General features: G+C 43.1%; 2 protein-coding genes and 1 long non-coding RNA gene across 6 annotated transcripts; 2 read left to right on the top strand and 1 right to left on the bottom strand.

Annotated features, from left to right (window-relative positions):
- The first annotated feature begins 10,014 nt into the window (after nucleotides 1–10,014).
- Nucleotides 10,015–15,920, top strand: AVPR1A (arginine vasopressin receptor 1A). Of its 2 annotated transcripts, none has more exons than XM_075745595.1 (2): nucleotides 10,015–11,094; nucleotides 12,903–15,920. In XM_075745595.1, exons 1-2 carry the CDS (start codon nucleotides 10,089–10,091, stop codon nucleotides 13,184–13,186), a joined length of 1,290 nt encoding a protein of 429 aa, XP_075601710.1. In that variant the 5' UTR covers nucleotides 10,015–10,088; the 3' UTR covers nucleotides 13,187–15,920. The 2 variants fall into 2 exon arrangements, with proteins under 2 accessions (XP_075601710.1, XP_075601717.1); XM_075745602.1 differs by having other exon boundaries at nucleotides 10,015–11,090; nucleotides 12,903–13,097.
- A 92,806-nt stretch (nucleotides 15,921–108,726) lies between these two features.
- On the top strand, nucleotides 108,727–254,238 carry PPM1H (protein phosphatase, Mg2+/Mn2+ dependent 1H). Of its 3 annotated transcripts, none has more exons than XM_075745479.1 (10): nucleotides 108,727–109,611; nucleotides 179,164–179,332; nucleotides 188,953–189,297; nucleotides 195,753–195,865; nucleotides 212,495–212,579; nucleotides 219,839–219,957; nucleotides 234,553–234,616; nucleotides 236,313–236,420; nucleotides 245,727–245,878; nucleotides 251,568–251,802. In XM_075745479.1, the coding sequence occupies exons 1-10, from the start codon at nucleotides 109,376–109,378 to the stop codon at nucleotides 251,662–251,664; spliced, it is 1,488 nt and encodes a 495-aa protein (XP_075601594.1). In that variant the 5' UTR covers nucleotides 108,727–109,375; the 3' UTR covers nucleotides 251,665–251,802. The 3 variants fall into 3 exon arrangements, with proteins under 3 accessions (XP_075601594.1, XP_075601601.1, XP_075601585.1); XM_075745486.1 differs by lacking the exon at nucleotides 251,568–251,802 and adding an exon at nucleotides 249,592–251,017 and having other exon boundaries at nucleotides 108,784–109,611; XM_075745470.1 differs by lacking the exon at nucleotides 251,568–251,802 and adding an exon at nucleotides 251,957–254,238 and having other exon boundaries at nucleotides 108,815–109,611.
- On the bottom strand, nucleotides 249,679–251,859 carry LOC142600518 (uncharacterized). The gene is made up of 3 exons (XR_012834051.1): nucleotides 251,756–251,859; nucleotides 251,562–251,644; nucleotides 249,679–249,751 (listed from the first exon to the last, which is right to left on the bottom strand). It is a non-coding gene; the product is annotated as an uncharacterized LOC142600518 (long non-coding RNA).
- Nucleotides 254,239–288,358: the final 34,120 nt, after the last annotated feature.

Below are 288,358 nucleotides of genomic sequence, written 5' to 3'. Positions count from 1 at the left end.
TGTCTGAAGGCTTGTTCTGGATGCTGTTGCTATTGTATTTGTACATGAACTACACTCTTCCTTATACATACTCTCCTAATTGCCAGGGCTTCCCTAGATGAAATATGTAACACAGTGATTTCCACACCACTTTTAGAAAAGATTAAGAAAAAAATCGCAGCCTGTATGAAGTAGTGCCATTTACTTTTCAGGAAACGATGCAGGTGTTCATGAGAGGCCATTGAGAGCAAACACTGATGAAAGCCTTCCATAAGGTTCTAGGAAGATTTCATTTTTAGTTTTGGACAAATGCAATTAAAAGTTTTCTCTCCTTTCCTTTTGAAAAGGATCATATATAAATCCTCCTAGAAGCCCAAGAAAATTTCAGGAAATCTCCATTTGCTGGCTTCTAACTCCAGAATTCTGTTTCAAATTCTCTTGACTCCTCTGCCCTATCTGTATGTGATGTGGATCTGGCTGCACTACTATTATCACCTGTGTTCCTCCCTGTACAGCTGGCAGAAAAATAAAGTTGTAAAACCTATTTTCTGTAGTCCAAACAAGCCATTTCACATAGTTTACTAATCCTGCTATTGGCAAATTAAGCATAAGCGATGTAATGGCAAAACTTACCAAGAAACCATTAAAAAATGTTTATTCACTGGACATAAAATTATACACTTTGGCTTATAGCTTGGCTATATCTCAAGGGAGTGCTTTTCTTCTCTTGCCATGCTCGTTGCTTCATTAGTACCTCCTATCCCCTCAATTTATTGCTTTATTATCCTTCTTTATCCTAGAAGCACAGAAATTTTCCTCTGGTCATAAAGGGAACAAGTAAAATGTTGTATGATACAGAGCTGCTAAATATGATGATGAGGGAAGTGCAAACAGATACTGCTTAAAACTGTCAGGTAGAAAACTTGTTTGGAGTGAAGATTATAAACTGTACTAGTTTAAAGTACAAAGTGAGAATACCTCTAAGGGCCCTGAAGCTGCAATAATTAACATCAGGAAGTTCTCCCTGTCTAAGTACTTGCCATGACACAATTTAACTTCCAGCAGTTTCCATACCTACACAAAAGTCTTGCCACATTTGACCTAGGGCTGCTAAGTACCATTCTCCACCCACATGCATTTAAAAAAAAACAAACAAGGAAATCTGCAGCCAAGATACTCAATGCACCATCTAAATACCATTAATACCCCTTTTCCTCTCTCCTTCTGGTCTTCTTCAACTCCCAAATCATAGCATCATAGAATGGTTAGGGTTGGAAGGGACCTCAAAGATCACCTAGTTCCAACCCCCCTGCCATGGGCAGGGACACCCTCCACTAGACCACGTTGCCCAAAGCCTCTTAAACACTTCTGGGGATGGGGCATCCACTACCTCTCTGGGAAACCTGTTCCAGTGCCTCACCACCCTCACAGTCAAGAATTTCTTTCTAACATGTAATCTAAATCGACCCTCCTTCAGCTTAAACCCATTACCCCTTGTCCTGTCACTACACTCCCTGATAAACAGTCCCTCACCATCTTTCCTGTAGGCCCCTTCAGGTACTGGAAGGCCGCAATTAGATCTCCCCGGAGTCTTCTCCAGGCTGAACAACCCCAACTCCCTCAGCCTGTCCTCACAGGAGAGGTGCTCCAGCCCTCTGATCAGCTTTGTGGCCCTCCTCTGGACTCGCTCCAACAGCTCCATGTCTCTCCTGTACTAGGGCCCCCAGAGCTGGACGCAGTACTCCAGGTGGGGTCTCACAAGAGCGGAGTAGAGGGGCAGGATCCCCTCCCTCGACCTGCTGGTCACACTTCTTTTGATGCAGCCCAGGACACGGTTGGCTTTCTGGACTGCAAGCGCACACTGCCGGCTCATGTTGAGCTTCTCATCAATCAATAGCCCCAAGTCCTTCTCCTCGGGGCTGCTTTCAATCCATTCCTCGCCCAGCCTATAGTCATGCTTGGGATTGCGCCGACCCACGTGCAGGACCTTGCACTTGGCCTTGCTGAACTTCATGCGGTTCGCACGGGCCCACCTCTCCAGCCTGTCCAGGTCCCTCTGGATGGCATCCCTTCCCTCCAACGTGTTGACCACACCACACAGCTTGGTGTCATCGGCAAACTTGCTGAGGGTGCACTCGATCCCACAGTCCATGTCGCCGACAAAGATGTTGAACAGTGCCGGTCCCGGTACCGACCCCTGAGGAACACCACTCGTCACTGTTCTCCACTTGGACACTGAGCTGTTGACTACAACTCTTTGAGTGTGACCATCCAGCCAATTCCTTATCCACCGAGTGGTCTATCCATCGAATCCATGTCTCTCCAATTTAGAGACAAGGATGTTGTGCAGGACAGTGTCAAATGCCTTGCACAAGTCCAGGTAGATGATGTCAGCTGGCCTTCCCTTATTCACCAACACTGTAACCTCACCATAGAAGGCCACCAAGTTTGTCAGGCACGATTTGCCCTTGGTGAAGCCATGTTGGCTGTCACCAGTCACCTCCTTATCTTCCATGTGCCTGAGCATAGTCTCCAGGAGGGTCTGCTCCATAATCTTGCCAGGCATGGAGGTGAGACTGACCGGCCTGTAGTTCCCTGGGTCTTCCTTTTTACCCTTCTTAAAAATGGGGATTATGTTCCCCCTCTTCCAGTCAGCGGGAACTTCACCAGACTGCCAGGACTTCTCAAATATGATGGCGAGTGGCCTGGCCACTTCATCCGCCAGTTCCCTCAAGACCCGCGGATGCATCTCATCAGGTCCCATGGACTTGTGCACCTTCAAGTTCCTTAGATATTCTCGAACCTGATCTTCTCCTACAGTGGGCAGTTCTGCATTCTCCCAGTCCCTGCCTTCTGTGACCTGGGCAGTGTGGCTCAAGGATTTGCCAGTGAAGACTGAGGCAAAGTCTCAAATCTACCTCATTAGTGTGAGAAACTAAGGCCGAGGCACCGGGGCATCTCTGCTGTGCCTGACACACAGGGCTGCCTCTCATTGCCCGGCTTGGATTCTCCTTTCACGGTCTCTTGCATTACCCTACATACTCTGCTCCATCTACCTCCCTGCCCTGTATTTCAGCTTTCTTCTCTCTACCTTTTAATGTCTGATCCTTCTCTGCCCTCCTCAGTACCACTATTTATTTTGTTTTATCTCTGGAGAAGCCTGGGCAGAGGAGAGCCTGTGCTGTCGGCATTGGCAGCTTGTTGCTGGCTCAGATAGAGACAGCAGATGTGATAAGAGAAGACACACGGGAAGCAGGTAGGGAGTGTGTTCTTTGCTTCTTTTGCATGTTGAACACGCTGCCGGCCCCAGCTCAGGTTAAAGACTGCAATGCATCTGCAGCCTTCAGGGTCCTAAGCCTGTGTGTTAAGGCAATGATGAAATGTACTCTGTACTGCCAGGTCTCATCCATCCAAGGAATTTATCACACAGCTGCAAGGGCTAGAACAAATTATACATTACACATTATATTTGGATTTGAAGAAGCCTGTGCCAGTCCATACAATTATCAAAGTTTTGAGCAGAGCTGTGGCAACCATGGACTGGAGTCCTTTTCTTTTGGAGACCCCCTAGGAAGCACAATGATCACCATGAGCAAAACCTGGATAACATCACGTGTGATCTCTACTGCGCCAGATGGACTGCACACCTTGTTCCTCCCTAGAGGTTTCCTCAGTCAGCCATGCAAAGCACCATCCCAATAAAATAACATCAGAAGATTCCGCCTGCAATATGGAAATGATAAAAAAAATTACCATTAGGGCATATCAACACCTCTTTCCATCTCCCTCAACCTTTTCAATTTTGTCCAGCAATACGTGTTGGAAAGAAGCAGTTTCTTCCCAAAGCCATTATACGGATGCCCATGAAAAACTGCTGCTTTGACAAACTGGTATTCTAATGAAAAAGCATTTTGATGAAAACATTTTTAGCTAGCTCTGTTCCAGAGAGGATTGGGCTTTAGACTGAGAGGACAGTCTCACAGACGATAGTCCCGTAGATACTGGAACAATGAATGTCCCATAAACATCCACAGGACTAGCCAGCATTCGGACCTCCTCTGGTCTGTTAGAAATACTGGATGCTATTTCTCAGTAATGCAGTGATAAAATGACTGTGATGGTAGTGCCCTGAACTACCAAGCCTGTGAGAATGCAGCTGCCACGATATTTTCAGTACAGATGATTTGAGCGGTGTTTTCTTTATATTAACAGTTGCATCAGTATTCTGCATCAATCACAAATATTCCATATTGGCAGACTCTTTGAAAGATTACCACGAGAATACTGACATAGGCGGTTTCAAAACCAGTTAATTTTAAAATGTTTTAGAATATGTTTCTTACGGGTAGCTACTAAAATAAATTTTGTCATGATCAGAAGCATTATTCCCTTTACTCCATAAATGTTAAGCGGCTCTGTCTTTCAATTAGAAATATGAGGCAGTAACACTCTGCCAGCGTGTTCTCAAACACAGTATGCTTTCAGTTCTTGGCATGGTTCCAGGATAAAAAAAGGCAATTTTGTACAATGACTGGCTTTTACACAAATATTTTGGAACATTTCCTAGAATCAGTTGATAGTGTCACTGTCAGTTGCAGTTAAATCCCTCTGAAAAATTATGTCATGCATAGATTGTGTGTATTCCTTCTGACTACTTTAAATGCCTGAAGAGAATTTTTGCTAGTGTTAAATATTTGTTTAAAAGACTCACATCTCACTGTGTCAATTGTTTTCTAAGAAGAAATCACATGAATAACTGTAAGTGTTCATTTCACTTTGTTTTTACTTATTATTCTTGCCACCAAACTTTACAAAATGTTTTCCTTTGGTTTGGCTTAGCATATGTTAACTAGGAGCCAACACAAAGATCATTATTAAATTGCCCCTAGATTAATCAAAATGTGTAAAAGGCATAAGGAAGCATAAGGTAGGTGTTAACACAGTGATAGACACAGTGGGTTAAAGATGGAATGAAACTCGAGATAGGAGTAATTTAAAAACTGGCTCAAGGCATACGAGATCACAAATGAGAGCCTTTAATGTCTCTGAAATAAGAGAACTGAGAGATGAAACTACTGATTATGTGCTTAAAGCAATAACACTGATGCAGTATCCGTAGAAGCACAAAATGTATATTAAGTCTCTGTCACGTCTGGAAAGTCTGAGCTTATACTATTTCACAAGGTAGATACAACATGGGAAAGCTCAGTTCTATATTCTTCCTTTTCTGCTAATGACAGCATTGAATGAATCTGTGGATTTATGCCCCGATGATTTTAAACCTTGAGATTAAATGAGAGATTGCTGGCTGGGCCTCTAGTTAAACTGTCTCAGAGAGATTTTATTGTGCCGCGGATGCGCTGAAAGTCTGAACAACCTGACACAAGGGGGAAAGGCAGAAGCTTTCACTGTGGGTTTTGGTCCATTCTTTCCACAAGGTTATAAACGTGCAAAGGTCCATCGTCCCTTCAAATGCCCGTTTCCTTCACCACCTTCAAATCCAGCCAGGCTGGGAAGCTGCTGTGTTAACGTTCCTGCAAGGGAATGGCTGAACTCTGTGACTCCCAAAGGCCCTGATTGCTGTCGGGCAGGTCAGCAAGGCTGTAAGGAAGGAGGCAAAGGGAGAGGGAGGGCAACGCGCTGCTGCGTCTGGTGACATTTAGCCGTATAGGCTGCTCTGTGGTACTGCTCTGGGTACAACGCTCGACCTCCAGTATGGAAAGAGAGAAATGCCGTAAAACAGAGATGGTCAGATAGGATTTCCTATGTGTAAAACCACTAGAATCTGGATATGGTTTCAGTTAATAAGCAAAGGAAAACTTGGAGTGTAACCTTAAGTTTCTGTGTTTCCTGGCCACTTTTAGTCATTTCCAGACAATGAACTGGGTTTTTGCGAACTGCACCCTGAGGGCTAATCCTGAAGGCCTGTCTCCTACAGCGAGTGTCTTAATTCCATGTTTTCTAGAGTGGGAGTTTGTCCTCAGTCTTACTCATTTGTCAGTCTTGTACTACAGCCTTTTCAGAACCCAGAATTCAGACGTGTAATCTGTTTTGAGAGTTGTTTGTGGGCAATTCTCCTCTTAGTTGTGCTCCAGTGGCCAAAAAGCTAGACCAATACAGGTTTTAAACAAGGCATTTTTTCAGGAGGCCGCATTGAGTCCCAGATGTCCTCCTGCCTGCCTTCAGGTGACATTCCCTTCCTGAGGATGGTAAACGGACGGGACACCGGCTTGCCTTCCTGGTGTCCCCAGTTTTCAGCAATCCCTCACTTGGCACACAGGCTTTCTCCCACAGTCGGTTCCCATAGCTGTGATTTTAAAGGTTGGGGTCTACCTTTTTAAAGGTATCTAAGTCTTGTGGCTCTGGGAAGGGCTTATCAAACTCAGCCTTACTAAATAGCGTGTGTGGAAGGGAGCAGTACAGATACTTCAAACTTGGAGACAGATCAGAGGAGACAACTGTTTGTATCTCTGTACATGGTTTATGTGCTATTTAACGAGCCAGCTGAATCCTCTACAGGATAATAATAAACAGGCCTCCTTTTTTTTAGCAGTGCTTTAGCCCTCATCCTGCATGAGGAATTTATTTGATAAAAAAGCTTGATCTTCTTTTTTTTTTGCTTATATTGCTTTTTTGCAATTCTAATGACTAGAGTAACTCTTTACAAAAGCTGGCAGACAATCATGTTTTGACTATGAGTAGCTACAATTCAAAACTGCCAGTTTCCCTGAAGAAGATTATGCTGAAAGCCCCCTACTTTTTGGTGGAAAGTTATCCAGCAGAATACAAAACATCATCAATTTCCCAGAATTAAAATCCTGAGCTTTTGACTTGCTCAAAGCATTTCTTTAGCCATGGAAGAAGAGACTAAGACTGTCTAAAGGCAGCAAAAGTCACCACCACAGCAGCAAGGGATGAACGTCAAACAGCTGCTTTTGGCCACAAACCAGGTCATATTCCAATTAGGTTTAAGAGTATTCAACAGTCATCAATGAATTCAAGATACAGAAAGATATCTGCCAACCTTTAAGCACTTTTACAGAAACCTATATGCCAGCAGAGAATACGCTAGAAACCCTTGCCGTCCTTAGACAGTTTTATAGAAAGCTGTGTGCCTAGCGAGAACAAATAAAGGCTTCTTGTAACAGCAACTTCAATTTTCTTTACTGAGACTTCAGCTCCAAGCTGAGCTACAGGTGAATCGCAGGGCAAAGATGTTCATTTTCTCTAGCAGCCTTCCCAGTAGCAATTTTTCTCTTTAGAAGGGTATTCTACAAGTTTTCTGTTTCTGTTTTTTCCCCATGTTGCTCCCTCTGTTACAGCTTTCTGTGAGCAGAGGGACGCTCTCCATGTCTTGTCAGATAGGAGAGCATTACTTGTTCAGCTTGATAAAGGACACCTACCTGGAAAACTGAAAACTCTACTGATTAATTTGAATGACAGCATTTTATCTAAGACTTACCCTATCCACACACTGTTAGAATGGAGAAAACAAGACCAGGCTGGAAACCTCAAGAGACCCGAATTTATTTAATATCTAAAGCAGGGAGCACATTTTTTAAATACCAGATATAAATAAAATTCCCCACTGAATTACCTAGATCTGTTGAAAGAAACAAATTTGCAACAGTCTGGTTAGATATATTATCTATAAAAACATAGTGATTAATTTGGGGATGGGAGAAAAAGGCGTAAGACTAGCCCTAGGCTACTTCTGTCTGACAGAGTAGAATGCAGCAAAAATCAGTAGCAATTTCATGCTTAACACTGCACGTAATCACCAGGTGCAGCCTTGCGCAATGATGCTGAGGCAAGTTTCCAACCCTTTGCTCTGGAAACACTCTTACAAACACTATTCAGAGGAACAGAGTATGGCTTGGGAAGGGATATACCTGAGATGATGTGGGCTTGACAGACCCTCAGTACTCTGAACTAGCACAATCACCCTTATCTCACTATTTGGCTGTTATAAATATGTCTTTCTTAGGGCTGAATTTTTCACCTCTTCTATTAATGGAATTACATACCCAGTAGTGAATAGCGCTTTATGATCTTTACATGGTTTGCACAGCAGAAAACCTGTTAGCAGAGTTTCCTGAGTAACACCAGTCGTTTATGCAGTGTTCAGCTCCTGTAAAGCATGCTGGAGAGACAGGCAAGGAATTCTCATGGCAGGGGATGATGCTTTGGATGGGAAAGCGGCCTTGCTAGCTGTGTGGTACCGTGAGATTTGTGATATGTGGCTTTAATTTCCCTCTGTATTTGACCCGAAACCTATAGTCACACACACTGATGTGCTGTGTGGTTCATGTGGTTTCCCAGGTCTAATACAATGTGTAGCTAAGGTAACACTATGGATCTGTTGAAAAGTTGTGAGAGTGTGTGTGTGTGTACGTCTGTGTGTGTGTCTATGTCTGTGTGTGTGTGAATGAATGTGAGTTTGACTTTTACAAAGTTTTTGACTCCACAAAGTTTTAATTTCTTACCAATACCTGCAGTAATGTTCACTGCGTAAGATGGAATAAGCACTAAGCTGTGAATAATGCACTGAACTGCTCATAAAAAATTAGGCTTTGGAACCAAGGCATCTTTAAAGAAAGAAAGAAAGAAAATTAGCACAGCCACATGTTTTGTCTGTATTCCATTTGGGGGGGGGGGTGTTGCAGCTTTTTACAGAAAAACTCATGCCAATTATTTGCACCGTTGGAGCAGGTGTCCCCCTAGACTGCTGCCACTGACCCCCAAGCAAAGGAAGGGTAGTGGCAGGCTGGTGTGGGTGCATGTACCCCCTCTCACAGGTTAACAAGCCCGGAAAAAGGCCTGGGACAAAGCCTTGCACGATTCTAGCATGTTCAGAAGCACATCAACATCTTGTATGTTAAGCTGGAAGACTCTCCTGGAGTCAAAGTTTTTGAAAACACCTTTTTAATCAAGACGTATGAGTTAATCTTTAATTCTTCACCCTTTTTCCTTCTCCCTGTAAAACCAGTAGGAAAACCCCCACATCTTTTCTGCAGCTAAATTTAACTGCAATCACGTATGAGCAGAACCAGAGAGTTTTATTAAAAATAAAGGAGGATAGGCATCTAATGTACTATTTCTTTGTTCTAATCTTAGGCATTTTTGTGCGACTGAAGGAAACAGTTGCTAAATGATGGTGCAATCAGGGTGCAAATCCATGCTCATGGCAACGGGACCAGAATTTGCACCAAGTCCACTCTACCACGAGGAAGAAACCTCTTCAGCTCAAACATGTTTAAAGTGGGGATTTAATTGGCCCACTGCCAGGAGTTCGCTAGGAAATGAAGAGATTTGGATTGTACTTGCAGAAATGTCTGGGTGATATTTATTGTCCCAGATGAAATCCTGAAACCTTTAAAAACATTAGCTTTAGTGGGTTGCTTTCAAAGTCCGTGCAATTTTTCTAATAACTCACCTGGCTGGGGTTTATCCCAGCAGGACTGTGAAATGCCAAAGGCCCCGCCGGGATTCCTTTCGGAGCCAAAGCTGCACTTACCGATCAGCCCCTTTGCCTTGGGGAGAAGCAGGTTCAGGGACATGCAGACCGATACCGACAGACCTCCATCTGCCGTGCGTGGTTACAGCAACATTTCGATTCTCAATTAAACTTTTAAGAGCTGCTCCAGGTGGCCGTGAGGCAGCTCTCCGGGCGCAGAGGTTCGGCCCGAGCAGCTCTTCCCGCTGCCCCTCGTTTCTTCCCCGCCCCGCCGGGCTCCGCGAAGGCAGGGAAGGGGCGGCCCACCCCGTTCCCGCTCGGAGCAGCGCTTTACGGGCGGAACGGCCCCGGTGCCTCGGCGGGGCGGTCCCGTGCGGGGCGCGGCGGCACGAGCCTCCCGGTCCGGCGGGGGCGGGCGGGTGGGGGGCGCGGACGGGGCGGCGGCGGCAGCCGGGGAAGGAGGGGGCTGGCGTCAGGCGCTGGGCAGCCACTGGCACGGGAGCTCCCCCCTCGCCTCGCCTCCCGCGGCGGGGGGATAAAGACACCTGGCCCGGCGCTCCGGAGCGGGGAGGCGGCGGGCAGCGGCGGCGGCCGAGCGGGCGTGCGGGGGGTCGGGCCGGGCCGGGCCGGGTCCCGCCGCGCAGCCCCCTCCATGCGCCTCGCCGGCGGCGCCGGCTCCCCCCGGGCGGCTCCCTCGCCCGGGAACGACAGCCGGTGGCGGGCGGCGGAGCCCGGCGGCGGTAGCAGCCCCAGCCCCGAGGCGTGGTCGGGGTCGCCCAACGGCAGCCTGGGCGGCTGGGACCCCTTCGGGCGGGACGAGGAGCTGGCGAAGCTGGAGATCGCCGTGCTGGCCGTCACCTTCGCCGTGGCGGTGGTGGGGAACGGCAGCGTGCTGCTGGCCCTGCGGCGCACGCCGCGCAAGGCGTCCCGCATGCACCTCTTCATCCGGCACCTCAGCCTGGCCGACCTGGTGGTGGCCTTCTTCCAGGTGCTGCCCCAGCTCTGCTGGGAGGTGACCCACCGCTTCCACGGCCCCGACGGGCTCTGCCGGGTCGTCAAGCACCTGCAGGTCTTCGGCATGTTCGCCTCGGCGTACATGCTGGTGGCCATGACGGCCGATCGCTACATCGCCGTCTGCCACCCGCTGAAGACGCTGCAGCAGCCCACCAAGCGCTCCTACGGGATGATCGCGGCCGCCTGGGCGCTCAGCCTGCTGCTCAGCACCCCGCAGTACTTCATCTTCTCCCTCAGCGAGGTGGAGCGCGGCTCGCAGGTCTACGACTGCTGGGCGCACTTCATCATGCCCTGGGGGCCCCGCGCCTACATCACCTGGATCACCGGCGGCATCTTCGTCGCGCCCGTCCTCATCCTCGTCACCTGCTACGGTTTCATCTGCTACCACATCTGGCGCAACGTCCGGGGCAAGACGCGCCCGGGGGAGGCGGTGGCGGCGGGCGGCGGGCGGCGGGCGGGCGGCGGCGGCCAGCGGCGGGGGCTGCTGCTCGCCCCCTGTGTCAGCAGCGTCAAGACCATCTCCCGCGCCAAGATCCGCACCGTCAAGATGACCTTCGTCATCGTCTCGGCGTACGTCGTCTGCTGGGCGCCCTTCTTCACCATCCAGATGTGGTCCGTCTGGGACCAGCGCTTCCCCTGGGTCGGTAGGTGACGGGGGTGGGGGCCCGGCGGGCACCGGGAGGGCTCGCCGCGGCTTCCCCCCCCCCCACCGGCGGCACTGGCAGTCGGTGAGGTGCTCCGGGGGCGCAGCCGGCTTTCTCGGGGCGCCGCGCTGTCCTGAGCCGAGCGTGGGGGAGATGGGCGCGGAAGCCGAAAGCGGGACCGGGACTCCCGAAAGCCGAACGGGACTCCTTTCCCCCCCCCCCACCCCTCGGGGCGTAGCGGCTAAAAGCTGCCCGCCCCGCGGGCGCCTTTGTGCGGCCCCGCCGGCCCCGCTCGCACTCCCGGACGGGGCGGCCCCGAGGAGCCGCGGAGCTCGGCTCCACCTGTCCCGGGAGCAGCCGGAGCGGAGCGGCTGCTGGTGGCAGCGGGGCCCCGGAAAGGAGCAGCAGCCGCTGCGTTCTCGTCTAGAGCAAAATTAGAGGATGGGGACCGAGATATTTGCTGTGTAAATTTGAATCAGCAACATTTTTTTCCATTTGAAGCTGCCGATTAATAAAACTTTAGAAACCTTTTGTGTTATTATTAAACATACACACAGATATGTCACGAGTAATTGCATGAGCAGGGAACTTACTAAGCCTACTTCCCTGTAACTGCTTTGCATGTGCATTCCCTGCTGTCTAATAATGGGGTTGAGCACACCCTGAACCCTTCATCTCAATAGGACAGTCACCTCTGAGTAGCTCCTTTAGTCAGCCACCAGTTCTCATGAAATAGCGGCAATTTAGTATTTTGGAGATCCCTGTCCCTCTATTAAATCTGACTGAAAATAACTGATGAGTTTTTACATCGGTAATGACAGGCAACATAGTAATATATACTCTGTTTCCTCATAATGAAAAAGATGCAAGACAAGTTGGAATTCATAATTTCTTGGGTTTTTTTGCTATCCCCCGAATTATCACTTACTATAGTGAGAGCATTGATTGCCCCTAATAAGGGACTAAAGGCAAGCCTAAAATGCAGGTTTCTTCAGAGAAATAAAGGCTTACAGTAGACAAATGTATTATTTTTTTTTACTTCAAAAGAAATGCAAACGTAATTGAACAGATGGGTATTTGGTAGGTTTGTTTGAAGAGATTCTTTAAATCTACAGAACTGCGTAACACAGCAATTACACTTCTTTGGAGATTCAATATTTACAAAGAAAGGTCACTAATAATTGATTAGACTAAATATATATTTAGAGTATTTGATAATTTAACTAGTTATTGAAGGTAGAAGACCATAACTGGTTTATGGCATAGTGCTAACTTCCATTTTTCCTTTAAGTAAAATTTGTTCAACCTCTGAAATCCAGATTTGATTCACAAGCCAGTAGTTACTTGAGCATTCAACACTTTTCAGCATGCAAATGTATACAGCAAAATTCAGTATTATTGGAAGCAGTGGGAAATCAGTGGGAATTTTGCCATTGCCTCCCAGGGTAACCAATTTTAAAAACAAAAGTCTCGATGAAAACTGTTCAGTATTTAAAGCATAAGCATCAACACGTGGATAAACATCAGTGGAAACGGGACTAAAGCATTATTTTGGATGGATTGCCTGATAACTTCTTCTGTCACAGCTTTTTGAAGACTGTTCAGACAAATTCCTGTTGACTTCAATGGCAGCCTTATATAAATAAGAACTTCCCTGATTATGTCCTCAGTATTTATTTCAAATGCTGCTGCTCAGCTTTTAGAACTAGAATTATTCAGGAAAATAAAAGCAACAGCCAATGAAGCAATTGACTGAACGGTGTGAATGTTCTTTTGATGATTAAACCGCTTTTTTCCCCTCTCCCCAGATTCTGAAAACACTGCGACTACCGTCACGGCTCTGTTGGCCAGTCTGAACAGTTGCTGTAACCCGTGGATCTACATGTTCTTCAGCGGGCACCTCCTGCAAGACTGCATACAGAGCTTCCCTTGTTGCCAAAAAATAAAGCAAACGCTGAGTAAAGAAGATTCAAACAGCAACAGCAGGCGACAGACTTCTTTCACCAACAACAGAAGCCCAACCCACAGCTTGAACACCTGGAGAGAGTCACCCCACTCCAAATCGACCAGCTTCATCCCCATTCCGACCTGAGACAGGTCCCGGGGTAGGCAGGGCGTGGAGCCCCACAGCAGCGCTTGGGAACGTTACGGCATAGCACTTTACGCTGGTCAAAGGCACCGATTGTGGTAACAAGGAATGACTAACATGGCCGTAAGACAAAACGTGCCGCATTGCTCGATAAGCTATTCTGCAGCATGTAAATTATTTTCTGAAGGGTATTTAGGACTTGGGCAACTGATTGGGAAGGTGTGACAACAATAAAGCAATTATTTTTCTAAATAGAATGTATTATTTTAATTTTTGTTGTTGTTGTTTCCAAAATGTTAAGTGCATTGTTTGCTTGTTGTTCAAAGCAGTAAAAATAGTGGAGCTGGCATGTGTTGGGGTAACTCCACTCTCTAGTGTTAATGCCTAAAACTTCTCATCATTGTCAAATGAAGTCACAGGGAAAGAAGATGATATGAGCAAGATCACAATTTAGTCTTAAACGCAACAAGAAAAGAGTTGGGAGGAAGGCCTGACTGTCCAGATAAGGAACATGGCTAGACAGGCTCTGAGTTATTTGGAATTTAATTATCATACTGCTTTGTCTTGTAAAGGTCTAGCAATTCTCAGTTAACGAAATTTAACAGCCCTTGTGAAGGCAAATCCTTAAGTGCTGTTGATGTCTATTTGAGTACTGTGGGGTTTCATTTTTAGGGTGACATTTCCTCTTCCCTTCATGTTGATGTAAGTTATACAGCATTTTTTTGTGTGTGTTGTTGCACCTACTTTGACTTTTTTAAACTAATTTAAAAAGATATGTTGACAAATAAGTATGATAATTTCAGACTAGCTCAGCACTGTTACAAACAGATGCACCAAGAAAACTCATCGTAACTATCAGAACCACTTGCTTTGTGGGTAAGAATTGCATCTTTTCTTTTTTCTTCACTAAGACAGCTAGTATCAAGCCACATTTGATTGTCAAGCAAGTAGCCCCATAAATTTGGGAGAATGTGGCCACTTGGTAAGAGCTGAAGAATCGGCATATTCCAAGTCACATGTCTGAGAATCAAACTTATAGGTCTTCTGGGAACATATAAAATTTGTCAGTGTTGGTTTGGGGGTTTTTTTTGGCAGATCATGACAATATAGGCTTCAAAACTGGCAGTAAACTGCAATAAAAAGTCATCACATTCACTAATTATAAAGCATTCGAGGTGTGCTTGTTTTCACTACAATGCATGCCATGTCAAATGTACTTCCTACGACTTGTAAAGAACCCTGTTATGTCTTGCCGTGGAGTCTGTCTTTTACCTGGAGATTGGGTTTTGAAGCTCCTTGAGTAAGTTTTGCTGGGGTTTTAAATTCCTGAGGATCTCTTTGAGAAGTACAGCACCCTGTCCGCTCCATTTTCCTGAGCTCTCTGGGTGCTGAAACCCAGGCGTTCCCCTGGTCCCAGCTGGATCGCTAGAGCCGCGGGACACGTGCAGGGCTGCACAACGTGCACGCTTATGTTTGCAAGGAAGAACCTCAGCAACAGGTTTCTCTCTTTCCCACTAAAACCCAGACAGACAAGACTGCTTTTCTAATTGCTTGAGGACAGAAAAAAATTGGGGCTGCAACTGTGGCTTTCACCGAGGATGGTGCTGGCCCCATGCCTGTCGCAATAATGGGAGCAGGGATCGATAGAGCTAGATGCAGGATACGATCATGTTCAACCTGTTGTCCACTCCAGAACCTCCCAGACATATCACTGACTATTCTGGGCAAAGAATAGGAAAGATTATAGTTAAAAAAAAAATAAATTAGATTTTGTTGTCACTAAAGAAAATCTTAACTCTTCTCTCTACATTTCTTGTTATCATTTTCTCCTCTTCAGGAGAGAAATCTGCTGTAATTTTTTGTTGTTGTTGTTCAAAACTCTAGAACCCAAAGGACAGCACGGTGGAATGGCTCATATTTAACAGACTACCTTCTGGATCACCTTTAGTACACAGATAGGACTACAGCTCTCACCGGTTCTGGGTGAAGGTTTGTGAACCTGAAGTTATATTTTAGTCCCAAAAAATGCATGCAGTGGCGTTGCATGTGTGTGTATTTGTGCATATTATATGTACTGCATATATTTCGCGAGTACGTAATTCACAATTACTGAAATTGCAAATGTTTCAAGTTAAGTACACTATCCTTTGCCTAGTTTTCTGTTTGTGTTACTAATTTCTTTGTACATAAAATATATATTAAAAAGCAATTAGCTATGCTAACAGAATTTTCATGTTTGCGGAACGGAATTATTTTTCTATTACACATTATATTCAAACAGAAAAGATGACAACAAAACAAATGTAGAACAATATTGATTATAAAACTAAGCTGGATAATGACCAATATGTATATAAAAAAAAGTAAACAGACTCAAAATTATAATTTCAGTTTCTTCCAAATATGTTACAAAATCTAGGCTTGCACTTGACACTTGTCAGCAGAAATGAACCATGTGAGTGTTCTACAGTTTCTGTAATTAAATTGATAACATTATTTAGCAGTATTTGGATTCCAGGCATTTTTTGTAAATACTGAATTTGGGGTTGGTTGGGTTTTTTTTTTCAAATAATTGTAACATTGGAAGATACAGCCCATATTTTTTAATTGTTCAACTGTGGAGATTTTTTTTTAACAGCTGCTTTGGGTTATCATCATGAGGGCACACTAATGAAAACAGAAGGAAACAATAAATTGTGAAACCACTGCACATTTAAAGCATGGAAACCTGCTCTAATAAACCTGTATATTTGTTTAATGAGAAGCATTTTGTTTCTTTTGCAGGGCCACAAACATATTTGGTGATGCTCCATATGTTTTACAAAATGTTAAATTTCTTCATTAATTTTGATGAGTTGTTTCCATGAAAAGCTTTAAGGAGTGAACAAAACTAAAATGTTTTTCTATTACACATACTGCATGAAGGACATGTGCAAAGAAGTGCAGTCGGCTTTCCCCTTTATGCTGCTAGTATTGTTAAAACACATAACATCATAGCACTTATTCATGTTCTAGAGGGGCTATTTTGATATTTTTGTTTTAATTTTGGGGAACAAAATATTTAGCTTCTAATGTAAAACATGATTGAATGGAAAAGCGTGCACTCTGCTGTTTGGGCTGGTGTTACTAGAATTGCAGCATTTTAAAGACAATTAGGTGGCTGAAGGGGAGCACGTGTGATGATACAGAAGATGGAAACAATTTTGTACTTTTAAATAAGAAACATAAGATGCCAAAAAGTTTTTTTTTTCATTAATTTCTTTTTAAATTTGTAGGCAAACATTTGTTGGCTTAGAAAAAGGTTTTGGTTTTTTTCCGTATTACCACATCAAGACTAAAGTCTACAAGAAGACAAGTTCATGTGTGCCCAATCCTGCAAAGACAGAGGTTTAGCCTGCAGCAAATCTTGCGGCCAGTTCCAAATTGTCCAGATTGAAGGACCTTATCAAAGTGCATGTGTGCTCCTTTCCAATTTGTGCATATGGAAACCAGAGCAGAAGAAGGAAAGGAGCTGTGCAGCTGGATGTCACCCCAAGGCATGTACCGGTAACCCAGCTTTGGGAAGTGAACCCAGATCTTACAGTACAGCTATTGCTGAAATACAGATTTACTTGCTGCGTAGGGAAAGCTCTTACAGAGTTGTCCCAGACTGAGTTCCCCACCTACACAAAGGACTAATTAAATACAACGTCCTCTTCTAAAAAGTGTCTGCATGAGTTTTGGTTGTACAGTCCCTTCTATATAGGATGGGAAGAAGTCCCTTCTGTACATGGAAAACTGGGGAGGCAGAAAGGAATGAGTTAATGTGCTTAAACACTTGTCTGGAGCTTTAGTTACTGTTACAAGATAGTATTAAGTGGTTTTCTTTAAGACTGAGATTTACTGGAAAATGTAGCACTTGCTACTTAGGTAAAGGAATTACAGGGGATATAAATGAACAGGTTTCAAGGTCCAGGAATAGATCACAGCTGCTCCACTGAGAGCAGTCCTGACTGGTTCAGGTAACAATCTCTCACACAAGAGCAGGTCCAAATAGTCTTGAAAAAGGCAGGGAACTGCCACAGGTAATATAAGTCACGCAGAATGGTTTGTGCAAAAAGCAAGCCAGCAACAGTCATGACTAGTCCCTGCTGAGCTTTGTTAGAGCTGGCCAGCATGGGTCTGCCTCTCCCAGGACTGGTCCTGCAGAAAGTCCTGGATCGGTACTGTGTTAATGGATTAATACTGTATCACTGTTTTGGTACAACTGCTCAGTAATTTGCCATAAACTTGCTTGGAGTAACACTTTACATGCAAATCAGCCTTAGGTCTTCATAAGGACATTTTTAGCTGAATTCCTGACACAGTCCATTGGGTTACTCCATTTCTGAAAAGCAAGGCGGTGAGGCAGCATCAAGAGTGTAAAGCTCTTTTCCCAGCTGTACGGTGAGGAGACCAGTAAGTCTCTCTAGTTCCAGGTGGACCATGATATTGTTGGGTACAGGTGGACTTTCTTCTTATCACAGAAGATTAGACGAATCTTTTGCACATTTCCAATAATTTACACATTTCCGACTCATTGACCATTTTCAATTTTCTTTTTTTCTTTTTGGAGGGGTAGGGGGCAGGATTAGGGATGTTGCGCTTCGTCAGTGCTCTGCAAGCAAAGGATGGTTTTGAGAAAAATTTGTCAGGATCAGTAGAAGGTCATCTACAAATTTCCTGCCTCTTCATTGGCTTAGGTTTTTCCCTTGTACTGATAAAGTAAATGCAAGTGTGCCTTCCATTTCATGCCAAATTAAGCCATTCCCAAGAACAGTTTTGAACAGATGTGGTTCATTGTGGGTTTCTGTAAGGTGCTAATACTATTAACAATTGCATAAGCAGGAATTAAGATTTAATGCTCTCTGATTGCAGAAATAAGGACTACCATTTCATGACTGTCTATTGTTAAATTGTGTTCCTACTCTGCAATAGGACAAAGTGCTATTGAAATCACCATCCTCTTTCCATGGCAGTATTTTATAAACTTAGGACTATAACATTTTCTTTTTCCTGCTCAAATGTGGTAGGCCTGTGTGTCGTGGTTTTACCCCAGCTGACAGCTGAGCCCCACGCAGCCACTCGCTCACTCCATCGCCCATCAGGATGGGGGAGAGAATTGGAAAAGTTAAAGTGAGAAAACTCGTGGGTTGAGATAAAGACAGTTTAATAGGTAAAGCAAAACCCACATGCACAAGCAAAGCAAGGCAAGGAATTCATTCACCACTTCCCATTGCCAGGCAGGTGTTCAGCCATCTCCAGGAAAAGCAGGGCTCCGTCACGCGTAATGGTTACTTGGGAAGACAAACGCCATCACTCTGAACGCCGCCATCCCCCCCTCTCCCTCTTCCCCCAAGCTCCTTATAAAGTGAGCATGACATCACATGGTATGGAATATCCCTTTGGTCAGTTGGGGTCACCTGTCTTGTCTGTGTCTCCTCCCAACTCCTTGTCCACCCCCAGCCATCCCGCTGGCAGAGCAGTGCGAGAAGCAGAAAAGGCCTTGGCCCCGTGTAAACACTGCTCAACAACAGGTCCATAGAACCAAAACATCTCTGTATTATCAATGCTGTTTCCAGCACTAATCCAACACATATCCCCATACTAGCTACTATGAAGAAAATTAACCCTCTCAGCTGAAACCAGGACACTGTGAGACCCGCTTAACCAGATTTATGAGTTTTACTTCTGCTACTGGTCAAAAAAACCCCAGCCTTACCAGAACTGAAGAAAAAGAATCCACATGATTTGGATCCCATTTTGACCTAGGAATGACTTGTTAGGTTATGTTTCTTCTGTGTTATCCCATTTGACAAGAATCATTCCACACTGTTGCCATTGAACCAAGGAGTTTTCAGTCTAACTCAGGAAAAAACCCAACAGCTGAGCCTTAGAACCAGGCTAAGAAAGATTACTGCTGCAGTGTTGGGCAGTGACATCATATGGACAAAACTTTACTGCAGAAGCCATGCTGCCATTGCTGTTCCCCTTTGTGTTCATCTGTCTCATTCCTCTCTAGCCCGGCTGGCCGGCACAGGTAGGGAGCAACTGCTCATCCATGTTCTCTGTTGTCTATTCCCTCTTACAAAGGCTGAGGCACTGGCACCACACTGGGAGGTCAGGAGTGTACCTCCAAGTGACAGTGGCCACATATCCAGTACTGGTTGAGTTAATTTACTGGTGCCTGATTTATCCATCAGTAGTTCAGAGTAATGATGTTTATCTCCCTCCGTAAGTTCTTATAGGACGCATGGATAGGCAGTGCTACGTACAAGTTCAATATTCCGTTTCAAGCAAAGCACCGGAAATGCAAGCTGTAGGTGGCCCATCAGCTTTTACACCTTGGAAGCAAAACATGACAAAATTGGCATTATAAACTGCTTGGGTCTCCAGGGCATGAAGCCCATTCTGGAAGATCAGGAATAGGTAACCAGAGACTGGCACAGTGGTTTCCCTGGCCTCTTCCACAACTACTGCTGCGATTGCTTCTGCCATAGTCTCTTCTGTCCCTAGTAATGGTGGCTGCATCAAGAATGGGGACAGGGACCACGGGAGCAGCAGCAGCAGACAGGGTTGTGATTAAAACACATTCATTTTAAACTCCTTTTGGAGGCAGGAATGTGGATCCTCTAAAATAAAGAAAGATACAGTGAATATTGGGAGAGAGATGAGCTGGTGACTCAGAGAGCAAATAAAACATGTCTTAGATCAAAGATGATGTGAAAGTATCAAGATGCTTTCCATTTTACAATTGTAAGATGTGTTTTATATATTTAGTAAAGGAGCCCCTTTTCTCCTGGAACTGTAACTACATGAAGCTCCTTACAAATCTAATAAGTATCTGTGCTGAGGTGGCTAGCTACCAGGCTATGTCTAAAAAAGAATAACGATCTCTTCAAGTTAAGCATTCAACATGTGACTTGTAGGGTCTTGGCCCCCAGAATACAGACGTGTCCTGTGGGAAATGTGGGCAGCCACAGAGCTTTCAGGGAGGAGAAAGGAAGAAGCCTAAATACCAATCCCCTTTTTGGAAAGAGGTGATAAAGTCAGGTTAAATGTCATAATAGATGCCTAAATCTTCAAGCTAAAAGGCAACAGGCTTCCTAGCATTTTAGAAAGCTTTTGGTTGGAGATGTTGTGGAAGGACAAGCAGTGGATGAAGAACCCGTAGAATTAGGAGGCATTTAATGTTGTAACATTCTTATCAAAAAAAGAACTTGCCGAGGCACTGATCAAATCTTTTTCTAAGTAAGAATACTAACTGTACAAAATAGTGGTAAAAGTAACAAAAAATTGGGTAGCAAATGCTCTCTCCTGGCTCACTGTAAAGCAGGCAGAGTTCTGCGGCAGATATCCACCAGCTGGGGTAGGCACAAAGGCATCCTCTGAAATATTGCACGTGTTGGTCACTGCAGAGGAAACCACTGATAACTATTCGCTCTATCATTGGCTGAGATCAGAAAAAACAAGGAAACCAAATCATCAGACTAATTTGCCACGCACTTTGTCTAAATAATTTCTTCCAGAGAAGGAGAAAACGTTATTAAATAGCCACCATAATATTTTCTAAATGTGAGACATTTCAGTGTTTCCATGGGAGCAAAGGAGGGCTTCCAAGTATTACATGAGACACTAGAGCTAAGGATTGAGTTTAGTAAAACACTTGGACTATTCGTGTGGATTTCAGTCCTTCTGCACTCCCATTATCTCCAGTACTCCAACACTGTGAGGGCAGTTGGGGCAATACAGAATTATATGCAGTAAATAATAAACAAAAGGAAGCGATACATTTGTGTTTCTCTATATAATCTCATTTCCCAAACCAAATTGTACTTGTCTTTTTCAAAAGAAATGATCGGGGATTAAGTTATGTATCATGATAACCTAGTTCACCATGAAGCTGATGTTCAGAGGCTCAAGAATCCAAAGTTCAGATATATGGTTCTTTATTAAAGTGATAGGTTTAAGGCTTATCAGATAGCAACATGTTATTAAATTGAATAGAAGCTCTGCCTTTGTTATCTCCCCCCCCCCCCCCCCCCCCCATCTATTATTGCAATTTCCCTGAAAAACTGTGTTTTAAATATGCTGTACTGGATATGAGATGATCCAAAGCACCATGAAGAATCCTGGCTTGACTTGCTTTTTCAACATAAGATTTATTATTAACGCTTGCTCCTCTGTCTCACAGAGACCTTGGTGTGAGGCATAGTGTAATTAGACAACGGATTCTCATTTCTTCCCCAATTTATGACCCAAGTGCCTCAATATAGGCACTCAAAGGTGGAGGACACAAAGGTGGAATTCATCTGTGTGAAGGTACCTACAGTGCAAGTGTGTCCATCTGAGCAAGAGTGATTATTTTTGTAGCCAAGGCAGAGCTAGTTTTTGGAGTTCAAGGAGTTATCATATGGAGGATGTCAACATCTGATCAGAAGAACGCTGCCCTTATCTCCACTGATATATGGACCAGAAGACTATTTATTCATTGATTGTAATGGCAGGTAGACAACTAGCTCAAAATGGTACACCTGTACTGCAGATAGTTGTCTACAAGTGTGATCGGTTTTATTGTCAGATCTCAGGAGACACCTCCATGTTACTAGTTCAGCATTTTACTTGATTTCAGGGCAACTACAAAATGTTGCCATCTAATAGCATCATATTAATTTGAATGGAGCTGATGATGCTATCAAAAGGTATTCATATTGCAAAGGTTCTGCCAGGTGGCTGCCTTTGTTAGTCATGTCACAAGAAAGACCAAAACCAAAATGAGCCTAGAGATCAATTTACCTCCTCACACCCAGATGACATCTCTGACCTTACAAAGAGGGAATGATCTCTACATCTAATCTCTCCATGTGTCCCATCTGTGCGTGCTGAACCTTTTCAGGTTTCATCTCCTTTGTGCTTAAAGGTGGATTTGCGAGAAAATCCTTAATTAGGCAGAATTCTCGAGATACTCAGTTAATACAATCCTAAGAGTCAATGTACAACATAGAAAGATATATCTTATTACACAGAGAGTTAGGACTGGAGGAAAAACCGTCAGGATAATACCTAAAATTCTTGGTAATATTGTGTGGAGAAAAAAACTATAATAAGGAAAGAGAGAGTGGCATGTTAGGTATCTCTGCCATGTACAGCACGTGAAGTCCTGCTTTCCTAAGAGACTGCACAATTATAAAAACTTTGCAAATATAATCTGTGCAAAATGATTTGCACCTGATGCTGGCAGTTACTCTTTTCCACATGAGCAGAAGCACTGCAAGAAAAAAGGAAGCAACGATTCTGGTCAACACCTTTCCCTCCCAAGTGTTTAAATGAAAAGTGAAAGCGACATAATGATTTAATGGAAAAAAACAGATTTGACCTTTTTGATGAAAAGTGTCCTTTTTCTGTCAAAGACGTCAGGTTCGTGTAAGATAAAGAAACAAACTCTGTGTGCCTCCAAGTCCTGTGGCCTGTGCGGGGAGGTCAGGGGTGTCTCTGGCTTCCCGGGTGCATTTCCCGAGTGTAGAGAAAACAGGGAGCATGAACCGGCCGCCCCAGGAGCCTCCTCAGCACACGCCGGCTCCTGCTGGGAAAACACTCTGGTTTGACAGTATTAATTCTGCATGTACCAACATAATTGAGTTCCTGAGTGCATCTTTCCATTACAATTTTTAAATTATCCTAAAGGCAAGGATACAAGGGAGCACAGAGACTCACTGGGACACTTGCAGAGTACTTGGCATCCTTCTCCCTGGACCCAAGAGGAGGGTACGAGCAGGGGTTACCTGCACCAGCTGCTGGGCTGGCACAGGGCATAGGACCCATGCTTTCCTGCACTCCTCCAGCTCCAGGTTTGCAGGCTCTGGGAAACCACGCAGGCTGTCTTCCCACCCTGGGAGTATGCTGGAGTACCTTCAAGTGAGGTCTTCCAAACCACCAAGGTAGGTACCCATCATCCCTTCCCTGGATGTGGCCTTGGAGGGAGTCTGGGTCTCTTTTGTGAGACAAGTGGTTAAAATCCCTTTCCACAAGCTGCTAGCTGGGATGGGAACATTTCCAAAAATGGGGGCTGAACCCCCTCAGCAATGAGAAGCTAGATCATGTAGGGATAGGTGTATAAAGTAGAAAAATAGCTTGGAGATGAGATGAGAAGTAATAGGAGTTTCTTTCTCATTTTTTATAGCACATGTAGTAGCTGAGACTCCTTTCAGTGAGCTCATTAGCAGGAGCTAGGAAATACAGCGGCAGTAGGCCTGTCTCTTGATGTCTGGTGTTTTATGGGAGAATAACAATTATTCTGGTTCAAAACATAGCACTAACCCATCTCAGTCTTGCTGAGCTCTGTGCTTGACCTGGCACTATTACAGTATCACCAACTTCTCACATTAAGAGCTGCCTAAAAATGAGTCAATATATCTACACGTATTTTCACTTTAACCTTTTTGGGGGTTTTTTACCAGCCCTAATCATGACACTTTCAATGTAACATTTTAAAGCATCATTTTCTGATGATAGAGGTTTATCATAGGATAATTTGTTAAGACAAGAATATAAACCACTTATTTAATAATAATCTCCTCTAATGTTAGTGGTTTATGACTAACCACACCTTAGTCATCTGGTTGCTTTTTCCTTTTTTTTGATCTCTCCAACTTGATCTGGGAGTATAATTTCCAGCAGGTTTGGAAATGTTCTTCTAACCAGACTACAAAATAAAATAGCTGGTGTTTTAGCTGGTACGAATCCTCAAGCTCAGATGCCTGCTTTCATTTAAGTGAAAAAGCCAGAGCAAACCAACATATTGCTAATTAGCAGAAACACTGTGATAACATATGCCAAACATTTGGATTAATCAGTTATAAAACAAATATTTTAAAATGTGCTTTCTTCATACTCTGTGATTTATAGGTATTATATGACAGAAAGAGGCAACTCATTTTTCAAAATTGAATTAATCTGAAATGAAGAGCATTTGAAACTGTTCATTCTTTGTCTTTTTATTAATCTTCTTAACTTGAAATTCTTTTCTGTCTTGCAATTGTGTACTAAGCATGACAGAATACTTCCATCATATTACAGAAATATTTTCCAAGCATAATACAACGATCTTTATGCTCATCTGTCCTGTAAATTACAGAATCCTGTGCATATTGGAGATACCAATTATAAGAATTAAGCCGTGCAAGCATGCCTTCTGTTAATTTACCTTTGATCTTTTGTGTAACTATGTTTGTCATCAGAAAGGATTCATCTCTTCATTTCAGTGCTTTTCACTGAAAGCATTTGCACAAAGAAGGATGCTCGCTCCCAAGACAGACCTGTCCCTGCTGTATCGCATAGGCACCCTTGTTTGCCTTCAGTGCCTGTCTCAGTGTTACGTGCAATGAGGCAACAGCAGTGAAGAGATGAGAAATCACAAACACTCTTTGTCACAAAAGGAAATGGCTGCAATTCTGTCATTTTAATAGTGGGAGAAGAAACATATGAGACAGAAATAACACCAGCTCTGACACTTCTGCGTGACCCCAAGGACTAGAGAAGGCCAACACACAGCTCCTCCCTGCAGCAGGCTGTGTCCCTAGTGTTCCTGGCTTCTCAGTTAATGCTGTTTTGGTTTTGGGCAGCTTGTGTACCTCTGGAGAGCAATACTAACCCACTAAAACCATGGCTTTACATAGCAGCCCCTTAGGCTTCCAGGATGGGCATCTCCCACATCTCTGGCAGGTTGTCCCAGTGTAGTTCGTGGCTGTTGCTCCTCTGCTGGGAGTGTGGCAATCCTGAAATGAGCTGGGTTTCATCCTCTCTGAAACCAATCTTTCAAGGATGGCAGAGCGCCATGTGCTGCTACTGGAGCACCCTGTGGCTCCTCTTTGTCAGAAGGTGGCTCTGGGGAGATCTAATTGTGGCTTTCCAGTACCTGAAGGGGCCTACCTGAAAGATGGTGAGGGGCTGTTTATCAGGGAGTGTAGTGACAGGACAAGGGGTAATGGGTTGAAGCTGAAGGAGGGTCAATTTAGATTAGATGTTAGAAAGAAATTCTTTACTGTTAGAGTGGTGAGGCACTGTAACAGGTTGCCCAGAGAGGTTGTGGATTCCCCCTCCCTGGCAGTGTTCAAGGCCAGGTTGGATGGGGCTTTGGGCAACGTGGTCTAGTGGAGGGTGTCCCTGCCCATGGCAGGGGGGTTGGAACTAGATGATCTTTGAGGTCCCTTCCAACCCAAACCATTCTATGATTCTATGAAGAAACAAACCCACTCCCTCAGCCTCTCCTCACACCACTGAGTACCTTGGCAGCCTGCCGCTAGACCCTCTCCAGTTCCTCCACATCCCTCTTCAGCCAGGGGCCCAAACAGGACACCATTCCAGCTATGGCCTAACCTGCAGCAAGCAGAGCTTGATCTGCAGACCACTCTTCCAAATATAGCTCAGTTCCCCATTTCTGCTTGTTCCCAGTCAGAGCGCGCTGTTGGCTCATGTTTGCCCAGGGCTGACCACCCCGGGCAGCACTCTGCATCTCTCCCTCTTGAACTTGCCTTCTCTCTGGCAGGGTCACAGCAGCCCCCTTTCCCAGCAGGCTTAGGTAGCTGTGATGGCATTTCCTGGAGACTGGAGCACAGCCACATGGCCCACAGCCACAGCCAAAGGTGTCCCCATCCACACTGCCCTCCCACCAAGGACCTTTGTCTGCTTTACAGTCACATTGGGGCACAACTCAACAGTGACAGGGCTGAAGCAGGGCTTCCTCAGCCCACCTCTGTCTTGCCCCTGTGTTGGGACATCCATGCTCTCCCTCAGCATTGTCACCTGTTCTGCTTGGAGGCAGGGGGAAGGGTAAAGGGCTGCTCACTCTCACAGTGGCACACATGGCCATGCTAAAGCTTGTGGCGATGGGACAAGAAGTGTGGGGAAGGTTGTCTCATGTGGATATTCACCATGAAAGTGCTTCTACTCAGCTCTGTTTCTGCTTGGTACCTTCAGCATTTGCAGGTCAGGGTAGAAGTAATGAGGTTGCTGGGGCAACTAGAAAGGCCCGAGGTTTTGCAAGCAGGTGATCTGCTTTTCTGGCTTCCTCTGTGTCAGTTAAAAAAAAAACGAACAAAACATATCAGGTATCTCTCTCCAGCCCTAAGCCCTGCCTCCATGGTGAAGTTCATACAAGTAAATTTGCTTTCCCTCCAAAACATTCATTGTGCCTCTGGTCCCTGACTCTTGCTAATCCCTGAGTTCTTACTGGGGTTGCCACAGACCACAGTTGTGTCAAGGTCAATGGCACCAATTTCCCAGCACAGGTAACGGTGTGTCCGTGCTAGCGTCCCGGCACAGGATGGCTGACAAGGGCAGACCTGCTTGCCTCCTGTCCTCCTTGGACACAGCTAGGCTGTGCCACAGCACTGACACTGAGATGGGACCTCCGCACCAGTCTCTTTGCCTACAGGTAGCGTGTACTGGGGAGCTGTTGAGATACCCCAGCACAGACACCCCCTGCTCTCTGTGGGGTGGTTGGGTGGCCCTGCTCCTCACCTGTGGCTTCTGCAAGAAGAGTAAAGGTGTTTTGTGTTGGGCAGCCTCTGAAGAGTTTTGTCTCTGGCCACAAAGCAAGCATATGGTACTTCAAAACACATGGCTGATAGGGATGTGTGCGGGGGGACGAGCTGAACTCTAGCTCCCAGGAACAACCCCTCCTGGGATCCCACCAGGCTGGGGGTGCTTGTGGGTGCTGGTGGTGATGGTGTGGGCACAGAAGCGCGTGTGGGTACCAGCAAGTGGGAAGGAGAGGGGTAACACCAAGTCAGTGGTCAGCATTTCTCAGAGCAGGCTCCCCCTTTGCCCCGACCCTGCTAAGGGGTGCTAAGCGTGAATAGCTGAGGCATATAAAAGAGTGCTGCAGCACTGGGAGGGAAAGTAAGTCCTTCCCAGAGATGTGCAGGAGTCTATGGCTGTGCGGGAAATCAAACCAAAGCGTCTGATTCCCAGTACAGTGCTTTAAACTGTCAGACAGTCTCCTCTCCAGAGAGCTAACCTATTGTTTGGAAAGAAAATGCCTGAGAGCTACAAATAAGCACGGAAGGGTATTCTTGATGTTTTTTCCCAGAGGTTGGTAATTTTATTTTTTATAAAATGGCACTTTGAGGACAAAATTATCTTTCTTCTATGACACGCACTCTCAGGGGTAAGTAAAACTTCAGTTTTGATGACCTGGCAAAGAATTAAAGGGATGCAATACGTGCGCTGTTTTCATTTGTTCTCAGAGCTGTTCTCAAATGAGTGTCATCTGAAGTGATGCAGTAGGTAAATATATAACTAACAGGCCAAAGGGCTTTCCAGTCTACTGTGTACCTAGAGTGAGGACAACATGAAAATTCATACTTACCCACCGACCCCTGACACTCGTGACAAAGCTGCAGCAGTGCTACGAAGCACAGCCTTCCTGATAGGGACTTCTCCGTTTCCAGTTTGATTGCCTCAGTGCTATCTTTTAAAGATGTTTTAAAGAATCTTTTAAAGAACAGTCTTTGGTATGTTACTTTTTAGTGTACTTACTCTTTTAGCCAGGCTTGGCTTAAGAACTGAATAAAACTATATCTGGCCAAATGCAGCATTTGCCTTACTGGTTCCAACACGATGCATTTTTCTGAGCTTTTGATCAGCTGTAGCTGTGAATTAATCACCAAATTTTAGTGCTTTTCTCAGCTATCTGAATCCCAGTGTGGTTTTATATGACCTTTTGTTTACCTTAACTTTAATGGGGAGTCATTTCCCTACCTAAATCCTGTGTGTCAGGCCTATATCCTGTACATAGGCCTCTTCCTGAAGGATGTTCCAAAACCAGCAAATCAGTCTCCTGCAGTCTTCTGTATTAAATCAACTGGGGATTAAAGAAAAGAGATAATATGAGAAATTCAAGGATGGAAATGCTTCTCGCTTCCTACTGATGTGTGTCTGGAGGTTCACTGAGAAAATCTCTTCTGGAGTGCAATTTGTGGCCACGCAGAGCTGTATTGCACAGTCCCTTCATCAGCCAGGGTCCATGAGGTCACATTGGCACGAGGCAATGGGGTGACACGCTGCAACCAGCAGTCCTGGATGGGACATAGCAGCATTAGTGCAATACTGCAATCAAGTGAATTTGTGGAGATTTGTAACAGAAATATTAAGATTGATATTAGTAAATTATGGATTGAAATGTTTGTATGAAAGCCACAGATGAAACAATAGAATAGAGTTTAGAAGGAGAGGTAAGATTAATACCTCTATGTGTGTGATTTCATTCAAAGGAAGAGGAGGAACAAACTGACCTTAAGATAAGTGACAAGAAGATGAAGAACAGGACTGGAGCCATAAAATAACCATAGAAGGAAAGCAAGACTTATGAGGGGTGAGTTAACATACTGCAGCAAAAGATCCCAAACAACATCCGCTTCTAAAGGGCACCAAAGCAAACCCACATCATTTCCTGGTTGCTAGCCCTGGACATGTATGTTTTAGTGCTTCTGAGCACATGTGTGTGAACATGTGAATGGGTAAAAACCAACCTGGAGATTTTGTAAATGAAAATCACCTTTCCCTTCCATAAGATCTCACAGTGAATTTTGTTATAGTAATTTGCTACAAATTGGCCTTGCTGAGATGCAGGAGTAAAAAGCATTCAATGATTCAATAATTCTGCTTTCAAAAGGATCTCTCTCTGGGCCTACATCACATGTGAAGGTATAGCAAGTTGATAGGTGTCACCTCAAGGGTCTGGACGCTATATCCCACTGAGTTTGGTACCTGTGATCTGAAATATTTGAAGTAAGGAATAAAAGACTTCTGGATAGTATCTGAATTTTGTGCTGTCTCACTGAATATTAAGGGTAATGAAAGGATACCAATGTCAAAACAGGAACAGATACCATACTGTGCTGGTTTTGGCTGGGATAGAGTTAATTTTCTTCATAGTAGCTAGTATGGGGCTGTGTGTTGGATTTGTGCTGGAAACAGTGCTGATAACACAGGGATGTTTTAGCTCTTGCTGAGCAGTCCTGACACAGAGCCAAGGCCTCTTCTGCTTCTCACCCCACCCCACCAGCGAGGAGGCTGGGGGTGCACAAGGAGTTGGGAGGGTACACAGCTGGGACAGCTGACCTCAAGGGACCAAAGGGATATCCCATACCATATGATGTCATGCTCAGCATATACAGCTGGGGGAAGAAGGAGAAAGGAGGGGACATGTTTGGAGTGATGGTGTTTGTCTTCCCAAGTCACCATTACATGTGATGGAGCCCTGCTTTCCTGGAGATGGCTGAACACCTGCCTGTGATGGGAAGGAGTGAATGAATTCCTTGTTTCACTTTGCTTGTGCGTGCATGGCTTTTGCTTTACCTATTAAACTGTCTTTATCTCAACCCACGAGTTTTCTCACTTTTACTGTTCTGATTCTCCCCCCTTCCCACCGCGGGGGAGTGAGTGAGCGGTTGCGTGGTGCTTAGCTGCCAGCCGGGGTAAAACCACAACACACAACCAATCTCCCACAAAACCATTTTAGACTTGTGAAATAACAAAGACACATTGTCATCAGCCTTTCCAGTAACCTGCAACTGTTCTCTGTCGAATTTAATTCAATCCAACTGACACAGGCCAAATTCTAATTTTGGCTAGTTATGTTCTAATTTTGCTGAATTCTGGAATGATTTTGGTCCCTCAGCTCCAAATTTTAGGCTTCTCTTAATTTATAATCAAACTGGAGATATTAGCAGGCAATCTTTTAAATTACATCAGTTGCAGAATTAGTTACTGAAAAGGGAAGAATCTGGGGACAAGAAACAGACGGAGGAGGAAGATTTTTGGGCCATGTGTCTGACCAATAAACCCCTACAACTGAAGAAGGCTCAGAGGAGATGGTCAAGGATGATGCATCTATGAAGCTCAGGGAATAATGTAGGAAGTTACTGGAATAATGTAGGATGTGACTGACCACAGCTGTTGCAAAGAAGCTGACTTTTTTGCAATAGGACTCCTTTGCAAAGGAGGGTGGCCTTTATTTTAGATAAACAGCTATCAACAGTTGAGTGGAACGACTAGTAGTGTAAATGTTTCTTCTGGAGTTAATTAAAAGAGTGTGAACGTCTCCCTGAGTTAGCCAGACCACCATGGGAGAAGCAAATGCATGGCACAGCCAACACAGAGTATAAAAACTAGGTGACTAGCAAAAGTATTTCAAAGAGCGCAATGGGCTTGTGCTGGCTTCAACCCGTGTATTCCTTCCTGGCAATTGGGGATGCCCAGGGTCATGATGGTGAGTATGTTACGGAGACTGATGATGGGAATCACATTGGTATTGTGATTAAACTGTTTATTGCAATTGCTAGATATATTTTGCTAAGTGTAACTTACATTGGTATTGTGATTTCAGTATATTTTGTATCACTCTGCTAAATCAGAAATCCCATTTGATATTAAACATTACACCCTCCACATGTGGAATATCTAAAAGAACCTCTTCAGGGAGAACTGGATTCTGACAGGTCATTCTTGTCTTTTCCCAGTACTGGGTTGCCCTGGGGATGCTGTTAATCTCTGAGAAAGTGATAAGAAACAGTGTTAGCTTGCCAAAGCTGCAGTAACTCTGCTGTGAATGCAGTCCTGCGCACTCTGTCTCAATAACCCTTATAAATGGACCAAGCCAGAGAAATCATAATGTTCTTTCTAATGCATATGATAGGACTTTTAATGGGATTTTTTTTGCCATTGTAATCTTTCTTTGTGGTATGATGATGATGATGATGATGATGTGCTTCTCTTTTTAAATTGATTACATTTAATGTTTGGGCTCTTGGGAAATCCTGGGACAGTGGATTTGGAGATGCCTACTTCCTAAATTTTCTTGGTTGTTTTGAAAATTTCTTCTCATGAGTACACTAAAAGCAATTCTTCTGTTAAAAGTTTGCTGGAATACAATCAAACTCTTACTCTTGGGTACACCTCTTTTAAATTGATGGCAGAAAGTACAGCTCATTGCATGCTGTTCATTGCAGTATTCCTTAAGTGAAGAGAGAGAGTTTTACCTGTCTGATCCTGCACATTTTAGAACAAGAGAGATTCAAATAACATGTTTCTTTCTTCAAAGACTGTAGAAGAGGCCTATAAACCTTTCAGAATATATAGTATTTAATTTTGTATTCTTAGCATGGACTGCAATAAACATCATGTACTGAAGTGTTATGAACAAGTTTTTCATCTCCTGTGATGAGGCATGTGACTCCCATAACCTCATGGAGTATTAAAAGGATCTGCCAGTGGAAGGCACAGGGGCTGTTTTCCTCTGGCTGTGTCGTCTTAATAACCAATTCCCTTTTCAGTGGGGATAAATTAGAGAGAAAAGACTATTTTGAATACTGTTTTTCATAAAACCTCTCAGTCCTGCTACATCTGGGCCAACTTATGACTCCCGGGTACACTGCATTATATACACATTGCACATCTTTGCAATATAAATAAAGTCAGTGGTCTCTTCCTCTCTGTTTTTCTCTTTAGTTTAAGATGTAAAAACTGGGGTAGAAATTGCTGAATTTAATCTGGTATTTGTATGCATAAATCTAAGGGTAGATTTTCTTTCCTTACCCTTTCTAAGGGTAGATTTTTTTTCCTTTAAAAAATGAGTTTCCTTTAGAAATCGTAATCCAGTAGTCCCAGTTGAACCAGCACTGTTTGACAAATTACAAATGCCATGAAAGCAAATCATAATCCACTAGGGAACTCCCCTCTCCTCCCTGTTGTAAGGATATTTATAGTTAGAAATAAAAAATGCACACACAAAAAAGAAGATATAAATGGCAAATGATAAACAAGTGCTCAAGAACTGAAAGTCAGTAGAAATTTTTAGATGACCCCAAATGATTTTCCATTTTTTTAAAAGAACGGTCTGTCCACTTCGTGACTTGACCAAGGTAAGACAAAATAAAGAATGAGGCAAGCGCTCGTATGGCACTTGTCAAATACCAGGAAAGGAATGTGTGTGAACTTTTAGGGAGTTTCGCTATTAAGCATTAATATCTCTTAGTTAAAATCAGTCAGTCATAAGTGGGGGTGGAAATTTATGGCCTACAGATATCTGCCTGGAAGGGATGCTAATGGGAAATGGGCTGCAAGTCACTTCACTGCTGGTACAGAAAACACTGTAAACCATTGAATTTGGTGACATCTATGCCCTCAGCTGTTTTTCTTAACAAGGATAAATAGATACTCCCTGTGTTGTTTGTAGTGTCTAGTGGCAATATGAACCAGAGACCCATCTGTCTTGCAATATCTGACAAGTTTTAGATGCCCTGGGAAGGCTCAGAGGTAGACATTTGTGCACATGGGAAAACTGCTATACTTAGTGTAAAATCTTTAGACTTACAAAGATTTCAATATTAACAACTAAGTGCTCGATTCAGAATCAGTCCTTTACTGTAAGATAGGTAGTGCAGGAGGAAAGAAAAGCTCAACAGCCAGGTTGCCTCCTCCTGTCTTCTGCAGCTAGTGACATGGAAATGGAAAGCAGAGGGAATGGAAGGGAAGGGAAGGGAAGGGAAGGGAAGGGAAGGGAAGGGAAGGGAAGGGAAGGGAAGGGAAGGGAAGGGAAGGAAGGGAAGGGAAGGGAAGGGAAGGGAAGGGAAGGGAGAAGGGGGAACATGTGTTACCACAGCAGTACAGGTAAAGGGAAGGGGAGCAGAGGGATGCAGCCTTGAAAGGGTGCTGATTCCCCTTCTGCCCACTGTGTCAAATATTGGGGTGAGGTGAGCTTGTACCCAGTGAGTGTATCACTCCCTGGGGCACAGGGTCAGCATGACAGCAAATGTTTTTACAGTGTGTTTGGAAATTAATAGAGTCTGTTATATGTGTTTCAAGGGCATGTTACAGAAATCAGTGCAATTTCTTGGTTCTGTACAGCACTGAGCTGAGGACTACATGGTGGGCAGTGCTGAGCAACATAGACTACAGCCTGGTACTGGGACTATGGTGGGTAGGGACTGACCTGCTGCCTCCAGAGGGTCTCAGGCTCTGGGGATGCCCCTGCCAGCCCTAGTCCTAGTATGAGACTTCATGTCTCCACAAGCTTCTGCCTCCTACTGCCTCCTGTGATGCTGGATCCTGATGCAGTACCAAAACATTTGAGGCAGGGGCTAGTGGAAGAGAGATGGTTATGCCCTTTTTGGGTTTTCCTCAGTAAAACTGGGTCTTCTCTGCAAGACAGGGGTGGCTTTCACCAGCAAATGACTTGGGATGCAGGTGTCACAGAGCAAGTCACTGGGAAGCAGTGAAGATCTGAGAATTACCTGCTCTGCACACTATTGACAGCACCACTATGGGTGCGTCAAAGGTTAAGGGCTGGAGATAGGTGCAGGTGTGAAAGGGGGAAAAAATCCCACATGCCAGTGCTTTGCAACAGCAAGTCATGTGGCTGCTGGCTCACTGCAGAGGTAAGTGAAGCTTAAATGGTCCCTGGTTAACAGAAGCAGCCTTTGGGTTATGAAATGATGTTCTTTTCAGGGTCCTCACATAAGTGAAGAGCCTTGAGGGAATAAGGTCATCCAAATCAGTGTGAGACTTCAAGAGAAATTCATCTACTTTTGAAGCTGGAGATCTAAGCCAACCTAAAAGCCCTGCTCTTTTTAGCCCACTGCTGTATTTATTACTTTTTTTTTTTTTTTCAGTTGGGCTTAGCTTTTAATGTAAATATTAAAATAACTGACTGTCCCTAATTTCTTGGGTCATGACTGGTAATAGGAAGAAGACTACAGCACAAACATGAACTTTACAAACTCTTACCATGAGCTCTCCCTCTACTCTTCACCCTAGGGACAATTCATCTCTGACTTACGAGTATGGTTCTCAGCAGACAGCTAATCTGTTCTATAAATAAATTGCTTTCTATTCTCTTGGGAAAAAACCCCAACAAATAAATGTACAATCTATGAAATCAATGTTCCAATCCAAAAGAGAAGCAAACAGCCAACACTTGGCATCTGGGTTAGTTTTCTTTACTTTTATGTCCTCTTGATGACATCTCTGCAAACCATCAGCTGTTTCAATGAAAGGCCATGCACCTTTTTGTTTTTCCCATGAAGGAGAATAAACAGTTAAATTTGCTTTTCGAGAATCCAGGAGAGTTACAGCTTATCTAAAGGCTACATTTTAATCTATTCTAGTCAGTGGGAATGTTAGAAAGGAGCAAGGAAAATCTCATCAGTGGTATTTTTCACATAAATAAAAGCTAGGATTTAGTCCTACTGTATGAAAGCCAGTAGAATAATTATTTTATCAATGACTACAACAACCAAAGTCTCCTGCTCTGAAGTCCGCCCTAGCTACAAGGACTTGTAAATCCTATTTTGGCCTGGGACTTGGAATTCCTCCTCACATTCTGCCACCTGCCCAAGGACTACAAACTGGTATTCAGTGGAGCCCTTTGTAGGTGAGGTACGGCAGATAATCCCCATCAAGTCATCCTTGGCACTCCACCAGTCGTTTGGCCACCAAGGCTGTATGCACCCCACAGTTTCTAGGAAGGCTCAGAGGTGCTGGCATGTGAGATGCACCCTCTCAGAGCCATTTCCACCCCTCTCACTAACTACAGTGATTTTCAGGACCATAGATATTCCCCTGAACAGTATTGTTAATCTCTCAATTTGGCATAATATGATCATGCTGTTATAATATTGATGTGACATTTGATATAAGATTGAGTCTGCTGAGCTAGATGAGCTGATTTTCTCAGAGAACTTTATTGATGCTGTAGGCCCACTACTACACTGTGCTCTTGACAGTGAAGCATAATCCTAAACAAGTTTTTGTTTAATTCATAGAAAATGCTATAGAAAAAAAAATATGCCTGATTTGTAATTCTGTTTTGGCAAGGATTAGCTAAACGTAGAAAGAATACTCCATGGAAGGCTGAATGATCACTGAGTTATGATCATCTGTATAGTAACCTAGGGGATTTAACCCAATTCTTTGATCCAGAGGTCCTGCCATGACCCCAAAACCTCCACTTGAAAGGCTGCATTGAGATCCTGGTGTTTGTCCCAGGACCACGCTGTCCAATGCAGTGGAAGTGACAGGATGTGATTTGTCCTATGTAATCTCTCATGCTCCCCACACTGAACCGACCATTACCAGGCTGTAGTCCACCCCAAGCCCAGCACTGCGTTTCTCACCCAGGAGGGGTGTTACAGCCTGCCTTAGAGCACAGATCAGGACCTTCTGGGACAGACGAATGGTTGCAGACCTCTGGGTCTTCCCTAGCAGTTATGGGGTGAGACATTTAATTTGGCTGTGAACAGACTTTGCCCAGAAAATGGCTCAATGATTGTTCAGGCATCAGCACTGCTCCAGAAAGTCTCAAGCTCTTATATGTTTCTGACACGTGTGTGACATGAAGCGGGGGGAACAGATTTCTGCACTGTCCTATAACGAGCCTGAGTGTTTGGTTCACTTTCTAGGATATCCTGCAAAGAAAACGTGTTTGCAAATGTGCTGCTTAGGGACATGTTGTGGATCACAGCTTCTGCCCAGCCTGTGTCTGGAGATGACAGAAGTAAATTATAAAGACTCATAGGTATGAGCCAGTCTGCAGATTCAGATGGTCAGTTTACGGAGATGGGTCTGAAGACCAAGACAGAGTATGGTCCATTAGAGGAGAAGGTGATTCTGAGCATCTGTAGACACTGCTGCACATTTTGAGCTACAAGCTGCATAGGCAGATGTAGACAAAAAAACCCCTTGCATAGTCAAAAGTTTTGGTTCATAGTGAGGAATGTACATTGATAACAGCTAGCGGCAGGTCAGTGATATCCAGACTTACTGTCTCCTCTCTAAATCTTTCTGTCTCTGGATGAGACCTCTGTAGGTACTTTTCAAATACTCTGGCTATAAATATACAATGTTGTAGAGGAAAAAAAAAGGTCATGAGACATTGGATTTTCTATATGTGAAAGTTCAAGAGGAGACAGGAGGAAAGACAGATTGTTTTCCTGCCAATAAAAGGAACATACTTTAACCAACATGACGTTTCTCATCAAAGAGGAGACATCAAATCTCATTTAGATTTGTTTTGAACTATGCTGGCACAGTCTGGCCTTGAGAAAAGTTGACATACGAAAAATTTCCTTCTCTATTGGCATGAAACAAAACACTCAGGATTCTTATGCAATGGGGATGGCATAGACTATCTGGATCTTAATTGCATGTCACTGTATCTTTGTTAAAAAATTAGCAAAATAGATAGATTGATAGATAGAAGGATGGATAGCTAGATATCCAGACAGACAGATGTGTAGGTGGGTAGGTAGGTAGATAAAGGAGTGGGCAAATTACCTGCTAGCCTCCATTGTCAGTCAGTTGCATGACACCTAAGGAGATTTTCACAAGACACAAAAATTCCTATTTGCAGGTATACTTACAACTATAAAAGTACAAAATCGTGAATCTACTGAGTAGGTCGCCATTCATTTTTCTGCCTGTTCCATGAAAATGACCCCAAGTAGCAGATTTGAGCAGGAAGGTTATCATTTGTAGAAGGTAAGAGAGCAGACCCCAGAGGGCCGCTCAGATGAACTCCTGCATTGTTAGGAGTATTAATAACCAATCCTTTGTAAAAGGAGATTCCTGCTCTCATCCTGTGAAGAAAGATGTCTATGCTGACTCATCTTACTGAATGTTAGCACTTGGGATTTCCAAATAGCAAAGCAAAGCTATAGGCCTTGGGAAGCTGACGTTATGACAGTCACAAAGTCTGTTTCTTTAGAAAGAGAGTTAATTTTCCTTTATCACCCTGCTTTATACATGTCAGATATCTTTGAGGCATGGAAATTAAATGTAGCTGTCGAGCTGCTTTTATTTGACTCTTGCAGAACACCCTATGCCTCAGCAGCAAACAGGGAAATCTCTGTGGGTCTAACATTTTCCCCCTCTGGAGAAGGGCTTTTTGCGCTCCATTTGATGATTCAGCACCAGTACTTTTTTTTTTTTTTTACTCCCCCCCTCCCCAAGTCTGAAATCTGAATTCAATTACTACTTAGCCAAAACCCAGTTGTCCTCAGACTCTCTTACCAGCTGTTTCTCTCTTTTAAAAACATTCATATTCTACTCAGACTTTTTATGAGCTATTCCACTTGTTCAGGACCCCAATTTGCAATTAGTCTAAAGGATATTTCCTTTTAAGGTATTGAGGCTATTTCTGAAATGGCTGCTGCTAAATCATGTGAAGCAGAACACCACACAGCTTTCTTCAGTTGCAGGGAGTACTGGATAGGACACTTGAAGAGGTCATTTTCCTCTTCACTTTAGCTGCTCATGTTTTCTTTCAAAATGTTTAAAAAGGGTCTGCTGCTATATCCTCTCATTTTACAATTGTAATTTGGTTTTTTTCTAAATACGTACTACAACCCAATACAGAGAAAACTATCCTATGGAGCATTTTGGTCCTACACCGAGGATCCATAATACATCACAGTAGCCCCCACACAGAAAGCAAGATGCTACCTGTATATATCTATCTTATCAGGTTTGCAAACTGTACCATATTCCAAGTATTTTAAAGCAGTGTTTTAAAGCAGAGTTTCATGTACTGGCCTTTTCAGCCCAACAGGATACACATGATATTCCTGTACTTGTCATTCATGGACTTTCTCAATATAATTCCTTTCAAAAGCAGAATCCATCAAATAAGCTATAATGGCACAATTTGCCCTATTGCTTAAAATCAATTCTCCATGAGTACAAGCGATAGGTAAACTTTCCACAAAACTGGGATTTACCAAGAAATTCTTTATGCAGAGGTTGCCACCAACTGCATCACTGCACATCAATTATGGTTTCAGTTTTTCAGTAGGACAAAATATTCCTTTCGGTTTTCTTTTTAAAATAAACTTGCTTCTATTGCTGTTGCTGGACCCTGTGAGAATTAGGGAAAAGTAAAGTTCCTACCTCTGTTGATTTCCCAAAGTTTTGGGAGTAATGACTGAACACTTCTGTGACACTCTCTTGTTGTATAAACAAAATCCTGATAAAACAGTCGATGTTGTCCGTAACAACAAAGGAAGCCATACATGGAAATTTGCAGGATAACTCCTTGTAGGGTACAAGCTCAGGCTTGCCTGGGGGCATTGCCATGCTGGTCTGTGCTGGAAAACTGTGGGAAGAACAGTTCCTGGTTCTGACTGTGCTCTGTTGCAGCTAACGTGGCCTCCCACGACTTTTGGGCATGCTTTGGCGGGCACCATGCCCAGCCGGGCCTTGCAGGCAGCTGCCCTCTTCGCTTGTGCAGGCAGGCTGCCAGTGTTGCTGCAGTTTTGAAGATGGTCCAGCGTTGAGCAGAGGTTTGGACTAGATGTTCTCCAGGAGGGCCTTCCAACCCCTGTTTTTCTGCAGTTGTAGGAGCTGGATCTTTTCATACTCCCTGGTCTCAATACCTGGCAAACTGAATTATTGGTATGGACATACCTATAGGGCCTCTACAGTAGTCTAGAGACTGGGTAGCATTTTTTCCTAACAGTTGGTCATTTTCAGGATATTCCTCTTAAATATGGTGGAGGTCCCTCCTCTTGGCAGCATGCATACATCTTTTTTTAGACTTGCTGATACAAACTCTGGGATGTATTAGGCCTGCTGAGATCTTGCTTGTGAGCTCTTCCAAAGGCTGTGGAGAAGAAGGGTGTGCTTTCCTGCACATTGCATGGGGAGCACAGAAGCAGTGGCGTGGTCCAGGCAAACATCTCACGACCTGCACAGCAGTCTGTGCATTGCCAAGTGAGCCTTAGCAATGGTGAAACAGACTATTAAAATTTTTGCAATGCCAGAGCATATGTAAGTCTTTGGCAGGCTTTCAATACACGCAGGCTGTTATCATCGGTAAAGTTGCGTACTGAAACCTCACAACCTGGGGAAAACAAGTCTTGAAAGAGTTGCTCAAGATTCCTCTCAGTGCTCATATTAATAAAGCTTGTACTTTGGTCTAACTTACCCCACAAAGAATTTGAATATATTTCAGTAATTCAACACTTTGTGGATTTACCCTGTTCTCACAGCTGTGGGAATGCACTTTCTTCCTGGGAGAAGGTCCTAACAGTCTCTTTTTCTTTGGGAAACAAAACAAGTGTCTTCAAGCTTCATGCATCTGCTAGGGATGTAATGTTTTGTTCTCTGAAAAGTGTATTTTTATATTTTCTCTTCAAAATGCCAGTGGTTGTACATTTTAAACAATCTAGGCCCTTTTCACTATAAACTGTGCTAATCCAGGTTCCCAGACTGCTTTTCTGTGGTTGTATAGTTACATGTCTCCTTCTGCCTTGTCTTCCCACACTGTGATGAAGTGAGGTTTCCATTCAAAATGCCAATAATGTGAAAAAAAGGGGCCCCATTAAGAGCATGTTTGTGCTCAGACAGTCCCAAAGTTAACTGGGAAGCAAATGTCTAAGTGTCCAATATTGTTTTCCTTGGTTTTCTTTAAAAAATACATGGTTGCATAAAATTGTAATAACAGTTTCTTCACCAGGTTTAAGTTTTTAATGTAATGCCAATAGCACTAACTAAAGGAGCATTGCAAAGGGGACAAAAAAATAATTACTTCCTTATTTTTCATCTTCCTAACAAATATTGAATCCTTTTTCCTTTAAGAGATGGCAACACAGAATAGCCAATAGTGTCTAAAATTGTACACTGTGAGAGTTTTACTCCAGAACTCTGTTCCTAAATGTCTTAAGAAAACTGAGGAGATACTCTTTGTCCTTAAATTCCCAAGATTTTTTCTACTTTTGATTTTGTTGTCATTTAGGCTCATAGCAAAACAAATAAATAAAATGGACATGCTCTTTTTGCTTCACATGGATGGTGAAGATCATACTTGAGTGCTTTAGGATCTTTAATTTGGAACATAAAACAAAAGTGGTGGTACACAGAGAAAAGCTTAATACTATTTACAGCAGTTTCTTTCATGTTTGTCATTTTTGACTATGCAAGAGTTTTTTAACTCAAGTTCATCAGCTGCCTGAGCTGCGCTTATATACCTGTGGGTCAACAATACAGTCTACAAGCAGGACATTTCTGCAGCAGTTCAAGCTACTCCATCTTGCACTCAAACAGAAATGGTACTTGAATTTGTAAACAGACTATGACTATATCATGTCTCGATAAATTAAAACCAAGCAACTTTTTCAGATCTAGAACTCCATAATAACGTTCACTGTGCAGAGAATTAAAAAAGTTTGGGATACATGAAGATGATGTGTTCAGATCTACCTGAGCACTAAACTGTAAACACTAGTACACCAAATCGACCCTTCTTTAGGTCTGATCATCCCAATTCCATATGCAACCATGTTTGCTTCTTCCTGAATTTCCAAAAGAAATGCAAAGGAGTGAGAAAGGGTGATGTCTATTTCCCCAAGGAACCATCAGGATACAGCCAGGTTGAGGACCCACACCTGGCAGCCAGGAGACATTCTCACATCGCACAGTATTGTCATTACTACCGGTAGCCAATTCTGTACTTTTGCTTTCTTAACGTACAAATAATTTGCTTTCCAAGACTCTCAGTCAATAGGTTTTACTCAGAGTTTTCAGAAAACTTCTCATTTCCTTGGCAAAAGTTACCCTCTCTCAAACCCTGAATTATTTAGACATCCCACCTCTCAAGCAGACAAGTCTGCTTAAGATTTTTTTTCCCCTGGAGAAGACAACCGTTTTCCAATTTCATGTGCATTTCTTTCGAGCAGCATAAAAACCTTTTTCTTTTGGGGTGCAAAAGTGCTGACACATTAAGGGCAGCATTTGGCAACTCTGGATGACAGTTTTCACGTTTTGCAAAAATAATAGCAAGGCATCTCTGCACCTTCTAGAATGCAGCACATAGCATCCTTTCCTGCAGTTTATGAGTTATCATGACTCTGTTTCTTACTCATGGCCTCTGAAATCAAGCTGTGGATGCTCTCATGGCCGGCTGCTGCCTTCCTGATCCCCTTACCTACACATGTCCACAAATGGTGCACCTGTGGACAGGAGTTTCTGGGAATGTACCCAGCAGAATTTCCAGACATTGTGCAGAATTAAAGGTTTTAGTGGTGCTTTTCCTTCTCTGATCTGTTCTTGTGCATGTGTGTGTGCTGTGTTGAGTGTAGGCTGTGGGTGGGTACACGTATACACATGAGATACGAACATAGTAAAGCTCAATAGACTCCAGTGTGGCCAGATCCACAGTGATCATCTTACTATGTATTAGAAGATTGCAAATAACAAAACATATAGAGTATTAGAAACTTGCCAACTGGAAAGAAAACCTTTACTACCTCAACAGAAATGGGAATGTAAAACATTTGAACAAAATGTACCGTCAGCATTTACATCTTTACAGAAACGCATGTAATGTCTTCTTTTCCCCTCTATTGAAGCACTCCTGCACATTTCATGCATTTTAGCTCTTACTATGGGTTTAGGACTAGCCTCCCTTCCAGTGTTCCTCCTCTTCTTTAAGTCTTTTTGCTAATAAACAGATGAAATGTTACCCATATCAGATTAATTTACTGTAATTTTCCAAGTAGCATCAAAATGCTTGATAGTTTAAAAACATAATGCAGAGCAGTGTTTCTTGCAAAGTCTGCTACGGGGAAATAGATTAATTTTACAGCAGATCACTGCCTTTTATGATTATGCAGACCACTCTATAAGCAAGACACAGACTCTAGTTATGAAAAGGCATATGGCTGAAACAGAAAACTGTGGGCATGCTCATTTACAGTTATAAAATATTTTATATCTACTTCTTGTCTATAATTGCCACTCTGTCCAGGAAGCCATGGGCTTTTTAGATTTTTTTTTAAAGAAGTTTAAATTATGATGGTTTTATATTTTTACTTTGTTGCAATTAAATTAAACCTTAACTTTATAGTTCACTTCATCCCTCCCACTTCATGCCACATGAAAAAGAACCATTTTGCAACATGATAATGAAATGAACATTCCTCCAACACTCTTACAGCAGCACACAACGGAAATTTTTCTCCTTTTTCTTTCAAACCACAAGTTTCCTTTCTTACAACTTCTAAGAGCAAACATAAAAATACAGTTTTTGGAAATGAGCCTCATGTTTTGTTCAGCTGTTGTGAGACTGGATTCTCACTGACATCATGAGAGCTTGAATCTTTCTTTAAGGAAAATTGAGGTGCTTGAAGTCACAGGTGTCCTGAACATCTGGCAAAGGAAAACAGCCATCGATGTCAACACCGCACTCCATGTCAAAATGTTAGTGGTAAAGTGGAGTTACCTGGGGAGGGATGTTTTGTTCTTTGGGGCCACACCACAAAGCTCACATGAGCATCCTAACATGCAATGCAGTGGCTGTGACAACTGGTTTACATTTCCAATCAGCAGAAGACACACTAGAATAGATCCCTGCTTGGCTTGCATTACAGATGCAAGACACTTCCCCACCAGCCCTGGAAGAGGATTCAAGGCCTTATCAGGCAAAGAAAAATGACAAATTACATCCGTGATTGATGAGATCTCTTTAAATTGCCAAAAGCATTAATTTGAGTCCCCTGTGTCTCATAAGCTCATGGCTGGCTGCTTTCAGTTGTTTATTCCCAAACACAGAATTTTAATTTCTATCAGAGTTCTTCTACAAACATTTCAGATCTTACTTCTGCAAAGCCCTGTCTGCACTGAAATTCCTTCGTGTTATGCACACTGCTTTACTGTTAAAAGTTTCCTCTTCACCTTTTCCTGCAACCAACATCCACCCATATCTTCCATTAGAGCTGCATGCAGATTTTGGTATTTGATGCATATGCCTTCATAGTTTACACAATGTTATGATATTCTATCTCTATTTTCCACATATTTAAGGGCCATGATCTAAAATGTATTATCTGAGCTGAGTTGGGAATGATACAGACTCATTTCTGTCAGACTTTAAATGCTCAGACATTTATTGTTCCTACAGAAAACCTTCATGCAGCTACCCCAGTAACAAAAATATCGATAGCCCTACATTAGATGTCTTCAAGTGATGATGTATTACTGCGGACACTTTTTATTATGTTACAGCTTGCATGAATTCCTCGTTACCTTCCAATTTTTATTTTTATTTTCATAAACAGCTCTTCAGTTTAGAAATGTGTTGCAATCTATGTCCCAAAGCATTCATTCTTCACACTGTACTGAGGGTTTATCAGTCTTCTGGGTTACACTCATTAAAAATCATGAGGCTTTTGCAGACTCTTACATTATATCTAATAGGGAAGTACCATGCACTTGATATTTTGGGGCCAGGCAGACGTAGTGTATAGTGTAAGTGACAGCTGTAGTAATAACAAATGAACTTTCCAAATACACGACAGTGTGTGAGGTGGGGAACATTATGGTTCATACTGGTGGTGGCCCAAAAGCTACGCAATCCTGGGGGGTACAAGAGACTTCTAGGCAATTATTAGCCCTGTAAAGTGAAGGTCTGGGAGACAGAGGTACAAGTCAGCCTTTCGTAGTTACATAGGCAACAAGCTCCTAAAGACAAATAGCACTTATTAGCATTGCTTAAGATGCTGTCTACAGAGCATTACGTTAGCTCAGGAAAACCAAGCTGGGCCTCTTTCCTCTATGTCTGTTAAAATCACTGTAAAGGATTTTACTAACTTTGTTTAACTCACTGTCCAGAAAAGCTTGTTCAGACCTGAAGAGATCTTGAACGAGAAATACCAGTAAGTCATTTACTTGTAGTTTGTTCCAGTCCTTGACGCAGCTGTTTGTGCCTTGCAGGACACTTCAGCAGGTTGTGTCAGTCCATCCAGGATCCATCGTCATGACTTCAGCTCTGTAGAGGGTTTTTGGCACCGTTAAGAACAGCTTTCCTTCAGCGAAATGTGAAGAGGCTGTGGGCCTCCCAGGCATGTCAACATTCATTTTTCCCTCTAGACCTGTGGCCAAAGTGCCCTTAGGTAAAAGGTCTGTCACTGGTAGGATATTCCTCAAACTGCATCTGGGTTTGGATAACCTGCCTGTTCACCTCATGGGGTCTGTATTGATGAAAACAAACGGACTTTGTTGTCTGACAAAATTGTGGTTTTCCACAGAAAGATGAAACTTGAGGTGAAAGTGTTTAGAAACCCATTTTGCCACCAGAAAGAGTCTGAAAACTCACATCCCACTCTCCTCCGGTTCTCCTGCAAGTCGCTAGTGGGAGCGGGCATCCCAAGGGGTTTTAGTGGTGCTGGGGGAGTCCCATGTATCCTTCATCATTGATGGGTCTTGTACTTGACCTTTCCACAGGCGCTGACCCTGCTAAATGACTGGTACCCAGCTAAGGTGGTTGAGCCACACTAGTTTAGGACCATGTAACACTGGAAGAGCAGAGGCAAGTGGGCCTGAAAGAGCAACATCTTAAGCTATGTCAGTATTTGGACATCCTGAAGAGGAAGACTGTTTGCCTCAGTGTTTTTAAAAAAAAACCACCAAACAACCCAGGCACTGGGTCCCCTCGGAAGCTGTCACCATTGCCACAAGGAGACCCAGATCACCATTACACTGGCACCACACTGTGGACATTTGCTACCACTGCAAAAGCACTTGTGCTTCTGAGACATATTTTATCCTCCGGGGTAAAACATTTTAAAAATACATATTTATCCTGTTGGATAAAATAATACAGGGGTTCAGAAATGTCAGCTTCAAGCTGCCACCTGACCCACCTGTGACAGGCAGTGGGTAAGCGACATTTTAGGCGCCTGGGCTGGGAGGAAGTGCGAGGCTGGTGGCACCCTGTCTTCCTGCAGAGCCAGCAGAGAAGGATGTGGGCTCTAAAGGGGGAGAGTCAGCTCCACGAAAGATTAAGCGCTTCCTTCTCTCCTGGGTGGAGGAGCTTGGGCCAGTACCTTCCTGGGAGCAAGGCCTCACACTACAACCCTGGGCCTTGGCAGCGGCAGCCATCCCACTCCGTCCGGGCTGGGCTGCTGGAGCCCTGCGTTACCTCCTCTCAGCTCTTCTGTGCCAGCACACATCAGTAACGCCTGCTGGTGAAAGCGCCTTTAATTCGTATCAGATAACACCTGCGCCAACACATGCTCACCTTTTCATTCAGAATGTGCCAGAACAGAGATATCTGAACGCGTACCTGCAAAGAGCCTCCTCACCTTTTCCAATATAAATACAGGTTTTAGGGCAGGACAGTAAACAACTAAATGAAGTAGGATACATTTTTCTGCAGCATAGCTTCACTGACTCTGAAATGTTAAAATGTGGTAAGAAGTTGTATCTGGAAACTCAAAGTTGCTGTGGCAGAACATGCTCCCATTTTTGACTGGGTAAATACTTGCCATCAAGATCTATTTGGGACCTATGCAGCATGTTGGCCATTTTGCAGGTTTGAATATGTTGCTTTCCTGGATCAGGATACATGATCCTTGTCTAGCAACAAAATGGAGGTATGCACCAGCAGGCCTTGGTTTTTTAATCCTTCACTTATTTTGCATGGTACACTGTGGGAAGGAAGCTCCGAGTGTGCATTAGCAACTATTTTTGATTTGTCTTCCTCCCAGGCTAGCGAGGCTGTGTAAGGTGCAGCTGGGCTCTGCTGGCCTTGGTCTCTCCATCAGGGCTGGGTGTCAGCCGGGGCCTTCAGCATCTGCACCTCACCCTGCAGCAACCTCACTGCGTCTGTCTGATTTTCATGCGTGCTGACTCACCACAACCAACAGAATTCAGGGTCTCTAAAAACTCGGGCACATTTTTTGGAATATAAATATGCATTCACATATCAGACTAACAAGGTTGTCTTGTTAGCTTGTACTAGTAATTAAGAACATTAATAATGATGATTTTGTAAACTTTTCTGTAAGATATTATTCTTTATTCTCCAGTATTAATTGCCACAATTTTTGACCACAGCATGATATAAGTAAAATGAAAGAAAAATAGGAGGAGAAGTGAAACAGGTGACAGATCAAATGCCATCAAGGTCTAAACATTTCACCTACCTGTGTTTAGTGCCGGTGAGTCCCTGTTCTTTCCCCCTCTCCCCAGGAAAGTGCTTCCAAGGCAGCGGAGGGCCACCGGGTGCCTTCCCAGCTCTCTGTGGGGCTGGTAGTTGACAGCTGGCTCAGCGGCTGCTTCAGAGGAAGATAAAAGAGCAAAACCCAGAGCCAGAAGTTTCCAGGAGTACTATTCAAAAGGCCTGAGGGCAGCTGGCTTTCCAGGCCATGATCTTCCCAAGAAACGAAGAGAGCTGCTCACCATTCCTAGCATTTTCGTAACAATCCCTAATTGTTCTGCCATATGGCACATGCTCACTCACTACTGTATTCAGACATGCACTGGACCATGACTTTGGCTGTCCATATAATAACTGTCCATCCCCTGTAGTCTTTATGTACCTCACAAATAGCATGTGTAAATAGCATATAGATGACATATGACATCTTGCACGCTGCCATCAAAGAAGAAATCTATTGAGCATGAGCTGTTTACGAATTTCCTTTCTGTCTAAGGCTTGTCTTCCTTAGATTTCTGTTATTGGCACTCTACAAGAGAGAGCGATAGGATCCTTAATGTCAAAACCTGATCTTTTAAGATCAAAGTCTAATTTCACTAAAATGTATTAAAATGAGTTACTCATCACTGAAAACTCTTGACAGTTTAAGAAATATCAATCTATTGTAATTAAACACCAGCTGGCTGCTTGTAATTTAGAAAAATCGTAACTGTCTGTTTCAGATCACATATTGTAACTAATTGTGATTCACAGGGGCTTTTTTAAACATCATTTTCCAGTGACTGATCTTGCCACGTGCTGCAGGAACCTTTCTGTGAAACTGCAGGTATGTCAAGCACTTAATGTTCATATATGCTATACTGCTTTCTGGTGGAGTAGATGTTTTATTGATTGATTGATATATATGCTATATGACTGAGATCTTATTTTCCGTAGTTCCCATTTAGTCTTGATATTATCCAAATATTGATTTAATTAATGCCCTGTAAGCAAGTACAGCAATGCCCCCCAGTCAGTAGCATCTGATTCACCAATTAGTCTGATATCTCTTTCTGCATTTTACAGTTGGGGAGATTGAAGTGCTACTGACATAAAAGGACTTCTCAATATATGTTGATAACTGTGTGAGCATTGCCAAATAACTAATTATTTTATCATTTTATGAAGCATAAACTGAGGAGTAAATTCTTGATATTTGAGCAATTACTGATCAAGTTCAGAGAGAAAACACGGAGAAATTTCCTAGGAAGCTGCTTCTCCTTTCTTGATGATTTCTTACAGTTAGAAGGTGTCTTTGCAAATTTGAACGAGATTTTTCCAACAGCTGAAGATTTTCTTTTACACAGACATTGAAAGTGTCTGAGCTGCTTTAAAAAATGAAAGCTCACTGCGTGGAAATAAGTAGGCTTAGAAAGTGGGTTAACCTACACCAAGTAAAACTTGCTGTCCTCTTGAGAGCTCCCTTGCTCAATCATGTCATAGGAGCAGAAAACCAGACGTGCAGAGGTCCCATCTCCTCCAGCAGCCTGTTCTGGGCAATAGCAGTGGTAGTGACTAGGGTAAGTCAGAAGAGCAGGCAAATTCCAATGTGATCCCACAGCTTCCCCCAGCCTGTAGCTCATAGGCCTCTTCACTTGGTCTTATTGTAATGATTTATCTTCTTGCTTACACTTCTTGTCTCTTGCTAATGTGGTTATGTTCACTCAATGCACCTGGCTCATTTCAGCTCGCTGCCCCTGCCAGGCAACACTCCCACGGACTAATAAAGAAACAGTAGTAGGAAGAAGACAAGGAGGAAGGAGGAAAAGGCCTCATAACATAATGAGGCAAAGCTCTCAATTTGTAATTGTTCTTTCAGAACCCTTGTAACAGGATTTAAATATTAAAGCTAATTACAATGATATTGATAGAAAGCTGCTCCACCAAAATCTCGCTCCCAAAGGAGTCTTGTCGGTTACGGTGAAGTACAGGGAAAATATGCACTGATTTATGTTCTTGTTCTTGTTCCACTTCCAAACTGTCCAAATAATTATTATTGCTAGAAGCAAAATGCTAAAAACATTTTGGAGGGGGGCTACAGGGAAGAATTATATACAAACTATGACGAGCAGAAAGAAATAGTGGTATTTAGTTAAAGAATTATAGTTTGCCTGTCTCCAGACTATTACTGAATTGCTTCTTTCCAATTAAATACTGTCATTTGTTTCATATGGCTTCATAACAATATTTTATTTCTGTCTCAGTGTAAAATATTTATATAAACTCAAGCAAGATCAATCAAGTTTTAGCTGATATTTCTTTGTTAATCTATGAACTGCTTTATTTGCATGTGACACACACTGAGATAAGGTTCACTGTTGATATGGGAAATGTTACACTTAAATCCAGAAAAGAGTGGTCCCAACAAGAAACTGATGAAATGGCAGTTCTTTACTGCTTGCTTGTATTCCTTTTTACTCAGTTTTTAAAAAATCATATACACTAATAGCCAATAACAGTAAGCATTATTCTCACATTGTAATTTCTGCAAGGTTCCGGTAGATTAAGGTCCCTCTGACTAAAATAATGGAGGGCACATACCTGACTTGACAAAAGAGAAAATCAGACTCTCCCTACCATTTCTTGTTTACTATGTGATCCTGATTTAATAATATTTGGAATAAAATTACTTGCTGTTTTTGTTTGTAAATTCCCTTTTCTTCCTTACACAGAGAATCCTCATGCAAAAATTTTTTACTGCTTAAAGAAGAGCAAACAGAATCTAAGACTGCAGTCTGGAATAATTGCGTCAGTCAGCAGGGAATAGACTCCTTCCGCTCTTCCCTCTTGAGACTGCCCTTAAAAGCTGCTTATAGTCCTAACCACTTAAGCAGAAGAAAGATGTAAGTACCCTCAAAGTAATGGAAAGAGCAACAGGGATTAAGGAGCTGCAGGGATTCATTTACAAAGAACTATTTTTAAAGCATTGCACTTCATAGACAGATGATTTTGTCCCGGGTAGAAGTGCTTTACATCACCACCACCGCTGTAGTCAGCCAGGGAAAAACACTTCTCTCACCATCTTTTGTAACCTGTAGGTGATCCTCCCATTAGATTTTCATCAATTTTTCTTTTTTTTTACTTTGCTACATCTATGAAGTGTGTAATATTTGTAGTCCATAAACATCAAGGAGAGTGACAAATTGCTGGAGCTACAGGGCAAAGTGCACCCATGAAAATGGGCCTGGCTATCATCTCAGGAACTGCCTGGCGCAGAGATTTATTAGACTGTGATACAGCCTCCCAAAGGAAGCAGTGTAAATTTTGTAATTTAAGATATTTTAAATAAAACCAGACAGTGCTTGAGGGAAGGTAGTCCAGCTGTTTACATTTATGTAGTATCCTTCACAGCTGGGTCTCAGAGTACTGAACCAATAACTACAAAATAAAATTATCAGCACTTACTCTGCAGAGAACCAGTATTTCTTTGGTCTTCTTCTAAGTGCCAAGATACAGACTGAGCAGTGAATTTCATAACTTAATTCAGAGCGCAGAGTTGCCACATGCCCCATCTCCAACTGACCTGAGTTAATAACTGAGGCAAAGCAAACACGGCATTCTGCTGCTTCAGACCTTAATGCAACTGCCCTCAGGAACATAACCAAAGGGTGGATAAGCTGGAGACTGCTCTGCAGCCCTGGCTCAGGATTTTGTGAATGAAGCAGACGACTATGAAATCAGTAAGTAATCTGATGGTAAACCAATGAAAAACCAACAGGACTAATGGTACATGTCTGGTAAAAGAAGAGATGTTGTATTTTGACTGAAGGTTCATCTTAGACACAGCGCAAAGCAGAAATACAGTAAATAAGCATTACAGCTACATACAACAAACCCCAAAGAAGTTCTTTTAAGGGTAACATCTCTTTTCTCAAGAAATTAGCTCAGCATTGGGTGGTTTTGTAGGCAGTAAAAAAAGGACTTTTTGGAAGCAGATCTGTGCATCAAAAATCTGAGAATCAAAACCAAAAAAATTAAACATGTTCTTCTTTGTGATGTAGGCAGTGAAGCATGGCTGAACTACAGGAGAAGGGACTGCCTGGCCTGAAATTTTTTGTTGACTGATATAATGAGTCTACTGTTTGACTTTGACCAGTATCACTTCAGGTACACATTTGCCGGAATGCAAGTACCTCACCAGAGCACAAGGTGAATTTTGCAGACTGCTTTTAAATCCAGTAACTGTAGAGAGCCTGCAATAGGCAATCTCCAACAGGTAGAGGCTTAGTGAACATGCCATGATGACAGGTAACCACAGTTGGCCATTGTTTAGAAGTGTTAAAACTGTACAAAGAACTACAGAAAAATCATTGTTTCTGTACTGTGGTACTGGTGCTGGTCTTCAGGTGCTGGTCGTCTTCTGCTTTTCTTCATGCAGAAGACTGGGACCAAACTGAGGAGAAAAAAGCAGAGTGAGGAAGTGCAGTGGGCTTTGCCGTGCTTGAAAACCCACGCTGTAGCTCATCTTGCTGCTGACCAGCTTATCATTTTGCTCCGTCCAGGTCTGCATTTCCTGCACAGTGACTAAAAGGAGAGAGAAACAGAACATAGGTGGCAACTGATTGCTCCATAATCTTTACTCCTGTGGCTCTGGTCACATCCCATTGACAATATCATACAGGGAAAACTGGTGATACTGAAAACATGAAGCACTGAAATGGGCAACCCCAGGAGAAGCTGTTTCTCTTCAGCAATTTGAAGAGCACTTTCAGAAATACGGGCAAACTTCCACCCTGCTGATTGGAAGTAAGAAAGGTCAAGAAAATCAGCTATGTGTCTTACCAGAAAAGAAGACCTCTCTCCCATCAGTCTTCAGAGGCCTTGACGGTTGGCTGAACTGATGCCAGGCCCTGTGGTAGCACTGTTTTGCACCAGGGGAGGCACTGCTTTAGCAGACTAAAAATGCAGTGACCCAGCTGGAGCTTGACAACCCATTGACCAGAAGGACATTCAACTTGTCCCCGCATGGCACAGAAACACGGAGACAGGCCTATTCCACTGCTGCCAATGTCACACATCGATGTGGATGTAGCAAAGGTTCACCACTCACAGCATGCATGGCTGGTCCCTCACCACCACCAAATGCTGGAGACTAAAAGTAGACAATTACAGAGCAGAGCTGCCTGCCTCAGAGGAGGAGCTCATTTAGTCCATGCATCCTAAAGCAGATGCCCCAAACAGGTGAGAAACCTGTACCCTAAAACCACCTTTTGTTGACTGCAAAAAAAAATCCTAAGGATCCGCTCAGTTGCAGACGTCTGTATTGTAGGTTTCTACAAGTTGTGTAAGACCATCACCATATGTTCACAAGGAAATTATAGTTCAATGAATGGTCTTGAGGGCCTTTGCTAATGAATAGGTATTAGTTTACCTATGGGATCTGACGTGGGTAAGCAGATCTGTGTGAAATCGCTCATCTGTGAAAATCTGATCCTCAGAGATGGGCAAAATTCAAAACATGATATCTTCTGCTCCCCTTCTTTCCATGAGGATGACACAGGATCTCCAGAACTACAAGCTTACCAGCGTATCGCTGACTCTAGAAGGCCATCTTAAATAAAATAACTGATAACTTAGATGTATAATGAATGATATTTTGATAAGAGCAGGGGATTTGAATCCCTATGCTAAACTAGTTTATCATATGATCACAGTTTTTGCCACTCTAACTCGTTAATATACTGAAATAATAAAGCACCCATATATTACATGGAAAAAATGTTGTTAAGGCTTTGCCATAAAAACAGTAAAAGCACATTGATAGTTGAGGGTAATCTATGATTGACTGGCTCATTCTGATTATGCAGTTAAACCTTCAAGAGGAAACACAATGCTTTTCTTGAAAAATGATGGTGCATGTTAAATAGCATCCTGCTATGGTGCATAATTTGTTATCCCATTTTCAATAATATTTATCCATCTATTTTGTAATCTTTTCTGCCTGCTTCCTTGGCATCAGGATAATATCTTATGAGCCATCACCATAAACACAAATGATAACTTGTGATTCTTTGGACTAAGGAGCATGAATGACAGTCCCATTGGTGGCTATTTTTCAGCAGGGGTGGAAATATAGACAAGGGCCGACCTGCCCTTGCCTGACCTTGATGGGGAAAATGCAGCTTGAGCTCAAAATACTAGTAGCTAGCTAGATCCTATAATGATATCAAGCCTTATTTTTAATCTATTTTAATCCAAGCAGGTTAAAATGCCTTCATCTCCCACCAGCCTCCTCCTTTGCCAGCATCCGGGGGTCGGCAGGACGCAGCAGCTGACAAGGCTCAGCACTGAGCTGCCTGGGATTTTGGTTTTCATCTTTGGTCACCAGAGGTCAGAATAAGCCACAGTCTTCATAAATCCTGCTCATGATGCAAACCTCACCTCTTCCAGTCCAGATTTCCCATATGAATATTTTGTGAAACTGCCCAGGTAACATGCTCGTACAGTAAACCTAATCTGTCCACAGGTAAACAGTTTAAAATTGCTGAGGGCAACTGCTTCTTGCCCATTAGTAGGACATGGAAAACTGATTAAAACCCACTAAGCCAGGCAGCCCAGCTTCTTGTTTTCACCTTATCATGCTAATTACAGGGAATGGGAAAGTGACTGATAATTTACTCATATCATCCAAAAAATATTATTCAGCCCAGAAGATAAGTGATTCATTGCCACCAGAAGAAGGAGACATGTTTTTGAAGCTGGAATGTCTTGACTCAAAAAAGCAACAGATCCTGAATGTATTTTTTTCATTTTAGTGGCACGTTTCAACAAAAGGTGGAAGATTTTAATTTAGCCATTAGAGGTCACTAAATCCCAGGTTATTAATCGGTTTGTTGAACTCCGTTATTGAAAAAAATTAGAAGCAAAGGAAAAAGAAGAATAATTACAGTATTTCTGAAGCTTTTGGGTTAAATGCTGGGTGAAATAGAGTCCTGGAATAGAGATTTTAAAAGTAAAACTGTAGTTTTCAGCTGAAAATAAGCACAGCTGTAAATTAGTCTACATCCTTCAGAATTTGTTGGTGTTTTCTTTGTAAGCCTTATTTCAGTCACTTAAACAAAAATTTAAATAGATGACTGCTTAATACAAGATGCAGAATCAATCCAGGGAGCAGGGGACTGGACGTAGAGGATGCTTTTCTCATACGTGGACACGTAACTACTATACTGTGCTGCAGAGTTACATTCTGGTGTACTGCTGCCCTCTCGGCCCAGGGATTCATCTCTCCTGCTTCACAGCAGCCCAGCTGCAGTGACAAAGGTGCAAGAAAATACTGACTTCCACCCATGTACTGGGGGACAGGAGAGTTACATGATTGCTCTTACACTACTGCCACTAACAAGAAATTGTCTTTATCTATATAAGGTAACTGCACATGATTTAATAATGCCTGATCCTAATCGATGCAACTTAAATAATGCATCTATTGACCAACTAAAACTAAGCTGGCTTTCTGACCCCTGCCAGAGAAAAACTTGGGCTCATTTCTCTCCTGAATCAGTAACAAGAAGACTATTAGGCTGCCAATGTGATGTGCCTGTCAAAAAGATAAAACCCAACCTGAATAGAATATTCTCAGTGAAAAAGTCTTTATAACATGGTATAAGGCCAAGGTAAAACTTCCTCTGGAGTTGCCTACAATCCTGTGCTAGACAGTCTGCCTTCTGGTCAAGGAAGACCACCTAAAAAATGAATGGATACAGACAGGGCCACGGTGATGATCAACAGAAAAGCAAAGAAGCTAAACCAGCACAGCTTGTCTAGCCTGGCAAAATAAAGGCTGGGCATAGTTATGACAGTTGACTATAAATACACTAAGTAGAGGAGGGAGAAAAGCTATTCAGGATGAAGAATGTACTTTGCACAAAAACAGATGGGTATAAATTGCCAGTAAATAAAATTTAGGCCGGAATTCAGGAAAAGATTTCCATGTCTCTCAAACGCCTCCATTTCTCATGGGCAGCAAATAATTAATTTAAATGTAGATCTTTGTTAATTAAAGGAATGACAAGACATGTTTGCCCATGACAGCAGGGGACTGGACTGGGTGATCCAGCAGGCCTGTAGGAGCGCTAGCTAGCCAGACCTCTTTAAAAGTGCTTTACAAATAGGTCTTCAAAGACTAGCTCTAGGGGGTCTGGTTCTGCCATGTGTGCTTGCACAGCATTTTATGGGAATCCCTCACAGTGATGAAATTAAGGCTTCTAGCCGGTGACTGCCAAGGCCTGCATGCAAGACAATTCGAGGTGACAGCTTGCAGATCATGCGAGCTTTATGTCAACAAAGAATGTGGACCTTGGATGGGTGAAGAACCCCTTTTTTTTCTGACTCTCAGATATTTGCATTAGAAAACTGTGGTCCTGGAATGAAAGGGGGGAAAAAAAAAGATCAGTCTTTTCTAAACTCCAAAAGGCACAGAGCAAGGTTTCTGCTGAGCCTGTGCTCAGCACAGAAGGGAAAGACATTGAGGATATGTTCAGCATGTGTTCAGAAGCTTCTTCTTTTATTCCGAAGAAATAAAACTGAAGCAGTAAAGTAACAGGAACTGAGTCCTGTGGTTGGGGATTTGAACTCGGCCTGGTGAGTCAGCCCTGTGGCATCCAGAAATAGTCTTCTGCTTTGAAACAAAGCGTGTGTCAGCAAGGGGTTCTTCCTTCTGAGGAGAGACTGGGCCACCCCACCAGGTCAGCGACTGTGGCATTGGTGTGACGAGGAAAGACTTTGCCATCACCTCCAGGAAAGTCAAGGGGAGCTTCCACAGCCCTGCAATGGCAGGTCGTGCACAGGTTGAGAATGGGGTTGATGATCTCAGAGTCACTGTGCAGCTCTTGTCCCTAAAGACAACATACTAACAGATTTTGTTCTTCAACATAATGCTCTTCTGTCCAGGTTCAGAAACAGTCTCATTTATGCAAGTCTTGAGCATTCAATAACTTTCCTTAATTTCATTGGGGTTTGGGTGCGTTTTTTTGTAAATAATGTATCACTCTGTGTTAATAGAGAAGAATGCCGCAAGACTGTCAGAATAATAAAGAGCTTGGTGTATGTGACATTTTAATAATTCTCCTCCTTAAGTATCATGGCCCTTATCATCATGCTAACTCAATGACAAATGATTTGATCTTTCATTTTCTCTAATCAAGAGCTCTGGAACTAAATCATTTTACTTAATGGGAACAGCAAAGTCACTTGAATAATACAGATTCAGAACCCAAGTCAGACTTTTGAGCAACGTGCTATCTGGGTCAAACTGGATAAAAAAAGGAAGAGTAGAGACTAGGATGAAAAAGACAGAAAAATAACTAGAGACAGAAGCAAAAATTTCATCTGTTTCAGTTTAGAACATAGCACATCACATTAAAAGGCTAGAAGATAAACACATCATCAGCTCTGTGTTTTCATCACTTAGAGTAGATATTTTAAGAAACTTCATCAACTAAGTAGGAAGTTGCAATGTGGCTAATAAGGAAGATTGGATGAGATAACAACACAAACAGCCTCAGGAAAAACCCCATGATATAAACTGATGACTACAGCTAAAAGCTGCTATTTAAACATTTTTTTTATTGATGTAAGAGCTATCATGTGCTCTTCATGCTGCAGTATCCACTGTGAAGGTCATATATGAAACAATGCATATTGATCTGAGCCTACGTAAGAGAGGCATTGTAGATGCAGAATAACAATTTGGTCCCTGCATCATGCTCTTGCACGCTGAGACTGTATGTATGGGCACAACGCAAGCCGCTTCTGACATTTCTCTGCAAACTGCCCAGCCTTTTCTTTTAGCAGAGCCCACCATAAGGCAGGCTGGCGGCCCTGCAGGAATTTTTTTGCTGGGAGGTGTGCAGCAGACATGATTCTCCAGGCATAGCTTGTGTCCAGCTCTCACTGTGCTGCGGCATAAGCAGTCCCACAATAAAGTGTAAAGTGATGTGAGCAGACCTTAGCTGCAAGAGCTGAAAGCTACTATTCATACCAGCCTTCCTATTGATTTAAAAGCAATTATTTGCCTCAGTAAGCCCTGCTCATCTGAGAAAGAGGTTACAAAGTCATGGCCAGAGGCTTCTGAAAGCTTCTATCAGTCCCAGATATGTGCATTGTGGGACTTGCGCTCTACTTTCATGAGGTGTTTACAGTCCTGAGTCTTTAACCAAGTCTTCTGTGCCCTCCTGTTTTGGAGTTATTCTACATGGCTATAGCATTCCTTGGTGTCTTTTAGAAAGATTTAGGATGTTACTAAGTTTGGCAAGCTTTCTACGTGGTCCTGAAGTATGTAGTCCTGCCAAGGGTCTTTGCTACTAGCCAGCCCTCGACATGGTCTAAATCCAGCTTGGACTTGTGTGGGGCTGTGGAGAGGATAGCCCTGTGTCCAGTTTGGCTGCAGGTCCCCAAAGATGGACCAGCCCTTTTCCAGAGTGCTCCAAGAGGGTCATGAGCTGAGAGGATTCCCCATTTCTGGACTCTCTGGCCTGCACCATGTATTAGGACTACCTGAAGGTAGGAGTGGAGGACACAGCAACAGCCTGGATACACTGAGAGAGGGATAGCTAAAGAGGCATTCCAAGAACAGGCTGTAATCACAGCAGCCTTCTCAAACAGACATGTCCAAGTTGCATCCAGCTCAGCTCTGGGCACATTTTAACCTGAATGTGCTACATCTGGACTGCAACTGGCCATCAGGTTGTTCATTCCTTACTGCCTACAGAGTGGAAAAGGCAACAGTAAACATTTTGCTCCAAGCAATAATGAGTCTTTGGTCCAGGAGGGAAAGTCTTGAGAAGCAATTTCCAGCATATAATTCCTAAAACTCTATAGCTGTGGAGAGGCTGAGTGACTCAGTGGACCAAGATTATGCAGGCAGTAAAAATTAATTCTATTCAGCTTCTGGTTTAGTACATAACTTTTGGTCAGCCATTTAATCTTTCCCACTCTCCCTTATGTGTAATACTGCAGTGGTAGGACCCAGTTGAAAGCATGGCCTGATATCCTCTGGAGCTGTAAAAGCAATATAACTGCTGAGCATCACTTGTGTCATGTCAGTTATATACCTTAGAGGTTTAAACGGTAGTGCTGACAGACCTGTAGTAATAAGAGTGATACAGGCATTAGCACGTCTGTAATTACAGTTAAATCTCCTCTTCGAGTTTATTTTGTCCTCAAGTGGATCACCAAAATCAGTCTCTTGCTTCACACACATTAAATAACCTGTCCTGAATCTTAAGAATTTGTGGCTTGCTTTAGCACAAATCCTCTGCCAGAGCTTGCAGATGGCATGAGTTAAGCATGATCTGATTTGCTTTCTTTCCATTTCTTTTCAGAGGTACAGGTCTATATGCTGAAATCATGAAGCTACATTCTCATGTTGCCCAGTTTTTCCTTTCTTTCATATACTTGGTCTGTTGGGTGCCATTAACATTTAACGTACTATGAGTATATTCAGTCAGTAATTAAAGTCTTCACAGCTTTCTCAGCTGCTGTTCATCATCTAACTCATACTGAAATGTGAAGAATGCACACTGCTTGAGCTTTGCCATTTGTTTTTTAAAAAATGTTGGCTCTCGAACAGCACGATGGAAAATTCTGTAGGATCGGTGTCTTGGTGATACATAGAAGATAACAGTCATGTGCTCCTCCAGCACCTTTTTTCCAGCTGCTGAAATGGAGATGCTGATTTTTATCTGCATAACACAGATCATGAAAGAGGACAGAAGAAATGGCTTTGACAGTAGCAGAATTGCAGAGAAATAATGACAAAATGACTTAGGAGTTATCTGCACTCTGGATACATTTGAGAAGCCCATAATAAACTCTTTCCATTAGAATGCTTGGGGTTTTGCTAAGCATGAAATGAGTGAAGATAAGGAGTTTGTGGGTGATGCAAGGAAAACACTAGCTGTTCTCACAGATTAATTGCAGTCCTACCACTGCAGATCATAAAAAAAGCAATTAATCTGTAATCATAAAGGTCTTGTACTCTATTTGAAATGTTGGGGAAAAAAAGAGTAAATCTTGACATTAAGTGGAAACTGAAGTACGCAATGTGATACTTTCTATTTAGGAAGGGACCTTGAGTGGTCTTCTAGCAAGACCAGCCCAATGCAAAACAGGCTCTGTTAAATAAATGCTGATGGACATTTGTCTCATCTGTTCTTAAAAATCTCCATAAATAAAGATTCTCCACCCTTCCACTGTACATTTAGATTTGTTTTCCACAAAGAGAAATTTAGCAGTCTGGACCTATTTCACCGGAACACGAACTTTTATCAGAAAGGTTTCCTAGCTGTGGTTGGTGCTCTCTCACTCCACTTTGCTGAAGAAACTGCCTGCATTCAAGAAACTTTCTGACTTCCCAAACCTGAATATTGTCCCTCCTGGCACTGGAAAGCTTCTTCACCAAAGTAGCCAATGCATAACCCAGAGAAGAATTATAATCTAGAAACCTACACCAAATTGAGATCTATACCAAACAGAAACCCAAAGCAGATATTCCAGGTATTTAAATCATCCTCCCCTTGCCAGCATGTTGTTTGTTACGAACTCAAAACATTTTCCTCCCTTTGCTCTGTTTATGATGGCCTTCCTCTACTCCTTCCCTACCTAACTCCCTGACACTGATAAACCTCTCCTTCTTCATGGTCCCTGCCCTATTGTAGCTCACCTAAATGATATTTCTGGACCAGATTTTGTGAAAGGCAACTGAACACTGAGGAGGATATTCTAATATGCTTGGGTACTCCTTCAATACCTCAGAAACTCTTCTGCCAATGCAAAACATGGAGGAGTAGCAAGTAGATGTGTCCCTCTGGACAGGGCAGTCCCCATGACCACAGCTAATCCAACAGATGAAGAAACTGTTCATTTCATAACTTCTACCAACACAGTGTGATTTTTTTTCTGCTGTGACAGTGATTTTGCAGCCACTGCCACATGCCAGTGGCCCTCTTGAGTCCCCTGACAGGCAACTGATAAACTATTCTCGCTATGCTTTTATGGAAGTGGCAGTCTATGCCAGGGGTCTGTGAGGAGGTGCTGCTGCGATGGACTTAATCCTCACGGGCAGAGGGGAGCCAACACGTGCGGCACTGCCCATTACGTCACTCGCAGATCGTGCTTTTGCTTTCTGAAGGAACAGCTGTCAATAGCAATTTTCTGATGGTTTTTGCCTTTAGGATGTTGAAAATCCCATCCAGGAGGCCTAGACCAGTCCACTGCTATTGCTGACCGAGAAAGGTAAAGTGTCTGAGCCCTGGCACCCATCATGCTACCCTCTCTTATCTCCTTATTTATGAGGTTCCTCACACTAAGGCCTCTTATCTAAAATCTGGCCCACATATTGCAGGTCCTCATAATCCATTAATCCCTTGATTTTTTTTTTTCTAGACATCAAGGCATAAGACATTTCCTTCTCTCTTATCCCTTCCCTAAGATTAATACTGGAATGGAAAAAATATGATGCATTTTCTCCTGACATGTAAGTGTTACAGCTGACTCACAACTGTTCCTACTCTTCCAGGACTGTGGCTTCTCTGTCCTATTTCTGCCTTGGAAATACAGCACTGTTTAGGAATGACCCTCCCTTATATATTTAAGTAATACAATGTGCTAACTTTAAAATACTCTCCCTTGTGTCATGTCCCCCCTACATTTATTTAATCTCTTCCCTTTTTCACTCCCACAATTTTTGTATCATGAAAGACTTACAAAATCCTTCAGCAACTTTCAAAATACCAGCCTTTATCAAGATTGTTTATTCCACTGATACAACTTTTCCTTCATTTTATTTTTCCTTTTCTGCATTCTCTAGACCAATTCTGCATGAAGGAGGAGGAATGCATTTCCCTCCTGTGCTCCTCTGTTAAGCCTTTACAGATGGCCCTGGACTCACTGCACTGTAAAACAACCTTATCAGGAAAGGGCCAGAGATCGCTTTGCTCGGGGCTCCCTGTGCTTCCTTCCCATTCCTCAATATCCCCTTTCCCTGAGACCTTCACAGCCCTTCTGTCTCCTTCACAATGTTGTACCTCTGCTCCCTTGCTCAGTCGACACGTCTCTGCTTTGATCTGCCTCAGACCCCCCACACCTCTTCTCTCCACGCTCTCTCCATTAGCACTTTCTTTCCCCCCACAAGCACCCAGACAAGTTCTCCCCTTACCAGCACTCTTAATCCTTTCGGCTGCCCCTGCATTTGTGAATTTACTGAAGGCCGGGGAAGACAGTGACTGTAGTTATGTCCCCAACAAAGAGCCTGCAAAAAGCACCAGTGTCCCAGGTCCGCTCAGTGAGGACCCCACTGACTTCTGTTTGTTATTGCTGGCCTTTGGCCAGGCCAGCCCAGCCGGCGGGCTCACTGGCAATGCTTGTTCTGGTTGCTCCGGGTGGATGAGGAATCCCCCTGAGGAAAACCCGGGGACTGGAGGAGCAGTGTGCCTGCGTGTCTGTGTGCGCACACGTGTCCATCGCTACCCAGAAGCAGCCCTGGCTCCTCATGCAGGCTCCTGCATCCCTTTCATTGCTAAATTTCCATTTTATTGCTTCCCTGAAGGGGCCTCTGACTGCTGTATATCCAGCCAGAGTTCACTGGAGTCTCCTCCAGCATTCCTCCATGTTTCCTCACCAGTGCAGGGGGAAGAACAGCACTTATTGAATGGCCCATTCACTCTCTGGTAGACATAGAAACCACACAGAAAACACCGAGGGCGGCTCTGCAGAGCCCGCTCAGGCACGAGCACCTGAGTCAGCAGGGAGACTCAGGACTGAGCGGGCACCACCAAACGTCAGGTCGGCATGGCAGACTGTGCGGGCAAGGCCTGCGCCGGGATGAGGCCACCGTCCCTGGAGCTCATTGCAGACCTGGCAGCAAATTAACAGGCAGCAATGGCCTCCGAAAGGAGCATTGCGCTTCTCCTTCAGCTCCAAGCGAGGAGCTGGATCATTTCCAAAGGCAATGTTATGTGTACTCATCTGGAGGTTGTGTAAATAAATCAGTTCATGGAATTAACTGGGGTTTCTGAGTAACTGCAGCTTCTTCCCGCCGGACCCTTGGCAAGGCAGTGATGAGCTCCCCTCGCTGCATTCCCTGTGCTGCCCTGGTCCGGGCAAAGCTCTCTGCTGCCCAGGAAAAACTGCACACGGGACCAGTGGCTTCAATCACTTGTACACATCAACTGGGGAACATCCGTACCTTGTTTTGTATGAGATCCTTTTGTGCTTGGTTGTATGTAAGGAATTTGCAGCCTTATAAAAGGCTGGGAGTAATTTTCCACCTCTACAGACAAAAGTTTATATGATAGGCCTTTAATTGCATTTTCTGCTGGCACCACTGTTGGTGGCCCCGGTACCTGGACTCTCACCGTGCTACTGGTATCCAGAAACAATATTACCTTACATTTTGAAAGTTGCTTTGGGAAGTCCCCAACATGGGAAAACAGGTGAACGTAGCAATGGTGCCATTATCCTGTGCTGAGTATCCCGAGCTGTACAAACAGCTGCCTTGTCTGCCTATTTTGACAACAGGAAAATGTTGAGAAAACATAATCCTGAGTCTGGTTGGTTGGTGAAATGTTCACCTCTGGAGTTCTACATGTTGTACTTTCATATCACACACTTTTTCTTAATTTAACTGAACTTCAAGTTTTGGCAAAGGAAGATAGCATTTTAGATACGATCCATCACAAGAGTGGAATGAGGAACTTTTGTTTCCAAACCTGACTGGACTTCTGTAAATTTTAGTAAAAGATCCCTTTTCACATTTTCATTTTTAAAACTGAAACAAGGTTGTTTGGGTGCACACCTCACAAAGGATTAGGAGGTGCCTCAAGGGCTTTTGGAACTGAAAATACTTTACTACTCTTCAGTCCTCTTGTCTACGTATGGCTTGGAGGCTCAGACCATCAGAGATGTTGGGGTGACTCTTGTTGTTAACAGGGATTAAGCTAAATAGGAGTAACCGAGGGGATCAGGGGGTTCATAATGCCCCTGAATCTATTAGCAGTAGCTGTTGATCTTGACTGCAACTGTTCCCTGTGCATGCAGCTCAGCGAGGGCGCGGGTATGTCCAACACACACATTCATAGGTACACAGATTCAGATACACGGATGCATAGATATGAAGGTAAAAGGGATTTTGGAATACCCAAGATATTGCCGCTGTCCCTTCAGAATAACAAACAGATTAGTAGCTTGATCTTGTTGTCATTACACAGGTAAGAAATTAATGAAATCAGTGTGACTAATCCTGTGATTAAGAACCGCAGACCAAGTTTGGGACTTAATTCTTGTGAGAAAATCCCAATTTAACAGGAGGAGTAAAATGATCATAGTATCAGGTCATGAAGGACTGTGCTTCAAGCATGTGGAAGAAGAAATTATAATTTCAGTTTGGAGGGATATTTTTGTGTTTAGGTAAGTCTATTATACATGTGAAGCAATTGTGTGTTCGACTCTGCAGCTGTAAAATAATGATAATTTTTATTAGAAAATTAAGATAATCTGAATACAAGGCTTGCTCTTTGAAGCACAAAAGGAAGAACGTGGTTGTTTGCAGAAAATGCAGTGACAGAGAGGGGATGGTGTCCTTTTTCAGGAGCCACATTTAAAAAGTAAGATTAGAAGTGCATTATCTTGATGCAGGATTACAGAAAGCCCACTTGCACAGCTGGTGCAACTGGCACTGAGACGAAGACAATCTGCCTGCTCTTCTGCTTCTAAGCAGCGATAACATCACGCTGTTTTCAACATATTGTGGGTTAACACTGGGGAAAGGTCTTACTGAATTTTAAAATAATTGTTATATATGTATATATGCGTGTCTCTGCGTGTGCTTGTGTCTATGTGTGGCTAACCATTGTCTTTTGCTATGTCCAGTTTCTCAAATATCACACAGAGCTGTTTAATTCAGTGCAACTTTATTTTTAATTTCCTTCAACTCCTATTTTTGAATGTCCTTCTTTCAGTGTGCTTTCCAGGAAGGGAGGGAAGAGGGAGCAGAATAAACATCCATAGCTAGGTCTTGTTTTCAGAGCAGTTCAGTACATTCCTGCAGGCCGGGTGGAAGAGGAAGAGTGCTGTGTTTTCTCAAAGTTACAGGCAGCACCGATGTTTCAGAAGTTATTCATTTGGGGGAGGGGGACACATTTTGCCCATCCACATATACCGAGTGCACCCAGAAGAAAATGAGGGCACAGGCAGATGCAGCCAGCACGCCTTCCAGGTGGAGGTCAGTGAACTGAGCCATTAGACAGCACAGTTTGTCCCCACAGTTTTACTAGAGCATCACATGCCGCCGACAAGGCTGAGACAGAAGAGACCTTTGCAAGTTATTTCTACAGATAGCCTGAAACTTGTAACCAAACAGTTTGTAGCCTTTTGTCTCAACAGTTATTGTGTTTGCAGGTATCTAAACTGCCCAAATAGAAGTTGTGTCTGCGATTAAGCATTTGCAGGCTCAGAGCCTCAAAGGTCAGGAGATAACTGAGCTAAACTCTTAGCCTGGTTAGCCCACACCACCCATCCCCTAAAATATACCTGTAGAAAACAGAAACATTTAGAAACTAAGGAACCTGTTTTTATAGAAATGCCCGAAGTGTTGAAGCCAGTCTCTTTGAATGGTGGATTTGGAGTATTTGTTGGAGATTTTCTAGAGTGTTGCTGCACCTTTGTAACAGTGCAGGTCCCCTGTGATGCTGCAATGTCCAAGCTGGCTGCTGAGGCAGAAAAACTCTTAGCCTGCTGTAGAAGGTAACTAATAAACCAGCACTAGCAAAATAAGAGCTGGCAAGACAGTTCAGATGGACAACTGTTCCTCCTTTTATCATATAAAATGTTTTCTTTTTTGTAGCCCCTCAGTATGTCCATTATTTTTATTCCATGCAACCAAACGATAACAACCTGAAAATGCCATTAGCAAAGAGAGCATGTTAGAGCTAGTAGCGTGTCACTGCTCAGCTTGCTTGCTGTCGGTTCGGGTTCCCAAAGACAGGCTCCCAGCATGCTTCTAACCAATAAAGGGAGTTTGAAGAGATCAGAAGGCATATTCATAATCACTTATTACTTGGTGCCAGCTGGGAGCATAATAAAAGCTGCAAAGGAGGAGGCCACTGATTTCTTATTGCATTCAGTGAGTTACTGAGAAATCAAACCAAAAGTCATACTCCAATAACAGCTAATGTCTCTGCTGAGCGCCAAGCTTATTTCATGCTCACAATTTTGCTGAAACTGACTGGTTCAAGTAATTATCTAATGAGTCAGGCATCCGAGGAGCGGCATTTGACATCCTGGTGGGGAAAATATAGCTTTAATTGTCAACATTTCGTAATCTGAAATTTCAAATGCCAACTGATCGTTTTGAAGCTGCTGATCCATCCTGATAAGATACATATTTCCCTTATGAATGGTATTTCTTTTGATCTTTAGGATTTCCCTGATGTACCTCTGGCTGCAGTAACAGGGGTTATCACTCGCTTGCTCTATTATTTTATTTTCTGGAGTGATCCAGCTGATTTATCTCTTATCATCTTTTGTTTTGAAAATGAAGCCTCTATTTGTTTAATTGTCGGCCCACAATAAGCTTCCTCATTATCCATCGATCACTATTATCAAGCAATGCAAAAAAGAAAAATTCCCAAACAAAGGGAATATATCTTTAGTGCCATTTGATGTGTCTGAGTCTAGTTATAAATAGAGACACAAGAGGGAAATATTTTGTGTAAAGAACCTGCAAGTTACAGCGTTGCACAGATCCTGTTAGTATATCTGGCAGAAATCCCTTCTCTAACTCCGGGCCTTTGTTATGAAGGAAAGGGAGTGAATCTGCTTTTCTGTATTCTGTCTCTTTTCTTCCCTAAATTGGATACTTTTGGTTGCTTTTTCTTCCCTGAGAAGAATTACTGGCTGCCCCAAACCTCCCTGATTTGTTCCACTTAACTTGAGATACAGAATCATTAGCATTTCTCCTTTGGCTGTTAAGCAAAATCTATCAATTACCACAAGCAGTTTTTGCTAGTTTGGGTAGAAGAAATACAAGAGTCCTTTCTCCTCAGCTTTTAGAGGACTGTCATAGAAAACACAGCTAATTCAGAGTAAAGTATTAAAGACTGAGTTTGAGCTTTTCAGCACGCCCAAGGCAGCGTGAGGACCTAGTTGCACTGTTCAGGAATGAGCCAAGTCAGGGATCAAAACTCATCTGCAAAATTCAGGGCAGGTTTGAAAGCAAGGCCATGTGCATCAAAGCCCATTGCACGACTATTGCAGCATCCAGTGCTGCAGCTGAAGGCTGGAGCCAAAGCCCCACGTCCGTGCTCCAGGACAGCTGGGTTCAGACCGGCTGGTGTCTGTGGAAGTGTCTGTTTCCAGCGGCACCGGACGGACTGGGGTCTGCCCAGTGGTGCCAAGCACTCGTCTGTTCTCCCCATGGACAGTGTCCCCAAGCTCAGCTGGTGTATGTACTTGAAGCGGGTCAGACTTGGCCTTACTTAAGCTGCAGGTTAGGCAGACATGGCCGTGACTCATCCCTCGGACTCCCCCTGCCGTAGGGCAACAAGCGCTCTGTAGCCAGCCCATAACTGGTGCCCCGGCAAATCTTCAACCGTTTAGGGGCATTATGGTCAATAAGAGCTATTTGAAAGCTAATGAAAAAAATCCCTAATCCCAGGGAGCAAACAGGTTGTCACATGGATCAGAGCAACAATAAGCAGGAGCATGGATGCTCTGCCTCCAAAAGCACATACCTCCGCAGCCTGGCCAAGGGGAAGCTTCCTCCCTGCATGGCACCACTCAGCTCTGACGCCTGTAAGCAGGTGCCTGTGACAAACTGGCTACCTAGAACACTACAGCAATTGATTGGGAGCCATTGAGTGGCTAGGAAAGTCATATTATCCTAGATGTAAAGTGAAAGCATCCTTACACCTGAGCAGGAACTCTCATTTAGGATGTCATCAGAATGCAAGGCGCCATTCAAAGGGTAATCAAGCACTATTTCTGGTTTTCACAGTCAAAAGGAAGAACCTTATTCATCTGCTTACTTAAGCTAGTAAGATGGTGGAGGTATTATTTCAACAAGATAAATTGCATAGGTATATAAACTCTTCCAGTTTAATGCATCAGTCAGGGCACAAGAGAGAAAATGGAAGATGCCCATAAATGGTTCCTCTTTCGGTGACATCTGAGTCCTTCTGGTGACCACAGCTGCTCGTGTCAAAGGCAAGTTTTGGCCTCCTAGCTCGTGTCATGGGCTCACTGTGAGGAGTGGTGAGCCTCTTGTAGGCATTTTACTCACTGCAATTAGTTTTCAAGTGTTTTATCCATTCTGCTAATGAAATGTTTGCCAGGCATGCCACTCTTGAAACACTTTTTCATACTCTATAGGTAAATTGCAAACTTGAACCTGGTGTGACACTTCTGAGCTCTAGTCACTCACTTCTTGCCAACAGGCAGTCTGGAAATGCAGACATCTGACGGTGTTGTAGAAAAAGCATCTATAGCTGAAATCACATTTTGGCAATAATTACTTGGGCACCTAAAAATTACCTCCCAGTAAGTGTGAATGGCGAGGATGTGGCCCAGAGCATAGCGCTATAAAAATGCATCTAGAAATGCAGCAGGATGCAGTTTAATTCCAAACTGTACATCACCATCTGTTAAGAGCTACATCTTAGGGAAGAAAAAAGGCACCGCAGTATAAATCCTTTTTATTTAGAAACACTAAATTTAGGATCCAGAAGGGATTTGTGTTTTTCCCCACAGACTTTTGTGCTTGTTTGTGTCTGGATGTGGCTTTACCTCTATGCCTCTGCAGGTGCTGCTGGGGGAGGTAAGGCGAGGTGGTGCTAAATTACAGCATCTGTGTCACGCTCGTCTGCATCAGCTGTGCCTGCAGCAAGTGGCACACTGCTGTTCGTTCTCTGCCGTGGTCACTCCGATATCCTTGCCGTCACTGTAAATGAGGATGGAGAAAGGTGTTCCTGTTTCAGCTTTACATTCAAGGGGACCAAAGAAACCACTTAATTCTTGTAGCCTTGGGCACGGGAGGTCCACTGTAGCATGTTGAGGCAACAGCAATACCGTAGTGAGAACCCTATTTTTTCATTAATATATGGAAAAAGCATCTTCCCCTGTGTAAGAAAATCTCTCCAGCTGCTTCTCTGTACTTAGTGAAACTGTCTAGAAGGTTAAATACCAATCTCTAACCCAGTAGGAATTTGCTAGTCACCACATTAAATGATCCAGTGTTTCTGAATGTTGTAAGCTAACAGTCTTTCGAAACATGAATCAAAATCTAAGTTGATAGTAACTATTTCTCAGTGCTCAGTAGCAGCCTGTACTCAGTTTGCCAGGTGGTAACAGTTTTGACTTCCAGAGTTTTGCCTCTGTATCTTTGCAAAAAAGAAGCTAGCACAGTTCTCTCCTACGTGTATATATTTGGCAATCTTAACATCAGTTTTTGGTACCCACACTGATCCCAGCTGCTTAGCACGGACACAAGGGGCTGTCAGCTCAGTGCCGTAAACAGGCCTGCAATCTGCCTTGCCCATATAAGTAATTTAAAAAAGCGTGGTAGATGACTAAGAGGCAGGCTATATGGCAAATCTCAATTTTTGGTGAATATCCTGAGTTGTTGGGGCCTGTCCTTTGGTCCCAGTTTGTTTCGGTCCAAACAAGATTCAGCCGGTAGCAGGAGGCAGTTTTGCAACCTTCTTACTTGCGCCGGTAGTGCTGGGATTCAGCGGCTGCCAGAGCAGGTGCTGTACCCAAACCTGGATGTTAGTGTCAAAAGCTATAAGAAACAACTCCACTGTCAGTAGGGACAGACCAGTGTAAAACCAGTGAAAAGGTAAGAATTAGGACCCTTGGCTCATGTGAGGAATCCCAGGCCATGAGAAGTCTGGGCTATTACTCCAAATACCATTTTTACAATACAGTTGTTCTTGGGAGAGCTAGTTGTCACACCGAGCCGGTGCTTCTCCTTGTATTGAGCTGTTAAGTCACAGTAAAAGCTACAACTTTATTGTGTGTACTTTCTAATATTATTATCCCCTGTGAACAACTGCTGCACCTGCTGCAGAGATTTTGATGATTTTACGTGATAGCTGTGCCCAGCTCTGAGCCGCGCTGCCACGTGCTGGGGCACCCGAGGGAGCCGTCGGCTCCATCCACATGGAAGAAGCAATTTCTCCCAGGGTTGCTCTTTGCGATCTGCTCTTCTCTGTTCATTAGGAGGGACCGGGCTGCTCCTCGTGCTACATGGCCTTCTTCTTCCAGCCAAGCAGGGTGGAGGTGGAACAGACTGGCCAGTTCCTCTTTCTTTGTTGTGCTCTTTTCCACAGGGAACAAGAGGCAACCCATGAAAATGTGAACAAGTAGAGTCTTCCTGTCCATCCACAGTCCTCCTCTGCAATCAATAGGTGGTGGCAGTGTTTACCTTGCAGGCACCCAGGCCTTAGAGCTCCATATCGAGTTCATGGGTTGCCCATTTGGTTGGAGGTTCATGTCTGTTATCACTGAAACAAAACGGAAGCCCCCCTGCCTATTAACTGGTTCCTCTTCTCTCCTCAGAAAATGAAACCTAATTTAAAGTATTGTACATCTCCACATCACCCAAAAAGCTTTCCTCATGCAGAGGTAAAAGCAAATTAACATCTCCAGTAGTTATTTCATTATAGTGAAGCAAAGAACAAAATAAAAATATACTTAAAATTCATTTTGAAATTGTAGTTAGATCATCCTCATTTTGAAATACTGGACTAATACTTGGGTGTAATAGCCCTTCCCTGTGGAGTTTTCAAGAACATGGAGAAATTTAGGAACATAGCAGGGTCATTTACTTTCACTTCAATATAGTGGATTTCCCCTGAGCATGGCCTTTGGTTTGATTAAGTTATGAGAAGACTGCTACTGGCTGATAAAATACCAGTGGCCAAGGCAGCAATAAAAATGCCTCTTTTTTATTTGACTAACAATCTAAATAACTTGATACAGTAGCTTAATACTTTCCAAGTGAGAATGAGGATGATGATGGATAATGATGAGAAATGCTTTTCTGCAGTATATACAGTTTAATGATAGCCCCGATTCAGTGCCATGACTAATCATCTGAATTACTTCTGCTCATAACATTACGCTAAACCCCCGTCGAGGGATTCTGTTTTCACAGCCAGCTGTCCAGTAAGTGGCCACCAAGATGAATTTGGCTCCACAACACTGACATTTGGCTAGGTTATTCATTGCTCTTATTTTATTTTGCTATTTGTCTCAGGCAGGCAGTTAAGAAAATATGTCAGAATGGACCACTTCAACTAATGGTCTCAGTCCTGCAAACATTTGCCACACATACGTGTGGCAAGTCCAAACAGTTCAAAATCATTAGTCACAGAATTTGCTTTCAAATAAGAGGGTTAAAAAAATAAAAAAAAGACAAATGATAGCTCTTTCAATTTGCTGGTTTGCTGTTGAACTACGAGGATGCACATTTCCAAGTTTCTCTCTGCAGTTATAAGGACTTGCTCAGCTTTTAATAAAATTTTGGATTCTCACATAATCTGAGGTTTTCAGAAACAGAGTCAAAGAGAAAACTGTTCAATACTTTGCAAGTTGGAATGAAATTCAGACTTGGTAATAAGTTTTGTTCTCACATATGACTCAGGGTATTTAGTAGCACAGATTATTTTTTTATAAAAGTGATCCTACACATTGTCATTTATCTCGACTCAAGATGAACAGCGGGCATCAGTTCATCATTTAGACATTCACTTTTGACTTTGGTAGCTCAGTTGGGATGATTTGTGTTTGCAGTTAGATATCCTGCTGAATCAGGGACATAGAAGTGTCCCCTGCTATAAAAATATTAAAATGACATGACCTTTGGCAAGAAACCACTCTTGCGTTGATGAAAGCTGGGAGGGTACAGTGTGGTTATAGTGTTGTTGCGTTGTTGTATTTTAATAAGATTCTTCTTACAATGTACATAGTTATCCAGGCTCTGCCTGGTACCGAATGAGGAATCATCACTAGGAAGGTTTGAGGACAGTCATACTTCGTTAGTCTAAGATGTGCAAAACTGGCAGCCTGTCGAGGAGAGAGGCTGAAGGTGACAGAGATGCCTGTTTGCAGATCTAACCCGGCGTTCCAGAAGGTACGGTGCCTGTCAAGAGCCTGGATTGGAGCTGTTAGAAAACCTCTCCCATTAAACAAGCCCCTGGGCAAACTGAGTGAGCGCTTCGCTGCGGGGCTCGGGGAGGAGGCGTGAGGATGGCTGCCCCCGGCCATCCAGCCGACCGCAAAGGCTGGGGCAGGAACCAGCCTCTGGAGAGGACGGGGTGGGCAGGAGCCAGCACTTGGCAGCGACTGCAGCTTCCCAGGAGGGAAATAATACCTGAAGAAAGAGAGAGTCCATCTCACACAGGGAAGTGAGAATGCTTTCAGGCACAGGCTGAGCAGGTGGATAATGCACATCCTGAAAACAGGGCTCTAAAGACCCCCCCCACCGGTGTTGTCCCAAAAGTGGGATCGTTTACCCGGTGTACAGTGTGCCAATATACACACAGAACAGAGGTATTTTATTTATTTCATGTCTGCACAGAGATGGGTGCTAGGTGGTAATTCCACAAAGCTAGCACACCACACACAGAATCTACCACATATTTAGATTGTTACAGGATTAGAAAAACCTGCCTAAATTTATGCTAATTGGTTATTAATTACCACATCATCTACTATTGGTCAAGCATCTTTAAATTAGCAGGCATGCTCCTCGAGGGTGTGGAGGGGTGTAACTTGCATAGTCCTTTAATTGGGTAGGTGGTGGTAAACCTGCCCCCCCGCCACCTTTCCCATCCCCTGGTTACTTGTGATTCTTGTTGACTTCAGGCCTCTCTGGCAATCGCCCAGCTCTCAGCGCCTTCTGGGGCAGGATGTTTCCTCTTTATCAGTTTTTCAGCTCTCCTTCCAGGATACTCTTTAGCAAAGCATGCTTTTTATCAGTCTTTCGGCTCTTCTTCAAAGATATAGTCGTCAGCAAAGCAAGTAGTGCATTTAACCCTAAATTAAACAGTGTCTAAGCACTAACCCAAACACATTTCTGTCCCTGTAAAGTGGAAAATTCTACTTTATGGATATCACCAGGAATGAAAAGGGACAAGAAAGAAAATAGTGGGATGACTACTTTGGAGATCTGTATGCTAATATAAGAAACATGAAAAACAAATTGGAATAATTTCATTCACAATCAGAATTATTCCTTAACTGATTTGATAGGTTAATGGACACAATACATTTATGATTTATTTTGGGCAGGAGGAGATGAATGTTTCCAAGGTATGCATGGCGGTTGCGTATGCCTGCTGTGAACGCCAGCAGTTGAAGGCAACAGAGCTGCTGAAAGTCTTTGAGCATACAAGAGGAGGAGAAGCAGCCCTGCTGCAATGGAGATTGTTATCTGGTCCTCGGAGAGGGAAAGGCTCCCTTGGATCTTATTTCTGCTGAGCGAAGAGGAGTTGGTCCAGAGTGTGAAGGGAGATGGCAAACCCTGTGACGGGATGATAAAGAATGGTATTCCTGACATCTAGCAATGGAAGAAAGGAAAGCAGTAAAATAAAGGTAAAGGATTCCAAGAAAGGGAGCATCACTTGACTTGGAGAATTCAGAGAGAAGCAAGGCAGGAGGGCAAAGGGAGTTTAGAAGGATGATCTTAAAAAGGCAGCCTCAAAAAGACAAGCACAAATTATTTCATACGAAGGAAATACAGGAAGCATAGTAAGAAAATACTTTTGCTAACTCAGGAGCTTTTCAGTGACCTGAAAATTATTCGGCGTGGAAAGTAGGTCAAGTTACTAAGACGATATATGTAAGACTAGCACAAACCTACAAGGACAAAATCAGAAAGTCTAAGGCATAGTATTAACACAGGAGGTAACAAGAAAAAGGAACAGAAAAAATATCTTGAAAGAACATTTGCTAGAACATGAAGGCAAGGAAAAAAGTGGTTCACTGCCAAGGGCAAAAAAAGGTTAATATCGTATATAGATAGGAAATGAGGGAAGAAGCAGTAGGTTTCTTTATATTGGCTGTAGCACTGCTTTTGACTTTGCTTCCCTGGGGACACTCATAAGCAAGTTAAGGAAACAGTTTTATTGAAACCACTGTGAAATTGTTGTACAACTGGCTGGAAAACCATACTTCTAGAGGAAAGGACAAGTACATCTGTGCTAGGATTTCCCCTGGGTCTGGTATTATTCAATATGTAATGGTTTGGACACTAGGCAACGTAGCTCTCTTGTACAGGACACAAGCCGGAGGACATGACTGCAATTCAAAATTATTTTGAAAAATTGAAGTGGTCTGGAATAAACAGTTTAGGTAGTAAAATTCACTGTATGGATACAACATGGGAAATAGTGGATTAAGCAACTGCTTTTTAGTAAAGGCTCTGGAGTGCACAAGAGCACTTGGGTGCGTATGACCTGAGTCAGTACTGTTGCTGTGACAATATAACTTCACAGCAGGATGCACGAACAAAGGAGCGCTGTGGAAGATACGTTCTGCCTTGTTTGTCACTGGTAACATCTCAGCTCTACTTTAAGACAGATGGGGTCAGTTTGAGAGAAGTGAGGGCAGAAGCAACAAGATCAAAGGTTGAGAGTCCACGATCTTGGAGGCGAGACTGGGAGCACTGGGGCTGCTTAGACAAGAGAAAGCTGAGGAGAAATTTGATAACAGCTTCGGCATTTGTAAAATTGTTCTGCAGAATATGGATCACAGGATGAGAAGAAATGGTCTTTAAAAGTGCCACACGGAAAATTTAGGTTGAACAACACAGGTTTTGAATAACTTCACACCGGGGCTGTTTGCCGGGGGGGGCTGCTAGTTGTGGGCACAGGCATGGGGGATCTCAGGTTAGACCATCCTTTGCCAGGGATGACCCGGCAGAGCTGAGCCTGCCTTGGGGCAGAGGGGTGGACTACATGACCCCTCAAATAACCTTCCAGGGCTGTTTTCTATATTTCTGTAGCGACTTAAACGCTCCCTGTAATAAGAATGGTTGTCACAGAGAGATTTCACAGAATTGACATTTTCCCTGTTAAAATCATAACTGCATCTGTAAGAGGAGTGACCAGAATACCTAATGACTCATCCAGTTAAAAATATCTTAAGGAGCAGAAAAATGAGACCACTTAACATCATCTAATGTGGCCTTGAGGGGGCATAGGAGCAGATTTATTTTCCAAATGTGACACGTGTAAAAATGGCCTATTTCAGACACAAACAATAAGTCTGCTACACTGATATTTCCAAGATGAGAAAACATTTATCAGAACATCATTTTAAAATTAAAGTATTGGCTCATTAGGGTTGATTCCAATTAAATATAGGCAATAAATATAAAGGACAATAATCGAAGCATCTGTTTGACAAGGCTTTTAGATCCGTAATGATCTAAAAGTGGGGATCCTGATTCTGCTGCATCAAACCCACCTCAAAACAGTGCTGCCTCTGAGCGCTGAGCATCTGTCTCCCATGTAGGACCAGGCGGGATGGTGGTGGGCGAGTACCCGAAATGAGATAGTTAGTTTTGTGCTTTGATTTTGACTGAAATTATATTTGAGACTCACACTGAAAATTGACTGAAGCAAGAAATTTGTTCTGATGTCCTTTTTACTCTCTATGTGAGAAAAAAAAAAAATCCCCTCTGCCTCTTTCCAGTTATGTGGTACATGTGCACATATTGGCACTTAAATGCTAACATAAAATATTTTGATAACTCTCTGTAATAAAGATCCACCCGTGTCTAGGGAAGGCAAGCAACTGAATGATCAAAATCAGTAGACTAAAGCTGAAAATGTGTCTTGGACTTCAATTGTGTGAGCAGCTCCGATCTGAAAGATGTGATTTTTCTTTTTTTTTAAAATACAAGCTGAGAAAGACAGATGGAAATCATGTCCCTGCCTTACTATGGTATTTTGCTACAGGCAAATATTATTAGCATGATTATCTATACCAAAGCAAAATGCAATAGCTTATGTAGTTGCAACAACTCAGACAGAATTCCTCATTAGGATATTATCTGGAGAGTTGTTTTAGGAGATGAAAGCCATCATCTTCACCATTTATTCTCATTCTCTTTTCCTGTCTGCTGCGTAGATGGCTAACTTTCTCTTGAACTATATCTGCTACAAGTCCAGATCTGATAAGAGCACGGTGCATTTGTAAATTTAGGCACAGCAAATATTCCCATTTATTTCAGTGGACTGTCTGGTACATAAGGACACACAGCTCCTGGTACGGTTAGAGCTTTACAATGGTCCTCAGCCTTACTGGAAAGGAGAATAAAGTCTTTTCTTCCCTAAAAGGTTTATCACTGGTCATAAACAACAAGTTAGGCTTTTATTGCCTTGTATATTCCCTGCAAAAGAGATGATCAAAGGCTAGCAAAGAGCCAGGAAGCACAAGCTACAGCCATGCACATTATTTATAACGTACATGTGTGAGTAACTTAACAAGAGTCCCCCACTAAGAGGAGACTCAGTGTTTTTTCTGGTTGGGAAATTATTCCCAGCAAATAGCTCTTAAACTCCAAAAAAAGGCAAAGTTCCTTATAAAACACAGACTTGCACCTTGATGCCCAGCAAGGGGCAACCTCCCAGGATAACCTTCATGTGTCAGACGTGGAGGAGATGCTGGCAGCCTGTTGGGAAGGCAGCAGAGATGAGGGGGCACAGGGTGGGCAGCGTAACGTGGGGCTGGCTGCTCGGGGGGGCTGAGACCCTCCATCCTGGGAGACCCTCGGCAGAGCCACAGCTGACCTGATCACCTCGGTGTGGGGGTCCTGCCTCAAGTGAGGGGTGGCTGCGTGACATCCGGGGCTCTTCCAGCCTACATTTCTGTCATTTTATGATGAATTCTGGAGCCAGAATGCTAGTTTGAACCAGAACCACAAAGGACATTACCTTTGCACTTGCCAAGGGTTGTGTGTTTGTGCGCTTAACAAGGTTTTCAACTTCCAGGATGGCTGCGCATGTATCTACACTTTCAATAAATGCAACAGGACTATTACTCTGTGCCCTTAAATATGAGAAAACATTAGCTGATAGTCATGCAGGTTCTAAGGACTTTGGACAGCTGGACACATTTTGATGGTTGTTTGCTTCTGGATCACTCGTGGTGCTGCCAGCATCGTTGCTCAGTTGGGTCCGTCCTCTTGCCAGGTAGTCAGTAGGGGAGGATAAAGCAACGGCCAACGTTATCTTGGCCTCTTGCACCACTTGCAAGGAAAAGAAGTAGCACTGAGCCAAGAAAGTTTGGATATCTATTCAGGCTGATAATATACCAATGAAACACATGTATTAATTATTAATACAAATGGCATCAGATAGCAAAAATTTGTGCATATAAAATTGACTTATATTTACATTTGAAATGTTTTTGTTTTCTCCAGCATGAAAGTTTGTCTTTAATGGCCTATTAGTGTTTAGTTAATGCTACATTAGCTGATTTTTAATGTACTGAACTAGCAACAAAGAAATCACAATCCAGACATTACCTCAAGAAGAAAATGTAGAAGGAATCATGCATGGGAAAGAGGTGCTTACTTTTTTTCTTTTTGCTGTCTGTCTCATCAGACAAAATTAATTAGAAATACAGTCCATAAAATAATGCTCAGCACATTACAGAAGATCATGTCGAGGGTGATTTTGTAGTGTGATAGCAAGGGAATTAAACCAGCCATTCAAATTAACAGGTATTCAACATCTAATCACCTAGGCACCATCTGAAAATTTTCCTCTGAATGAGCATGTCAAAATTTTACTCCTTTTTTGTAATGAGTTTGCCCAGTCAGGAGAGAAAAAACAATTTTAATGAAATGCTAATGCAGTACCTGTAGCTTTATTTGCAATTTTGCATAAAAGTTTTTAAATTAATTGAGAGAGCTATACATAGGTGGTATAAATATAGTAAACGTTTATTAATTAATATGTGGATAGCTGATAGCCTCTAGATTGCATTGAACTATATAGGTCTCCATAGAGATGGTTACATTAAGGTTATGTGATGTAACAGCCTAGACTGATATAAGTCATGCTAATAGGAACTTGAGTAAAGGGAAACTGTAAGTGGCAAATAATGTCAGAGACAATAGGTATGAAGAGACTTTCTTCTGCAAAGCCTGGCTAGAAGTAGCCTGATCACAAATTAACAATTCAGGTAAACTGCTAATGGTGTACGGGCTGAGGCAGTGGCAGAGTTGACATCAGGCACTGGCTGAGATGCTCCCCCCAAGGTGTGAGCCCCCAGAGCAGGGAGAGGTACTGCATGGCAGGAACACCACGGCCACTTCCAAATGATGCCCTGGATGGACAGCTTCCAGCCAGCCACTGAGCAAATTAAAAAAGCAGAACTCATTGGAAGTAAGATATTTTGCTGTCATACTAAAAAACTGTGTAGATGAATAGTGTATGTATGTGTACTCTTTACTCCTTATTTGTATGCTTTACTCTTTATTTACTTAATGAGCTGTATGCTCAAGATTTTCATTAACAGACTTTTAAGTACATTACTTCTTAATATTTGTTTCTCTGGGGAAAGATCCTTGATTTCTCCTCATTTATATTTTATACTCAATTCTTCCTGTATGTCTATGTTATGTCTTAAATGATTTCCACTAAAGCACAATCTTTGTTCATGAAAGGTAGGATTTCTATCACTTAATTTTAGCCACTTAGAATTTCCTATCTTTTCTGAGTTCCCTCTGTTATCAGTGGAGAGACAGAGGCCTCTCCAGGGGGCAACTCATTTGATTTGTCTCAGATGCCTTCTTTAGACCAGGATGAATCACTCAGTCATGGGAGGGCTCACATCTCTCTGCTTTGATTTTAGAGAATGCCTCTCTAACTCCTTTACACCCAGCATCTAGCTTTCAGATGACCAAAGCCAGGGGAGCTGGATTTCATCTCTTCCTGCTATAATGACGTTCCTCTACAGAAATGGTTGCTTCAGAGGGTCATCTCACGCAGCTGCTGAAATAAGCCGTGATATGTATTTGATGATATGTACAGCTTATTTGGACTCCTTGATTTTCCCTGGCTGGATAGGCTTGATAAAATCTGTGTGGTGGTCAAAACCCCACAGTGGCAGGGCTCAGATCCTACTTAAAGGACTTCTTCATGGCCCTGACTACTGACGCCTCCAAGCATAGAGCCACATCCAGATGCAACACGACCTCTAGAGCTATCAGGGCAGCAGGTATTTCTGTAGCAACCACTTGTCTTCAGAGAGACTCTGCGAGGGGCTGGGTGGAATCTCTCAGAGCCTTTCCAAATGCTTCAGTTCCACCATTTCTTGCAGCCCAGAAAGCCAACCATATCCTGGGCTGCATCAAAAGAAGCGTGACCAGCAGGTCGAGGGAGGTGATTCTACTCCTCTACTCCACTCTCATGAGAGCCCCCCTAGAGTACTGTGTCCAGCTCTGCGGCCTCCAACATAAGAAAGACATGGACCTGTTGGAGCCAGTCCAGAGGAGGCCATGAAGATGATCAGAGGGCTGGAGCACCTCTCCTATGCAGACAGGCTGAGAGAGTTGGGGTTGTTCAGCCTGGAGAAGAGAAGGCTCCGGGGAGACCTTACAGCAGCCTTCCAGTACCTGAAGGGGCCTACAGGAAAGATGGTGAGGGACTGTTTACCAGGGAGTGTAGTGACAGGACAAGGGGTAATGGCTTTAAGCTGAAGGAGGGTAGATTTAGACTAGATATTAGGAAAAAATTCTTGACTGTGAGGGTGATGAGGCACTGGAACAGGTTGCCCAGAGAGGTTGTGGATGCCCCCTCCCTGGAAGTGTTCAAGGCCAGGTTGGATGGGGCTTTGGGCAATGTGGTCTAGTGGAGGGTGTCCCTGCCCATGGCAGGGGGGGTTGGAACTGGATGATCTTTAAGGTTCCTTCCAAATGAAGCCATTCTACGATTTTGTGATTGTGCCATGTGCACAGTAACACACCTCACAGCCATTTCTGGAGGCTGATGGGAGTTAAAATTATAACCTAAACCATGTAATGTATGGGCTCCCCTGGCTGATAAACAAGCATAAATGTGTTGCAATTATATGATGATCCTTCTGATGATTTCTGCCTGCCAATAACAAAGTATTTCATGGACTCAGGGCAAATTCATTCTGTGCAAGGGCATAATGTAAGGTCCATGTGCTGCTTAATTTTCACTCAGGCTTTCTAAATAACACTTAAGGAGCATTTCAGACATGCAAAGGTCCTGGCCTGTCCTTTTGACTTTCACTGACTAATTTAGAATCAACCTACTAAATAGTGCTTTTTAAGGTCATTGCAAAGTACAGGGAAGGTCTGAGAATAGAAGCCAGTTCTTCTCAGTTCCTAAACTCCAAGACCTTAGGTGCTCTTATACATAAAGATACTCACTTCCTATGCCGAAACTGTTAAACATCTTCTATAGAAGTTTTTCAGATCTCTTTTTTAAAGCATGTCTACAGATTTCAGGAGGTTCTTAATACCTTGTTAGCATTTTTTCAAATTGATCTCTGATGACTTTCTCCCTGGTTATATATTCCACAGCTGCCGTCTTGGCAAGGCAAACAGCAGGAATTTGCTCGTCTTTGGGCTCCCTTAACTCTTTACAAGGTGCATTTCATTCATTACAGAGATGTAATTAGCAACCTTCTGGTTTCCCCACACAAACACACCTTCTAACAGATCATTACCAGAAACAACAGAGTGTTCTCCCTAACAATCTCATTTGCATTTAATTATGCTGTATTAGGCAACATTGAAGGTGACGCTGGAAAAGGTAAAATAGTTCTGATTGTTTCAGGAAGACGGTAGCGGTTCAGTCATTTTTAATGAGGTAAATTGTGCTACATGGATGTTTCCAAATGCATATTTAGTACTCCTTCTGAGAGGTGGGAAGTTGGCTGGTTTTCACTTTCAGTGTAACCAGGATGTACTAAGCATTGTCATTTGCAGAGACTTGCTCCATTTACCTTCCTTTAATTCCAGGTGGGGTATTTTTTCCAGCCTATCTCTTATTTTCCTAAGCAAACATTGCTGTGTAACTCTACAGGAAATAGTCTTCATGCTAACTTTTAGCTGGTGATGCTTTCGGTAAGATAACTTTCTTCAGTAGAGATGTAAGCTGCAAAGTAAGGTTTCCTTTAAAGCAGTTTGTCTTTTACCTTCCCTTAATGATCAGTGATCCAATATCCCTCTTATTTTGGAGCCTTATCTAAAGCGTGCTAAAGTCAATGAGTCTTCCCATCAATATCAGTGGTCTTTGTCCCCTTCGGCTAATGACTCGAGTCATTTAGTGCTTAAAAAATGGTGAAATCAATGCATTTGTACCAGCGAGTCATCCCTATTATTTGCTTATTACAGTGTCAAAGACGTAGAGACCCTGGGTGATCCCAAAGCAGCATCCCACCGGGCTGCTGGAGTCTCTGCCCTTCAACAGAGGAGCAATCCCTCGCCACCGCTCCCTCCAAGAGCTCCAGCAGAACTTACTGATAGACATTTGCCCCATCAAAGCCACAGATTCAGTTACTGATCTTTGATGTTATTCACGTGTAGTGGAAGGAGAAGCAGAACTACACCAAAGGGTGTAGGAACACCCTTTGCAGCTGTAGAGTTACGGTGATTTTGCAGGATCTACTGTTTTCTGCTATTTCTCAAACACTACTTGTTATGTATTATTTCCCAAGATAAATAAAATAGCAGACTACTTTAAAAAGTAGCTCCACTGAGTATTGCGGTTGCAAGAATAATTTTTAAAATGTATCAGAAGGATTGGGATCAAAAAGAGTCTGTATTTTTAATGATGTGAATATAAATGAGAACTCAGGAACACAGCAGATTTGTATTAGGAATATTCATGCAGGAAAACTCAGTATAATAAGTGAAGCAGAAAATATTTTCCCAAGTGAAACAAAGAAGAATTCTTTCACAGTTTGTAATCCTTCTCTCTTTACTAAAGTCCATGATCAAGTGCATGACTGAGTATTACTCTCTATCTGAGCTTTTGAATTTCTTCATACCATTTGCAGGGTAACCACGAGTGCATCAGTTAGAAATGTGTTCTCATTTTGCTTTTTTTTTTATGAGCTGTGGTGGCTTAACAAAGGAATCGGGAACAAATTCTATAGCTTCTTTCACACAATGTAAGTAGAAGCTTTCTTCCAGCTAGTTCTGGCCTGACATTTACTTCAAGAAAGTACTTATCTCTGGGAGCATATCAGGAAGGAAACTATAAAAATGCATTTGAGGACCTTGTCAAGTTAAAAGTGGGCAACAAAGAATAAGCCTCTGCTGATGCTTCAGTGCATTCCAGAAACTCACCCTGTTGGCCAGGTGTGTGTTCCTCACATAAGAAAGACAGAGACATTATTCTTGCCCTTTATCTGTAAATTTATGAGCCTATTTTCCCTGTAGCTTTCCTGTTAGTGCACTTTTCTGTAAGGTTCAGAGAGAGAACTTCACCATGTATTTCAAGAGAAGGAAAGAAAAGCCATCCAGTTCTTTCTTAGGAAATATCTGTTGACCTCCAGTTGGCCCAGATGTACGTGCACAGAAGAAGTGGGGCTTTACAGCGCAGGAAGTCAAATCAATAGAGAGTCTGTTTCAGAATTAGCAAACAAAGACTTAACTCATATAAGCTTCAGTTCTAGAGGCATTTGTAGAAAGGAGATAGAAATTACTAGACAGCTTTAATGACAACAAAAGCGACTGTTTTCCTTACAGTCTTTGTATGCCATAATCACATGTACATGCTTATACTAGTATACTTCACATTCTTGCTCACCTTATTCTGTGTGTGGAAAGAGAACGACATACATCATAACGGTGTGATGCAATCGCAATATGTGAAAGATTAAAATCTGTGGTCTAGTAACCACCCTGTGGCATGTAGCTAGAAAGCTATGGGCCAGACAGACTTGGTGAATACAGCTGACCTGAGAGAGGTGGAAGATGTGCTCTGCACCTCCTGGACTGACTCGGTACCCTCTGGCCAGGCACAGCCCAGCTCTGACATTCAAGGGAGAGGTTCTGGCCAGCTTTTAAAGAAGCTGATGGTGAGATGAGAAAAAATGATCCAAGCACCCAGGTGTCCACTTCAGGGTGACTGAATTGCTCTTTAGGCCTTCATGCCTCTGCACTGAATAAATTTCCACTGACTTCAATGGGGACTTACATACCTACAGGTTGATTCAGTTGCTTAAACATAGGCAACTCATGTGACATGCACTAGGTTATCCCACCTGGCTTCCCCCTGCCACTCCAGGGGGGACATGGAGCTCCCATGGGCCAGAGCTGCCCATAACCACAGCTGAGCAAATCTGATTGCTCCAGAAACACGTAGTCAAGCAACTGCATCATGCCCTTAGCTCACATGCAGATGCTTAAATTTGGAAGTCGTTAAGTTTGAAGAGCATTAGATGAATTCCATATTTTGTTGCAATAAACCATACCCAACTCAGCCTGTTTGTGAAGTGTAGCCAAGGAAGTGCCAGAGCAGTGTTGACTAATGATGACTTTTCATTTCAGTGCCTACTGTGCAGAACTAGATTGGGTTTACTGAGGTTTCAATGCAAACTAAATGTGGGTGCCACATAGATTTCTGGCATGACTGCTGAGCTTTGTGGATAATGGTTTTTACTCATTTTCTAGAGCAGAATGGGTATGACATGATATTTTACAGGGGCTTAGAGACAAATCCCTGCCCCAAGAAGCTTTAATGATGTAAGGAGTTTAAAATGGATTAATTTCTATTGCTTGTGGGAACTTTAAGGTGTATAGCTTTTGCTTCTGTGTTCATTTTCTACCCAACTAACCCGTATCTTTCTCTGAGAGCTGACACATCATGCGCTACCAGTTCCTGGAGAGCAGAAGCTGGTTGCAGCCTCCATTGCTGAAATCCAGTGTGTTGAACTAAGCTGAGTCTTTTAAACACCAACCAGGTGGTGGAAGGTTGTGGGAAAAGAAGTAAAGCAAAAACTGGACCTTTAGTGGAAAAAAAATCCTGAATGTGACTGTGAAAGAACTGCAGACAGGAGGGAGCTCTCGCATGCTCATGCAGGCTGCAGTGCCATCCATTCCTGTGCTGAGCTGACAGTCCTCTGCGGTGTCTGCAACCTCCATTACTTATGGCGTCATATGTGGTGGTGGTTTAACCCCAACCAACAACTAAGCCCCCCAGCCACTTGCTCACTCCCCCTCGGTGAGAATTAGGAGTAAAAGTCAGAAAACTCATGAACTGAGATAAAGACAGTTTAACAGGTAAAGCAAAAGCCCCATACTAGCTACTATGAAAAAAAATTAACTCTTTCCCAGCCAAAATCAGCACATTCTCCACCTGTTATTCCATACCATTTATGTCATGCTCAGGTCTCACACTATCCAATACATCCTCATTAACCACCCCCACCTTCCCGTGCTTTGGGATATAACAACAGATATCATTCCCCTAGTCTATGGACCACCCTTGTAAAATGTACACAAAATGTCCATTGAGTTCATTTAGCCCATGACTTTGTGCTCCATCTATTATGGTTGTCACTCAGGACAGGAGAGGTGGTGTGTTGTGTGGAGTTACTGGGCACCAAAGCCAGCTCAGTTTGGGTCACTGCTGCACTTGCACTGCTTCTTGTAAGGCTTGTCCTCCATTGGTATGGGTGGTTCATGCTACAGTAATTCCCATAACGTGCAGTTCAAATCCCAGGTTACAACAATTTAAAGGTTTTTCCATTACAATCTCCACCCCTGGTCCCTTTGGACCAGACCATTGGTTTAGCATGGCAATGAACTCCTCCCCTTGCCCCTGCTCTGGCTTGGACTTATCTAAAGACTGCAGTCCGTTAGAGGTGTACATGCTCCAAGTGGAGCCTTATCTATGAGCCACAGTCTCTTCAGGGCTATACCTGCTGTGGCATAGACTTATCCATAGCCACAGTCGCTTTGAGGTGCACCTGTTCCAGCATGGCCTTCTCCATGGGCCACAATGTCTTCACAGATATACCTGCTCCACCGGGGCCTTGCCCACAGCCACAGTCCCTTCAGAAGTACACCTGCTCCATTCATTGTTTTCCTAAGACATCTACTTTGAGATGCTCCAGTACGACCTCATGCACAGCCACTGATACTTCACCTGCTGCAGCATGGACTTATCCACAGCCACAAGTGCTTTGAGGTGTACCTTCTCCAGCATGGACTTATCCTTGGGCCACATTTCCTTCAGAGCTATAACTGCTGTGGTACAGACACAACCACGGCCACAGACACTTTGAGATGTACATGCTGCGGTGTGGACTCATGGAACAGCAGCGGTGCCCTGGCCATCTGCCAGCCCAGGCGTATCACCATTGCTGTTATCAGAATGTTCCCAGGCACAGCACAGCCAGATGATAAGCAGTACAGCAGTACAGCGAGTGGCAAAAGCAAAAAGCAGCCACTGATGAGTGAGCACTAGACCCTACCATACAGTAAGGCAAGCAAGCCCCATGGCAAGCACAGGAGCCTGACAACTAATAGCTAAACAGCAATGAGAGCTATAAATTTGATCTAGCACATTCCAATCAATAACCTGTCGTTATCTCGAACCCTTCGGGCCCCGCATTGAGTACCAAAAAGGACTGTTGTGGTTTTACCCCAGCTGGCAGCTGAGCCTCACGCAGCCGCTCACTCACTCCCCCCCCCGGCGGGATGGGAAAGAGAATCGGAAGAGTAAAAGTGAGAAAACTCATGGGTTGAGATAAAGACAGTTTAATAGGTAAAGCAAAAGCCATGCACGCAAACGAAGCAGAACAAGGAATTCATTCACCGCTTCCCATGAGCAGGCAGGTGTTCAGCCATCTCCAGGACAGCAGGGCTCCATCACACATAACAGTGACTTGGGAAGACAAATGCCATCATGCTGAATGTCCCCCCCTTCCTCCTTCTTCCCCAGCTGTATATGCTGAGCATGACGTCATATGGTATGGAATATCCCTTTGGTCAGTTGGGGTCAGCTGTCCCGGCAACTCCTTGTGCACCCCCAGCCTCCTCGCTGGTGGGGTGGGGTGAGAAGCAGAAAAGGCCTTGGCTCTGTGTCAGCACTGCTCAGCAGTGACTAAAACATCCCTGTGTTATCATCAGCACTGTTTCCAGCACAAATCCAACACACAGCCCCATACCAGCTACTATGAAGAAAATGAACTCTATCCCAGCCAAAACCAGTGCACATGCGCAGAGCCATAGGATGAAAGTGCTCTTTATTCACCTGAACCGCTACAGAGGGCCTCAGCACGCAGCCTGTTACTCTAAGGTCTGTGTAGCAGTGGATTTTTAAAGAACGCCAGAAACAGACTTGCTTGTCAAAGCAATGAAAACGTTGCATTGGAGGTGTGGCACCTACAGAGATTCAAGTCAGGTACGTGGGGGAGAGCTTTGGCCAGCAGCAGCCAGTCACACAACCATTTCTCAGATTTGCCAAGATACCAAGACTATTATAATTAAAATGTGAATTTTCAACTTTGTCATATTTAGGATTTGGATCTATACGTAAACAAATGATGCAAGCAATACGTACTCTACCTCACAGCAACTGCCTTTCCTCTCTCCTGTCACTCTTATAGCAAAAGTAGCCAAAAGCAGATCAAAGGAAGCATAACAAAATATTTCCTAATCAGGTATTCAAATGTATTTAAAGGTTTATTTGATGAACATCTATTTTAAAAGTCACTTGCTGTTCCAGAAATCAGGTTTTTATCCCACAAAATGCTCATCTGAAGTGAATTAAAACATTTCATGCTTCAATAAAAATAGAACAGAAGTGTTAGGAGGCCAGCAAACTTCACAAGCGTCTGACAACACTCTTCAGGACTGGAAACAGTCACCCTCACCTTGACAATAATCCTGAGAGAAATTTGCAAACTGGTGACAACGGTATTTTCAGAACATTTTGTATGGAGAAACATATCTTTCACCAAAGCCTAGGGTGACCTAAACTGTAGGACACCCCCACCAGGACTACATGCACAGATCCAATTACCCTGTAAGTTATCATAAGAAACTAAAATTTGGTAAGTAAATAAAACAAATCTGACAGTAATCTTCTTTATTTCAGAAACTATTCTTAGAGAAACTCTTTTATCTAGCCAGGGTTTTAGGGAAAATGTTCTGGTTTTTTTTTTTTTTTTGGTCTCTACCTAAACTCTTACCTTCTGAGCAAAATTGTCGTGACATTTTTCAGCATCTTCCGTCAACAAAATAGAGAAAACATGATGCACGTTTATCTACCTACACAACAAAGTAATGGCCCTAGAAGTGGAGTACTGCATACCAAATACTCACATAAAATTGCTCATAATCAATCCCCAAAGTCATTAACATTTTGAATAATTAATAAAGTCAAGAAAATTACAATCTGTTCAAAGACATTCCATGAAAAAAGCCTAAGACTTCCAAACAAGTTATTCATTGTAAATTATTGCTCTGCTGATGTAGTTACATCACATAAAATGAAGCACTCAACCCTTCAAGAACCAAATGTTCCGCTCCTCCTTCTAATGGGTGGCAAACAGATGAAACAAAGCACGCAGAGAGAACTAACAGAGGAGAAACCTTGCTGTGACGGGACATTATCCTCAACATATATGGCGTTTCCTATATCTGGAGCACTGAGATTCCTTGCAAGTAGAATAATAAAAAAATAATAAGGTAACACTAGAGCAAGGGGGATGCTGAGACCAGAATGAGTGTCAGTATGAATTTTCATTAGGCACAGCTGGAAGGTCTGAGAATGTGTTGTGTAACCAAGTCTATTAAAATTAAACAGTGTGATAACTGCTGACACAGCAATCGAGCCGCTGATACCAAAGGCAGCCCCGCAGCTGGTGTACAATAGCACGCATCCCCACACAGACCAGTGAACACCAGTTGATTCACAGGTCATCAGAAACATTTTTTTAAAAGAATCTTTAGAAACTGAAAAGTGGGCAATGCTGGAAATTACCACTAGGTTTATAAACTGCTGCCAAATCATTTGTGGTATATGAATGATAGACTTTAATGAAATGTGGCATTTTCTTCCACAATATACTATCAAAAATATCTGGTACAATAAAGGTAATATCTGAGAAGCTTTCATCCTCCCAGTCTTCTGTTAATAAAACACAGACACTAATCAGATGTTGCCTTTTAAGTGCAAATCAGAGCAGAGATTCACATTCTTAAGGGTATTTTTACAGTGCTTTGTCCTACTGTCAGATATGAAATGTGTGCAGGCTGTAAATGAGTAACTCAAGATACTTCTTCCCTGGGATCATTTCAGTGTGTTTCTATTATTCAGAGCAGATTCCAGACGTATTCAGCTGTCCTCCCCACACTGGCTTTATGCATTAGAACAGTAGGTATTTGCAGAGGGGATCAAAGTGTTAGGGGTGGCCAAAGAGCCTTGTCCTCTCTTCACTGCCTGGTGAAGCTAGAGCCCTGGAAAGCTCAACTGGCTTCTACTGCTGAGAGAGGGGTGGACAGCGTGGAGAGGTGTTGGAGTAGCTGCTGCCCCTCCTTCCAGCTGTTCAGTGGCAGCAAACCTATCCCCCTAACCCGGTTCACCTTCCATGTGAGATTTATCCATAGGTTCGTCCATCCTTCTCCCCTGGGAAATGCCCCGGCCCGCTCCTCCTTTCTGCCGGTGCTGCTGAGGAGCCTTCAGCACTCTGTGCTGTTTCACTGGACTGCAAAATGGAGTTGGATGAGGTCCTTAGGACTTCACTTCTGCTTCCAAATCTTTGAAAAAAATACGTTAACATCTACTTTTCATTGCCAAAGCATAAGACAATTTTTGCAGTGGACTTTACCCCGACTAATAAGATTTCACCTAAAGTAATTTCTCCAGAATAGCATTGAATGCATTAAAACCAAGAAAGTTCGTTCCCTGGCTTCTTTCCCATCTAATATCAGTAGTAAATCCTTTTATAAATTTTCACATGGATGTAAGATAAATGGTTGATTCTTCCAAAGGAAGAGAGCTCTGTGAGGGTTATACTTCCTTGTGAAGGGAAACTGAAGTCACAACTCAGTGATCTTCATTCCAAGTAGCCATGTCTGTGCTGTGTGGACCAGAGGATCCACTGCCATCCATCACAGCTCCCTCCTTGCCAGTGAAACCAGATTTCCTTCCAAAAGCAACTACTGGGCACAGAAGGGATGGTGCACACCAATGCAGGATGCCACCTTACAGGCCAGATGTTGTCCATACGTGTACCTCAGCACTGCACTGAGGACCACCCCGTACAGCAGGAGGGATGCAGCTGATGCACCTGTCCTACATTTGGAAGCAGCAGCCATAGAAGATAGCACACGGACATAAAGGTGTACTTCAGAAGTTACCAAATCAGAGATTTCAAAGGGCTCCAGCAACCAGGTTGGGCAGTGAGGACAGCACCTGAACACACCACAAACCCAGCGGTACTTTAACGTGGGTACTGGTTAGTAAGTTAGATTCCTTACTATATATAAAAAGGAAACCTCTTTGCCTCATAGTATTCTTTCTGTTAGCAACTTCTCTCAGCACCTGTCACCATCAGGTAGTAGGTGCATGCCTCCATGGCCCAGGGACAGACCAGTGTTATTGCTGGGGGCTCCAAACCTTAGCCCTTCCTGTCTGCACATCTCACGGAAAGGGATTTTCCACTCCCCCCACCCCAACCAGTTAGCACTGAGATGATAAACTGATATACAAGAACCATATGTTCAAGTGTTTCCTTACATAAACATTTTTGAGGATTTTAAATGATAAGGAAGCCATTTACCAGGCTGTGGTAAAGAAGGTATTGGGTTGTTGAAAAGAAGCAAATAATCAGGGTAAGAAACGCTTTGTTCTGCTGTACATCTCTCTCTTCATACACTGCCGGGAGATGGTAATGAGCGGTGAGTCATGAGTAGAGTTTCACTGGAATGAAAAGGGGCAGAAACTGACCAGAAAGTACGGCCTATACTTTCAAGATCACGTAAATATCCAGATCTTCATTAATTAAGGCTTGCATGTAAATTATTGTGATTATTGCAAATTAATGCTGGGAACCAATCCAACAGAGTTCTCCAATACATGTCACTGAAATGCTGAGGCACATTTGCTGTTCCTCACAATGCCACCGGGACTCTCGTCTCCTTCCATGGCTCCCAGTATGTGCGTGCTCCTGGCGAGGCACTTAACATCATGCCTCCAGCAGCTTTGAGGCCTTAAGGCGTAGAAAGAACAAGGTGAAGCATTTCTTAGGTTTATTCCAATGTAGAGGATCTTCGGAGCTTTAGAAATAGTCAGATGAGAACACACTGTAGCTATCTGAGTAACACTGAATGGCATATTACTCACTACTTCTGTAGCACTTGGATGTAAGCTAGGTATTCCAGAAGAACTCCAGGTTAACTGAAAGCATCAGCACCTTAAGTTACTATTTGTATTACGATAGCAACAAGAGGCCAGTGATCCAGGATGTTGGAGACTGTAGGAATAAACAGACTGTCCCTTCTCCATAGCTTCCCTTCCTGCAAGAAATAAAATGTCCTCGGCTCATTGCATGAAGGTCACGTTTTGCCTACAAGGCCAGGAGTACAGAGGAGGCTGGGAAGCCCCACTGGACAGATGCTTGCTTCTCAAGCCCGGGATGTTAGAGCAGATCATCCTGGTTTGGAAAGAGGTGTCCCTACTTCCAGAGCTCAGGTATTTTCTTGAAAGTGTCACATTGATCCCTGAGAGCTGGTCACGCCTGAAGTGCTCGTCAGGCCAGCGTGGGAGGAGAGGGGAGACTGGATCTATCGCTGTCCCTCTGCTCTGCATTCTTTATGTGAACTCTTTTAGCAGCAAGTTCTTCTCTGTTTGCGACAATTCTTTCTGTTGCCAGAGAAACTTGACCTCTGTTTATCGCCTGATTTAAAAGTGATGTACAAGACTGCCAGACTACCCTATGTTGCCGTATGTATGGATTTTTGTTCAGGTACGTCACTGACAGGACAGCTAAGTTTTCTGCAACGTATCTTCCAAGCATGTTCATCAGCCTGCAAGGCATCCTTCTGTTGTAAGTGCCTATAGAAGCTTCCTAGATTAAATTTGTCAGCGTCAGTTTCCCTGACTGCTTACATGGCAATCTAATTTGTCTCATCAGGATCCCAGCCCCACATCTCTACCTGCTTCCCAGACTCTTCCCCATCTCTTGCACCCGCGTGGCCCCATCTGAACTCTGTAGTCTTTCATTCCTCCTGGTTTACTTGTGTTTCTACCAACCAGGCCCCTGCCCTTTCCCCTCATCCGTGCAAGACAAGCTGCAAGTCCTCAAGCCATCGTCCCTTCCTCACCCTGTGTTGGCCCATGTCTGGCATCCTGAACCAGAAGCACAAATACAGACTTCAAAGCGATGTGTGTGTGAGGCCACAGCAGCTGCAATGGCAGCTTTGAGCTCCCTCTGAGCCCTTCTGCTAGCAGATGGAGGTGCCTGTGTCACATCTCCTGAAAAGCCCCTCTTACACAGCGAGTTGGGAGACGTTGTGGCCGCTGCTTCCCATTCAAACTTCTCATACAGCACTTGAGCAAGGTCTGGTCAAGTGTGATAGTTGGAAGAGCCACCAGCATGTGGTCTGTATTTCCTTGCCTGTAATGAACATCTGGATGTGATCTGAGAGCAACCTCTGCTTCGTAACTCCATGTTGTGATTGCTCCCACCTCTGAAGAGACAGGCTGAGAAATCCGACTCTGCAGCTGACCTGCTGGTCACCAGCACAAGTAATCTTATGTGCTTATAACAGATGGCTGCTGTGAAAACACAGCATTTTTCATGAAGCTTTGCAGATCTCCAGGGAATTAACAGAGTGATGTGGAGAACCATGCCAGCTTTTACCCATGCGCTGGGTTCAGCAGGTTGCTGACTGTGAGCAACTGATGGGATCACTTTCACATCTAGGGTTCGGTCCTCTGAGCAGGACGCAGTGTGACGTGTGGCTGACGCAGCGGCAGAGCTGTGTAACCTGCAGGTGACATCTCACTGGGCTTGCCAACACCCAGGCTCTGAGAGCAGGCCTTGATCCAGACACCACGCTACGTCTGGGAACCCTGCTCAGCCATCCTAAATAGGCATCCTTGGCACCAGATTTCCAGCTGAGTCGCTGTTCGGAGACACAACTGAGAAAAACTGGTAACTGAGGTAGCAGAGATAGGCCAGTTCTCACAAAACCAGACAAGAATTCACATTTTTTTTCTGTTCTGCTCTGTACCTTACATTTCTGAGATCAAGCCCACACCTCCCCGTGCCCGCTGGTTGGTCCAAGAGGCCTTCTCCTCTTTGTGGGCTTCTCAGCAGCATGTCCTGACTGCAGGCGTGAGGCATCTGCAGGATGAAAGGCTTCAGATCCTTTCTTGAAGATGAAAAGAAGGAAGATCAAGTGCTTGTTTCCCTCCATAGTCCTGCATTTTAAGCTCAGCTGTGTCACTTACAGAGGTGGACAGAGCATGTTTCTTCAATGCTGCTATTTTTTAAAATGTGGTGCAATTTTTTTATTTTATTTTTTTTTTTTTTTGGTGTGTGTCTGTTTTTACCTTCTGGTCTTAATTCTATGTTAATTTTGGTCTTTTCATGCACCTTACCTATAAAACTTGCGCCTTAGATTCATGATTTTTGGGAAGGTTTGATCCCAAACTTTTGCAGGACTATTTAAAAGATTATTAAAACCTGGAAAGAGAGACAAGCTGATTAAATAGCACACTCCACAAGCCAGCCATTCGGTGTGACATAGGAAATGCAGATTCTTTCAAACCCATGTTGCTTCATCATTTTGACCCATTTGATGCTACAATTATCATTATTTTAGTGTTATTAGGGAAAGAAAAATTATGACCATGGCATGATGTGCTGTCAGTGTGATCCAGACACCCATTTCCTGCTTCATTGTGCTAATTGTCAGTGTTTCTAATAGTTTCATTGTACTTATGGACTGTGATAGCAAGTACATGCTGCGTAGCAATCAGAGTTACAACTAATTTGAGTTAAGTCTTTAACTGCATTGTTCCAAGTGTTCATTAATCAATATGCTTATCAAGTTGGTTTTTTAATGTGCTCTCATTTTTCTGGCAGCAAGTGCAGTTTACTTGCATAAGGAGTGAAAGATTTATCGCTGCCGAATAATATAAAAGCAAGCGAATGATCTCCATCGCCGTAACAGCCAAATAGCCAATTTGGCTTGCAGTCCTTTTGTAGGACTGTGATGGAGCAATACATACTATAGCTATGAAATATATACCTAAATGCATGATGTGGAACCGGGAGCGCTGGGAATGTTACACAGAGTTGTTCGTATGTGAAACAACTGTGCTCAGCCTTGAACTTGCTTGCTTGCTGAATGTCTGCAAGAGATCCAGTCTCTCAGCATAAATGCAAAGTAACTTCAAGGCTGCTGTAATTTTCATTGGCATTGAACAAGTGCAGGAAAACCTGTAGAGCCTGAGATTTTCTGGGGTTTCTAATACATGTAGGTTTTACCCAAAGAAATAACAGAAGCTTAGTGAATGTAGGACCAAGTCCCTTGCCAAATCTCATACTCCTCCTCCAAACTGGAGGGTTGCTACAAGTACTTTATAGTGGAAAAAAATACTAGGTATTGAGAAATCTGCCTGCTATTCCTAGCATTCCTTTCAATCACATCTGAACTTTTTGAAATCACATTTGACATTAAAATTCAGTAGGAGGTAGAGATCAGATAGAAAGTACGGCTGAATCAGTTGAAGTTTCTCAAAGAAGAGCAGTTGAGAAAGGAGGGAATATAAAAGGCTTAGACAGTCCTAATAAAGGCATCTGAAAAGCGCAGTTTAAATAAACAGATAAATGCACGATGTTTGCAGTACAAAATTCAGTCCAACTCATCCCATAATAACCAGTTTTCATTTTAATGTAACAAAATGTTTGTAACATTCCCACCATTGCCTTCAATTCCCTTGTAACACGAGATCAGTTATACTCCCTTCAGGCAGCAATTCTTTTACTTCATATTTTGCTTCAGAAGAAATCGTTAATATCTTTCATATAGGCATATGCTCAGTACTGTTATAATGTTATTATCTGAAACAGATTACAGAAGCAGGTTCATCAGCTAAACAATCTTGGCTTCATAATATCTTTTCCAGTCTACGAGAAAATGCTCTGTTTTATTAATGGTTGCTGTTTACCCTGAGTTTTTCTGCAGGGGGGAAAAAAAAAAAAAGCAGTTATATTGATATCTGTGGCAATAAACAGTATTTTTTTCATGGAGATATTCAAGAAAAAGGACTGTTCTTTTCTTTATCATTTATCATATCTCCATTATCAAGTCAATTCCCAGCTGAAGTAAGGACCTTAGTGTACTGGTTTACAATCATGCAATAATATCTGTCTCTCATGTATTATATCTACCTGTCACATATTTTCCCTCTCAGGGTAAGTATTGAAAGAATAGATAATGGGGATTGCATTCAGTATCTCTATTCAAAAGGGAGACGTATAAAAGAGCAGCTATCCCATTAAGTAGTTGTTTATTTCAAAGGGATGAAGATGAGTTTGCATCAAAGATATTTCTACTTTCTTTTGTTACCACTCTATTTAGGCAGAGACAATAGCTTCTAGTGGTTTTTATAGTTAACATTGCAAAAGCATCTGTTTTGGTTTGAAATGTTCATTTGACAGTAGCATTTACTAACATACCCTGATGACCAAAAATAATCTATTTGAAGCACTTCAAGAAAATGTATTTTATTTCCTGATAACCACTGAAAGGTGATGAATGGATTTTTCCAGGCTGCATTCAATTCAAGGTCAAGTCTGTAGGGCAAAGATCACTTCAGGCCACTTTTATAGTCCTTTTGTATGAATATAGCAGTTCCCAACATGTATTAAAACAGATTTAGGAAAAATGTTGAAAAACATCGTAAATAGATGCTGATGTTCTCTTCAATCTGCTAGGTCATGCTTGTCCCGCTGCTATTTCTGTTTCCACTAATTTTATTTACAGTTTCATTGGACAGATATTTGCAGGAAGGAGAGCCGAGCAAACAGTATTTTCACTCTGAGCTAATTCAGACATTTTAATATTTTGTTTCAAATCAGATTGAAACCAGTTTTTTATGGGAAGAAAACACACGGAGGATTTCAGCTGAGAAATGCAGAGGGGTTTGCTGGGTGTGCAGGCATGTAACGGCCAGGATTTGTTACAGGACTCGGCAGAAGAGATGCCCTGGTGTGTGATAGCAAGGAAATTTATTCCAAGGACCTGAAGCACTGAGGTTGTAGTTCAGATTAAGCAAACTCAAATCAATCTATTTTACTTCAGTTCTCTCACAGCAACAAGCTTGCAAATTTAACATTTTCTTATGAAAATTTGCCATTTTGCAGGACCTTATTAATGGTTAAAAACCTATTCTGCTGGGAAAATCCACAGTCAGGCCCAGAAGCAAGCGGATCTTAGAGCTGCACACTGACATATTCAAGAAAAATTAAGTTTTAAATAAACCAAAGCAGGTTCACTACACACTCCCCCAGGCAATGAATAGTGACTGCAGTGTGTGGCTCGCCCCAGCAACGGCAGCTGATATTTCAGCCTTGCTATTCATTCTATGGGATAAGGCAATTTGCAAAATAAAACAATCCAAGAGACTTCACCAAACAAATTTGAGGAAATCATGATGTGCTCATAAAAATTTTGTGAAAAAAAGAAAGGCTAAATTAGTCACGAAATATATACTGCTGCTATTCCTTCTATTGACTTGAATATAAAGTAGTTTCAATTACAAGATACTGAGGATATCATTAAACTCCCTTCCAGAATAGAAGTTACTCTTCCTCAGCTCATTCGACTGTTTTTGTATTATCATTCAAGAATTCCAACACAAATATTTAGCCATAAGGAAACATTGCAAGCAAAATACAACTTGCGCACAAAATGTTTCAATTTGGTCCTCCTTTGACAAGGTTAAATGCAACTTTTAACACTCTAAGGATGCCAGCAGATAAAACATAGAAATAAAAACCAGGGAGCCAAAAGACGCATATGGAGTTAACAATGCTCTTTAAAACCTCAGCGGAGACGCACTTTTTAAAAATAGTTAAGCCTGAGTGTGTGTATCAATGCGAGCGTCTTGTGAAATCGGGGCTGGCATGACAGGACAAGGGGTAATGGGTTTAAGCTGAAGGAGGGTCGATTCAGATTAGATGTTACAAAGAAATTCTTGACTGTGAGGGTGGTGAGGCACTGGAACAGGTTGCCCAGAGAAGCTGTGGAGGCCCCATCCCTGGAAGTGTTCAAGGCCAGGTTGGATGGGGCTTTGGGCAACCTGGTCTAGTGGAGGGTGTCCCTGCCCATGGCAGGGGGGTTGGAACTAGATGATCTTTGAGGTCCCTTCCAATCCAAACCATTCTGTGATTCTATGATTCTATGCTCACCCGTGGGAGCACGGTCAGTGAGCCCTGCAGGGCACAGGGCCACAGCCCAGGTTTGTGGGATGAGACACAGATGCTCCCTTGCCCTGCCTCTGCCAGAGGTCCTCCCTTCTGCACAGACTGCTCCCGGGCAGACTACGGGCATCGGGATTCATCCTTGAGGCTGCCGTGGTGAGTGCTCCTGGGTCCAGCCAGCTCAGTTGTGCTGAGCCTTGTGCAACACCATGAGATGATACAGCTCACTCTGCACACCAAAATCTTGGCCAGTGCTCGAGGAGACAGTACTCTGACCTCTGACTTCCAAGTTATTTGCATCCCAGCAGGGCATGGTTTGGCATTCAGTTGGCTGGGGAATTTGAGAGCTAAACACAGTTATAAGAAACATCTTTTGATCTCAAAAGTCTCCTTTGTAATTACAGCTGAGTCATCTCTTTTCCACTCTGGGGGACACTATCGTACCTGTAACTGTGAATCGCAAAGCAAGAAGATGGATAGGGGCTACAAGGAGCTGGGAGCGGCCCCAACATTTTCCACAAGGCAACAGCTGTGATTTTCAGGACAGCCCACACTTGTGATAACTTCCCCTTGCAAATCATATTGCTTCACTGGCAATGACACCAGTGGAACTTAGAAATTGTGCGTGATTCTGACCCACTCTATGCTTGTGCACCCATGCATCAATCCACTCGCATTGCTGGATGTAAGCCACATCCACTTAGAGGAGAACGGGGCCCATTATACAAGAGCAAGCCCTCTGCAAGACAGCATGTACGCCAGAATGGTGCCTTGACCAGTCCAGTTACTCATACACTGAACGGGCATCTCCATGGTGTCTGGCAAAAGGTAGCGCTGGGGCACGGCCCTGACCCCTGGGCACAGCAGCGAGGGGCCGTGGGCAGCCCGGAAGGCAGCCGTGTCAGCACAGAGGCAGGATGCGTGCATGCAGGGATCACTCTTTCAGACCGACACAGATTCAGTCATACCAATCAGACGGGAAACCTCCTTCCCTGAATCTATGTATGTTACAGTGTCATATGCCACCTACAAAAGTTTAAGGTGGATGAAGGGAGAGCAGTGGATGTTGGCTCCCATGACTTCAGCAAGGCTTTTGACACCGTCTCCCATAATGTCCTCAAAAGCAAGCTTAGGAAGTGTGGGTTGGATGAGTGAACAGTGAGATGGGTAGAGAACAGGCTGAATGGCAGAGTCCAGAGGGTTGTGATAAGCACCACAGAGTCTAGTTGGAGGCCTGTACCTAGCGGTGTGCCCCAGAGGTCAGTACTGGGTCCAGTCTGGTTCAACACATTCATCAATGACCTGGACGAGGGAATAGAGTATAGCCTCAGCAGGTTTGCTGATGATAGAAAACTGGGAGGAGTGGCCGCCACTCCCGAAGGCTGCGCTGCCGTTCAGCGAGACCTGGACAGGCTGGAGAGTTGAGCAGGGAGGAATCTAATGAAATTCAACAAGGGTGAGGGCCCTGCACCTAGGGAGGAATAACCCCAAGCACCAGTACAGGTTAGGGGTTGACCTGCTGGGAAGCAGCTCTGCAGAGAAGGACCTGGGAGTGCTGGTGGACAACAAGCTCTCCATGAGCCAGCAACGTGCCCTCATGGCCAAGAAGGCCAACGGTATCCTGGGGTACATTAAGAAGACCATGGCCAGCAGGTCAAGGGTGTTTATCCTCCCCCTCTACTCTGCTCTGGTGAGGCCACATGTGGAGTTCTGTGTCCAGTTCTGGGCTCCCCAGTTCAAGAAAGACAGGGAACTACTGGAGACAGTCCAGCAGAGGGCTACAAGGATGATTAGGGGACTGAAGCATCTCTCGTATGAGGAAAGGCTGAGAGAGCTGGGTCTGTTTAGGCTGGAGAAGAGAAGGCTGAGAGGGGATCTCATCAACGCTTATAAATACCTAAAGGGCGGATGTCAAGAGGATGGGGCCAGACTCTTTTCAGTGGTGCCCAGAGACAGGACAAGGAGCAATGGGCACAAACCAGAACACAGGAAGTTCCACTTGAATATGAGGAAAAACTTCTTTGAGTGTGACCGAGCACTGGGACAGGCTGCCCAGAGAGGTTGTGGAGACTCCTTCTCTGGAGATACTCAAAACCTGCCTGGACACGATCCTGTGCAACCTGCTGTAGGTGATCCTGCTTTAGCAGTGGGGTTGGACTCGATGATCTTCCAACGGTAGTTATGTGATTCTGTGAAGGTGTTTTATATGGACTATGTATGTAGGCACGTGAATGCATGTGCATAGTACAGCTATTGTAATGTTCCTACAGAGAGAATACTTTCCCTATACTGGCTAAGAAGAAGCTGCCAGCCTTGGGGCAGGTTTTTTTTTCCTTATACCACATTGCTATTCAGATTTCCTTATACCAAGTTGCTATTCAGATTGAATTTTAGTGTGAATCATTTGATCACGTTGATGCTTCAGAATGTAAGTGCAGAATTCCCTTTTGGCATTAATGGTATTTATGAAAGAAACCAGAAGAACTTGTTCAAATTTAAAATGTGGTAATATTTTGCCTTCTGGCTATTTTAAAAATTTTATTTTCTTTCTGCTAAAGGAAAAGGAACAACAGTCTGAAGAGATTTACATGAAAAAATATCAAAAGATCCACCACCCTGAAGGAGATTCTCGCATAAAGTTTCTCTCTGTTGTAAAGGCAACAGTTTTCCGCATAGATTTTGTTGTTGTTATTGTTGTAATGGAAGTAATCTATATTTTACCAAGAGCATTCTGAGCTCATACACAGTTTTCATTACACAAGATATGCAACTACTCTGTCAGTGGCCGGCTAGAAGCGATACACAGAGACACAGAGAACTTGTTTGGAAGAGACTGAAGAGGGAGAACACATGTGACTCATAGAAAAATGTATTGAGCATTGTTTTTTCTACAAAAGGTAACTGTCCACAGGCCTGAGGAGCACAAGCTGCTGGGATCTCGGGTTCTCCGTCACAGACAGCCCGTGCTGGCTCTGCATCTGGGCTGTGTGATTTCGTCGGGGCAGCCCTAGCTGAGAGCGCTTCACTTTAGCTGGGGAGAAGCAACGGCCTGGGCTTCGGCACAGGTTGTGGGGACATTATCAAGAACGACAGATATTTCCTCTGGCACCTCTGTCATGCTGGCACCTGCGTTACTTCATTTCACTGTGACCGTTGCTGTTATCCAAGCTATCAAAACTAAATAGACATGCACCGCAAGTCCCCTTCACTGCTTTGGTATAATGATAATCATCAAAAAAAAGGACAGAAAATATGATTATGTCCTAATCCTGCCAATGTTAGCTCATCACTAGTTTTACATGGGTGAGAAATTCTGGCAAACTGTCATATAAAAATGTAGTTGGGTTTATGCATTCTTGCACTAATACAATTGTGATACAGTAAGTTTATTTTTCCAAATCAGTGCTCAAGATAAAATTGATGATGTGTGCGTTAGAAAACAACAGGAAAAGATGAGTGTTGAAGGCAGCAGTATGAACTCCTATTTTTGATGCGTTACAATCACCAGCACTTTTTACAAAAGTCAGAACGTCAAAGCCAAGTGCTTAACTCCAGATCCTAAATACAGCTTTGGGTACCTGATGGAAATGCACTGTTTTTCAGAGCTGCTAAGCACATACTAATTTTTCTAATGCTAAAAGGTGCCTGCAACAGAAGCCAAATGGAAGAAGTTTCTAAAAATCAGGTTTGCTTTCCTTGGCAGCTTCAGGAGCAGTTGGAACCAAGTTCTACCTCCGTAGTTTCCGTGAAGCTCTCTCATGGCTGTGTTGCGCAGAATAACAACATCAAGGTGGCTTAAATGGCTATGAATTTCCTGCAGCAAGGTCTCCATTACAGTGTTTAATATATGGCTATAAAATTACAGACAATGTTGTTTGCATCAATAGCATTTACTGTGACCTTCCAAATTACTCTTTATTCATTAAATCAATAGTTTCCAAACTTCACTTTCACCAAGGACTGGAGTCTCTGCCGAAACATTACTATGGAACTAATAATGGCATTATTATGATGATAGTCCAAAACTATCATAATCTGTATTACTGAATTAATATCTTTATGATTCCTGGATGCCTTTCCCCACCTCACCCAGACACTTCTTTTATTCCTACCGTGCTTCAACCCTCTGCTGCCCCATCTTAAAATCTCAACCATTTTTCCCTCTGGGGTAGCTGATACCCCCCAAAAACTACTTCTCACCACGTCTTGAGCATCTCATTCCTTTCCCAGGAGGGGTAGAGACCTGTGGCCCCATAGGGGCACTGTTCCCTGTTTCCACCCTTAGGAGGATTTCTGGTCATCTGCAAGAGACTCCCCCCTCCTTGGGGCAAACCCCCCCAGGCAAAAGGTCACTGGTCCCCTTGGGTGAGCGCCCCGTACGCTCCCTGAGAGGAGCAGCAAGCTCAGCATGCCGCAATGCCAAAGACCAGTTTCAGTCCCTCGTTAAAAAAACCCTTGGATGTAGACTCTCACTGAATGGCTTCAGGGCATCTAGAATAAAACGATAATTGTGCGTGTGAGATATAATCCCACATCACAAAATCCCCTGTGAGGAGCACGTGAAAACAACTCGGGGAGCAGAGCAGCACAGCGCTTGCACTGTTTTCCTTAAACATGTTTGCTTACACTTCAGGGAGTGGCTGGTTTTGACTGAAAGCACTGACAGGTCAAACCTTTCTGAGAAACTTCTCTCACAGAACTTCATCCTTGAAAACCTGCTACATCGATGTAGCTGCCAACAGGGTCAGAGAGATACCTGCTTATCAGCAATTTTAAATGCTTCCTATGCAGTTTGTACAAGCCTTCCCTACCAGCTTTGAATTTCAGGCTTCATCAGATTTAATGGCGCACTGTAGCCGTCTTTGTGGTGTCAACGCTTTTCTTCGGTCTCCTCTCGAGCTGCAGACTCCGGCCCTGCTATCACGCCAGCAAACTGTTTGACCCTGACTTCCAGACCTGCATCTCTCGCTAATTGCTGCTGAAATGGGGGTCTGCCCAGAGCCAGGTTGTTTCCAGCAAACTGTCAAGGGGAATATGTTACAGTGCTTGCCACCCACCTAAATCCTTCTTTATTGTTAAATAATACATAAATATAGACAATACATTTCCAGTTTTTTCTTAAACATAGGTCTTTTTATGGGACTGCACAGCTCAGTAAGTTCTGTTACAGAAGTGCAAATGGAGATACACTGAAATCCACAGAGGGAACCCCTTTTTGGTTTGGGATTGCAAACTGCAGATACAAAGTGCAAAGGACAAGCAGGCGTAGCTGTGACCACAGTTCCTGGGTTTTGGTGCAGGTAAATGGTTGTCTGAGGGCTGGAGGCACCAAGACTGGGATTAGCAGCCCCAAAACTGTCCCACCACCTTCACTGTTAGCCCCACACTGTGCCTGGCTGGGCAAGGCAACGAGCAGCGGCAGAGTTATTTTACTTTCATCTTCAGGGAGACCATAATCAGTTTTATTTAGGTGGGCAACAACATTTGGACCAGCCATGGGGTACCACAACTGCCCTGCAGCCTCGGAGGCCGTGGGGTTTGCAGAAGGCTGTTGTGCCGGCCGGGGACAGCGAGCTCTCGGCATCTCCCCACTTCAGGCAGGGCTTCAGGCAGGGCGCAGCGAGCGGAGGGCAAAGGAATCCAAAAACACGGGGTGAAGGGAAGTCCTCTGCACCACAGTGAGAATTGTTTTCAGTGGCTAAGTCAAGAAATGATTGGCAATAACCAGCATTAGGTTACAGCATACTAACTATTTAACTCTCGTTACTTAAGTGTATTTGAGGTGCATGTATCCCTCTCAAAAGGGGCTACAACTTGATAGAAATAATTGACTTTTTAAAAAACATTTTATATGAAAAAAATTGTAAACACAGATGTTCAATCACAAATAATTATATTTCCAGAAGGGTAGCATATTTATTCTACGTCAGCTATTTGGTGGAAGATTGTGATGCTTGCTTTATTGTTTTCAATCTGTTAAAAAGCATCTTTTCTATCCGGTTTCTTAGGTTGATCCACACAATAGTTGAAAGGCCATGACCCATAAAAGTCAAAGGTTAATTTGATTTTCAGATACATCAGCTGGAGCCAGCAGAAGGTCGTGCAGATTGCCTATTGTTGTGGCACTGTGTTTGCTTAGGGCATTTCCTGCTGCTGCCTCTGCCGCGGAAGCAGAGATGTTCAGACAATCCTGTTTGCACTTTTTCCCCATCAGCATGCTCCAGAGCCAAACTGGCTTCTCTCTGATGCAACCTTTTCAGACTGATTTTAGGCCTCCAGTTTATTCTTTTTTCTTTTTTTTTTTTTTGGGGGGGGGGGGGTTGGACATTTGAAGAAGCCATGGTTTCTGCAGTCGCAGAAGAGCCTTTAAGTCAGCCCGATGGGTGTATTGCAACATAACTGAAACGGGTCCCATTCCCAACCATCGAAACTCCTCAGTGTCACTATATGCAGGATGGCCATAACTGGCAAATTGCTTACATGTCTGTCCCTCGGCTGGCAGCACTCTGGTACTGTATGAAATCCTGGGTTTAGGCACTGATTCAGTTCAAATTGGGAGAAATGAAGCAGATATGTGTGTCACATTTTGATGCGTTGGGCTATCTATTTTAGGAAGAAATATAAAAAATATTCCTTTTCTATTATTACTATTATTATTATTATTATTATTATTACTACTACTACTGCTACTGCTACTGCTACTACTATATATTTTAAATCCACTCTGTGGAAGACTGTCTAAAGCCATAGCTTCTAGTCCATAAAAAAGGAAGTAAACCCCAAAGACAAATCCAGCCAAAAAACCTCTCAATAAATAAAACAAGGTGAAGAAGAATCCATTTAAGTGAAACTGTCATGAGCATGAATCAAAGAAATTGGTCAAGTTATAAAACAAGCATGGGGGAGAAAAAAAGCAATGTATACTTGTCCAAGCTAAAAATGGTTTAGGTCCTACACTACTGATGCAGGTCATTGCAGAAAAAGCAGCAGATACTATAACAAGAGACCTTTGCAGGATGCTGTAGAAGAAAGGACAAAATTTGTAGTATCTTATTACACAACTGAACCAGGAGAGCTCTTTTGGTTTTTTTAACTCTAACAAAACTTAATAAATATTTATATACACACTTTTACCTCTTTGTAAGACTTTTGGAATTCCAATATATTCTAAATACTTGGGTTTGCCTTGTTTGTTGTTGTTTCTTTGACTACTGACAAGATTCTGCATATTATTCATCGCATTCTGAATGACAGTGTGTTAATATCAGAATGGCACATATTTAGGAAAGCAGATAGCCAGGCTGACTGTGCAGGGCCACAGGCACCTCACGAGCAGTGCTGGAGAGAAAAAAATGACTGGGAAAACCAGCTTCCTTATTCCTCCTTGCAGAAGATGAGCAGAAATCCAAGAGCTAAATACAAAAGTAGTATAATTTCTTTAACTTTCTCTGCCATCATTCAGTATAGCCAGGATTGTGATTTCTGACAGCATAAAACATCTGGTAAATTCAGCCTGAAGGCTAGGAGCCCCGGGGTTTTGACAACTTGCTCAAAAATCCCACTTCCTTCCTTGGCAAGGCTGGCTGAGAGTGAGTGCCACATAAGGCACCTGGGATTTCGTATGCCCAGGCTGACATTCAAACATTGACGTTTCACCAGAACTGTTCATTTAGTTAATATTAAAAACCCAAAACTGTCCAAAATGAAAAGGAGAAAGAAAAAACAAGAAGAAGGAAAAAAAAAGAAGTACTGTCAAACTCTAAGCAGGACATGATGGTTAAGGCTCAGCTATGCTGCAGGCAAGACCCCGGCCGACGAGGAGCTGAAATCCGGTGCCTGGCTGGCCCAAGCTGCAGGAAAGCTCGTGCAGCAGAAGCTGCAGCCCAGATGTGGGAAGAGAGCCCTTCTTCGTGTTCGCCATCCACTCCTGAGCCGCCGTCGGCACACAAGAAGCCCCTCGCCCGTCCATCCTGCTTACTCTTGAGAAACCCTATTTAAGGAGCATCTGCAGCGAAGGCAGCTAGCAGGTTACTCAGAAATTCCCCACTGCTTTGTATATACAAATCACTTCCCTGTGTGTTTAACTCATACTTAACTCAGGTGCGAGTCAAGACCATCTTATACTCTGCAACACGCTCCTACTCAACCCAAAATGTTGAGGCGGCCAAAACACACGCATCTGCGCCTGTGCTCAGCCGAGCTTTTAGTGCTGCCCCATAACTCTAAGCACCTACAAACACCCACACGTCCTTTTACCTGCTCACTTCCTGGTTGTCTCTGCATTGCAACCTATTTGATTACTTTCAGGTTTTTTTGCTGAGACCGCCAGCAAAAGTGTTGCCGTCGCTGACATTTTGAAGCATCTCACAACATCATCAGGGCAAGATGTTCTTTCACGGGAGCCAGGGCAAAGGAGCCCAAGAGAGGATATAATCATTTTGCTCCACCTCCCCTATGAAAAGCCGCCAACGGAAGCACATAAACAAGCTAATCCCTATTCCATCCCATTATTAGCAGATTTAGCTACGGCATTAAAAAGGAGCAGATAATGGAAAGTAAGAAGAGGCTGTAGAAGCAAAATCATGATGATGATGTTTATTGCAAAATTAGATGTTTATTTTCAGGATACTTGCAGATAGATTCTTGTAGAAAAAGTAATTCTGTGGTTTTGGGCAAATGTGAAATTCTTACAGGCTTATGGGCAGCTTACACTGAAGTATTTATTTATATTTATATAGATTGCAAGCAGTTACGAGGTTTTGTGACATTTCTTACTCCGATTGCCAGTCAATTAAGATCCCTCCTTAGGGCCTTGTTCCTGCCCGGGTACCTAAACCGGGATTGCTGTTGGGCAGCTCAGGATGTTGCATTTATTAGTCCTCCACTGTGAGAAGGTATATGAACCCACTTTTCTGGCATGAATGTTTTCACCACTCAGCTGTACACCAAATTTTTGAGTAAGGATAGGGCTGTCACATGCTTTGCATGGCCACCTAAGTATTTCTGGGAAGGGGCAGAAAGAATGAGTCTGCAAAAGCAGGAGGGAGAGACTGTCCTGGAGAACAGGACACCTGGGTTCCAGCCCCTATTGACTAGAGGATGGTGCAGTAGAAATCAGGTATAGCAGAGGAAACGTATCACTCCAACTATGGCCAGTATTTATTTATTTATAAATTTACTTGGTGCTCTTCCTTGCAAAGTGGCAAGAGCACCAATGGCTTCGTACTTGTCAGCTCTGATAAGCCTAGAAGTGCTGGGGGTTGCTGCAGGCATGGACAGGAGATCCGGTATTGCAGGAAGGAGGATTGATGTCTTACTAAGTGGCATTTTCTCCTCCACATCACTATGATGCCTCAGGCACTGTGCTTCTGAGGGGCCTTTCTCCAGAGATAAAGAGCTTCCTCATGCATTAAAGGTTGCACGGTACTTTTGAAAAGGTAAGAATAACATGATTGCCACATGACATGATGATCTTCCTAAGCAGAATCATGTGCAAAAATAAGGCTCTAAGCGGGTTTGTTTGGGGGATTAACAGAGAAAACCAACCAACTCCTCCTTCGAAAACTGCTTTTTCCCCTGCAGATAGTCTCATCACCATAACGTCAGACACCTATTCTGACATACTCTCCGGATTCATTCGACAGCAGAGTTCACACCTGTGGATATTCTGCACATCTGTGATAATATGACACAGAAGTTCATGCCCGCAGAAATGCTGCGTTCATCTCACATTAGAACTACTTTTTCTCTCACCAAAGTCTTCGGGAGTTTTCCCATTGCTTTTATTCAGAGCATGAAAAGCACAGGAAATAAAACTTATAGCAAGTAAGCAACGTAAGGTATAAACAAGGTATGAGCAAGTAAGACTTACTCTGTTGAAATAAATTCCATACTCCTATGAGGCAGAGCCCCAAGTATTTCCATGTTCTGCAAAAGAAACAAAAAAGGGCCTGCACCAGAAACAATATTTATGATCAGAAAACGTGTAAGCATGTTGAGTCAATGCACTTTCATTGGATACGCTTCCAGCTACTCCACATAATATACCGTCTGCTTAAGCGCTCAAGAGCCAGAACCAGAGCCCTCACACCAAGTGGATATTACATCTTGCAAGCTTTTCCTTTACTTTAAAGTGAATTTTGTTACAGTTCTTTAAAAAGTGGCTAGAAAGGCAGAAATAGGACAGGAGGAAATAGAATCATGGGAGGAAGTTCAGGTCGGACATTAGGAAAAGGTTATTCACTGAGAGCGTGGTGGGTCACTGGAACAGGCTCCCCAGGGAAGTGGTCACGACACCAAGTATGTCAGAGTTCAAGGAGTGTCTGGATGATGCTCTTAGTCATATGGTTTAGCTTGAGGTAGTCCTGCCAGGAGCAGGGTGTTGGACTCCATGATCCTTATGGGTCCCTTCCAAATTGGTATTTTCTGTGATTCTATATATATATAGTACCTACAGTGAGCTTAGAATAGCCATAAGGTTTTTTGCTGACTGTAAGTATTTGCCTCCTTTCCCTGAGGTTGTGGGGGACAAGTGGATAGCTGGAGGGCAGGGCTGTCACTCGAGGGATCTCAGTGGGCTGGAGAAATGGGCTGACAAGAATGTCCTGAAATTCACCTAGAACATATGCGAAGTCCTGCAACTGGGATGGAGTAAGTCTATATTGAGGGCTGAATATCAAGAAAGCATCTTTGCAGGAAAGTGCCTGAGGGACCTGGTAGACAACAAAATGAATGTGAGCCACCTTGCAGCGATGAGGGCTAACCACATATTGGGGTGTATTAGCAAAAGTCAAGGGAAGGGATTATACCCCTTTAAATGGCACTTGTGAGAGCATTGTGTTTAGTTTGGGGCTCCCCAGCTGACCTGCTGGAGTGAGATCAGCAGTGGGCCACCAAGATGGTCGCAAGAAGATGCTGAGAGAAATGGGTTTGTTCAGCCTTTAAAGGCAAGGCTAAGGGGGAGAAACCTTACTGCTGTCTTCAGCTACCTAATAAGAGGGCTCAGAGAGGAAAGCGTCATATTCTTCTTGGAGGTGAATGAGAGGCAACAGACACAAACTGCAACAACAGAATCCCAAATAGATAGCAGGAACAAAATTTTCATGGGTGGGTGGTTGAAGATTGGAACTGGTGCCCAGAAAGGCTGTGGTATCTCCATCCTTGGAAATATTGAAAGCTTGACTGGACAAGATTATGGACAATGTAATATAACTTGAAAGTTGGTCCTGCTTTGACAAAGAAGTTGGAGCACATGATCTTCAGAAGTCATCTCCAATCAGAATTATTCTATCATTGTATAAAATTTTAGAGTATTCTCTGTGTACATCTGTTTTCATGATGATTAAAATGCTCTTGGATTTGTTGAATGCTGAAAATGATGCACGGCAAGGTGGTATAACACAATTCAGATGCTTCAAAGAGCTCATATGAATGTGCTTCTAGCCCACACGCAGCTTCACTAGCTCCACAGCATGGTTAGCCATTCAGAGAGAAAAGTATATTTATCCCAATATCACAAATAAGTTTTCATTTTTTAAAAAATCCAACCCTTCATCTTTCCTTTGCATTAGTCATGGGATTGCTGAAGGACACAGAGTCAATTTTAAAACAATTTAGTAGAGAATTCGGCCTCAAAATTTTATCTTGAGTCAATAAATAAACCTTTAGAGGTTTTCCCACCACCAAAGAAAGATGTCTGGCTTGGACCAGATGGACCACGGGCTAGGAGATTAGAGGAACTTGCTGAGATCTGCCAGGCTTGACCATTACTTCCTCTGAGAAGTGGGACTTCACCTTTGACTCAAAAGAGAACAACATGATCCTCTTTCCCAGACAGAACTCAAATTAAAGCACCTCTATACTTTTCAGTATGAAGAGACCATATCATACCTGTCGTATGCATTCTTGTGCCAGAGGCAAGCATCCACAGAATTTCAAACAGTGCACAGATTTGTTTTGAGTGGTGAGCCGTTAAGCTGTCTCCCCATATGTCTGATCTGAGCTTTTCCTTGTCATCTTGCAGAGATAATGATTTAAACTCTAACAAGTCTATATATACACTCCCTTACGTTTCTCTCTCATGTTTCATGCAAAATGGTGACCGCAGGTGGGGCAGAAGGACAAACGCTGCATCCTCTCTGAGTTTTAGTCAATGGTATTTTACAAAGTCTTTGCGTCAAATAAAATGCAAGGTTTTGTCTGCTGGCATAGCCTTTCCAGGAGTGTATGAGAAAACCTCTGAGGGGCTCTACTTTTACACAGAAAAAACGAGCCTCTCCAGGATACATGTCCAGTTCCGCTCATGCTCCTCTTGTCACTCCTGTCTTCTTCAGGTGGAAGGTCCATTAAAGCATTATTGAGGGAAATGGTTGTTGGAGTGCCTGTCTGATGAAAAACACTAGCTATCCAGCAGACACAAGATAGCATAAGGAGATTATCCTCAGGTGGAAGGGGCTGGGAATGAACTGGGACCAGACAAATCAAGTATGGTTCAGGCCACTGAACAGAGCAGCCAAGGGGCTCTGGGAATCCCAGCACCTGAGGCTTGCCTTCCCCCATAAAGCGAATGTGGATGAACGGCTGCCTGTTACGGCACCCAGACACAGGGCCTGTGAAAAAAAACCCCAACGCTGAATTTTAACAAGCCTTTTATTTCATTTCTTATCATTTTTCTTTAAAGCAATGACCTCTGCAACATAACTGGGAAGCAAAGCAAAGCAAACAGAAATGCATGAAAGAACGAACTACAAGGTTTCCATTATATTGTAATCAATTGGTGAGTTATTAATATCAAGTATTTTTTTACCTAAGACAGGTTTACTGTTGCTCAAAATATCTATACTATCAGCCCTGGAAACAACTAAAGAAGAGATAGGAAAAATAACCAGTTCCTCCCAAAGGAGGTATATCTGTAATGTTTCATTTGGGGTGGATATTTTTCCAACTCTACTTCAAGTAGCACTTAACACACTCTTAGCCTCCCTGTTCACTAATCTACTTTTGGCTCCGTAGACTTTATTAATAGACAGCTTTATCATACAAACTAGTAGGCGTCACAACATCTTTATGTTTCTCATGTCTGCACACAAGGAACCTGAAGCAAACCCAGGGATTGTTGAAACTTGGCTCTCAGGATGTTGTTTAATAATCAGAAATCGAACAAGCTCGCAGAGCTTAGCCTCCAAAACTGTGTGACTGCGTGTTCAGCGGTACGCCAGCTGGTTTCTAGTATGAGCCAGCTAGATGACAGCCGATCATCCCCACTAGCCATGTATGATGACTAAACAGCTTTTCCCTGCTAAATCCCAGTACTGTGCTACGCTCATGGCTTGCTGTACCTACCTTGCTCCATTTCGCAGGTCACTGCCTTTTAGTGAGACTCTCAGGAGTACAGCAACATCACAGGGCACAGATGCTGCCTTGCTGTAGAGGACAGACTTCCTAAATGCTCTTGCTACCTTCCCCTCACTCCCGTTTTCCTGAAGCTCAGCGCACCCAAACCTGCAACCTTTCTGTGCATTTGGGTGACTACCACTTGCAGCAGACCTGCCAAGGTTGGGGTTTTTTTTTTGTGCAAAAGTATGCCGTGGTCAATATGACACAGCCAGGGAAGGAGGAGTTAAAACATCTGTGCCATCAAACCTGAAAACATTCTGGCTTGTCCTTTCACTCTTGCTCCACAGCAGCATCCTAAACGCGTGGCTGTGTGCAGAGGCACCCGGGGGGCTGCCACGCTCTCCCGGCTGGCTAGCAGGCTGGCATCACCCCGGCTTGCCCAAGCAGGCAGAGGGAACCCACAGCCGGCTGGCTACAGGACTCATTTTAGGCCAGTGCCCGCTGGCCTGCCCTCACGGCGAGAGTACTTGTAATTCTTTTTTATAGCAAATGATTTTGTAGGAAAAATAGCTTTGACGTGTTTAAGGGGGAGAAGGATGGTACACCCCTCAAGCGGGAGCTCTGTCCCACAGCCCATAGGATCAGAGGGCTCTGCCGGGGCCGGGACGCGGCGTCCCGCTTGGGCTGCGCCGGCTCCAGCCCCGGGGGCAGCAGGGACGGGCGCACTGCGGGCAGCGACCTCCCGCCCGCCGGTAACGGAACCCCGGTGCGCCGGCGCCCCCCCGAGCGACTCCGCGTGAAACGTCTCCCGGGCAACTCTTCCCGGAGGCGGCCGCGGGCACGACCGACGGACAGACCACCCGCCGTTCCCCGCTCCCGGCCCCCGCCGCACCGCTGCAGGCAGCCGGGGGAGGCCCCGCCAGGCCCCGCCCGCCGCGCACCTGCCGCGGGCCGCCCCCCTCCCGGCGCAGGAGGCGGGCGGGGGCGGCGGCCGCCCGTGCCCGGCGTGTGCCAGGAGCCCGCCGGTGCCGCAGGAGGAGCAGGAAGCGCCCGGGCAAATCCAGCCTCGCTATCACATGACTCAGCAGCCGCCGCCGGGCTGAGTTCACCCAGCGCCGCGCCGGGAGGGGGAAACCTGCCGCCGCCGCCGTCGCCGCTGCTGCGATGAGCCCGCGGCCCCGCGGCTGCCCCTGAGCCCGCCGATCCCTCGCCCGGCTCCTTGCGGCCCGGCGCCCCCATTGCGGAAGCGCGGCGGGGGCTGCCGGAGCCGCCACCGCAGCAGCAGCAGCAGCGCTGCCCGCCGGCGCGCCCCGCTCCCCGCCCTGCGCGGCGGCTCCGGCGCTGCCGCCGCCGGCGGGGGTACTATGCTCACGCGGGTGAAGTCCGCCGTGGCCAATTTCATGGGCGGCATCATGGCTGGCAGCGCGGGCGCCGACCACGGCAGCGGCGCGGACTTGCCTCTCCGCTTCCCCTACGGGAGACCCGAGTTCCTGGGACTGTCCCCGGACGAGGTGGAGTGCTCCGCGGACCACATCGCCCGCCCCATCCTCATCCTCAGCAAGGAGACCCGGCGCCTGCCCTGGACCACGGGCTACGCGGAGTGAGTACGGAGCCCGGCTGCGGCGGGCAGGTGGAGCGCGGCCGGGCCCGTCCGCCCCGCCGGGCTGACCCCGCTCCTGGGCGCACCGGCGGCGAGGGGCGGCGATGCCGGGTGACCCCCCCCACCCCCGCGGCGGGTGCCGGCGTTGCGGAGGCGGCGGGGGCGCCGTCCCGGGCCTGCGCGGCGCCGCTGGCAGCGGGAGCCGGGGGAGGGAGGGGGGGGGGGCGCGTCGGGGGAGGTGGGGGGCGGCATCCGCGGCGCCGTGTGCCCGGCCCGGCCGTAGCGTTGCACTTGGGTAGCTCGTTTCTGGGAGGCCGAGGATGCAAACGGTCAGCTGCGATTGCAGGTCCCCGCGGAAGCGGCCGGTAGCCGGGCGGGCGAAGGATGGCAAACGGGCAACACCGGGGCTCCTCTGCCCGCAGTGGCGGCTCCGGGGGTGCTTGGGCCGAGGATGGAGTCCCCGCCGGTGAACAACTGCCTCTGTTCTTGACTGGGAAATGAAAAGGGCTATTGATAGGAAACCTGGTTTGATTTGTGCGTGTGTAACTGCTTCCCACTGCCCAGAAGTGGTGAAACGTGTGGGGTTTGGGGCACCTTCCAGTGGGTCTGGCAGCCGTCGCACTCGCTGGTGGTGGCTGGTCACTTACTCCCCAAGCTTATTCTGCCCAGTTTGGGGAGGCACTTGAAGAACACGAGCTCCCAAGTGAAAAAAACCCACAACATAAAATCCATTAGCCAACCCCAAACCTGGGCTTTCCCAGTGGTTTGTTGCCCTGACTCACTCATGTCGTGGTACTTACTTTAGTGGGTGCCTGGTCAGGACCTGGTTCTAGCCTTGAGCCCTATCAAACTAAATGATTGCACGCAGCGCCTTGAATACCAGCCAGGCAAAGGACAGTGTTCGTTTGGACGTAGATTCTCATCCCGCTGGCAGTGGGAGTAGCTGCAGAGCCAAGGCATGTCCTTGCACTTGGTTCCTGTATCAGTACCCACGTTGTTTTCTTTGATGATACTGGGAGCAGGACTCAGTGTTTAGTTTCTCTCTGTTGCTGTCTCTAAGCCTTGAACGTATCTGGCCATCCATGTTGCTACCAAGTCACAGATTAAAGAAGTTACACTAAATGAGCTCTTCCAAGCTACAAGCTGTTTCGCTGTAGAGCGCTGTCTTTTCGGACATACGTGAATTCCCAACAAAGCTACTGCAAAAACTACAGCAAAGGCTTCGCATTGTTAACAAGTAATTGCTAGCTTTATTTAAAAGGTTGTTACATCATTGGGGACACCAAAATGGAAAGAGAGATTTGAAGTACTTTAAATTGGATTGTTCTCTTCAGATTATTAAAGAATTGAATAGAGTATTGAGCAAATTCCCCAGGAACTATAAGTTTAAATGTTTAAAAGTAAGCTCTAATTGTTCTGCTACTATAATAGTCCCTTAAAAAGCAGCGCTTTACCAAAGCAAGTACGTGCTGCTATTTTTAGGTTATGTGAGGTGCTGTGGCTTTCAGCAAGTAGCTATAATTACAAGTTGGTGACAAAGTGGAAGGGAGGTTCTCAGGCTGCCAGGTATGCGCATCCGCTGCTGCCCGCGAGCTTTGCTTGAGACTGTCAGGGGAAGAAAAACGCGGGTGTCACAAAGTGAAAGCCCAGGTAGACCCTGTAGGTGAAACCTTCTGTGAGGGGATGTTTGGAGATAAAGTAAATGGCTCTGGTGATCCTGAAAGGAGAAGAACATGCCAGAATCATTTTCATAGGGTTGTTATTCTTACCAGCGTTGAGCACTTTGGTTAATTGGGAGGCGCAAAAAAGTCACTGGCTTTCTCAGTTCCTATTATTATCTATGTGAAAATAGGTTGTTCTTTTGCTTGATGTCTCTTTTTTTTTCTTTTCTTTTTTCTTTTCTTTTTTTTTTTTCCCTTTTATCTCATTCCCTTCCATTGCAGTTATGGTTCCAGCGCTGGTGGAGCAGAGCTCAGTGAAAGGTACTCCTTAGAGAAAGAGAGAGAACTAGTGAGTGTGTTACCAGGCTCTTCCCAAAAACCATCTATATGATCTTCCAAAATGGGGTTTGGTTGTAACTGGAAGATATCGAAATGCTTGCTGTGCTAAGAGGAAAGCAGTGCTACCAAAATTGCAAAGGTGAAATTACCAAAGGCAAAGCAGTGCAACAGTCATTAACAAATAAAGAAAAGGAAGGAAATAAGGATGAACTCGGGTTTCGCCAAAGATGACTTTTTCTTTTTTCCCCCATGCCCCCTACTGAGCTGTTACCAGGCTTTCTGAAAATAATTGTGAGACTTGCTTGGAGGTGTACATTCAAAATATCTGTTTTCCTATTTGGAACACATTTGAGTTATATCGATAAAAGAAACAGAAAAATACTAGGAAGGTCAAATTACTCTTATGCATATTCTGAAGTTTGTTTGCTTGGAGGGGAAGCAGGAGATGAAGTACTTTTATGCTATTATTTAACGTTGTGTTAGCATCTATATTAAGGAAACTTTCAGAGTGGTGTTTGCCTTTTGTTACAGTACAAGTAAGCGCTTGCAACAATGTGAGGAGGAAGTTTGGTGTCCTTGCAAGCAGCTTGTGACATAATGCAAAGGTCGGCCATTTAACTCACATTTTACTAATTTGCTTTGGTACAAAGGAATTGGAAAATACATGTCGTACTTGCGGTGCTGTGAGGTCCAGCTTCCTTGAGCTATTTACTTTCCCACGTTTCCATGTTGCAGCAAGTCAGCTAGAGTGATTCCAGTGCTTTGTTGGTGGGGATGCCTTTGGGCACTGAGATTTTTACTTCTTGAAATTAAGGAGAGGTTTGTTGTAGACTTAGAAGGCAGGGATTTGGCCCAGAAGATGTAAGGAGAGAGTGTGTGCCACCTTTATTGTGTCTGCCCTGATGTCATGGGCCGTCCGCACAGCGGGACTTGAGTCGGTGGATTTATGCTCCACACCCAGCACCAGCATCTGTCTCACTGGCTTTGGGAAGAAATCTTGGCTCTGAGAACAGATCACCTGGAGGCTTTGGCGGAGGAAATGTTCATGTTATTTGGTTGTAAAACATGTCAGTTTACAGATGATACTGGAGCTTCTTGACGTTGTCATATCAGTGTTTCAGCCAAGCTGGAGAAGGCATTCTGGGGTTAGACCTGGCTCCCATGCAGGACTAAAGCAGTCTGAGTCTACAAAAAAAATTTCCAGGGAGTTCCTCTTGTTCCTTTGATTCCTGAGGACAGGGATTTCTTAATAACTTAGGTAGTGATAAAGAAGCCCACGCTGCTCATTATTTCTTCTCCTTAGCGTCTGTGGTATATGCCTGTTCATCTGACTTGTTCCCCTGGAACAAGCACTTCTCCTCCTTCCCTTTTGCTTGCTTTTCTCGTACTGAGCTTTTTTGTAATGGATATTTTTGCAATATTGCTCATCCATGTCATATATTTTAACTTATTTTTAAAATTACCTACTTATATCTCTGGTATTATTCAGTGAAATGTAAATTAGCCTTTATTTTTTATTATTAGCTTCCCTTCTTTTAATAGTGTGATCATTATGTAAAGCATGTAGGCAGGCAAATGAAATCTTCAAAAACAGACTTGATGCTGGGATAAAACATCATTGCTTCCTGAAATTTCAGTGGGAATCCCATAGGGACTCAGCTTTCCTTAGTCAGTGAGCAGCCTGAAAATTGTTTTCTGAATTGTCTTCTGACTGTCCTGCTGTCTCGTACTTGCATGGGAGATCCGAGACCTTGAATTTCAGTTCACCTTGTACTACAGGATGGCAAAAGGCTGGTAGATGTTTCAAAGAGATTCTCTTATACCGCAGGCACTTTTCTAACTGTCGCCAAACTCTGTAGAAGCAAAATGAAAATAATATCCTCATCCAGTAAGCTTTTAAATTGTCTTTAAAAGTATCATTTTATTGAGAAATAAACTTTTCCTTTTTAATCAAGGGCATTCTTAACATAGTTTTACTGCATGTGGCTAGCTGATGTGCATCAGGAGTGACCCAGGGAGAGGGTAGTCTGTTAACAAACATTCCTTTAAGTCTGCTTTTAATCCAGAGGGGTAAGGAGATTTGCTGCTCTCTGTAAAGTTAACTGATTTATTTGAGTAAGGGGCATGGGGGAGATCCTGCCTGACACTTTATTTACTCCGTGTCCTCCCTTCCCTCTGCAGGCAGCTGTGCTCCAGAGGCCACAGGGCTCTTCCAGACCTTTCCCTGTCTGAGCCGTAAGCTGGTTTCTGAGCTGCTGCTTGAATTGCCCTGTTACCGGGAGGGAAATTTCTTCCGTGGTCCCTTTCTGTGCTGTTTTCAGTGCATTACGACCTCTTCCCTGCAGAGCCTCTGCCAAGCTGCCCTCAGCCATTGCGTTCAACTCTAAAATAACTGGCAAAGTAGAGGTGGTAGCATAGATGGAGTATATAATGTGAAACTACTCGGATGGTATTCACCTGCATCCAAACTTTGCCCAGAACATTGTTTTTTCACCTTTTGCTCTTTTGCTTTAGCTCATTCCCCCTGTGAAGGTACAGGCTGATCAGGATGGAGCAGAGGCTTCCTCTCTCTCCTGGTCGAATTCCCTGGACTACATATGGCACGACAAAATAGATGCTAAATTTGCAAATGACAAAGGACTAGCCTGCTGCTCACGCTGGTGGAGTTGCAGGGAAGCTGCAACTGAGTAGCATTTCATGGTAGAAAAACAAGACTAGTCATTTTCCATCTATTTTGAATGTGTATTCCTGGTAGTGCAGATTTCAGTACTATAATTGCTTTTCTAAATAGTATAAATCCCAGGGATGGGACCATAGCTAACTGCTTCTGTGTCACATGCTCTCCCCTCTTTACTCTTCCCTTTCTGCCATCTCTTCAGAGAATATCGAAAGGTACTATTAAATACACTTAAGGGAAATGGGGCAAGTCAATTGTATTTGTCTGTGACTTTATGCAAAGGACAGTTTTGTCTGCTGCTTTTTTTTTTTTTAATTTTCTAAATGACACTTCAGATGTCTTTGCAGTTATTACAGATAGCCAGAAACTTGACTTTTGTGGTGTGCGTGTTTCTTGGCTTATAAAGTCAATTTATTATCCCTGCGGTGCCTTTCGTTCAATGAGACACAAAGTCCCGGCTCTTTTTCTGTAATGTTGCATTTCGGAGATATTGTGGTTTCTCTGCTCTGCAGGCCTGCAGTAGCAATTACATTTTCTCTGTGGTGTGGTGACTACTGACCCATAATGAATGCAAAGTTGTAGGTGAAGTATGATGACTGTGTCCTTGTGCAGCGTTATTACAGTGGCATGTTGTTACAGCAATAACTTAAGTTCAAAATGAAAAGGAGGAGGGGGGAAGCTTATGGATTTTTTTTTTTCCCTACTCTAAGTACTGGTTGTAAGGCTGATGATGTTGCATCATATTTTTCTCATGCTGTGTTACTTAGCTTGTAGGAAATGAATGTACGTGAGAATTGACTGCAGTGTTTATTAAAATAATTTCCAGCCTCAGTGATCATAAATTTTAGGTGGGCACAATCAACATAAAATTTGTTGATTTTGTGAGTTGACACAGAAGTATGTTTTCAACTGAAGTACCTTTCATCTTCTGTCTAGACCAAACTATTTAAACAAACATTAAATGTTGTAATAACAATCTGAAGCAGGTGAAAGCTTACCACATCTGTGAGATGAGGTAAACCAAAGCACAGAAATTGCTTGTTCTGAGTTGGACAATATGTTGATGTCAGAAGATAGCGTAGGGTTTGCAGCTACTGATTGCTTATTCTAATCCCCATTGCCTCCTATTAACAGGAGATAACACCGCAGTCATGCTCCTGTGAATTGAAAGTTACATTTCTGGGAGCTAGTCTTTCTAACCCTCAGCTGGGAGCATGACTCATACCCCATCGGTAAACACGTTTCTTGTATGTATTCTGTTTGGTATAAATTTCAGGAGGATGATATGCCTTGGAAAAGGAATACCTTTTTTTTATCTTGTTCTGTTTGGCTGTTTCTCAGGTTAGTACACAGAAATAATGAATTACTTTCCTTTTTAAATTTTTAAAATTTTGTTTACACTTCTCTTTGGATAAAATCATGTTTCTTTATTCTTTCTGTAGTTCAGAACACAAGACTGAGTAGCACCTAATGAACGAGCTAAAAATTCAAATCCCATATGTGTACTTAAGGACAACTAAACATTCTTCCTGTGTATGAATTATTCTTCTATGCATAATGTGATGCTAACTTAAACAAGAGTCTGACAATGTATATTAAAGCCAGGGCTCATATAAAACAGCCTATAGAAACCTCACGATAGTTTTAAAGGCTTCAGAAGTCCCCTTCCTTGTGTAAGAGCTTATATTACAGCATCTAATATTTATGTAATGCCTCTGATCTGCCAAGTGTCTTGCAAATAATAATTTCGGAGTAACCTTGGAGAAAAATGTGTAAATGTTCTGATTCCATGGGTGAGGAAACTGAGGCAGCGAGGATAAGCTTTGGCAAGAAGTTTCATAGGAATGTGGAGAACAAATCCTGAGTTTAAAGTTCTGTGCTTGGACAACATAGTTGTTTTTCCTGCCATTGTGTGTGTGCCTGGCTTTTCCTATGTGATCTCTGATTTCTTAGAACTAATGGGGGTAAGAGGAGAAGAGAAAAAAAAAAAAGGTAAATCATTGTGTGCTCTGGTATTTTTAACGTAGTCTAAGTTGCATACACATGATTCCTAATGAGGCAAGTATGAAAATCATCCCTCTAAGCTGTCTTGTATCACTAGTGCCCCAGGGGCTTAAGGCTAGTGCTGTCCAACATGTTAATGAAAAGCTCCCTTGAGCATGGTCTCGGCTTCTGAAACCAGAGGGTGACTGTGTCCTCCCAGGCAGCTTTCCTTTGCCCCCTTCTGCCTTGGCACTGAGGGCAGTCGGCAGATGTTACCTGCAAACACATCCGCTTTGTTCCGTTGTCTTAGATGCAGCTGCGTCGCTTGGGAAAGGTGTAAGTGGGAATGGTTTGGCGGAGTTATCATAATGCTATAAAGTAATCTGATGGGGCTGTGCCCCTGAGGGTGAACAGCTTTGAGCCTGTGAATGTGATCAAATGAAACATGCTCAGTGTGACCTTGAAAGGAAGCAGTGCTGCAAAGCATGGGTCACTCCTGTGATGGGATCCATCTGTCACGTGAGGAAGAAATATGGTTTGTGGGTTTAAGGACAGGTTAAGTCAGTTCTGTGTTGACCTGCATCCTGAGTAAGACTTGGAGTAGGGGAGCACTGAGTGGAGGGAGATGTCTTTGGGTGGATTTGGGCAGAGCAGACACAGTGTAGGGCTGGAGTAGAAGTGCTGCGTGTGTACTGGAACAGTGTTTGCAGGGGGAGATAGAGGCTCCTGGAGCACGTCTACCCTGGATCTTTATCCCCTCTCTTTTGGATTTGTGTTCTTATTGAACTCGCTGCTCTAAAATGCAAGAGGTTCTACTGGGCAGCAACAGCTTGGTATGAATTGTGCATTTTGTTGTGTCTTAACTGTCTAAGGATTTTTTTCTTGGTCCCTGTTAAACAGGAGGAGGAAGGTGACTTGCAAGACTTGGTTCCCATTTGGCCAGTTATATACCCTACACCAGGGAAATGTATTCGGGATGGCCAGGTACAATACATGGTATTATCCAGAGCAGTTTCCCTGCTTGTATGTTAGGTAGAGTAGGAGGGGTTACGGTTTCAACTGCTCAGAGTGCAAAACAGCTAGTACAGCTGGTGAGAGAAATCCCAGCTTGTGTATAGAGCCCCTCCACCCCTCAAATCTAACAGATGTGGGGTGGGAGTTTTATTGTGTGGTAATTACAGAGGTTCAAGCATGTAGGAGGTGGCCAGCAGGTCCATTGCAGCCATTTGGCTGGCTTCACCCATAGTGCCTCCTGCCCAGCTCCCCCACCCAGCGGCACGCTTGCTGGCTAGTAGACACTGCCAACGGTAGTTGTGGTTGTAAGTGGCATGGTGCTAAATGGTTGATGCTGTGTGAGCTGTTCAACAGATGAAGCTCATAAAATGGCTGGAGGCAGGTATGACTTCTCCTCCCAATACTGTACATAAGGCAAATATTTATCTGCAGAGTTGGCATTCTCTAAATAAATACCACACCCAGGATTTCTTCAGGGGGAAGCTGTGCTGGGGTAAAGCCAGTCTAAGGAACATATCTGGTTCTTGATCACAGCATGTTTTAATTGCTGGAGTCTGAGAGGGGGAAGGAGAAAAATAACCCAAAGCTGAGGCAGCCAACATTGGCAAGTGCATTGGAGCGGGAGGGGGTGTGGGTGACGCATAGTTGGGGAATGCCAAGATATGGACCCTCTACATGACTCAGCACTCATGCTGACTGGAAAAAAAAATTAAATAAGAAGGGGTTATCAGTGTGCTGTGGTGGGCAGGCCTTTCTGGCATGAAGCAGGGTGGCAAATCTAGAGCTTCGTTCATTGTTTGGGATCCGTATTCAACACGGTGAGGCTTAATGGGAATAGAGGCTGCTAGGGGAATCCAAGGCTGCTGGGGTGAAGGGGTACGGGCAGTGCTGTGTCCTCAGAGGATAACTGTTTAGCTTCAAGTCATTTCATTCTCTTTCTTTTCTTTTATACCAAGGGTTGCATGAACACCTGAATCTTGTGTGGCCCTGACCTTGATAGCCATGGCAATGCTTGTCCTAAATGGTCCCCATCCCCAAGACAAGCAGGAGTTGAATGGGTCTGGTCCCCCAAGAGGAAAGAGAGCAGTGTTATGTCAGCCTCTCTTCTCTGCTGTGGGGAGATCTGTCTGTCCATCGGTTTCACTTGTCATAATGTCAAGTTGTTTTTAACTCTACTGGGCATCTCCTCAGATCCTGTAGGCTCTGCACTTTTCTCATGAAAGCAAGTCCTGGTGGTGACTGCAGCTAAAAGGTGAATAACCATTTCCAATCTCTTTTTTTTCTTTCCTTCTCTTCCTTCTTTTTGAAGTGGTACCATAAGGGGTAGTCAATCTTGACTGATTGTTTTTGATGCTGTTCAGGCTCCTCTGCAGGCAGCGATAATGACACTGCTAAAATTATTCAGGGTGGTGAGCTTCACCTGACTTCAGGGAGAGAGAGTGGGGAAGAGAGTGGGAAACCTTGTACTGTTACCGCAATTCGGGAATAAAAGAAAACTCCTTTACACCAATTTAGCATTAAGAAGCAAGCATTTCCTTTTATTATGGTGCCGGATGCATGAGGGATAGCTCTGCCTATCGTGCATACCCTAAAACAAAAGTTCATCCTTTTTATACCTTAAAGACATGAATATTCATACATTTTCCGAGAATATTCTCCACCTCTCCGCCTATCTACTACATTTACATAATGCTGGCGTTGCAAAACTACACTATGCATGCGCGGGGGTCTCGGGTGGTCATCCGTGGTCGTTTGGGGAGTTAGCCCCCTACTCCTTTTTCCCTTTTTAGGGTCACGAGTCTTGAGGACAATTTCTTCTCCTTGAATGTTTCCCAACTCTGTTGTCCGGCCAAGCTGTTCTTCCTTATCAACCCTGTTTGGGCAATCATGCCAGGATATTTCTATTCTCAAGGTTAGGATATCTTCTCTGTACACATTAATCACTCATAGGCCTGGTTAAATTTAAAGCTAATCATTGTTTGGTAACAGAATTTCTCAACAGTACCACTATGTATATGCTTTCCATGGTGGTTTTCTGCTACAATAAAAGAAGAAACAGATTAAGCTTTGATTGCATCTTTTGCTACTTTTATTTTGCACCATAAACAATGGTGTTTTTTAAGGGGGGCACAACACAATAGCATATGTGTGAACTGGAGTGGAAGAAGAGTATGTGCTGTTTGGGTGTTAGCTTGAGGTGGTTTTGTGGATCACGCTCTGATGTCCTGCATAGCACCGCTTCAGAAATCCTGTGGCAATGTCCTTGCACTGGCATTAGAGGTCTGTGAGATTGTTTAGGGATCCTTTCGTAGCCATAGCTCTGTTTCCAAAGTCTTCCCAGTTAATTTCTCCTTTTATTAAATCTGTTGGTGCCATAGCTCAGTGCCTTTTGTGCTGTCCTGTCTGTATATCTGCCCCACTGCTTAAAGGTACCAACAGAGGCAAGATCTTTCCTTCCCTCTGCTCCCCCCATGAGCCCTTCTGAATTTCCCTGATTTGTTCCTCTGTCCTTTATGGCCTGTTATGATAATTTCTACTCTCCAAACTCCCTGCAGAGAGGCAAAAGAGATCCAACTGCAGCCAAGCTCCACAGCAGACCTTTTTTTATTTTTTTTGGCCAACGTTGATTCATTCAGGCAAAGTATGATTTGTCTATCTTTACGTATGTGTTAGAGACCTCCTCAGAAACAGATGATGCGTAGCACATGTTTGTAATGCCGTAAAATATCTGTCAGCCAGAACTAACAATCTGGTCCTTGATGGAGTCTTACGTTGGAGGTGGGACTGAGGATGGGTCTCCAGCTCTTGCATCTTGAACAGTGGTCCATTTTGTGAAGAAGTCTTGCAAAGAAAAAAAAATGTTACCTTGCTGTTCTTTAGAGATTTCTGTATTTTTCAGATGTAGCAGGTCACTGTGTGGACAGACGTGCTGTGCACTCTCATCCTTCAGTTCTTCCCGAAACAGCAGTTTCAGCCTGTTACCCAGCTGTGAAACACTTGATACCCGTTCCCTGGGGTGAAGCAGGATCCTTTCCATGGCAAGCTACCTGGGCAAAGGTTTTGTCCTTTTGTTCAGGTGTGGTGTTTAAAGACACAGCTCTTTGAAGGCTAAGAAAATACCATAGGCATTGCTGCTTTGATTTCAGATGGGTTTTGTTAGGTTTTGAAACAGTTTGAATGAAAGGGAGGTTAGCGCTGGAAAAAGAAGTTGCCCAAAGTGCCACTGATTATTTTTTTTAAGTATTATTCTTTTCTTTTCCCGCCCTCTCTCTCTCGAAGTTTCTTTTTATCCTTGTTTGTGGACTTTTTTCTTTTTTGATTCATAGTCCGTGCTGCCAGTCTATGAGGAGGAGAAAGCAAGAAGCTGTGAGACTTAATAGTGGGAAGGAAACCTTCCTTTACTTTCTGGTTGGGAACAGCACTCCTGAAATCGCTTCAGGCCCAAGTGTTGTGACTGAGAGCAGGGTCCTCTCCAGTGGGTTCAGGGTTATGTTGCATGATTCATTTCAGAGGCAAGAGCCACCCCGTGAAACCCGGCACATCCCTGCCTTGCTGACTGGGCTCATGAAGCAGCTGAGCAGCTCTGCTCGTACCTGGGAGTGCAAAGTGTTGCACCTCTGCTGGTTTTGGTGGCTGTGCAGGGAGCTTAGTGCCTCTTCCCATGTTCCGTTCCGTCCCGTCCCCCGCCGTTAGTTCCACTGGCTCCATGTCTGTGCAAGTGCCTTGGCAGGCTGAGTGCAGGTCTTGTTTTTTTATTTGTTCAGTAGTTTGTGATGTTTTGCAGAAGCCTGTGCAGTAAAACTAGGTTCCTTAAATTGCTAGTTTTAAGTGTGGGGTTTGTTTGTTTTTTTTTAAACAGCATTTTGGAGAAAGTGTTTTTTCTTCCGAATCTGTATTAAGGGCCTCTGTTTCATGAGTGAATGCTAAATTTTGGAGTACATATTAGATTTGTTTGAACTGGTTTTTGTTTCTCTTTGCTGAATTTGTTTGTAGGTTTCTTGACTGAAAAAGGAAATTAAAAGTTTGGGGTTTTCCCCCACTTATTTCCAAGCACTTGATCTAAGTTCAAACTTGCAACATTTATCCTTTAGAAATTTTAAGAGCCATACAGTGAAACCTGCATTGTATGTGTGGTGCTGCTGGGGTTGGAGTATGCCTTTAGATGCAGGTATTTGGTTAGGCATTTAGGAATGGAAAATACTGCTCATAAAGCTAACCTCAGTGATTTATTGTTGCTTATATCATCACATACGTAGATCATAAAGTTTTGTGGATAGTTGGTCTGAAATGAGTGATTTGCATTTTGCAGAATGTAAGTAGAATTTTTTCTCCTGTCTTCCTCCTGTTCTTTGCACACACACAAAAAAGTTTTTCAGCCATTTTTGTGTGTCATTTAAAAGTGAGAAATTAAATCAGTCACATGTGTTCTCAACCATAATGCAGGAATTGGTAAGACATTAAAACTTACACTGATCTCTTTAAAAATTAAAGAAAGGTATGTCAACATCAGAATTAGAGGGCAATTCCCTCTCCTTTACCTTGTCACCTCTCTCTTTAATCACATCTCCAGTCCTGTGCTTTCAGTTTATTTCTTAATTAAAGTTTATTGAGAAGAATAAAGATCAGTGTCTCCACAGCCCTTGCAAAATGTAGATGACAATTTCTTCAGGGTGGGACTCCCCCTGGCGTACTTCTCAATGTCATTTTAAGGTCTGTCTGTCCCTCTCCGGTAGTGCAAAGCTGGGAATTACAGCCCAGTGAGTTCCTTTGTCAACCTCTCCAGAGTAATCCCTGAAAATCCTAGGTCTGGTCTTGGTAATTCTATTAGCTGCTCAGCAAGCTGAATCTGGAAGAATGTAGCTGGTGTGCGGGAATGTAGGAAGTTCCCCATCTCTGCCTTTAATCCTGCTTTTAGAGGGAAAATAGTTATAGGCTAATGTGATTAGCTGTAATCCCATTCTTGCTTGGTTTTAGAAGAGTGTCTGATTCCTAAATCACAAGTGCTTTCATGGAGGGGACGGGGAATTATTTTGGTACTCAGGTCATTTGTCTTTGAAAAAACACTGGAAGCAAGAGGAAAAAAAAACTCTCATAGCTGGCAGTCAGTTTCTAGTTTTTGTTGCACAGCATAATTTAGAAATCTGAAACCAAGAGCGTGTAAATGGAAACACAAAAGGAGCATAATCCTTTCAGGTATCTAGGTATATGTGTAAACACAGGCAAGGAACAACTTACACGTACACTGCAAATTGCCCTTCAGGGCTTTGTAGGCCCAAAGGGCTGATGCATTGCTGCTGCTGGAGCTGGTGGTGTGGTTGGTTTAATGTGGACCGGGGAAAGAGCTGTCTCCAACAAAAGCCGCAGCTTCTGCCTGAAGTGAATGGTCTGGGGACTTTTTTCCCCGTTGAGGCACTTGTTTTTCTTCTTAACGCTAAGGGAACGAAAACACTGACTTCTGTGGCAGCACTGGTGTGAAGTGTTAGAAATGCTGTTGGCTGCCAGCAAGGGGCAGAGGCAGGAGCCTCCATGACAGAAATGAAACACACCATGGCCTGCTGCTGTGTGTGAACACAAACAAGATGCCACTTTGAGGACAAAGGGTATCTTCTTGTGTGAAAGGTAAAGTGCAACCTGAGATCAAGGTCTTTCAATGCCATTATTTACCCATAGCAAATTAGTTGTGTTTAAATGTTTGGTGCTCCCTGCAGCCCCTGTTTGGGGAGGAGGAAGCGTTTCCCTCATGGGCTTGGCCTCTTTTCTGTTTCCAGCGGAAAGGAGGGAGAAGGCAGAAAAATACCTCGTTGGTATGTTGTTTGATTGCTGGAGAAGTTGGAAATAAGTGCGGCTGATCTTGAAGTCAAATGCTGCCTGAACCCTCTGGAGTGAACGGCTCTGGAGAGGGATGAATCTGAGGACTGAACTTAGAATCACAGAGTGGTTTGGGTTGGAAAGAACCTCAAAAATCATCTAGTTCCAACACCCTCCACCAGACCAGGTTGCCCAAAGCCCCATCCAACCTGGCCTTGAACACTTCCAGGGATGGGGCCTCCACAACCTCTCTGGGCAACCTGTTCCAGTGCCTCGCCACCCTTTTAGTGAAGAATTTCTTCCTTGTATCTAATCTAAATCTACATCCTTCAGCTTAAACCCGTTACCCCTTGTCCTGCCACTACACTCCCTGATAAACAGTCCCTCACCATTATTCCTGTAGGCCCCTTCAGGTACTGGAAAGCTGCTATAAGATCTCCCCGGAGTCTTCTCCAGGCTGAACAACCCCAACTCCCTCAGCCTGTCCTCATAAGAGAGGTGCTCCAGCCCTCTGATCGTCTTCATGGCCCTCCTCTGGACTTGCTCCAACAGCTCCATGTCCTTCTTATGTTGGGGCCCCCAGAGCTGGATGCAGCACTCCAGGTGGGGTCTCATGACAGTGGAGTAGAGGGGGAGAATCACCTCCCTCGACCTGCTGGTCACGCTTCTTTTGATGCAGCCCAGGGTGTGGTTGGCAAACTTGTTGCTCTTTTGTTCGAGCAGCAAATTTGAGATACTGCAATTTAGAGAAATTGTATGAATTGAGGCTTTCCCTTGTCTTCCCGTCAGGTTCCCCATCCTTTTAATGTTTTTCTTGCCAGCATGGCAGTGGTGGCATCGGGACCCTGGGCAGCGAGGTCCCAGTGGCAGCTGCCCCCAGCGCCCCCGGGGAAGGGAAGGAGTGCAGGCCCTGCTGGAAGGCACTGCTGCCTGGCCTCAGCTCTAACACAGTTTTTTGCTTCAGCTCCCCGAGGGACTGCAAGGTGGGAGCAAATTTTCTGAAAAGGAGTGTTACTTACTTTAGTCTTCTACGTCGAGTTGGCCTCTGCTGTCAGTCCTGTCACAGTAGTTCAAATGCTGGGGAGGGATGGGAGAGAAGATGATGTAGCAATAAAATGCTGCAATACTAATCTTATAAGTTTATAGGTTTAGTCAAGCTGGTGTTTTGAGAGGTTGTGTGGGACTGCCTTGTTTACAAATAAAAACTATCACTTAGTTTAATTACAGTATAAAGCATACAGCCTCTTGCACTTGTTTACAAGCCTGATGGCTTTTGGTTTGTGGTGTAACTGCTATGCTTCCTCAGAGCTTGCTTTAAGGCCAGAAAACTTCTTTAGGCTATCAAATAAATAAATGAGTGCCTTTAAAACAACAACAAAAAACCTAAAAAAACCCCTACCAACAAACCCAAAACCTATATCAAATAATTGAAGAGGAAATTTTTGTTCTTCTTTCCCCTTTGAAACTGTGTCATCCTCCTTGAAGAATTTGGAAAGACAAGATGAGCAATTAGATGGATTTAATCTAGGAGAAATGTAATGGTGTTTGTCAAGGATAATTTGAACTAGTGTTACATAGGTACACATTTCAAAATTACTGTAACCCCTCCAGCATCCTTCTGGAGAGCACACCGGAACGGTTGCTCGGTGTGTAGTCAAAAAGCCAAAGAAAGTGTTAGTGTACAAGGGAAGTGGGATGCGATAGTGGAAAATGGGTTCCCTCTATAAAAGTCTGCAGTTAAAACACTGTCCAGAAGACTCTGTTCACCCTTAATTATGGGCAAAGCTAAAAAGGAGGAGTAATGACTGTGGAAAAAAAAACAAGTAGGAAACATAGAGGAGTTGGAAGAGAAGGAACAGAAATGAAGCCTACAAAACCAGGAGAGAGCGCAATGAGGACAGGCTAAATATTTTTGTATTGCGGAAAGTTTAATAGGAGTAAACCCCCTTATGACAGAAAATGAAAGGCTATAAACAGTGATAAAAGAGAATGCTTCCCCATGTAACTTAGAGTATATGGGCAGAATTACTTTGAGGACATAACGTAGTGAAAGGAAGGTCAGGGCCTTCTGTTTCTTTTTTCTTTTTTTTTTTTTTTTCTTTTTTCTTTAAAATAGGGAAGATATAACCTCTCATGCTTTGCTGCATGACAGAGGACTGCTGGGCATTAAGGGGATCACTCGGCTATGGTTGGGTTCATTCCTGAATTAACCTGGTATTTCTCCCACTTCCACCTGGAATACCTGGAGTCACCCCTGCAGCAGAAAGCAGTGCAATTAGTGGGGCATAAACTGAGCTGCTGAGAAATTTATTCCAAAGGAGGGGTTTTGTTTTGTGTTTTTGTTTGTTTTTTTGAATGATAACCGATCCAGAGTGTTGTGGTTTAACCCCAGCTGGCAACTAAGCCCCACGTAGCCGCTCACTCACTCCCCACAGGTGGGATGGTGGGAATTAGAAGAGTAAAATGAGAAAACTCATGGGTTGAGATAAAGACAGTTTAATAGGTAAAGCAAAAGCCATGCATGCAAGCAAAGCAAGACAAGGACTTCATTCACCACTTCCCATGGGCAGGCAGGTGTTCAGCCATCTCCAGGAAAGCAGGGCTCCATCATACTTAACGGTGACTTGGGAAGACAAACGCCATCACTCCAAACGTGTGTGTCCCCCCCTTTCTCCTTCTTCCCCAGCTGTATATGCTGAGCATGACGTCATATGGTATAGGATATCCCTTTGGTCAGTTGAGGTCAGCTGTCCCAGCTGTGTCCCCTTCCAACTCCTTGTGCACCCCCAGCCCCCTTGCTGGTGGGGTGGGGTGAGAAGCAGAAAAGGCCTTGGCTCTGTGTCAGCACTGCTCAGCAGGAGCTAAAACATCCCTGTGTTATCATCAGCACTGTTTCCAGCACAAATCCCACACACAGCCCCATACTAGCTACTATGAAGAAAATCAACTCTATCCCAGCCAAAACCAGCACACAGAGGGAATACCAAAATGTGGAAGAAGGCCCTTCCATGGAGACCACAACAGAAATTGAAAGTGGCAGCACAAACTATACTAAAAAGTGGTGTGTAGATTTTCTGCATGGGGAAAAAATTCCTTGTAAAACAAAAGCTCTTTTAAGGGTGAGGAGTCTTTTCATTTTAGGAGTCCATATTTAAGTACTGCAGAAAGCAATGTTTTGTTTGTTCAAGGATGGATGTGCTTATTTTATGGTATTCCAAAGAGCTTTTCCTCAGTTAAGAATTGAGGAAGGCTGCCTCACCAAGAACAAAAATAATCCGTTTTTTCTTCTCTTTCTGGATCTCCTGTTGGGAGTCGCAGCCCTCCAGAAGCATCATGGAGCTGTGGGGCTCTATACTGCCTTCTCCAGCGTTGCAGGAGTACTGTTTGGAAAAGACTTCTCAGAAATCAAGTGAACATACTGCTACAGTAAACAGTTGAGCGTTATTACAGGCAGGTTACAAGGCACAAAGGATATGTGAGTAGCAAATGGATTAGTCATAAAGAATCTTTGAACAAATAGCTCAATCTGGAGGAATGGCAAGGTGGTCTTGCCTGTGAAAATAAGAATGGAGTTTGGAAATTGTTTCCCATGTGAGGGCTTTAACAAGACTTGTAGGAACTAAAATACCTACAGTGAAATAGTCATACTTGCAAGCAATGTGGAACAGGTGGGATTTGTTCTCAGTGCAGAGAAAGGTACTTGCAGTACAAAAGCACCTGGTGTTCACAATAGTGTGTCATGCAGCATAGTCAGGGCGTAAGTCGTTTATGGAGCTGACGTAGCATTTAGCAGGAGAGCTTATCTTAACCAAAATTAGAAAGATGTTTGTGAATGTATAGACAGAGATGGGGGTTTTCATATAGGAGGCATGAAGTAAGCTTGTTTGGGAATGCTGCTGCTAGAACATCTTCAAGAACTATTACTCTCCTACGTCTGAAACAGTGAAACAGTCATTATGCGTATCTGCAGATAAGAGCTTACACAGTAGTCTTCAGCACACTTGGTTGTAAATCAAATAGAAAGTAAACCTGGTAAGCTGTGTGAGTTTAGCTATGTAAAAAGTAAATCTATGGGGATATGGGAGGAAGCATGACTGGAGACTCAAAATGAAGGTGAAAGAGTTCCAACTTGTTTTAGGAAACAGCGTGAAATCTGAACAAATACCTGAGATGTAAGAAATAATACCCTTACAGGTAGCTGTGTAAGCTGTGGAAGTGTATTATTTCAAACTGATCAAGTCCCTGTCCCTTTGCACAGGACTTGGCTTTGGATGGGTTGTAGGAAAGGTTCTCCCTATTTCCTATGTCTCTTTACCTGGTACTCTGCTGCCCTGCAGCAATGGGAGATGCAGAGCTACAAAAGCTTTCATTTTTCAGCAGCAATATTAATTTTTGTGGACAGGGGAGCCAGTGGTAGCATGGCTGTGGAGTGAGGGACTAGCTCTGTCTGTAGTGGTCAGCAGCTGTCGGGAAGAAGGATTCACTGTGGAAAGCATTGGCTTCTCACAGTCTCTCCGTGCAGTGTGTAGGATGTCTTCAGATCTCCTTCAAGTGTGAAGGGGTGATGTGAGTGCAAAGTTGACTTCTATCCATCTCGTCTCCCATGTTTCACGGGTGCAATTCCTATTACAGGAGAGTGAAATGTGGCCGCCGAACGGCAAAGTAGTCTGGCAAGGTACTTAAGAAAACACATTTCCACTTGATCAGCTCTGAATAGGAATTTAGTGTAGAAATCTGAAAACAAGAATTTGGGAACTCATTGAAGTCTGGGACCATTACTAGTGTTGCCCCATTACAAATAGAGGCTCTGTGTTTGAGCAGCTGCCTTACCTGGTGTTAGCAGCTGAGGAATGCATACCACAGCTGAGAGTACAGGTTTCATCTGTATGTGTTGACAATGACCTATTAGATGGTGTTTTGAGGAAAGCCATTTTAGACGGGTTTTTAAAGAAAACAAACCCATGATCTTTCTCTGAAATAAAGCCTTTCCTTACTCGGAGCGTGCCCAGCAGGCTGCCATACTGGGAGGCAGTTATGTTCTTGAAAGTGCTTTGTTTTCTTTTGCCTATTACTTTCCTTTGGACCTTCCCATCAAATTGCTCACTTGAAATCCCCTGCTGTTTGTTTGCAACAGTTGAATGAAATGGAAAACTTCTAATTATATCCTTATCTAAGAGTGCTGCCACTTTTTACTTAAGTACTGTTTGAGATAAAAAAACCAGATTGCTCTACTTTTCAGCTGGACTAATCTTGCAGTGTGACAGGTATATTTTGTGAATTATGTTTCTCTGTAATCATTGATCCTTTTAATTGTGTGGCAAATCAGCATGAAACAGAAGAGTTATGCCTACAAAGAGCCAATATTATGATTTTCCTCTGCCAGCTTGCAGTCTGATGTCCAGCGTGGCTGTGCTGTCCATTTGACCTGTGGAGAGTTAGGGGACAAGAAAGTTGTCATCACACTTTGATTCCTCAGACCTTGCAAAACTTCTGAGGTCCATCCCACAGACCAAGAAACCTTCATCCCCAAATCTGAAGCACACCAGCAAAGTGCTATATGCAACTCAGGTGGCAACATAGCACTCTAGGGAGAGCCCTGTTTCATCTGAAAAACACTCTTGTTTTTCTGGACCAGCAGTTCCCCTGTCTCCTAAAACATTTGGAATAAAAATTCTCATTAATTGTTCATCCTTTTCTTTACCATCCTATTGCATGACCATGATAGATCATTGCACATTTTACAGCCAGAACTGGAGGACCAAACCTCGAAAGAAATTTGTTCATTATCCTCAACCCCCCTGCCTTTTCTGGACTCGCTTCTTGGGCCTTCATAATAGCCATCAGCCTTACCAAAGTCTTCACAAGGAACAAACTTCCAATGGACTATAAAAAAACCCCAAACCAAACCCAACTGAAACCAAGCTGTGCCAGAATAGCATGTGTTTATAATAAATGCTTTGGATGACAGAGCTGTAAGAATTCCTGAAACCTATGTATGCTTTGAATACAGTAGACTCCATCCAGAGCAGCAGTGCCATCATGGGAATTGTGTGGGTGACTCTACACTCAGATGCTTTCCTGCAGACAGTTGGTGAAGGGCTGGAACACTGTTTTCAGCAGGAGACATCTTTCATATCTTTCCATCATCTTCCTGGCCTTGATCCTTCTGAATTATTTTAAAACAAAACCCCAAAAATTCAGAACAACAAAAAAAATGCTTTACAAAGATGAACCTGTGAAATCAAACTTGTAACTCTTGTGGCTATATATAATGGATAATGGTAGAGATACACACATGTGTAATGGTAGGGATATCACTAGATATGTATAACGGCCTTATGGCCTGGCTTGTAATTATACCCTGCTCTCCTGCTTTATCCCTCTCGCTCCTAGTGTGCCCTTTTTCCCATCATCTCACCAGTTAGTGCCCTTCTTGTCTTACGACGTGCCCCATGTTCTACCAGCAACTTGTTTCTTTATGATTTATCTGCATTTAGTTTGAAGTTTTCTGAATTTCTTCCTTTCTGAAGAAGTTTCTGCATACCTGGGTGAAAACACTGGGCAAAGTTTCAGCTCTGTCAGCTAGTCTCGTAAAAGATGCTATTGCTCTCTGGAGACCTGATCTCACTAATATTATTTTGGTAGTGGACTATTTTAAGCCACAGTCAAAACTGAAATAAACCCCTCATTTGATTGTTAAAAGAAAGGCATACCACAGACTTACCATAAGTCTCTTGGAAAAAAGCCAGTAGGATTAAGCGCTGTTTGTGCGTTCCCAGATGGTGAAGCTAGCAAAAGATTACACTTAGAGATTTTCTGAAACTCTCCTAGTCGTCCAGAAATAGTTATAATATGTGGAATGCTTGAGTAATATTAAAACAATTCCTTGCATAATACTGTAGCTTCCATTGTCAAATGTAATTGTCACAGCTCCAGATTTTAATGATCTTTACTTGTGCTGCACCTTTAAGATCCTGTTAAAAACATCAGAATTTTGTAATTTCAGAATATGGTGGTGTTTGTTGAGAGTGAAACACTAATGTGGTTCTTATGACGCGTGGAAAATCAGACTCCACAACTGGGAAAGTTGTAAAGTAGGTATGTTTATTCAGCGCTGGGCAGGACGGGGGGTCATCCCACCAAAATCATGCGCACCTTGCGGCAATTCCCTTTGAATTTTATACAACAGAATGTTACATATTCAAAAAGTGCCTATACGTATTCATGATCTTTCGGTGGAAAGGCGGTCTTATTACAATGAGTTCATTTCCATTGTCTCCACCTTTAACTCCTCTCAGCTGCGCACGCGCAGTGCCTCTTGGTGGCCGTGGGCCGGGGTCTTAGCGATGAAGGCCGTATGTCTTCCTCACTGTGCACTTTTCACCTTCACCACAAAACGTACTCAGACCAGTTCCTAATTAGCAGAGAATCCTCCGTGTTCATTCCATTCTGATTTACTACCTCCTTATCTTATGATTGGTTACAAAAATGCAAGCAGAGCGAAGGGTCTTCTTGACCCTTCCTTATGCTAGTTCTTGTTAAAACATCTTACGTAAGGGTTAAGATTACTAGATATGTGGCTTAAGCTAGTTAATGGTCCTGCCATTTCCCTTAAGTGTTAATTCTCTCTATCACTTACAGGTTCTGCTTCTGCTACGAAAAGAGAATGGGTATTTTCCTCTTTTATCCCAATTTCAGAGTCTGTTTCCAACCATTGCTACCGTGCCTTCTGTTTTTCTCAGGACCTGGCAGAGGGATGGGAAGTGTAGGAGGACAGGCAATTGATGTTTAATCCTTCACATGTTTTCTAATTTATACTAGGTCTGATTATACATGCATCTAGAGCAAATAGGCACACATGCATATTCTAAATAGAGATACATTATGATTTTCTTGCTACAGATAAACACTGTATCATCTTCCATGGCCTCTGTGGTTTAGGCCTGGTAAAACTCCTTATTACGTATTTTCACTTCTGCACTGTTCTTGCAGATGCAAAAGCTTTGATAAAGATTCATTGCTTGAAAACTCTTGTTTCTTAGGAGATTTTGTTAAGCTGTCTCTGATCAAATTTGGGCCTTTCTTATACTGAATAATTAAAAATGCTGTACGAACTATAGAATTCCCTGAAGTGGTTGTGATAATTGCGTGGTTGAGTGATCATTTTATGTGACGGTTTCAATGTACCAAATGCTCTGTTTGAAAAATAAAAATAAGCCCCTGTGGTGTTGCAAGAGCATCACTGTCACTAGTGTAAGAGCATAGCTGCTGCTTTGTTATAGGGCTAAATTTGGCCCTTGTATCTCTTTGGTCCCTACAGGCAAGGTATCTGCTTTGCAGATTTGCCCTTTATTCCAGGATTAAATGCCTGGAGAAGTCTGATAGCTGCTCCCAAAGGGCACTTTGGAGGTTCCCCAGCTCCCTGGTGGCATTTACCAGCAGTGGGAAGTACGCAGAGAGTTTCATGCAGTTCTGTTGTTTGGGGCGAAGGTTTCTCATTTTTCCATTTGGTATTGTAAGAAAAGGGTAAAAAGCATCTCTATCTTCACGTGAAAGATATGCATCTGTAATGACAGTGAATTATTTCCGTGTTATTGAGTGTTTCCTGCTTTGGTAATTATTGTTGTATAGCAATGCTGTCACTGGAGTTGCTGCCAAATGAGTTTATAAATCTGCAGAAACAGCAGCTAGCAAGGGAAGTCTATTAAAATAACACAGACTTGGTTTACAGGGTTTTTCACATTTCAGATTTCCAGGTTGCAGGGTACAGACACAGTGCTTACTACTTAATACTGTATTTTGAAGTCACAAACCACTCTATGATCTCGACAAAATTCGAGGTGGCCATCACGCTTCCTGGGACGAGAAGGGGAAGGTACAGGGACATACTCGATGGGAGTGGGTGCAGGACAGAGCAAGTCATTTCCAGTGGAAACTTTTCAGCTCTCCAGGAGCGTGAGGTGATCAAGCTCGTTGCTCTGAAAGAGAAGAGGGCAAAAGAGGAGACAACGCAGAAGGTTTTAGAGGTGAATCACTGCTCTGCATAAGTGGGCAGAGCTGAAGGCTTTGGGGTTTTGATAGTTTGGGCCCTGCTTTTAGGTTGAGATGTCTGTGAAAATACTCCCTGTGCTTTACAGGCAGCCTGGCCATATCTCTTTGCTGCATCCGTAACATGCCCCAGAACTGTACGGTGGATAAGGTTTTGCCTCTGCATATCATGTTGCAGGGGCACTGGGCGGTGTTCTGGTGTCAGCATCCTTTGAAGGGTGCTGGAAGAGCTGCAGGGTGAAGAGGAGGGCTGTGGAAGTTATTCCAAAGATGGAGAAAGTGCCTTACAGCAGGAGACTTGAATGTAATCTATCTACTTGACAAAAAAAAAAGGTTGAGGAATGAGCTGATTAGAGTTATGAAAATATTTATGGGGAAAATGTGTTATGAAGGAACTCTTTTATCTAGTAAAGAAAAGCAAAAAAAAGAGCAGAGGCCTGGAAGCTAAAACTTTGAATTCAAACAAGAAATGAAGCACCAGTCTTCCATGGGGTGGTGGGTAATTCAAGGCTCTGTCAGGGGAACGGGTGAACCTCCTATCTTGTGGTCCTCAGCTGACAAGTGAATACTCCAGAGACACCAAATGTTTCTACAAACACAAGCGGCTGATGTTAATCCTGAGATACGTCAATCACATATATGGATGTGTAGTAGATTAGAGATCTGACTAGATAATTAACTTCTTTCTTCTGGCTCCAGAACTTTTTGTAAATATAATTTTTAAAATACCTGTATTAATGAAAATCCTGTAACATAAGCAATTGGCTACATTGATCATAGCACTTGGCTAAAGTCTTTCACGTGTAACTACTCAGTGTTGCTTACACTCCTCTGATTAGAGATTGTATATCAGCCTTATTAGTAGCTATGGAGATGCTCTGCACTTTCACCCATTTAGAAAAGATTATCTCAGATGAGGTTGTAATTAAGCAGGTAGCCAATTAGTTCAGCAGTGGCTGAACCACCCAAATGCCATTTGCGTGCTTACAAAATAGGTGTGCTGGGTAGTCCTTGTACCTGGTGGCAGAGTTGTAAAAGCCTGAGTTGTAGAATAGCCCTTGAGAAGGAGCTGGGGAGTGATGTGGTGGCAGTGACACTTGCGGCGTTACCACTTGCAAAGTGCCAGCCTTCCCACTTCAGAGGAGCAAGCACCCCACAGTTTCAGACTAGCAAGGCTGAGATTTAAATATGGTTCTTGAAGATGGTTTCTCACAACTGGTCTGCAAAATACCCAAAAGGATTCTGCAAAAGCATGTATTTGGCAGTTTACAGTCTTGAAAACAACATTTTAATTAGGAGGTGCCTGTACTTGGAGCATTTATATTTCTGCTGGGTTATTTACTATATCTTCACACCCTGGTGTTGCTTTGCTAGAAGAACACTGACTTGTATTTTGATTAATTCTGATTAATTAAAGGTGAGCATTTGCGTCACTACATTTCCTTCTCCTTTTGATTTAATTTTATTCAGCCTCTGAGGAGTTATAAAATATCTACCAGCTTTCTGCAGTATCTACATAAATACTTAATTGTGAGCTGACTGTATTAATAGAATTTCTTGTTCCTTATTTTATTTTAATGTGTGTATGTCATTTGGTAACACGAGCAATGAAAAGACAAGCTTGCTAAATTTTATGTGTAAAGAAAGCAATGATCCCCTGTGAGAAACAATGTGTAGGGATCTCTGTGTCTTTGTCTCCCCTCTCTAAATATATATGTATATGTAAGTATAACTATATATTTATAGATATATAAAATATATCTGTGTGTCTGTGTATTTATATAGATATAGATACACTTATGTTTTAGAATAAGTTTCCACCAAGATATGACAGACCATGTGAATCAGCTATGATGTGGAGACCTCATACGTGCTGAGGACAGAGAGAAACCTTGGAGGACATCTGGCTCCAGGCAAGGCTGACATTTTAACTTGCCAGCTCTGCTTAGTCTTACCTTTGTGCTGTCATGGTAAAGACTAGTATTTTCATGACCAGTCTTTCTTCCCGTTATCTCACTCTAGATAACTGGGGTTGGAAATACCATAAATGAGGTAAAAAGATCCAAATGTAGTATCCTTTGCCTGTATTTCAAAATCTGTATCAAAATGAAACTGATTTTACGAAACAGGCAAAAAAACCCCCACATAACTTTATGGGCAAGATGAAGCCCAATGATTTGAAAGACAGATGCAGATTTGTTTATGCTGTCTCCCAGGCATCAGTCCATGGCTTGAAGTTTTGTAGCGGAAAATTTCAGCCAAACTTGTCTAGGGGGCAGGGCTGTGAGTTGAATGCTCACAGACTTCTTGAAAATATCGTGATTTATCTGTTCTCTTTGGCCAGGTCTGACTGTCATTCAGGATGGGCATATTGGCCAGTGGGTCAGCACAGACTTAGCTGGGAATAGGGCATAACACAAGCTGACTCTTTCCCTGCAAGGAAGGATGTGCAGAAGGAGCTGGAAATAATCGTGGAAGATTAAGTGTTGTTTCATAAGAGGTGGGGAGAACACGGGAGCTGTGGTGATAGCTGATGGTGTTACTGTGCTTCAAGAGGCATGAGGATGTGAGAAACCAAGTTTCATTAGCTCTGCTGCTAATGGAGCATCTTGCACCTCCTCAAATGTGAAGGCTCCTGGCACTGCTGCAGTCAGATCAGGTGGCCCACTGGTGGGACTTGGCTTAAGCCTCCTACACTACAGTGTGTCTCTGAAAGAAGTTAAAAAAAAAAAAATTAAAAAATGATTGTACTATGAATAGGGGGGTTTAATGTTCTGCTATTTAGAACTGCACGAATATTTGGTTTCATGTCAGACTTGCTGTATCTGTGTTGCTAATAGGGGAGCATTGATGTTATCATTCCAGTCTTCTGAAATGCAGAGGAGACAATGAAGCCATTTATTGACCTTCAAGGGAACATCAATGTCCCAGTTCCTAATTATTGATGTGTTAAAGCAAGGGCCAGTTGATATCACAGAGCAGAAATAAAATGTATCGGAAATAAGCTTTTTTAGCATTATTTTGAAGCGTAATCTCTTCTTAATGGAATTCTTTTTATAACTTGCTAGGCTGCGCATTTAAAAATATTGATTGTAGGACTTTAGTGGTTCTAACTGAAAAGATGCTTTATATGCTACAAGATAAGGAAGAAAGAGTACCCATTTTGTGTCCCAGTTTGTTTTATGGTGTTAAGAAAATGCAGAGATTGCCATCTCCCGTCTCTTCCTGATGAAAAACTTTGAAAGGAAGTTATAAAAAGGGAAGAAAACCCCAAACCCACAGACATAAAAAGTTAGTGATAATTGCTTATAATTACTTCTGTTAAAATACTTTATGTTCCAAAGTGCTGTTTGGAGCATTTATTTCTGAACTCAGAGATCAGCTAACTAGAAGCCTAAACAGTTTTCCTAAGAGTGTTTTTTTCTTTTTAAGTGTTGTACTTATTTCTCGTGGGCCGTGTAGATGATTTTTGAACACTGATGTTTCAGGTGGTTTCAAAACCAAATGTCCCACGCAGCACCCAGCACCTTTAGATTTTTAAAAACAAGCTAGCAAAATATACAGTAAAAATCCATACTGTCCCTGCTAGTCTTTTTATCAAAATTTACCAAAGGTGATGCCATCCATCATCTAATACAACATAGTAGTAAGGATTTGAAAGTTTAATGCTACCAGACTTCCTTCAAAGTCTGGTCATCAGGGATGTTAGGTTAAATCTGATCTCCTCCAGCAGGATTTGATATTCATGGCATCTCTAAATTTCAGAAAAGATGCAAGTCTAATGTTGCCTCTTAAAAAATCACTTACAGCAGTGGATTTGAGTTTATGTATGATCTAAGACAAAGAGGTTGGTGTGCTTTTCTACATTGTCTTGCTATTCTTTGCCTCCACGTAAAGGAGCTGGGATATGACTGTTGGGGGGTTGAGGGACTAGCCTTGCTGTGTGATAAACTACTGAGGTATCTCAGCTTGCAGTCCAGATGAAGTATCAATTGTTCATATGAGTTATTACCTTAAGGTTTAATTCTACTTTTGTTGAAGTCGGTAAGTGCTTTCCCTTTGGATTAAGCTGTTTGAGAAAGTGAGTCTTTGGGAATATATATGAATTGGAGGGGGAGGTTCTGAAATAATGAATCTCTCCTGTGTGTATATCGTTAGTCTGGCATAAAGCTGGTTTGACTTTCAAATAAGAGAAAATAATTCTCTAGATATGTATTTATCACTTTGATCCATGCAAGTAAAAATTTTATTAAGATGGGGAAATGTGGGAATAAATATTTTATACCTGTATTACTTGGAAAATCAGCACAGGAAAAAAAGTGTTTTGCACATGTGGTAGCATCTGTTCTAGTCACTGTACATTAATCCTCAGTGTTTCTTCCCCCCCCCCCCGCAATGGGTTGCTATTATAAAGTGAGTGTTTAATTGTGAGTTTGGAAAAGGATGTATGTAGCCTAATATTAAAGTCTCAAGGCTATACAGGAGCATAATGTTAATTGTTCCATAAGCAATGCGCTGTCCGATGCCGCAGGGCCTGGTCTATCTGAGGCTCCTCTCGTCCTTTAGGGACCTTCCCTGCTGTTGGGGTGGTGTATCTTCCAGCCTGGGTTTGAAACCAGTCTGCTGTGCATGCTGAGTTACAGCCTGGTAGCACAGCATGCTGTTTGGGGTGTGAACATGGGGCGTGTGATGTTGCTGGAGGGCTAATTGTGATTGTCTTTAGAAAGTTGGAAGCCCACCCTTTTTGTTTTGTCCTCGGATCTCTTAGTGAAAGTGGTAGAAAGAGTCTCTTGAGTTGCAACCAGAAGAGCCACAACTGACTTGGAAAGGACAGTGTAAGGAAAGTGGTGCTGGGAGGTATTTGGGAGGACTTGGGGGACAGACAGCAGACAGCACCCTTGTAGCTGTTGGTGGCTGAAGACCAACTCACGGCCATGGGGGCTGGAAACCCTCCAGGTAAAGTAAACCCATGCATCGGCTGGGCTGTTGTGTACTGGGGTTTTCCTTGTCAGTGCTTTGTCCTTACCACTGAAGTAAATGCTAGCCTGATGTGAATGTGAGGGTTTGTCCTGGGGTGGAGGAGGTTGATATCACTGGCCAGCCCAAGTGTCATACCCTGGTCGTGCTCAGTTGGAGGACTGGTGAGAGGAAAAGCTGCTCATCGGAGGCAAAACAAAACCTGCCTAAAATCTTAACGGTTGGTGCCAGAGAGCAGGCAGGGTTCACAGGTGAGACTAGTGCTGTGGTTGTAGTGGGGAACATAGCAGGCCCGATGGGAGCAGGAAGAGATGATGAAAAGTGTGGCTGAAGGGGCTGAGCACCCCTGGGGCTCCCTGGGTTGTGCGGCTGCAATGGCTGGGTGCCTGCATGGTCCCTGCATGTGTGTGGAGGCTGCCTTAGCCCCTGGGAGCCAGCGCCAAGTACTGTAGTAACCGTCTGGTAAACTTTAGGGTTGGAAGCTAGATTTAAAAAACATACTCATGCTGGAAGTATTTTCCTTTCTTTCCACTGCACGTCCAGCTAACCTGGTATTTTGTGTCAGAGTGGAGACATGTTCTGAAATGATAAATGATACTACAGGATCCATGAGTGAGCCATACCTAGCCCAAAATGTGGTTCATGTCCCCTGTTCAGCTAGAGTAAGAGCTCTGGCCAGGGCTGTGGGACGCTATACACAACTGAATGAGGAGGGGGGGAATATTTCCTGGAAGAAATGGGCTGTGCTTTTCCTAATATAGGATGAAGACAAATAGTTAATAATAACTAATAATATATGTAGATGTAAGTAATAAAAAGAAGAGAAAACTGAGCAGCTGCAGATGGAGGAGGTAAATGGAGTGGCTTGTGGAAGCCTTGCTTTGGTCAGTGGTGTCTGAGACTTGGGTGATGGCCGTGGGAGGGAACGTCATGCCCATGAGCAGCGGTGGTGGCTGACAGAAAGGTGCCATCAAGCGTAGCAAGCAGCTGTTATGTGGGAGCAATCAACAAGTTGGGTTGATGGCCAGTGATTGCTGGATCGATTTGCTAATTTCTGATTTTGTTCAGTTTGTGCTGGAAAAGTCTGTTTCACAGCAGATGCAATCTGTTATTCTTAACAGCAAATGAACTGGTTCATCCCTGAAGGCTTCCTCTGTAGTACCTTGCAGGTGCTGTGCCAGTTGAAAGGAGAAGTCTTGCTGCAAAGAAGTCGCATCTGTTTTATCCCACCTTGCTTTTGAGGTCAGAGGCATTGTCCTTCAAATCACAATGCACAAGTTAAATGGTTTGCCTGGCAACTGTGTAATGAGATAGCAAAGGCAGACAGACACAGAGAGCAGTATGATGCAGAGTTATAGGAGCAAAATTAGAAATGTTCTGACTGAGGTGAGGTGCTAAAAACTTAAGTCTGTTAATGCTATTGTAAGCCTGCAAGACAGGCTGGATGGAGGAAGAGACTGGGTTTGCTGTCATTAAAGAGCTGGGGAGAGAAGAGGAGGAAGCAAGTGGATGCAGAGCAGGGAAAGAATGAGTGGCCATGTGGTATGCGTTAAAATAACTTGAAGGTGATGCACACAAACGGGGAGGCAGCCTGGTGACTGGCACAACCAAGTCAGCAGTGATGCCTTGCAGAGACAAGGCTCTTGCTGTAGGCAGTTCATGCTGCTGAGTGGAGTGGTGCTGTGGCATGGGCTCCAGGCCAAATGCCACAGTTGTTCGGACTGAGAGGTTTGGGCCATGCTGTCTGGTGCTCTCAGGCAATACTTTGGTGCAGTTCTCCAAGTCTCTTTCAAGGCTGTTATGAGAAGATGGCTGCACACCACTACAAGAGCTGCTGAGCCTGCCATACTTTGAGATTTGCCCTTTTCTGGGTTTGGTTTAGAAAAGCCATATCCTCCTCATGCCATGTTCTTACCTTGAAATCCCAATAAACACTGAGAGCTTTGAGGTCAGAACAGCTGCTGTGATACCATGCCTAGATGACTGGGGTAGTGGTGGCAAATAAATCAACAAATGGGGTGGAGGGTCTCAAAAGTCTACGCTGATCTCTTGTGAAGTGGGGAACACCCACTGTCTTTCATACCTTACAAGTCCAGAACCCAATAGGATTTATCACTTTGATATTGCAGAGACCTGGGATGGGAATTTCAGATTTATGTGGTACTTATAGTCACTTGAACTCAGTCTGGGTTTAGAAACTGTTTAAGAACAGATGTCTTTACTCAAGATACTGAGAATAACCTTTTCAAATTCTTGTTAAGAAGAATACAGGCCACAGAGAAACATTCATCAAGCTGTGAATGAATTGTTTCTTGTGTAAGTCTAATAAATGCTTCAGTGAAGTGACCTGAATGCTTTTCTGGCTGTTACTGGAACTCAGAAGATTAGCTGATCTGTGGAAGCAGGAATAGACTTACAGTATGCCACAGGAAGTAAATCCTTGAGTGGGGACTGTTTATTATGGAGAGGCTCCTATTAGATGACTTGACTTGCAAATATCTGTAATAACTGTTTAAAAGAAATAAATCCGTGTTTAAACTTGAACAGTCTCATAGTCGAGACTAAATCTGTATCTGAGAGTTCACTTCAAAAGGGTCATTTCTGTCTGTTCTCCAGCTGAAGAATTTGAAAGGCATCATTATGTCTTTGAAATTCTGTTAATTTCAAGTTGGAGTAAGTCTGAGACAAAGAATTATAACAACCTTTTATTCTCAGGAAACAAACTAGTTATGAAAATGAATTGTAAATGCTGATAAAGACATCAAAACCTTAGATGAACCCTGTACTCAGGACTATCTGATGACTTGCAGGGCTCATAACTCCTCTTTGCATTAACTGTACAGACACAGTTCTCTGCAACAGCCAGGCACTTGTCCCAGGGTCATCAACTGCCGTTCACCAGCAGTTTTCACTGAATTTCCTTCTGTTGCCTTAAATGTATTTAACTGGTATTGTTAGTTTGTTATTCTTTGACTAGGATTTCTGTGCTTTCTTCTATAAAAAGAGTTTTTCAGTTGTTGAGTAAAAGGAAGCTTTGCCATTTGTTTCAATGGAAGCAGGATATGGCCAAGACTAGCTGTGCGTGTCCAGAATGTCAGTCTGCACATGCAGTTGTTGCATCTGAAGGTCATTTTATGTGGTCAGCTAAAAATGTAACCTAATTATATGGTTCAGTGAGAAACTGTGTAGTAGAGCCATAGCTAGTGAAATCCTATGTCAAAGGAACATGCAATTTGAGAACAGAATAATCTGTAAACCCAAAGAAAAAAGAGCTATGTGAGGATTTTGTTTTTCCTAAAAAACACAAATACAATGATACAGCACTTCAACGGGTATGTTGAGTCCATGTTTGTGTTTTTGTGTGTTGAGGGTTGGTTTTTTTTTTGGCTAGAGAGCAGTAGCTAGCTTACGTGTACTGTCCCTTTGCAGGAAAAACTTTCATTTGGAGTGTGTAGCATTTCTGGGACCTGTACTTTGGGGAGAGCCTGGGTCTAAGGCCTTACAGGAACTCTGTTTTCCAGAAGTTTAGGCAGTATTGCAGAGGAGAGATGAATGGTCTTTAGTTTTGGTGATTTTGGGGACATTGGCTTTGCCTGTTGGTGAGTCTTGGGAAAAATCTTTGTAGGATCAGTGTTTCTGTGCAGAAGCTGTGGAGAAACTGATGTGCCTCTAGAAAAAGGGTGCCTTGTTAAATACATTTTCATCTTACTATGTGATGTCTTTGGAATGTCTTGAATAAATGGCTTTTTGTAAAATTCCCTCTACTAAAGCAGTAGAAGTGTGTGTATCTCATGGTGTGCAGGAAGAAAATACTAGAACTTCAGTAATAGATGTATATAATTTATAAATAAATATACAAATGTTGTGGGTGTGTGGTCAAATTTATTTAAGTTTTTTGCTGATGGGATGCACTATCAGAGTGGAGATCACTGTTCTGGACACTAGTGTATTACCTCAAATAAATACATAGAAATTAAAAAATAAATTCCTGTCAAAGATCTTTGGGGAATTTGAATGTTGTCCATCAGCTTGGCAGTCAGCTGACAGAGTAGGCGCTGTAGTTACAGCAGTATCTCCCATCCTGTTCTTCCTATAATAGACAAGCTCTGAATTAGAGCTTTACCATTAGCAACAAAAGTTGAATTCAGCGGAAGACTTTAGAAGTTCATTGGGTGGTTTTTTTCAGTTTGATTGCCCTTACTCAGGACTGATCACATAATGGGTGGCTCAGCAGTGTGGGTGGGCTTCAGCGTCAGTTCTAGTATATAGAGAAAATGTCCTTGGTCAAAAACATTTCAGTTTTGGTCATGATAACTGGAAAGTCCTGGTGGGGAGGGGAATGGGTGCTTCCTTGGGCACTGTGGGGAGGTGCTGCTGAGCACCTGGAATGAGGGGAGCACTTCAGCCTGAATTATGTATAAAAACCTAAAGAAACCAAAATGGCTAAGTGGAGGTCCATAGAGGTGATTTTTTAAAAAATAAATAAATAAAAAATGTGAAAGTATTTATATCATTTTACTTCCCTTCTCGCTTTGAGGTTGTGCTTCCCACTCTGTGCAGGCATCATTCTTAATCTTCCTTGCGTGGACAGTGTCTTGACTGCTTCAGGTGGCTGTCACCTCTACACACATTTGTGTTCCAACCTGAGAATTTAGTAAAGCCTCATGTTTTGGAATGTTACTGGGTTAATGAAAAAGTAAAACTGCTGTTTCTCCATCAAGGATGAATCATCCTTCCAGTCCAGACCTTTGTGTGGTCAAGAACGCGGAGGCAGACGTGGAGGGAAGGCGCCCAGGATGAATTGCATTGTTTCACTTGCCTATCACCCTTTTGAAAAGCAGGCGAATGAGCCAAATCAGCCTTTCTCTTCTAAAGCTCCTGCTGTGATTTGAGGCAATGTTGTGAGCATCCTGATTACAGATGGCAATTCTGTTAAAACTGGAAATTTGCTTGTTTTTCAGAGTGCTTGTATTTAATGAAAAGTCCTAGTTCTTGCTTTTTGTTTTTTGTAAGGTTATTCCCTTTACAAACTTGGCACCTTCAGAGTAAAGTTTCTGATACAGCTCTTGGGCAGAGAATTTGAGTACATCACAGAAAAGGACTTTACTTCAAAACAGGTGCATCTTGTACTTCTGAACATTTTTTTTAAAGATGTGGGAAACATCCATTTCCATAGCCCTTTCTGTGGATAGACACTTACTTTATCTAATGCACATTTTTTTTCTTTTACGCTGCTCCATCCCTCCTTGCCCTGCAGCTGCAGGCACCCAACGGTTGCAGCCAGCCTCCATCCTGGCATGTTCCCTGCCCATGTGGGAAGTCCCAGGCAGTGAGCTGTGCTGCGCTATCCCTGCGTGTGTGATGTTCAAGAGGCTCAGATTATATCCTTCTTGGTAGTGTAATGTTTGATCTCTTTTGCCTAGGACTTGATAATGATTAATTACACTGCTTGTTCAGAGCTCTAGACTGTGTATTACTTTTTCCCTTATGCTAGAAAGCAAGCTTAATAGCAGTATTTGAGACTGTTGACCTCCCCACTCAATTAGTGTTTGACACTGATTATAGCAATATTAATCTGGGGTTTCTGAAATAGTTAGAAAGATGACTTTTTATCTGGAAGTTGTGTGCTAGCAGACTTTAGAACTGGCTGTAGGGCTATGGATGTAGATCTTTTTTTTCCATGCTTTCAAGGGAGTACTGCACCATGTATGGTTATTTCTGAAATCATAACATTTCCTAGGAAGGAACCTGTTACCCTGACTGAGATCCACTAGTTCATTTAAGAAAACAAAAAAGGAGGTAGTACAAACTAACACATGTCAGTACTTTTTTAAACACCTATTTTAAAGGCAATTTATAAAAAGAGAGGAGATGAAAGGAAACTTTAAATATTTATCTAATGAACTCTTTTCATAGCTGGCTGGCTGAGTCCATACACTGTAATCCAGCTTTTCTATTGTATGTTAGACCTGATTATTGAATATTTTGTTTTCTTTAATTCTACACAGTTGCATCCCTGACACCTATCTACTGACTTCACTAACGACATTCCTTTTCTCCTCTCGTTTGTTGTGAAGTCTAGATAAATGATCTCTGGAAAAAAAACGGTCATAAGTTCCAGTTGTGACTGTTGCTGACATTGCCAAAGTTATTGTGTGGGATTTACCCTAGACGTGGCTGTGTTGTACTACCACAGCACTCTGGTGTTCGTAGGCAGGTATCAGACCAGAAAAACGGCACAAAGGTAGAGATTTATTTTAACCTGCACAACTACCAACAGTAGTGCTTTCATGGGTTGGCACTGGCAGTTCAGTGTTGTCTTTAATACTGAGCTCTTCACTTATATCTTTAACTAGCTTGAACCTGTTTAATTGATGGTGAAGGACCCATTAGAGGAACTGGAAAACCTTGTTCAGATAGTCTCCGGCTGATGTAATGTGCTGAGCCTGGAGCAGCCAGGCTGAAACACGGGCCACCTGTACTTAGGATCACTGGCCTGCATTTCTGCAGGAATCTGAATTTCACTGCTGCCGCTTATTCGATTGGTAGTGCTTTTCTTGACTAACTGGCATCTAGTAGTCTTCACTGTTGCTGTCTGCTTTAAGTTGATTACTAGCAATGATACTAATTTAGCTTTGAAGCTGAGCAGTTCTTTTTCCAGCCTAACACCATTGTTTTTAGAACACAGACAGCTTTAAAAAAAAAAAAAAAAGCAGAGACAGAAAACAAAAACCTTCTTCCCCCAGTATTCATTTTCAATTTGAAATTTGCAGGTGTCCTCCAGGACAGCTCTTCCCCAGTGTAGATGCCATCCTAGGCAAAGCATGAAGCTTGTCTTCTCTGTTTGGCATGAGCTCCTGCTTACAGCCAGCTGCAGGCTTCCTGAGCTGGAGTGAAATTCAGAGGGAGTTAGGAGGCTTAGTGACAGATCCAGATCAAGTCAGCCCCAGAGACGTGTCTTCCTGAGTCTGTATTTAAGAGCCCTGTTGGCAGAACTAATGTCTTGTGACTGGGCATCTCCAGTAAGTGAGTTGATTGAGCTGTTTGGCTGGGCATGGAGAGGACAGATAAATTCTGTGTAGCCCAAACTTGAAAGAATAAGTTCCATGTATCCATTTTTACATGCCTGATGCTGTTGGCTACCTCACTGGTCATGCCTACCTGCAGCTGAGAATCTGTAGGATTTGGTATTTTTACAGTAGGAGTCAGTGCTCGTTGTGTGCTCCTGCATCCCGAGCAAGAATCGCTATACTGCAGTTGGTATGTTTGCAAAGGGCGTTTTCCAACCAATTTTACACATTCAGAGTGGAAACATCTTCCAGCAGGAAGAAGCAATTGTAGTGAAGGAAGCTTCTGGCAGCTGTGCACTTGCAGCGCACTCAGGTTGGTGCGCAGAATGGAGGGGCAGTGCCACGGTGGTGCTGCGTGTTCCAAGGCCCAGCTCATGGACCAGCCCAGGCAGCTCGCAGCCACTTACTGCTTCTTAAGCAACAGATAGAAAAAGAGTCCTAAAACCCAGCATTGAAGTTCATGGCTTGGAAGGAAAGAAGGAATGCTGCTCTAAATAAATTTATTTATTTATTACTTTATTTTTACCCCTGTTTTTGCCTGCTGTCCTTACAGGTAGAAGCAGTTCTGAAATTTTTTTGCTTTGCTTTATGTATCTACTGTGTGGGTGTTGCTGGGAGGGACAGAAACATGGAGGGAGAGAAATGATCCACAAATGCTTTTTTATTAAGATAGTTGTGTGTATTGTTTGGCTGGCTTGGGGACAGATGTGAGTGGGTGGGTGTGTACATTGATTATTTTTTTTTCTCCTGTTTGTACAGTATCTCTAAACTGATCTGCTTTAAGCCTGTGAATGTGTCCCTTAGGTATTTATGCTTATGATATATAATTTATTTCTTGAAAGATCTTGCCTAATGTCATTATTTGAATAATAAGAAAGATAAAGTTCCCTGTTCAAGTCCTTATTCATGGCTTATTACCGAAGCCTTTACACGTAAGCATGCAGTGTGTGTATGTGTGTTGGGTGTTAGGGGAGAAGAGGCTTTTTTCTTCAATAACAAGGATATACCTGCAAGCAGGTACAGAGAACTGGGTGCTCCTCCGTCTGAGCTCAGAGAGTCACGGATGAAAGCATTACTTCTGCATCGTGTGGAAGGGAGCGGGTGTTTGTACAATTACTATGGTACACTTAGAATTGGCAAGGAGAGGCTGTGTGGGCAGCTTCCATCAATTCTGCTCAAATTAATGAAATCCTTCACAGAGGACCTCTTGATATTTGCGTATAAAGTAAGAGCTAAAAGGCCTCTGTTCATTAATTTTTAACAGCCTAAATGCCTTCCAGGCTTTTGATTTTTAAGGCAAATCATAAAGCAATAATTCACATGGGAAAAATTTGTCAGGTTTAAGCAGCAGCAGAATCTTCTGGGACTTTGTAGAGGAACACATTTCCTGTTGTTTGATGACTTAAAAATTGGTGTTAGGAGGTGTGGTTTTCACCCTCGCCCTGCATAAACCTGGGACACCTTCATCGTCAGGTGTGCGTTTCCAGATTGGAAAATGCTTTATATCACACTAGATACAATGCAGCAGTGAAGTGAGGTGACTGCACTTTAAAGCTTTGTAAAGCTGTAAGTTTTCAGGAAAAAAATGCATTTAGTTTTTGACTAGGCTATTTAGCCTGGCAGCTTTTTGGGATAGCTGTCCTCTTAGGTGAGGCTTTGGTTGCTTTCTATTCCTCTAATGTTTGTCCAGAAGCAACACTGGGACTGTGAAACCCAAATTCCCGATAGTATGGGACAGTGAGAAGAAGGAGAGCCAAATGCAAGGATAATGATGCTGTATCTCTTGGATGTGAGAACTAGAGATGAACTGCCAGGATATGTCATTTCCACTGAATGTTTTATATTCAGTGATATCCTTAAGCTATTAATCAAGCAGTAACATATGTAGCATAATCCAATATTCCATTCTGCTGGAATTATATGTTGTCTTAATTTCTTACGTGGTTACTTAATACCAGCAAAGAATGGTTTGAAGCTTGGCTGTAGCTTTAGATGAAGCCTCTCACTTTCTCTTTGTAAAATTTCCGTAGTTGTTAGGATTTTTCTCATTAAGTTTTTAACAAATCTAGATTTAAAGTTGGAAGGCTTTCTCTTGAATTTTCTTCACTTCTTGAACGTAAAGAGAGGAGAAAAATTCAAATTATGAGAGGTGGTATATAGTTGGGTGATGAAAAGCAGCACAGATTGATAACCTCTTAAATGTTTGCTTCAATAATTTCAAATCATTTAAATGAAACTGGTATAATTAGACAACACTCTGCAGTTAAGACAAAGCAAAAACGACAACCCATTGAATCACTAAGTATGCTCGTAATGTAGTTTATAACTTCTCAAAAAACACCAGAGGTGAATCCTGTGAAAAGCTTGAGGTTTAAATTACTTTATTTCTTAGGACTGTAATCCTACAGAGCTGTAAAGCCCATTTGAATTTTCTGTGTGTGCAGTCTGAATGGGCATATATGTCTCCATCATCACTGGCCTTATGAATTCTCACTTCAAAGTTGTATCCTCATGAGATTTAAAAAAGACAAGACAATTGCTTAGAAAGTGCTGGATCATGAAAGCATGAAGAGAGAGGAGTCATTTCCTTTGAAAACTGTTGGGGTTCTTTTTGTAGGAAAATGTGAGTTCACTTGTTACCTGCAATCCCTGGTCTAGAAGTTTGTTTAGGAATGAAATATGGGGTTATTATGCAGGGATCTCATTATTCAAGTTAAATACATGCAAAGGATGCACACTGCTTGTTTTTTGGTTTCTTCTCCGTAGTATTCATCTGTTTGGTGCAAAGAAATTAATCTGTTGTAGAATTTTGACAACTCACAAACAGTAAATAATGCTAGTTGGTTGGGGTTTTTTTAATGCATTATTTAAAGAGAAGGTGATGAGAGCAGATTTCTCCACTTGCTGAAGTGTTGTAAACAGTCATGGAGGCTTCTTTCTCTTCCAGGTGTAGAAAGGTTGCATTTGTCTCTCCTTAGGTCAGCGTAGGTTTGGGCTGAATATTAAAAGTAACCTCCAAAAGAAGGAGGCTGTTTCTTTATTTCATCTTTCTGCTGTGACAAACAATAGGTGAAGTCCCACCCACCACCATTTCTTGAACTCAGTCTTCCTGCTTCATAGCCAAGCCCTCTGAGATGATTTTGCAAGGCTGTTTATTTGCTTATTGCTCTGCTCTCCTTCCTTGTGTCTGAAAGCAGTGAGCTTTAAACATACTTCCCCTCCTGAAAAAGAAAAAAAAAAAAAAATTAAAAATTGAGGGGCAGATAAAATTGAGGAATGGACTTCTCTTTTTACCCTAAGACTTAAGGTTTTCTTGGATGTCCTCAGATAATGCTTATTAGTCATCTTCAGGACTGAGAGTGTCAGTGGGTCTGTATTTGCTTGTCTCTTTTTAACAGTTTTACAACCAAAAAGCCTTTAGCTTTTGTTGTTTTACACTGGATTTCATGTAAGCTTGTCAAATTATTTTTGCTATGTATTTTAGGAGTAGATTCTGCTTTCTGGGAGCATTGAATATTGATACAATTTGCTTACTGTTTTTAAGTGGAAATATACTATTTACAACAGTGTCATCCGATACTACCACTTAGCTTTAAATTCAGTCATTTGATTTATTCTCTGTTTTACCCATCGTATATGTTTTGGAGTACATTTTACTTCTTGAAATGCCAAAGTTGTGTTGGGACTCATGATAACTCTGCTTAGGTACATCTTGGCTGCACCCTCTGTGAATGTCTGTTTTCTCACCCTGGAAGCAGAGGTGGGTTTTTCGGGGTTTCTTCACGAAGGGGGTCATCCCACTACAGACAGGATTAGCCTTCTACTGACCTGACTTTGCCACGTAACACTGCAACTTCCAAATTCAGTATGTTTATTTTAAAATGATTCCAATGGAGAGCAGAGGCAAATTTGGACTTAATTAAAACGCAAGAATTTCAGGAGGGCATATTCAGCCGTGCTGTTCCTCACGCTCCTCTGCAGGCATCTGCTGCCAGTCCAACCAGGCTGGGTCTGTGGTAGGATGTGGTGAAAGGCAGCTGCTGTCATCAGTGCTATCAGTCAGGTGGCTTTGTACAACGTGATGGCTCTGTTTCTCTCCAGCCCCAGCTTTATGTGGTTTAACCAGGGGCTGGGGGGAGGAGGAAGGTGGAGGAACATTTATAAATTAAACTGGCCTCCTTCTGGATGGGGCCATAGTTTCAATGAGTTCCCAAGAGCTCATGGTAGAAAAAAGTTTAGTTTAAAGTAAGTTTTTTCTCATGTTTGGATCATGATGATAGTTTTGCCTCTTGTTTTCCTTGCTGTGGATGAAGAAAAAGCAAACATACCATCCAGGATAACTGCATGTTTCAACACTGTCAGTTCGATGCTGAGAATTCTTGCCTGGGAGGATGCTGTTCTGAAGGTTTGGTGGGTGGATGGTTATGTATCGCCTTTGAAAATCCTGGGGGTTTTAGCTTCTCATCAAATTAATCCATTATGTCTTGATCTAACAGTGCTAATAGTTTCCTTTATCTGTCTGGCAGGGGGTTGTTTGTTTTAATGTGATTTCATCGGTATTATTAGATGAGTTTGAATGCTGAAACTTTTTTTTTTTTCATTTTATTTCACTGCCAAATATATTTTATGTGATTTTAAGATGGAGAGTATGCATCAGAATTACAGCACAGTATAAGTAGTAAATGCTTCTCAGCTGGAAAATTAAAATAATTCTAGTTTATATTCTGCAATATGCAGTGTCTTAATGATTTGAAGCATCTTATTTTTACAGAAGAGATTTCAGATATAGGTGGTTGAAGCATTATGTCATGTTCTGTTACTGTCTTGGTTTAAAAGAAACATATTGCTTTATGATTTTTCCCTAGTTTTGAATATTACTCCTGCAAAGAGTTTATATATGTTACTATTCATATTTTGTGTATTAATAATTCTGTTGAATGTAACAATGAGGCCAAGAAGTAGGGAAGACTGAAAGTGAGATTGTACGCTTACTTGGATAAAAGGGTTTTTTTCAGGCAGAATTTAAGAAAATCACTGATGTAGAGAAGTTAGAATGAGATTCTAATCTGGGTTTAAAACCTGGCCGCTGGAGAAGGGACTGTTTATCAGGGAGTGTAGTGATAGGACAAGGGGTAATGCATTTAAACTAAAAGAGGGTAGATTTAGATTAGATGTTAGAAAGAAATTCTTGACTGTGAGGGTGGCGAGGCACTGGAACAGGTTGCCCAGAGAGGTTGTGGAGGCCCCATCCCTGGAAGTGTTCAAGGCCAGGTTGGATGGGGCTTTGGGCAATGTGGTCTAGTGGAGGGTGTCCCTGCCCATGGCAGGGGGGGTTGGAACTAGATGATCTTTGAGGTCCCTTCCAAACCCAAACCATTCTATAGTTCTATGATTCTATGATCTGTGCTTCCCTGGGTTTCTTGTGCCTTCTCTGATGAATATTTTCCTGATTTGTGTCCAATTAATGGGGCATGAACAGCCCTTTCTCAGGCTCCTCGGTATTGCCATGAGGGTCTGTAACCAGGCTTTTGACAAGTATTAAATCATGTCTTTATGGTGGTACCTCTGTGGGAATTTGTGTCAGTCAGGAACTTTGATTGTCTCAGTGATTCTTACTTGGCACTGGATGTTAGCCTAGGTTCTTCCCACACCACTATATACTGCAAAAATGTTGAAAATGGCTTTTATCTTTATCCTTGGGCATGCTTTAATGATGACCCTATTGTTTTTGTTGTGAGGTTTTTTTGGTGGGTTTTCTTGTTTGTTTTTTAAGAAATGGCAAATGGTCAACTCTCACCCTCCTATTTTGACAACCAATTAATTTCTTCTGGTTTGATCTTTGTTCTTTATCCAACATGTATTGCCCTAACTCCAGGTTTTATAATTCCAGATGAAAATAGCTTTCAAGGTCATTGGGACAAGCCTTCCACCATATCAAGGGGCAAGCATCAGAGGAGGATTTTGTCAAGTAGTGAGGGAATCTTCTTGGAGAGACGAGGTATCTCCTGACAAGCTGCGATGTGACTCTCCTGTCACTAACCAACCACTGCTCATGTGCAGTGAGTGTGTGAAGTGAGTGTTAACATGCTTGCTCTTTGCCAGGCACATGGTATGGACCCCAAGAGCAGAAGAATTTGGAAATTTTCCTCTTCTGGCAGATTAAACAGTACACTGTGTTCAACCAGTCTACACAAAGTACTTGAACATTTGATGCTAACACCTGTTAAGTTCCTCTAGAAAATGTTTTGGCTGTTATGGAGAGGAAAAATATATGTGCCTGTTTTCTGTAGCCCAGAGAGGAACTCAACACTGAAGACAAACGTTGATCCAAATCACCAGTGAAAACTCTTCTTGGAGGGGTGATGGGAAATCCTCCCTTGAGTTTTCCTGCTGTTGTGATTGCTGTGTCATTCCCCTCAGCAAGCAATTTTAAACATGATTAAATATGACTAAAGGAAGACACATCTACATCTGTCTCATCAGGGTACGTTGATGTACATTCATGTTTCTGAGTAGACCCTGGGATGATTTTTTGCTGCAATCCAAATGTTATCTCGAAACAAAAAAATTAGCTTTTCTCTTTTAATTTTTTTCTAAACTGACCATCATTTCTGGACTGTGGCAGCGACCCATTGGAAACATAAAGCTATTCCAGGTAAAACTGATGTAGATCTTGGTCAAAAATATAGCACAACTTGCTATGGTCCCCAAAGTAAATTGGCATTTCTGTCAGTTCAAATCAGGCTGCAGCTGATTTTAAAAGCTTAACTCCTGCCCTGTATTTTGATGACTCATATGCCAACTTCATGCTCAATTCAGAATTCCTTGAGGACGCTTGGAGGTTTAGACATGCTTGGAGTGAATTGTTGAGTACCGAGGAGGTGGCCTGCCCAAGGCTTGTCACATAACCCCCTTCTCCCCCCGGATCCCTGCAATGACCCGTGCAATCCCTGCGTGACCCATGCAGTTTAGTAAAGGAGCGCGCTGATATCCTCTGAGAACCCTTGAACTCAACTGGGACTTGAGTATCACAAGAATCATTCATGTACTTGGTGGTGCGATGCCTTGTTGTGTACCAGATGTCCTGAGGTCAGACTGATTCTAAGTAAAGGTTTAGGGTTAAAAATATGTTTCTTTGATCCACTACAAAAAAGTTTGTTTTCAAAGTTGTAAAAAGATGACACATCAAAATGTAATTTTCGAGTTATGCTTAGACATAAGTTGTATTTTTTTGTTGGTGGGGGGGGGTTTGGCTGTCTTTTTGTTTGGATTTTTAACATAAGATTCTTTCTTAGCTACTTCAGCATCTTAACTAACTTGTGATAGTTGCTAATGAGCCCCACAGCTGGATTGGCATGTCCCAGAGAGTCCCTAAAACTAAATCTTCCTTCTGTATCCTGCATCCTTCTTCCCGGTAATACGTCCTTCTGACGGCACTTGCTGGAGCTGATCAGAATCACTGCTCTGAGTTTTCTCATCCCTGCCTAAAACATGAGGAATTGTCCTGACTTTCCCATCCTCATTTCTTTCACTAGACATTGGCCTGTTACCTCATGATGTGGGAGATGAAGTCATTTCCCTCTATGCCCTTAGGCTCTCTTGATTATAGTTTCTGTTGAGTATCTCACCTAGCACATCTCCCATTCCGGACCTCAGATGCTTACAGGGCACATTGTGCATTTAATGTTTGTCATCAAATATTACATTTTAACAGTATAGAATGTAAAGCAGTATAGTAGATGTAGAGAAAGATTGAATATATTGAATTTAACTTAATATGTCTATAGCTGTCGTCTTTGTGAGCATCATATAAAAACCAAATGTGCTACTGCAGAGCTGAATTTGAGTGTTTATATTAAAAGTACCCCTCTCTTCCTGCCATATGCAGTGTTAGTTTTGAAAAGAGGAGGAGGATCTTCTAGAGTACTGTCAAGAGTATTTTTTTAAAGTTGATAGCGTGAAAAAAGTGTGCAACTCTCAGGTGCTTTTCTTTTAGTTATCCAAATTTATTTTTGTTCAGCCAATATTTCTACATTATTTAATTGAGGTACACGATAGAGTCTGTACTTGTTTAGGAGTATGTCTTCAACAAGGAGGTGTGCAAATGACTACCGGAATTAGGATAAATTGCATCATGCTGTATCTACTGTAGTACTGGTTGTGTGTAGCAGTGTGTGGACATCAGCTTTCTGGTTAAAACCTTTGTAAACTTTAAAGAAAGCTGAAAGCAAAGCATTGAAACCTGTTGTTTTGGACATTGTCTCTATTATGGCACACTGGAGTTACAGTGCAGCTTTGTATGATTCTTCATTCTGTAGTTATCTACTGGGTAAAACAACATTGTTTCCTCTGGTTCTTAAAAACAAACAAAAAAACCCCGAAACCCACCACAAAGAAACCAATTTGTCATTCCTGTTGAGCTCTATAGTCCAGTCTGCACTAACTGTTCTTTTTTTGTTTAATCTTTGTCATTGATCATCATGTTCTGATCAATTATTTACTGAGTTTTCTATGGAAACAAGGCCTGTGTGAGTGATCTGTGTACATCTCCTTCCTTAGTTGAAAATAGACAATGGGTTTCAGACTAAGTTTGACAGTTCCTTCATGTTTTGTAGAAATACTGACTGGATAGGGAGGGGTTACTGGTCTAATAACTCAGTGGGTATCAGATGCTGGAGCTGTCACATGTCTTTCAGCTCTAGGCTTTCCATGGTATTCTTTTTTTTTTTTTTAAAGCATTAGAATGGGCTTTTAGGGAGAGACTATTGCTCAAGCTCTGCTGCTGAAAGACCCCAGAAAACAGATGCAGGTTTACTCTGAGGAATTGTTCAAACTCCTTAGCTTGCAAAATGGCAAAGCCACTTGCCATGTCGCCTCTCCTCAATCACAGAATGGTAGGGGTTGGAAGGGACCTCTGGAGATCATCGAGTCCAACCCCACTGCTAAAGCAGGATCACCTACAGCAGGTTGCACAGGAACCCGTCCAGGTGGGTTTTGCACATCTCCGGAGAAGGAGACTCCACAACCTCTCTGGGCAGCCTGTCCCAGTGCTCAGTCATCCTCAAAGTATAGAAGTTTTTTCTCATATTGAGATGGAACTTCCTGTGTTCTAGTTTGTGCCCGTTGCCCCCTGTCCTGTCTCTGGGCACCACTGAAAAGAGTCTGGCCCCATCCTCTTGACACCAACCCTTTAGATATTCAGAAGATCCCCTCTCAGCCTTCTCTTCTCCAGGCTAAACAGACCCAGCTCTCTCAGCCTTTCCTCATACCAGAGATGCTCCAGTCCCCTCATCATCCTCGTAGCCCTCCGCTGGACTCTCCCCAGCAGTTCCCTGTCTTTCTTGAACTGGGGAGCCCAGAACTGGACACAGAACTCCAGATGTGGCCTCACCAGAGCAGAGCAGAGGGGGAGGAGAACCTCCCTTGACCTGCTGGCCATGGTCTTCTTAATGTACCCCAGGATGCCATTAGCCTTCATGGCCATGAGGGCACATTGCTGGCTCATGAATTGCCTCTTGTAAAAATTGAGAAGTACCCTCTGAAAGAAGCTGCTGCTTAAAGTGAGGACCTGGAAGCTAAAAAGACACTCTAACCACTTCAATATCTTCTCTCTCAAACTTGTTTTCCCCTATGGGACGAGACTGTGGACTTGGACAAACCCCTAAAGCACTGCTGACAAACTGGAAAGAGGTCCTGTGCCATAGCTGCTTTAATTTACACTTAAACATCTTGGCACATGAATGTAGATTTATTTATGCTATCTACACTGAGCTGGACGTGAACCAGAGTGGCTGATGTACTAGCATGTGCTCCATTTTTTGTGGACTGTAAAGTGGCAGATGGGATAGCACCCGGGACAGGAGTGCAACGAGCCTGAGCCTGAAATTTCAGCTAGAAAAAAATAATTAAAAAATAACCCAACCCAAATCTGAAGCATCGTTTTCTTATCATCTTTAGTTTGTCTGTCTTCATGCGCCTCTGCTCTTGGAGTCTTTGATCAGACACTGAATTAACATTATTAATAGCCTAGTTCACCTTCTCACATCCTAGGATTTCTCCAGAACAACATAGGTGCTTTCTGCTACTGAGTGCAGCTGTAGAGAAAAAACTATTGAGGCAATACATGGAAGTTGTAGTTTGATATCCTGAAACCATGTTTTGGTAGAACTTCAAGAAGGAACAACAGTTTTAAACCACTTCTTCCTTTTAATGCCCTCTTCCTGTGGTACCTACAAATACTACTGTCCCAAAAGACAAAGACAACAAAATGGCAAGCTGTTAAGTTATCCTAGTGCAAATTTATAGGTGATGGAAAGGAGACTTTTGTATTTGATCTGCTGACGTTTTTACTTAAAAGTCTTAAGAGTCCTCACTGGGAGCGAGATTCTTCTCGTGCCTGTTTTATCTACGGCCTACAGATACAATTTTTGCCCTTTTTTGCCAAGATTATCAATGGGAAATTTGTCTTGAGTGGAAACAATTTCCTCAAAACCTCACACCCACTGTATGAGGGAGCTGGAAATGGGATCAGGTCTCTGAACCTGACCTTGCTTTGTGCTCACATCGTGCTGCTTCGTGCTTTGGTGAGTGAGGCAAAAGCTTTCCAGCATCTCCCCAAGAAAAACTGGCGTATCTAGCTAATGTAGTTTTAAGATAGTGTGCCTTGAGCTGCCTGCCTGTGCTGTCCACCAGATTTAACTCTTTTGTAACAGTCATCAGGATAATGTGGTGTCTGTGGCTTGAACGTGTTGGCTGGTGGTTTGGCGTCGGTTGCTGGAGGAGGTTGGTTTGGCTGCAGGCAGGCAGAGGGCTGAAGGCGGGTTGTGGAGAGTTGGCAGGAGCCGTAAACCCCGGCGGAGGTTTTTGCAGTGCGTAAAGACACCCAGAGGACAGTCAAGGCTCAGTCAGCTGCCTCTTTGCTCGGCTGATGAGTTGGGTTCGTGAAACCGGCTCTGCGAGAGCTTATTGCTTGAGCTGAACCCCGAGCCTTTGGTTCAGCACAGGTTTTTTTTCTTGATTTGATGGGAGGATAAAAGCCTGACATAGGGGCTTGTATTGACCAAAAATTACAGTTTATCTGATTCAATACCTGGGTTATCTCTTCTGCTGAGGGAAAAAAGGCAGTTGCCTAAGGCAACCAATATGCTCAGTGTGATCGCAGGTTGTGATTGGTAAACCTCTGTGGGCTTGACTGATGGGACGCAAAAAATTGTGTTGCCTTTTTCAGTGCAGTGCTGGTTACAAATACATATGCATTTTGCTGATTTTATCCTGCTTCGCCAATGTATGTTAAGAACATCTGTGATCTCCTAATAAAATGAGATGCTGAGTGGGAGCCAGCTTTTCCTTTTTTAAAAATAGTGCTAATACCGGTTTCTGCTGCATTGGAATTTGTCCTGGGTGCACAGATAGAGCTGGATATTGAAAATGTTTGCTGTAATCCTTTCTTCCCTTGGCTTAACTACCACAGCTGGAGGCCAGAGGTGAAGAGGGTGAGAAGCGCAATGTAAACCAACCACATGTCCTTTCTGCGGAGCAGAGGATGAGCTCCCTGTTTGGAGGGATGACGGGGAGCAGTAAACTCAGTTCATGTCTTGGGGATGTGGAACTGCACCCAGGAAAAGCACTTCCTTTTCCAGGTTTACTCAAAGTTAGTCTTCCAGTTTCTTGCAGAAATAAGTCCAATTTGGGTACTAGGGACCCTTTGCAGGTTGGGGGTTCGTTCTGTCAGTCCTTTGCCTAGAGATGGTCCTTTTGAAGTGATGAACTGTCCCTACAAAATGGGAGGATTTGAACCTGCCATTTGTATTTAATGCTGTACTTGTAATTCTTTTTAGTGATAATTGGGAGAAGAGAAACTTTTTGTAAATGGATAACCAGCCATATAGAAAGAAACACGAAAGATTGTTCTTGGGTATGATATAGGAAGATGACCTACATTTAAAATACAAGTATCCTGTGTCCTCCTCTTCTTGGCTTTTTCATCGCTGCTTTTGAGGCTGTTGAAGGTTTATCCCACAGTCCTTGGCAGCTTCATCTGCAGAATCTTCCTTTAAGGCTGACCTGTGAAACTGGTTTCCCCGGTCTTGAAAGCAGCAAACTTTGTGTTTGGTGTTTGGGAAACTGCTGCGGGCTGAGCATCAGCCCCGTGTCACTGGTCCCTGTGTGTCCTTGCTCGGCTTAGGGACAACGGCAAAGTGTGACACCAAAGGCTACGGCTGCCGTCAAGCGGGGACCTAAGCTGCCGAGGAGCAAAACCCTAGTTGCCCTCAAGCTCCTTTCCCAGCTTGGCTTTGTCAATAAACCCCAGGGAACAGGAGCAGCCAGTGGAGATCTTCAGCCTCGAGAAATATGTTCCTGAAAGAGTCTATTTGGCTAAACTGTCTGTCTGGAGGCCTCACTGCAAGTGAGGGAAACTCCAGGTAGTGTAAAGCAGCCTTGCTAGTTTTGTATGAGGTCGGAGGAGAGGTAGGGTAGTGGCATTTAGAGTAGGGAAATATTTTTCTGCCCCTTACCTAAGCCAGATGACCTTCATGTAGGTGAAGGCGGCTGTTTTAGTCTGAAAGAAATACGCATTTTTACAGTTCTGTCTCACCTGAGATGTGAGAAAGGGATTATTTTCTGATTAATACTATGTATTCAAAAGTAACAAAAAGATACACATTGTTAAATGCAAAATTGCATTCTCTACTGCTTCCTGAGATACTTGTTTAGAGATGTACTCCAAATCAAAAACCGTGGCTAAGTACTTTGAAAGACTGTAGTTGTTGGGGATGCTGATAGATGGCATCAGTCTAAATCTTACTTTCTACTTCAGAAGACCTGTAAAACCTGGAAAAAGTCTTTTAAACTTTCTCTTCTTCCACTCTACTTAATGCATTATGAGATACATTCATCTGTCACTTCCCTCTCCTCAAGCTAGCCTTCCTCACACTGCTTGTCCTCTGTACCGTGCTAGCTTCATGTCAGAAAGTTCTGTTTAGAGACCGATTTTACTGTAGCAAAATGAACTTGCGCATGTTCTGCTGCATTTTAGCTGACTGGGAAGTTTTTGTTACTGTGCATGAACAATCGCTCGCCACTGGGACCCCCTGTAGATGTGTGTGCCGTCAGTAAGGCTTGCCTGTGGTCCACAAATGAAGCTGATGGTGGGACTGTCCCCAAGCTGTGACATGAGCTTCCACAGGAGCCTCACACCTCAACGGATGATCTTAATGTTGGCTGTGCTTGTAAACTGTGTCCTCTAGTTTTCACCACCTTCTCTCAGCCATAAATATAATTGAAGCTGTGGTCTGATTTTACAAGACAGAGATAGTTGGAAGGTATTCTGAAATCAGAAAAAAATTAGCACGTTCTACTGAGCAGCAGACCTGCCTGTGTCATTGCAACCTGCATCAGTCAAAGCGCTGTGAAGTGTATTGCAGACTATAGGCCTGCATCACTGGGAGGTAGATGCAATAAGCTAATTTAGAAGGGAAATGTTTAATTTCTGGGGTTTTTTTATATAGGGTTTTGTGCATTTGTTCATTTATATAATTGCCTGTACCAGTTGGTGGGGTTTTATTATTATTTTTTACTTAGCTACCAGATGCTTGGAAACTTCATTATTCTTGTAATCTACTGGGGCTGGAAAGAAAAGCTTTTTGTCCTATTAGGCTCTTTCAGGCTTCTGTGCAGTTTTTTACTTGCTTTTGAAGATATGAAGAGCTGTGAGCTTTCTGCCTGAGAGGTGAGGAATCAGCACAACGCAGAGATGACTCAAGCTCTGTATGTATCTCTAAGCTGTTGCTTGTTTCCATTAACTTCTGACCAAAGTGATAGTGCTTGAAAGCATGCCCACCCTTTCACTTGACTAAAGATAATGGATACTCTCTTTCCTCACATGCTATCAGAAATAATCCTTTCTTTGATTAAACAAGCATCACAAAATATACTGAAAGCAAAGGTGGTCTCCTTATTTTTCAAAGAGCAATTCTTCAGGTAGATAAGCTTAGTAGTCTTAATGTTTTTTGCAGACCCAAAATAGATTGGGTTGAGTAGTATCCAGCCTGTGGCGTGTACCTCAATATGTTATGCCCCACAAACTGAATATTAATTTGACTGTATTATAATCCATTGAGTCTCATAAATGCCTGCAGAGAGGTGATGATGCAGAAAATATTCTTAAAGCAAATAAGCTGAGCGTGATCCTTGTCTCCTTTCTTTCTTGTGCAGTTAATAAAGTCATACTGCCTTTGTTACAGAAGATAACCCTCTTCATGTTTTGAAGACAGTTTGTGAAGGACAAAGCCTGAGATGATTAAACAGTTTGAGGAGTATTGTTCCCATGTCCAAACAATGGATTTCTCTGTTAATATAGAGTAAAAATCATCAGTCTTGCTTTAATCAAAGATATTTTTGAAAGTCTGTGTACTATTGAGAATTAACTGTAACAGTGTTCTTGTTTAATTTTTTTATTGTGATATTTGAAGCCCAGTTGAAGGCCACTGTGGAGTCATAGGCAGATAAAGATGCTTGAAGTGCAGAAGTCTAATGGATACAATTATCATTGTAGTGGTCTTTGCAGTAGTTATCAAGGCTATTCAAAATGTTAATTGGACAGTAAGTTTCATCTCTGGAGAAAATGTCTGTTAAATGATTGGGTCACATTCAAAATACACCAGATCCTGAGAGGATATTAGTTGCTGTGCTTCACAGCACATTATACCAAAGATCTGTTATCTGATGAAGAAAATGCAAAAAAATATGATACACGATGATGCTGACGACCAACTAGAATGTTTGATAGTTTTAATTAGGCATTTAGATTTTTTTTTCTCTTCCACGTAGTTCAGTTTGTGCTGGTAGACAGGAAATAAATTGGGGTGGGGGAAATAAAGCTGCTGTCATAGAAGTAAGAAAATAGAGTGCAGTGAAGTTCTTGCATGTGTATATAAATGGGAAAGGTGAGATGTTTGTCGCTTAATCTTCTGGCCTTGCATTGATGTCTCTCTGACAGAAGTTCAATTTATATTCAATGGGTAGTTATGGTCTAAAAAGTACTGTAAATCCAGAAGACTGTGCAGTTTCATGCATGTGGAAATAAGAGGATTAAATAATTTTTGTACTTTATTTTTTTTGCCATAATTGAAAAAAACATGCCTTCTTAAGCAGAGATACTGCTTACTAAACTAAAAAAGACAGGCAATTTCCCTTCAGCATCCAGCCTCCTGGAAAAGCCTCTTTTCTTCATGAGAGGCAAGAAGTGCCAGCCAAAATAACTTTCACAAGAAGGCAAGGAATCACATATGTGGGAGCCATGTCTATCTAAGCTCAAGTGATAAAATGTGATTAACTGAGATTGGAGCAACTGTCATGTACACTAGAAGACCATCGAGCAGGAAGGGGGCAATGCTTTTGACATTTACTGCAGGTGCCTGGTCCCAGGACTACAGCAGGAAGGTAATGTTCCTTTGTAAAATGTTCTACTATCAGTAGAGTGCGTAATCGTTCTACCCGCTCCCTGCTGTCTACTACAAAATGCTACCTCAGAGTCCTGAGACATTGGGGACATCAGAGCTGTGCTGAGGCAGTTCTGAAGATGTTCCAGAAATCAATTTTATTTTAAAAAAAAACCCTATATTTTTTTTGTTCCAGTTTATATATGGAAGCAGATTATAAGGACCATGGGGCTGTCAGATTGAAGGTCGGCATCCTTCCTTTCCCCTGGAAAGGCACCACCATCCCCCAGTGGGTGGGGGAGCAGAATGACGTAGTTGCTGCTGTAGTGTGCCACCAGCTTTTTTCTTTGTAGGCCCTAATGGGTAGCCTGCTCACCCCTGAGTGCGTAATACTGCTCTGGAGAAAGTCAGTTAACCCACCTTCTTTTGGGTGCACTACTTTCCCTTGTTTGACACCATGGAGCCACATAATTTTTAATTTTTGCATTACAGGAAGGAGATGTGTAAGGGCAGGTAATGCGGCAGGAGACTCCTTTGCCCTGCAGCAACCACTGTCCATTCCTCAACCACAGAAGCACGTATTTCTTCTGTTCAGAAATGCATTACTCAGACTCTTTTCTTTGTAAGAGTGAATTTTTGTACTTACTTACTGATATAATCAGTATTTCAGAAGTATGGTGGGGTTTTTTTCTTTCCCTTCTTCCCGGTAGAGGACTCCTCTGTGTTTTGAATCTTTCTTTTCTAATTGCTGTGCTGATTATTCCTGTATTCTGTGGGGCATTTCATTTCAACACTCCAAGAACTGCAGAGATTGGATTTCTTAATCTCTGTGTGGTAAATAAAATCTATCCTAACCAGATAAGTTTATCCTTGTTTAAAATACATGTTGTGTGTATATATATACATCTCCAAGGGAGACAGAAGTAAAAGAAGTGGAAGGTGTCCCTGCCCATGGCAGGGGGGTTGGAACTAGATGATCTTTAAGGTCCTTTCCAACCCAAAGCATTCTATGAATTATGATTATTTGACTGGCACTGAAAACCCTATTTAAACTTGTCCAACAGGTGGTATGATCATATTTTGTGGCTATTTGAGTCTGTGGAGTAAAGGGTCTTCTTTTTCTCAGTTGAAATATTTCCCCAACCCCTGATGGACACAGTCTGATGGGAAAATGTGGGGGTATTCTAAGCTGATTGATGGGTAAAGGGAGGGAAAATTATATTAATGTCATGATCTTGCCATGTAGAAGTGAGAAATCTGATGCAAAGATGGAAGGTTCTGGCTGCTTCACTAGTTATTTTGAAGATATTTTTATTTGTGTGTGTGTGTATTTGTGTATAAGATATAGTACAACTCATTGGTTATGTTTAGATGCAGTATTATTTAAAGGGTATTTTTTTTATTAAGCAATTGTCCTTTGTGCTTAAAATATTCTTTTCTTTCTTTTTGTTCACTTACTGTGTAGGTGCTTCCAAGTTTTTTGTTTGCTGTATATGTAAAACCCATTGGATGTTATATCATTCTACTGTCTTGCACAATGCGTTAAGAAATTTGGAAGCAAGAAGTAATGTATTTTAAGCTGCTGTATTGTCTTATATTAGGAGACAATCTTGTGGAGCTGGAGAATAATCTTGAGCATCATTTGAAGAGTAATGAGTATATTGGTTTGCTATGAAGTTTCTGTTCACTGCTGGTTATTAAACTATGTGGCTGGGAGTTTTTATTTTTCTTTGTTTTCATGGCAGTGTCTTTGGGCAGTGTTGGCTGAAAATAAGAAATATCTCCTTCAGCTTCCCTTCAAGGAGGGTGATGTGGGAATAGAAAGTTCCTAGTAATGACAAAAGGGAAACAAGTTTTATGGTGGTGGGATGAGAACCAGCTAGAGAAGGTTGAAGAATTGGCATCAAGCTTTCTGACCCATCCCAAGGATTGAGGAAAGCGACGTGGCCTCACCATACCATATCCCCTTTAACCAAGGGGTCTGGCAGGAGCAGAGGAACCCAAGACAGAGTAAGTTTAAAGAAAAAAAGAAGAAAAAAACCCCTCTGCGTAACATTGCAGTTGTATCTAGTGGTGAGGAGGCCTCAGGATGACTCTGCTTGAACCCTGAAGAACTTGCCAGGGAACTGAAGAATATGAGGCGGGGTTAGGCTTTATCAGTGTTATTTAAGCTAATAGGCTTGGAGAATCCTTTAGGCTAGATGGCTGATTGCATGGACACCTTAGTGCTGCATGTCCCTGAGGAGGAGGCTCGGGCATGGCACTGGGAGCATGATCAAGCAGAGCCAAGCCACAGCCAGGAGAACGCCTGCACAGGGTTGGCAACAACCAGGGCTTAGAGCTGCCCAAGATCAAAAGGTGCTTCAAGCATCTCTGCCAGTGTCTTTGTGATCCAAAAAGGTGGTGCTCAAAAAGGAATGGCTCTCACCCTGCCATCGCTGTGACACTGTGATGCTGTGCTGTTGTCTCTGCGCAGACTTGGGACTTGCCGGTGCACTGTCCTTCTCAAGCCGCTGGGACTCAATTACCAACATATCCTGGTTAGCTAGTTCAAAAACTACCATGGGCTTTTCTGCATTACAAAACAGTCTTTGTATTAGTAAATTCTCTTGCTGCGGAAGAATGGTTAACTTTATTTTTCCCTGATGGCAGTAGAAGTCTTTTCAATGAATAATACAACACATTTGAAGCTTTGGAAAAAAGATCTTTTGAAGATAAATGATTTTTAATTATGATGTCTGTGGTGCATAACAGCAGCTACCTGTACTTATCTTTTATTGCAGAATTATATTTCAGGTGGATCATGGTGAAATAAGAGTGGGGTTTGTTTTTCTTTTCAAGAGAAAGTGTGTAGGAAAAATAAATTCATTTTTGTTTCTGTGAGGTTCCTGAGAACTTCTCAACTAGAAACGCATAGCTGAACATCCTGTCTGGCAATATCCAGCACTGGAAACCTTACAGGACTGTGCAGAAATTCCCGAGTCTGCAGGTTGGGATAAACTGCCCTTCGTTGCAGGTCTTGTTCTGGCTGCCAGGACAGCATTCCTACTAGGAAATAGTACTGAAACAAATGTTGGCTTCAGTGCTTGTCCTGCATTTGTGCATGTTGTTTCTTAGCGTGTCGCCAGCATGTCTGGGGCCTGTGTAATCCAGCATTTTTCCAGATCATACCCAGGAGCAGCCTGGGCAGTGCTGGGCAGCTTGGATGCAGACACTCAGTTCTGGGAGTAGCCCATGCCCCTGGGCTGGAGAAGGGCCAGCTGTATGTAGTATTACAGGTGTAACCTAGGAGCAGGCTTGCATTGGAGCAGGTGCAGTTTGCTGCTGCCCAGCTGGGGCAGCCGTGGTGCTTCCCCTTCAGCGGGCTCAAGGTCTCTAGGTCTCCAGCTTTCTACTGGGCTGACTGAACTTGTGAAACCATAAGGAAATTAATCTGACAAAAAAATAATTCTATTTTGTGTGTGTGTGTTTGTCTGGTGGGTGAATGAGCAAAAAGTCAGTGTGATGGACCTGGTCCAGGGAGAGGACAAAGCCTTGAGGCCGAGAACAGGACCAAAAGTCTCAACAAGCTGCCCCTGGAGCCTTCTGCAGCATGGTCTAGTCATAGGGATGGATGTAAATGTTGGAGAGGGAGCTCTGGTACACCTTCTAGCCTACAGTTAGGGGAAGTTTGCATTTCTTCTATCAGGCCATTCTGTCAGAGTCCTAAATAGATTTTTATTCTTTAAAGTCAAGACTTATATTTTAAAAAATATTTTAAAAGTTACTTTCTGTAAAGGAGCGGATGGAAGCTGTATGCAGACTTACCAAACAGAAGACTTTTGATTGCTCCTCCACATTCTAGCCTACCCTCAGTCTGGGTTTTGCAGGTGTTCGGTCAGGAGAGGGACATGTTCTCAGATGAGTTAGAGGGATATTTTTTTCCCCCTCCTTCAAAACAGATTTCTTATGTGCTTCCTTTACTGCCCCCGCCCCAGCTAGCATGAACATTGGTCTCTTTGGGATATGTTGATGAACACGGGACAGCCTGTGCACTGCTTTTAAGATCCTGGTGTCACCTCTTTGTGGCTTTTCTCAGCCTAACAGCTGTCTCCTGATGCTGCTCTGGAGGTATTTTATCGGTATTTTGTCCTTGGCAAATGATTTGCAAATCCTTTGCTGCCACTTGCTGATCATTTTGAATTGAGAGTGGATTAATGATTGTTTCTCTAGTGGCAGTGTTGGCCTCTTAGTAACAGTTATCCAGCTTTCTTGTGCCTGTCTAAATATCATGTGCTCAGATGACTCCAAAGGAACATATCGGGGTAGTGTGCAGATGTCTAAATATAGCAATAATAATTTCTAGCTTTGTTCTTTTCAATTAGCTGAAGAAATTACTGGATACATTTCCGTTTGTGCAGAGTACACATTGAGATAAGTCTATGTTGACATCTGTTTCAATACTAATTTCTGATGTCTCCCTGGTACTTTTGGAAGAGGAGAAATTCTTCTTCTGTAAAAATCTCTGAACATGTCTTCACTCTCTGGTTGTGGGTTGGGTTTTTCCCTGTTATGCCAGAGAATTACAGTTTTCAGCCCCTTTCCAAACTGCCAGTTTTCTGCTCCACTGAAGTTACTTCTGGCTCCAATCCCAGTAATTTGGGGGAACAATAGATCCTATTTTAGCCTATACAGATTTAATTGCTGTGAATAAGGTTGACAATTATCTCCTTTTGTGTGTGAGAATCCCACCAGCTGTTTTAGATGCATTTAAGTTACCGCACCATGCTAAACTTACTTGTCACATCAGGAGCTATAATGCCAAATTTCAGGCATCTGTCCTTGGCCTTTATTTTAAAAATAATTTTTGCTGCATTTAATTCTGTTTCAACTACTTCCTCCTCCTCCAGGAACCTTGGTTCTCTGCACTGATTGACATTATTTAGTCATACCAAGGGACTTCTATACCAAAGAATCATTTTGAGGAAAATGCATTTCAAATAGCAAGAAAACCTATTGAAAGAGAAGTTGGTGGGTACTTTTGTTGTTTTGGTTTTGGGTTTGGTTTTTTTCAGTTCCCTCCACCCCCATAAGCTCAGGCACCTAAGGTGGGAATCATCTGACAACCTGCTGTGTAAGTGTCTAGGCTCAGCTTTATTGTCCATGAAGAGGAACAGACATCTCATGCTAATGTAAACAACTAAAATAGGTCAGATGAGTCATGCCCCTAGATGTCCTCTTTCTTTTTGCTTATAAATAAAGTCTGGGTAATTAGCTCAGACTTAGCTGTCTGCACTGTGGATGTCCGACTAGATCTCACCTCTGGGGTCAATACTCGTAGCAGCAGTCACATGTAGGTGACTACACACGTGTAGACACCTAAGAAGATTAAAAGTACTTGGCTTCTTGATGCAGAGCCACTGCAAGTGCCAAGATGAAGGTGCTCTGGGCTTGACTTCACAAAGCCGAAGGCAAACCTGAGTGGATTTTCCCGAGGAAGAGACAGATCAGTATTTGATGTCCGCAGTTACATAGCACTAAACTGTGGTGGACTATCTCTTTTTCATTGCTAGCTTCCTAGACTGGAAAGATACAACTTCATAATTATTTTTTCCAGAAATGTTAGTTGAAGCAGGACCTATCCTCCCTATCATCTGCTATTTCTGCCTCCATATTGTCTCTTCAGCCTTGCTGTGGCAATATATTGATTTGGGTTTAAAAAACATAATAATTTTGCTGCACAGGTGTCCCTGTGGAGTAGCACACTGGCATGTGAAGGTTGGAGGTCGCTTACACTGGGAAAAGCCAAGAGAGGGGATGCTTATGAAAGTTCACCTTTCATCCTTTGCCTGAGAAGTTGGTTCTCTTGCTAATCTTCTGAATTGTTCAACTGCTGAATTCTGCAGGGTTTTCTTTTCTGTCTGCATACAGCTTTGTTTAATGTTTATTTACAGTCTTGTCAAGGGGTTAATAAATTCAAACTTCCAGTTTCAGTGCATATTTTGTATTTGTGCAATTGTAATCATAATTTCTGAAAACAAATTGTTCCTTGGTGTAGCAGGATGCAGGGACACACTAATACTTTATTATTTCCTGATACATATTTTTAAAGATCTTGACACGATTTTAATTTCCCAGTGGTCTGAGAGGAATGGAGAGGATTACATACAAGTTACAGTAGTCATTTGGTTCTGATGTTGACTCTGTTCTTGTTGAGATTGTGATTACCTTTGATCATGCCCCACAGGATTCATTCCATCAGTGCTGCTTAGGTCTGTTTGTGCTGGGCTACCCCATCTCCTGTGGGCCTCTTTGGACACAATTGACTCTCCTTAGTTATAGCTCATCTTAAAATATTTGATATTGGCCCTAGTTACTATGTTTGTGCTAAGTATTTGCTGGTCTGTAGGTTTTCCAGTGTGCCTGGATGCGTTTACAAGTGAAGACTTGGACTGAGGTTTTATAGGAGCCAGTGGTGCTTTTGCTATTGACTTTGGAAGAGTTAAGATTCATAATGGAGGTAGATTTGCAACACAAGTAGAAGAAACAGTAGTGCTGGAGAAGCATGACCTAGTAATAGCTGTGGATTTGCTCCCGGTCCTATTCAGACCAGAGCTGGGTCCCAGTGCAGAGCCATTTGCTGTTTCAGGCTTCACAAGGTGGCAGCGAGCAGGTCCTGGGGGGTTGGACTAGATGACCTTCAGAGGTGTCTTCCAACCTCAACTGTTGTGTGATTCTCTAGTATTGCACCTTCCAAAACTGCTCCTTAACCTTGCTGTGCCTCCTCTGCTTTTGGGTGGGGGCACATCTCTTCATCCCACTCCCCCTGCAAGGGTAGCAGGAGCCTGTGGGGAACAATTTGCCCTGAGGTTCAGCACCCCCTAAGACACGTGGCATACCATGGTAATAGGTGGAGTGCAGACCCCAGAGCTTGAATACCTTTCCTCTGGATAAAGTTAGTGGATGGGGCTGGAAAAGACACCCTTGTCTCTGACCCCTATACACAAAGACAGACAGACACTCGTTTCCTCACTGCGTAGAAATTCTGTATGTAGGTGTGATTCTTCTTTTTACTGGTCCTGATTTTACCAGGGTCCCTATGTTGACTTTGTCTCCAAATTATCACTGCACTTGGCATTTTTGCATCTGTGATGCCTGAACAACTGAGCAAAGATATTAAGCACTTCAACCTATATTACATGAAAAATAGATGTTTTCAATGACTTAACATTTAACTGAACTTTGAAATGCTTGCCTGAGAAATACTATAGGTTTTTGTACAAAGGTGTACCTGTGTATGTATACAAAATATATCTAAAAGTACTGCAATATTTTCTTAATCCTGTTTTGCTTTAAACACTCCGGGTTTTTTTAACCTTAAATTTGGGAAAGCTAATTTTGGAGTTGGCTGTTACTCCCAAGCAGAATGAATGAACACTACACAAATGTTTTGATGGATCATCAAGATCTATCAAGATTAAGGTAGCTGCCATTTTTCTGCAACCTTTTTTTCAGGGTCAGAATTGCTGATATTTCATTGGCTTGCATTTAGCTTATATTTTAACAGCTTCAAAGATGAGGTCTGTGAAAGTAATTTTAATAATAGAAGTAAAAGATTGGCTTTTGAGGCACGTTTCTATGGCAAAGAGTCATTGTAGTGTTTTTTGCTCATGGCCTGTTCCTGCAGATCTGCCATTTAATGTTCTCCCAGAGGAAAAGTGATGGATGTAAAACTCCAGCAGCAGGGTGTAGTTTTTCTTTAAGCTATTCTTAAAAATTACCAACATATGAGTGGCTTTGAATTAATTTTCTACTTGTGGATTCTTGGTAATAAAGCTGTATGTAATGTTTTCTTTTTTTCTTTTTTCCTTGCCTTGCATATGTGTGCTTTCATACATATACAGTTATCTATAATGACTTTTTAAGAATAAATTAGCAGATTGACTTCTTTCAGGTTATAGGGCTTCACAATACCTGCTGCAGTAGAGGGATATTGTGAATAAGGCATTAATGCTTATCTGTGGAAATGTGTACGTTCTCTGTCACACTTGCAAAGATTAGCTTGGGGCTAATTTAAGTTGACAGCTGTATAAAAGGGATTAGTACCATCACTGCCAAACTCTTGTGGTTAACTTTCACACATGCTAAATATGAGAGATAATTTTTTCTAAAGCTTGGACCAGTTTTGCATAAGCCATTTATCTTGATTTCTCTTAACCCTGAGAGAACTGAGACTGCGGTCTACAATGTCATAGCCTAATAGTGTAGGATTTTCTGAAGTACTTTAAACACATAACTTCATTGTAAGCATAAGGAGAGCTTTTATTTGCATATAATTAGCATTGTTCTAAGGAAGAAAGGGTTTATTTTGGATGCGCTTTCCAAAGTAGAACTTTGGGAAGGAAATCGGTGGGGGGAAGTGGCATCTTGTTTTCTTCATGCATCCTTGCCATGTGCAAACACTTACTTATGAGTCTACAATAAAACTAAAATATTTTTAATTAAAATTGAGCATTTGATTGGGTTGGTTTTGGGGTTTTTTTGTGTAGTGGTAGTGGTTGGTGTAGTAGTAATAGCAATGTTGAGCGTGTAGGCAAAGTGAATATTTCTGAGGCCCAGATACCCTTTGCTGTAGAGAGTGGGAGGAAGCTGCTGTCCCTGCCCTTTCATCATTTTAACTAGTGTGATTTGTGTATTTCTGGGACATAACTGTGTGGGGACAACTGGACCATTCTTTCTTCTATCAGACTTGTGTGTCTACTGTGTATTACTTCTCAGAGATGTTCACGCTCAAGACTGCCCTCAGGCGTGTGTGCACAAGGAGTTGTACAGCTCATGGGAACAGGTATGGAAGTGGCTACTTTTTCCCTGCATTAGAGAGAAGGAAATGGCAGACGTTGGGTTCTTGTCTTGAATGTGAGCTCAAGGTTAGATCCAAAGATGTTTCTCCTCTAAAACTAGCTCAAAACCACTCTCCATAGATGTGTTTCTCAGTGTGCAGCCAAAAGCCAAGTATTGTTCATCAATGAACTTTCAGTATCACTCTTCAAGGCCAAGGCAGCTAAGTCACATGTGTGATAAGATGATTGGGAACAAAATGAAGGAAAATCACTATCATGATGTGCATCTTTTTTTAAGATTGAATCAGGTGCCTCAGTTTTAAGAGCTGTCAGTCCTGATGTGTAAAGTGAAGTCAAAAGACTATTCGCAGGCTAATGAACCATGATGAAGTATATTCCTGTAGAAAGGTTCCTTTCCTTTTCTTTTCACGCCTGTTTTGTTGTTTAATGCTTTCTGCTTCAATCTGAAGCTCTAAACTGGGCATACCAGCCAAAGCTGGTAAGCATTCTTTGCCTTATCAACAACAAAAATCTAGTGATACATAAAAATCTTAATGTTTTTGTGCAAATATACCTGTTTGAAGGCAGACTTCACCAGACTGAAGATGCCCTATTCATATAAGAAGCATCACATGAAGAACTTTCAAAGCAACATCTTCCTGTATACCATGGAAATAAGTTCAGATCCATTTTTCCCAGATGAGCAGGAGATGATGTACTTGAAAATTTACCTATTAAGGAGGAGAACAAAAAGATGTAAGACAACGTGTTAGTGGAAATTGGACTAGAAGGACACTGGTCAACACAAAGTTGTTTGTCCCCATTATCCTCCAGGTGTCTTGCTTAGTTTTTTTCAGCAACTGGACAGCCCAAGTTGCTTTAGGTAGGATGATGAGCAGTCTGACCTGGCGCGCTCTGCAATTTCATTGTGCTTTGTGGGAAATAATGGTAGTTCTTTCTTACAGCATCAAGGTCATCTTTGTTTTTGCAACCCCTTCTCACCTCATGCTGATAGCCAGCACAGAAGGAGTGAGGAAGGAGAATTTGGCAATTAGTATTGCCAGCTCAGCCCAGAAGTGAGGTCATGCTTAACCACATTTGTGTCCCACCGGTCTGGCTCAGCATCTGCTCTTGGGCTCACTGTCCATTGCTTTTCTCATGTAATACCTGCGTGCTAATTATCAAAAAGAGCTGCTCATCCCTGTGCAGTGATCACAGAGCTTGCTCCATTACTGTGACCTACAGCTGTCTTGTTCCTTGTAGTCACTTAGTATTTGGAAGGTGTAGCTGGGTGATAGGACCCCCAACAGCATTTAGGGAAGTGCATGCAAATAATGTCAGAGAGGACTTCCCTTTGGAGAAGTTATGAGCTTCAGTCCAAGGACAAGCTGTGTTACTAGTTTGTGTTCATTTACACTGAGCTTGTGGCAGAAATTTTTACAACTTTTTCTTGCATTGTTTTTGACTAATGTATTTTAAATTTCTAGCATAAATGGTATTCTACTTTTGGGCCTTGCCTATTTTAATCCCATATTTAGTTCTTATCAGCTTGGCAGGTGTAGTAGCTTCTAGGAGGGTCCTAAAGTGAACTTGGCCCAGTGTACCAATGTGATTGCTGGTACAAGAACCCATATTTTTTCACACTGGAGCATTGCAAGGTTCATCTTTATGGCTAAACATTAACTTCCTCCTTGGTTAATAAAATGAAGGTTTTATTCAACCTTATAGATTTAGAGAACAGATTCAGGGATGGCTTCAATTTCTGCCCACAGTGGACAATACTAGTGGGTGTTTTGGTTTTGATGTGAGCAATATCACAGTTACAGTAATGAATGAATGAAACTGTTTAGTCTGCTTGAAAAGCTGCCTTTCATCTGCTGGAAGAGGTGAACAGCTAGGAGGAAATCTCTTTCAAGTTGATTCCCAGTAGAGAAATAAATCTTATGTGGGTGAAGGGGGGGAAACAGCCACCTACCTGGAAATCTAAGACTATAAATGAGATGTCACAGAAAAGCAGTGGCATCCACTCACATGCTAATCCATTAAGGGGTGAAAAAAAAAAAGGGGTGGTGAGAGAGAAGAAAAGCCAGCAATACTTGCATGAAAGGAGTTTTTATGGTATCTTTAGTCATCATTCTAAGACTGTTGAAATTATAACGTAAAACTGTAGGAACATATCATCTGTTGTTTATAGCTATGGTGTTCATTCATCTGGGTTAATTCTGTGTTATTAGCTGGGTTGGATGCAAGCTAGCATCATAGTCTTGGTCGCAGGGTAGCACATATACCACAGCTGGAACAAGGAGGGAGGCTGGCTGTAGCCTCTGTGAGCACCTGGAGGCTGCGGGGGGAGAGAAGGGCTCTGTGCTGCCGGATGGATTGAATTATTCAGTGTCTAAACAACTACAGGTGCCTGCTGCTACTCTGAACCCCCAGCCTTAAACTGAAAAGCACAATAAACAGCAAACTGCCCATGGATATAGCTGCTTTTGTTGACCTCCTTTTTCCTAAGCCTTAAGGAGGAGATGAATATCATTTGCATTTGCCTGGGGGTTAACAAAGTGAAGTTTTGGTGGATCAAATGAGAGCAGGTTCTCCAAGTAAAGACATTTTACAGGACATCTTGCAAGCATCTCTCCTTCACCTCAGCTCTGGTTTAAGCTTCTGCTGTGGGCTGTATGTTCTTCCAAGTATGTAAGGCAACTGCGTTAGGGATTTTTTGTTGGATTTTTTGGGGGCAGGGGGTGACATTTTGCCATTATCTTCTTTTCACCTTGTGAACAGCAGGAAGGTCGCTGATGTATTTATTTCAGAAACTTGTATATGCCAGAATTTCAGAAAGTCACTTTTAGCCACAGTAAATAAATAAAGCACCTCAACAACAGCCTGTGGTTATCATTGCTTAATTCCTGTGGTTATTGAATACAGCAAGTATTTCCTAGAAAAAGAAATATCTACTTCCCCAATGGGTAGTATTACTCTTTGATATTGTTAGTAACCTGGAGACTGATAATGGAGAAATGAGGAGCATGTTCAAAATTGTATAGTTCAATAAATGTTTAAGATTATATGTCTGCTAATTAGATAAATGATAGAGTTACAAAATTTCCTTGAGGAAGAAAGATAAAGGCATGGTTAGTAGAAAAATATTGTTTTGGTGATTGAAAGATATATTTTTTTTGTTTTATTTTTGAAAGGCATGGATTATTTTTGAAGCAGATGATAACTTGTTTACAGAGCTTTTCTTAATAGATATTTTTAATATAAGGGTTCAAGGTTGGGTGGGGCTTTGGGCACCCTGGTCTAGTGGAGGGTGCCCCTGCCCATGGCAGGGGGGTTGGAACTAGATGAGCTTTGACGTCCCTTCCAACCCAAACCATTCTATGATGCTATGAATATCATATTGGACTTTCAGCTTTTCTTTGAGCAGTTGGGGTCTTTTCTTATCTTTGTGTTTACAGAATGTTGAGGTTTAACCCCAGCTGGCAGCTGAGCCCCACACAGCCGCTCGCTCACTCTCCTCCGTTAGGATGGGGGAGAGAATCGGAAGAGTAAAAGTGAGAAAACTCATGCGTTGAGACAAAGACAGTTTAATAGGTAAAGCAAAAGCCACACATGCAAGCAAAGCAAAACAAGGAATTAATTCACCACTTCCCATGGGCAGGCAGGTGTTCAGCCATCTCCAGGAAAGCAGGGATCTGTCACGCGTAACAGTGACTTGGGAAGACAAATGTCATCACTGTGAACATCCCCCCGCTTTCTCCTTCTTCCCCAGCTGTATATGCTGAGCATGACATCATATGGTATGGGATATCCCTTTGGTCACTTGGGGTCAGCTGTCCTGGCTGTGTCCCCTTCCAACTCCTTGTGCACCCCCAGCCCCCTTGCTGGTGGGGTGGGGTGAGAAGCAGAAGAGGCCTTGGCTCTGTGTCAGCACTGCTCAGCAGGAACTGAAACATCCCTGTGTTATCAGCACTGTTTCCAGCACAAATCCCACACACAGCCCCATACTAGCTACTATGAAGAAAATGAACTCTATCCCAGCCAAAAGCAGCACACAGAGAAAAGCATTTGACAGCATTGTTTTCTAAGAGATCTAACTAAGAAAGCAGCGACTTGGGATTTTCAACTGGTCTTTTGCTTATGGCTTTGTTTTCTGTTGCCTTATCAGAAATGTTTCAGTCCTTTCAAGCTGGTTTTGTGTTCTTTCACTTGCTCTCTTGTCATGGTTTAACCCAGCAGGCAGCTAAAACAACCACACAGCCATTTGCTCACTCCTCCCCCCTCCCCACCTCCCCTGCAGTGGGATGGGGGAGAGAATCGCAAAGGAGAAAAAAAAAAAAAAAAAGGTAAAACTCATGGTTTGAGATAAAGACAGTTTAATAGGGCAGAAAAGGAAGAGAATAATAATGATAAAAAAATATACAAAACAAGTGATGCACAATTGCTCACCACCTGAAGCCAATGCTCAGGTAGTTCCTGAGCTGCACCACCTCCAAAGCCCGGTTATGTACTGAGCATGATGTCATATGGTATGGAATATCGCTTTGGCCAGTTTGGGGCAGCTGTCCTGGCTGTGTCCCATCCCAGCTTCTTGGGCACCCCTTGCCTTGTGGTGTGAGTATGATCAGTATGAGAAGCTGAAAAGTCCTTGACTGCTTGGCAACAACAAAAACGTCACTGTGTTATCAACGTTATTCTCATCCTAAATCCAAACCGCAGCACTATACCAGCTGCTGTGAAGAAAATTAACTCTATCCCTGCCAAAACCAGGACTTCTTTTCTGCTTTCAGCTGACCTTTCCTGCTGGGATGGCTTCCTGCCCAGCACGGCCGCTTCCTCACTGACAAATGCAAGTTGCTGCATGTCCCCCTTTCTCTGCAGCACTTTCTTTTTGGAAACATTTGTAGATATTTTGATGTTCCAGTGTCAGACCCTGTGGGCTACACAGATAATATGCACAGTCTCAGCCTTAACCTACATGGTACAAGTGTAGGCTGCTCTGACCTGTGCTCCGAAAGTGCTTGTGTAAGATGTGTGGACCCTTGGAACTGGGAATGTTCTCCACTACTGCAGGGAGGAACTGTGCCTTGGTGGAGGAGAAGCAGGTAGGATTTGGTGTGCCCTCCCATGGTCGCAGGTGGTTGCCAGTTACCCCACAGCTCAACGAAACTGAGGGGGTAGGTCAGGCTCTCTGCTTACAGGTTTTATTTCTTAGCTCTGGCAGGCTTAGAGTGTAAGTGTTCCCAGTTCCCACTCTTCCCCAGGTGCAACTTAACTCCCCAGGCTCTTGTAGCTCTTGTAGTCCTTACATTTCAAAAAGCATTTTTTTGTGCATGCTGCTGTTGTCATACATAATTCAGAATTTTCACTGAGCTCTTTGCCTTTACCTGTTATTTGTATCTGGGTATGTTTGTTACATACAAAATTTTGCTAGACTTGTGGGTTTAAAAAATGCAAGTACTTGAACAACTACTTTTTAATTTTTTCTGAGTTTGAGATCCAGACCAGGGTAAAACTCTTCTCCTACAGCACAGCTTGAAACTTTTGCTGAAGCAAATACAACTTAATGTAATCTCAAAGAGCATGATATAGGAAGGAGTAAAACAACCAAAGAGTGTATGTATTGATATTGATATGAAAAATTGAGAGTTGAATAGAAATGTTTCAAAAGACCTGTTTTATTGGGGTTTTGGTGTTGGGGTTTTTTTGGTGTAGGGAGTTTTTTGTCAGAAAACTTTTATCAAAACCCATTTTGGATTAGTTCATCTGATCTGGTTTGGTTCTTTTAAGATAAACTTAGGATTTTGTAATCAGTGACCTTGGCACTGGAGTTTGAGCTCTGCTTGTTGAATGAAGAATAGAAGCACAGCATGACCTACATTTCCATTCAGTCGCATGGGATTTGGGGTCTCGCGAGATACCAGCAGAATGCTAATTGTGAGCCAAACAAACTAGCTGGCTCCTATCTGGAGGATTTACTTTCAGCTGAGGACATGTCAGAGATTAGCCTCATAAAGTACTGAGGCATCTATCAAGGTTGATGCAAGTACCTCTTAAAATGTGACCAAACCCCATCACCTCACTGTGCAGGCTTCATGAAGTTCCTGTTTGCAAAGTACTACTAGTTTGTATAGCACTACTATACCATGAACCAAACCTTAGGATTATTTATTTATTACTGAGCAATGTGTGTTTGACACAATGAAGACAGCTAATACTGTAAAAGAGGACCTTCTAGTCCAAATTAGATACATTATTTGGGTTGAACTTCCTAAAAGATTGGATGAGAAATAAATGGGTAATGGGGGAGAGGAGCGAAGGGATAGAAAGGAGTTGATCATGAATAGGTCTAATCAAACACTTCCTTGAGGAATTGTTATAGGGAGAGAAAACAAATGCAAGAATTCCTTTGAAAACATGTCATTGAATAAAATTATATATTATTATATATAATATTTATAGAATTATATAGGCCTCATTTTTTTAAAAAATTCATTTTTCTCTGAATTTTTAGTATTATTTGTGTCCATGATAAAATGGAAGTGAGGACAACTGTATGATAGGAGGTTGGTTGTTTTTTTGGTGGGGGAGGGGTTTTTTTCTATTAAATATGAGAAAGTAGTGCTTTATCTCATTTTATTAACTTTACTGGAGGATAACTTATTTTTCAGGGCAGACAGAAAGAGAGATATGAAGGGGAACTGAAAATCTTAGGAAGCTGAGGTCCTTCCTCTGTAGAAGGAGAGGGATGGTAGATTTTCCATAAAAATTTTCAGAGGTCTAATTAAGAATTACCTCTTGGAGATATGAACATCTTGTTAGTTCTGCTTTGTTATTTGTATAAGCAGCTTAGATGTGGGTTTTGTCCTGATAAGTTACAGTCTGTAAGAGCAAGGAGGAAAGACAACAGTAAAATCGGCATTGGAAAGCTAGTTGAAAGACTTGCCTCGAGGAGGGATTTAAGAAGCTGCAGAGAGAAAAAGATTTCAAAGGGCAGTAAAGACAGAGAGGTTTGAAGCTGAGTAGAAGGTGTTACCAGCTTCTATGCTGGGCATCAGGCACCAACATACAGCTCAAGCTTTGAGATTAAAATCACAGGGCTTCACTGCAGCCCTTTCCCAAAGTTTGTGTATGAGACGGGATGTGAGAGTAGAAGGGTGCCCATGTCAGGAGAGGGACAGCTTTTGGCAGCTAGACCCTGTGTTACCTGGTAGCACCCATAAGCACTGTTTTGACATTATCATTAGTTCAAGTCTTCAGAAGGATTTCCAGAGTAAATTTAATTATCTGCTGGAGAGAGGAAAACTGGATTTTTGGGAAATAAAGTGAAATTCTGGGAGGGAACATATACTGACACCCCAACTCATACATCTTCTCATTATTCAGTCTTGCCAGGTTCCTTTTGACCATATCCTCTTCTAGCAAGGTGTTTGGTAGGCAGGTTCAACTTCCAGGCATTTCACAGTAGCTGACTGCCAAGCTAGTCTGTTAGGTCACTTTGTTCTTGTAGCCTTTCTAATGTATTCAGTGCCTTGACAAATTTTCTTGGCAAGAGCTTTATAAAATGATACCGTATTGTGCATAACTTAACATGCCATTAAACATCAGAACATCTACCATACAAGTCCTGAAGTCCATCACTAAGCTTAGAAACTAGAGCAGCTCCAATGCTTGAGGGATTTTTTGTAAGGAACGATAAGCGGTAAGGAAGGAAGTGATTTTTGTAAGTCGCTTTTCTCCCTATTTGTCTTCAGCCTTTTTTTATTTAAATGGGGTTGCAAACAGCTAGCAGCTTCAGTGAGGAGACTGATCAGCTAAATTGAATATTAATTAGCTCTTCATATGATAAAACCACACTTTCTGTGCTGCTGCAATATTTTAATCATGTTTGTAGCATTTAACACTAGAGATATTGGTCAGCTGATTTAAATTCTTTGGTATTTTGGGGTTTTTTTTCCCCCATTTCTGAATACATGCTTCCATTTTTCCCAGTATGTCAAGAAAATGCTGAGTTTCAGACTAGAAGCTTATTGTGTCTCAATGTTTGATCTCCAGTTGCTCAAAGGTTAGGCACTACAGGGGGTGAGTGGTTAAACTGCTCACAGGTGCCTTGCAACTAGATGCACCTTCATCTCTGCTCTCTGTATGTTTCACAAAACAATTTTATCCACAGTTGGTGTTTATTTACAAGACATACTTGTAAACAACTGGTGGTGGTGTGCATACAGATGTCAGACTGCAGTGTGTGACATTTGGCGCTGTAAGGAAACTCTTAGTTTCTGGAAGCAGTTAATTGTAGTGGATGCACATTTTCTTTGAGTAAGACTGTCTTCCCCCCCCCCCCCCCCCCCCCCGAGGCAGGAATACTCATTTGCATGTCACAGTATCATGTTGCTCTTAGAAAACCAAAAGAATGTATTACCTTTAAGCAAGGCTGACACAGAATTGACATTTCAGCAAGAGCAGGCAAGCTGGTGCAGAGTCCCCTGCAGGCCTGCCTTTGGTTTTTGTTTTCGTTTCAACAACCTTTAGCAAGTGCTCTCCTGTTACGTAAAATTTTACTGTAATGAAAATATTAGAGATCGAGACGTTAGGTATGTCTTGAACTTGCCGTTGGGATTATGATGTGCCTTATAGCTCTTTTACTTTGGGGGTAGGGGGTGGGCAGGCAGCAGTTGTTTTTAAAGACATCATGTGCCTGATGCACACCTCGGTGTTTGTCCAGTAGTGGAAAGGCTGTCTGACTGATGGTCAGCTTCTTGTTAGGTGACTCACACTTCATCGTAAAGAGGAGTGGTTAGGTAGTGTTTGTGGAAGAAGACATGCTTGCATCAGAGTGGCAATGTCTTTGCTTGGTTGGAACAAGACATGATCCCAACTTGCACAGGTTTTTCCTGTGTGAGCCCAGGACTGTCAAAGCACGTATCTTACTGAACATGGTGTCAGCTGATGTAAAATTAATCAGTTTGTGATGAGGTTCTCATGTAGAAAGTGGAAAACATGTTTCAGCTTGATTGTTCTGAGACAGACGATAGCAATCACGGTATCTTGGATTGATACTTGGATGATGGATTGAGAGCAGCCCTGAGGAGAAGGACTTGGGGGTGTTGGTGGACAAGAAGCTCAACGTGACCCGTCAACATGTGCTTACAGCCCAGAAAGCCAACCATGTCCTAGGTTGCATCAAAAGAAGCATGAGCAACAGGTTGAAGGAAGTGATTCTGCCCCTCTATTCTGCTCTTGTGAGACCCCACCTGGAGTACTGTGTCCAACTCTGTGGTCCCCAGTACAAGAAGGATATGGAGCTGTTGGAGCGAGTCCAGAGGAGGACCTCTCACATGAAGACATGCTGAGAGAGTTGGGCTTGTTCAGCCTGGAGAAGAGAAGGCTCTGGGGACACCTTATAGCAGCCTTCCTGTACCTGAAGGGGCCTACAGGAAAGATGGGGAGGGACTATTTGCAAGGGCATGGAGTGACAGGATGAAGGGTAATGGCTTTAAACTGAAAGGGTAGGTTTAGATTAGATACGAGGAAGAAATTCTTTACTGTGAGGATGGTGAGGCACTGGAACAGGTTGTCCAGAAAGGTTGTGGATGCCCCCTCTCTGGAAGTGTTCAAGGGGCTTGAACACTTGAATGGGGCTTTGGGCAACCTGGTCTAGTGGAGGGTGTCCCTGCCCATGGCAGGGAGGTTGGAACTAGATGAACTTTAAGGTCACTTCTTACCCAAGCCATTCTATGAATCTGTGATCTTGGATAATGCAAACTTCTGGTTAGGGTTTTAAAATGGTGGTGGTGGAATAGCTGTTATTTCAACTTCATCACTGGTGGAGGGAAGATGAGCAGTTGTAGGGCAAGTCTAAGGATACCCTTGGCTGCCCAAAGCTTGTACTGAGCTCTTAGTGCCGTTTTCTGCATGCCTGCAGCTCTTGGTGCAGATCTTCTGCTCTCTATGCTGCAGGTGGGACAGAGGTGTGAGGGTTTGAGTTTTGGTTTGTTTGGTTTGGATTTTGGGGTGGTTTTTTTTTTGGGGGTGGTGTTACATTGTTCTGCGATGTTAGAGGGATGTATTAAGTATGCTTCTCTCTGTTGCTGTGGTAAAAGCAAGCTTGACTTGCATGTTGGAATATAAGGCGAAGCCTTTCCTTTTATTTCTGTCACAACGTTTCTAACATATGCCCTTTAAAACTAACAGGAGTTGCATATTTTTCTGTGCCTAGAAGCAGTAACAGAAATTTAGATTTATAGCAGGTATTTTGTCTGTGCAAGACTTGGAACTTGAGAGAATGCACACCCTTAACCAACAGATTCATTATTCACCGTACAGAGAGGCTGGCAGGTAGAAAAGCAACCTGGCATCTTATGTTTCAACTAGGAGGCATAAGTGTTATCAGCCTTGACCATCAAGTAGTCCCTCTAAAGAAAAGTACAGTATGCCTAAAGGGTAAAATATGCTCATGATATCATTGGTTCTTACTCACGTAGTTCTGTGAAAAATGCTTGTTACGCCATGTGTAGGTGTATGGAAACAAATAAATATGCGTGTATGTATGTATAAGAAAGTCAGGTATTTTAATTCAGTTGGTATTTGAAATACTTCTGGGCTATGGGTCTGTACATCTTGAGTCACATATGAGATACAGATGGAGGCTTCTGTGCTTTGCTAACTTGGATGTGTCCCTTGTTTTCTTTTTTTTGTGTTGTTTTTTCTTAGGGTAATAAATGCAGGGAAGAGCACGCACAATGAAGATCAAGCCAGCTGTGAAGTCCTCTTTGTCAAGAAGAAAGCTGGAGGCCCTAATTCTACACCAAACAAGAACTCTTCTGCAAAACGGAGGTCATCGCTGCCCAATGGAGAAGGTCTCCAGCTGAAAGACAATTCGGTAAGCAGACTTCTGTCTCTTGTCAGTGGAGAAGTACAAAATAAATATAAAAGCATGTGGCAATGTGACACTAAAAGCTGTTTACTGAATGTTTCATGTATTTTCAGTTACCACTTAAATACAGAACACTTATAACTATGTTTTTCTTAGCTCTGCTACTTGATTTTTGATTTCTTGCATTGAAAAATGCTCCTTGCATCTAAGTATTTTAGTTTAAAGATGGGGAATACTCCTTGGATTTTCTTTTTTGTTTCATTTCTGAAGGTATAATCCTCAGAAACTTACTGCTGCAGAATACTTTGAGTTTAATGGCTGTGGTTGACTTGTCCAGTGATGGTCACTTCAAGCATAGCAGTATCACCATTTATACGGTTATACTATTTTATTAAGGGTTAGGCAGTCATTTGGGTTTTCTTCACTGAAGCAGTATTGCGAGTAGCAAGGTTGGTTTATGCAGGTAGGGTAAGGTCATACAGCACACTGAATTCAGTGATTTTGCAGACTGTGGCTCCTCTCTTTGTGTGGAGAGTGATGTACATCATGCGCTTGTGTACTGGCAATCATCTGCTATTCTTCATCTGTCTTGTTTCCTGACTGGCTAATTACTTCATCTGCTCTTTAAGCATGAGCTCAGGCTCCAGCAATGATTGATAGTGTGTGTTCGATTCAGACATTTAACCATGTAACACTAAATGCCCTATCTTAATGTTGGAGTCAGACAATGTGGATATGCGGTCTTTCTGCTGCTGGGAGAATGTAAGTTCTCCCTAAGTGATAATTAGTCTTTCAGTGGACTACAAGTACTCTTTTTTGGGGGTTTCTGTTTTTGTTTTAAACCAGGATGTGATTAGCAGTCTGCTTCAGTCTCTCTCCCAAAATCCCATGGCGTGGTACACCTGATGGCTGCAGGGGTCATCGAGGTCCTGAGGAACAAGCGTTCCTCTTGCACTGTGTCCCTCCCCACCTCTTGCTCCTCTGTTCTGTTTCATATGTCATTGCCGCATCATTTTTAGACTCTGACAGATTTTTCAGGTTTGCAAATAGCCCTGTTCTTTCCTCTTTCAAATCTTTCCTTAAATCACCTGTCCCAGTTCCTGTGTGCTGATAATTCCTCATCGTATTCAGACAGTCGTAATTGTTTTTTCAAATACATATTTGCACTCATGGATAAAGAATTGTGCCTTTACTTGCTGGGACTGAGTTCTGCGTGCAGTCATGCAAGGCAAAACAGAATTTGTTTTAATAGTCTATGTTTTAAAAAGTCTTTCCTAGAAAGTCCATGCAACTGTCTGCTATCAGCTCATGCAGATGCTTGGTTCCATGAGTGTATTTAATTTTGTAAGCATTAATTATGTTAATGAAGCAAGCATTTGGCCACAGTACTTGTTCGTGTATATAAAACACACCGAGATAATCAACAGCGTGCTTGGTCCAGGCAATGGGTCGGTTTGACGCAAAGGGCACGCTGTGTCAAGCACACAGCACACTGCAAAGACCCCTCTGCAGGCACCAGCCTGGGTAGACACTTCTTGCTGCTGTGCAGAGGTATTAGCTTTGGTCTAACACCACATTTAAGTTCCACGCCTACCATGTGAGATAGATACCTGGTCAGGGGCCTCTGCATCTGGGATGTGGGTGAATGTAGCTGTACTTAATTTGCCTATGTTGTCATATTTTGGGGGCATGCCTGGGACAAAAAGCTTTGTAGCATTGTTTCACAAAGTCCAGTTAACTTCCAGCTTTGGGTAGTATCAAATGCTTCTCAAGAGCAAAAGGCACACTATGCTGTATGCACTATACTGCATGGCTAATCATCTTCCTCAGAAGGAACTTTTTTCCAAACATTATGTAGTTAATGCTTAGATTGCATTAAAAACACAGGGATATAAAACTATTTCATTATTGGAAGTGTCTTCACTAGTCTTGATGGTATTCATCATTATGGTCATCATACTTTTATGATATCGTAATGGTAGGGTCTATAAACTGACTATTTCTGAAAGCAGTTTTTTTATCCTTTTTAAACTTAATGATTGTCAGCCTCATTAAACATCCAGTTACCCTGTGTTATGTGAAGTATGTCATGGAATTTTCTGATTTCTCTTCCTCTCTTCACTAGTGTATTTCCTACTTTGTATCTTTCATCTCTGTTTTGCAATAAACAGCCACTCCCTTTCAGCTTCTTGAGAGAAACATTTTTATTTCAAATCTTCTGTTCTTTCTTCTGTTCCTGACATATTTTGACCAAACATGAGCATAATGTCTGAAGTGAGGAGCTAGCTGATCCGTATAATATAGTATACTGTTTTCATGCTTCTTGTTATCGTGTTCTTTATATGTTCTCTTCTAATCTACAAACTTACTTCTGTTTTCTACATGACACTTGAATGAGTGCTATAGCACTCATTATTTAGCTGTGTAAACCTATTCTACCATGTTATTAGACCACAGCTTGTAAATTTAAATTTGTAATAATTTTTTTCTAAAACAGGCAGCATATTTCTGGAGAAAGTTTTCTACTAGAGGGCAGTCTTACACTAGCAATTAGTAGGATTTTTTCCTTGGTCAATTTTTTGCTCATTGAATATATCTAAAAAGGAAAAAAAAATGTACATGTTTCTATAATGTGTCATATTTTTATGTTTTCATATTTTTATACTGTGAAGTATAATATTGTGTTTTGCTCTCACACAGCACTGTTAGCAAATAGTTTTTAAGGAGTGTATGAGTTGATGTTAGATGTGATGAGGGTGCAACTTACTCTGTATCACTAGGATGTAGGAATACAGGCTTGAGACACTCCAGTGAGTGGTATAAAATCATCCTGACAAGTATGTAGTAAGAAAGCCAGAGGCTGAATTCTGTAAGTGCCTCATAGGGAAATCCCACCATAACACACAATCTGAAATAGTCTGAGTGGTGAGGCACCTTGTAGAAATACTGAAGGAGGAAAGGATGAGGGAAGCAGTTTATTGAGTATTTGTCCAATGAGAAGAAAGATTTCTTCCATTCTTGTTTAGTTTTTTAAAATGCGGAGCACAAGGGAAAGAGGAACTGGAGCTTAACTGTCTCTTGATTTAACAGAGTCCATTTCATCATTCTAAGATTTTTCTTTTTTTCCACAGAATCTTTGAGGAGGCCACACGCCACCTTTGTTTTACCCTGCTTTCTGGGAAGTTTGTGAAACTTAAATAGCAGCTGCACCTGAGGTTGTGATTATTGTGGTTTAATGCTAACCCCTTCAGTGCAGCCCTGCGCTTTGACAAGGCAGCATAAGGGAGTTTGAGACCCCCGAGTTGAGCACCGTTGTTGTGGCCTTGACTCTGCAGAGCTTCCAGGGGTGGGAAGAAGGAGGTGATGGGTCAGAAGCGAGGAGAAGAAGTGAATGTTTTTTTAGCCCTGCCACACACAAAAGTCCAAGGAAACCTCTTAAATAGCATAAATACAGTTTTCTTGTTTAAAAGAGTGGATGATAAACTGAGCAGAGCTGCAGAAGGAAAGATTCTGCAAGTTCAACCCTAAATTAAATCTCTCCTCACCACCCCATTCCACTGCTGCTTGATTAATTGTACTTGCTCTCTGTCCGCGTTTGGGAGCATTTGCTTTAAATTGCACAGCTTTTTCACTGGCACTATTTTTAAATGCCTTTAACTATGGGGTACCTTGGTGATGAATACTGAAGACCATCAGTGAGTGAAATGGGAATCCTATGCCAGGATATTGTCATAGTGACAGTCAGGTTGCAGGACTTAATGTGATGTATCTTCACATTCCAATGACAATTAATAATGCATAATTACTATTTCTGCAGTTTTCTTTGTCACAAAGATGGGATGGAGTATTTGTTTTGTGTGACACAAGGCTGGTTGCCTACCACAGGTAGCTGAATATATCAGCGGTAACATGAGGAGGCTTTTCTCTGAGGATGAGGTAGCAATTGCTCACTCAGTTCAGATTTTATGAGAACTAAAGATGCACTCTAATGCATTTTATGAGTGTAGTTCATATTTGGAACAATAATAGTAAGGATGTGTTGTGGTTTTCAGAATAAATCTTTAGTGGCAACATGATTTATTTGCCTGTTTAGAATTAGCTTCATTTAAAAAAAAATCTGAAGGTTTGCAATGTGGTATCATTGTCTAGCTTACCTGAAAAATTTGTCCCAAATTGATTGCTATATCATAGAATGGTTTGAATTGGAAGGGACCTCAAAGATCATCTAGTTCCAACCCCCCTGCCATGGGCAGGGACACCCTCCACTAGACCAGGTTGCCCAAAGACTCATCCAACCTGGCCTTCAACACTTCCAGGGATGGGGCATCCACAACTTCTCTGGACAACCTGTTTCAGTGCCTCACCATCCTCACGGTAAAGAATTTCTTCATAATAGCTGATCTAAATAATATATGGCTACGGCTGTCAATTTTTTTTTTTTTCTATAACCAAGCTCCAATTATGTGTATATATGCATTTTCTTTCATGATTTCTCATCCATTGCTTGACCCAAAACTTTGCATGTCTTAATTATATTTTACAATTACAAAACCCAAGAGACTGCTGAACCTTCCTGAAAGCTAGGTCAGCAGCTGAGCCTGAAACTTATTAAATTTCCTAGTATGTACTGGAAATGAATTGTAAGGTCAGTGCAGTGAAGGATCTGTTTGCTCTTCGTGTATCCAGTAGCTATTTAGAATGCTGTAAAATCTGAATCTTTTGAAAGACAATCTAAAATAAATCACTTTGACTGATCATACTCCCACTTAAGGGCTCTGTCCAGTTAAAAGTACAGATGAAGATCAATGATTGAAAGACTGCTTTTGACAGAATACCACCAGAGCTAGTAGAAATAGATGTCTTGTTCTCTGAGAGTTTGCAGAATGTCGATACTTCTGGGAAGAAGGTCAAGCTCCCAAATGTGAAAGAGATAGAACAGCCATGCATATGCACACCAAAATAGGTAATATCACTTGGTGGCTACGGAGGTCTTCTCAGCTGTGGGAGGAAAGCGAGGACATTTTTGTGCTTTTTGTCTCGTCTGTGTGCCCTGACTGCTGGCCCTTGTTCCTTCTCTGAGTTGCCGCTTTATTTGCACCACATGTTTAATTCTCATCAAATTGGTATGGTTTTGGAGAATTAATTTCTTTCAAATAGTGGAGCTGGTTTTATTCTCAGGGTGGGAGAAAGGACTTCTTCCTTTTTTACATAGCTGATTTGACAGGTTATTTGTGGTCATACTCTCTTTGGTAGTTCAAAAGTGAATGAAGCTTTATAGGAATACATAGAAGTTTTTGGAGACTAATATTTAGGTTACAGTAATGCCTGCAGATCCCATCTGAATTTAAGGCCCTTGAACATCTCACAAGAGCAGCATTGTGATAGTCATCTCCCCTGACTGTATGTGCTTATAATACAGACCTCTCAGTTATCTGGGGTACTTCTGCTGTTGATAGGGAGAAATAAATCTACTTTGGAGTGAGATGAGCATAATCTGAAAGTGCAGGGGTTTTTTTCTCTCTGCTGAGTATAAGGGCAATTTAGAGAACAACCTTGGAGGCGTGCAATCTAGGTGTCTGAACTTAGCTGAACTGGTAGTAACACCCTCTTGTTGAAGAATTACTAGTCCAAAAAGGACAAGATCAGGGAACTCCAGAAGAACCATCCATAGCTGATGTGGCCATGCCGTGTTCATGTCAGTGACAGCCCGGGAATACGGCTCAGGCCCCTGGGAGCTTCTCAGTCCTAGTTTGTGCTGCCCATTGGCCTAGAGGAAATAAGTGGTAACATTTAAATTTCACTTTTTGTCATGGGCCATTGTTCTGGTCTGTTTTAAAGCTTCCCAGTCTCTGATGGCACCTTATTTGACTACCAAGTTCACATGAGGCTTGTTCAGTGTAGGACATAGCTGGTATTGTGCTCATAATAATGAGAGTGAATTTTGTTAATGACTGTTCTCCTTTATCACCTGAAAAGCTCTAATACAGACTTTGGTGGGAGATTGCTTTGGAAAACTTAAGAAAATTAGTGCCTGTGTGTGGTTTAAACTTGTATCTTAATTGTTAGTTTCTGTTACAGTTTGGGGGCAGAGGGAGGGCGATGACAAAATATCTTCTTCCTCTACATGGAAGGTAAAATATTTCCATTTCAATCAGAGGTGTAATGCCTTTATGTTTTTTTCCCCAAAGGCAGCACATCTCCAGAGGAGTAGCACCTTTCAAATGACATGAGGACATAAGCTGTGGAAGCATTCTCCACGGTGCCTGATGAAGTGGATTTTGGCCAGGGAGCCAAACCCTAAGAGAAGATTGAGAGCAGTAGTAGTTTGATCTACAACTCCCAGGAGGCACAGTGTTGCCATTTTGAATAAATGGTTTCAGTTTAGAGTTGAAATACTTTCTCTTTGGGATACTTGTTTCTATTGGCAAAATACTTCATGTTTTGCATGAATAGCAATCTATTTTTACAAAAAGGTTTTTTAGCCAGTAATTCCGTTACCTGTTAAAAATGGCTTAAGCAGAATTTTACAGCCAACTGTTGTGTGAACTTGGAGGGATTCTGAGCCCAGAGCAAGCTAGTACAACTGCCTGTCATGCCTTCAGGGATGAAATTTCACAACAGGTTTTTGGTGAATTTACCAGACTGGGTAAGTGGGTGGGGGTGGCTAAGGAGCCGCATTCGAAATGTGTACATTTGTTGGGTTTTCCCAACCCATATCCTGTATGATATTTACTGTGGTAAGTAATACAGTTGTTGTAGTTTAGCCCCAGCTGGCAGCTGAGCACCATGCGGCCACTTACTTGCTCACTGCTTTTACCCCCGCCTCCTGGTGGGATGAGGAAGAGAATTGGAAGAAAACAGTAAAACTTGTGGCTTGGGATAAGGGCAGTTCACTAGGTCAGCAAAGGAAGAGGAAAGTAACAAGTGGATGATACACAATGCAATTTGCTCGTTGCCTGGAACCTGATGCCCAGCCTGTCCTGTGACCCTGCCTCCCTGGCAGCTCCCACCTTATATACTGAGCATGATGTCATGGTATGGAATATCCCTTCAGCTAGTTTGGGTCAGCTGTCCTGGCTGTGTCCCCTCCCAGCTTCTTGCAAAAATTAACTCTATCCCAGCCACAAACCAGGGCATGAGTACTGTAGGGACAATACTTCCTTTTCTCAGCGTTTCAGTAATGAAATGAAGAGTGCACAATAGCCTGCTGAATTCCTTCACTTGGAGGAACTCAGTGCTCTGTGGATCACTATACTGTTAATGCACTGCTTAAGAATATGTTTGAACTTTACTACAGCAGCTATGCTATAAGCTACAAAAATAGACTTTTATGTAATTTTTATAATCAAGGCTTTTAAATGTGCATTTCAACAGAGTAAGTTGTAAGTAGTAATGGTCGTTCAGCAATGAACTGCCCTTTGAACAGCATGAACTTGTAGTGACGGTCTATATACATATTGCTAAAAGAGACATTTTGCATTAACTTTTGGATTTTGTAGCTTGGGGCAATGATGAATGATGTCTTTTGGATCTGCAAATGACAATTCATAGTGCTCTTACTCCAGTCTGTCTGCCCTGCCCTATAGCCGGTGGTTGGCACCTTTGTGGAGCAGCTGAAACAGCAGAAAGTAAATGGAGCTGCAGTTCACAGCCGTGTCCATAAATGTGAAGTAAGCAGTGCTTTGGGCATGAGGTGATGGGATGCAGGTGGTGCCTAGACTGTATGCTGATCTGTTGCGTGAGGGAGGAATGTTCAGCTTACTGAAATAAATCATGTCTGTCATCCTAAATTAGACCATAGTCAATGTGACATGCAGATATAACTTTTAAGTTTTTTTGACTGCAGTGAGATTATGCTTTCTTAGTCTGAGGTGTTTTGCAACAGTATTGCCTGGTTCCTATCCCTTGCAGAATGATTTCTTTCTAAATCTGTATTAGTCCACCCACATCTGACTTGCGAGGCAGCCCCACAACCAGCTGTTTCAGCATAGCTGGGAGAAGATGCAGGATTAAGAAGAAACAGAGGGGAAAGCAAAAACTGGAAAGACTCTTTCCACATGCTGCTGCCAAATATGCTATCATGCAAAGACAGGTATTGTTATGCCTTAAAAGTTTCCCTGAGGATTTCTAGATGAATTTCTCCCCTCCAAAAAAAAGTTGAGGTTATCATCTAGGGTATGGTTTCTTGGTACTTTTCAGGCAGATCGGAGCTTGTGCTGCCCCAAACTTAGTCTGCCTCCAGCCCTCGGTTAATGGGCTCTATCTGAGTGAGAGATAGATAACCCCATCACAAAAACATGGTTTCCTCTCAAATCAGAGCAATAGTGGAGCTGACGTACATCTGTCAGAGGAGACTGTGTGGAGCAGAAAGGGAGAAATATTTGAGAATCACATAATTGATTAATAGCTGCTGAAAAAATATATATCATTACCACATAACCTTAATTTTAATTATGAGGTCTACAAAATCCACCTTTTCCGGACACTCTGCCTTTGTGAGAGCGGTTGTGCTGACCAGCATGCTAGGAGTTGAGCTAAAATATAAGATCTAAAAGTATACTACTATGCCGAGAGCTATACCAAAACACTTGCTTAGCTCTTCCGATCAGGGGGTATGTAAGTCCAGTACTGTACAGGAAACTTTTCAGAGGACTGGGAAGAACGAGGTAGTGAACATGTAGGCTAGCACGGGTGGAGTGCAGCTGCTCCCACTTGTGTTTGCCATCCTTGAGGATCTCTGCAGGTTCCCGGGTTGGCACAAGCAGGGAAAGCCTGAGCTGTCCCATCTGCCAGCATGGATCGGCCTTATCTACCAGTCATGGAAGTGAGGATCACGTCTTTTTACTAGATGTCAAACTGAGGTCCTTCATCTCATGCCTAGTGAAAAAAAAGGTCTATCAAAAAAGTGTCAGGTGCTGTTTTGTGTAGAATTTTGGTCTCCATGGTGGTAGGTCCATCATTTAATAATGACGTGATTTTGGAATGCTTTTCTTCTGATCTACACAGTCACTAGGAAATTAACTTATTCTCATGGTGGTAGCCACGATTGATCAGTGCATCAGGGCTGTAAGGTAAAAAAAGATTGCAAGTTCAGCCGCTTTTTTTTTTGCTTTTTTTTTTTGCTCTTTTTGGTTTTTTGCCCCTTTTTTTGCCCCTTTTTTTGCCCCTTTTTTTGCCCCTTTTTTTGCCCCTTTTTTTGCCCCTTTTTTTGCCCCTTTTTTTGCCCCTTTTTTTGCCCCTTTTTTTGCCCCTTTTTTTGCCCCTTTTTTTGCCCCTTTTTTCTCTTTTTTCTCTTTTTTCTCTTTTTTCTCTTTTTTCTCTTTTTTCTCTTTTTTCTCTTTTTTCTCTTTTTTCTCTTTTTTCTCTTCCTTTTTTTTTTTTCTGGGGGGTTAATGAAAAAAGAAAAAAATGGTGAGGGTGTGTGGCAAAAATAAGCATCTCCTTCCTGCCAGAGCTGTATTAATACAGTGGGTATTTCTTCATTTCAGAAAGAAGGTTACCTGTGTGAAAGTTTCCTGTGTTTTACCTGCTGCTCCTGTGCCGCCGGCAGCTCCATCACCTCACTCATGGCTGTGTAACACTGACCATCTCTTTTCCTTCCCTTTCTTCCTCTCCTGCTTTTCCAGGACACAGATGGCATCAACCTGTACTACTGGTCCCTGTTTGATGGACATGCTGGGTCAGGGGCAGCTGTGGTTGCTTCCAAACTGCTGCAGCACCATATCCTGGAGCAGCTGCAGGAGATCGTGGACATCCTGAGGAACACAGCCGTCCTCCCCCCCACCTGCCTGGGAGAGGAGCCCGACAACCCAGCCACCAACAGCAGGACGCTGACACGGGCGGCCTCCTTGCGTGGTGGTGTGGGGGCCCCAGGCTCACCCAGCACCCCTCCAACACGATTCTTCACCGAGAAGAAGATCCCACATGAGTGCCTGGTTATGGGAGCCATAGAAAGTGCGTTCAAGGAAATGGTATGTATATCTCGGGACTCTGAAGTCCTTGTTGCATACATTAATGAGTCACGTGGCCTGGAGAAGATGAACATTTGGGGATTTTTTTTTTTTCTTTTCACTTTTTTGTTTTTTCCCCTACTTAAACCCCATCTGAGTGTGGACAGAATTATTTTGAGAGCCCCAACAGCTTACCTGGTACAGGCAACTGCATCTTAACTCCCAGGCAGCACCACAACCACGTTTGTGGATTACTTGACTCTTAGAAGCTTCGTGCTCCTTTTCCTTTTTGTTGTTTTTGTTGTTGTTGGTTTTGTTTTCCTCCTTTTTTTAAGATAAAACTTAGTATTGCCTCACAGTATCAGATTTCAGCATTGGCTGTTACCATAAGGCTGTATATATGGGCATGCAATTTAGAAAGCCTCGTTGCTCTACCGGTGCAGCAGCAAAGGCTGTCAGCATTCCTTGCACCACAGACCGTTGTTCGTGTTGCCTACAGCTACATAAACGTGTCATAAAAAGTCACATCGGGCACATGGACGAGGGGCAGCATCCCTGATCCAGTGACCCCAACGTTAGTGTTGGGCTGGCTCATAAAGCACAGCACTGACTGCAGAGAGAGTGTGCAGCTCTTGACTGAGGTGGGTTGGGTGTGGGTGAGTGGGCCAGGAAGTACATTCCTATCACCCACCTGACTTGTGTACAGCATGAACAACTGGGAGGAAATCATGACCCTATGGAAACAGAATATCCATGAATTTCCCTATGGAAGGCTGTTTTTTCTCTTTTGTAATTGATGTAGCTGCTCTGCACTTCCCCCTTCACTTCTCCACGTTATTAAAAATAATTCTTGTCAGGCAAAGAAGAGGCTTGGCCTGGCAGTGAGTACATGAGGATCAGGTCTTGGGAGATCTGATCCTGTTCTTTTTTTCATCTTTTAAAATTTTTTTATAGTTGTTTTTAGAGAAGCCTCTTATTTCAGCAGAAGGTTTTTGAACTAATGAGTGTTTCCCAGAGGTTTTATTTGTTGTCTGAAAAGAAGTATTCAATCATTGTTTTTCCTGATACATGTGAATTTTGTTTAGTACATGCATCTAATTAGAGACTACCGTTGTTGTTATAACAAAGCAGTGCTTCACTTTGACTTCTGAATAGCAATTATCATGCTGGTTTGTCCTTTCTTCACAGGGCTAAAGTTCATTGTCTGTCCTTGCTATATAAATGACTCTGTGTCTACCACAATGCAGTATAATTTCAGCATTAAGCTTTACATTAAAAGGAAGTCTTATAAAAATGGTCAGATTAAGAAAATCAATAGATAATTATATCTACTTAAAACTCTTGGAGTCTTGTGCTTATAATTGTTTTAGGCAAAAGAGTATTTTCTTTTATCTGTGTAAGGGAGCGGTTCATAAGATCAACACTCCTTAGTTTGTCTACGCTTGCAATGATTGATCTTCTTCAGACCTCTAACTTCCTGCTAGCTTCTACTCCTCGTAGTCTTTGGGTGACGATTTTGGGCCTCTTCCACAGCACATATTGTTTATTCAGCCGTATTTTGTACAGGAACAACATGGATGTTGTTGCGTTAGGTCAATGTAGTTGAGATGTGCATAATGCACGAGGGTTTGTGCCAGCAGAGTATTGTTTTACCTGGCACTTGGTGAAAGCTCATGTTTCCTGGACACGTAGGCAGACTTCTTGGTGATGTTTCCTGAAACACCCATTGCTGCAAAGGAGCCTTTTGAACCTCATGAAAATGCTGAGAAGATACAGATACCTTTTTTGGTTTGTTTTTTGAACGGTCCAGCCTGACTGGTTTATCTAATGATGGTTTTGTCCCCTTTTCCTGGGAGCATTTTGCATACCGTTACTGTTTTCCCCCAGCTGCCTTTAGAATTCTAGTTAACCTCTTCCTGCTTTTGCTTCGTCTCAAATAAAATGTAATTCATCCTTTTCAAAAGGCTTTTAAAAATTATTTTTCCTTTATTGTGTGTGATTTCTTCTGGGCAGTGCTTGTCTAACAGCTACGTGCAGTAAAGCACTGTGGAAAGATGACACAGATCAAGTCATTGCATGACTTAGAAATTTAACAATTAAGCTGTGCCCTTTTTGAAGTACTTCTAGATGGTATGCTCTGACTGTGTTGGAACTGGGATTAGCAAGTTTCTGTGTTGTGTTCTCAGATAACTGACTGTCCCATTTAAAAAATAAAAAGTGCTCAATGCCAGTAATTGTCAGTGCTCAGAGTTATTCCAGTTAAATGGAAATAAATATGCTCAAGTTCTGAAGGTATCTTAAATCAAATCCTCTAATTTTCATCTCTTGAATTTTAGGATGTGCATTTATAGATTCAGTTCTAGGAGACAGGAGGGATGTTTCCAAGTGCTCTTCTGTACTGGTTAGAAGCATCAAACTATAATCCCTTCCCAGTATTTAACCTTGTATACATGTGTGTGATGTAGTATGTATTTTAAAGAAAGATTAAGGGGAGAGAGCACCTATTGCACACTGAACTATGTTTAATTTTAGATGAGGGGAAATGCCACAGAACTAGTCTGTGTGATTTATTGGAAGGTTATAAGTTTGTATATGTTGTGTCATGATTTTCTACTTTATTGAGATTTTTTTCACTCAGAAGAAATCTAGACAGGTGCTTTTGCAAAACTGGTGCTACTTTAATTTGAACAATCTTGAGAGAGTAAAATACATTGTAGGGTTTTCCTTTTGAGAAGATGCCTCTGATTCAATAGCCAGTAGAATAAGAAAGGTTAAAGCAGTGGTACTGGCATGTTGATGCCTTTTTGACAGAGGTAAAGCAGATTAAGGACTTAATTTTGACTTTATGCCTTCTGAAACATGATTATTCTTTTTAAGCAGATACCTGTGTGTAGGAGTAAAGCTGCCTTCTGTCATAGCAAGATGGAAAGGCCCCTGCTCAGAGGATGGCTATAGATGAAAAATAGTTATTTTAGTTGTTGTTGCAGTACGATAACTTTGTAGTAACGGTGATACTGCAATTAGATGAATGTACCTACTTCTGTTTCCGAGGTTCTAAGTTTCTAAAACAGCATCGGGTGCAGCTGCCGTTCACTGTTTGTGCCGCTTGCACACTCGCTCCCCGCGCCCTGCCTCGGCCGTGCACCGTGGCCTGCGTTGCGGGAGGCGGCTGGCGGCCCGTGTCCCGCCGCGTTTCGCGTGCCCAACACGCGTGGGTCGAGACAGGCGGAAGGAAAAGCTGGGCAGGGGGAGCGCAGCACCCCGAAATCCGCCGGCCCCACGCCGCGCCCCGCGGCTGGGTGAGGTGGCCGAGCCCCTCCGCAGGGTCTCCACGAGGTGGCACGAGCAAGCCGCCGTCGAGGATGCGGGAGCCTCCGACAGAGAAGGTGGTGATGGCTTCGTGGCGTCATCTTCCTCCTTTTTCGGAAGAGATTGTTAATTAGCGTGATTAACTGCTGCTTTTGCTGTGCGAAGCCCAGGTCTGAGCCTTGGCGAGGCAGGCGCTGAGGAGACCTAAGCGGTCAGTACGGTGGGGACGGGAAACGATAGCCTTTTGAACAGAGGATGTAGAAATCCTTTTTTTCTTTTTTCTTCTTCATTTTTTTTTTTATTCTGTCTGGGTCTGAGTGGCACACTCTGCCCTTTGGGCTGGAAGGCGCGTCGTTTGATTCTGCCCAGCATTGCTCAGCTCTTCCCCTGCATGCAGATTGCTGTGTGCGCAGGAGCTGCATGCTACAGAAAAGAGGAGGAAAAAAAAGGGGTGGGGGGGAGTTTGCTCTTAAATCTTTCTCCAGGTGGAAAATGGGGAAAGCTTTGTATACACTCAGACTTTGTCTAGAATGAGCCCCTTTATACCCATAAAGACTTCAGAGGTATTTTGGGGTTTCTGCCCCTGTTTGTGCTGCATTACTTTCCCAGTAGCACTGTTAGAAAGTATTATTTCATTAAAAGCTGGTGTCTCTACATCAGAATGAATTAGTGGCAGTGGTGGGCTTTATTTTAGTTTATTTTTTTTCCTCTCAAATCTTGTTGAGCTGTAGGAAAGCCTCCTCCTTCTTTCCTACCCTCCAAAAAGGAACTATCAAACAAAGTATGTTATATCAAATTAAACATGGCACTGAATATACTCTGGCAAGTCATGGTAATAAATTCAAGTTCTGAACAACAACTAGATGGAAGAGCCCATGAACAGCAATGATTCGAAAAAATCCAGTACACAGATCTAGTTTAAGTCAAGGAAATTCTGAAAATGAGGCCCTAAGGATTATCCCACTTCTCTCCTATAATAGATGCTACTGAATTCTGCTTATTGAAAGAAATAAATTTTAATGTAGGCATTCCAGCACTTGCAAAGTGTACGTATGACAGAGCTGAAACCAGGTGAGGAATTGTACATTGTTTGAGGGTCTCAGAGGATACTCTGAACTGTGGAGATGAAGGTTTTTTAAAATTCCTGGCAGTGTCTGGAAAATCCACTCCAGTATTTGTAAGTTTAAATTATTTTGATGGTTAGAAATGTCTGCTTCCTTTGAACTGTTCTTTTCAGCTTAATTTAAAAATATATAGAAACCATTGGGAGGAAAATCAGCTTCTCTATGGCAAGATTAGATAAAGTGGCATTTATAACAGGCACATGGCTGTGACCAAAGGTTCTGTGAAACTTGATTTTTAGCTTGGAGGTGGTTTCCTCCTGGTCCTCACTCCCTCCGAAAAATAAAATTAAAAAAAAAAAGAAAGGAAAGAAACGAAAGGAAAGAAAAAGGAAAGCTACAAGTCAATGAGAGCATGGGCTATGAGCCAGCAGTAAAACCCCACTCTCCGGCAGCAGTGCAGTTCCCGGGTGCAGCAGAGGATGGCCTTGCTGGGCAACGCTGTGGTTTCTTGCTGTCCCCGCCGCACCGCTCGCCTCAGAGCTGTATTCATGGCATAAATGGGATTGGGTCCTATGAACACTGGCCAGCGAGGAGTCGCATTATATATGACAGACACCTTTGCCCAGCCTGCTCAGGATAGCAGCTGAATGCTGCTGAACATCCCTCCTGCTGCCCCAGGTCACCTCCCTCTCCTGAAATTTGTAGGAAACAAAGCGTGGTCCCTGGCCACCTCCAACTCTGCAGATTCCCAATCAAATTGCAGCTGTCATGGCTTGCATTTGTTGTGGTGCTTTTCCTCAGATAAATTTAGCTCTAAAATAAAGTTCTAAATCCCATACCCCAAGGCTATAGCTCTGTGTGCACACACAGAGAGGCAAACAAATTTATTCATAATAAAAAACACATACAAGTAGGCAGGGTTTAGCTGAAAAGATCTACCAGTACTTGCAATAGCAATGCTATTATTATTATGCTTCCTGTTTGAATCCAGTATTAGAAGGAAAGACCAGTTTGAAATTGGATTTGATTCTGGACACAGGAGAGGAGGGTAATTTGTAACATGTTGTGTTATTACCCCAAACTAAACTAAGAGACAGCAGAATTAATTCATTGGCATATACTTCAAGTTTTGCTAAAATGTATGGAGTACTGGAAAATAGCTCATTTACTTGTGTCCTTTATGTTCTCCAAGCTTTCCTAGGACATTTTATACACACACACACATATATATACACATACATATATATGTATATAGTTAAGTTTTCATTCTTGGGCTTGATTGATTGTTGGTGACAGATACAACTTGTGTTCTCCATTTCTATTAAGTAGGAGGGCTTTTTTATATATAATATTTCTTACACTCAGAGTCAGTTGGAAACTAAACGCAGGAAGAACTATTTGAGGGGTACGTACCTCCTTAAATTTGGGCCTGTGCTCATGCATAAAAAAATAAGTCTTTTCAGGACCTCATAAAAGCAATGAGATTAGACACAGGGTCAAATACTGTGGTTCATCCTGGGAAGTCTGTGATGGCCAGTATTTTTCAGTAAATACTGTTCTACTGACCTCTCTCCCCGCCCTTAACAAGTTTAGCATCCACACATTCCCTGTGTTTCTGAAACGAGGTCTTGCTGTTGCTTATAAAGGTATATGCTAAACAACCATAGCGTCCCTTTTGGGGAGCAGGTAGTTATTCATGTCGTAGCTAGGTCTCATTAATTATTGGCTGTCTATGTAAAGCACTCTCCAATTATACCACCAGATACCTGTTGTTAAGCTACATTAATCTTTGCCTTCATTGTGCTTTTTTCCATAGCAAATTCCCTTGCATCCCTCAGAGTTGCCAATTGTTCCTTGGTGCCTGATGTTTTACAGTCTCCTGTCCTGATTCTTCCCGAACATCTTTGTATCATAAGTACTAGGTACTCCTCAACTTTCCGTTCTTCTCCCTGACCATGTGGCCATAGCTGCAACAGTAAAGAAAGCCAGGGGGACATGCAGTTTAAGAAAGACTCTTTTTTTTTTTTTTTTTAGTGTAATCTTCATTTTCTAAAACATTAATTGCAATGCTGTCTTTATAAACCTTGTTCTTTTTTCCCATAGGATTTGCAAATAGAACGAGAGAGAACCGTGTATAATATTTCTGGTGGCTGCACAGCCCTTGTGGTGGTGTATTTATTGGGGAAGCTTTACGTGGCAAACGCTGGCGATAGCAGGTGAGTAAGTGTGGTGTCTCCCCAACTTTTCCTTCACCCCAAGCTCCCCAGGTCTGGTATTATCAAATTCCTTAGTTGCAAACGGTATTACAAGTGGATTCTGTTTCTTGGGTGGATGCTTCATGGTTCTCATGGAAATAGCAATGATAGGCTTCCAGTATCCTGTCAAGTGGTGGTTGCAGTCAGGGAGGTTGATGACACTTCTGGCCCTGTAGCAGTTTCTGAATGACTTGGTGGTTGCAGGGAAGTGGAAAGAGGCTAAAGAGCCATTGAAACAGAAGAGATGTTGAGTGTGTAGAATTGTGTGTTGAACACTGACAAGGTGACTGTGTCTGGAACAGCTGGTAGAGCTGGACTGATTCAGTAGGAAGTCCTGTGGTCCCTGTCGCCAACTTTAGTCTTGGAAGGCCACCTGGCTCTCAGATTTTGATATAATTGAAGGTAGTCATCTGAAAGCAATTAGCTGCTACTCTTTCAACAGGAGGGGAGAGGAGGGAGACAGACTACCACAGGTGACGATTTTTACTTTGTCCTATTCTGGCTCATGTACTTGTCCATTTTTCAGAACTGAATGTCGTTGTTCAGAAGTTGTTACTTTGTTATATTTTGAGGTTGGATGCCTGAAGACTCCTGATGAGAATCTTTGTCTTCTGATTTAGCTAAAGCTAGGAGTGTACTGGAAATCTCTCACTTGCATTCTTTCCTCCTCTCTCACTTGCGTTCTTTCCTCCTCTCTCACTCTCTTGCCCATATGACCATCAGAGAGAGATAATAAGGCTGTTCTTGTGAGACTTCAGACCTTCACATGTTTCTTTCAGCAGTACTCTGCATAAACAGGCCAGGGAGAATAGTTCTCCACATGTTACGGACTGCTGTTGTGTTCTGTTAGTTAACAGCTGAGTAATTAAAGGCTGCAAAGGTACTGAGTCATGTTGTCTTTAGGTGAAGACTGCTATGGTTATGCGTTTGTGTTTGAGGTTTGTGCACACACAGTTCATGTTTGTAGTGTGTACACTCATGTATTTACAGAGACAGCACTCAAGGACAAAGAGTTTTGTAGTTTAAACATAACGTTTTTGTTGTCTCTTGCTGCTTTAAACTGTATAGGAAGTCAGATAAATCTTTTGTGCATAAAGTTCCTATTCTTCTAATGTTGGTGATTGTTCTTAAGATGCTGAATTTGCTGTCACCTCTTGACAAGTGACATATTTGAATCTCCTTTTCGCATCAAATGTCAAGTGAGCCCTCACAGAGGGTAGCTGCAAACATGTTTGAGCAGACCACCTATCCAGTCATCAGAACCACTAACTGCACTGCATTCTGCCTCTCTTGCCATTAAATCAGAAATAATCATGTTTCCTTGTGCTATTGCACTTGAAGTACTGTTGAGTCTCTTCCATCGAGTTGGCTAAATTGCTTTATTGCCTCTTAAAAGCATGCTGTGTAAAACTGGCCATGCAGGCACTACTTCTGAGTACTTGAGATCTTTGTTCTTAAGTGACTGGGACTGGCAGCTTCCAGTTCCCCCAGGATTCCTCCTCTGCTCCCCAAGAGCAGCCTCAGCTCCGTTGCAGCCTCTGACACCCAATGGGGAGAAACTCTTGTTTACAGTGAGCTTGAATTGGCACCGGTGTCCACGAAAATTAAAGACATTAAGTCTTCAAGAGGCTTTGAATGTTCATTAAGCCCATCCAAAACATTACTTCGGAAAAAGAGGAAGAGCAGGAATTAGAAGGGAAGCCATCGGCAATGCTGGGTCTTACTTGAACCAGAACTCAAATTTTTCTACTCATACCTCCATCTTGTTGGTAACAGCCTCCCTCCAGATCCAAAATATTTTGGTTTTGCACTTTCCAAATGAATGTCACAGAAACCTTCCTCACACTGAGCAGAATTCTCTGGATTCCCCCAAATCTTTCACTTTCAAATAAGCCCACTTCTAGATTTTCCTAGCTCAAGAAACTAAAAGCTTTAAAGCCTAGAAGATCATTCAATCTAGATCTCTCTCCTGCCAAATCCCCACTTCCCATGTTTCAGGGGAAAAAACAGCTATTGCAAAACATCTAAGCTGCTCCACATCACTAAAACGACACTTTAGGACTAGAAAAGCAGCTCTGAGGTTGTCCGCCTACTGCCAGGGTGCACAGTGCATTCCTGTATTTTTTAAGAGCCCAGTCACGTAGCCAAGAAGTTTTATTCATCTTAGTTGGAAAAATATGTTCCTTTTTGCTGTCTCATGCCTTGTGTGGTCAACTTTGCAGTTTGTACAGATACAAATGAGGGCTGTGAGAAATACAATAAGGAAACTACTTTAAAAAAACATGTTTGTCTGCTCTTGAGAAGAAAGGTGGGGTTTGTTTTTTCACCCAAACAGGGGACTTCTGCTTGTTGCTGTTGGAACTAGATGCTGAAACCTTCAGTTCTTCAGCAGAGCTTTAGTTTCTTTGAGTTTACCTACTCATTTGTGCCTCTTCTCTGTCCTCATTCTCCTTCTCCCCTCTCCAGTCCCCCACTGGAAAAAGCCTACAGATAAATCAAGCTACACTTCCCACAGACAGAAGTCTGTGAGAGAAGGTTTCGTGCTGCAGGGGTGGGAAATAAACATTTTGAGTTCATTCAAACCTCATTTGTACTGCCTCTGCCCAGAAGGTTAAGTCTTTTAATTCCAGGCAACTTCAAAACAGCAGAAGGTTTTAAAGGTGGGTTTTGAACAGCTTCTGCTGTCACAGGCCCAAGGTATGTACAACAAACTGTTACTATCACAATGAGACTAAGGAAACGCCAAGTGTGAGACTTGAATAATAATGTTACGCAGTGCCAGCTATACCTCAGACTTATGTCTGTGGTATTCAGTTTAACCACCAAAGCTTCTCAAATCTAATCATTTCATGCCACGTACCCTGGCAGTATTGTATAGCAGCTGTCCTTTTGTAGTTGATATGTAATTACATCATGAAAAGACTTTAATTACCATATTACTAAATTACCAGCCAGCAATCCTTTCAGGTTCAGCCCTAGCTCACTTCTGTATGGACTATTAGGCTTCTCCAAGCTGAACACTTTTGGTTGGTGTAAAAGGGAGGAAAAATTGTGCTAATTGTAGGTTTTGTTATGAACTATTATTGAGCTTGATGTTATGGCATCACTAATGTCAATGATATAATTAAACTTCTGCTAACGATGCAATCACAGTTCTGTAATAATTATACGTTAACTGCACATGATACCAGAACCCTACTAAAAATGAGGTGATGTATTCAGAGCCTGATAAAAACAACTTGGAGGGAGCCGCTTTCATTCTCTAATGGCTTGTCTGATCATTCTTGGACTCTGCCATAAATATACTTACTTGTACAGTCAAAATTAATGTCTGAATATTGGCCAAAGCTTTTTCTAATGTTTCTCTCTCTCTCTTTCTTCCTCTAAATGGTTAGCATTGTCCATGCAAGGTTATCTAATTAGGGACTGATAGTGCTATAGTTAGCTATCCGATATATAGTGCTTTTCTGGTGAGCAAAGCACTGTGCTTTGCTTACCAGTTTGACATATACACTATGGCAACTAGGCCAGGCTCTCGGAATAGCTGCTTTTTTTTTTTTTTTTAAATAAAACATAGTAAATCTTCTCTGCTCATTCTTTTAAAGTGTTGTTCAATTTTATATTGCTAAGATGATTTTTACTTCTAAACTGCCATAACACACCTTGTTAATCTCAGTTCTTTTTAGTTTTATGCTCTTTATTAGGATGTTGTTTTATAGCTAGTGATGAAGCAGTAGTAAAACAGGGACTTAATGTTTCTACTGATTACTGCCCAATTATTGTATAGTGTTATGCGACATAACGTTTGCCCAATATCACTACAATCACTGCAGTGACTGTAATGCAGTATGATTGTATTAACTGTCTTTGGTGTGAGTGTTGTTCTGGCTTTCATGTTGTCTGGCTAAGGAGCTGCTTGGAGACTGCAGGCACTGCCATTTTGTGCTGTGCTTGGAGCCACGGAGGGTAGCTGTGCTTTTATCATAATACAAAAAGCAGAACACCACAAGTTGATTTGACTTTTCCATAGGCCCTGAAACACTCACTAAATCTGCAAATGGGTTCTTGTATTTTTTTGATTTATTGACAGAAGATGGGATCAAAGTAAAGAGCCTGATGTTTCAGAGGCTTCACAGACTTGCAGGGTGACTGGATTTTTTGCTTTGCTTCATGTTGTGATTTAACCTGGCCGGCAGCTAAAACAACCCCATAGCCATTCACTCACTCCCCCCTACAGTGGGATGGGGGACAGAATCGAAAAAAACCCCAAAACTCATGGGTTGAGATAAAAACAGTTTAATAGGACAGAAAAGGAAGAGAATAATAATAACAATAATGATAAAAGAATATACAAGTGATGCACTGCACAATTGCTTACCAACTGCTGATCAATGTTCAGCTAGTTCCTGAGCTGTGGCTCTTCCCAGCCAACTCCCCTCAGTTATATGCTGAGCATGACATCATATGGTATAGAATTTCCCTTTGGCCAGTTTGGGTCAGCTGTCCTGGCTGTGCCCCCTCTCAGCTTCTTGTGCCCCTCCTGCGGAAGGCTCCTGCCTCCTCGCTGGCAGGGCCTGGGAAGCTGAAAAGTCCTTGACTTAATTGTAAGCACTTCTTGGCAACAACTGAGCATCAGTGTGTTATCAACATTATTCTCATCCTAAATCCAAAACACAGCACTGTACCAGCTACTAGGAAAAATATTAACTCTATCCCAGCTGAAACCAGGACACTTCACCAGCTTTATTACCATCTTTTTGCTTCCCTGTGCTTGTGTTCTCAGGGCATATTCACCCTCTGCTTGAACATATATCCTCATGGCCAGAATAGATTTTTCTCGTCCTTTTTCCAAGTGTAGAATTAATGCTAAGGCATTTGGTATTGTTAAATGATAGGAGCTCGTTGAGTGAATGTTTTTTTGGTGCTTCCATCTGAGTGCGGGTTAAATAACTTGGTGCTTCAGGTGCCCTGATGTGGGAGGGTGTTTTTATAACACTGACTTCTCCCAGCGTAATAAAATAGTGAATTGAAAATTGAGTTGTACTTTGTTTACTGTTTCAATTCTTTCCAGATTTGCTGCTTGTGTTGAATCTCACTACATTTATACTTCCTCTTCTTCTGTGTCATGGTGTTTGTCAGCTCCTTCCCTCATGCATAGTTCTCATCATAGGAAGTCAAATTTGGGGGATTAATTTGCTTTTATGAAGTAAATGAGAGAGGCTTGGAAACAGCCATATATCTTCTGACTGGCACTGTAGCTTAAATAGAATTTCTGAGAAGTCAGAACTGATGATTCTAACCCATTTTTGTGGTTCATGGTGTCTGACCTCTTCCTCAAGGCAGTCCAGCATGGTGATTTTTGCCAGAAGCTCTAACACTGTGTGAGGATGGAAACCAAAAAGTGTTCTAGTATATTGCTATTGTAGAGGTAGTTTGTTTTAATCTTTGGTTTACAGTATTTTTAAAAGAACCTTAAAAATTTTCTAATTTTCTGAACTACGCATCTTCTAATCTAAATAGTATATATTTTTCCTGTTTTCCTTGAGTGGTCTGCCTAAGCCCTCTGTCTCCTTACATCTGTGTCTGCATAAACCACAATAACTGTGCTTCAGACTTAGTACTTGGAGATCTCTAGAGGAAAGACTAACTCAGTTACACAGCTAACTCAGTTAACACAGCTTCTCCAGTCTGCAATATTTGGAAAAGCGTTCTTTTTCCTGTCTCCTCCTAAAAACGGCACAAAAAGAGCTGCAAATCTCTGAACCACACACAGGGCCTTTTCACCCTGGGACCACCCAGTCCCAGGGCTCCTCTTCGTCCTCTGAAGTTCTAATTTCTCCAAATCCTCAAAAGATGCCTCCCAAGAGGCAAGAGCAACAATTAAGGACTGTATTTTGGGCAAGCTGTGTGCACCTCCCCTTTTCAGATTCTTATTAATTCTTTGAGGGAATTACTTGAAAATAATAAATGCTTGATCATTTCAGGACAACAGATAACCTAAGCCTGGTCTGCTCAGGAGCCTGTGTAGTGAGAAGGGGCTGAATTCAAGATGAAGCGAGTCTCTCCCACACATTCTCCTTCACTGACTGCAGTTTGGTAGGTGGAGAAGTCTGATCCTGCCTAACCGAAAATGTTGGAAAGGAGCGTGACATCTTAGTCACATTCAGGAGATATGGCCAAGTCCCATTTCTCTGTTCCCCAGCTTCTATTCCGTGGAAGCCTGACTTGCAGGCCTGCAAAAAGCACTTCTGCTACCCTTCTGGCCTCATTCCAGGGAGAAGCAAAAGCACAGGATTCATAGGAATAGCAGCCACCTCAGATATTGCAGGATTTCGTGCTGGGTAAAGCGTTTGGAGGCACTTCAGGAAACACTTTAGCTGAGATGTGGAGAAGAAGTGTTGGATCAGAAATAAATCATTACACGCAAAGTGCAGTGACCAGCAGGTCGAGGGAGGTTCTCCTCCCCCTCTATTCTGCCCTGGTGAGGCCACATCTGGAGTTCTCTGTCCAGTTCTGGGCTCCCCAGTTCAAGAAAGACAAGGAACTACTGGAGAGAGTCCAGTGGAGGTCTACGAGGATGATTAGGGGACTGGAGCATCTCTCGTATCAGGAAAGACTGAGAGAGCTGGATCTGTTTAGTCTGGAGAAGACGAGACTAAGAGGGGATCTCATCAACGCTTATAAGTGTCTAAAGGGTGGGTGTCAAGAGGATGGGGCCAGACTCTTTTCAGTGGTGCTCAGCAACAGGACAAGGGGCAACGTGCACAAACTGGAACACAGGAAGTTCTATCTCAATATGAGGAAAAACTTCTATACTCTGAGGGTGACCAAGCACTGGAACAGGCTGCCCAGAGAGGTTGTAGAGTCTCATGCTCTGGAGATATTCAAAACCCGCCTGGACATGATCCTGTGTGACCTGCTCTGGGTGATCCTACTCTAGCAGGGAGGTTGGACTAGATGATCTCCAGAGGTCCCTTCCAACCCCTGCCGTTCTGTGATGAGGAAGAGCATTTTCTAGCGATCCAGTGGATGATAAGTTCCAGGGTACTAGCACGTCATATCCAGCACTGACGTGGCAGAAATTATTAATTTGGCAGTAAATGTGCATAGGCTTTTGAAGACAAAACAAATGTCCTGTCTCTTCTCCAAATTCTTGTTTTTCCTGGGAGAGTGTATGCCTTAGCAATGTCTATGGTGACCTAGCAGGTTTCAAAGCCATTGTAAACATTTTCGATGAGGGGTACATTCAGTCTTTGGTCCTAACCACATAGACATCATCTACCTATGAAGTCCTCATGTTCCAGATTATGAGAAAGGAGAGGAATTTTGGCTATTCAAGTAATCTCAGTAAACTGGCAAGCTTCATTGGTGTTAGTTTCCAGGAGTGATGAATTCTATTAACTTTCTCGTAGGTTTTCAGCCTTTAAAAAAGGGGAAAGAAAGAAAGAAGAAACCCAAACCAACAAAACCCAAACAAACTAATCAAGCCAGACAAAAAAAAAAGTGTTGGTTGCTGCCACTGCAAGTAAAAATACCCTTGCTGTCTGTTTTTATTGGTGAATGTAAGCACTGATCAAGGAATAATTCCTGCTGTAGTAACATCTTTGCATGTATGTTGCATGTGTAACCTGTAGAACTCGTAGTGTCTGAGGCAAGATGGGCAAAGGATGCCAAGATGTAATTTTAGTCACTCTTTTATCGGTACTTTACTGATGCATGAAGAGCCTGTGACCTCTAATAGAGACAGCTTGTGGTATAAGTGAATATACCAGAATCCAGATCTCCCAGTGCAATGCATTAAGCTCAAAACCATCTTTTTAATCTGTGCCTTACTAGCTGACCACAGAGAGACCCGCAGGTTTTTCATTCCAGTGTTACAAAGGCCAGGGCCAAGGCACGCCAAGCAGGCTGGGCATCTTAGACCTCTGGCTTCAATCCGTACTATGGGAGGAGGGTCAGGGGGAGTACCCCAGCCTTGCTGGATGAGTGTTTCAAGTCTGCTGCAGTCCTTACTGTGTTGGAAAGCTTTTCTCATCCCCTGAATTCAGTGAGCTTGCCAGGCAGCCCAGGCCGTTCCATTTTAGCAGCAGCTATGCAATGCAGCTCGAGCCCTGCTCCTGGGGCTTTTAGTGAGGGCTTCCCATGTCACTTCTGCATGGGTGAATGAAGCAGGGCTTGGATAAAAATTCACTGATGCAGAGTGTGCAGAGAGTGCGGCTTTCAGTCTGCTTTTGCCCCTCAGTCCAGATTGTTCCAATATCCTGCAACTGCCGCTGAATTAAGTAGAAAAGCTGAGATCAAAGTAGATGTGTTGCTTTAGGTCCTAAAAGTCATTCTGACTTCCTCAATGGTAAGACACTGAAGAGTAGGGGGGGAAAAAAATCCGTGCTGCTTCCATCTTACGTGGTCAGCCATATCCCAGCCATATTACTGGCAAAATAAACACTGACTTGCACAGCGATGCCTTCATCCACTAAGCCCAGGTTTAGTTGCCATAGTAACTCGTCCTGGAGATGAATGTGATATCCTCGACAGCAGGGAAAAATACTTTGATTCCACAGATACCAGTCCTGAGGCTCAGACCTGGCCACAGAGACGTGACTGCACTTCTTTGTTCATTTCCTTGGCACGGCCTGAGTAATTGGTGGCGTGTTGTTCAGCTGTGATACAGAAATGTGGTGGTGTATCATCGTTGCAACCCTGGACTTAGCTGTGTTCAAATGAAGGATACACTGAAATCATCACGGGCAAAATTAATCCCATGAGGGCAGCAAATCTCCAACCTAAAGATGCTGGAACCGATGGTGGGCAGTTTTCGTGTGCTAGCAGTGTCGCTATAAACTTACTATAAACTGGCTTGTAATAGCTTCCTAGCTGCCAGCTGAAATCCTCTCTGAAAGATCAGTGGGTTCAGATGTAAACCAGCAGGAAAGCACACACAATTAATTACAGAGCATTCATTGGCTTTTGGTTTAGTGCTACTGGAACCAGAGTAGACAATACTAGAAGTGTATAGATAAATGTATAAAGTCACCACTGGTTCAATAGCAAAAGTTAATTTCCTGATTAAACAAACAAACAAAAAAAAATTGCACACAGATAGCCAGTGCCATCCCATTAGTGATGGGGTGGGAGTACAAAAAAAAATGTTTAATTAGCCCTAAAATGAAACACTGTTAATAAAGCAAACTGCTTATAATAGGCCAACTGCTAGTAATAACTCCATACTTAGATCGCATCAGATAAGCAATACACTTGAGGATCCAAACTAGAGCAGGGAATTCACAGGAGAGTCCTATGGGAATACAGCTGCAGCCTGACAAAGAGGCACTGGGAACTAGAAGCATGCAGCTCCTGGGGTCAAAAATAACTGGGCAATGCATCTTCTCCAAGCTGTCTCCTCTGTGGACAACCTGCAAGCTCGGTATTATATTTAATTTAAAACTGTAGAGTGAGTAGTGATGCAGAAACAACTGAAGTAATTTAGTTACGGTGTGATGGCTCACCGTTGGGTGCAATATATAGGGCAGAGGGAGGCTGCCAGGAGTAGAAAATCCCTTTATCTGCAGCTTACTAAGTTGTTAGTTGAATACATGGGATGGAATGTGAGATCAGTTCTAAAAATTAAGATTTTTATTATTTTTGGTGGCAGTAAAGAAGATGCTGACTGGCTCAGGTGTTAGTGTAGATGAGAAATAAGCCCTTCCATGGAAATCTATGAATATTATTTTGCTTTGAGAAACAGCTTCTACTTGCCCATTTGTGATCCTTTATTAAAAATAATACAATTCATTTAGTAAAAACAGACCAGCAGAATAGTGGCTTTAGAGTATACCAGCAGCCTCATTTTGCCCACAGGCCTTCTCCACAGGAATCACTGAATAAGCATTAGAAACGTAAATACGAATGAGTCGGGTGACTGGAAACAACATAAAACTCTACACGTGTGTGCACAGGAATAACTTTCATGCTGGTAGGTGCCTCTGAAAGACAACTTTCAGGGTTTCTTGCAGGGACTGGATTTCATAGTTTCTTTCCCTGGTTCTTTTCAAAGGCAGGAGGAGGTTCTGACATTGCCACAAGAGCAGTGTAGCATGCTTAGCTCCGTGCTGGTGCGATGACATTGAAAAAGGCCCTTGAATGAAATACCTGAGAACACCCAGTGTCAAAGTCCTGCCAGAGCAGGGCTGTACGCGCAGTTGTGCTGCTGAGACGTCAGCCCTCGGAGAAGCCAGGGTGGCTGAGAGTCTGCTAAAGCCCTTGGCGGAACTTTGGGAGGGTTCTTCATTGTTCCTGCAGGAAATGCCGAAGCACACTCCTGTAGGAAATCACTTTAACCCAACCTTTGTGCAATACTTCACCAAGGCGAGTTCTCGCACCTTTTATTGGCTTGAGGGAGCTGAAGTTCCCCCAAGTGATGAACAAACGAATGTGTCTGAGCAGCCGCTTTAACCACGGCATACACAATGAGGCTGCGTTGTCACAGGAAGAGCCACGGGCAGGGAGAGTGCATTCCCTCTTAATGTTGGCTTTGTTCGGCTGAAAGAAATATGATTCAGTGTTTCTATTCTGTCACAATGCTTCTGTGGACAGCCTGATGTTTGCGCTGAAAAATATGAAAAAAAAAAAAAACCCTGGGTGGCAGGACTGTTGAGTGGCAGTAGATGGAAAAGGAAGACAGAGGCGGTTTTCATTGGCTTTACCCCCTCCCCAGTTTGTTGCTTGTTTTCGTGTTGGTAGCAATGCTATGTAGGTGTGGGGGCATTTTTGAAACATCTCTCTGGTATTACGGGTGGGAGGCAGCCAGGGGTTTTTTCCATTGACATTGCTCAAGTTTGCTGCTTTCACATCTGAGTTTTATGGTGATGGATATGTCATCGCTGGGACCTGTTTTATTGCCAGCGAAACATTATATAATGGTTTGTTTCATTATCCCCAGCCTGCCTTAATTCATAAAATTAAGGAAATCATTTAAAGGCTTTGCACTATAGTTCCATGATTATTGCCAGTGCAGTGAGGTGTTTGTTCATCTGGTTTCTAAAGAAACATTGAGAAATGAGTCTACGTGGGACTAAGGGAGAGTAATTCAGTTTGTAATAAGTAGAACTAAGGTGCCAGGGCTGAATGTGTTAAAAGTTGTCAGTAATTATAATGGCTGTAAGTTCCAGTACTTCATTTAGAGAGGAGAAACATTTTTTTTAATCTTTTTATAATCACTTCTTCTTTCACTTCTTAGCAATTAAGAAAAGGTAAATAAACAAAACTGGTTTGAAGCTCACCAGACATAAGCATTGCTCTTCCTTGACTTCTTTAAATATATGCATAGTTACCATAGTAAACAAGTACCCATCTAGACTGATTCCATAGTTCTAGGATTTACTTTTTTTTATTCTCAGCTATTTTGTGACACACCTAATTAAAATTTACTGCTTGGATCCCCTTTGACTGTAATAAAACCCTGCCTTATTCTTTCTGTCAGTTTAATCCCTCTTTCTTTTCCATTGACACATTTTTAATACCTCTCCAGACAGGCCAGACACTTCTGCTTCATCTCTACCAAATCCACAATGCTTAACACCTTTTGACAAAATGGATACATCCTCCCTGTGGCTTGGAATTGATACATGCTGTCAAAAAGGGTTTTCCGAACGGTCTCTCTTTGTCACCTTTACCAGATTTTTATCCTCTGTTGTAGAAATGTGCAGTTTAATGTTGTGTTTCAAATCATTTTTGGCTGAAAAAGTGTGTAATGGAATCAGGGTGTTCCCTGAATACTCCTAACAGTAGGAGATGCCTCTTTGTTTTGAAAACCAGAATCCCAATAGACCTATGACAGCAGTGAAATTACACTTTTGACCTTGTTCACTAAAGTGTTTCTTTCTCTGTATGATTAAATGAGAGTAACCAACAATAGCTTCCTCTAAAATGTATGAGTTTCCCTCTGTTTGTTTCTCATAAGAAACTCAGAAAGGATGCTGTGCAGTTCTCAGCTGATGGTGTTCTCCACAAAAGAAAAAAGAAGAAAAACAAACCCTGCTTGATTCAAGGAGAGGTGGCTGTTTTATCTGTATTAAAAATGCAAAAGCAATTGATATATTGATATTTTCCTTAAGCCAGTGTTGTTGCTACATCCTCAGTACGACAGCAGGAGTACAACACAGTGGCAGATTTTTACCCTTTTATTGCTTCATTCACCACATACTTTAGAAGGGGACGTATACTAAAGCACCAAATACAGTTCTGAAGTATTGAATCTGAATATAGAAAATAACCATATACTTAAGGTTCTGCATGAATTTATCTGATCATCATGGACTATGCAGTTATGTCAATCCAAAAGATAAATGTAGTATTTTCTGTAGATTTACATGCAGCCTTTTAAGCTCCTGGTGTTTCTTTTCGTTTGCATGTGACTGAGTGGACGTAGCCTGCTGCAGGGTTTGCTGTGACTGCCAGTCCCGCCTTACACACCGAGGTGCTGGTACGTCTCTTACTCCACATTTAGTTGTTCAGGGCACAGCTCCTCTGGACCAGAAAAACTCAGTGAAGTCGCCAGAAGAGAGATACAAAATCAGATTCTTGTTTCTTCCATTTTAGGCTATTTCAGCTGTGTTTTGGGGACTTTTTTCCTCAAATGTATTCCTATTTTCTGTGAATATTTACCAGCTCCCAATTAGTGAACATACTTTCTTTGCTGTGCAGAGTGAAACACGAGGGCAAGTACAATCCAGTAGTTTGCGTGGGTGGGGTGTTAGGTAGCTGGGTTCAAAAGAGGAGAGAGGACTCAGGGAAATCTATAGTTTGTTTTTAGAAGGGATCAAAATAAGTGACTTAATGGCCTGCATGGCCTCAAGACTTGAGAACAGTTTCTCCCGTTTCTTTGCTCACTGTGGATGATGCTGCATAGAGAGGGCATCAGAGCCATAGAGCTTGGAGGGGCATGCACCAAGGGGGCTGCCAAAAACCCTTTTGTTTTAATTACTACTTCACTGGTGATATAAACTAATGATTGGTATGGGTCTGAAGCAACCTTGTCATCATAGAATATTTGGGTTAGTGTTGACGTACTTGTTCCCTGCAACAAGAATCACGTGGCTGCCTTTGGCAGGCTTGCCTTGTGGCTCTGCTATAATGTGTTTCACCAGTGTGGCTGAAATTAAAATGTCACTATTAAACATGGCAGAATCAGATGTTCTCTGATGCATCTCTTTGAGTTCTTGCTTCCTATGTAGCTATTTCTGACAGTTTAATAGGACAGCTGTATTCTGGTATAAAATAATACATTCATATTTCCACAATGCATGGGGAGCTAAATGCTTTCAGAGCACTATTTCATTGCATACATGCATCTTTCATGCATGGTAGAAGCAGTAATGCTCGTGTAACGTGATGTTGCTTGTTATTCCATTAGGAAGCGTAAAGTCAGAATTAATTGTCCTGCAGGACCATATAGAGCAGGTCTCTAAAAGCAGTTGCTGGGCTGTTTGCGGCTGCCGCGGCAGCCGGGCTCCCTCCCCGTGAGCAGTTATTGACTTTGGGCTATTGAGTTCAGGGCTCTGGAGGTTGCTCAGTGGGAAAAGCCTTCGGTCGGTGCTTGGCAGGTCTGTCACTGCGAGGTCACGGAAAGGGCAGTTCAGTCTCCAAACCCAATTAGGGCCTGATCCGGCATCTCTTCAATCACGGGAAAATCCCACCGAGCAGGGTGGCTCCCAGGCCAGGCTTTTGCACCCAGCCTCTCTGGTGAGACAGCCGACGAATGTGTCCGGTTTTGTCACTTAGGCTGTCAGAAATACCCTTTGCTGTGATGAAACTGCTAAGCAGCTGGTGTGGAAAGGTAAAGAGCCTGGTAAGAGGATAATGAGCCCACCGGAGCTGAATTTAGACCAGTGACCTGTGTATGTACATCTGTGTCTGTCCCTCCCGTTACTCATATCTAGAGCCGTCTAATTCCTCGGATCAAATCATTTGACTCTTCTGAGCAGCTGTAACTTTCAAGTTGAGTAAAGTCCAACAGCTGAAAACATTAATGAAAAACATAAAACTGGGGCTCTGTTTTATCAGGTATCAACAACATTGCTTTAATTCCACACACCCCCCACACCCCCCAAGATATATTTTTTGTGCTGGGTTGTGCTTTCATCCCAGGTGGCTGCAATTTCTAGTGAAAATAAGTTGAGCCATGAAAGGTTGACCCACTCGCCTCTGAATTGCTTTTTATATGATGTGAGTCCCTCAGGGCCCAATTCTACCCGTAGAAGTGAGAATGATAGCTATCAACGGATATAGGAAATATGTCAGTGTGCACAAAGAAAAAGGTGAACCTGAGACTGGTCTGAGTGGTCTTTAAAATATAGATTTCCTGTGAAATGGTGATTAAAGGGGAAGCAAAGGATAATTAAAAAATTAGCCTGACATCCTAGCAGTTATATCAATGTGTGGGTTTTTATACTAGCTCTTTCAGACAAGCATAGGATCAGTAGATCTCTTATGACTCTCTTAAAGTTAGTGTGTAAAATTTGGGTAGTGTCTGATCAGCTCCTTTGATCAGTCTGGTCTAGACTGTTGCCAGAGTACTTACTCAGTACTAAACCCACAGTCCCCTTAAACGGAGGCCTACTCAAATGAGTCAAATTACATATGAAAAGCTTATAAAAGCTGTCCACTGTCTTTGAGTAAATGAGTCTGGTTCAAAGCCAAATACCTTGGGAATTGCAGAAATAAAAGCAAAGGTGTTGCAGAAAAGTGGTGGTGAAATTCTTAATTCAGTTTTTAAATGACTGTCTCAGAAACCCGAAAGAAAATTTTTCAGCAAATCTTTATTATTTTTAATTGGACTGGCATTTTTGTAAGCCTGTAACGTATTCAGATCCCATAAAGGGGAAAAAAATTCCATCAAAAATTCTGCACAAACTTCTCTTAAGAAATTAATGAGTTACAACCACCCTGTCTGTCTTGTTTCAAGCACACAATATTTTTTTTAATTATAGCAGTGGAGGGCCAGCGGGACTCTTCAGTATATAGGTTGTACTCTTGCCATCTCTAATTTCTACACAGGATTGTTTGCAAGGGAGTACTGGAAGTCCAGGAGCAGTAAATTTGTTGTTTGTCAAAGCTGTTTTCCCCTCATCACTAAAGCCTTTTCCCACCTCTCCCGTTGTAGCGCCATCCTGTACCTGTCCTTTGTCACATGAATCTCAAATGTGAACGGTTCCTTTCCTCTTTGATAATGCTCCTTCCTTTTGCATACTAGCGATAGCAGATGATCATTTGGAGACAATTTTAGTCCAGTATCATACCCAGAAGGTTTGTAAAAGCTTATCCAGTGACACTAATTTTACAAAGCTGGTTTGTACCCAGGCAGGTTTTTTCAAGATGCCTGTGTTTTTTGAATTTAGAGGTTAAGTTTTCAGTCTTCTTGTGCCTACCATATGTGTTGGTTCCCTTGCAGTGCCATCAGAACACCTGGCATAGAAGCAATGCCAGCAAATTCATCAAATTATCAAGAGAAGTAAGCTAGCATGTAAATATCACATCAACAGGATGAAAAGATTACAGAAAGGAGACCATTTAAAACATAAAGAAACTGGAATCCAAGCGACAGTTGTTTGTTTTATCTACACCAAGTTCTGTGCAAATTCAAGAGGAGAGCTGGTACTCTGCTACTATCCAAACACTGAATTAATCTGCTGATGGTTGAGAAACAGCTCCAAAACAGGCATTAAAATCTTTGGGATGATACATAGTTCATCCAGCTCTTCGAAAGCGCCAAGCGTTACTATACTTACAGAGCTGCGTAAATAATGGGAGGATAGAAGAACGTGGTTCTGTGAGTGAATACATGACCACAGAATGCGGTAGGAATAAAGGGGAAGTTCTTCCCTCTTGTGACTGTGTATCAGCCAGTGGCATTACACCAGGGAAGAATTGGACCGTATTTTGTATGCAGCATAGCAGATTGTTAAGAGGCAACTGGCAGGTGTTTGAGAGCATGTCCTCTCTGCCGTTTGCAGAAGTGCTTATGAAATCTCCTGGCTGATCTATAGTCATTCCATTACCTGTTATCTTTCAGCAGGTAACTAGTTAAATTTGTGTTAAACAGGATTTGCTTTGCCATTTCCATTTGCTGTTGGAGTAGAAATGTTCTGACATGACATATGACCAATCAATAACTGGAAAGTGCTTGCATGAGTCATTTGAAGCCAGTAGTTTAGACAGTGTCAGCCACAACTGGGATTAAAACCTGCAAAGAGTTGTTCTACAATCAGTGATTCTGCAGCACCTCCTCTGGGTGTCTGCATTTCACTTAATAAGGATACCCTGTAGACATCAACTGAAATAACTCTTGCTTTGTTGCTTGGATGTTTTTGTGAGCTGTGAAATGAACTTGGCATATACAAATATACTTTGTTATCCAGCCTAAAGGATGCAGGGCAGGAATTATTATCCTGTTCTGCTGACAACTTCAGTAGAAAAGAAATGGCTTTATTTTACTGTGACTCTGAAGAGAATAAGAGTGACTGTCCCCTATGGTTTTCTGGGGTTTTTTTACTTTTTTTTTTCTGTACTGATGATGTTTTATTATTATTACAGAGCTATAATAATCCGAAATGGCGAAGTCATTCCAATGTCTTCAGAATTCACTCCAGAGACCGAACGTCAGCGACTTCAGTATCTGGTAAGAGACCTGAGGACCAAATCAGGTGCTGCTGCTGACACGCATTGCCCAGTAACATCTAAGTTTCAGACACATGCCGCTGAGGTACTGCGGCTCAGTGAAGGACCACGTGTCTGCTGAACACCTGTGACTGACCACGTATGTCTTTTAGCCATTAGCAAATGTGGAGAAAAGCCTGGTGATGCAAATCCTGATGAAAGGAGTCTTATCTCTTCTGTGAATGCCATCAATTAGCATGGCTGTGCTTGTGTACTGTTCAGCCGCAGACCTTCAGCAGCTCATTGGTGTTGGATAATGAGAGCTCAGACATAGAGCTAACAAGCCACAAAAATATTTCAATCCATTCCAGTGTTTACTGTGTGACAGCATAAAATACCACAGACTGCTCTTTGTGTGCATGTGAACAATATTGCAGGGTTTTGTTCATTTGCTCTAATAGTATGTCAATAGTATCTCGATCAGGGAAAAGATATCCAACTGAGAGGTAATCTCAGTGAGCATTGGTAGCTGCTGGATAGGATGGGTGAATAAAGGCTAGTTTTATTTAGTGTAGCAGCACCCATAAAGCTGGGACAGGGTGACTAGCTGAGGAGATGTGGGATGCTTTATACACCAAGTTGCATGGGCTGATAAGCTGCCCAAGAAACATAAGTCAAAATGCATGGTGTTATTTTTCATGCAAACAATCCAGTTACTTTTTAAGTTTTTCATCAATGGCCAGACCATTTGATTGAAGTTTGTTGGCCATTTGTCAAAACTTCATTCCTGACGTGGCTGAGAGATTTATTTTGTGCTTCTTCTGGTATTCTGCTTTTTCCTCTTAGATATTTAAGCTTAAGCCAAGGCAGGCTCACTGTCAGCTTTGCCTGACATGAGGTGGACAGGCCAAGGCTGGTGGCATTCCCTGCTCTTAAGATGTCTCTTATCTTCAGCCTGGCCCAAGCACTGTGGTTTGAACCTAGGCAGAACGCCGGTGGTTGAAGGCAGGGATGGGTGGAAGGTTTTAAAGAAAAATTGCAAATGTTTCCACAATTGTCACATTTGATTTTCAGTCAGGTTTGCTGGCTTGAAGCTGAAATTTCAGAGGAAATACTATTTTGGGAGCATTCTTATTCAGTGAACCAAATGGAAAAGAGGCATAATAAATATTTACAGTTCAGTTACATTTAAAATAATTTGTTTGCCTTTAAAATAAAAGGTATCTTTAGTATCTAGGGAGTCTGCTACTTCTGTAGGAAATATGAGATAAAGCATTGCCTACAAGGGATTTTTTTCTCTTTTGATGTCCTTTGTGGCTTATATTTGAAAATAGCAGCTGACCTGAAAAGCATTTCTGCTGTTTCCTTTAGAAAATTCCTTTACCTTTGTTTATTTTAATTCTATATGTAACAAATATGCCAGGGCTATGGGTTGTCATGTTCAAAGAAAATACATGCAAGACAGCAAAAGCGTGAAACAAAATTAAAGATGATTTCAAACATCATTCTGTAAGTAACACTTTTACTCTAGTGTTGGGTTTTTTTAAAGAAAAAAAAAAAAGACACACCCAAATTTCTTACAAGGTTGGCATAAACACTTACACTCCAAAGGTTGAATCCATCTTGCTGATTAGATCCCAAATAATTCTCCTTACTCACCTTGGCTGTCCCCAGGTTCTGCTATCAATCTTTTGCACCACCACCATCTCTCTTCTACTGTTCTTATCTGAAAGTTACTTACTTTGGATTTACTTTCTTATATGTAGTTAAAGCTGAGTTTCTTTGTTTCAAACATGTTGCACTGCTCTTCCTGCACAATAGGCAGAAAGTCACTTAGTCATTTTAGCATTAATATTTTACTGGGTAAATCCAGAGATACATTTCGCTGTGGGGATGTTACTGCACAGGCAAAGGGAGGGTATGGATTTACAGCCTGCAGGCTACTGAGCGTTGGCTCCCTGTGCAGTAGACACTGTTGGCACAGTCAGGGCGAAGGAGCTTTGGTCTGCATTTAGTGCCTGTTGATTGCTTCAGCAACACAGGATGTTGGTTTAGGTTAACTGACATCATCTGGGTTCACGTCCTCTTTTCTGGGCCCTAATTTCCATGTGCAAAGAAATCTGCGGGATAACGAGTTGTTCAGGCCATGTGAGCATCTCTATATGAAGTCCTCCAGCCTGGTCATAGACAAAACTCTGCTTCAGCTAGTATTGGTTGAGTAACTGAGAGAGGAGGGGAAACATTTGTTTCCCCTATCCAGCTCCCATTTTAATGCAGGTTTTTTGCCATGTATCCAAGAATGGCCTTGGGCATAGGCCTCTGGCATGGCAACTTCAAAAGAACAAGTTGACTACCCAGTCATTCTGACTTTTGAGCAGCTCTGGGCATGGTCATCCCTCCGTCTGCATCTGCACCCCCTTTTTTTGCAGTGGGAGAACATCATACACACAGCTGTAGATTTCAGGCAGGCTGTATGGCAGAGGCAGACTCCTGTGTCAGGGGACTTGTGAGGGTATTGCAGAAGCCAATCGATCCTTCAGTCAGAGAGCCCTTTTTAAGATGTAAGGCTTGAAAGCCTTGCACCAGTATTCCCTTGGTCCTTCAGCTTCTGTAGAGGTTCAGTGCACCATACTGCTTGCCTTCCACTGGCAGGCTTTCACGGGCCTCCTTTTCTTTTGAATTTTTGTGTCTGTCTTTTCTTTTTAGCAGTGTGGCAGGAGAGCTCATACAGTGCCTACTCCAGGAAAGCCCTGGCTTCCTGTATCAGTGTATCTTGAGGGAGAGCAAAATCCAGTATTGACTGGGAACTGCTCTGGTACATTCAGCAGTTGTGCAGGCAACGACTGCCAGCAGTGAGTTTCCTTTCATCTTCTGAGGAGACTATTAATTTCTGTCACGATAGTCTAAATTGCAACAGTAAACGGCATAGATTTTGTTACTTATTCCCTTGGAAAACGTGTTTAAAATGAATGATGAATGAATGTATTGTAGATGGGTGTATTTCTATTAGTTATTAAAGTTGCACTTTGAAGATGTCATGTGAGGTCAGCATAGTGTCACTGCATGCTGTGTCCATGTGTGTAACCAGGCAGTGCCCCAGAAGTTCACAGTTCAGACCAAAGATGGTACACTGCTGCCACCAGGGCAGGCTTTACTACTACTAGAGACTGGGTGGCCATCAGTGGCAGCGAGCCGTGGATGTTCCTTATGTTTGGCATCATTCAAAGAAAGGTTCATGAGCCCGGACAGGTATTGGTTCAAAGAGGACCTATTCTTATTTCATTGTTCAGGTGAGGATTAAGTGATACTAACTTATCTGCTGAAGGATGCTTGGGGAACCCCAGCCTGAAGAGGAAATGAACCTAGATCTCCTAAATGTCAGTTCAGTGCTTCAATTACAAGTCAGGTGCGTCTTAATTCTCTCACACTTTGTGGCTCCCTGCATCACCCAGCGTAGGACTGCTTTGGCCATCTGACATGTTGCACGATGCTGTGGTAAGACGTGTGGTTTTATGGAAAGTGTCCTGGCCTTTCATAAGAGGTGTGACCAATCCAGGGATGGATTTGGCTCCCACTTCCCTCTTTCCTTCTACCACCACCTCCTTTAGTTTTAAGCTTTGTTTGGCTTAAACATATGTGTCCATATGATAATGGCTGAGTAATTTGCAAAACTTACAGATGCATTGTGCTGTGCATGAGCGGTAGTCCCCTATAGTAGAATATCCTGTTGGAGAGAATGGCACAATATGATAAGAGGATAAAGTTGTAAGATATAGTTGACGTAGGGGAAAACAGCAATTCTGAAAATAACACAGAATACGGTGAAACCGCTGGTGCTGGTGATGTCCCAGAGCAGTGCGTACTGCAGGAGCTGGAAGAGGCATCAGCAGGCCTTATCAAGGTACAATAAGATACATGCAGTGCTCTCTGCTGCCTAATTAACTGACACACTAGTGTGTAAGTCTAGGTTAATCTTAATTTCATGTCTGCTTTGCTGAACACCAGGAAACACAGCAGGAAGTAAATGGCCTTTTGAAAGAAACATGACTAATATTTCCTTGAGCAGACTCCATTTTAAACAACTAATGTTGAATATATTACATCCAGCACAAAATATACACCATAAAATGGCAGAGTACCAAAAACACACGGTGCAGACTATGCCAGATTTATGCCAAAAAACTGTAATAGCTTCTGAAAGAAAAATGTTGGAAAATATTCCAGTTCTGTAACACAGAATAACAATGTTGTCTGAACATACCTCGTAAGGATATAGAAAGTGTTTGATAGTCCCTGTTTTTATTAAATTTTAAGTTTTGTGAATGGTTTTTCTGATCTGAGGTTCTTGCAAATCGAGACTAAACAAATTAAAAAATGGAAAATACAGTGGTGCCTCATGACAGATGAAATTCTGGTTGTCAGTTCACTTTTACTGTTTTTGTTTCTCATTTGATCACTTGAGGGGATTTCATGGTGTCTGCTTGTATATCTACTTGAAAGATCTGTAGATTTTTAAAGCTTTGCTTTTTGCTTATTTTCTGGTTCTGCTGCCCAGCACAGTTTGATTGGCGTGGAGAGGGAGAAGAGCCCTGCCTTGTAATAAATGGAGAACAGTTCTCAACAAACCCGACTGGAAGTCACAGCTGAGTTTTATAATAGAACATTCTTCTCTCTGTAGAACCACCAGAGCAGCATCAAAAATAACTGTTAAAAAAGAAAAGGGTAAAAAGTATAGAAAATTAAAAAAAAAAAAAAACCCAACAAAAAATCCCCATTTCTTCACATAAGAATTCAGTTCACAGGCACCAGAAGCTTCCAAATTGCTCTTTTCCCTCGGTTCCACTGACGCCAAAAATATTAGAATCAAGTTAAGATCCCTGGATTGTAAATCAACCATTGAGGCTTGGCTGCGGAAGAGAAATCTTATTTGAACATTAGCAGTCCACTGGTAACTCTGCCAGCTTTATTAATCTTATTTCACTTGTGACCTCAGACTTTCCATCTGAGTAAATCTTTATGAAATGCAGTCTCTCCCAATCGCTTTACCTTTTCAATAAAGGAAATTGTTGTTTTCAAGGGGAAAAATGCTAAAAGCCTATAACTTTTTTCTTCTGGACCTGTGATCCAGCCTAATAAGTAAGCTTCTAATGTAAAGGTTAAATAACTTCTTTTTGATGTCAGGTATGAGGTTTTTTTGCTTTAAAGAAGGCTTCTTGTTTTATAGGCAAGCGACAGTAGTCTTTAGCTAGAAGTGGTTTGTAATGATTTAATCGAGATAGGCTGTGCATTTTTAAAAGTGAACTGAATTGCACTTTCAAAGCAGACTGACTTCATTGTTTACAATATCATAGATGAGAAAGAATTAAAAAGTACCAAAATGAGTCCAGCGCTCTGCTGTCAGTCTGTAGCAATACATCAAATAAACCATAAAGGATGTTCCATCTTTTTTGTGACTGGAATGAAAATGAATAAAAATAAAAAGTTTACATGTGCTTTTAAATAAAGAATCCAGAGTTCTGGAAGTACGAAAAGCCTCGTCTGGACTAATACTGCTAGACCTCTCAAAAGTCACTGTAGTGCTTCTCAACCATTTCTGTAATAAAGAACAGTGATTCAATTAGAGGGTCCTTGAAAACAATATTTGGGTGGGGGAAGGAACCTTGGCTGACTGTAGGCTGCAGGAAAAAAATTTAATTCCCTTAACTGTATACGGAGAGAGAATTTGATGGAGCTCCTGTTCCAGGAAGGGATCACAATGTCAAGATCACACTTTGCGTGCTTGAAAGCCGCCTCTTGAAAGCAGAATCCAGTCTTGTTGGCTACCCACAGCAATCTCCCTCAGCCCCGTTTCGGCCGAGCTCGAGGTGTTTTCTGGAAGGATGTCTGGCGACGGGAATGGGGGCAAGCTGATGGAAGGATAGCACTGTGATGTGCTGAGCCTGATCCAACTCCTATTAAATTGAGTGGGAGCAGGCTCGGCCCTTAAATGCAGGAAATATTTTATTGTGAACTATCTGCATGATAGCTGCCAGGTAGATCAATAAGGGCTTCCACTGCTTCCTGCTGCTCACCTTTGATGAGCGCTAGATTTATGACAAACCCATGAACTAAAGCCAGCTCATTTGGTCTGCCCTGACAGCAGCTGCTGCTGGAGATAAGACAGACTTTATTGCCTTAACTGGCTGGATAAGGAAAAAGAGTTATCTGCAGAAAGGTTAAGAAATGCAACTTTTTTCAGTACCCTCGCCAATCTGACTGTGTCTTCACAAGAGCTTGTTCACAATGTGGCTTTGGGGAGGGAAGGGGCAAGGCTTGTTTATGCAAATAAAGAAAAATGAGTGAGGTTTATTTTGGAAAGAAGAAACACAGTATGTTTAGGATTAACCTGTCGTGTCAGGTGATGTGTTTCAATCCAAACCAAAAATCTGTGTAGTAGACAAAGAGCCTTGCGATGCTCTTGAGTACGGTCAGCTCTGGAGAACCAGCCTTGGGCACGGCTCTGGCAAAGAGGCCTCCCGACATCACAGAGCAGCACTTCAGAAAGGACAGCAGCATCAGCATTCGAATGTTAACACCATCAAAAACATCAGTTGTGGTTGTGACACAAAATTGCAGCTGCTTTTCTTAAAGTCTATTTTGCATGAAGGACGTTGTTTTGAAAAAAACAAGAATATAAAGTGCTCTGCAACTCTTGTTTATTTGCCATGTCATGTGTGATGGGGTGCAGCACACTGAGCAGGTAAAAGGGAACATTTTTTCGAGGCAGTGAAAATTAAAGTGTGGTAGCAATACTAGGTTGTGTGCCTTGTTGGCTTAACTGAACTGGGAGTCAAAAAACTTGAGCTTCACTCCAGACGCACCCCTCAAAGTCTCTACTTGCTCTATGGCTTTGTCCTTTGATTGTTCCCTTCTCTCAGGTGGCTGACTTATGAAAGGAGATATGTTCTGTTTTATGAAGCCCTGCAGACTCCTTCAGGGTCAGTGGATGAGGAGTACATTAGAAATCCCAAATGTTAAGGGGCAGGGAAAGCAACTAGGATTTTGAGGGCAGGAGGACTGATCCCTGTAAGGCTGCTGCTGGACACCAGGCAGTGTCAGAACTGGTGTATGTGCTCATAGTTTGCTGAAAAGGAGCTCATAATCTTCTTTGTTTAAAAAGGGGGGGCAGATGTGTGTGTGGAAAGGGAACAGGAAGGGATGATAATGCTACCTCATTAAAAATAGATGATGTCTTGGTTGCTGATGTTCATGTGGTGTCTGTGGCTTGGTTTCTGCCCACAGGCTTACATGCAGCCCCACTTGCTAGGAAATGAGTTCACGCATTTAGAGTTTCCACGGAGGGTGCAGCGCAAGGAAGTTGGAAAGAGGATGCTCTACCGTGACTTCAACATGACTGGCTGGTAAGAATGTGTTCTTCTCAGCATGGGTTTAGCCTTCTCCCCAATCAATGTCTGCTTTGTACATGTCTTTGATTAGTGTAAACTGCATCAAACGTGAGGGGTACGCCTGTGTACTAAACGGAAAGGTTTTTCCTTCTTTCAGATGTTTTTTTCTTTTAGAAGTTGACGTTTTAAGTAAGTTGACCTCCCTCCAGAGCCAGGACATCGGTTCGTTTTAACATGTGGTCACTCAAAGAGAAGCAAACACATAAAGGGGAAGATGTGCCAGGGGATCTTCCTGAAAGCTAAACAACTTTTCTGTCTTGGAAGTAGGTTTTTATAGAATCTGGATGAGTGGGCCATCGTATCTTTGCATGCTGAGGAACACTTGCAGAAGGGAAGAGCTGCCTCCCATACTGCAGTGCAGCTGACCCCTGATTTGGGTAATCCTTGAGAAATTGTTTTAGAGACCAGCCTATCTGAATAAAAGCCGTAGCCAGCCTAAAATGGAAAGGCTTGAAGGAACAGAATCTATGATTCTATGAACAGCATTGACTTAATGAAGACAGGAAGAATGATGAGTTTTTTGTCTCTGGCTAAATGTTGTCATTGTTCTGTGTCGGTTCAAGAGGCTCCTTCTCAAGTGACTCCCACTCAGAGAAGCCCTAATCCTTGCTGTTGCGGGCTCTGTGTGTGACCTATAAAGGCAAAGGCCCTAGATATGCAAATAGTCTTCACTGCCATGCTGTTTTGTGCGTTAGTGTCTTTAGCAAATGTCCTTTCGGGAAGGGAAAGAATGGAGGGGGTTAAAAAGCCTGAACTCTTATAGGGTTGGATACTTGGATGCTCATAGGCAACTACAATTCCACATGCTTCTGATTTGTCCCATACTTTATAGACCATAAATATAATGATGTTTTGATGGTAGAATAATGATCTAAGTTTAATATTATCTGGAGTGTTTGTGCAGAACATGTTAATCTGGGAATAACCATCATTGTCATCTTGAACAGCTGCTAGCAGAATATGCAGTCTCACCCTGAGAATGATGACTTCACATTTTAAAAAGGCTACAGGCATGAGCAAAAGAATAGGAACAGAATGAGAACATTGGATCAACTGAGGACTTAAACAGCAAAACATTTGGAAGATCATGAGACACTCACCCAGTTTCTGCAAAGGGAGTTTACTTATTAAACTCCCGGATGTCTCTGAAGGCATCAGTAAAGAATGGCTTTGTGTACACTTCCAAAAGCTCTTTTTCAAGATGTGAGATGCTATTGGGAAAGAAAAAAAAAACCAACCAAAGAAAAAAACCCAAACACAACACCCCCACCCCCAAAAAAACCCTTATAATTTGAGGGAGAGCTACAGAAGTATCATAGGCCAAGAACTTCCTGAGAGGAGGGCAAGAGCAGAATTCTTTCGTTATGGTTGGAAGGCAAAGAGTGGTTCTCCAGGTTCATGGGAGCTGGTTTGCATTTCCCCAGTTGGTTAGTGGTTTGGGAAGGAAATGAGGTTAGAATGATTGAAGTTGCAGTATTGGCAGGTGACACCACAGCTCTTTTTCTAATTAACAAGATGGGCCGTGAGGAACTGCAAAGAATTAAGTGATTTAGATGAATGGGCATCACAGCGATCAAATTTGGTGTTACTTGGTATAGTAAAGCATTAAAGAGGGAAAAATAACTATTTGTGCACACTAGAGGTTCCAAATGAACTTGAGAGCCATGTCAAAAAGCTCAGTGGAAGTTCTGCTTACTGTGATTTTTACAGTCAAAATCACCAGCGGAATGTTGGGATGCATACAGGGTTGAAATGGTTAAAAATTGAAGAGATAATTCTGCATATCAGTTTGTACCTCATTTCTGAATCTGTGCATAGCACTTTATCTTATTCAAAATGCTTATTGCACAGCTAATACTGTTTGGCATTAGAAGAAAAATAAATAAGAAGGAACACAAATTTTAAACGTAGAGCTTGGGTAAGTCTAAATGGATGGCAGATTTGATTCAATGTATTGTTTTTCAGTACTGGTGTGTGAACTCTGTTAAGTCTAGCATATGGCAGGCAAGAGGAGAGAGTTGATTTTCCTGTCGATTTTTCTGAATTTCCTAAAGTGTAGGACACATGTTGATCCAGTTACAGATTCTAATATGGTCAATGCAAAAATTACCACCAGTTTAGCACAAATATGCCTAGCTGTAAGCAGTTATTCCAGAATAAATACTTAAACCGTGACTTGAAAATTCAAGACTGAATTCACTTCAGTGTTGTCCCAGAAAGAGGTGGCTTGTGCCAAGCAAAAGCATGTGGAGACTGTGATGAGGCTACCTCTCCCTGCTGTTCCTTTTGACTTCAGCTGGAAATGGAAAATGGGAGCTACGTTTTTGTCCTGAATAAAAGACCCAAAATGTTTTAGCTGCTCCATATCCCACAGCTAGTGCATCATTTACCTCTTTGTTTGCCTCAGGACAATAAAATGGTGAGGGAATTGCTCTATCGCCATACATTTATCTAAATCAGAGCCCTTCTAAATAAGGATCCATTTCTTTTTGCAGGATGATTGCTCAAGGGAGTCTTGTTTTCCATCGAAGTGTGTGCAGTGGAGAAGCAGTGGAGAAGCAATCTGTTTCTATTTATCCAAAAGTCTGAGTCATTTTTAACGGTTGAGATTGTGGACAAGACATTAGATTTCCAGCTTGGTGGGCCCTCAGAGGTGATGGTTTGAGGTGGCTGGTGTTCCACAGTGGTCATTTTTCACTGCAAGGGTTTTGCTTCTATTTCCTTCCCTCCTTAGTTCCTGGATTTAACTGATGTATCAGGGCACGGCAGCCGAGGACATGTCTGTTCTGCATTTATTTCTAAGGACAGTATCTACCATGGAGAATAAATTAGCATATATATTCCTTTTCTAGAAAACATCAGATGGAGCTTTGGCTAGCCAGATCTTGATACGCTAAAACGCTACCAAACCTTTATCGCTTACAGTGCAGAAGATGAATTGTCTGAACCTTTTTTTGGTCAGTGACTACACTGTGTGTTGACATTTGCATGTACATGTAGAGAGGTGCAGGCGATGCTAGGAGGAAACAGCCACTCTTTTACACTTAATTACTGAATCTTCTAGTGAGAGGGAGTAAAACTCTCTCTGCTGTGATGTTGCTTCAGGAAAATGAACTGTTTTATTTAAAATTCAGGACACTTTCTGTGTTTTCTATTAGAAACTGCATGATTTTTTTTTTCTTCATTTTTACCCTTGTCCTGTGCTCTAGAGCTTTTCAGATTCTCAACAATGGCTTGGCTTGCCCAGCTTGTTTGGATTACAAAAGGTTATTGTCTTTGGGTCTGTCATAATACATTTGGGCTTTTTTTTTTTTTTTGCTTTTTGCTTTTTCTTTCTTTTTTTTTTTTTAATGTGAAGTTTCCACACTGGCTTTGTCTCAGCAGCCCACAGTGGTAGCAGAGCTGCCAAGTTTCCCCACAGCATTAGGACAACCACTGATCCAGCAATGTGTACTGCATCACTAGTCCAGGCTGCCTGTAACTGCTTTGAGACCAGCCTTTCCCTTCTCCCTCCAGCTCTCACACCCTTTCTCATTTCTCTGCAGTGGCAGTTGGGATGAGAAATCCGCTGTGCTAAATGTATCTAAAATAAATCCCATTTAGGTGGGAGCTGACTGCGAACTGCGCCCCCTGCACCCTTGCCCCATGTGCATTGTGGTTGAGCAACCATCGCAAAACGCGTACTGTAGCTGGCAAGGCATCTTAAGAGCTGTGTCTCCTGCTGAACGAGCCTCCGAGCTGTCTCGAGCCGTAATTTGCTGGCAGACATCTGTGTTACTGACAGTCTTTCACAGCTGGGTCTCTGGGCTGGGGTTTTCAGGCCCGTGGCTTGCAGAGGTTAAATTTGTATCGGAGAGAGGATAGTTCTGGTGGCTTTGACAAGTCCTGGCAACAGAAACGTCAGGGCAGACTTGGTGGCCACGTAAGCAAAGTGCTGCCAGCGCTAAAAAGAGGTGCAGGTAGCCTGAGGTAGAAATATATGGGGGAAGAAAACAGGCCTGATGATAACTGCTCCTTTAAAGGACTGCACAGAATTAGTATTCTCTGTCTCTGTCTTTTAATTAAAGTTAAGATGTGGTTGGTCAGGTTTTCTTTACTCGTGGGTAAATCCAGTGTGAACAATTTTGAAGTACTTTGCTCTGACTATATGCTAGGCACCTTCCCAAAACCTGGTTTTCTGGCTTACTGTGTCCCTCACTGGCTCCTTCCAGGGTTCCCCTCTCAGCCTCCCGTTGGGCTGGAGGAGCGGTATGGTGCTGCACTGAACCCAAGGCATCGAGAAGGCACTACCAACTGGCATCACCTTTGGTGGCTTCAAAGTTATTTTTTTGCTCCTCCTTGGAACGCAAACGGTGGCCTTTCTGCTGCCTGCGTTGAAGTGGAGATCTTTAAAGCCATGTTTCCAGATCACAGCTTTAGCTTTTCGACTTGATTTTAGAGTGGCGAAAGGGCCCTAGATTAAAAGTCCATTTTTTGACCTGATTTGTTGGTGGCTTCCTTTGACTTCCAGGAACGTGCAGAGTTGAGCTGCATCCCATCAAAAACGGTCCAAGCCGGTCCAGCCCCCGCCATGTGTCATGGGCTGAAGCCCCAGCTGGCCGCGAGCAGTGGCATCAGAACGGAGCCCTCGCCAGCTCCGTGTCCGTGTGTCTGGCGAGGGGATGCTGTGGCACACAGTTAGCCACCCCAGGGTCAGCCCGTGCCGGGGAATCACCCGCCTGCCTGATTTATTCCAAAGCAGGGAGACTGGTGCCCTGGGGTGAGCGCTAAGCAAAACCCATTTTATTCTAGAGTCAATATTGTCCACTGCCTGGAAAGCCGCCAGCCTGGTCTGCGCTCGCCCTTTTCTTTCCAGCAAGGAATGTCTTTCAGCCTCTAAGCATCTGATTAAAAAAGCAACTTCACTTTTCAAGCCATTTTATTTTGTTTGGGATGGATGCCTTTTGCTTTCATTGTGCAGCCCGCCTTGCCGTCTGCGGTTCAGACTCCGGCTGACAAAAACCAGGCTCTCATTAATCACTTATTGGGGATCCAGAATACCCCAGTGAGAGCCAACGTACATGTTTTGCTTGGTAATGCGCGAGCTGATTTGAACAAATATTGCCAATGCGGCCGCTATCTTATTCTTTATTGCTGGGCTCGATGTCCTTTGACAGCGCATTCAGGTAGCCTGCCCGAGGAGTGCCTGAGCAGATTGAGAAATGCCACAGAAATGCTTTATGGAGCAGGCGCCTGCGCTGCGCCCCCCTTAATATAAATTGATTTATTGAATCAAGCGCAGAAGCCCTGCTACAGAAACCTCGGGCTATATCCTCTGGAGAACCACCTAATAAAACAGCCCCAACTGACACTCCTCATTAGCTTTTCCACCGATCCCAAGGCAGTATTTAAAGTGACAGTGTCCCTCTTTTCGGCCTGAATTTATCTGCTGGCTAATGCCTGTGGGTCTAATTAGCTTAGCATTATTAGTCTTATTCAGATAAGCTGCATTTCCTAACAGCTTGATTCCAACTTGTAAAAAAGTAATTGGAAGTCTGCAAACCCTGTGCCGTAACCTGCTTGATTGCGCCTTTTAGGCAAATTCATGTAATTTACAAAAAGTCATCCTTTCTTCCCCCCCCCAGCCCCCCTTTTTTAATTGAGCTTTTTTGTCTAGTGAAACCTTCTGTGCTTCTTCTGTTGAAATCCTGGCTGTATTGTTGTGTTTGAGACCTCAGCCGTATCCTTTGTACAATCGCCAGGGAGAGATCAAATTTTAATTTCATAATTACTTCACAAGAAAGCAGCCTTTTCCCCAGTCATGCCTGGTATTAATTTCCTCCCAGCAACTTACATTTTCATAATTTAATGATTATGGGCCACCTTTGCAGCACTGGGCCTTTCTGGAGAAGGGAGAGATAAGATGTCATTTTTTGCAGCAGAAACCATAATCCACAGCCACTTGCCTTGCTTTTTTTTTTTTTTTTTTTTTTTTTTTTTTGTGTGTGTGTGTTTGCTCTTGTCTCTTGTTGCAAGGTAGCCAGGAGCGGGACAGGATGTGCCTCTTCAGTGTGCGCAGCCAGAGCAGCTTGCTGGGTTGTGCCTGGGTGTCTGGGGCACAGCTCTGCGATGATGAATGGGCTGTTTGCAATGTGCATGTTATGCATCTTTTCAAGATTTGCAGCCCTCGCTGCAGGAGCAGCGGGAGGTGAGAGCTGACCTGCTGCGTACAGCACATCTCCTGACAGTGACGAATGGCTCTGTTTTCCCCAAGCGCACACATGCCACAGGAGATGAGCCTGGTGTCTTCGGGGCAGGAAAAAGCAGAAACAAGAAAGTAATAGCGCTGCAACAAAAGAGAAAACTTAAGTCTGGGGTTAAGCTCTTTGTAAATGGCCTCTCTGGGGCCAAGTGAGCCAGATAAGAATGAGGTTGGTCTGAGTCATGTCCTGCAGGAGCATCTCCTTCTGGAAGCAGTGCAGCTGAGGCCTGTCCCTGCATGGCTGTGCATCTCCGCTTGGGCTTTGCCTTGGCACAAGATCGGGTGCCGCATATTCAATGGCAAACAAAAGGTTCCCGGTCTCTTTTATCAGAAAGAAACTAAACTGAAATGAGGTAGTCTTCAATCTGAAAACCCAAGCAAAACCAACTCTTCCTCCTGGTAAGGTGAAGTCTCTTCCCCTGCTCCTGCTTTCTCTGGCTTCCCCAGCTGCACAAATATGACATAACCTCAGCTGGGTCCCTAGGAAATCCTCTTTCTTTCCCTTGCCACCCCGGATTGACTCATGGCTCTGCTCCTGGCTGGGAGGAGGTCCCTTGCATCTTGGAGGAGTTTCCAGCACTGCTGTGGGATGGTGAGGTCTCTGCTTGCTGTGCCTCACTGCCTGCCCCAGCCTACGCTACAGCAGTCTTTCCCAGAAGAGTTTGCTTCATGATTCCTTCTTAACAGAAATCTTCTTTCCTTTCAGAGCATCCCAGCTAGGAAGTATGGAGCAAGCACTGCGAGGTTAACGTGCAGTCTTTCTCCCATCTGCCTCACCACATCCTTTTAACAAGAAGTACAGCAAAATGTGAATTTACAAACGGTTTTTCTGTCCATCGCAGTGCATTAAGCCCATAGGGTGTTAACAGCCCACTTCCCTTACCCTTTTATCTCCAGAGAAAATTGCTCACAAGCCTTCCTGTTTGTCTTTTAAAAGTAGAAGAGATGAAGTAAATTTTAAGCAGTGCTCAAGACAGCAAATTCTCTGGGGGAAAAAAAAAAAAAAAAGACTTGGCCTGGTGAGACTGTTGCAAAACATGGATCCACTTGATGTGCAGTCACAGTACCTGCACAGTTTCTGCGCTTGTTGATAGTGGAAGCTCAACTGGTCACCGGCAGAGAATGAAAACGCTCACAGTACACTCGCTCTGTCCCTCCCAGCATCCTGAGCATAAAAGCAGCAAGAGAGGGTGCTTATAAGTATCCTCAGTTTATTTTTTGTCATGATTTGTCCTTTCTTTTTGGGCAAGGACCTCTCTAGGTCCTTTGCCATCCTCTCCCTGACCTTTCCCTCCACCAGTTTCTTTTAATGCTCCGTTAGAGGTGAATAGACTAAAAAATCAGCTGTGTTCTAGGAGGTACCTGAGAGAAGATGCCAGTGCTTGAATCTTTAAAATGGGCTGGGCAAGATGGATAGAGTTTGTTTTGTTTAGGAATTACTTCCACAGGAATATGTGGTGCTGGGGGATATGCCCTCTCCAAAGTCCAGACTCTGTCTGAGGACTGTACAGGACAATGAAGGCTCCCTGGAGGTCCAGAGCTCACATGCCAGTCTGATTTGACCAAGCCAGAAATTGTATGTTTGTACAAGTCATGCTGAAATACTTTAATTTTTTTTTTTTTTTTTTAAATTTGTAGATAGGTAGATAGAACTGGGATTTGCAAAATGAAGCATTATACAGTTTCAGGTTCAAAAGAAGGGGTTTCTGAATTTTCTGGGGAAAACACGTGTTTTAAAACTTGTATGTTTTCCTCTTTACCTGAACGAAACCCTATGAGACTGTCTTGGTTTAGAGTAGATCTTTCTCTAAAAACTGTTTTGTGCATATGTGCACGTATGTCTGTCATCTTTAATTGATTTGGGTTTGCAATCATCTTTTCTCATAACAAACATTACTATAGTTTGTGTGCTTTTATTTTCTTTGTTTATCATAGTTTTTCCTCATTAAACTATATGTCAGATGAGTAATAGGGGAAAGATACTGAAGTAGTGGAACATTAAAGTTAACCTACCCAGGGGGTACTTAGTATCAGGCAGTGCTGCTTGGATTTAGAGATCCTGACTCTGCAGAAGCACATATGGGTAAGGACATTTTTAAAAAATTATGGCTGGATCCAGCCATAAATTGCATAATTTTCAGTGGCTCTGTGCGTAACCTGCACTAGACACTTTTTCTTCTTGGTAGTAAGCACGCACTGATACTGGTTTAGTGCCTGGAGTTTGGTAGACAGTACAGATAAACAGTTCCTTTTGGGTCGGTGATTAAGCTCTGTTATCCAAAAGGTTAGCTCCAATCCACTGATTCCTTGTGTGGAAGAGGGGGGGAAAAAAAATGTTTCTGTCAAGTTTTGTGTTGCTCAAAGATTAGAATCTGATTTTCTATTGGTATGACCAGAGAAAGTTGAGCTTGGGAGAAGGGAGGTTGGTTGGTTAGCTGGTGTAGTTTTAGGGGGGGGTTTCTTGGGGGGTGGGAGGGGAGGGGCGGTGCAGGATGTTTGGGGATGGTTCTGGGTTTGGGGTTTTTAACAGAGTGGTAGCAAATCAATGCTAGAAATACACTGAATCCACAAAGCCGTCTCAAAGGAGAGCCTTCATCCTTGTACTCAGTATGAACTAGGACATTTCTGAAGCCATAGTGCTTTTTGTTGTTTGCTTGCCACAAGTGGCTTTTGCCCTATGCTTCAACCTAAGCCCTTTGATTATTTTTTTTTTTTACTTTTTTTCCTTAGGTTTAATTCTCAGTTTACTATCAGGTGTCGCTAGCAAAGATGGGAAATAGAGACAAAGTTTTTAAAGCCAAGTGCTATGGAAAAACAGAGCACAAAGTCTGGATTCCCCTGTCGTTCACAGAACTGAGCCTTCCAGGTCAGGGTAGATTGCGTTTTCACCACCATCTGTTGTGCCTGGCGATGCCAACGCAATACTTTTCATGACCAGTAACCTTACACAGTTTGCTGTAAAAGAAAATATAATGTGGATTTTGTTTTTGATCATCAACTTCTACTTCTCCGTGAATTTGTATGTGCTTTCAGAAGACCAATTTTAAGAACAAATTATATGGCAGGAGAATGCATAACACATGTAAGAAATTATCTGGGATTTTGGCTCTGAAATCTGTATTTGGGAGCTGACCAGTTTTTCAAGTTCTGACCCAGCAATATGCAGGTAACTTTGATAATCTTTTATTTAAAGAGTGCCTAAAGCACTGCTAATGACCTCAGCACAGTGGGAAACTTCTTCCGTAGATTGTCTTGTGCATTTAACAGCTTCTGGTGATTTTTTTGCCATGTATTTAGAGCAGATTCCAGTTAGCATATGAGTAACATCATGTCAGTCCTAGTTCTTTCGTTCTGACATCTCTTTTGGCTCCCGGTACGATTTGGCCCAGTTTTCCAAAATGTTGATCCTGAGTCCAAATGTAACTTTGTGGGTGGTACATATGTCAAGCCCTAGTTCAGTATTTTTGGACAGCAGTAGCATTTCATAATTCTTTTGAAATTAAAAGAAGAAACTAAGTTAACTGAAAAAAATGCAGCTAGATCTAGCTGGGCACAAGCTCGCCTTTTCTACTCCCCCCTCCACCCCCCTGTTTTTCCATTTGGAAAAATAGAGGTTTACGTGGCAGAAGCACTTGACAGGATTCAGGCTCATTCAGAGCAGCAAGCAATAGCATAGCCTTGTCTTTATAACCTGCCTTGTCATGCCTTGGTGGCCACTGAGACCTCCTGGGATGTGGATGAGGAAGATGGGGAGAGTGGAGGGTTCCAACCCTGTGTTGAAGTTTGTTAAAACAGTGAGCTAGGCTGAATTATGTAGATGGCTGAATAAGACCATGTTGGCATTAAAAAAGCCAAACAACTCCCTCAGGTTCTCCGTATGTCTGTGTTTGATATACCGACTGCCATATTATATCTTTATATACAGCACACTCTAAACAGCACGGGAAGGTATAAATGCAACTTTATTACATCAAATCAAGTTAAATAGTCCAGAAGGTTGTAACCTGAATGAAATAAACACACGTACAAAGTGTAGGAGGTTTCACAGGGCATAAATCAAAATGAACTTCATAGCTTCCTTCCGCCCTTCTCCCCAGTGCAGTTGCTGAGCTGCTAGCTGAAAAGCTGTCCTTCATCCTTCTCTTGCAGCAAACCACACGCCCATATATTATTAATTCTGTTTCACTAGTAATGGAGGACATCATAGGTACTTTTCTAGAGCATCTCAGGTTGCTTGTCAGTGTGTCTGTGCCAGCTCTACTACTGCGGTTGCAGTTCTGAGCATTGTTTTTCAAGTGCTGGTAATTTTTCAGGCAATAGCAACGTGAACAGAAAAAGCATGTTTGAGATGAGTCTTGTCACCCAAGTTCTGAGCCCAAGAAGTGATTTGCTGTGAGAAACCAAAAACAAATCACTGTAGCCCTCTGGGCATCCCTCAGTCACATAGCTTCAGGAGGTCATAAGCTAGCCAGCTGCCCTTCCTGATCTGCTGATGAAACAAGTTAGCTTCAGCCCTTGCAACACAACCTCTTCCAGTATCCTTGCACTGTTGTGTCACAGTTGAAGGCCCTAGGGACAATGGTCCTTATGGTGGTTCCTTAAACGATGCTGAACTCGGCAGTGGGGACCATTCTTTTGAAGGACACTGGCCTAAATGATGCCTTTTTCACCCCTTCTTTTTTTTCCTTCTTCCTAAAGCGCAGTCAGTGTGAGGTGTTATGCAGGAGAATATAAGGAAAGAAGGGAGAGAGGGAAGGAAACTTTGTTCCTGTTTTTGGCTACTTACAGGGCAGTGTAAAGTGGAGGCTTTAGTCTTAAGTATTTGTAGTTATCTTGCAGATAATATAGATTGTGTGTAAAGAATGGGTTTATTTTTTCCTTTAAAAAGGGGGTTGCAAATAATTCAGTCACATCAACTTAATCTTGTTTGCTATTTGTAGCAAATATGTACAACAACTTGAAAATCCAGTAGGAATGGTTGTCTTGTCAAGCTGGAGGGTTCGCCAGGGCTCCCAGCACTGTAGGTCCAGCTGAAAGCTTTGTGACACATTCACAAGCAGTCAGGGATGGTAAAATTCTTCCTCCACATTCAAACCAGGATATCCAAGTTGGTGAGTGAGGCAGAGACGTTAGCTATTCCTTGTTGAAAATAAAGGAAGGAACAAGAACAAAGTCCCTGACTGAATCATCCTTCCCAACAAAACTATTCCAGGATTTAAACATCAGGGAGGTATTATCATGCTGGCTACTTGTAGTGATTTGTGCCTTTTTGTTTGGTTTAAGAGCTAATCTGTTTGCCCTTCCTAGTACAAAATGCCATTTAAATGCCTTCACTATATTGTTTCTTACAGAGCTGCCCAAGTATCATGGTAATATACATACGTTATTCTTGGCTACGTGGTCTCCCATGAAGCACCCATTGTGTTTTGCAAACTTCACTTGGTTCCGTTTTGGGATTTCACACCTAGTAATGTTTTGTAGTATGGGAGTGGAATCCTCCACTGGTTTCTTCATTGCATTTTGGTTGCTTTTTCTTTTTTTCTACCCTTCCTCTAACCCCCTAACATTATTATGGACCATTGTCTCTCCCCACTTGGTGGGTGATGAAGGAGGTGAATCTTTATAATCCCCCGAAAAGGGTATCCCTGCACGGCAGGGCTGCAAAGGCGGTAAAGTCATAGAATCATAGAATCGCAGAATGGTTTGGGTTGGAAGAGACCTCAAAGATCATCTAGTTCCAACCCCCCTGCCATGGGCAGGGACATCCTCCGCTAGACCATGTTGCCCAAAGCCCCATCCAGCCTGGCCTTGAACACTTCCAGGGATGGGGCCTCCACAACCTCTCTGGGCAACCTGTTCCAATGCCTCACCACCCTCACAGTGAAGAATTTCTTTCTAACATCTAACCTAAATCGACCCTTCTTCAGCTTAAACCCATTACCCCTTGTCCTGTCACTACACTCCCTGATAAACAGTCCCTCACCATCTTCCATGTAGGCCCATTCAGGTACTGGAAGGCCACAATTAGATCTCTCCGGAGCCTTCTTTTCTCCAGGCTGAACAACCCCAACTCTCTCAGCCTGTTCTCACAGGAGAGGTGCTTCAGCCCTCTGATCATCTTTGTGGCCCTCCTCTGGACTCGCTCTGACAGCTCCATGTCTCTCCTGTACTGGTGCCCCCAGAGCTGGATGCAGTACTCCAGGTGGGGTCTCACAAGAGTGGAGTGGAGGGGGAGAATCCCCTCCCTTGACCTGCTGGTCACACTTCTTTTGATGCAGCCCAGGGCACCGTTGGCTTTCTGGGCTGCAAGCACACGACAGTGACTCAGAGGAACATTTTGTTGGTTGTCTTAACAACAATCACAAAAACCCATGGCGGATAAAGGTGCTATGGTGCAGATGTTGTTTCCTTATCAACTACTTTAAGGCAAAAGTAGGTGACATCTATCAAGGAAAAAATGAGTAGAAGAAAGGTAAGAGAGAAAAGAGAGAGAAAAAGAGGGAGAAAAAGAGATAGTAAAATGAAAAAGTTTCACCACCCTTTCGATCCAGCGTTGTTGTCTCGAGTTGGAGTCTTGATCTGTAGGTGGTGGGTCCACAAAGGTAAACGTGCGCTCACCCTTATATAGTTTAGTTGGTCCAAGTTCACATCTGCGCAGCTGGGTGTTCTAGAAGGTTCGGGGGGGGGGGGGGGGGTGTGACAGCACATGCACCCCTTCAGCAAACACCTGTCAATCAACGCATGGCCAGACTGATGCTTTCACAATCACGAGAGGGAGTGAAGAGAAGCAGCTCACTGGTCTGCTTCCACCAGGCTCTATCCATCTCTCTTCTGGTTCTCCTCTTGCAACGTTTCCTGCTTGAGTTGTTTGGGACAAGACAGGCCAAGTCTCACGGCGGTCTTAGACAACCATACCTGTCATTACTGGGAAATGTAAATGTGGGGCTTAAACATCTATGCTACTCTCTTTAAGCCTGAGGCTTGCCTAGGTGATGCAGCTTGTATAGCCATGTAATACAGCACCATTTATTGATCCCAGATCTGTGCCATATTTTGGTGAAGCAGGGGGCAGTTCAATTACAATATAGGATTTCACCCTTAATTTTTAATTTCCTGCTGATTTATGTCACAGCCTGAACATTGCTTAAACCTGATTGAATGCGAGTCCCCGGAGCTCAAGCAGCCAGCCCGGCTGGAGGGGCATGCAGCAGGGGCTGGCAGGGACCTGCTGCGGCACCTTCCCTCTTCCCACTTCTCCCTTCTGTTTTGGCGGGGAGTGCTGACTTGCGCTCTTAGAGGATGTTTTTGGTGTCACCCTGAGGGCTGAGGGCAGGGGTGAGCTGGGAGGGAAGGACAACATGCAGGGGAAGGCTGGGGAGGGACAATTTTTGTGGTGTGAAGGGAAGCGTGTCCCTCTGGGGTGACGTACTTTAGCCAAAGAGGCTCCCCAGCACTTCGGCCCGATCGTGTGTTATACGAGCCACAGGACTCTACAGCTTATGAGAATGACAGCTGTCTATTTATCTTTTTTTTTTTTTTATTTCTTACTGGCAAAATTGCTCACCTTCTCACCTCATCAGTGTCAGCAGCTGGATGTGTAAAAGGTAGAGTATGCAGGCATGCGGTAAAGAGAATCAGAGCATGAGCGTTTACTTCTCTTGTCTCGACTATGGGAAAACTGCTGTGAAATGCGAAATCTCTGACAACCTTGACTGTTGCAGTCAAGGTCAAATGAGCACTAAATATCCTTCTACGACTCTTCAGCACGTGAAGCTTGTCTTGGTTTAAGCGGTCCTGAAAGGTGAGAACAGGATCGGAGAGCTGTTTCACACTTTGACTGTGTACACATCCTGTCGTTGCTCACCATTTCACGTTAACAGTGTGAATCTAGTCATTGGTTAGCTTCTTGGGGGGTTTGGGGTGTTTTTTTGTTTGGTTGGGGGTTTTTTATGACACTTTATTATGGTATAGCTGCTGCCATAGCCAAGGATATCATACCCGATCAGGATGTTATTCCAGTCCACCTCTTTTTAACTCGCAAGCAATAGGAGCAGCTTGGCATGTTAGATATTTCCTCATGTTCACTTTTCCTTTTGGTGAAATGGATAATTCTTTAGGGAAAATCCTTCCACAGAAAAAGAAACATACATCTTGGTTCAAAGACAGTGCCTAGGAAAAACAGTGTTGCATTTTGTGTTTTTTTGGTTTTTTGGGTTTTTTTTCTTCTTAAATCACAGCTGCTTGTTTCAGGGCACTGGGTCACTAATGGACTGCAAGCTTTATAAATGTTGTTTGTCCTCCCCTCACAGGGCATACAAAACCATTGAGGAAGATGACTTGAAGTTTCCCCTTATATATGGAGAAGGCAAGAAGGTGGGCATGTTTGCTTTCCTCAGACCAAAGGAAGAAGGAAGTCTGTGCTGTTTACCACTCGCTTTAGCCTGTGGCAGTCCAATGTTTTCCACTCAGTATCTCTTTATTTTATCGTTTTGACAGCTTGAAAGAATATCTTGGTTCTGTCATAAATCAGTCTTATGTCTGGGGGGTGGGTGGGGGAGCTCAACATACTAAAAAGCACTTTTATAGCACATATAGTCATTTGCTGTTCAGTTTGCTTTTGTTTTTCCTTCATTGTAAGTGGGCTACAATGAGACCGTCTTAAATAATTGACTTTAAATGTTCCTGATTTCATTGTGAAATATAACTATGCTGGATGAAGATAGCAAAATACCTCACGTTTGCTGAAAACAAAGCAGGAGGATATTAATAACATTTTAGAGTGCTCTGAGACGCAAAACGCCAATTTAGGAAGGGGAGGGATCAGGGCAAGATTTGGGAAGTATAACACCCCTTAACTGTATCTTCTTCAGCTAGTGTATGTGAACTCACTGTTGAATCTTTTTGATGTGTGAATGCTGATAGTTTTTGTTGAAAGGGAGAAACGAACCATTCCATTTGGGTGTACTTTGTTTCCAGCTCTGTGATTAAGAACAGCAAGATCATTAGTGCTGATCCCAGCAAGCTTAGCTGAATGCAGCAATAGGATCAATATAAGGACGCAGTGGTGTCAGTTTGCTGATATTGGTATGCTCGCTATGCTTCTAAATATTGCTCCCCTGCTGCATTAGGTTCTTATCTCAATGCAAAAATACACGCTTTTCAAAATTAGTCCAAGTTTTGAAGGCTCAGACCTGCAGCTTATCTCTGAATTTGGTTAGGTTTATAATTATTTGCAAAATGTTTCATGCACATCTTTTTAATTTACTTTCTTATTGCCTTATGGAGCCAGGGGTTAGCGAGGCAAAATAATTTTGAGTCGGTTGCTCGCTGTTATTGATGCTGTGAGCTCTCTTGTTCAGAAGCTGCTGCGGCTAAACTAGAGTTTGGGGGGAGCAATATGCAGACAGCAGAGAGCAAGGTTCCTCACGAGGCTGTCTGCCTGGTCAGTCTTTGGAGAAACATTAATGAAGAAGAGCCCAGCACCTCTTGGGAGACAGCTCATGTCACAGAGGAAGGCGCCTGGGGAAGGAAGTGGTAGACCTGAGGAAACAGCAGACCTGCCCTAGACTGTCTGTCCACGGAGGAGAACACTGTGGTCGGTGCCACTGTCACCTGTGTGTTCAGCAGTTTAAGGTGGTCTTTGGCACTTTTCTTGGTGGAGGGAATATATGGAATATGTCAATTGGAAGAGGCCGCAGGTTTCTTAGGTTTCTTAGGTGAGTAAACTGGTTTACTAACAGTATAATTTGCTGAAGGAATGCTCTCATAGACTGATGTGGGACAGCGAGACAACTGGGTGAGATTTTCATAGTCCCAGTCCCTTACAGATAGGCACAGTGGGTGTACGCAGACTGGAATATGGATGAATACAAAGCTTGGAATAATGAGGGAAATGACATGAGTGTGAAAAGCTTTGAAGTTGATCAGCTGTGTTAAATCTAGAGTTTCTGGGAGAGAAAAGAGAATTTATGCCTAACTGTAGCAGTTAGGGAGTAGCCATGTTATCTCTTTCCCTACTGACACAGTGCATGTAACAAGATTTGATCCCATTGCCTTTCTTCATTTCCAGGCTCGGGTTATGGCAACAATTGGAGTGACCCGAGGACTGGGAGACCATGACCTGAAAGTGCACGACTCCAATATATACATCAAACCTTTCCTGTCCTCATCTCCCGAGGTAAAACAGCCAAGGTTCAGTTATCTGATTTGTGGGAGAGAAACAAACATACTTAGTTTGCTTCTTTTTTCTTCCCAAATTGTCCATTCTGATTGTGATCCAATCCAGATAACCTGCTGCCCTTTCCAAAGGTGCAACGTTTTAGTAGCATCCACATAGTGGGACCGTTGTAAGTGGCTCTGTTTGCTCCACATCCCTGGCAGAGCATTGGTGCCTTCTCACTCCCTGGTCTATGGTTATCCCATAGCTTTGTCATTCAGTGTGACAGACACCCATCACTCCCCACCCTCATGTGCTCCACCTCCCTTTGAGACCTGGATCATGCTGCCTTCACAGAAGCTGATGTAAATGTGTGTTCTCCAAAAGGGAGCACTGGATGTCTTCCATGGTAGTGTAGTATCCTGCGTTACACAGAGGATACCAGATCAACTCTTAAGCAGGAAAATGCCAAGAGCGATTGGAAGAGTGCTTTATGCTTCCATCTCTCTACCCCTTCACCTCTAGTTCTTAATTCTTGATGAGAGTTTTGTGCAAACACCAAATAATGGCAGAAATGGCACTATGCCCTCCCAAATGGTGGCATAATGAGGAGATCATGCAGCATTTGTTTTAGAGGTAGTTTTAAATGCCTCCATCATTTTGACTTGCTTCGCCACAAACAATTCTGGTTTTTGACCACCAGAGACCTTGCAGTGAAGGATATCAAGCCTTCCAAAGGGATTTGAATATATTTGTTAACAAGAAACATGCAAACCTCGCTTTTTTTTTCCCCTCTATAACTGCATTCCTGTTCCTATGTCAAGGAACAGATAACGCATATTTTTCATAAAGTATTAAGTAAGGGCAAACCATCTGATGACAGCACAAAAAGATGAGGCTTTGCTTCCATGGCCCAAATGCTGAGAGCTGTCCCCTGTCAACTGGCTTGCTGGAGTTTTGACCATACCCAGTAACTGACCTTGAATTTATTGCTTGCTATAGCAGTATGAGAAAATGAAAATACACAAATGACATAATACTGCTAGGAAGGAACTGAATTATTAAATTAACCTTACTTAGAACATCTTTGAGAATTTAAAAATAAAAATTAAAAAAAGATAATCTGGCCCTGAAGAAAAGGTGTAGATCTAGAGACAGCCCCTTCTTCATGTTTCCTTGCTGTCAATCCAGTACCTTCCCTCTCCCCCCTTTGAATGTGTGGTATCTCTCACTTGGGACCTGCTCCTGTTCTCCTTAGCCAGCCAGGCAGGCAGCAGCTCTGCCCTCATCACTCTGATGGATTTGTTTAGTGCCAGTGAAATGATGCAATTCTACCTATTTATTTTCCTTTCTGGCATGCTGAGACCCAGTGTTTCTGGGGTATGTAATGGCCTCAGCACGGTATCTCAGCAGTATCATCTCTGCCAATTGCTGCTGCAGTATTTGTCTGTGTGTATAAACCAAAGCTTCTCATGGGCTTTTCTGTTTTGTGTGGAGTGTGTTTGTACGTGTTCAAATTCTGGAATATGGCATCCAGTTCATATGCTATCCACGTTTCAGGATCTCTTAACTGCTTTGCAAAAGGGAAGCAAAATTGGCTTTGTTTCCACATTCCCTTCACAGCTAAATTCAGCAGAAATGTATGAGGGCAGGAGGAGGAAAGACAGAGCACCAGCAACCTCAATTTAGACATACTGGCAAAAAAAGACCTGAATTTTATTAGGAAGTAACATATGCTCCAACTTGCTTTCCATTGCACCTCCTTCTCTTAATCATCTCTTCCTTCTCTTACCAGAGATAGTCCCAGTGCTTTATCTCCTCATGTATTTGGTGGTTTTTCCTGACTTTTTTGTCCATACGTGGACAGTGCACCTTGCACAGAAACCAGCATTAAGAAGCAATGCCTTTATGCTGCCATCTGGGAAGCTTGGCACTTGGAAGTAAAGGCAATGGCGTCAAGCAGCAGTCATATTTGGCCTTTGTGCAGCATTGGATTTCAAATTGTTTATATAGAGGTAGGGAAGCACAATGTCTGGTTTCCAGACCTGGAAAAGGGGAGGCACAGGAAATTAAGGCGTACAGTGAGTCGTGACAGAGGGAGGATCCAAGTCCTCTGGCTTCTCTTTCTGGGCCGCAGTTACAGCATCCTTTCCCAAGTTGGGGGCAACGTGATGAGTTTTCAGAACATTTTATTTCCAGCGTGACAAAGCTCTGGTATGCCATGTCCACCAAAATTTAACTGAAGGAAAGGTAAGCATCCCTGAGACTACATCCAGAAATAGGCATATAAAAGTAATTTGAGGGTAGTGTGAAATGATACTTTGATAGAGTGCCAGGCTATGGGAGGAGAAGTCATGTAGCCAAGACTGACAAATGTAATCAGGATTCAGTGGCTCAGCTGTTACGAGACCAGATTTGGAGGACTTCTGCAGGTTGGTGTGCTCTAGAGAATTGAGCCTTTTATAATGAACTGGAGTAGCACAAAGCAGGCAAGCCATGGCTGAGGCTCTCTGGCATGGGATTAAATATTTATTTTTCATAATGGAACAGTTCATTTGAAAGCTTTCAGCAGGAAATTCTGCTTTTTTAAAGCTCAGCAAGAGCCGCCTTGTTGCAGCTGAAAAGCAGAATTTCATCCTCAAATTTTTTGGATGACAGCTTGGCCATTTGGTGGGGAGAGGTGTGACTCTGACAGCAGCGTTTGGCCCTTGCCAGTAATGGGCCTGAAGCCGGCCACCACGGCAAATGATAAGCTAATAAGGGAGAATTTTTCTTGTTCCAGTATGTTAGTAAAATCTTTCTGACAACTCCACAAATATGTCAAAGGAGACAGTTTTAGATTCACATCTGCCTTACAGAGAAATCTACAGGAATTACACCGTTGAAAGGAACAAGCAAGGCAAATACTTAGAGAAGTACAGTATGATCAAAGGGATTCAAGGTGGTTTCAAGAAGCAAACATCACACTTCAGTGGCTTGAAGTCCTTCAGGGTTATGTCTACCAAAGAATTAAAAAAATAATAATAAATGCAGTAGATGGTCTTGCATGAGCACTTTGATTTCTCAGAAAACGTTTGAGAAACCGTTCTGCATCACAGGTTATTAATATAAAAGATATGAAGCTACAGACTAAGTGGAAAGTTGGCACAGTCTACTGGAAATTGGCTAAAGGGCAGGAAACAAAGGGTGGCAGTAAAAAGCTAAAAGGAGATTAATTGGTGAGTGCTGCAGGGAGCAGTGTTGGGACCCGCTTTTTATTATTTACATATAAATTACTTGGAGGGTGGTATTGAAAGATCTCGTTGTTTGCCAGTGAAACTGCCCTGGATAACACTGCGCATAAAAAGGGACGATACAATTAAGAAAGGGCTTAATTTATTGAAGTAGCCGAGTTGATCAATAGTGCAGGCGAGTGAATGCGGGCTGTTGTTTGGCTCGAATTCCCCCGGGGCTGGCTGCTGAGGAGCACCTCGAGTGGCTGCTGGCTCGCATGTCACTGTTGTGAACGGTTTTTGAACCACAGGGACTGGCATTGGCTGCCTCTTAAAAACAAACCTGGCAAACAAGCTGCAGCACCTTCGCAGAGCTGCCGTGGTCCTTTTCAGCAGCCAAACGCAGGTTTTGGCAGGTGGGTAGATCCGTTTGAAAATCAGCCCACCTGTTTGTTCGTTGCTTGCCCAGAGCATTTTTCTCAGCGCTCTTAATTGCATGTAGGTGAGCAATATGAGAAACAAATATCTGGACTGAAGAAAGGCGTTATGTGACAAACTGCATTATGTATGTTCAGAAAGATGTTGTGTATGACCATGGGCTCTAGTGGTGTGTATCCACTGTTACCCACCGGCAGACTTCTCTAAGTACCAGTCAGGATAAAATATAGTGCAACCCAACTCTTACTGTCATGGATGTTTATGCTACCAAGGCAATGCTCCTTCCTTAGAGTTGGCATTTTACATTTTCTGGTTACTAAAGTCAAGTTTAGCTAGTTAACAGCTCAGCTGCTCCACGTCAAGACATCAGTGGTTGGTAGAAGTATGGTGACCAAACTGGGCTCCTTCGAGGGGTGCCCTGATGCTCCAGAGAGACGTTACAATGGGAAAGTTTGCCAGGGCAGCACAGAAGGGGCCGGGAAGCTGGGGGAAAGTTGGTGGCAAGGCTCTTGTGACAGCATGGGAGGCAGAGGGCAGAGTGCAGGTAGCCCAAGGCATTTGGGGCAGAGGATATGAGTTCTGTGGAGCTCTATCAGGATTGATGTCTGGCTGCAGAAGCAATGAGTCATGAGTGCTGTTGCAGGCACTTAAGTAACTCCCTAGATTTCTGCTTGTTCCAAAACTCCGGCATATCACACTCCCTCGCCTTTTTTTGTACAGCATGTGTGGAGTATGCTACAGGGTGTTGCACAACGTGAGGTGTGTAAAGTTGGATGTTCAGGGAGCCCCGCTGGTCTGAGCATCCATTACATGCATCCTGGTGATGCTGCCCAACCTGGGTGCCTCCGGGAGCTCTGCTGTCACATTGCTCCATGTCCAGCTGAAGACACATGTCGCTACTGCAAGAGACCCTCATTGATCCAAGTAAGAACTAGAACAAAGCTGCTAGCAGAAAAGTGAAGGTTAGGAGCCGGCTCGTTTCTGCATCTGGGCAAGGTGGTCTGGAAGCATAACCTGAGCCTATCATAGCTCTAAATTAGCACAGCTCTAAATTAAGTCATTTTTGTCAGCTAGGTACTGGGAGCATCTACAGCTGTATTTTAGAAATCCAAAGAAAGAAAGAGCTTAAGAAAAAAATATTATGTGGACATGGCTGCCCTAATGTATTGCTGCTGTGGTAACTGGAAGGCAGACAAAGCTGCATTTTGGTGAACATTTTGTTGCATGTCCAGCTGGTCCGTGTATACAAGAATCTTCCCTGAAGTTACCCCAAACTTGCCACCTCTCACCTTGGCACTCTCTTTTCCTTAGCCTGGGTACCAGCCTAGCATCCCTTATTGCTCACTCCACTGCCCTTCTCTGCACCACTTCTAACATCTAGTTCCTTCTCAGTTGCAGCCCTTGCATTTATTTTACCCATAAAATCAATGATGGCATTTTTTTTTTCTTTCCCCCAAAACTAAATATGTTCTTGGTAAAATGATCTGTTCTTGGTGTTGCCCTAGCATTGTGCCTGCACCAAGGATTTAGACCTTTTGGGCTGTGGATTGGCCGCATATAGCTTTGACAAGTTTTTTATCAGCCCCAGTGCTGCTCCCCAGTCAGACAAGATTGTTCGTTTCAGGAGGATTCAAATCAGTGATGCATGGTCTTGGTTTCCTGCCTTCCCTCCCACCTGCATAAAGGGCTCTTGTGGTTTATTGTGTGGGAGAGCTGTGGTAGATGTGTTTTTCCTAGCGCTGACTTTTGAAGCTTGGTTATTCCTACGAGGGGCTTGCTGCTGAGTGCATCCCTGAGCGTTAACCCTGATGGTGTCTCAAATATTTGTCCGTACCCAAGAGATCTGACCAGAACATATGGTGCTTATTAATGACCATGTTGGCCAACTTACCCCCTGCACCTCAGTGATTTCTGAGTTGAAACCCTGGGCTGTTACAGGCTGAACTAAATTTTGAGGAATGGGGACTATGACAGCTACTGGTTTCTGTGCAGTGGGCTTCAGAGAAGAGCTGTGCTGCGTATAGGGATCTTTTCTATAACAGTGTTCCCACTCAATCTGAATAAGGAGATATGCTCTAATGAAGAGAGTATCCTTCCTTGACTTTAATCCGCTCCAAAGTCCTTATTCAGCTGCTACCTTAGATAATGAAGTGAAGGTTACATTTTACAAATGACCTTCTTGTGCTTTTGAGTGAAAGGCGAACAAGTAAGGATTAACAGTCAGGTCTAGGTGATTTTTTTTTTCTTTTTTCCTCTGGTACTGGTTGCAGTCCCATAAAATCATAATTACATTAAAAGGTCCAGGCATTTTATGTGCATTGCCTGCTCCATGGCTCCTAAGGGGAGAATGCACCATGAGGGAGAATAAAACAGCTCATATTTTCTTGTTATGCCAAATGCTTGTTCCAACAAATTCCCCGACTGCTGCTGCTGTTAGTGGAGCCCAAGGCTGGAGCAGGGTGCGTGACGAGGTGCACCATTTCCAAACTTCAGTACATATGATCGTTTCCTCCTGTCTGCCTTGCCAAGGTTGTTACCCTTCTTTCAAACTGTGGTTCTTGCTGCGGTAATTGAAGTGCTCCGTGAGTGCTTCGTAACGGCTCCCCATTGCAACCTGGAAATTGCAGGCGGTTTATCAGCTGGAGTACAGTGTGTGCTGGAAGGAGAGTTACACCCAGCTAAAGGCTCAGTTTACAACACTTGTGTGGTGGGTTGACCCTGGCTGAGGGCCAGGTGCCCACCAGAGCCGCTCTATCACTCCCCTCTTTCATTAGACAGGGGAGAAAAGGTACAATGAAAAAAAAACTTACGGGTCGAGATAAGGACAGGGAGAGATCATTCTCTAATTATCATCACGAGCAAAACAGACCGAACTTAGAGAGGGAATTCATCTTATTTATTACCAAGCAAAACAGGGTAGAGGAATGAGAAATAAAACCAAATCTTAAAAACACCTCCCCCCACCCCTCCCATCTTCCCGGGCTCAACTTCACTCCCGGCTTCAACCTCCGCCCCCGCCCCAGCGGCACAGGGGGACGGGGAGTGGGGGTTACGGTCAGTTCATCACACGGTGTTTCTGCCGCTTCTTCATCCTCAGGGGGAGGACTCCTCTCATCATTCCCCTGCTCCAGCATGGAGTCCCTCTCACGGGAGACAGTCCTTCACGGCCTTCTCCAACGTGAGTCTCCTCCACGGGGTGCAGACCTTCAGGAGCAAACTGCTCCAGCGTGGGTCCCCCACGGGGTCACAAGTCCTGTCAGCAAACCTGCTCTGGCGTGGGCTCCTCTCTCCACGGATCCACAGGTCCTGCCAGGAGCTTGCTCCAGCGCGGGCTTCCCACGGGGCCACAGCCTCCTTCAGGTGTCTCCACCTGCTCCGGCGTGGAGTCCTCCACGGGCTGCAGGTGGAATCTCTACACCCCCTCATCCTTCCTCCATGGGCTGCAGGGGAACAGCCTGCCTCACCATGGTCTTCACCACGGGCTGCAGGGGGATCTTGCTCCGGCGCCTGGAGCACCTCCTCCCCCTCCTTCTTCACTGACCTTGGTGTCTGCAGATGTTCTTACATCTTCTCACTCCTCTCTCTGGCTGCAAAAGCTCTCTCTAACTGTTTTCGTCTTTCTTAAATATGTTATCACAGAGGCGCTGATTGGCTTGGCCTTGGCCAGCGGCGGGTCCGTCTAGGAGCCGGCTGGCATTGGCTCTGTCAGACACAGGGGAAGCTTCTAGCAGCTTCTCACAGAAGCCACCCCTGTACCCCCCCGCTACCAAAACCTTGCCACGCAAAACCAACACACTTGCCATGACTTTTCCTAATATTCTGGCTCAGCTGATGGCCTCCTGCCCCCCCTCCCCGTGTCTCCCCCCTCCACTCCCGGCTTTTCTCAGCCTCGTTGGGAAGAGGACAGTGGAAGTTTCTGTTAAGTTGCCAGCAGCAGTGGTCAGCCTGACTGGGGCTGCAGACTGACAAGGTGAAGCCAGTGGACATTTTAATAATGTGGATAAGCTTGAGGGTTCACTTTTGTGCAGATCTTGAATTGGTCTCTACCTACAGAGCTCCTTACAGATACACATAACTGAGCAGGTAAACAGTTTTTCTCCATTTTGTGGAACTACTCACTTGCTCAGGTGTAATTCTTGAGTGCAGCAGCTGCCTCAGGTCTAGAAAAGTGAATGTGATGCTGTATTGGGTTTGCGTGGCAAGGTTTTGGTAGCAGGGCTGCAGGGGTGGCTTCTGTGAGAAGCTGCTAGAAGCTTCCCCCCATGTCCGACAGAGCCAATGCCAGCCGGCTCCAAGACGGACCCGCGGCTGGCCAAGGCCAAGCCCAAGCCCATCAGCGATGATCGTAGTGCCTCGAGGATAACGTAGTTGGGGGTGGGGGGGTGGGGAGCCACCAAGGGCAATTGTGGCCAGAGAGAGGAGTGAGAATATGTGAGAGGAACAACTCTGCAGACACCAAGGTCGGTGCAGAAGGAAGGGCAGGAGGTGCTCCAGGCACTGGAGCAGAGATTCCCCTGCAGCCCCTGCAGAAAATCCTGGTGAGGCAGGCTGTCCCCCTGCAGCCCATGGAGGTTGATGGTGGAGCAGCTATCCACCTGCAGCCCATGAAGGACCCCACACCAGAGCAGGGGGATGCACCCGAAGGAGGCTGTGACCCTGTGGGAAGCCCGTGCTGGAGCAGGCTCCTGGCAGGACCTGTAGCCCCATGGAGAGAGGAGCACACACTGGAGCAGGTTTGCTGGCAGGACTTGTGACCCCGTGGGGGACACACACTGGAGCAGTCTGGTCCTGAAGGACTATCTCCTGTGGGAGGGAGCAGGGGAAGAGTGTGAGGAGCCCTCCCCCTGAGGAGGAAGGAGCAGCAGAGACAACATGTGATGAACTGACCGCAACCCCCATTCCCCATCCCCTTGTGCTGCTGGGGGGGGAGGAGGGAGAGAATTCGGGACTGAAATTGAGCCTGGGAAGAAGGGAGGGGTGGGGGGAAGGTGGTGTTAAAATTTGGTTTTATTTCTCATTACTCTGATTTGATCGGTAATATATTAGACCAATTTCCCTGAGTCGAATCTGTTTTGCCCATGATGGTAGTTGTGAGTGATCTCTCCCTGTCCTTATCTTGACCCACGAGCCTTTCGTCATATTTTCTCTCCCCTGTCCAGCTGAGGAGGGCAGTGATAGAGCAGCTTTGGTGGGCACCTGGCCTCCAGCCTGGGTCAACCCACCATAGATGCCTTCTGTGACACAGGCCTTTCTGAACATGTGCAGTTTGTCTGACAGAGTTAAATGGATGTGGACAAATAATGAAAACAATTATTTGTGAATATTTTATTAGAAAATATCAAAAATTTATCAAGTAAATTATTCAGCTTCCATATGACTAGGGAAGAACCTCACGTGCTGGGTGTGGGAGGCTTCAGGCGCTGCTGGCAACACGGTGCTTCACAGCCTGGCTTAAGGACGCTTGTGTCCATCCCAGCTGGGGTCAGCACGTGAGCCGGGGCAGGAAGGGTTGCCATCTCGAGGGCTAAATTGGAGACAACCACCAGCAGAGCTGTGGGAGAGGTATTTCAGTGCCCTGACCGAACCTGCTAACTCGCAGCCAAACTCAGCAATGTCTCACAAATAGGTCTGACACTCTCCTCCTTCATGGATGTCTCTTGGGGTTTTTTTGTTTTAGGTGAGAGTCTATGACCTCCTGCAGTACGAGCATGGGCCGGATGATGTTCTGATCCTAGCTACTGATGGACTCTGGGATGTGCTGTTAAATGAAGAAGTGGCAGAAGCTGTCACTAACTTTCTACCAAACTGTGACCCCGATGATCCCCACAGGTTTGTGCTCATCCCTGTTTTTTCTAGCTTCTCGCGGAAGACCGCTTTCTGGTGACGTACTTTTGTAGAAAGTATAATATGAATACCATTAAGTAAATAAGCAACACTTAGAAGAAGACATTCTTATAAGTTGGATGGAGCCTCTGCAGCAAATGTGGGGGGTTTGGGGTGGGAGGTCTGTTATAACTCAGAATTGTCTCCCTTCAAAGGAACAGTGGTGGGATCACAGTATCTTGGCATGAGATCCATTTTGTTTGCTGTACGAGGTCCTGTGAAAATTGTAGGAGGCTTAGGTCTTAGCAACAGGTCTCTGTCTCCAGCAGTCACAGATTTCCACTTAACTCTCCTCTGGATAGTGCCTTAACACTAAAGATTGTTTCTCACAGGACATCATCAGCATCTCTCTATGTATGTATGTATGTATGTATGTACAAATACTGCACAGTGTGGTTCCTGCTCATTCCTGATCATGCTGTGACCTTTAAACCCACCTTCAGTAGGGATGCTCAGTGCTGCCAGCTGCAGGACAGGTGTGGTGACAAAATAGGTGGGAAATCTGACTCAAATTTAGTTGAATTCTGTTTCATTTCACAATTTTAACCTACCTCATCCTCTTCATTTTCCTGTCTTTATCACCTCTTACTTGATCAGTTTCTCTCTTTAAAACATACCATCAAGCAAACAAACCAGTTTCCAAACAACTGGCTAGAGCCCTGTCTGCCTTGAGTGAGTCCATCAGTCTGTCTGCTGCTGAGTTTGGTGTCGCCGTGAATTAAAACATTACACTAGAGATCAGAAGTCTCTCGCTTGTAAAAGACTGTTAAAGTGGAAAGAGCTTTATCCTTCCCTAGGGACTGTTCAGGAAGGGCAGTGTGTGTTATTCCTGAATTCAGGCCTGGCCATCACTGTCTTCTGCCCTCACCCTGGGCTGAAAGTGGGGAGCGGCTTTGTATGTATCCCCAGTTGGCACGCGGAAAGGGGAGCTTCAGAAATCAGCTCTGGGATATCTCGGCAGCCAAGTGAAAACATGCGGGACAGTGTGAGAGCTCAAGTTACGGTTGTTTAGACGTGACAACTCTTGAGGACATGGGGAAACCCATCTCAAAATGCTTGGTGTTTCTCATGTTTCTAAGTGGCCATCTTCACAGGGTCAGCCCTATTCTCCATCAGCAAATGAAAATAACTGGGATGCCCTGAGAGCCACTTGGGTTTTGAAATGAGAGGAGCTCCAAAGGAACTCGTGAGCAGTATTTTCTTGCACTGACACAAACGCAAAATGATGTTTTGCTTCAAGCACTCATGTCTTCATGTGAATGAATGGTTAACATGGAGCTGCAGCTGCAATGTTTTAACCTTCCCCACCTCCTTGTGCTGAAGGGAAGATGTGGAATGAATGACAGCCAGGGCTGTCTCCACTTCAGCAAGACATGGAAGTGTCTCTGCCGTCTCTTGGGGAGATCAAGCAGGATTTACAAGGGGCTCTTCCAGGGCACCTGGCGCTGTGCTATGCAGATACGCCATTAATTTAAGGTAGAAGGAGATGACCCAGCCAAGCTACTTTCCGTTCAGAAGTGCTAGGGAGCTTTCGCTCTCATTTTTGCACCCCCAAGTCTCTTCTTGCAAAGGCACCTGCTCAAATGTAATACCTCTGCCCCGCTCTGTCTCCATTCTCATCTAGTAATTGGGAAAGGTTAGCTCTTCCTACCGTCCTTGCGGGTCCTACCTCTTAGTTCTGAATACAGCCTGGGTATGCTCTGTCTGGTTTGTTCCTTTTGGTCTTTTCAAAGCTGGTGATGGCCACCCCATTTGCTGCAGCAGGAATGGCAATCCTTTGTTCAATCTTTTTTATTTGTTCAGTGAGTAATTTTTTATCCATTATAAAATACTCACAGAAACCAGAGACACTGAAGGAAAAAGAGATTTTCTTTGTTTCATTTAGATTTGTTTGTGCTGGTTTAGCCCCAGTAATTGTGGGGGATTAGTCCCTGTTAGTGCCAGTGTGAGTACAACACACTCCAGTACTGGGCCTGCTGTGTTATGAGTTAGAACAAACACATTCATTAGTGTTTGACCTACTGGTCTATGAATGGACATCTGAATTGAAAATTAATTTGTTCTTTTAAGTAACTTTGTGCCAGGTCATTTAGAGGCTTACAAATAGTGGTGGCAAGACATTTCTCACGCCAGCTTGCAAAAGGTAATTAGAGCAGTCTCTCATATAGTTTACAATGATATTTATGAAAATTACCTTTGTGGAATTGCTCTTGCTGCTCGGTTGTAAAGAATATTTAAAGAGTTTAAAGTACTGTGTGAGAGGTTTTACGTAATTACTTCACAGTGGTCCAAATGAGGTATAACTAATGAATTTACAATAACATAACAGCTCAGACTGTGGATCTGCGTTCATTCCTCTCACTAGTCAGTGACAGGAAAATCTTGTTTGCCGTATTATCAGTGTTATGTTTAAAGGAAATGTTATCCCAGAAAATGTCAGGTGGTTCTGTGATGGGTGTAGTGACATAGTCTGTGGTGAGGTGATCAGCTGGAAATGTGAAATCTCTAGGGATGTAGAAAACTTGTCAGAATGTAAGAGACTTGCCCGCTGGGTTTGATAATGCTGTGGTCTTCTGGAGAACCTGCCTGTGGAGCATAGTCTGGATCCAGCTGGCCCAGTAGCCTACTTATTCCCTGGCAGCAGCATATTTTTAAAAAAAAAAAGCTAGAGAGGAAGATTTTACAGCTGCAGAGTACTTATCTGTTACATAATTAGCTCTTTGAGGGAACAGTATCCCTCCCATTTGAATTAGAAGTCATTTTATAGCCTGATGGGTAAGAGCTTACAGCCCTCGGCAACGCTCTTGGGACACTCTCCTGCTGATATTTACTGTCAGAACTGTGAGTGTTTCTTACCCACAGAAAAACATCTTTGAATCCTGTCAGACATAGCATGTGCCTGGGCATCTCCAAGTGCAGGGAGAGCAAAGTCCTCAGGTCTGTCTTCACCCAGACAAGCAGACGCAGCCTCAGGGGATGTGGGCAGCAGGTGGTGGGCACAGACTTGATTAGAGAACAGTTCCTCCATGGACTGAAGAAGCTGGAGTGGAGCTGGATTTCTTAGCCAGCTCATTTCTTATGGGTATTGTGGCAGACAGGAGCATGAAGGGCACCCTGAGCGAAGAACAGGTGGTAGCCACACACTGCTGCTTTCCATACATCATCTCTCTGAAAAGGTATGAAGATAGAGAAGCATGAGACTTGCCCATTTCCTTCAGCTGTGCTTATGCAGGTTTACCCACTGACCTTGGGAATCTTTTATTTCTCGTCCTCCCTCCTGTTCTTTCTCATTCCCTCTCACTCTCTCTCATGCTAGCTGGAGATTTCTGAGGATGCTGGGGAGTTGTTCCACCTCTGCTGGGTGTGAGAAGCTAAGAAGCTGCTCAGACAGCAGCACGTTTCCCCCACTGTCACCATTTCTCCTGCAGTGCTTTTACTGATCAATACTGAAAGCTTCAGCAGAAAGAAAAAAAACCCCCTATATATTTATTCTTAAAACACAAAAGTTGTATTCCAGCGAGGCTGTTCATTAGAAGGAAGTGGATACTTTAAAACTACTTCAGCAATTCTCTAATGCTGTCTCGACAGCTGAATCCCAAGTTCACAGTGCTGGAGAATAAAGCATTTGGTAATGAACTGCTGCTGCTATTCATCTCCAGGTACAAGAGACTCACCCTATCTCCTCTAGTGCCAAGTTGAACAGTGTCGCTTCAATTCAGCTCTACACAAGGAGAGGAATATGTTACCTTGCTGCTGCCTTCACCTGTTCCTTTGCCTTTGCTTCGATGAGCTGGTTTTCTTGTGTACCTCACAGTCTGTCTACGAGAGAATTTCTGGTTTATTAAAATGGCTCTTTTTTTAATCTTGCCCTCTCCAAAAATTAAGCAGCAAAAGCCTTACACAACCAAGAGCGATACTCATTCCTTTGTACTCTTTAGATGTGGGGAGCCCTTGTTAATTAGAACAAAGAGGAAGGCAATGTTTTCTCCCAGAATGATGGGTGTTTTCTTTTAAATTCTGACAATAGCTGAGAAATCCTTGGAAAAGATATTCTAGCCAAAATTCACTCAGCATCAGACATACTGTGAGTAAATATTCCAGCTTCTCACTTGCCATGTGAAGTCCTTTTTTTCCTTAGCCATGCATCTGATTTGGGGATTTGGAACTGGGGAGTGCAAGTATGTACATTTGGGTTTTTTCCCTTTAGAAAATACAGTTTCATGTTGCATTAGGACAGTAGGGGCAGTGCTTCTTGTTACGTCCTGCTGTTATACCTCGAGGTCATTGGTACAGACTTACCTGGAACCTGCAGACAGCGTGCACGTGTGTGTGCAAGCGTGTGTGTCATGCCTTGGGCCCTTCTCTTACCGCTAAGAGTAAATCTTCTCTCAAAACTAGTGAGAACTGGAAATTTTATCACTCGGTACCATTAGAAGTAGTGAGTGCATTGCTTCTGTACAACATTACTTGCATTTAACTTCAAACCTTTTGGGTAGTCAAATGTTGGTTTATTTGCATTGAAGAAATCTTTCTAGTAGAGCAAATAAATCTATTCCTGGTTCAAAGGAGTCATTTGAGTTTAAGGCACCAAAATTGTAGAAACAGAACATAATTGTTTTTTTTTTTTTCCTTCTTTTATCCCCAGAGACTGAATAAAGTCTCTACCAATAGAAATTACTGTTTAATAATGCATTCTCTGGTGAAAATTTCTGGGGTTAGAACAGTCCTGGATACTCACTTACACTTTCCCCACCACCTCCACCACTTCTGATCAATGGAGCTACTGTTCTTTCCGTTTCTCAGATGGGATCTGGGCAGATCATTTCTGGCCAGGGGTCCTCCCTAGAAATGGAGGTCTTGAAATGCAAACCCTTCTTGTCCTTCCTGATTTCTGGAAACTACAGAGATGTGCTTTGCTTCTGGTGGCTTGTGTGTTTGGCTTCATAGAGCCCCACATCATCTTGAAGGTTGATAATTATGTTTCAGATAAAACACAGGCAGAGACAATACTGAACTGTTTTTTATTGTCAGTCTTTTAACTGTTGCATTAATTTTTAATTATCAAATCATAGAAAAGCTTGCCTTCACCCATAATGAGATTTCTTTCAGAGGAAACTTCTAAACGAGTACACAGGTGTGTTGATGTAGAACAGCAGGTAACATGATAAGGGAAAACGTGTTGGAGCACGTGATGGAGCACTGTCTACACACCACCTTTTGGACTCTGGCACCCTTCTGCCCCCAAGCAGCATCTGTTATTTTTTCAGGACAGCAAATAGCTCCCATAAATCCAGCGCCACTCAGCCCAGCACAGGCTGGGAGTTTTGAAGTGACATGAAACTTGTTTTTTCACTAAATTAAGCACTTGACAACTCACATTCACACAGTTTACATTGAACTCATAAATGTGAAAGGGCTGTGGCACTCTGTTAATCTGGTTATATTAAGTGTAAGTTTTCTTTTTCCAGTTTCAGAATAAAAGATGCTTAAAAATCATTCTCTCAGTTAAGGAAAACAGACAAGTTAGTCTACTTGGTTTAAAGTGTAATTTGGGTTTTATTTTTAGTGCTCTATTACTTTCAAATCACTTTGTTATGGTTTGCCTCTGACATAGTTGACCCATATTTACCTTCAGATGTTTCCGTCCACAAGGGTGTCATTTTCAACAAGAAGTAGCATTATTTTGGGTCCTCGGATTTTTTCAGACTACTCCTAGAAAGCAGATTTGTTAAGGCAAGTGTTTTAATATTTTTCTGAAAACATGTGAAGCCAAGCACCTAAAACGATGGGTGACTTTTTGATCAATTGGTAGCTGTCAGTTACCTTCAGATTCTGATGCAGGAGCTGTCACTGAACTGAAAGGGGTTGCTTTGCAGGTATGCTGTGGTTTGCATTTCTCCTGCCTCCTTCGAAAACACTGGGCAGCTTGTCCTGGTGGCTCCCAACAGTAAATCTGGCAGGCTGTGAAACCCACTTCCCTCGTGAAGACGAGCACTCCTGGGCTGTGTTCTGCCTTTTCCACAGGTACACGCTGGCGGCGCAGGACTTGGTGATGCGAGCCAGGGGAGTGCTGAAGGACCGGGGCTGGCGAATATCCAACGACAGGCTTGGCTCTGGAGACGACATCTCTGTCTACGTCATCCCTTTAATACACGGGAACAAACAGTCATGAAATTAGCATCAAGAGTGGGTATAGGATGGGGATCATTTTGGGAAGGGCCTGTAAGAGACAATATGTTTTTCGTGATCTGACCAGGACACTTCCAATTGATGTAATCTATCCAAAACTAATGCTGGAGGGGTATTCTTCTGCCCGAAAGGTAGGGCTCTGCACATATACTGTATATGATTAAAGATAACCCTTAAGATTACAATTTCCCTATAGAAATGGTTTTGGTGCTTAACAGGAACGGGATTTAAATGCTGCTAGCATATTATGGATTCTGTTGTCCCTCCAGGGAACTTTTTTTTTTTTTCCTCAGTTTACCATGTAGCTTGGAAGAGCCACTTCAGCTGTGAAAGTAGAAGTAGGTATGAGAAGTCAAGGAGGCTCCTGAAATCTACCCCCAAATATTCAGAAGGTGACTTGGGTCACATCTCATTTAAAAATACCTATATATACATATATGAGACTCAAGATTTTTCTTCTTTCAAAAAGTTGCATTCATGACGTACCTATGTACAACCTATGTGTAATCCTTTGAACCCCCATTTTTCTCTCCTGTCTCTTCTTCAGTAGATTATACTCCTGTATTTTAGTAGGAGAACTGAAATTGTTTTTTCAGTGTGACTATGCCTGTTTACTGCAGCTAAAACAGCCACATGCAAAATTGTCCAGGAGAAATAGGTCACAGTCCTGTATGGCAAGATTTGTTCTAGTGTGAGGAGTTATTTGTCAAGATTCCCTGTTGTGTGTATACCATGATTATACAGAGCACGTAAACTCAGCTTTGTGTGATGTTTACCTGGAGGCCATGGTTTCTTTGGAATCGGAGATTTTCATTCATTGAATGGTTCTGCCTGCTTTATCCTGTTGAAAGGATCCCTGACCATACAGCTTCTGCATCAGTTGGGATTCAGTAAATTTATTTGGGCTCCTGAGTGTATTTTTAGTTGGATTCCTACTTGAAGTGGTGGTATTGTATTCGTTATCAATTTGGATACCCAGATAGTGATCTATTTAAAAGTCATTTCACTTCTTCCTGCCTCACTTATTATTCAGTACACCTTTGTCTGCTTGACTTGGTGATCAGAAAGTGGCAGCTTAAAACTTTGTCCTCTTGGTATCAAGGGCTGTAGTCAAGGATCGAAAGATCACTGTGATGATAGATACAAGCCCTTGACTAGCTTCAGCAGGTTTTTTTCTTAGCAGTGCTGAATCAATTTAAATGAAGAAAATATGAGTAAAACATTATCAGAGTAAAAGTAATAGTCCAAGAGGGAAACAGCTGAGTGAACCTGCAGCTTCACCTGGCTACCTGGTCTTCAAGCAGGCAGCGCTCACTTCATTGGCAGGAATTGAAGAAAAAACAAACCCAAACAGAAGGCTCTAGTGTACAGGCAGGTATATGGCTGGGGAGACGGATTCAACCTGATTTGCCCCCCTTGAGCTGCTGATCTGGCTTGTACTTCTTGGCTAGCCAAAAGATGGGGGGCTGACATAATCGTAGGGCACTGACTAGGCAGCTCACAAATGTTGTGTCCTTTCCAAAGGAGAAAGAGGATTCTGTGCCCTTTGCAGACGTTCTCCTGAACAGGCATGGCCTAGAGCTTGCCAGTTTTGTAATTTATAACGTGCTACGTAAACTCCGCTCAGCGCATGTGCGGTACAGCTGCCCAGATGCTTTCTTTGATTGCATCTGGAAGTACACGTGCAACAGTCTCGGTGGATCCAAACCACCCTTGCTCTAACTCTGTAGACCCGGTAGGATTTCAGGTTGAGAGGAGGCAATGCAGAGTGTGCAATGGCTCGAACGTGCAGCAGGCTGCATGGGTTTAGCCTGGAAACTGTTCCGTGCATTCCCCAGTGCCTGCATGTGATAAAGCTGTGCAGAACGCGGATGTTTTATATTCTAGAGCTTCAGCATAAATTAATGGCATATCTGATTATGTGTTGTCATGCTTTATCTATTCTTTCCTTATATTTTTTCCCCCTTTACCTCTTTTTCTGTGTGTAGCTGGGTGAAAAGAGAGGTTCGGAGCCTAGAATATTTTTCACGTGGCCCCTCATATGTTTTAAAGTTTAAGCAAGAGATCTTCTCTTGCACTTCTTTTTTGGCCTAATAAACTTGTAAACATGCTTTTCATGCTCTGTGTAACTCCTGTTGTCTCTTCGCAAATGCAGTTGTGTAGTCCTCTAGCAATTCAGATCCTCTTTCACAAAGAAACTAATGCTGGCAATTCTGGCGGAGTCATCTGAACAGCAAAGAAGCTGATGCTTGCTGGTACCAACTACAAGCTGGAGTCAAATATTTCATTGCCCATGCAGTCTTTGTTATTTGGTAACATGGTGTCTAGAAACATACCAGTCATTGTAAAACCATTGAGTACAATGTGGTGGAAATAAATTTCCAGTGTAGCATTTGCCAAAATTTAAAACTGTACTTTCAAGCCAATGGAAAATGCACCTTCTCTTTTCGGGCCATTTTTAAATGTACCCCTGGAGAGATGGGTTAGCAGAGTGCATGGCTTGGTGGGAGCAAACTGACTGGTGACTTCTTAGAGCAAAATCTTGTGGGCACTGGTGTGGCCTCATGAATTGGCCTCCGATATGTTGTTTGTTCATCTGAGGCATTACTGTCAGTCAGCCTGCTTCTCTGCAGCGGCTGTGCCCAGGTGGAGGTGTGCTAGCTGTCAGCCCCTCTCCTGGAAATGGCAGAAGTACAGTATCAACAATTAACATAAATTAGCATCAATTAATACATTCTGAGAACTTTAAAGGATAATAAAAAGCTTCCTACTCAGATGTATGTGACTGAAACTATGCAGTAACGTATTTTGTTCTGCTTTTTTACAGAGTATCTGTTATACATTTACATGCTTGCCCTCCTAGAGTGTCTCTGGTACATCTCTGATACGCTGCGTTAGTACTTGGGCTTTCACTTCTATCTGCTTTCACTAGGAGCGCCTGCGCTGCGTTCTGTGCTCTGCTTCAAGGCATGGTATAAATACATATACACCCCAAAGCATCATATAAATAGGAGGCAGGAGTCATCTATTGGGGAGGTATTGTGTGAAAAGCAAGAATAATTAAATGAATTCCCAATTCCTTTTATAGGTTGAATTCTTTTGGGAGTCACAGCGTTAGAAATCCCTGATGGCGGGGAGGATCCATGGTGCACAATAGCATTTTTCAGACAGGCGTGGGATGGGCATTGCCCTGCTCAGATTTGCAGCTGCTCCAGGGCTCAGTGGTGCTCCTGAGTTAGGAGCAGGCAGCTCGCCTCCTCAAACTGGAGCAAGTTGGGCACCAAATCCAAGTTCTAGATCCTTGGTATGTCATCTTAGTTACTGCCTGATGCCAGCAGCGCAACGATGTTTTGCCAGTGAAGTTCCCTTAGTATCCACAATTGTTTTAAGCCTCAGTAGCAAGGAACCTCAGTCCTGAGTTGCACCTGTATTCGTATCGCTGTTGCACAGCGCTGTGCCCTTGCTCCTGCCTTGGCACTGCTCAGAGTCAGGCAAATTCTCGTCCTTCCTTGGAGAGCGGCAAGGGAAGGAAGTAGCATGCACATAGTTCAGGTTAGCTGACAGCGCAGTGTAACGCTGTCTTCTGGTGCCTGCTCCAGTCCAATTTCTAGAAACTCAAACCCAAGAAGCTTTTACCATTCTCCTGTGAATACTATTGCAGAAGGTAGTACAGCCATTTTGGACATTTTTCTCTTGCTCTACAGCCTAATTTCTTCTTTGTTTAATTTGATGAAGAAGGTAGTTAGAAATTTCATTTACACCTGAAGTGAGGCACAGAACCGTCTTTTGGTCCATTAATGCAATGATGCTTCCTTCACGAACATGGAAGTGTATTGTCCAAGAGGGCTGATGTTCAGTGGCCTCATGCTGGAGAGAGAGAAATTTTTTCCATGAATTCTAAAAAACGACAGGGCTAACAAGCTAAGGGAAGAGTGGTTGGAGTCTGCTGTTAGCAGTGGCTTTCCGTGAGAAAGTTACATCCATGTTAAAATATGACAGGACAGGTCTGTGAGGTAGAGACGACTCTGTGCCTCCAGGATGTTTTTGAAGAACTGCACTTGATGTTTGGTCAGATTTTGGCTTTGAACTTTTGCTAGGTTTTTAAAGAACACTACACACTCCAAGCAAATCTGCTGCATTTCTTCATGCCTCCACGTTTTGCTTTCATTTTACATTTTATGTACAAATACTTTCAACATTTTTGTATCAAACATGAATTGCAAGCTGTGTGGAATTGTTGTTCCTCCCTGACATTTTTGGTGTGTAAATAGTTTTCCTCCATGTGTCTTAGATGAAGATACAGTGCTGTGGCTGCCATAGAGAGAGTGACCAAACGATGCTGTAACTGTGCTGCTGTACTTCTACCTATGATGTACTTGAAGGAGGATGCCCTTGTCCACCTCCACTCTCATTCTTTTTTCTTTCTCTTGTTTGGTTGGGGTGGTTTTGGTTTTGTTTTTTAAACCATTGCTGGTGGTGTTCTTTCATAGGTGTCTTATTTTGGTTTGGGATTTTTTTTTTGTTTTTAAATAGCTGCCACCTTTTTCCTTCCTTCATTGGACAAGTCATCTTGTTTCGAGATCTGTACAACTGTCTAGGTTTTATATGTCCTGAAGAATGGAGGACCTGCTGGAAGAAGAGGTTTTGGACCAACGTACTTCTGCTTTGTGACTGTGAAATGTTAATCTTTTTGTAACCTAAGAACAAAAAATGTTTAGTAAAGGGATATATTTTGTGTTTTTTGAAACTTTTCAGTGCAATGAACAAAAGAGGAGGATGCTGAAGAAGTGTATGCGCAAAGTTTTAAAATAAAATTTTAAATTATATATTACATATATCCATCTATATCTATAACCATTATTATTCTGCCTTTGTCCTGAAGAGTACCTAAGTTTGTGTGCGTGTGTTACTAATTGTGCAATATGGACAAGTAGCACGCTCTGCTTTGCAAGGGAATGGGTGATTGACAAAAGGTCTCACTCTTGATATACTGAAGTAAATCCCTATGAGGTGCATTAGTGTATGGGTTGATCCGGAAGAGTTCAGCTGTAGGATAACTGAGAGAGCTGTGTGCTGCCATCAGATTATGATTCATTGCTCAGACTGCCAGTTGCCATGTTCTGACTCAATGACGAGCTATGCAAAGTGATCAGCTATCTACTCGCTGTGGCATGAGAAACTGGGTGTAATTTTTGACACGACAACACAGTTGGAATAAGTTTTCCCTCCTCCCCAGTTTCTTAGGAATCACAGTCTCAAATTCTGCTCTAAGTTTAGACTAAAAGACCAAGGGTGAATTCATAGATTCCACCGAAGCGAGCTGTCATAGTTACTTAGTAACCAAAGATGTACTTGAAGGTACCAAGGAAGCAGGAACCAACACCGGCCCCTTTGCATTGTACCAGCCCAGAGCTGCGAGCAATACCCATCTGGGTTGCCAGCAAGAGAATGAGCGCTAGGCGTGTATCTACTGTTTATAGCTTTGACGTACTGCACTGTAGCACAAGCAGTTCTCCCAATTCCTATTTCACCTCACACTTCATAGAGGAGCAGTGAAAACATTTGTTCTAGTGTTACCCCAGTTTTTAAAATGCTGCATAGGCCCGTTGTGTTCACTGAGCGTAATGGAGGGCGCAAAGAGAAGCAATTTGTTCCGTTCATTCTGGTTCTTCTCACTCTCCTGTGAAGTCCCACAGTTTATTACTGCAGTCCGACCACCGAGTCAAGTTTAAAATTGCTGTGCAAATAAACTTCAGCACAGCTTTGCCAGGCTCGCTGGTGTCAGCTGAATAAACAAGTGTTGGTAGCATGCAGTGGTGGGAGATGTTACACATCAAGTGAACCTAAGGGAGCTTGTTCCATGTCATCCTATTGCTTTTGCGTCTCTTACACCCTTAATTCTGTAAGATTGTAGGTCAAGTAAGGCTTGTTATTTTCATTTTTTAGGTAATAGATACAGCTTTTCAACTTTGCACATCAGTTCCTGTAATTCTTACATGCAATAAATCAGTGCTTAGCGAAATAATATATTCATGTTATTCCACTGAATGTACTCGGTTAACTAAAGCGACATAAGGGAACAATCCCAGTAATTTATTGTATTTTGTGCAGTTACCGTAAAACTGAGGCCTGAAGTTTCATCTTCTTAATGTATCCTCATGCAGCAACGTACCTTCACAAAAAGTTTACTTCTTTATACTCTTACACTGCAGCTTTTATTGATTCCAGAGTTTCTCTCATGCTTTCCAGGAAGGCTTATATAAACCAAAGTTATTGCACATCCTGTTCTTGTTAGAAGGAAGGATGAAGGCTTTTTTTAAAATCCTCCACTTTGCAAAACAAAGGATGCCATAACGTTTTAGGGACATAGAATTATTTCAGGAGAAATTGTGCTTTGAGGACAAGGTTAATAAAAGGAGTACAATCGAGGTAGACAAAATGTGTCTACAGGTAGACAAAGAAAAGATGATTCAGAGACTTTTTTTAATAATTTAAGAAGAATTAATCACAAATTTGAAGCCACAGAAATAGTCTACAGCACTCTGCCACAAAATACGAAGGGGAGAGGGAGGAAGCTGCAGTAGAAAAAATAATCAGATCTTTTCTGCAGCTAATTTAAGGCTGATTATTTTGATGCATAGATAGAGGAAATCTCTGAACCTTCATGAATTTTAGGCCACCTCAGATTAGAATTACGGCCTTTTTCTTGGGCGTATAGTGCCTAATTTCTCAGGCTGTAAAGAGTCAAAATGTCCCTGATCTTCACTCCTGAGCATTTATTCCCTTAAGCGACAGAAGGCAATCCCTTATGGCGTTCTTCTGTAAAGACGGCACTCCAAGCACCTGTAATGGTTTGGCATCGTCCGTGAGCTTCACAGGCATCCCTGTGTTTACCTGTCTGTTGCTTGAGGGTTTTCCCTTGTCTGTGGTAAATCAAGGCATTTCCCAACAGGCTCTACCCCAACAGAGTATCTTTCTGGTTCACTTATTCTTTGGGGGGTATTTTTCCTTCCTTCTTGTTACCATGCTCCTCTCTGATTTAAAACATTTTGGAGTAGTTCACTGCTGTCTCAGACGTGCCACTGAGTCCCTTGGGTGCTTCTTGTGGGTGCTGGTACAGACAGCATCACCGCATCACCAGCAACACGGGAATCACTGGTAGCCAAAGGGGAGCCCCGTAGAAAGGGAAATGATTTCTTCATTAACCTAACATTGCTCATTACCTGAAAATGAAAACTAACATGCATGTAATATGTGAATTCACCTGTTTGAAAGGGGAAACTTTAATGGCTTTTAGTTGATTTTAGAGGGTTCTACTTTGGCGCAGTTACCCTCCAGGGAAAATACTGCTCCTCAGCAAATGAGGAGCTGGCTGGAAGATCTAAAGGTTATCACACCAGCTCAGCTGCAGCATTTAGCTTCTGGTGTGGCAGGCATTGCTTATTTCTGTAATTATTGCTACAACTTTTGGGGGGCTAAGGAAACAAACCTGAATTTTTGCTATTTTTTGCTTTAGGAAGGTAAGACTTACGAATATGGAAATCCTGCGAGATATCCATGAGTAAAATTTCAAGAAGAAATACTGTTTTCCCATGAGAGTAACTCTTGAAGACAAATGACTCAGCAGTGACCTCGTCAAATAGTGCAAATTGTTCCTAAACAGAGACCCTTTCTCTGCCCAGTATAATATTCAATAAAGCTCAGGGACGTAAAAGCAACTGATACACCTGCAGTCATTTCAGTCTCTTCAAAAATTGAGATAGAGTCTGCCCATCCAGAGCTCTTAAATGTGTATTAGTTTAATTTTTAATCCCGCAGCCCTTTGCAGCTGGAGCACCCCGGCAGATGTGGGCTGAGGCAGATGTTTCACGGCACGGTGCGGTGTCACAGGATGTCCTGGGATGCGGAAGGGGAGGCAGGAAGCAGCCAAATCCAGTTGCAGTTCTCCAGGATCTAGAAGCAATTACTCAAATAGGGAATTGCTAAAGAATGTACAAAAAGTGGGGAATTGCTGCATCCTCAAGCAGTTTAGACCTGGGTTCTGAAAGAGCCTCTCGTACCCGCGTTCTGCCTGTTTACGTTCGTTCCTGGGTTGGTACTGCAGCTAATTGCACCAAATGTCTTCTTTCTTACCATCCTCCAGCTTTCCCCAGAGCTTTGTCAGCCAAATGTCAACTGCATCTCATCTAGCAGAGATCAAGGCACTCCACGAACAAGCTCCTAATACAAACTTCTTATACTGCATTTTCTGAGGATTGAGTTCACTTTGTTCCCAATTAAAAAAAATTTACTTTGCTAGTCTTTGCGCCCTCTCTTAGTGCTTGTTCTTCACCAGCACTCATGCAATTGAATTTTACATCTGGGAATTTAGAATATGTTAGAAGAGCTGGAACAGCATTCTTACCCCTTCTCTACTTGAGCACTAGCATAGAAGTGGTTTAAATGAGCCAGACAAGAATCAAAACACACCCTTCAAACTAAGTCTCATGTCCAGACATACAAATATTTTATGAACGAGAAAAATATTCAACACAATGCTCAGACAGTAAATCTTGCTGTGGTTACATTTTTCTAAGAATGGTGTTTTAGGGAAGGTCTGTTTAGCACAAAATGAAGAAAAGAAAAAAAAAAAGGAGGGGGGGGGAGGGGAAAAGATTTATGGTTATGTAAAAGTTCCCAGTTGTGCTTCTCTGCTACCGCTCCTGCAAGATTTCCCTGGTGCTGGCTTCACTAGGAAAGCAGGTAGCGTGGGACTTAGGGACTCAGGCAATCAGGAATTGGGGAACACAACTAACCATCACTCCTGAAGTTAGCTATATGGCACAGACTGAGTTCTAATAAATAAGAAGTTCTTGTAGAATATTGAAATTGAGTTTATAACTATATATATATATACACACACGTATATAGGAAACAACTGGCAAGGAACTTTGAGCAGCAACTAGGATGTTGGAAGACCTGATCTGTTTGTGCCTGTTCCAGGAGGTGAAAGCAAGAAGTGGTCTGTAAATACACCTCCTTTAGCTGTCAGTTACCCAGAATACAGCTAAATATATGTTTGTGTTTTTGTTAACAAACCCTCCACCTTTTAGGAGGGCTAATGGGGAAGAAATAGCAAGACTCTCCTTTCTCCAGGTGCCTCATCCCCAATGGAAACAAAATTGAGTTTTAAAAAATGAACTGCGAATAACTCCATTATATTCATTCTTTGGAGAATTCAACAGCTACCTCTATGTTGAAAAGCATCCTACATCTGCAGGTCCTGGGAATGCACCAGCCTGTGGCCACCAGATGGCTCGGTCCCATGATGCTGCCTGCCCCTGGCCAGCAGCAGGCACCTGAGTCTCCTGTGATGAGCGGAGACAATGATTCTTGGGGAGCTGCAAGGCTGAGCAGTGGCTAAACAATGGCAGGGCACAACCATCTAAGTAGAAGGATAAATCCTTCAGGATATATCCTTTTTTTTTTTTCTTTCTTTCTTTTTGTTGGATGAAAACTGGTATTTGCACACTACCCAAAACACAGCTCAGGAGCAAGAACACCAGCTCTTGTAAATCTCTCAGTAGAGCCACTGCTCCTCCACTCAGGAAAAATGGAAAATAAATGCACTCGTCTCTCCTTCTGCCCTGGAAGAAGGCAAAGAGGTAGCCCAGTTGTGGCTCTGCTAGCAGTCAAGACCCTGCACTACTGCTGCACTTAAGGCCATGGTCTGCCTCATAAATGGAGCTTGGTAGTGAGTCTTGAGGTTCTGGGGTCTCCTCCTTGCTGTGCTGGGCTATAGATGGCACTCAGCAATGTTGGTTGTTGCCTTGCAACAGCTGAGGTGGCTCCTTTTCACCCATCCTGTGTTGCTCCTAAAAACAAATGTGCTGAGGTTTCTGGAGAAATAGTTATTATTTTTATTTTTTAAATGCATTCAGGGCCATAACATGATGATAGCATGCCAGCCTCCCCCAGCAACTGTTCATACTCTCCCTTGCCCTCCCCCTGTAACATAACACACGATGTGCAATGATGAGCCACTTGCTCCCAGGAAGGTGATTCATTTCTGAGAGGCATATTCGTAGAAAAAAAAAAATGCTTTGAGGGCGTTGCTGTGGTTCTGTGTGACCTGCATCGGGGATGAAGTAGAAACCTCAACATTGCAGACATATCCCAGGGTCGTGTTCACAAGGCACGGGGAAGCCGTGGGGGAAGGATGCAAGCAGAGCATGAGCAGCTCTGTTGCTTCATGTGAAAATAAACTCTAATAGCAATTAAGGGAAAGGAGTAGGAAATTACTAAGGCAGTAAAGATTTTTCCAAATTGGTCACAAACCATTGGTTTATCCCTTGAAAAGCTCAGCTGACAAGGATTCTCTCATCCCTTTGTCCTCCTATCTCTTTCAATAATCATCCTTCTTCATGCAAATATAGATGGAAAGGGGAGAACAGTGAAAGGTTAAAATGGAAGCAGGCTATCTTTCATCGACATGGTAATTTTGCTGCTTGGCTCGATGCCAAACGCTCACTGCAGCCACTAGCTGCCATTCCAACATGAGTGAAAGGATCTTTAATAAGAGTGTAAATAAAAGCCAGGCTGAGAAATGAGTTTTCCATCCCAGCAATCGCTGGCCTAACCTCTGCTGTAAATAGTCTCTCGGAGCAGCACAGATGGAGTACCAGCACCTGGGGATCAAGGCAATCTCTGCGCAGTGCAATTTAAACAGCTGGGTACAATTGAAACACGAATTAGCAGGGATAGACAGAGGGATTCCATTTTGTGCGCTAGGTAAAAACAAATAATTCAGTCCTTTTTCCCCTTTTAAAAAAAAAAAAAGGGGGGGGGGGGAGAACTTTTGACATGATCTTGTGGGAGGTGCTCTTCGCTGCAGCTGTTAGATTAATTTAACCATGAGAATTTCCCACAAGGCACTGTAAAAACAGAGCCCTAATTTACGATCATTGATTTAACAGCTTGAAAGTGATTTATCTGACCTCAGTGAAGATAGAGAGGACACCAGAAGAATGATCGGTCATTCTGGGCTTTGTGTGGCTGTGATTGGCCTTATTAATTTAGAGCAGAAGGTCTGTTTCAATGTCTTACTGAGACAGTCAAAGGCAGTTGGCAACTGAACCATTTTAAATACTTTTTTTTTTTTGAAGCATTACTAATGCTGCTAAGTACTAAGAATTTATTCCACATGGAAAAGATCCTCATTAGTTAAGAAATGGTAAGGCTTCATTTAGAACTGCACACAAACAGACGCCTGGTCTTGGATTTGCAAGGGGGTTTTTTTATTTTTTTTTTTTTTTTAATGCTGTTGTTGGGAATCTAAAGCACACTGTGAACTAGAATTACTAAGCATTACAGTAAATGAGAAATAACTTTGGAAGAGATAAAAAAGGTTGGCACAAGGGGCTTTTGCTCTTTTTTAAGGGTAGGTTTCAGAAACACCTAACCGCTTCATATATTTTACCATTTTTATCATTCAGTCCTCTTTACAGAAGTTATAAAGCATATCTGTTGACAAGTAAATATATCTAGGTTTTGTTTCAGAAGAATATGCTTGTGGTTAAAATGAGTGTAGCATCCACTACTGAAATGTCACAACTGAGTGATGCAATTTCTTCGCACAAGTAAGGAGAAAGGATGAAAGGCAAAGGCGAGTGCTCTCTCTCTAGAAAGAACAACTGTTTTTAAGAGGAAATAAAAGAGAGATGCTTTAGAAGTTTACCTACACTAGAAAATTTGAATACAGGATCAACTGTGTTTGCACAAGTGTACACACATGTACAAAAATCACATAGGAGGTGCCAAAGCTGTTTCTTGTATTTTAGAGTGCTAACCAGGAAAGTGGGCTGGAAACAGGTGAGTACCAATTTATCTTGCCACCTGGACTGACGTGCGGTTGGGTTGAATGTCACCGATTTGGATGGTTCTGCATTTCATTCACCACTGGATTATGCCCAGCTTTAAAGCCCGTCTACAAGGATCTCAGTAATTGTCTTGCCACTTTTCAAGGTGGGAGACAGAAATGCTGCAGGCTAGGATTTCATCCACGGGGGATGAACGCTTACAGTCATTTCGCTATCCTGATGAAATGCTATCTGACCTGAAACTAAGGTAGTCCACTTACTTCCCATACAACACGGGGAAAAAGCTGAAAACAATATTTCAGCCCTCCAGAATATGAAATAATAACAGTTATTTTAAAAAGTGGAAAGATAACATAAAACAATAGAATAAATTATGAAATACGTAGAAAAACCCTCGTAAAAATCTCATACATGTCGTCAAGACATTGAAGCATAAATGCATAAACAGCACTCTATCTGACTGAAAGGATTGGGGGGGCAATTGTAACTATAAAAGAACCCCAAACCCCCATACAAATGAAACAAAGCTGAAGCCCACATTATGGGCCTGAAGAATACAGAAAGCTGGCTTCTTTTTGCCATCGTAGCATCGTCATGGTGTTCCTTATAGTACCCTATAGAGACATTAGGAGAATCTGATAACTTATGTGCAGTATTACTTTATTTAAATTCAAATATATGGGAAAAAAATAATAATGTGAATAGCACACTAAAATGTTTCTACACGTTGTTTTTACCCATGACAAGAGTCTCCTAAAAAAATAAAGCTGCTTCTTCAGAGTACTGACCCACACGCCAACAAATCTTTGTTCCTCCCAAAAGAATGCTAGATATTTCTTCCCACTTAAAGCCCATTCTGGATGGGATCAGATCTAATTCTGGAAAATTACAAATAAGCAGAGATGTCACGAACACTTCTAAAGGAATGGCTGCTTTTTACCAGATGGATCACCTTTTTTTTTTAATCCCTGAGTTTACCGCTGACTTCCTTCTAACACTTGACACTATGGCATACATAGGTGTAAACGAGTCTTACAGGTTAGTTTAAAAGCACGACTATTTTTCATTTATCTTCACAAGAACAGCAACCTAAAAGACATTCTCTTTTAGGGGCTATATTCCACATGACATCCTGGAACACTGTCCATCTCAGAGTTCTCTTGTTTAAAATTCTAAAGGATGGTTTAATTGGCATCTCAGGGTCCAAACTATGTGACTGGTTTACTGCTGAACCACTGGCAGTTGAGGACTAGAATATACAGAATCTCATTTGGCTGCTTTTTTTTTTTTTTTAAACTAAAAAAATTTCTGTTACTATGTTTGCAAAAGTATTCCCGCTTTAGCAAGAACCAGAGAGACCATTTGAGATGACTGAACGTTGAGGAAAATTCTAATAACTGGTGAGCCTCAGTGAAGTGATCTTTTACACGTCCTCCTCCTTTTTTTCTTTGAACTTCTAAGAACCGTTTGCATGAAAAGATGTCTTTAATTACTGCAAAAGTGATCTGCAGACAAATACACTGAAGTGCCAGCGTGTTTACCATTAAAACAAGGAAAGAGACAGCCCCTTCCTCTGATGCTGCGTTGCCTGTCCCAGCTCTGGATCACACCCCCAACCCTCCCCAGGTGTGCCTGACCCCAACAACAAAGACCAGAAGCAGACTTCCCTTGAAGAACACTACAAGGAAATCATTGACTGCCCAAGGCTGTGATTAAAGCTACTTTTAGATATTTACATACAAAACACAACAAAAAAATGGTGGTGTAAGTCTTTTAAATATGCCCATAGCTTAAGAAAGGACATCGCTTGGGGGTTTACTGGACTCAAATTACATGCTGTGACCAGGAAAAGGCCAGTCGTGCCCGAGGAGGGGACAGCATAAATAGAATAGGCTTCGTCAGCAGCTCTCTGCAATCATCTACTCAAGATGCTACACCTTACAGCAAAGTATAATGTCCACAGAAATTCATAAAATGCATGCAACAGTTAAAATTGCGAGATAAAAGTACTGTGTTCGCTGATCTGGCAAGGGCTACAGGCACAAGGAAGCGTTTGGAGTGAGGTCAGTACTCGTAAAAGCTGAGTGTGCGCTCAGTGACACCCACTGCTGCAGGAACGTGAGCCATGGAGTGAGCCCGCCCAATGCCATGGCAGCACAGGCAGAGGCAGAGGTCAAGGGCACCCATCCTACCTGACCCTCAAGGCAGAATGGTGGGCACTTGGCTGAGAGCAAAGGCTGCAGTTCCAGCTGGGGGGGTCTGCACCATCTACCCCAGTTGTGGCCGATGCCTCCACCCAGACGGACCTGCTGAAGGAGAGGCTGCAGTGCAGACCTCAGGCTGCAGGAAGAGCCCAAACCTTTCTCCCAGGGCAGGGACAGGCAGCAGACCTGCCTGCACAAGGTGTGCCCAGGTGGAGAACCTCCTGCAGCAGGTGACTGAGCTGCAGGAGGTGGTGAGAAGGCTGCGTTACATCAGGGAGGCTGAGAAGGAGTTGGGTAGATGGTTCCAAGTGCAATCTGCAGTGGACCCACAGCCTACAGCCAAACAGCCAAAAACTCCCCCACTGGCACACACAGAAGGGAGGGGGCCAATAATGCAGCAGAATGGAAGCTTGCCGTGGCAAGGACCAGCAGGAGGAAGAGACTTCCCCCAAAGCCTGAGGTGCCCTTGCAGAACTGCTTCACCAATCTGCAGGCTGAAGAGGAAAGACCTGCCACATCAGGACAGACACTGGAGCTGAGTAAGGCAGCTGGGTCTGCTCCCTGTGTAACAACCAGCACAGCTAAAGAAAGGCAACGGGTGACAGTGGTAGGCCACTCCCTTCCGAGAGGTACAGAGGCACCATTGCCAACCTGACAAACTCTCCAGAGAGGTCTGCTGCTTACCGGGGGCTCGGATCAGGGATGTCATGGAGACACTACCAAGCCTTGTACAGCCCACCGACTACTATCCGCTGCTGTTGTTTCACGTGGGCACCAGTGATACAGCCAGGAGCAGTCTGAGGAGCATCGAGAAGGATTACAGAGTCCTGGAGTGGTGGTAAGGGACTCTGGAGCTCAGGTAGTTTTTTCATCAATCCTCCCAGGAAGGGGTTTGAAAGGGCCAGTCGAATCTGGTGAGTCAGCAGATGGTTACAGGACTGGTGCCACAGGCAGGGGTTCGGGTACTTAGACCATGGGACTGGCTTTGAGAAACCTGGTCTACTGGAGGCTGATGGGGTCCATCTGTCAGAGAAGGGGAAGAGCATCTTTGGTCACAGGCTTGCCAAGCTGGTGAAGAGGCCTTTAAACTACAGTTGCTGAGGGAGGGAAACTTCAATCCCACTCCTATCAGTTTGATGCCGGTGCTGGCAATAGATGCCCAGAGCTGGGACAAGGATCACAGATCAGCAAGAGAGCCCCTGAGGTGCAGCACAAAGGAATTCCAGCCACTCCAGCCAGTCAGTCAGCTTCATTGAGGGCCCAACTTCAATGCCTCTATGCAAATGCACGTAGCATGGGGCATAAACAAGAGGAATTGGAGATGTGTGGACACCTGCAGAGCTGTGATCTCATTGGCATCACGGAGATGTGGTGGGATGGCTCCTATGACTGGAGTGGTGGGATGGAAGGATACAGGCTCTTTAGGAAGGACAGGCAGGGGAGATGGGGAGGGGCTGTCACCCTCTGTGTCAATGACCATACCTCCACTTGAGGATGGATGAGGAGCCGACTGAGAGCTTATGGGTCAGGATTAAAGGGAGGGCAGGGACAGGGGACACTATAGTGGGGGTCTGCTACAGGCCACCCAACCAGGAAGACCAAGCAGATGAGGCCCTCTATAGACAGATAGGAGCAGCCTCACATTCACAAGCCTTGGTCCTCATGGGGGCCTTCAGTCACCCCGATATCTGTTGGAGGGACAACACAGCAGGGCATAAACAATCCAGGAGGTTCCTAGAATGCATTGATGATAACTTCCTTCTCCAAGTGATAGAGGAGACAATGAGGAGAGGTGCTATGCTGGACCTTGTTCTCACCAACAAGGAGGGGCTGGTAGGGAATGTGAAGCTCAAAGGCAGCCTTGGCTGCAGTGACCACGAAATGGTGGAATTCAGGAACCTCAGGGCAGCGAGGAGGGTATGCAGCAAGCTCACTACCCTGGACTTCAGGGGAGTAGACTTTGCCCTCTTCAGGGACCTGCTTGGTAGAATACCATGGGACAAAGTCCTGGAAGGAAGAGGAGCCCAAGACAGCTCGTTAGTAGTGAAGGATCACCTCCTCCAAGCTCAGCAGCAATGCATCCCAACAAAGAGGAAGTCAGGCACAAACACCAAGAGGCCCCCATGGATGAACAAGGAGCTCCTGGGCAAAGTCAAACAAAAAAAGGAAGCCTACAGAGGGTGGAAGCAAGGGCAGGTAGCCTGGGAGGAATACAGAGAAACTGTCCGAGCAGCCAGGGAGCAGGTTAGGAAAGCCAAAGCCCTGATAGAAATTAGTCTGGCCAGGGATGTCAAGGACAACAAGAAAAGCTTCTATAGGTATGTCAGTGATAAAAGGAGGATGAGGGAAAATGTGAGTCCCCTCCAGAATGAAACGGGTGACCTGGTTACCCAGGATATGGAGAAGGCTGAGGTACTCAACGACTTCTTTGCCTCAGTCTTCACTGGCAAGTGCTCTAGCCACATCGTGCAAGTTGTAGAAGGCAAAGGCAGGGACTGGGAGAATGAAGAACCACCCACTGCAGGAGAAGATCAGGTTCAGGACCATCTAAGGAACCTGATGGTACACAAGTCCGTGGGACCTGATGAGATGCATCTGTGGGTCCTGAGGGAACTGGCGTATGAAGTTGCTAAGCCACTCTCCATCATATTTGTGAAGTGGTGGCAGTGCAGTGAAGTTCCCACTGACTGGAAAAGGGGAAACATAACCCCCATTTTAAGAAGGGAAAAAAGGAAGACCCGGGGAACTACAGGCCAGTCAGTGTCACCTCTGTGCCTGGCAGAATCATGGAGCAGATCCTCCTGGAAACTGTGCTAAGGCACATGGAAAATAAGGAGGTGAGTGGTGACAGCCAACATGGCTCCATTAAGAGCAAATCATGCCTGACAAATTTGGTTGCCTTCTATGATGGGGTTACGGCGTTGGCAGATAAGGAAAGATCAACTGCTGTCATCTGCCTGGACTTGTGTGAAGCATTTGACACTGCCCCACATGACATCCTCATCTCTAAATTGGAGAAACTGTTTACAAGGGCATGTAGTGACAGGACAAGAGCTAATGGTTTTAACTGAAGGGGGGTAGATTTAGATTAGACATAAGAAAGAAATTCTTCACTGTGAGGGTGGTGATGCACTGGAACAGGTTGCCCAGAGAGGTTGTGGATGCCCCATCCCTGGAAGCGTTCAAGGCCAGGCTGGATGGGGCTTTGGGCAACGTGGTCTAGTGGAGGGTGTCCCTGCCCATGGCAGGGGGGTTGGAACTAGATGATCTTTAAGGTCCCTTCCAATTCAAACCATTCTGTCATTCTATGAAATACCACTGCGGGATACCAGCCACCACCATGGACAACAGCAGCACGGGCAGGAGAGGAACCACACAAACTCAAAACAAATCTGCCTGTTATGGCAGGTCAGAGATGCATTGCTCTGCATACCAAGCTCTAGAGCTAACTCTGCCGATGAAATTAATGCTGTGCTCATATTTGCTTCGATGTTAGGAAATTCACTAGAATGAACCTTATGGAACTGAATTAAGATAGACAGGGGGTTTTGTTTGTTTACCTTTGCAGAAGATTTAACATTACTTGAGATGTCCTGTAGAAAGGATCAATTCCAATAACGTACCCAGCCTGATTTGGTGCTCATAAAAAAAGCTGTTCATTATTAGTCAGGTGTACAGCATATTTCTTATGAATGCAGAGGTAAGAGAAAGCCACCAAGTAGAGTCTTGAAGCTACAGGACCACAATAAGGAACGTAATTTGCAAATCTCAGTTTTGCTTCCACAGAATGCATCACAAAGTCAATGGCAATTTTGTTCAACACTGGGTGATGCCATCAATAGATATATGACAGGAGGCGTCACTGGGGTTTTTGCTGGACAGAGTGTTTATTAGTCATCAGTTGCTAGTGCACAAACGCATGATGTTGCAACAGATGGAAAGCAGTACACAACTGGCTGGGGATTAGGAAACAAAGTGAGGGTTTGTGAGATCAAAGATGTATGATCAATCTCATTTATCTTTAGGATGAAGGCCCTGACTCCAACTCATATGCGAAGCACCATCCTCTGGATTACAGCTATTACCTACAGGTATAAATGTGTTGCAGAATATATGCATGAGTTATGCATAAAAGTCTTTTAGATGGGAAGAAGGAACTAGATTGTTTACATGGAATATATTTGTGTAACAGAAAAATGCTAAATACTGTATTTCCTGCTTTCAGTCTCCTTCCTATGGAAAGGAACTAATTGCTCGTTATCATCAGTGATAAACATAGTCAGAGTTATTTAACTTAAATTTCAGTCTTTAATGGAAACATGCTTCATCTGTAATGTCATTATTCCTACCATCAGTGCATCCACAGTCATTTCTCATGGCTAGCATTAGGTCACCTTCTGTCATCTGCGTTGACAGGCAAAGGTAGACACATAGGTTTTTCAAGAAATTACTGAGAAGAATAAAATTCCCAGAGTCATAACTTCAACATAATTACCCAATGTTCTTAAAAATTGCACTTCATGAAAGAACCACCATGAAATACTCCTATTCTCACCATGTTCTCTTTTCTACTAACGGCAGAATTTTTATTTTTGAACAGAGACCGTCTGGCTATATGTTCGTCATCCAGTATTGCTGAGAAACCCTGTGCTAGCTTTTTTAGCATGCTTTCTGTAGATACTTTCTTCGGTGGGGGTGAGCAGTAGTCCTTCAAAACAAGGACCAAGAATGATTCATGCATGTATCCCATTAATTTTGTATGTTTTTCTTACATTGCTTTTTCTGTCTTCATCATGTTTTCTGCCCCATCAGACTACTTTCAAATTTGGAAACTACAGAACAGTGAAACCAGGATTTGTCAGGAAATAGAAGAACATGAAAAAGAGTGTTGTTATAATAGCAACATTTCTGAAAACAGGAGATGAAAACCACCAGAATCCGGGGGACAACAGCAACAGAAACTGTAGGACAGCTGAAGAAAGTAACAGACACTCAAAAGCACAATCACAAAGACTTCGTTTATGCTAGCCATTTTCATTATATGTCCCACTATTGCACCAATTATCTACACTAGCATTACGGTAACAGTTAAGTCAGGCACCTGGCTGTCAGCTGAGGTTTCTCAACCATGTCTTGAGAGAAACAGTTCTCCTAGGCTAAAGTCCTATGAGTGCCACCACTGGGTGCCACTGCATGGCAGGGGCTCAGAAGTTTGAAGGATCTGAGGACCTGAACCAGTAAAGCCTGGTTTCCTCTGGATTTGTGCCTATAGGGTGCGTTCTCATGTGGATTTTAAGGTAACATAAGAGTCAGTTCTTACCGTCTTTCCATTAATAGGTTCTCTTCTGTATCCAGATGCCTAGATAAAGGCATAATTTGGCATAATTTTCCCAGAAAATTAATATTTTTAATTTCTCTTCCTGTTGGTCAAATCTGGATGAAATAGGCGAATGGATTCAAGGTTCGTAAGAAATTATTAGCAGATGCACAATCACATAAATCTTGTTTTCTTAAAAAGTCAGGTTAAAAGTGTTCAGCCATAGAAAAGTAATTGGTAAAAAAGCAAATGAAATTACCTTATAAAGCAGAACAAACTTCTGAGAAAGAAAGGACAACAAAAGAGCGTGTGACTATGGATTTGTTTTACCTTCCTCTTTCAAGAGACATGAGGAAGGCTGAAATGCTTAAAAACTACTTGGCTGCAAAGTTAAGTGCATAACAGTGGCATGACACCACAAAATGATGGTTAACAAAAAGAACTTGTCATAAGACAGGATCAAGAGAAACAGTTGGAGAACATCTAGATAAACATTTCAAGCCATACAATAGGAAGGGGCTCTTGGAAACTGAGATTTTATTCCTTGCTGGTTTTGCAACTGTCTCACATAAGCCATGAGCTTACAAATTCTTTCTTAAAATTAGTCTTTTTTTTTTTTTCCCCTGATCCCAGGAGTCTGTCTAGGATGACTATTGCCCTAACAGCACTATGTCTGTCTTTCTCCAGGCCATGCTCTGTGATGAGCTCTCATAGCCTATGCCCTTTCTCCCTCTTTCTGCTCATGTAGGCATGGATTATATGTAAATATAGCTCTATCTCAACTTAATTGCCCCCTGCATGGGTCTAAATTGAATCTCAGAAAGTACCCATAATACAAGCATATGCATTAAGAAATATTCTCTTTCTGTACTGTTCTCAGTGATCCATCAATCTTAGCACCAACTCTTGAGGCAGCAGTTGATGATCACACCTTTACCCTTCCTTCTTCAGGAAATGGGAAAATTCCACTGAAGTTTCTAGGAAATCTGTATACTTCTGTTCACTGGATCATTATTGTTTTCAGATCCAAATATATAATTTTTATCTTATCAAACATACTTCTGGATCCATTCCCATTTTTCTTCAGAAGGGAGTACCAGTTACATATATGTCCTCTTTCTGATGCTAATTGCATCTTCCTTAGATTCCCCATCTTTTCTTTCTTCTGTTTGCAGACCATTCTGTCATCTGTTCTCTTTCACAGTCCATTTATCGTGTTCTCTGTTCCTTGGGCACCAGACACTATCATCACAGTTATTTCCTCTTTTCTGCTGATGCTGCCTTCTCTCCTCTACTAATTTGCTAGTGTGTTTTCTTCCTTCTTTCTCTCTTTTCTCTCCTTCAGTAAAGGAAACTTGATCCACAACTTTATTTTTCCTTCCTAGCCATTCTTGTGAATTTGAATTGTGCATCAGTTATTCAAAAGATCACTTTCACTATTTGCTTGCCCTTTTTCCCAAGTGTTCTCTTTTGGTAAATACCTACAAAAATTCACCTATCTAATCTTCTCCTCCTCCACTCCCATCTTGCTGTTCTCTTCAAGAATCCATCTAAACTTATGTTGTTGTCACAAGCTGTAGCTAGAATTTCTCTTAGAAGAGATCTGTGTTTATAGAAAAGTAAAGGAAACAGAAATATTTAACTGGAATTATCCACCATCATTTCTACATAATCAGGTTAGGTGAGGTGAGAGACCTTTGGGAAACTGCAAGTACAGACACTATTTCAAAATGGGTGTATAAGGACTTACAGTTCAGTATTTCTTATGAAATACTAAGCTTACTGCCAAAACTTCAAGCACCAGTAGCACAATATGTAAGTAGTAGTCAACTTGATCATCAGAAGTCAAGTGCAACTGACTAAACTTGCTTTCTTTGATGGAAAATAAACCTAATGGAGAGAAAAAAAGCACTGGTGTTAGTATTAACTGGAAGAAGATTTAGAAATGTGTTCTACTAGAATCCATTCCTGCAACACACTTCTCTATGTATTCATTAACAATTGTGGGCTGGTGTAGGGAAAACAAGAGTCTTACCAGCATTATTTGAAAAGGACAAGAGCAAAAGTCTAGTTACTATAAATTCAATATAATTTATCAAACAAACAAGTCACCTTAAATAATCAAAAGCATCATAAGAGATGTGGAGTAGTCCTGAAAGAAAGAAAGTAACCAAGTTCAGAAAAGGAGGAAGGGGTTAAGTTATAGGAACATTGAATCAGGAGATATATTTTACATTCATTACATAGTAAGGTAATACTGGTCCAACAAAAATAAAAACCATGTATTTTATGCAAGACAAATGAGGTCATTAGTTTATGTTTGAAACTGGTCTGATTTCAGTCACAGACCTAGGATTCTCTCTAGTACAGTGCATTTTTTGAAAAGGCTAATGAAAACGGTCACATGAGAATGGTCAAAATAATAATTTAAAAAAAATTGAAAATAATATCCATCAGGCAAAGTTGTGAAAAAGTGCTTAATAGATGCATTCATTTTGAGAAAATTATTTTCCACATTTATGTAAAGATCTGTCCTTTTTTTCAAACTGCAAAATCACTTGAAGGAGAATGGAAGTTACTTTGTAAATACAAAAAGAAAAAACAGCCAAAAATGAAAACTCAATAAAGAAGTGGAATTATTGCTAGAGAAGATGATCATACTTTCATCTTACATTTGTGCAAGAATTAAAGACTTTCTTATTTACAAACTTCTTCATATGAAATAGCATATTCCTACACGAAGCAGTATTCATTCACGATCAAGTCAAACAGTGTAAATGTTCCAATTTCTTTCTATCAGTCATTTGAAAATGCCAACATAAATGCAAGGATTTATAACCCACCTTGCAGACTTCCAAAATCAGATTATATTGGATAAAAAAAAAGGGAGGTGAGAGGGGGAGAAAATATAACCATATGTTGTGTTGGGTTTGTGTGGCAAGGTTTTGGTAGCAGGGGGGCTGTAGGGATGGCTTCTGCAAGAAGCTGCTAGAAGCTTCCCCCATGTCCGACAAAGCCAATGCCAGCCGGCTCCAAGATGGACCCACCGCTGGCCAAGGCCAAGGCCATCAGTGATGGTGGTAGTGCCTCTGCGGTAATGTAGTTAAGGCGGGGGGGGCGGGGAGGGAACCACCAAGGGCAATTGTAGCCAGAGAGAGGAGTGAGAATATGTGAGAAGAACAACTCTGCAGACACCAAGGTCAGTGCAGAAGGAGGGGCAGGAGGTGCTCCAGGTGCCGGAGCAGAGATTCCCCTGCAGCCCCTGCAGAAAATCCTGGTGAGGCAGGCTGTCCCCCTGCAGCCCATGGAGGTCCATGGTGGAGCAGATATCCACCTGCAGCCCATGAAGGACCCCACACCAGAGCAGGGGGATGCACCCGAAGGAGGCTGTGACCCTGTCAGAAGCCCGTGCTGGAGCAGGCTCCTGGCAGGACCTGTGGCCCCATGGAGAGAGGAGCCCAGGCTGGAGCAAGTTTGCTGGCAGGACTTGTGACCTCATGGAGGACCCACACTGGAGCAGTCTGGTCCTGAAGGACTGCACCCTGTGGAAGTGGAGCAGTGAAGAACTGCAGCCTGTGGGAAGGACTCATGTTCAAGAAGTTCATGGGGGACTGTCTCCCGTGGGAGGGATGCCATGCTGGAGCACAGGAAGAGTGTGAGGAGCCCTCCCCTTAGAGAAGAAAGGAGCAGCAGAGACAATATGTGATGAACTGACCACAACCTCCATTCCCCATCCCCCTGTGCTGCTGGGGGGAGGAGGGAGAGAATTTGGGACTGAAGTTGAGCCCGGGAAGAAGGGAGGGGTGGGGGGAAGGTGGTGTTAAAATTTGGTTTTATTTCTCATTACTCTGATTTGATTGGTAACATATTAGACTAATTTCCCTGAGCCGAGTCTGTTTTGCCCATGACAGTAATTCCTGAGTGAGCTCCCTCTGTCCTTATCTCAACCCACAAGCCTTTTGTTATATTTTCTCTCCCCTGTCCAGCTGAGGAGGGCAGCAATAGAGCGGCTTTGGTGGGCACCTGGCCTCCAGCCTGGGTCAACCCACCACAGATGTGTTGCTGTTCAAGCAGTTCCTTCTTTTGTTTTTCTAGTTGCCAAGCACAGGCATTTCTGGTAACCTCAGCTGTGACAGTGAGACAGAGTTAGTTTGTTCCTTTATCTTCTTCCTTTAGGTTTTAAGACAAGTAGAGCTTTGTAGGCACTTACTAGAATTACAAAGGCAGCTAAACAACTTGTGTTACACAGCAACAGGAGACCATGTTCTGGGTCAGGTTCAGTATCAGGATTGTTTTAGAGTACCGCCTAACAACACAGCCATTGCACCAGTCTGTAGTTCAGGTGACAGCACTGTGGCTGCAGACTCCTCAAATGAGTACGTACAACAGGTTCAACAGAAAAGGTTAGTCATTTTTACTACAGCTTCAGACTACTTCTTCCAAATCACCAGACTCATCTGTGTACCATCTTGTTCAAGTCCTAGTTCTCTCACTGATTCCCCAAGTTCACTTGAGACAGCTGAAAAATCTCAGTCTGTGTTTCCTGAAAAATTCTGTAAATGGGTCCTTTCAAGTGCTGAACAAGGCAGAGATTAAGTTTAGCTGGTTATGCTGCAGTAGACCACAGAGGAGTGTCCTTGGAGAGGAAGAGCAATTTCTCAGCACTAGCTTAAGAGAAAAATCTGTTGGCACAAACACAGATGCTTAAAACTAAGTATATCATCCATGTAAAAAAGAATGAGGAATCCAAGGAAATTAGCCTTTATCACAACCTTTCTGACTTTTTCTTGATGAGAAGCAGACCATATCGTAGACTGATCTGATGGCCCACATTAAGTGATAGTTTTTTGCTGTAGCAGCAGCTCAGATGCTTCCATAAATGGAGCATATGATCTGAAATACTTCAAAGGGACACTTGACCATACCAGTGGATCCAGCAATTCCCCAGTTACCTTCTATAGCCAAAAAAAACCCTAAAAGAATATTTCTAATGCTTTCAGTAATTTGGAAAACAAAACCTGCTGGAATTAAGATGAGCCAAAAAAAAAAAAAACCCAAAAAACCAACCCAAACAAAAAAACCCAAACCCCCAAAAAACATGTTTGAGAAGACTTTCCTGGTGCAGAGATCTTGGTTTTGTTGTTTTTGTTTTTCAAACCAGTTTAAAAATTAAAACCTTTGCAGTAGCAGTACTTGAAAAAGCACCCAAAGAGAAGCAATGTGCTATCCACAACCAATGCCAGTGATGATAGCAAAGAAAGCTAAGCTTCAGGGAAAGTGAAGGAAACTTAGCGTTCTGTGACAGCCAGGTCATAAAACTAAAATGATTGCAACTCACTTGCCAAATCAGTTCCACTGTCAGGCAAGTGAGTTTTTCTTATAGCATACAAACTCTCTATTTACAAGAAATAAGTATTTAAATTATAACACCAACAAGTATTTACACTGGGTATTTGCCACTGAATGCTTAAAAAAAACCCCACCAACCAACCAACCAAACCAACCAACCCACCCACCCACAAAACAAAGCCAAAAAATCCAACCAAACCCCCCACCTCACCTACAGATCAATTAGTGCTGCAAAGAGTGTGGCTTGCAGAACTTTTCTGAGTAGCCCTCTTCCTTTAAGGTGGCAGCACAGCACCTCCAAAGTCTGTTCACACTCCAACAGATAAAACCAGGCAAAAAGAGCTGCCGGGTTGTTGTGTAAAAATGCACAGAATCAGTGCCTTTCAGCAACAGCCACTGCTCCTCACCCTTCCCAGGCCACTACAGCAGTAGTTCTCTAACCTTTGGGGTAAGCTTGCAGCAATGGGCCAAGCACGGGGGGGTAGTGGGTTTCATTCACTACCAGACTAGTAGTAGGGGCCAAGCCTGGCTTTTGGTAACAGGCAGAAGAAAATTAGTTCAGTGGCTGCTCAAGGAAGAAAATACCTATCTCTGTACAGGTTAGGATGGACAGATGTTGCTACAGCTAGAAGGAAAGGAGACTAAAGGACCCCAAGCTTCTGCAGACAAAGCTATGGCTGGGTGCTGTTGCCAGCAGGAGGGCAGAAGGCTGTCCAGATGCAGAGAAGGAAGACAGGACTCAGAAGTGGGTTTGGTGGTTGGACAGCTCTGGGCATATTCCATGATGAACATATCTGTGAGATATGTTAAGATGACCCTCAGAAGAGTTATATCCAGCAGAAAGGATGTAAAGATGACTCACTATGGTTGTAGAAAGAAGCAGCTCGTTCCAAAGGCCAAAAGAACATCCCTAGGCTAGAGGTGGACACATGCCTTCTGAACCAGAACCAGGAACATAAGTTGATTTCTAGGAATGGCGAAGGCAGCAGACAAAGCCAAGGAAACACTAGTGTGTACAGGCACGCAATAACTGTACTCCACAGAGAAAATGGTGGTGTGTGATACTGCAACAGTGCTGGCCTGGTTCCAGCTGAGAGTTAATTTTCTTCATAGTAGCTAGTATGGGGCTATGATTTGGATTTGTGCTGGAAACAGTGTTGATAACAGAGATGTTTTTATTACATAGACATGTTGTTGAGCAGTGCTTACACAGAGCCAAGGCCTTTTCTGCTTCGCCCACCACCCTGCCAGCAGGATGGCTGGGGGTGCACAAGAAGTTGAGAGGAGACACAGACAGAACAGGGTCCCCAACTGACCAAAGGGATATTCCATACCATAGGACATCATGCTCAGTTTGTAAGGGGCTTGGGGAAGAGGAAGGATGGGGGGTGGTGGCATTCAGAGTGATGGCTTTTGTCTTCCCCAGTAACTGTTACACGTGATGGAGCCCTGCTTTCCTGGAGATGGCTGAACACCTGCCTACTGATGGGAAGTGGTGAATTAATTCCTCATTTTGCTTTGCTTGTGTGAGCAGCTTTTGCTTTACCTATTAAACTGTCTTTATCTCAACCCACGAGTTTTCTCACTTTAACTCTTCTACTTCTCCTCCCCATCCCGATGGGGGAGAGTGAGCGAGTGGCTGCATGGTGCTCAGCTGTAGGCTGGGGTAAAACCACGACAAGTGCACTGTTCATAGTTTTATTTTTCTTGAGCATGGGAGAAGAGGAAGGAAAATGCTGGCTTTGAATTTTCAATTAATAGCCATAGGCATTCTGCAGATTTCTGCACTACAGAAAGAAGAGAAGGACCATTATCATGATCATTGTCCTTTTGGACTCAATGGAGCTGAGGAATGTAAGTACGGTAAGGATTACAGAATTACTGACTCCTAACAAAGAGAGGTCCAGAGCCCACAGCACCAAGTCAAAAGGGCTAACTGTTTTGATGACCCAGCTTTGAATCCTGCTTTGAAATCATTGCAAAAGCTTAGCCACCGAGTAGACATGGAGTTTGATGCTGAAGACAGGCACTCCCAGGTACCATTCTGGCCTAGCAGTACCACTGTCATCACTTGCTCTATACAATAGCCATACAATTTTTTCAAATGTCAAACATCACACATGGATCAGTGTGTGTTGTTTAAAGAGACAGTTGCAAGACCTATAGCACGTTTCAATGTTACCACTTTTCCCTGTCAATCGTTGAAATGTTTAATTATTCCTAGCACTCAAACTGTAGAAATTAATGGCATGACACAACTGCATCTCCTGTGCCTCTATAATGTAGTATGAAAAGCTGCCCACAATCAGTTTACTTTGCCATGTGTAAATGCTGTGTTACCTTGAATCCTTTTCTTTGATCTTCTGAATATGTATATGGCTTGCCTCTTGAGACTTTTTCCCCAAACACTTCATTCTTTGAATTCTCTCAAATAGTATAATAACACTTTCTTTCCAAATTTAGATGACCAGTCCATCAATATACAATAATCAAGTGCTACATGAAGGGAAGACCACTTTGTTCAGCTTAAAAGCTTTCTTTCTGTATACTGAAGCACTGTAGCAGAAGTCCACTTCAAGAGGACTACAATGACACCAACCCCTTTTCTAAATTTTTGCTTAATAAGATGTAGTCCCTGTGATGATCACCTTGGTCTAAGTATACTGCCAAAATCAGTACAAAGTGGTTAACATGATGCTGTCTTGTACCATATTAAATGTCAGGGTTATGAGACCAGCAACCTCATGCTGCTTAATTCTATCACAGACAATCATACTAGAAATATACAAGCCCTTTAAAAAGCATCCGGGGGAGGCAGTAACAAATCCTACCCAGTTAAATAATTTGAAGGGTAACCTAAATCTTCAGTTGTATCCTTTTCCCATTTTTGTATATTTTAGATATACAAAATATAAAATAAAAACTCTTGTTTTATTTTGACAAACCAAAATGTTGATAATAGTGTTAACGGTGGTTTTAGAGATGGGAAAACAAATTGAAATAGCCTAGAGATTCACATTGTGAAGCTGAAAGGGAGGTACAAACATAACAAGAAGGAAAAGGAGAAAAAAAATCTAAATGCTAAACAAATAAGAAAATGCCATTTGGTCTTGCTAGGTTCTTCCATACCAGCCACTCCTAATGAAGGCACAAGTATCATCTTTCGGTCACTTTAACATCTGCCAAAACTATTACCACATCAAAGACACTGCTTTTTACCTGGTCACAGGGCTGCAGAAGACAAGCTTTTGACTAATTAAGCAAGACTTGATTAGCATACATGCAAAAATCAGGACTAGAGAAGAGGGAGAAACTGAAGAACAAAGGAGCAATCAGAAGTAGCCAAATCTTGGTATTTTGGGTAATGGTTGGGACTACAGCAGAGTCAGTAAAGATGGTAAGATCACCTCAGTCCTTCTGCCTCGGCTTAGTCCGAGAACTTTGGGATTTCAACGCATCATGATTGAACCCAGAAGTCTCTAAGTGTGGTGACCCACACTGGTGGTGACTCTGCAGGTAAAAGCTGCACATCGTTTTACTCAAAAAATGAATTCCAAAGGAGATGTGGAGAGGGGAAACCCTCCTCTACTACCATTTAGGCTTAATTTTCAAAACACCGGGTCCACTACAATTGTTTTTCTGTCAAACACTCCTATTATTCATCAGACATAATATCAATACGTTCTTTAAACCAGCAGGAATTTTTGACTGAATTAATTCTATTTTTATTTTTTTCCCTGACGTTTACAAATAATTTTATATAACAGACCAAGAGTTGCCATCTGTTACCTCAAACTACTTTTAGGTCTCTATACAACACATCCTGCGGATGTAGCCTACTTTTTTTGCTAGTAGATATGGTACTTCATGATTGACAGTATTAAATATGTTGGACTGTGACTAACAAAACATTTTGGATTGCTTTGTAACAGTTAAATGCTCCACGTGTACCATTCTATCAATCACTGTCATCTGCAGCTATTGTTATGGATGGTATTTCGCCTTCTTGAGCATTGAACAATGCTGGCATCCATATACAGAATTAGAAATTTTGGCCTTGGGATGCATGTTCAAGTAGATGGGCCCTGGGAAACAGCCCTGTACATGGCTCAGTTCCAGGGGTTCACTCTCTCTGCCTCTTTTGGTTCTTCTGAAGGTGGGCCCTGCTGCTCCACAGCTGCCTGCAATTCCTCCTGCCACACATGTCAACAGCAGCCTGTGGAGGGTACCACAAAGCCCTCAGAATTACCATAAAGGATCTTCTGAGCAAATGCCAAGCCCAGCCTGGGCTGACCACAGCCATCTGGCCAGGTTTGAACATGATCATTGTGACCAGCTGAGCCACTTGCATTAGGGCTTCCTGAAGCAGAAGATCCTAACAGCACCTGAACTGTTTGCATGCTGCCTCCAGATTTAACTTCAGCTAGCTGCAGCTTATGTGGTGGCTGTTGGGAGCTGTGGGGAGCCATGTGATATCCTAAACACTCCACCATCATGTTGTTACAACGGCAGGGCTGTAGATAGTAGGAGCCTGGGGAAAGTAAGGGAGAACATATTGCATAAATATTTAAGGACCTCTGTTCCTACTAGACCTTGCACTGATCATTTTATCTGGGCTTTGATTAGTAGCACTGCTGTTTACCTACTTTAATCCTTGCACTTTGTTGCCTTTTTAGACTTTTATTTTTCAACCACTAAAAAAGGGTTAGTAAACTTAAGCACTTGCTTCCTCTGCCATCCTTCCCTATTTTCTTTTCTACTCTAGCTTATAACCATGTACTGAACTAGCCAAAGACAGCAGCTGGGTACAGGGTGCATGACAGACTGTGTACGACATCAGGGACTAACATGACTAGAAAGCAACCCCTCAGTTGCTGCAAAGACGACAGACGTTCATGAGGCTGGGGAGTAGTGGAAAAGCTAGGTCACAAGAGAGAGAAGAAACCTGAGGGAACGGGAAAATAATAGCATCGTAGCTGGCAGCCTGGCACACCTATAAACATTTAACGTATATAGTAGTGCTAGCTCTCACATTGTGCATTTGTACCATTTCAGACTTACATCTAGGCATTCTAGCCAAACCTATGTGAAATTATATGAAAGTAACCTACTGCATCCATTCTGACAGAAGCATTACTTGGGTCCAAGTTTTGCAGTGTGAAAGGCCACCATGACCCTGATGGCACCAGCAACAAGCCTAGCTCGAAGGATTACTATTACACTGCTCGAAGGATTACTATTAGATCTCCAGGCTGCTGAATCTCAGTTATCTGACTGAAATCAGTCTGTAAATCAGATAGGGTTACACAATACCGAGCAGCACAAGATAGATCTGGACAGTGACAATGCATGTGTACATCCTGATAACACTTACGATCATTGCCTTCAGAAAGATGACCTCAGGAAGCACAGATATCATATATTCAGTACAGCCCATTGTATATATAGATACTGTCCCTCAATGAGGTAAGGCAGGTAGGTAAGTGAAGGTAAGAAAGTGATTTATTTTCTGCTTAGCCTGAGAACTCTAGAGACATCATATAGTTTTTGCATCATCATGATACAAGCCACCCAGTAACATGGATTCAGACATCAGATTTACCCATTCTGAAGTAACTGTCCACCAGGTGATGAGAACTAGATGCAGCAAGGCTCCATAGAGGGTAGCTGCCCTCCTGAAAACAGGTGTAGTGGTGCAGTTGGGAAAGTGACAGCTCTTCACCCACAGTCCTGGAAACAGGACTACTCATGCAGCTGTCCTGGATCTGCTGGCAATTTTCCCCTTGTTCACCTAAGCCAAAACCTCTCCTCTACAAGGGTAAGTTGTAGTTTGACCTAGACCTGTGTGTTGGGTTTGTGTGGCAAGGTTTTTTTTTTGGGGGGGGGGGGGCGCTACAGGGGTGGCTTCTGTGAGAAGCTGCTAGAAACTTCCCCTGTGTCTGACAGAGCCAATGCCAGCCGGCTCCAAGACGGACCCGCTGCTGGCCAAGGCCAAGCCAATCAGCGCCTCTGTGATAACATATTTAAGAAAGACAAAAACAGGTAGAGAGAGCTTTTGCAGCCAGAGAGAGGAGTGAGAAGATGTAAGAAACTCTGCAGACACCAAGGTCAGTGCAGAAGGAGGGGGAGGAGGTGCTCCAGGCGCCGGAGCAGAGATCCCCCTGCAGCCCATGGAGAAGACCATGGTGAAGCAGGCTGTCCCCCTGCAGCCCATGGAGGAAGGATGAGGGGGTGTAGAGATTCCACCTGCAGCCCATGGAGGACCCCACACCGGAGCAGGTGGAGGCACCTGAAGGAGGCTGTGACCCCGTGGGAAGCCCACGCTGGAGCAAGCTCCTGGCAGGACCTGTGGCCCCGTGGAGAGAGGAGCCCACGCCAGAGCAGGTTTGCTGGCAGGACTTGTGACCCCGTGGGGGACCCCACGCTGGAGCAGTCTGGTCCTGAAGGTCTGCACCCTGTGGGAGAGACCCATGCTGGAGCAGTTCATGAAGGACTGTAGCCTGTGGGAGAGACTCACATTGGAGAAGTTGGTGGAGGACTGTCTCCTGTGGGAGGGACTCCATGCTGGAGCAGTGGAATGATGAGAGGAGTCCTCCCCCTGAGGATGAAGAAGCAGCAGAAACAACGTGTGATGAACCGACTGTAACCCCCATTCCCCGTCCCCCTGTGCTGCTGAGGGGGGAGGAGGTTGAAGCCAGGAGTGAAGTTGAGCCCAGGAAGATGGGAGGGGTGGGGGGAGGTGTTTTAAGATTTGGTTTTATTTCTCATTCCTCTACTCTGTTTTGCTTAGTAATAAATCAGATGAATTCCCTCTCTAAGTTTGGTCTGTTTTGCTCGTGACAATAATTAGTGAGTGATCTCTCCCTGTCCTTATCTCGACCCATAAGCTCTTCATTGTACTTTTTCTCCTGTCTGGTGAATGAGGGGAGTGATAGAGCGGCTCTGGTGGGCACCTGGCCCCAGCCAGGGTCAACCCACCACAACCTGTAAGGAGGTGCAAGCAGATTTCCAGATGAAAAAGCTTTTGAAAGCTAGGACGACAGAAAAATCTAAGATCCGAACTCCAGCCAGATCACTGCAGACATCCTCGTTCCATCCTGTGTAACAGAGATGGCCTTGAAGCAGTCCTAGCCAGATGCAAGCAGCAAGAACTAGATGCAGTACAGCAAATGAATCGACTTTGCAGGACATGCTAAAGGGCTGTAGTTTATATAAGACCCTTGTATAAATTATGCATGCTGGTGTAGCCCTTAGGCATGCAATAGATGAACAGCCTCCTCACTACAGCAGCCTGCATTGCCAAGAAATTTAGGAATAGGTTTCATACTGTAAAGCATAGCTGCTGACTTGCAGTACAGAGGTGACCAGTCAATCTGGACAAAGCCCAGGGCTTCACGAACAAGAGTCAGACTGCACCATTTAGCATGCACATCTATTGCACACACAGTGTTTCAGAGGAGCGTACTTTAACCCTGCACCTCTCTCAGCTTCTAATACATGTGTTCAGTTTAGGAATAGAGATAACAAGAAATAATACACGTCACATCTGCGTCCTTGGCTTCATCTTCCTCCTGGCATAACCTGGGGTTCAGCTACAACACATCTAAAAATTGTTCAAGGAAACACACAATTAGTGGGATCTGTCCTGTCAACATAGGGGGAATGGAAAAATGGATCCAGGTAGTGGCTTTCTTACCTGAATTGTACCTATTACATAGGTCATTGACATAGCAATACAGTTTTCAGAGGGTTCTGAAGGTCCCATGCTCCAATACCAGGAGTGGAAACACCACAGAGGCTCTTGAAATGCCTCAGGTTTTGAGTTCACCTTTGGCCCCTGTGTTGTTTCTGTTAGACATACCACCACACTTGCCACCGCACGAGAGATGAACATGTCTGTAACAGCTGCACACATCACTACCTGATGAATCTCATGGTACTCTACAGAAACACAATTCATCTCAAGTATCATTTTATCGGACAAGAGCGACATAGCTTTCACACCTACCTAAGAAAAAAGGCACCACTTCATACTTCAAATACTGAAATGTAATTCATTATCATAATTAAAACTTTTACTGGTAATTAAAATACACTAAATTTTAGGTTTGTTTTAATTTTACAGAAGCTTCTGGAAGCTCCTCAACTGGACCAACCTCCTCTTTAAGAGCATGGCGTAGAAACTCTGTGAGTGAACAAGATTTCTTTTAGACTGAAAACCAAGCTTCAACCTGAAACACAAGGCCTCAGCAAAAGCCACACACACAAATCACACTGATTTTTACCAGATAAACCAGAAGCCATATTAAAAAAAAAAAAAAAAAGTAATTTCAAAGCAGCTGGAAGTCTGTCACCATACTTTTTTCTTTGCTTCCACACCTACTATTTTTCTTTGCAGGTGGCATACAAAGGATGGTCTTGCCTTTCCAGTCAAAACTCTTGGCCGTGAACTAACATATTCTTCCAGGAACATGTGCTACAGGTAACTGGGCTATCACTTGAACAGTCCCCCCCTAATGTGGTACTTCAAAAGTTAACCAACGGCAAAACTATCCCCTCTTCTCCTCCAACACTCACAAACCTTCACACAGAAGGTGGGATAATTTGCAGCATTTTCATGCCAACTCCTTCGTCTCATTTTTTGTGGGGCAAGGCTTAAGACGTATGCAAAGTAAAATCCTTGCTTCTTGCAAAGGATGAAATGAAAGCAGAAAAAGCACACTTCAGAATGGGATGAGACATTACTCTGAGCTGTCTTCAGGTATAAGGGGGAATCGTGGAATATCACACCACATTAGTAATGAGATGTTTACACATATTTTCATGAAAGGTAGAAAAATATAATTTTCTTTTAAAACTTCAACCTTCTTTCAAGTGGCTGAAGACAGTTCTTGGCTTCAAATGTTACTGTGGAGAGTGGAAAGAAGGAATAAGGTGATCAAGGACCAGGAAGGGATCTGGTAACCAGACATCACAGATGCTATTTTCTTAGCTAGCCTAGAATAAAAGACTTACAGCATTTATGAAAGATGGTGCAAGATTGGATTTTTTTTCCATTTACATACTGCAATACTGGCATCACTAAGTTCTGGATGAAGTTAAACTGTTGCACCGAGACAGTTCTTTGTTACAGCCATCGCAAAATGCACCAGAAGCCTAAAGCAAGTAGGCAAACTTCGAATGCTATTAACTGCAAAGACGGGCAGTTTCACCTGGGTTGCAGAGGCAAGCAGGGTACACAAACTAAGGGGGCAAGAGGGAGAACTTTAGGTACAAAGAAACTTCCCAGACTGAACATACCAGCTCTGTTCACCACGATGTAGCACGCTCTGTGCCCCAGGATACACTCCAGCCCCATGCCATTAAATACAAGCCTTTCACTTCAGCAATTCCACTAAATCCCCAGTAAAGGTAACTTTTTCTGTTATCTTTCTCATCTGTCCCCACCTTTCACGCTTTCAGTAGCAAGCGACATGTTCTTTTTTTTGACAGAAATTCACAAAGCCTGTACAGTAACGTAGCTGAGGCTAAAAGACTCAGCTAAAATCTCAACTAGCTCAGCTAAAAAGATTGAGTACTTTCTCAAAAATAAATCTATAAATTTGTATAAATTACGACCTAAATGTATATCTTAGAAGACCAATATTAAAGGTACTCTATAGAACTAAAGTCTAGGTATTTAAGAGTTTCCCAAACTTTCACACAAGTTTTGAATGACACTGTATCTGCTACAGAAAGAATCTCTCTAGAGGCATATACCATGAATATATATAAAACATCCTCTAGAAGCAGTGTTCTAGAACTATTTTCTATCACTTCATTGAGTAGCACTTAAGCACAGGACAGTGGAATATGCAAGTAAACTATTTAAATATAAAGAATGCAGTCCGCTTTCATTTATAATTACTAGCGTAAGCATTTCCTCATGTTAATTCAGTACTCATTCTTACAGAGCAGAGAAAGCAACCAATGAAAAGCCGCACATACAGCTTGTTAAATGCATTGATGTATTTTAAGTAAGTGCTTATGTATTTATAGCCATAACTCTCTAGAAACTGGCATTTCCTCTTACTGTCTTATGCTGCTTCCCCAGAGAAGTGGGAGGTCTCACTCATTATGTGCATGGCCCAGGATCTATTAAAGTAGAACCAAGCCAGCCTCCAGTGAAGACAAGTTTTCAAATATCAGTTTTGTTAGCATGGGAACACAGCACTCTCCTTGGTGACAGAGAGGGCAACTGCACCCTGCAGGGAAGCAACTATCTTGAATCTAAGATTTTAGGTTGATGTGTGCCAGTATCTTTAGAAGCAGCATTGACAGACAGTAGCTGGAGGGGTGAGCAGCTGGTGACTGTTCTTCACAAAATAGGTAAGACAATAGCGCAAAAAGACATCAAACCAGGGAATAAGAGCATCTAAAGCTTAATCGACTATGCCGTGAATCTCAATGCATTTTTATTATTCCATGAGTCAAAAGAATTGCTCAGAAAAGCTACAGAGGAACATTTCTTGCAGTACTTTCTCACCCAACACAGCAAACAATACACAATAGGGATACTATAAACTAAATAACTTTGTGCAGAAATTCCATCAACTCAGCCATGTGCCTATTTTAATGTTTCTATAACAAATTCACACAAGAAGTCTGAGTGAAACCTCTGAAGAATAAAGGGAGAAAAAAAATTCAGCAAGCAATGCCATAGACAATAACATGCCAGCAGTACAGCTTTTTAATTGGCATGATGTAATTTTTCTTTCCAAACTAATTCATCAAATCACAATAAAGGATCACTGAATTTGCAAGATATGAGCTACTCTTTCCATTTTAGGTTTTCACAGTATTTTCAGAATTACCAGCTTCTACTTCTACAACATCACTAAGATAGGGGTCTCCTTTCCACTGAAGAATCAATTATTTTGCTTCAAAGCATGATGTCGCAGCCGCCTTCATATAAATAGACTATGAAAGTTGGACAGTTAAGCAGTAAGGACTGAGACAATGCTAAGGACAGAACTTGCCTGGACTAATTTCTGTACTTCAGATGGAAGACTGAGGAGTGTTCTGAACTAAGAAACATATTGATATCCCTAAAGCAAAGCAAAGCTAAGCATCTTGAATGCAACTCCTCAAGCAAATAATTCACACGTATGCACCTAAAACTTACCAAGCAATACATAACTGAAACCTGTAAGGCCATGAGGACAAACAACCTCATGCAACACAAATCTCACCAGTAGTACCCCCACCTGCATTATTTCAGTAGCACGATCTTGTTTTAGTACAGGCTCTTACCATTCTCCTGAACTCTGAAGTCACCATCCAGAGCACAAAACTGATTGCTAAGGTGGCAAGTGAAGTTTAAGGGAGGTATTTTACACAGTAGATTAACAACTAAGTGCTTAATGGTAGTATACTTGAACATGTCTTCTCCCATTGATTCTCTCCCTCAAACCCAAAAAGCTACAAAGGGAGTTAAGTTCTACTTCTACCCAAGTTCCCTGAGCATAAG

The sequence above is a fragment of the Balearica regulorum genome, chromosome 1 (genome assembly GCF_011004875.1).
Source record: "Balearica regulorum gibbericeps isolate bBalReg1 chromosome 1, bBalReg1.pri, whole genome shotgun sequence".
Classification (NCBI taxonomy): domain Eukaryota; kingdom Metazoa; phylum Chordata; class Aves; order Gruiformes; family Gruidae; genus Balearica; species Balearica regulorum.
Note: the sequence above shows the minus strand (reverse complement) of the source record. Positions and strands in the feature narration are given on the sequence as shown.

What these genes read in the sequence shown, in the direction of transcription:
- AVPR1A (XM_075745595.1), top strand. Translation starts at nt 10,089, where the DNA reads ATGCGCCTCGCCGGCGGCGCCGGCTCCCCCCGGGCGGCTCCCTCGCCC. An exon ending in CCAGCGCTTCCCCTGGGTCG is followed by an intron (nt 11,095 to 12,902) that starts GTAGGTGACGGG and finishes CCCTCTCCCCAG; the next exon opens with ATTCTGAAAACACTGCGACT.
- PPM1H (XM_075745470.1), top strand. Translation starts at nt 109,376, where the DNA reads ATGCTCACGCGGGTGAAGTCCGCCGTGGCCAATTTCATGGGCGGCATC. An exon ending in TGGACCACGGGCTACGCGGA is followed by an intron (nt 109,612 to 179,163) that starts GTGAGTACGGAG and finishes GTTTTTTCTTAG; the next exon opens with GGTAATAAATGCAGGGAAGA. An exon ending in GTCAGCGACTTCAGTATCTG is followed by an intron (nt 212,580 to 219,838) that starts GTAAGAGACCTG and finishes TTCTGCCCACAG; the next exon opens with GCTTACATGCAGCCCCACTT.